Below are 283,270 nucleotides of genomic sequence, written 5' to 3'. Positions count from 1 at the left end.
ACAGGAGCATCCTGGCTGGGGTGAGGACAGGAAGGGACAAAGAGCTGGGAAAGCCACGAGACCCCAGGAGAAGGCTCAGCAGCAACAGGATGCCTCCTCAAGCATTTATTGAGCACCCATGGTATTCCAAGAACTGAGAACATAAGCACTGCCTAGCTGGGGAGATCAGGGGAAGCCTAGAGCCCTGTGGCCTTCCTGGAGGAGGTGGCATTGAACTGAGCCCTGAAAGGTAAACTAGGACCGGGGAGGACAGAATCTTACAAGTCTCCCCGCTTCACACTCCCAGAGCCGGCGCTCAGTGAGTGCGTGAGTGAGTAAGCGGCTGACCAGCGACTATGCAGCATGAATGAATGACAGACTGAATGACATGAAGCCTGGAGTCTCAAGGCCGAGACTGCAAAAGAGGAATCCATCCTCCTATCCCCTCTGCTCTGAACTCTCTTCATGATCCTGAAGGTGCTTGGTACCTGGAGACTACGGAGCCAGCCTGCCGGGGTTCTAGTCTGAACTCAGTCACTTCCCAGCTGTGTAACTTTGGACAAGTTACTTAACCTCTCTGTGCCTCTGGTCCCTTCTCTGTAAAGTGTAGTCATCGGCCGGGTGCGGTGGCTCACGCCTATAATCCCAGCACTTTGGGAGGCCAAGGCAGATGGATCACTTGAGGTCAGGAGTTCGAGACCAGCCTGCCCAACATGGTGAAACCCTGTCTCTACTAAAAACACAAAAATCAGCCAGGTGTGGGGGCAGGCACCTGTAATCCCAGCTACTCGGGAGGCTAAGGCATGAGAATTGCTTGAACCCAGGAGGCGGAGGTTGCAGTGAGCTGACATCTCGTCACTGCACTCCAGCCTGGGCAACAGAGTGAGACTCAAAAAAAAAAAAAAAATACAGAGGTAATCATAGTGCCTCCTTCACAGGGTTTTTGAGAGGACTGAATGAGTTTTACAAGTGAAGTGCTTAGAACGACGTTGCACATGTAGTGAGAACTACACGAGTGTTGGCCAATGCTATTACTGAGGTTCCAGCTTACGCGTTCATTGAGTCACTCACTCACTGTTCATTCACTGATTCGCTCCTACATGCCATCCGCCACTTACACACCCCTCCCTCTTCACCGTCATCTGTTAAGCAATCCCCGTGTGCCAGGCTCTCTCCTCTCGGTCCTCCCAGCCCCCCTTTGCCAGTCTTGGATGGTGCCCGCCGTGCTGCCAATTACCCTAACAATTTCATTAATTCCTCTCAAGCCCAAAACAAACAAGAAGGACCTATCTGGAGCAGGGGTCACGTGCTAAGACCAGAAGCAGGTGTGGGACAAACCCTCTAGGACGAGTTCTTTGACCAAAGTTCATCACCGGAGCTGCTCCAGAGATGGCCAGGCCTCCCCACCTGCAGGTGCCCGGCCAGTGCCCCCCACCCCGGGCAGCCTCACCCACTCTCCTCTTTGAGTAAAGGTAAAGGGACTTGCCCAAGGCTGGGTTCTTCCACATCCCGACTGCACCTGTCCACATTTCAGCTTCATTCATGCCAGGAGCCCCAGACCTGCTCCATGCACCAGCTCTGCCCAAGCCCGGAGCCCCGGGCTGGCTGAGGTGAGAGCCCCAAAGCTCGAGCCCATTTCAGCAGCGAACAATTAGAGCTGGTGTGAACATGATGACTGCATGCTGATTAATGTAAGATGGCTGAGCAGAAGATCCCGCCATTTCCTTCCCCACAGGCCCTGGGAGAACAGGTCCCGCTGGGGAAGATTCTGTCGTGTTCTGCAAAAGCCATTTCTTGAGCACGTCCTGCAGGCCGGGCACTGCGCTGGGCACTTGATTCCTTTCAACAGCATGACATGGTGGGAGGACAATTTGCCTCTCATTGATGAAGAAACGGAGGCTCAGAGAGGTAAAGGAACTTGCCCAAGGCCACACAGCCAGTCAGTGTGGTCCTGGAATTCCAATCCAGGTCTTCTCTTGCTGATTCCTACCCCCAGGGATGAGCCAGTTTGACATTTGTGGAACTGGAGAGAGGCTGGGTTTGGGCATAAGGTGATGTTTAGGCCAGAGGGTGGGGAAGGAGAGGACAGCCAGAGAGGCAGAGCCAAGCGCCAGGCAGGAACAATGGTACAGGGCAGGTAACGGGAGCCCGGCCAGCTCTGGGACTCCTGGGCAGGCCCTGCTGGGCCCTGCGAGCAACAGGCTCACCCTGTGGAGCTGCCAGGGTGACAGCAGCCTCGATCTGCTGACTCAACGAGAGCATCGGCCTTTTCCTGGAAAACAGTAGACGCAGTGCGGGTGTCGGAGGGAGGCACCTGTTTGGGAAAAGGGTGTGTGGGAACCCTGTCCTGCCCTGCAGCTCCCCACAGCCAGTGCACAGGTACTTAGCTCCAGGTGCCCCCCGAACCTCCCACCACCTGCCCAGACCCCAGAAGCCACCGGATCCAGGAGTCCGAGCCAGCTGTGGGCTGAGTCCATGGTGCCACCAAGGCTCTGCATGACCAGTGCTGCCAGCCACCACCTCAGCCAAGCAGCACAGCCTCTCAGGGCATGTCCCCACTTGCTGTCTGCAGAGCCTTGTTTTGCCCCACCCTGAAGGGGCAGGTGTAGACGAGCATTGAGGCAGGTCTATGTGACACCACTTGCTGTCACTCTTCTTTGGGAGGTATCAGGGCCACTCTGCCACGGGGCACAGCTTAGGGCCTCCATGGAATCTGGTCTGAAGGATCCCGCTGCCCAGAGGGGGGTCAAGAATACGGAATGGGTTCAGGAGCACCCCCTGTCCTCAGGATCCAGTTGGGGGAGGTCCCAGCAGGGCCAGTCACAGACACTTGTCACACCCTGGAGGGGATAATAGGATCTGGGGCTCAGCCTCCACCAATTTCATCACCACACACCACACCCAGGCAAGGGAGAGCAGAGGCATCAGCAGGGCCTGGCTGAGGGTCTGAAGCCTGGTGGGGAAGCAGGGAGGGCCCCTGGGCCTGTCGGTCCTATCTCTTCCCAATCCAGGCCTCAGCGGACTCCAGGGCAGGGGTGCGGGAGCTGATTTCCAGGTGCAATATTCACTGTCACCATGGCCGCTTCCAGCACCCAGCCTGAATTTCCTAGTGCAATGCTGGGAAGAACTAGTCTTTTTCTTTTTTTTTCTTTTTTTCTTTTTTTTTTTTTTGAGACAAACTCCCGCTCTGTCGCCCAGACTGGAGTGCAGTGGCACGATCTCAGCTTGCTGCAACCTTCGACTCCCAGGTTCAAGCGATTCTCTTACCTCGGCCTCCCGAGTAGCTGGGATTACCGGTGCCCCACCACCACGCCTGGCTAATATTTTTTTTTTTTTTTTTGAGACGGAGTCTTGCTCTGTCACTGAGGCTGGAGTGCAGTGGCGCGATCTCAGCTCCCTGCAAGCTCCGCCTCCTGGGTTCACACCATTCTCCTGCCTCAGCCTCCCAAGTAGCTGGGACTACAGGCGCCCACCACCGCGCCCGGCTAAGTTTTTGTATTTTTAGTAGAGACGGGGTTTCACTGTGGTCTCAATCTCCTGACCTCGTGATCCACCCGCCTCGGCCTCCCAAAGTGCTGGGATTACAGGCGTGAGCCACCGTGCCCGGCCAATTTTTTTGTATTTTTAGTAGAGACGGGATTTCGCCATGTTGACTGTGGCTGGTCTCGAACTCCTGACCTTATGATCCCCCTGCCTTTGCCTCCCAAAGTGCTGGGATTACAGGTGTGAGCCACCGTGCCTGGCCTCTTTTTCTTTTTCTTTTGAGATAGGGTCTCACTCTGTCACTCAGGCTGGAGTGCAGTGGAGTGATCATGGCTCACTGCAGCCTCTACCTCCCAAGCTCAATTGATCCTCCCACCTCAGCCTCCTGAGTAGCTAGGATACAGGCACTCACCACCACACCTGGCTAATTAAAAAAAAATTTTTTTTTTTGAGACAGAGTCTCGCTCTGTCGCCCAGGCTGGGGGGGCAATGGTGCGATCTCGGCTCACTGCAAGCTCCGCCTCCCGGGTTCACGCTATTCTCCCACCTCAGCCTCCTGAGTAGCTGGGACTACAGGTGCCCGCCACCACGCCCAGCTAACTTTTTGTATTTTTAGTAGAGACAGAGTTTCACCTTGTTAGCCAGGATGGTCTTGATCTCCTGACCTCATGATCTGCCCGCCTCGGCCTCCCAAAGTGCTGGGATTACAGGCATGAGCCACCATACCCTGTCAAAAAAAATTTTTTTAGAGATGATGTCTCACTATGTTGCCCAGGCTAGTCTCAAACTCCTGAGCTCAAGTGATCCTTCTGCCTCAGCCTCCCAAAGTGCTGGGATGACAGGTGTGAGCCACTGTGCCCGGCCTGGGCAGAGCTCCTCCTGAGAGCCCATCTGAGTGGGCTCGGGTACAGCACTGGCACATCCTCCGTGTCTTCACTTCCAGCCTCTCAAGCTGCTGTGAGAATCCTGGGGGCTGGGGAACATGCTTACACTTTGAGCTGGAATCGCTGCAGAGCTGGGGTCGGGGAAGTTGTGATAGTCAAGGGCTTCGGGGAGTAGGCCTAGGTCTGGTGGGTCTGGTTTCAAAGAAGCTCTGCCTTTTACTTGCTGTGTGACTTCAGGCAAGTCACTTCTCCTCTCTGAGCTTCCATTTCCTTCTTAGTAAAGTTTGGCTGAGTTGAACAGAACCTGCTCCTAGCGGAGTTACAAGGATTAAAGGGCATAATTGGTGCCAATGTAGTGGTAAACAACACTCAGTGCACAGTGGCGGTGATTTTTATTGTCCCCTTATTCAGTCAAGAACTTGGCATATCCGGGGCAGTGGCTCACGCCTGTAATCCCAGCACTTTGGAATGCCGAGGTGGGTAGATCACCTGAGGTCAGGAGTACGAGACCAGCCTGGCCAACATGGCAAAAGACATCTCTGCTAAAAATACAAAAATTAGCCTGGCATGGTGGTGCATGCCTGTAATTCCAGCTACTCAGGAGGCTGAGGCAAGACAATCGCTTGAGCCTGGGAGGCGGAAGTTGCAGTGAGCTGAGATTGTGCCACTGCACTCCAGCCTGGGTGACAGAGCGAGACTCTTAAAAAAAAAGGGGGGAGGCATGGGGGGCTAGGGAAGGGATAGCATTAGGAGAAATACCTAATGTAAATAGCGGGTTGATGGGTGCAGCAAACCACCATGGCACGTGTATACCTATGTAACAAACCTCCATGTTCAACACATGTATCCCAGAAATTAAAGCATAAAAAAAATTACACCAATATAAAGAATGGATACATTATGTGAGTTACTGTGCCATGTGATAATGAAGTTCAAATTGTAAATACAACCACTAACTATTTCTGTGATTCATATTTTTATATAAGAAAAATAAAAAGAAGAAGAAGAACTTGACATGAAGGACTGGGACATCATAGGACCAAGGGGGTGGTCTCTGGAGCCTCTGAGCATGTTTCAGACTTAGGAACCCTCACAGCTGAGGCCAGGACTGGCCATGTGCTCCTGTCTCCCGGGCTCTGTGCCCTCCCTTCCCTCTACCCAGCCCACTGCCCCTGCCCCTACTCCCTACCCCTGCCCCACAGACACAGCCAAGCCTCAGGAGGACTCAACCCACAGGAATGTGGGGAATGAGCAGGCTGCGCTCGGAGGACCCCGCTATCCCAGCCCTGGGCTCTGCCGCCCTCTGGTGGCTGGGCTGGGAAGGATGCTGCTCCCATTACTGCCGTTGTAGAACCGCAATTGCCCTAAACAAATAAAATGCTGTTGCTGCTACTCATGATGATGACGATGATGACGATGATGATGATATTCATTGCTTTATGGTTTGCCGAGTACCTTCTCCGTCAATCATAGGCTGCACCAAACAGAGTGCAGGGTTCTGGACTGAAATCAGATGGGAATGTAAGTCCCTAGTCAAGTTCCAACTGATTATGTGAACTTGGGCAAGTCATGTCACTTCCTTGAGCCTCAGACTCCTCATCTGTGGAACGGGGTGACAAAAATAGGGTTGTTATAAGGATTAAAAGACCTAACACCTGGCCGGGTGTGGTGACTCATGCCTGTAACACCAGCACTTTGGGAGGCCGAGGTAGGAGGACTGCTTGAGCTCAGGAGTTTGAGACCAGCCCGGGCAAATGGTGAAACCCCGCCTCCACTAAAAATACAAAAAATAGCCAAGCATGTTGGCACATGCCTGTAATTCCAGCTACTCAGGAGGCCGAGACTTGAGAATCGCTTGAACCCAGGAGGTGGAGATTGCAGTGAGCCTAGATCACACCACTGCACTCCAGCCTGGGCGACAGAATGAGACTCTGTCAAAAACAAAACAAACAACAACAACAACAACAAACCATCTATTGAACTAAATTGGCCTCCAAAATATACCCTTCTGGAATTTAGGTGGCTATTAAAAGACCTAACACCTGGCACTTGGGTTGGAGAGAATAACATGGCTGTCTTTATATACTAATCCTTGGCCAGTCTGTCCTGGGAGATCAACTCCCCTTTGCATAGGGCTTTTTCCGAAGTCCTTTTCCAAGGCATCACCTTCTTTTAGCTGCATTATCATGCCCGTTTACCAGATGAGGAAACTGAGGCTCAGAGAGGGGAAGCAGCTTGCCTAGAGCATCGTGGCTTATAAGTTAAAGCAAGACTCAAGCCAGGTCCACCTGCCTCCAAACCCGGTGCTGGACTTTCCCACACGCTGCTTTGGAAACTCTGAGGAACCTTCCAATCCCCCAAATCCTATTGCCTCATTTAAGTAAAGCAGGCCTGGTTTCTGCCTCCTTCAGTGCCCCTCTTCTGCTCCCACACCCTTCCAGCAGCCTAAACGCTAGGCCCAATAGCTTACCCCTTCCTCCTTCCTGACCAGCTCCCAACCCTCAGGGCAGCTCATGAGCCAAGAGCTTGAGAGTGGCTTCCAAAGGCCATCCTCTCCACCCCGCTGTGCCCCACCCAAGCAGATGACTGTTCATCCTGTTCTTCACGCTGCTCAGGGGAAGAAATTCCCCAGCTCCACTCCCTCCACTCGCCCAGGTGTCTGAGACAGTTCCCACAGTTGGCAAACTCTGCCTTAAGTCCCACCAGAGTCCCTCCTGCTACAATGTCAGCCCATTTATTTTAGTTCTTTCTCCCAGTAGCATCAGAAATACAATCTGGGGGAGACAAACGCCGGGAGAGTGGGATCCTGGGAAGGGGAAGGCACACTTGGGGACAGGAAGTGAGAGCGAACGCAGGTTCAAATCCCGGTCAGGGTGACAAGAGTGGCCAAGCGAGGCCAGGCGCAGTGGTTCACACCTGTAATCTTAGCACTCTGGGAGGCTGAGGGGGGCAGATCACTTGAGGTCAGAAGTTCGAGACCAGCCTGACCAACATGGTGAAACTCCGTGTCTACTAAAAATATAAAAATTAGCTGGGCGCTGTGGTGGGCGCCTGTAATCCCAGCTACTCAGGAGGCTGAGGCAGGAGAATCGCTTGAACCCAGGAGGCAGAGGTTGCAGTGACCCAGAATGGTGCCACTGCACTCTAGTCTGGGCGACAGAGTGAGACTTCATCTAAACAAACAAAAAAAAAGAGCGGCCCAGTGGGTCTCCTGGTGTCCAGGGCAGTCTCAGCCCAGATGGGGCAGCCCCGCCCACAGCCCGAGGGCATCCAGACCCTCCACCCCACCATACTGGCACCAAGTAGCTCAAATGAGGGAAGAGAGCTGGGGTGGGACTTGGAAGCAGAGCGGGTCTGAGGGGCAATTATGAGCTCGGGCTCAGGGTTCATGCAGAGCCAGGCTCAGACCCAGCAACAAATATTCACTGAGCTGCTCCTGGGTTCCAGGCATGGCAGTTGGCAATGAGGCCACAGCACTGGGAAGACAGCCAGAGGCCCTTTCTTCATGGATTTCACGGTCCAGTAGGGGAGACAACAGAAAACAGATCACCACATGGATCAACAAGGAATCCCAGAGTGGCCACTCGGCTCTGCACTGTCCCCCTCCTGTCACCTCCATTTCAGCTCTCAAGATGCAGCTTCAGTGGCACCACCTCCAGGAAGCCCACCCTGACCGCCAGTGAGGACAAGCTGCTCCCTTATTTGTGCCCCCACAGCCCCACAGTTTGCACTGTGTAAGCTTTCAGCTGAAATTTAACTCCCATGCAGAAAAGCACACAGATCTTAGGCGCCCAGCCTGATGGACTGTCCCAAAGTGCACAGCCCTGTGGAAGCAACATCGGCAGTCCCTCCCTAAGCAGTCACTACTTCAGCTGCAGGCGCTCCCCACCCTGACCTCGATCCATCAATTAGTCTGCCTGGTTTTGTACTTTATGCAAATCAACTAATTTGTTTTGTTGGTTTTTTTTTTTTTTTTTTGGCGTCTGGCTTCTCTCACGTTCAGTCTAGATTCGCCTATGCAGACACAGACAGTACTTGTAGTTGTAGACAGTTTAGTCTCGTGACTGTGCAGTGTTCCACTGTGTGAATATACCAGGATTTTCATTTTACTATCGATGAGCATTTGGGTAGTTTCTAGCATTTTGGCTATTAATGGATAATACTGCTAAAAACATGCTAATTCAGGTCTTTTTGGGCACATATGTACCCATTTCTGTTGGGTGTATACCCAGAGAAAGCAGTGGAATGTCTGGGTCATAGCATAGGCAAGTTCAGCTTTTGCAGATGCAGCCAAGCTGTTTTCCAAAGTAGCTGTGCCAATTCACACCCCACCAACAGTGTAGAATTCCTGCTGCCCCACATCCTGACAACACACTGTGTGGGGCCCTGCACTTCACCTGTTTACTTGTCTGTCTCACCATTAGGGAGTGTCACCAAGGATGGGGATGCTGCTGATGTCCCTTGGTCCATAGGTGACACAATCAGAGAGGAGAATGAAGGGATTGGAAAGATGGAAAGAGAGCTGGGTGTAGTAGTGTACGCCTGTAGTCCCAGCTACTCGGTAGGCTAGGACAAGAATCACTTGAACCCAGGAGGTGGAGGTTGCAGTGAACTGAGATCGTGCCACTGCATTCCAGCCTGGGCGACAGAGCAAGAAAAAAGAAGGGAAGGAAGGGAGGGAGGGAGGGAGGGAGAGAGGAAGGAAAGAAGGGAGGAAGGAAGGAAGGAAGGAAGGAGAAGGAAGGAGAAGGAAGGAAGAAATGAAGGAAGGAAGAAGGAAGCAAGGAAGGAAAGAAGAAAGGAAGGGAGGGAGGGAGGGAGGGAGGACATCAACAAAGAAGCAAGCCACACTGTCTGCCCCAGAGCTGAAGTGCCTGCTGGGCTGAAGCCAGGGCTCACTGGTTCATATGAAACCTCAGTGTGCCCTGAAAATGAACAATCAAATAAGTTTCTTTCTCAACAGTTTCATTTCAGGACAAAATCTTCTAAACAATAGGCTCAGAGTTGGGGGACCAGGAGGAATGAGGAGGGGTAGCAGGGTCCCTGCAGTCTCTGCAGAGCAGGATCGCTGCAGAGAAGGGCATGGGCACTGGGTGGGGAGGAGCTCCTGAAGGACTGGAGACTGGCTGGGCAGACAGCCTCAGGGGCCAAAACTCCCACCCCAGACGCCATCTCCAGGTCCTGTCCTGCAGATACCACCCCCCAGCTTCCTCCTCCTTCTGCGGCAAGCAGGGGCAGGGCCCTGGGTCCTTGGCCAAAGCCCTACCAGGGCAGGGCATGATGGGCAGAGGCAGGCACCACTGAGAGAGGGGCTCCCCTGAGATGCCTGGCCCGGATCTACCCCCTGGGCAGGTGGGCAGGGAGCAGGTGGGGAATGAGGGAAGTGGGCCCGGTGAGCAGCCCTGGCCTCCTTGCCTGAAGCACAGCCCCAAAGCCAGTCCCCTGGCCCCCAGCAGTCTAACCCAGACTCAGGTGTCAGCCAGATTCCAGATGTGCCAGGGCAGGCTGAATGCAGGAGAGCCTGTTTCCTCTGCTCTGCCAAGCTGCTGCCAAGTTGGGCGCTCTTCAGGCAGACTCAGCACTGGAAGAAGCACGCAGGCCCCTTGGTCTCTACTCAGTACAGGAATCCCATTCCCAGACTGCCTGAGTTCCTTCAATCCTCAGGGGACGGGGGCCTCCCCACCTCACAAGGGCCCCCATGCTCTGGCTGTGCAGCTCTGACACAATAAAAGCCACCACTTCTCATGACTAATTATGGGCCAGACACTGTGTCAACCACTTACATACTTCATTTCACAGTGGCTCCATAAGGCAGGAAACGTTATCACCGTCCCCATTTTGCAGATGGGGCTTGGAGCCTTAAAGAGGCTGTAAAGAGAGTTGGTGTCTTGCCTAAAAATCACATGGTGCATATACACACACACACACACGTATATATTATATATGTATACATATATTATATATGTAAGTATATATTATATATTAACATATATGTATACATGTGTATTTATATATATACATATATTTATATATGTGTATACATATAGACACACATATATGTATATACATATAGACGTATGTGTGTCTATATGTATACACATATATAAATATATGTATATATATGTGTGCGCGTGTGTGTGTGTGTCACCTCTGTCTGATGAGAGGGCCTAGAAGCAGTGACGCCTCAGCAGCAATAAGCACACCCTGTCTCTAAAATAAAAGGATCAGACTCCTTGGATAAATGGCTGATTCTAGCACTGAGGCAGGAAAAAATGCAAGATGATTCCAGAGCATCTTGCTCTGGAGTGCAGCGCAAGAAAGCAAGGAAATGCTCAAAAAGCAGAAAGATGGGGGCATGTCAAACAGACACAGGAGCTCATCTGAAAGAGCTCCTAATGGCCAAAGCCGGAACCATCTGAAAAATAAAATAACAGTCTGGGCATGGTGCCTCATGCCTGTGATCCCAGCACTTTGGGGGGCAGAGGCGGGTGGATCACCTGAGGTCAGGAGTTCGAGACCAGCCTGGCCAACATGGTGAAAGCCCATTTCTACTAAAAATACAAAAATTAGCTGGGCTCGTGATGGTGCACTCCTGTAATCTCACCTACTCTCGGGGCCGAGGCAGAAGAATCACTTGAACCTGGGAGGTGGAGGTTGCAGTGAGCCGAGATCACGCCACTGTACTCCAGCCTGGGTGACAGAGTGAGACTCTGTCTCAAAAAATAAAATAAAATAAAATAAAATTAAATTAAATTAAATTAAATTAAATTAAAATAATAAATGCAGAGGTCCATGCTGATAGAAATGCAGTCATAGGCTGCATAGTGACATTCTACATTGCCAGTCAACAATGGACCGCATAGATGATGGTGGTTCCATAAAGTTACAGCGGAGCTGAAGAATTCCTATTGCCTAGTGATCTGTGTTACAGTACAGTAACGTGCCTACGGTGTTCAGTACAGTAACATGCAGCACAGGTTACCAGGAGCTGTAGGCTACACCACATAGCCTAAGTGTGTAGCAGGCTCCTCCATCTAGGTGCGTTTAACAGCCCTCTATGATGGTCTCACAATGACCAAATTGCCTAACAGTGCTTTCTTTGAATATATCCACCATTAAGCAATGCATGACTGTAAATGACTTCCCAAATAAATGGAAGGAAAGGAATAAAACTTCCTTACAGAAGAATTCCAAATAATTGGCCCCAAGTATATCCGCCCCCGCCAACTTGAATGTGGGCTCAAATTGCTTCCAAAGAACAGAATTTGAAAAGGGGGCTGGGCATGGTGGCTCATCTCAACCTCATGGGAAGCTGGGGTGAGTAGATCGCTTGAGCCCAGGAGTTCAAGACCAGCCTGGGCAACACAGTGACACTCCGTCTCTACAAAAAATAAAAATAAAATAGTTGGCCAGGCATGGTGGCTTATGTCTGAAATCCCAACACTTTGGTTTTTTTTTTTGTTTTGGTTTTGAGACAGAGTCTCACTATGTTGCCCAGGCTGACACAGGTGATCCGCCCGCCTCAACCTCCCAAAGTGCTGGGATTACTGGCATGAGCCACCACACCTGGCCAATCTCAGCACTTTGGGAGGCTGAGGAGGGTGAATTGTTTGAGACCAGGAGTTCAAGACCAGCCTGAGCAACATAACAAGACCTCTTCTCTACAAAAAATTAAAATTAAAAAAATTGACTCACACATGTAATCCTATCACTTTGGAGGCCAAGGCAGGCAGATCACTTGAGCCCAGGAGTTCAAGATGAGCTTGGGGAACATGGCAAAACCCCATCTCTACAAAAAAAAAAAAAAAAAATTTAGCCAGGTGTGGTGACATGTGCCTCTGGTCCCAGCTACTCGGGAGGCTGAGGTGGGAGGATGGCTTGAGGCCTGGGAGGCAGAGGTTGTAGTGAGCCACGATTGTACCACTGGACTCCAGCCTAGGCAATAGAGCCAGACTCTGTCTCAAAAAGAAAGCAAGAGAAAGAGAGAAGGAGAGGCAGGAAAGGAGGGAGGAAGGGAAGAAAGAAAGAAAGAAAGAAGGAAGGGAAGAAAAAGAAAGAGAGAGAGAGAGAAAGGGAGAAAGAAAAGAAGAAAGGAAAGAAAGAAAGAAGGGGAAGGAAGGAAGGAAGGAAGCCGGACGCGGTAGCTCCCGCCTGTAATCCCAGCACTTTGGGAGGCCAAGGCGGGCGGATCACGAGGTCAGGAGATCGAGACCATCCTGGCTAACACAGTGAAACCCCATCTCTAGTAAAAATACAAAAAATTAGCCGGGTGTGGTGGCGGGCACCTGTAGTCCCAGCTACTTGGGAGGCTGAGGCAGGAGAATGGCGTGAACCTGGGAGGCAGGGCTTGCAGTGAGCCAAGATCGTGCCACTGCACTCCAGCCTGGGCGATAGAGAAAGACTCCATCAAAAAAAAAAAAAAAAGAAGAAGAAGAAAGAAAGTAAGAGAAGAGAGAGGAAAAAGAGTAACTTCATAAAAGAAAAACCTGGCAGACACCACCTTCACCAAGTCATCAAGGCTAGCATTGCCAGAGACGAGTCACGTGGACATCGCGTGCCTCCTGGCATCACGTGATGAGAAGCGCACTTTATTTACCTCCGTGGTATTCCTCCCCCAAACCCATAACTCCTGGCTAGTCATGAGAAAAACATCAGATAAACCCAAATTGAGGGATAGTCCACAGACCAGAACTTCTGAAATTGTCAAGGTCATGAAAACCAAGGAAACACTGAGAAACTGTCACAGACCAGAGAAGACTAAGACACGGCAACTAAACGCAATGTGGGATCCTGGATTGGATCCTGGAACAGAAAAGGACATTAGTGGGAAAACTGGTGAAATCCGAATCAAGTCTGGAGTTGAGTTAATAGCAGTGTACCAGTGTTGGTTTCTTAGTTTTGACTACTGTACCGTAGTCACGTAAGACACTAACAATGGGGGAAGTTGTGAAAGGGGTGGATGGAACTTTCTGTACCATTGTTGCAACTGTTCTATAAACCTAAAAGTATTACAAAACAAAAAGTTCATTTCTTAAAATCACATGGGATATAGATGTCAGAAGCAGAATTCAAATTCAAGGCTGGAGGCTGGGCGCAGTGGCTCACGCCTGTAATCTCAGCACTTTGGGAGGCTAAGGTGGGTGGATCACCTGAGGTCAGGAGTTCGAGACCAGCTTGGCTAACATGGTGAAACCCTGTCTTTACTAACAATACAAAAAGTAGCCAGGTACGGTGGCACACGCCTGTAATCCCCGCTACTCGGGAGGCTGAGGCAGGAGAATCACTTGAACCTGGGAGGCAGGGGTTGCAGTGAGCTGAGATTGCACCACTGCACTGCAGCCTGGGTGACAGAGCAAGACTCCGTCTCGAGAAAAAAAAATCGAAAAAACAAAAAACAAAAAACAAAAAAATTCAAGGCTGGGCATGATGGCTCACACCTGTTTTCCCAGCACTTTGGGAGGCTGAGGCAGGAGGATCACTTGAACCCATGAGTTCAAGACCAGCCTGGGCAACACATGGCAAAATTTCATCTTAAAAAAAAATTTAATTAGCTGGGCAGGGCGGTGCACACCTGTAGTTCCCGCTACTCAGGAGGCTGAGGCAGGAGGATTGCTTGAGCCTGGGAGGCTGCAGTGAGCCATGATCACACTACTGCACTCCAGCCGGGGCAACAGAGCAAGACCCTGTCTAAAAAATAAAAATAAAATAAAAAAATTAAAAAAATTCCAATGTGTCTGCTTCCTAAGCCCACATGCTCCTCCGTCCCTATACTACACCATGATAGAAAGTCATTCCCAGAGACTTCCTCATGGATCTGAGCTTCTCCCCACCTGTCCCACGTTTGCCCTCTGGATCACCCTGACTCACCTGTTTTCTTTGCCCCATGACCTCCCTTGGAGGGTTGAAGGATGCTCCCATCCCCACAGGTGTTCACATCTGCAAGTTCATTATTCCCAGGCCCTTCCACTCTTTTGGGTGATGTAATAAGCATTGGCCTCTCTAGCACCCACCCCTCCTTTGCAGCAGCCACCACGTTCCACTTGGGGATCCACGGGATTCCAGGGAAGACAACTCCCCAGCCTGGCTCCAGGGATAGAGCACAGGACTTAGGCTAGGCCCATCTGCACCGCCATGATCAGCCCAGAGGTAGCCATGTGAGCCAAGCTGATCCAACCAGAGAGAATCCCAGGACTCTGGGAAGGCTGAGACAAGCACAATTCTCTTATTCCATGTTTGATGTGAATGAAGAAGGCCCTGGAAGCCTTAGGATAAAGCCAACACCAAGGACAACAGAGTAGAAAAATGGAAAGATCTGGGTCCTCAGTGACATCATTGAGCCACTGGATCAAGCCTTGCCTGAAGCCTGCATTGGTTCTATACTTCTCAGTGACAAAAACTGTGGGAGGGGCTGGGCATGGTGGTTCATGCCTATAATCCCAGAACTTTGGGAGGCCGAGGCAGGTGGATCACTTGAGGCCAGGAGTTCAAGACCAGCCTGGCCAACATAGTGAAACCCCATATCTACTAAAAATATAAAAATTAGCCGGGCATGGTGGCAGACACCTGTAATCCCAGCTACTCAGGTGGCTGAGGCAGGAGAATCACTTGAACCAGGGAGGTGGAGGTTGCAGTGAGCCAAGATTGCACCACTGCACTCCAGCTTGGGCTGAAAAATGGCCCCCAAAAGATATCCATGCCCTAGTCCTTGGAACCCGTGAATGTTACCTCATATGACAAAAAAGTGGGGGGCGGGGGCGCAGAGGGTTTTTGCAGATGTGATTTAAATTAAGGATTATGAGATGGGAAGATTATCTGGGTGGGCCTGAAATGCAATCACTTGTTTATCAGAGGGAGGCAGAGGGAAATTTGGTATAGACACACAGAGAAGGCAGTGTGACCACGGAGGCAGAGATCAGAGTGATACGGCTGCAAGTCAAGGAACGCGGCAGCCACCAGCAGCGAGAAGAGGTGAGGAACCACTCTCCCCTCGAGCCCCGGGAGGGGGTACAGCCCCTGGGTGTGGGCCCAGTGCTGCTGATTTTGGACTCGGCCTCCAGAACTGTGAGAGAAGAAAATATTGTTTTAAGTCACTCAGTTTGAAGTAATTTTGTTATAGAAGCCACAGGAAACAAATAAAGAACTAATCAAATCTCTTTAATGTTTAAGCCTATTTGTATCTGATATTTTGTTACTTGCAGCCAAAAGCAGCCTAGCTGATACACAATCGTCCCCCTGTCCCCTGGTCACCCTTACAGCTCAGAGATGAACTCTAGAGAAATGCAAAGCCCCAGTTGGGAGCCAGCCGGAGACTCTCCTGGTCTTTAGCTGGGAAAATAGGACTGTGGGGGTGGGGGCAGCATCAGATGGATCACAGACTCCAAGCAAAGGCATGATAGGAGTTTATTTACAGACAAGACACAGCAACCAGCACCCACTCGGGCTCTGACCAGGGGAGGTGGTAGACAAGACCCCAGATATATATAAATATACATATAGGTCCCAGCACCATCAGCACCAGAACGTTCCCCAGCCAGGTCCCTGCCAGAAGGACCAAGAGTCAGGCAGGATTGAGGACATAGAAAGGAGACGGCCCCAGTCTTTGCCAGGTATCAGTGATCACCTGTTATGGTCCCCATGTCAGAGGAAGAAACTACCCTTGGCCTTGAAGTGTGGACACTGAGGAGCATGAGGACGGAGAGACCCTCTGGAGGCGCCCCCATTCCTGTGTCCAGCCTGTGCCCTCAATGCCAAGGCCACAGAAGCGAAGTGCCAGCAGGAGCAGCTTGGGGAATGGAGACACTGCAGGCCCCTCCAGGACCATCCAGGAGCCAGGCATGGAGGTGGGGTCCTAGGCCATGGCTGCCCATCACACAGGAGCCTCCCCCAGTTTGCTGGTGGCACTTGTGACTCGCTTATTCTCCCGGAGGTTTCGGAGGCGGGCGCTGAGGCTGCTGATCTCTTCCACATAGGCCTGGGGCACCCACCCCTTCTCACCATCTGCCAGGCGGACCCCTTCCAGCCAGCCTAGGGACACATAGGCCAAGAACAACAGCATCAAAGGCGTACCAGGGCCAGGCCTGGAAGGGAACACCACAGCCCTGATGCAAGCTTTGTCTGCACCCTTGGGGCCAAGGTGACATCATCTCAGCATCTCTCAGCTCCAGGAAGGACCCTGTCTTGAGCTGTCTTGCAGATGAACTTCTGACCTGCTTTTCCTGATATCCTCTGAAAGGGTATTTCCCACTCTCCCCCATCACTCTCCATCCTATATCTTTACAAGCAGGAAGTTCCTCCTCTCGTCTAACCTGATTCCCACATGCTGTGGCAGATCAACACTTGCAGAACCTTTCCCTGTGATATCTTAGTCATCTAGCCACCTCCTGCCCACCCAAGCCCCATCAGGGAGACTTTCCCAGGAGGCCCCCTCACCGTCACTGGTCCAGGTCCTCACTGCCAGGATGTCAGTCTTCTCCAAGGTCAGCTCATCTGGGTGCAGTGCCTTGTATGTCCTAACACACTGAACCTGGGGGCAATCTGACAGCCCAAGGGAGGCTCAGGGAGTCCCAAGGGCAGGATGGCAGGGGCAGGAGCATGGGTAGGGCAGGGAGGGGCAGTAGGAGGAAGTAAGGGGGTGGGAAGGTGGCCATTGAGGCTTCTATTCCTCTGCCACTCCCATGCCACAGGCCCACGTTCAAGCAGGCATACCCTCTGCCCACCCTGGCCTATCTCCTCTCCTACCCTAAACACAAGTGCAGGATTAATCCAGTCCCTCCCAGCTTCAGTTTCTGCCTCTATACCAAGGGCTGTCCCCTCCCCAGCTCAAGCCAACACCTTGCTTGTGACCTTCAGACCCCAACGTCCAACTGCCCCCAGATACCCCACAGAAAACAGTAACGGCCCTGCAATGTGCCCCTAACATCACTCTGGTGCTCCCTTTGGCCCATCCTTCCCAACTGGGATTCAAGCTGCATCACTCCCCTGTTTAAAGCCCTCCAGGGCTTCCCAGTCCTCTTAGAATAAAATCCAAAGTCCTCCCTAGGCCCTACAAGGCCCTTCATGGTCTGGCATCGCCCCCTGCTATCCTCGTCTTCTCCCCTCCACTTTCCCTCCCTACTCTCCCCTCCACTTTCCCTCCCTACTCTCCCCTCCACTTTCCCTCCCTACTTTCCCCTCCATTTTCCCTCCCTACTCGCTCACAAAGCTCCAGCCACACCAGCCTCCCTGCTGTTCCTCACTCTAAGCTCCCTCCTGCCCCAGGGCCTTTGTGCTGGCTCTTCCTTCTGCCAGATGCTCTTCCCCAGATCTTTTCGTGACAACCTCTCCTCATCCTTCAGGGGCCAAATGTTAATTGCCAGGGACCTCCCCTGACCACCTGGGAATAGAGAGCTTACCCCCACCCAGGTGGGACTCCTAGCTCAAGCCAGAGCATCTACCCCCTTCCTGGTCCTCAGCTCTTTTCATTAGACCAGGTGGGCTGGTAGCATCCAAAGCCACAGACTGAGGGGCCAGACCTCGCTTGAATCCCAGTTCTGCCGCTTACTGGCTGTGTGACCAATTTACTTCACCTTCTAAGCCTGAGTTTTCTCAGATATGAAAAATGTCTACCTAGTAGGGTTGCCATGAGGATTAAATTAGATTTAATGCAAATACAAGGCCCCTAGCCCTGGGCCTGGCCTATGGCAGGCGCTCAGTGGGCATGAGTGCCCTTTCTTTCCCTTTACTACCTAAAGCTCAGCCCTAACTCCTCTGCTCAAAAGCCTCCATTAAGGCTGGGCGCAGTGGCTCACACCTGTAATCCCAGCACTTTGGGAGGCTGAGGCAGGTGAATCACTTGAGGCCAGGAGTTCGAGACCAGCCATGGTCAACATGGCAAAACCCTGCCTCTACCAAAAATACAAAAATTAGCTGGGCATGGTGGCAGGCGCCTATAATCCCAGCTACTTGGGAGGCTGAGGCAGGAGAATTGTTTGAACCTGGGAGGTGGAGGTTGCAGTGAGCCAAGATTGTGCCATTGCACTCCAGCCTGGATGGAAGGGTGAGACTCTGTCTCAAAAAACAAAACAAAACAAAACAAAAAGGCAGGCGTGGTGGCAAGTGCCTGTAATCCCAGCTACTCGCGAGGCTAAGGCATAAGAATCACTTGAACCCGGGAGGTGGAGGTTGCAATGAGCAGAGATTGTGCCACTGCACTCCAGCCTGGGGTACAGAGTAAAACTGTGTCTCCAAAAAAATAAATAAATAAAGGCCTCCAATAAGCCAGGCACGATGGCTCATGCCTATAATCCCAGCACTTTGGGAGGCTGAAGGGAAAGGATTGCTTGAGTCCAGGAGTTTGAGGCCAGCCTGGGCAACATAGCAAGACCCTATCTCTACAAAAAATAAAAATAGAGGTGTGGTATCCAGGTGTGGTAGTGCATATCTGTGGTCCCAACTACCCAAAAGGCTAAGGCAGGAGGATCACTTGAGCCCAGGAGGTTGAGACTACAGTGATCCATGATCATGCCACTGCACTCCAGCCTGGGCAAAAGAGCAAGACCCTGTCTCAAAAAAACCCCAAACAAACCTTCAATAGCTCCCTAGGGACACTATAGGAAGGCTCTCTATGATTAGGTCGCACCCTGGCTTACCAGCCTCACTTCACACCCAAAGGAAAAACCTTTATTCCAACTGAGCAGATGCCTCACCTGCCACCACCACCCCCACCACCCCTCATACCCTGGCTCCGGCTGCTTCTTGTCTTGTTTGCAACTGACGCAAAGATGGAGACAGACCCGGGCTCTGGTCTTGGCTCTGCTACTTACTGGCTGGGTGAACTTACACAAGTCCATTTATCTCTGAACCTCTCTTCTAACTTGTAAAACAGGGGTGAAATGGGAGGCTACGAAGGCTTTGTGATCTCCAGGATGCTGCCTGTGGACACAGAGTCCACCTGTGCTATGTAAGTTCTGCCCAGCCTTCGAGGTTCCTCAGAGCTACCCCTGACTGCCCCAGAAGTTGGTCTCTCTCCCCATAGCCCTGCCAGCAACACAGCACCCAGGATGGGAGGGGAGGAGAGCGGGCGAGGGTCCAGCCCAGGGATGTAAGCAGCAGGGATGAGCTACTACCTTCCCCCTCACTGATGACCTCCTTGTCCTCCTGGGGGCTGGAGGGGCACAAGGCTGAGATCCATCGCTGCTTCTCACTTCTAGGGAAGGGGGAGGCTGAGTTGTCACAATATGCAAAGTGCAGTTGCCCAGGGCAGGGTGCTGAAACCAAGGCTGGGGGAGCCGGACATGATGTCCAGGCCTAGGACCCAGGTCATGTCTGCCCCACCCCAGGGCCCACCCCACAACCCGGTTCCCAAGCCTGTGCCCCACCCAGCTCTGAGCATAACAGGCCCAGAACCCCCTGGATGCCAGCCCTACCCCCATCCTGCCTAATGCCACAGTCCTGAAGCCAGAGATAGCAGGGTGTGGAGGTTTACATCCAACAGATGCCCAGAGGCTGAGGAGGAGGTGGCAGCCCCCCCGACACCACCTGTGGGGCAGGCACCTCTGCTCTGGCCTCCAGCCCTGCCCTCTGCCCCTGTGTCCTGCCCAAGTCAGGGAAGAGTTGAGCACTTGGGGAGGAACAAGGCCAGGATGTCCCAGGGGTGCCCGTCATGGGGAGGGGGTGCCTGTCATGGGGAGGGGGAGCCTCCTCTCTCCCATATCCAGGCCCACTCACTCCGTCCGGGCCCGCAGCAGGAACTGGTGCTTCATGTGCTGCCCGTGGAGGAGCTGGAGGAGGAACACGTGGCCGGGGATGCCCTGCAGCTTCAGGCTCAGGTCCCGCACCTGCAGCTCAGCCATCTTGGCATGGACGAAAACGGCAAACTTCCCTAGCCTGGAGGACCGGGGGAGGGGAGGTCAGCCTGGCCTGGGCCCTGGCTCCAGGCACCCACCCTCGGGATCAGGTGGGTTCTGACTGGAAGCAGGGAGAAGGGGTTGCCTGCCCTGCCAGCGTTCTCACAGGGTCCTGCTTCTGGATAGGGCACTGCTAGTCCCCACAAGGAACCAAGAGCTCCTTCCCCGCTGGCTTGCTGGTGGAGGCTGGAGGTGATGGAGACCAGTCCCTGAGCCCCAAGCACACTTTTGACATTTCTCTCTCTCTTTTTTTTTTGTTTTTTTATTTGTTTGTTTTTTGGTTTTTTGTTTTGTTTTGTTTTAAGACAGAGTCTCACTCTGTCTCCCAGGCTGGAGTGCAGTGGCATGATCTCGGCTCACCGCAACCTCCGCCTTCCAGGTTCAAGCGATTCACGACCTCTCTCTGAACCTCTCTGCCAAGCGTCTGTTCCAAAGAGCCAACTGGACAGCTCCCCTGAGGAGTGTCTAACTCTCTTCCAGTATATAAGCCCCACGAAGGCTGAGCCTCGTCTCTTTGCCACTGTATCTCAGTGTCTGATGATACTGCCTGACCCACAATTTGGGCTCAGTAAGTACTTGTAGGCAGGATGGGTGGAGGGTGTTCCACAGACGTCAACTCATTCAACAAAACTCGGCATCAAAAAAAACTCAGCTTCTCCCACTCCAAGCCAGATCCCCTTTACTGTTCTCCATTCCAGTGAAAGACCCCACCAGTTTGCCCAAGAGGAAACTCAGATGTCATGCTCACCTCTTCCCTTTCCATCCCCCCTATACCCACCTGGTAGCTATGTCCTGTCTTTCCTCCTTGTTGTCCCTTGAATCCACTTATCCTGAAGTACCCTGCCACTTCTGGAGCATCTACCCTCTCCTGAGCAACTGCAAGACCCTCTGGCCTCTCCCCTTCCAGTTCATCCTCCAAATTGGCCAGGAGCAAAATATCATCCCTCTGCTTAACTCTCCATGCTCCCTGCTGCCCCAGAAAAAGTCCAACCTCTCTACCATGACCTTCAACATCCCAACTTCCCTCTGCTGCCTTTCTCCTTTACAAATCCAGCCACATTAGGCTTCATCATTCCCAAACACACATGCTGCTCTTCTACACTACCATGACTCTGCTGTACGCCTGCACTCAAACTACCTGTCTACCTGGAAAACTCCTACTCATCCTTCAAAACCCAGCTCAAATGTCCTGTCCTCTATGAAGCTTTATTGATTCTCACTCCACACCAGGAACTACCGCAGTACACCCTTCCATCAAAACCCTGATGATATGGTTATCAGAATGTATTTTCACTGTCTGAGAGCTTCTGTGAGCAGAAAACAAGTCTCATTCATATTTATGTCCCTAGCACTGGCCTGCTACAGAACAGAGATTCAGTGACTGTTTACTAAATGAACAAACAAATCAGGAATGAATTCTTCTTATAGCATAACATGTCCATCCTTTTTTGTTTTAAGAGATGGGGTCTCACTATGTTGCCCAGGCTAGTCTTGAACTCCTAGACTCAAGTGATCCTCCTACCTTGGCCTCCCAAAGTGCTGAGATTACAGGTGTGAGCCACCGTGCCCAGCCCACATGTCCATCCTTTATCCCATTCACCTTATCCAGGTAGTCTTCTACCTCACTCCTCATAACAATCACAGCTAATACTGAACAAGTGTTCACTGTGAGTCAGGCATGATGCTGCCATCAGACAGAGCTGGCATCCTCCTGGCTCCCCCACCTACTAGCTCCATGATCTGAGCAGAGAAGCCTATTTCCCAGGGAGGTATTTGGAGGATTAAAGGGAATAATCCACGTAGCATGCCTTGCACAGAGTAGGTACTGAGTAAATGTTGGCTTCTGGCATAGCTGTGACTCAGGGCAGAGTTGGGACTCCAGGGCTATGCTCTTAGTCTCTGCTCTTACTGGCTGAAGCTCACAGCATCTCCAAGTCCTCGGCATACAGTCTAGCCCTTGATTCTCCCTTCTGGAACATGGACTTGTCTCATATCTCTGCCTTTGCTTCAGGAGCCTCCAAATCTCAGGGTGCCCTGGCAGCATACCCTGGCACAGGCAGGGACTCCCAGGCCCAGGGATGGACTGGTCATAAGCCCAGTGGTGGGGAGGAAGAGAGCCTGGCTCCAGTTTACCTACCCACCCCTGACTGCCCCGACTCACTCCTTCCGCCGAGAGAGCAGCAAGCAGTCATTGAAGAGGTGGAGGTAGACTGCCTTGCTGGACAGCTTCAGCTTGGCAGGGGGTGCTGCAGGCAGTGGTGCCAGCTCTACCAACTCTCCATGCCGAACCAGCCAGCGGGCCTGAGAGATCAGCGGGAAAATCTAGAGGGATGGAGAAGGATGGGTCAGGCCCAGGGGCACCAGGCAGAGAGCACAAGATGGTAGATGGGAGGGTGTGGGCAGCGATTAACTGGCCTGAAGCCCCCAGGGCAAGGAAGAAACAAGAGCTGCCCCTTGGGGTCCCCATCCCGCTGGCTGCAGACACACACCTTGCCCTCAAAGTGGATCTTCTTGCTCAGGTGGATGAGTTCCTCTGTCCTCTTCATGGACTGTACACTAGCATTGCACTCCTGCACCAGCTGGGGGAGCCGTGGGGAGGTCACCTGCAGCCCCTCAGCTCCGGCTCCCAGAGCCCAGCCTCAGACTCTTGCCTGGGGACCGGAGACTCTGACAGCTGGGGGCTGTTTTAGAGACACGCTGGGGGTCCAGGGGGGCCTCAGGAGCCAAGCAGCCCCTGCCCTGCCCAGCTCACCTCCTTGAGCGCATTGAAGGCCTTGGTGGCCATGTCTTCGTCTTCAGAGCCCTGTGCTGTCCGCTTCAGGATGTTCTGGAAGGTGGGATCAGCACAATGAGGCAGTCCTCATACTCCCCTGAGACCCGGCCCGCCCACAGGTGTATCTCCCTCGCCCAGCCCTCACTGTGGCCTGTCCCCTCGAGGTACCTCCACCAACATCTTGAGGCGGGTGATCCTCTGGAAGGGCAGGATAAGGAAGGAGGTAAGGGGCAGACGCTGGCACACAGGAGACTCCTCCAGGCGAGCCAGGATGCCAGGGAACCTGGGGTTCTCCAGGCTGGAAAATGGGGAGGACTCTGGAATCACAGGTAGGCCTGAATTCCTGGGATCCACAACCCTGGCCATCCACGGGGTACTCAGGGGGCTTCTCAGCACATCCTTACTGCCCTTTGGGGTTGCATCTCACCTTATCCTGGTCACAGAGACCTTTTCAGGGACTCCTCCCCTCCCAGAGTCACCTTGCATCACCCAGCCCTCAGTGCCTACACCTGCCTGAGACTCCCTCCACACCCCCGCCCCTTTCAGAGCCCCCAGCCCTACAGCAGGCGCTGGTAGGTGCGCTCCTGGTAGGCCTGGTTGGTGACATAGGGCAGGTAGACTCTGCGGAAGGCCGGGCAGTGGTCCAGCACCACGTCGCACACGCTGAAGCGCAGCACATCTGCCTCCAGCCGCTGCTCCAGGTCCTGCAGGAACCTGAGGAGTCAGAGCCAGGATGGAGAGCCCAGATCTGGGAGCTGGCCAACCACTGGCTCGGTCCCCACCCCGGGCCAGGCCAGACCACTTCTTCACCTCTCGCTGGTGCTCTTGACCTCGGGCAGTTTGGAAAACAGCCACTGTTTGTCCTGCGCCCCCAGACACTCGCTCAGCTCGGCAGAGCCTAAGAAATGGCCCACAGCCACCGACAGGCTGTGGATGTAGGAGGCCTCGGAGGTGATCAGCTCAAACTTGGCCTGAGGGAGGGCGCACACGGGGTCGAAAGGGCAGGACCAGTTCACCTCGGAGGCCCTGGCCTCGCATCCCCAGACCCCGGGACGCCACACCTCGCGTCCTCGCCCCTTCTCTAGCCCCACTCCTAATCTGGCGCCGGGCGGGCCCGGCGACCCACGTCCCGCCGCGGGCAATTGTGCAAGCCTCGCTTGTCCTCGATCCCGCCCCTCTCCTAAGCCCCGCCCCGACGCGTTCTTCCCAGGGCCCCGCCCACCCCCCAGGTCCCGCCCCTGATCCTGGCCCCGCCTTGTTCCGCGCCCACCAGGCATTTGCTCTCCCAATGGTTCCGCCCCTCATCCGGCCCTGTCCTATCCTAGGCTTCGTCCCGCTGGCTCCGCCCCCTACCCGCACCCAAGCCCGGCTCCCCTCGCTCCTCGCTCAGCGGCTTGCTGTCCTCGCTTCCACACGGCCTCTTGTAGTCAGGTCCTAGAGCCAACCTTCCGCGCGGACAGTTGCGCCAGCAACATCCTTTGTGTGTCCCCCTCCCTCTATGGCCCGGTTCCCGCTAAGTCCCCGGACCGCGTACTCCCCGGCCCGCCCCCGCCTCCGCCCCCGCCCCGCCGGGTCCCCGCGCGCGCCCACCTCCTGCAGCTTGCAGTCCCGCAGGCTCAGCGTGGCCAGGACGCCGCTGCCGCGTACGTCGGGGATATCCTGCCACAGCGAGAAGGTGGAGCCTCGCGCCGAGCGCTGCGCCCGGAAGGAGCTGCTGGGGGAGAGGTTGGCGCGCGGTGGCCCCGGCCCCTCCTCTGCGCCCTCGGCCTCGTCCCCCGGGCCCTCCTCCTCGCGCTGCTGCCGCCGCAGTTCGCGGGCGCTGGCCACGTCGCTGTATTCCTGATAGAGGACGGCTGGGGGAAAGACGGGCGGGCGAGAGCGTGGGGCGCCCGCCAGCCCCTGCCCGGCTTTTCCCCGGTTCCCTCAAGAGCCCGCGTCACTTAACCTTTGCCGCGGTTCGGATATCTGGACACAGTGAATTCATTCATTCATTCATTCCATAAACAAATTGAGCACCTACTGAGTGCTAGATACCGACAGTTCCATTCTCCGTTTCTCACTCGATCCCTACCTCTCAACTCTCCAAACCCTCTTTTCCCCGTTTCCACACCGCAGCCCCTTCCTCCCTTACCTCCTCCCAGGGACCCCCCTCCCACGTACAGTTAAGGAGGAATCGAGACTGGCGCCGCTCGTTGGTGCTCCTGGACCCCAAAGGCGGCTCTTCCTGTGTGTCTAGCCTAGGAAAGAGAGAGCGTCACGGCCCTGGTTCGCCTGCACCCTGTCTCGGACCCAAGCCCAAACGGGAGGTGGTACCTGGGCTCGGACCAATCGCCATGGCCCTCTCGTGAGTCACCAGGGGCTGGCCGCGACACCCGGTCCCCGCTCATCTCTACACTTCGAGCCTCCATTCCAGATGCTTTCCCTGGAGAGGGCGAGAACTGAGGGTGGGGGTTCCAGAGGGTGGGGGTTCCAGAGAGTGGGCCTGGGGCCTGGGCCGGGGCGGCCGGTGAGTGGGCATCCCCCACCCCCACCCCCACCCGGCATCTGGCTGCCCTCAGGGCCCATGGGAGGAGCTGGTACCTTCCCGGGCTGCTCCGATGCCTGACCCAGAGATGAGTGCCCGGGCTGCTGAATTCCGCCCCAGGCGCAGAGAAGAGTGCAGCCGGGTCATCAGCTCCGATGCCGAGAAGCGCCTCCGCTCAGGACCTTCGAGGCTCACTCGGGTGGACCCAGACAGCTCCACCCTGGGCTCCTCTGTGCTCAGGGCCTGCTCTTGCACTACCTGGCCAGGCTCTAGGAAGACAGCGTGGGCCTCGGGGCAGCCGGGGACCTCTTCACGCTGGTACACCCGCATCTTGCGCCCTAGGGTTGGGGGCAAGGAGTGAGAGCACGGGCTGGGGTCTCCCCCAACCCCCTCCCTGCTGCTGCCCCTGGCCCTGAGCACCTGGGGAGGTTCAGGCACCATGCCCAAGGGAAGGGCCTGTGTTTCTGCTAGCATCTGGTCCCCAGAGCCCTGGGGTCCACGAGAGGGGTAAGGAGAGCACAGGGCCTGGCTGCAGTAGGCAGAGGGATCAGGCTGCCCAGAATGGTGACTCACTCACTGCATAACCTTGGACAAGTCACTTGCCTTCCCTGAGCCCCGCTAGTTTCCTTATCACTAATCTACCACTTGTCCTGACTTTTGGGGGAACCTTGGGACATAAAGGTTAAGGAGCTGCCCAGCCCCTCCCTTATCCGCCCCCCCCCCATGGCACCCACACCCGCCTCCCCCAGGGTGACTCACAGGCAGACTTCTTCTCCGAGCCGTGGCTGGCCCGGCGCTGTGGCTGTGTGTGTCGGGGACTCCAGGGTCCCTCCAGAGCTGGGGGCTGGGCACCAGGACAGTGTGGCCAGCTGCCAGCCCTGCTGGGCCGCATCCCCCCGCTGGTGATCTCTGTATCTGAGCCTCCTGGGGATGATGGCCATAGCAACCCTTGGAGAGGGGCAGGGGTCCCCAGAGACCAGCGGCTGCCAGGAGCCCGAAGCTCCTCTGGGGCAACAGGGAAAAGGTCCAGACACACTGGGCTCGGGGGCTTCAGGGCGGGCAGCTCTGCAAAGGACAGACTCTCCTGCTGGCACACTGCTACAGGGTGGTGGGCAGTGCCAGGTGGCCCAGTCAGGTGGGGCTGGAGGGTAGCAGGTGGCCCACAGTCCATTCCTCTTTTGCTCTGCCACCCACCTGGCCCTGCAGAAGAGAAGATATCAGACCTAGACAGAGGACAGTGGGGCTGGCCAGTAAGCCACCACCCCTGGAGGCCTGGACAAACCCCTGTGTACACTTGTGTACACACATCTCCACAAACACACTCACATGTCTAATTATATAGAAATAGCTGATACTTGCTTGGCATTGCCTGAATGATAGGCCAAGTACTTTACACATACTATCTCATTTAATCCTCACAACAACCCTGTGAGTTGATGCTCTTATTATCCCCATTTTATAGGTGAGGAAACTGAGGCACAGAGAGGTTATTTGGTAAATGGTGGAGCCAGGATTCTAACCTGGCCGTTCTAGCTTTGAAATCGATGATTTTAACCACCTTGTACTTCTCTAAAACACACTGACATGTCACCAGACATGCAAATACATACATTGTCACACAAATCCATTTCCCAACATATACATCCACACTACATTTTCTCCCAAGTATAGAATGACATGTACACTTTCATAGATACAGACATTTCAAACTCAGGCTCACACAGTCACAGACACACACATTTTTACACAACCGCATACATTCACAGACAACTCCTCACAAACACGCTGACCCGTCCGATATTTACACAGGCACCCAAGATTTCTCACCCTCCTGTTCCCTTCACATGCACACAGACACACACCAGCCCACAGGTCCTTGCTTTGATGTTTCTCCCCCCATCTCCCCGACCCTTGCCCAGAGTTGCGGCCTTCAGTGCTGAGTGGTGCCCACACCCATGCCAAGTTGGCTGGGAGGGTCATGGACTGGCAGGCGGGCCACCACCCAGATCAGGCAGGGGCCTTCTCGAAGTTCAAAGAGGTGCCCCAGCACCCCTGGCTTGGAGTGAAAGAGGGGCTGTCCCCCACCCCAGCTTCCAGCCCCTGGGTGGGCCAGGCTGGATGGGTCCTTTCTGGGCAGGAAGTTATCCCTGGGGAGCCAGCCCTCCGATCGGGGCAGGCCTGATGATCTGAGAGGCCCAAGCCCCCGCAGCTCTTGCCCTGTGGCCCTCTGCCAGCCTCCCTCCTGCAGCCCCTCACCTCTCTGGGCCCAGGCCCGCTGCTGATGCTGTTTGGCTGTTCCGGCAGGGGAAGCCCTCTCTCTGCCCAGCTGGCTGGGGGAGATCCCACCCAGACAAAGAGTTTGATTCATCAAACCCTGTGGTGAGGCAAGCAGGGAGGGAGGGAGGGAGCAGGCAGCGGGCTGGGCGGGGGCCTACCCTAGCCTGGCCTCGCTGTGGGCAGGCCGGGCAGCCAGGACCCCCCAGAGGCCCCCTCAGGCCAAAGGGGCAGTGCCCAGCCTGGCAGGACCAGGAGAGCCAGGAAATGAAGACTGAGAGAGACCCACAGAAACAGAGACCACTCAGCCAGTAACTGAGAAACCAAGACCCCAAGACATTCAAAAACAGAAAAACCACAGATGCTGAGACATTCAGGGACCCAGAGATGGAGACAGAGACACTGACAATTTCAGGCCAACCAGATCCTCAGAGACACAGATGAAGCCCAGAAAACTCAGGGAGACAGATGGACAAACATTTCATGCCCGTGGGCTGCCAGTCTAGTGGGAGAGCCAAAAACGAAAACAGTTACAATCCAGGTTGGCAAGAGCCAAGCCCGAGGAACCATCAGAGGAGGGTGCTCGGCTCAACTCAACCTGGGTATTCCAGGAAGACTTCCTGGAGGAGGTAATAGGTAACTGCTCCATGGCTGAGATACATAGTGCACTTAGAGGGAAAGCCTTGGCCTGAACAGTGACAGTGTCAGTCACTATTGGAGACAGAGAGGGAGAAGAGGACCCAGTGAGAGATGGCTGGGTCTATGGCAGGCCCCATTCTCTCTGCACAGCTTCTCAACTGCTTCCCCCTGCTCCCTTCACCCTGCTGTCTGGGAGGGTGAGAAGAAGGGGACTGGCTGCTCCAAAGGGGTCCTCTCTACGGTGGCCACTCTGGCTTGTACCATCAGCCTCTGTCCCTCTAGCCTGAAAAGTACCCATCTGAGCAAGTCTCCCTAAGCCTCAGTCTCCTCATCCGGCAAATAGGAATAGTATTTTTATTATCATCAGTCTTTCTCTAGACAGAAGGCAGCTCAGGCCTTCACACAGATGGGGAAGATGAAGGAGTGAGGCTGAGACACACATTATATTGCAGGAGTGTGCAGAAGGGGGCCCCTGCCCACAGACAGGTCTCTTTCTCTGCAGGAATCAGAAGTCCTCAACACAGAAGTCCCGCTTGCTTCTGGGGGCACACATGTGCAGGCATGTACACATGCCCCCTGCCCCTTTGTATGCTGGGAGATTCTAGCACTTGGGTTCTGGAAGCTCCTGGAGGGCAGGGAGGGGCCCTTTCTCCCATGGCTGGCAGGGATAAGTAGGCAAAACATTGAGGCTTTGCAGCAGGAGCACCCCCAGTTAAGGCTGCAGAGGAGAAGGCTAGGTGAATGTGGGGAGAGGGGACATAGAAGGCTTCCCGGGGAGATGAAGCTGGAGGCAGGTCCCTAGCGGGGAAGTCAGGAGTGTGTCAGCCTCCACCTATGCTCAAGCCAAGGGGTAATAAGAATGACCCATCTAGCTGGGATGCCAGCCCTGTGTCCCTCCAGGGGTTTGGCCCACCCAACCTCAATGCTGGGGAGCTAAGAGGGACAAGCTGTGTTCATATTGTGTGTAGCTCATCTCTGTTAGAAAAAACAAACAAAAACCTCAGAAAGAGAACTGGCCCCAGACAGCAGGGACATTACCTTCCCAAGGCACGATCACAGGATAGAGACTCTAGTGTCTACTAGGCAAGGGCCACTCTGGAGCCCAAAAAGAATAACCTCCGCCCAAGCTTTGAGGCCCAGTGTTGACACTGACCAGCTGTGTGGCCTTAGGCAATTCACAGCCCATCCCTTGGCCTCAGTATTCCCATCTGTAAAGTGGCTCCTAAGGGACCGCACCACCGCCCAATGCCCTCTCTAAGAAACATGTCTCATCATAAATGTCTCTGGGCCAAGAAGGATGGGCAGGGGCCGAGGAAAGTACCCTTGGTGGGTGCTGCTAATTACAGAAGACGATGGGCCCACTTAGCAAGGCTGCCAGAGAGTCCCTGGACACTACTGTGATCAGAAAAAGCGTTTCTGGCCTCCTGTACCTAGCTTTTCCCTGCCCCCTCCCGGGTGCCCCTTGCCTTGCTGCCCAGGAGAGCTGGTACCCTGCCAGGGCCTCTCTGCCCTTTAAGGAATAAAGCCAGGTGGGAAGTCATGGCTGGAAAGTGGATCCAGGCCAAGTGGTTCACAGAGCCCCAGAAGGCCATAGTGGGTCAGAGCCAGGATCAGAGACCAGGCGGGCAGCACAAAGGGCTCACTCAGTGGGGAAAACTGGCGGGAAGAGAATGGGACTGCTGGCACCCAGGTGGGGCCCTACCTCAGCCAGGGAGCTCCGTCCAGCTGCCAGCACGGTCCAGGGCTCCGGGACACCCTGGGGGCTCTGGGGTTGCAGCCAAGTCCTCAGGGGGCGATGTCAGCATGTCAGCATGGCCCCAGAGCCGAGCAAGGCAAGCTCCTGGGTATTGTGTGGGGCAGGGAGGGGGAGGTGAAGGAGGAGGGAACCTTGCAGAGAGAGGCAGGCGGCTGTCTCAACGTGCCTGCTCCCCGCCCCCCTTCCCCAGAACCGGTTTGGCTAGTCTGGGGTACAAGAGGGGGGCTGGAACAATGGGAGTCCTATGCCCAAGTGAGGCTCTAAAGGACCCTACACCCAGGTCCTAAAGACGGGGGAGGCAGTGCCTCTGCTCCTAGGAGACAGGTCACCACTCTTCTGGAGCTTCCCAAACATGAGCATGCTCAGGGGACTTCTTGGAGCTGGGGAGCATCCTGGGAGCTTCACAGAGAGCCTCCCAAGCCCTGCACTCCTTAGGGACCCTGAGAACCCTGATGACCCTCTCTGATCCTATTACTACATCTATCAAATTGGAACACTCATCCCTATGATTGGGAGACAGAAATCAATCCTGAAAGTTGATGATGTGACATGTGGCATCATCCTGGACAGCCTCTCCTCATCTAGTACAGCCACTGCTTGCAAATCCCCATCCTTTCCCACTGCCTGGAATGACCTGCCCCACCATCTCCAGTGGCCGCCTCCACCATGAAGCCTTCCCAGACTATACCAATTGAGCCCTCAATAAACCAAGCCAAATAGCCAAGTCAAACCGCCTCCAATAACAAGGGCATGCTCTATGCCTGGCATGCAATCTTCCCAACCCTGTGGAAGGGGAAGCTGCATTTTCCCCTAATTCTACCTGCCATCTGTTTGAGCTCCCAGCAATTGCCAGGCACCTAATATTAATATGCAGATGTGTACACAGACTAATACTCATGAAGCTAACTTATTGTTCACCTACTAGGTGCCAGGCACTGTCCTGAGCACTTCACATGTATTTACTCATTTAATCTCCACCATGACCCTGTCAGGTAGATACTGCTACCACTTATCAGGTGAGTACAGTTGTCTCTCGGTATCCAGAATCTGTGGGGAATTGGTTCTAGAACCCTCCCATACGAAAATCCATGGCTGCTCCAGTCCCTTATGTGAAATGTCATAGTGTTTGCTATAACCTTTGTACATCCTCCAGTAAATTTTATTTTATTTTATTTTATTTTATTTATTTATTTATTTTTAAGATGGAGTCTTGCTCTGTCACCCAGGCTGGAGCAAGTGGTGGGATCTCAGCTCACCACAACCTTTGCCTCCCAGGTTCAAGCAATTCTTCTGCCTCAGCCTCCCCAGTAGCTGGGATTACAGGCGCATGCCACCACACCCTACTAATTTTTTTTGTTTCTAGTCAAGACAGGGTTTCACCATGTTGGCCAGGCTGGTTTTTGAACTCCTGACCTTAAGTGATCCACCCGCCTCAACCTCCCGAAGTGCTGGGATTATAGACGTGAGCCACCGCACCCAGTCTATTTTATGTATTTATTGTCAAAAAATAAAATAAAATGTCCTCAAGTGAGAGGGTCTCACTCTGTCATCCAGGCTGGAGTACAGTGGTGCAATTACAGGGCTCACTTGCAGTCTCGTCGACCTCCTGGGCTCAGGTGATTCTCCCACCTAAGCCTCCTGAGTAACTGGGACCACTGGTGTGCACCCCCACACCTGACTAATTTTTGTATTTTTTGTAGAGATGGGATCTCACCAGGTTGCCCAGCCTAGTCTCAAACTCCTGGGCTCAGGCGATCCACCAGTCTTGGCCTCCCAAAGTACTGGATTTATAGACATGAGCCACCACGCCCGGCGCTCCAGTACAGTTTAAATCAATTCTAGATTACTTATAACACGTGTAAATTACTTAATACAGTGTAAATGCTATGTAAATAGTTGTTATCCTGTAATGTTTTTTATTTGCATTATTTTTTATTGTCATTATTTTTGTTATTTTTTGTTTTTATTTTCATTTTCCATGCATTGTTGGTTGAACCCAAGGATGCAGAACCTGAGGATATGGGGGGCCAACTTAACAAGTTAAGTCATGAGCATTATCCCTTTGAAATCTCTCATCAGTTCTATGAAGTCCCTATTTTACAGATGACATTAAGGTTTGAGAGATTAAATAACTTGTCACACAGCTAATAAGGGGCAGGACTAGTATTGAAACCCAGGTCTGGCCGGGCACGGTGGCTTACGCCTGTAATCCCAGCACTTTGGGAGGCCAAAGTGGATCCCCTGAGGTCAGGAGTTCTAGACCAGCCTGGCTAACATGGTGAAACCCTGTCTCTACTAAAAACACAAAAATAGTCTGGGCACAGTGGCTCACGCCTGTAATCCCAGCACTTTGGGAGTCTGAGGCCAGCGGATCACGAGGTCAGGAGTTTGAGACCAGCCTGGCCAACATGGTGAAACTCTGTCTCTACTAAAAATACAAAAATTAGCCGAGCGTGGTGGCGCACACCTGTAATCCCAGCTACTCAGAAGGCTGAGGCAGGAGAATTGCTTGAACCAGGGAGGTGGGGAGGCAGAGGTTGCAGTGAGTTGAGGTCACAACCACTGCACTCCGGCCTGGGTGACAGAGCGAGACCCCATCTCAAAAAAACAAAAAAAAAGAAAAGAAACCCAGGTCTGTCTGACCCCACCACCAACCTGAGTCCTTCACCACTGCCTGGTACTGCCTCACCAGGCTTTTAGGAGGGTCTCGTGGTGAAAAGTATGTGAAAGTGTAATCCGGGGTGTCTCGGCTGACCTAACTAAACTCTTATTGGTCTTATTATTCTTACACTACAGGCTCGGAATACACAGCAGAGGTTTCATGGCCCATGCCCTAGTCCCCCAAAGTATGTATGTATGTATTTATTTATTTATGAGACGGAGTTTTGCTCTTGTTGCCCAGGCTGGAGTGCAATGGCGCAATCTCGGCTCACTGTAACTTCTGCCTCCCGGGTTCAAGCAATTCTCTTGCCTCAGCCTCCCGAGTAGCTGGGATTATAGGCATGCGCCACCACGCCCGGCTAGTTTTGTATTTTTAGTAGAGACGGGGTTTCTCCATGTTGGTTTGGCTGGTCTCGAACTCCTGACCTCAGGTGATCCACCCTCTTCGGCCTCCCAAAGTGCTGGGATTACAGGCGTGAGCCACCGCGCCCGGCCCCAAAGTATTTTCCTTAGCTGCCAACCGACGGCCATTAAGTTCAGAGTGATTAGGGTCCCTCTGCTCCCCCATGTTCACTTTGGCTCCCTAGAGCATTGCCACATAGTGAGGAGACACTGCACCGTGTGGGTGGGGACCAGGTGGCCGTGGAGAGGTGGTAGTCTGGGACGCAGAGACAGGTTTATTGTCAGCATTGCACAGAGGCCAGGAGGCAAGGAACACGGAAGGGTAGCAGTGCAGGTCTGGAGGTCTCCAGGGAACTCCAATCCTTTCATCCAACTCCCGCTTGGGACACTGCCCAGATGCGTAACTGGAAGCCAGAGGACTCCAATAGGAGGAGCATCCTGGGGAACCTAGGGTCCTGGAAGGGCAGCCCTGCCTCACTCGCCCCTGCGTCCTGGACGCCCCTGCGTCCCTTTTGCGGACATAGAGCACAGCTTGGTCAGGCTGAGCAGGCTGGCACTCCAGAGCAGAGCCCCCAACCCCAGCTTGCAGATAAAGTAGAAAAGGGGGCTTGGCGGGGGCGGAGCTTAATGATGGGCGGGAACAGGCGGAAACTACAGGGAGTCCAGCCAATCCCTCCAATGGGTGAGGCCAAATAAGGGGGCGGGGCTAGAGAGTGCTGAACTTGAGAGGGCTGAGCTAAAGCTTGAGGGCAGGCCAAGGGGCGTGGTCATTATGGTCATTATGGTGCGGGTGGGGCCGGGGTCCGCCTGCCTTGCTGACTGAAACAGCGTCTCCCGGTTGTCTGCCACCGCCTGCTTGGCCAGGTAGCGCTCGCGCAGTTATCTTGGTAGCCAGGGCTGGCACATCGGGCACGAGCCGGTCGTTGGGGCACAGGAAGAAGAACACTACATTCTGGGGAGGAGGGGGCCAAAAAGAGAGAATGATTGCCTTAGCGATCTTAACTCATGGAGCGCTTACCCTGCGCCAAACCCTAACCTGAAGGTTTTCCGGATGTGAATTCATTTAATCCTCACAACAACTCTATGAGCTGGGGGTAATTTCTACTCCACAAGTGAAGAAACAGAAGCAGAAAGGGGTTGCCATTTGCCCAAAGACATAGAGGTATGATTCGAACCCCTTAACACTAGGAACCCCGTCAGGGCAGGGCTTGTAAAAAAGCAAAGCTGGTGGGAGAGTGCTTCCTCTCGTTTCTCCTTTCTCTTGCCAAGAGACAATGTTATTATTATTTGTGATATTAATTCATTGAGCACCTACAACATGCCAGGCACAGTGCAAATGCTTGACACCGAACCTTCATAACGACCCTATGAAGTAGATCCTATTATATAATATATCCCAATTTCCAGCCGGTCGGCGGCAGAACCTGAACTTGGAACCAAGTCTGTCCAAGACAGATGGCTGAGCCTACCTCGAAGGCGATAATGAAGCCCAGATGCACAGCCAGCAGCTTCCAGTAGAAGAGGGCGAGGTTCACCCCCACGTCGCGAGAGGCCATGTATCTGGGTTGCGGGGTCTGGAGAGGCTCTCGGATCTCGACTCCGAACCCCGCATTTCCTCCCCTCCTCCTCCCTAGAATCCGGCCCTGCCCGTTCAGCCAGTACCCTAGCCGGCTCCGCGCATTTGTCCGGGGCAGAATCAGCTCACTGCACCCCAGCCAGGCACCACCCCACCCGTCCAGTTTCGGCTCCCGGCTTCCCAGCCAGGCCCCGCCCCTCCCTCCTCAGCACCTGCCCCTCCCAGACAGGCCCCGCCCACCAAGGCTCAGCACCCGCCCCCTCCCAGGCCGGCCTCCCTCACCAAGGCTCAGCGCCGTGCTTCCCAGACAGCCCTGCCCCTCCCGCCTCAGCGTCCCGCCCACCAAGGCTCAGCGCCACGCCCCTCCCAGGAAGGCCTCGCCCACCAAAGCTCAGGGCCCCGCCCCTCCCGCCGCGCCCCTCCCCCCCAGCCTGAAGGGCAGAGTGTGTTTGCTCTGGGCCAGGTAGGCAGGAGGCGCGGGTGTCCGCGTGAAATTCACAAATCCGTGCAGCTGGGTGTGGTGTTCGTACTGTTACGGGATATGCGGCAGAAGTCCGAGATGAAGGCGAGACGAAAGCCTGCAGAGCCAGAGGGCCTTCAGGGCCCAACCCCCTAACTCACCCCAACTCGGATCCAGACCCCCTCCCGTGGCAGGATGAGCCTTTGGCCCGGGATCCTAGCCTCCTCTCCCCTATTTCCCAACCTCTGACCCGGATTTCCTTCTCCAGCCCTGCATTTCCCTATTCCTGAACCCCCTTCCCCAGTCTCTGAGCTCCATCTCCCCCGCCCCCTGCCCCTGTATTCCCTTCATCTACCTCACTCCCATTCACAGTGACCTCAAAGTGTACCATGGCCTCCAGCAGGAGCAGTCAGATCCAGATGTCCAGCCGCGCCCAGCCATTGGTCGCTGGTACGTGCACAGGAACTTGTGGGCGTCCAGTCCGATCTCTACCCGGTTGTTGAGCAGAGCGAACAGGGGTGCCAGCAGGAAGGCTCCCACAAAGATGGTGATGAACCCAAACTGCAGCTCTGGCAGGCAGGGAGTGTCAGGCCCGGGGCCACCTCCCCTGCTGTGCCAGGCCCCCAGGGGCCCCACTCATGCCCAGGGCACGCGCTGCTGAGCGACTGCTCCTCCATCCCTGGGTATTCATCAAACAGGCCCTGGCACTTGATGAGCTCATAGTCCTTCCTTCTCCCAGTGCTGCAGCTCCTGCCCGATCTGGGTGTCCCTCTGCCCTGCCAGCTGCCACTTCTGCCACCAAGCCTTCAGTTTCCTGGAGGCAGGGCAACCAGATAATGGTCATAACAGGACCTTGTGCTAGGAACTGCCACTTCTATCACCAGCACCCCTTAGAGGCAGGCACCATGATGATTTCCACTGTATTGATGAGGAAACACACCTGGAGAATTTGCCCCAGGCTCCCCAAATTGTAAGTGGTGGAGCCAGTGTTCAAATCCAATCTGTTAGACTCGAGTCCAGTGCTCTCAACTCTGCACTTCCCACATAGTCATTCTTGGTCTCTGAAATATCACTGCCCCCTGAAAAAAATAGTAATAGAAAGCCCTCCATTTGCAAAGCTGTTTCCTGTTGAACGCCTCATAATCCCCTCAACTCTCATGGAGAGGTATTATTGTCTCCGTTGTACAGATGAGGAAACTGAGGCCCAGAGAGACACAAAGCCACGCAGTTTACAAGAAGCAGGGCTAGGACTTGTGCCCGTATCTTCTGTCCCAGTAAAGGGTTTTTCTGCTCTGCTCTTATAAAAGCCCCCCAAACGGCCTGATTAGGCCCAGCCTTGTCCCCCGTTCTTCCCCCAACACTCACAGCCCAACAAATTCTTCCATGTGGTTGAGCAGCTGTTTGCCCACCATGATGATGATGAGCTGCTGGGTGACCTGAATGTGGCAGCCACCAGGACCGCACTGTTGTTGGCAGACACAGAGCACCTTACTCAGGGCTTAGGGGCTGCATAGGGGTTACCCCACCTCCCTGCTGGTGCAGAGAGTTGGCCACCTGCTCCTCCTACCCACTTTGGAGGCCCCAGAGGCAGATCCTACCCCTGCCAGACCTGAGGTTGTGATGACTACCCCCTAACCCCCAAGAATCAGCAACCCAGGGGTACATAATCACATCCTTACTCTGCATGCTGAGCAATGTGCCATACTGACCGGGGTATCCCACAAACCTGAGGGCCCCCTGCATCTGTGGGTAATTTGCTCTCCCTCTCTGGAGCCAGGCTGCAGCTAAACTCCATGCTGAGGCTGACCCCCTCTCCCCACTGCTCCTGGTCCTCTGGCCACCCCTTGAATTGACAGCTAACCCTGCTGACAGAGCTGATGGGAGGCCTTGCCTACCCTACTAGGCCCCAGAAGTCTGCTGGGACCATGGCCTAAATCTACTTACTGCTCAACCCATGATCAGCCAATGCGGCATTTATGGCCCAGGAAGATGGGGTCATTGTGCTGGGGAGTGGGCTCTTTTGGTGACCATCCCTCCCATCCCATCAAATGACAATGGCAATTACACAATAACAGCACCTCCTGAGAGTCCAGCACTTTATGACTCCTAACCAGATCTCATTAAAGACTCAATGCTTCTAGGAAAAGGGACCAGCTCTGATTCATTTCTGTGTCCCTAGCATCCAACCAAGGGTGCACAGCAGGAAGGCCCCCAAAAGATGGTGATAAACTCAAACTGCAGCATTGGGAGGTGGCATTGTCAGGCCTGGGGCCACCCAGTGAGGGCTGTAGGACAGACTGAATGCAGGTGTTAGATTTTCACAGCTGTGCAATGGTGTACCCATAAATTACAGTTGCTAAGACTCTCGCCCAGGGAAATCAAGAACCAGCTTCAAGGTCCATAGCAAGACCTGGCTAAGAACAAATCTGGAGCCCAAAGGGTGCTGCTGCTTTGCTGGGCTGCTTCCTTGGGAGGCGACAGCCCTAAGGCTGGGGTTTGGGGAGTGGTCCTCACCTGCCTTTGAAGAATGCCATGTAGAAGGGAGAAGAATAGAAATTGACAAACTGAAAATGAAAGTGAAGGCATTTTCATGGAGGGTCTGGATTCTATGCATCTCTGGACAAAGGGCAGAGCTGGTCAGAATTCTGTTGGGCGCAAGGGGGCGGGCATAGCCCATCAGGTCAGCCCCTATGCTCCTGTCCTTAACCTACCAACCCCTAATGCCAGCCAAGTGTCCCTGGCCACTCTCGCTTGAGGGCCAGACTCCCAGTTCCCAGATGACACAAAGATAGCCTTGCAACACATTACCTGGTTTTAGAGAAAGAACAGGCCAGGCACGCTGGCTCACACCTGTAATCCCAGCACTTTGGGAGGCTGAGATGGGTGGATCACTTGAAGTCAGGAGTTTGAGACCAGCCTGACCAACATGGTGAAACCCCATCTCTACTAAAAATACAAAAATTAGGCGGGTGTGGTGGGCCATTACCGGGAGCCCATCCATTGGTGGGATGAAAAAAACCTGAAGATGCCCCATTAGGCCTGGAGCCTGGAACAGTGCTCTCACCCTCCATTGCCCCAAAGGACATTCGCTTGGGTCATGAGCACAGAGTTGCCAGTGTGGAACATTGCAGTGCTGATGATGCCATGGTAAATTATGACAGATACCAGGAAAATCATCACCACACAGAGCTGGGGGCCAGGAGAGAGGGCTGTCAGAGCTGGAGAGTAGACTGCCAGGGTTCCAGTGCACCCACCCTGGAGGAGCCAGTCCTTCCAGAGCAAAGGCCCAGTGTCCCCTCACCACAGTGAGGATGGCTGCAGAGCTGGTGAGTAGGCGGGAAAGGCAGCTGTGCGGTTGGAAGTAGGGCTCCTTCAAGCCTGTCACTGGGTTCTGGGTCATCTGCAGGGCCAGGGCAGCAAACTGTAGATGTGGGCACTCCTATCACAGGGGGCAACAGAAATGTGCATCCTAGGGCCAAGAGGCTGGTGCCATGATCCTAGGCTAGGGGAAGCCCCCCACCTTTTCCTGACTGCAGAGGGAGCTCTGGAAGTGCAGGAATGGTTCTAATTCATTTTTGGTTTTGCAGGACCTTTTTCCCCAGGGCATGGTTAAAAGCATGTGGATGGATGGCTAGATGGATGGTGCGTAGACGGAGAAGTAAACAGCAAATGAGTGGACATGTGGAAAAGGGATAGATAGACTGATGAGTGAGTGGGCAGTAGGCCGACAAATGGACAGGTAAACTAGGCAAGCAATCAGTAAATTTCTATAGTTTATTCACAAGTAAGTGGGTAGACAGGCAGGTGGGTGGAGGGATGGATGGATGGCCAGGTGGGTGAGCAGATAAAAGTCTAGTGGGATGGTTGATGGACATGAGGATTGATGGATGGATGGATGATGGTTAGGTGAGTGAGCAGATGAAAGTCTGGTTGGATGGTTGATGGACATGAGGATGGATGGATAGATGGATGGATGGATGAATGGAGGATAGACAGATAGCTAGGTGGGTGAGCGATGAAAGTCTGGTTGGATGGTTGAGGATTGATGAATGGATGGATGAATGGAGGATGGGTGGATGATTAGGTGGGTGAGCAGATGAAAGTTTGGTGGGATGGCTGATGGACATGAGGATGGATGGATGGATGGTTAGGTGGATGAGCAGATGAAAGTCTGTTTGAATGGTTGATGAACATGGGGATATTTGGATGAACGGATGAGTGGGATGGGTGCATGGATGGATAAATGGATAAATTTATTAGTTTAGTCAATAACTATTAACCATGTACCACTCTGCAATAGATACTGAATATGCCATAGTGAACAAACTGGAGAAGATCCATGCCCTAATGAAGTTTACAAACTAGTTTGTGAGACAGGTTAAATGAATGAACAGAGACATATATATATGTCCTATGAAGGAAAACTTTTTCATGGATGGTCTGAAGAAATGACACTTTAGCTATGACCCAAAAGGTGAAAAGGTGCTAAAGGGACAGTGGGGAGATGCTTTCTGGGGAGGGAACAGTGGGTGCAAAGGCAGGGCCACTCTTTTTTTTTTTCTTTTTCTTTTTTTTTTTTTGAGACAGTTTCACTCTGTCCCCCAGGCTGGAGTGCAGTGGCACGATCTTGGCACATTACAACCTCCTCCTTCCAGATTCAAACAATTCTCGTGCCTCAGCCTCTCGAGTAGCTGGGATTACAGGTGTGCACTACCACACCCAGATAATTTTTGTATTTTTAGTAGGCATGGGGTTTCCCTATGTTGGCCAAGCTGGTCTTGAACTCCTGACCTCAAATGATCCACCCTCCTCAGCCTCCCAAAGTTCTGGAATTACAGGCATGAGCCACTGTGCCTGGCACTAAGTTTTGTATTTTTAGTAGAGATGGGGTTTTGCCATGTTGGCCAGCGTGGTCTCGAACTCCTGCCCTCAAGTGATCTGCCTGCCTCAGCCTCCCAAAGTGCTGGGATTACAGGAATAAACTACCGTGCCCAGCCCGCTCTTTTTAAATTAAATTAAATTAATTATTTTTTTTGAGACAGAGTCTCACTCTGTTGCCCAGGCTGGAGTGCAGTGGCATGATCTCAGCTCACTGCAATCTCCGCCTCCTGGGTTTAAGCGATTCTCATGTCTCAGCCTCCCAAGTAGCTAGGATTACAGGCACATGCCACAATGCTGGGCTTATTTATTTATTTATTTATTTATTTATTTATTTATTTATTTATTTTGAGACGGAGCCTCGCTCTATCACCAGGCTGGGCTCACTGCAACCTTCGCCTCCCGGGTTCAAGCAATTCTCCTGCCTGAGCCTCTCGAGTAGCTGGAACCAGAGGCGCGTGCCACCACGCCCAGCTAATTTTTGTATTTTTAGTTGAGACGGGGTTTCAGCACGTTAGCCAGATGGTCTCAATCTCTTGACCTTGTGATCCACCCACCTTGGCCTCCCAAAGTGCTAGGATTACAGATGTGAACCACCGCGCCCAGCCGGGGCTAATTTTTGTATTTTTAGTCGAGATGGAGTTTTGCCATGTTGGTCAGGCTGGTCTTAAACTCTTGGCCTCAAGTGATCCGCTTGCTTCAGCCTCTCAAAGTGCTGGGATTATAGGCATCAGCCACCGTGCATGGCCAATTTCAATTTTAATTTAATTTTTAATATATTTTTTAGAGACAAGGTCTTGTTCTGTCACCCAGGCTGGAGTGCAGTGGCACAATCATAGCTCACAGCAGCCCCAAACTCCTGGCCCCAAGTGATTCTCCTGCCTCAGCCTACTGAGTAGCTGGGACTACAGATACATGCCACTGCACCCAGCTAATTTTTTATTTTTTAGTAGAGAGAAAGTCTCACTATGTTGCTGAGGCTGATCTTGAATTCCTGGGCTCAAGTGATCCTCCTGCCTCAGCCACCCAAAGTGCTGGGATTACAGGTGTGAGCCACTGTGCCCGGGCCAGGGCCACTGTTTAAAGTTACCTGAGTTATGTACTGCACTATCCAAACGGTACCACTGACATTTACTTCGTTGCCTCAGTGTACCCTTTCTGCTTTTTCAGTCCCCCAGCACCTGTTTAACCAATACCTTATATATTAAATTATCTCTGTTAAAATATCTTGTTTGGTTTTCTATCTTCCTATAACCCTGTTGAATGGATAAAGTGATGGATGGCTGGACAAATGGGTAGGCAGAAGATAGATTATTCACAGATTCACCCAACAAACATTTATGGAGCATCTTCTATGTGCTAGAGACTATTCTGGGCACTGGGGTACAGCAGCCAACATCACACATAAGGTCTCTGCTCTCATGGAGCTCACACGCCAGTGGGAGAAGACAGATAATAAACAAACAAACCATAAAATACAGTGATGAATGCTGCAATTAAATTAAAACAGTGACAGGGCGCCTCTCTGGATTAGTGATCAGGGAAGACCTCTCTAGGAAAGAGATATTTGAGACTTGAATGACAAGGAGTAGGCCACATAAAATCTGAAGGGGCTGGGTGTGGTCGCTCATGTCTGTCTGTAATCCCAGCACTTTGGGAGGCCAAGGCAGGCAGATCACCTGAGGTCAGGAGTTCGAGACCAGCCTGGCCAACATGGTGAAACCCCATCTCTACTAAAAATATAAAAAATTAGCTGGGTGTGGTGGTGCACACCTGTAATCCCAGCTACTTGGGAGGCTGAGGCAGGAGAATAATTTGAACCTGGGAGGTAGAGGCTGCAGTCAACTGAGATTGCACTACTGCACTCCAGCCTGGGCAACAGGGCGAGACTCCATCTCAAAAAAAAAAAAAAAAAGTTGAAGGAAGAGGATTCTGGCAGAGCATAGCCAATATAGCCAATGCCAAGGCTCCAGGATGGAAATGAACTTGACCTATTCAAGGATCTGGTGGAGCCAGTTGGGGAGAACCAGACACAGGCCAGATGGCACAGGGCCTTGCAGGCCACTGTGAGGGGTCTGGATGGTTTCCCAGGTACGTCTCAAATGAGACTGACCTGGAAGGCTTTGAGGAAGGTAACACAGATGTCACTGTCCTGGCAGCTGAGAATGAATTAAGTGGGGCAAGGAGACCTGTTGCGAGGTCACTGCAGTGGTCCAGGAAAGAGGAAATGGTGACTTGGACTGGAGTGGGGAGAGCTGGGGTGTGGCAGAGGAGGTAGGGAGAAGCGAACAGACTTAGGATCAATGATAAGATGTTTGGATAGACAGGTAGGTAGCTGGATGGGTGGGTGGGTAGGTGGAATGTTTTCTCCTTCTCGGTTCTTGGGAGGGTCTCTTTCCAAGGCCCAGCTTATTATATAAATACTCTCAATGTTTCACCTCGCCAAGCCTGTATCATCCTGATGTCAGGGGAGGGTGGAAAGTGACCCAGGAAAAGTGTGAGGAGAAGCCAGATTTGGATCCCAGGATGTTGGACTCCAAAGTCTGAGCTCTTCCCAGCACACTTTAAGGCCTCTGAGAACTCTGGGAAGTGGGGTTGTGGCCTGGAGGGCTGAACTGGGCATCACCTCCTGGTCCTGGAAGTCGCTGCAGTCCCAGTGGTGGAGGGCTGAACTGGGCATCACCTCCTGGTCCTGGAAGTCGCTGCAGTCCCAGTGGGGGGGCGGGGGCTGAACTGGGCATTGCCTTGTGGTCCTGGAAGTCGCTGTAGTCCCAGTGGTGGGCCAAGGTGGCACTCCCTGCTTCCAGTGCTCCAGGAAGGCCATGGCCCAGAAGGACATGAAGATGCTGAAGAACACGGTTCCTGGGTGGTCAAAGAGGCAGCTCAGCTGTGAGTACGGGAGAGAGGGCACAAGGTAGGGCCAGCATCCAGGCCCAGGTTGGGTCCAAAATACCTACCCAGTTTTTTTGCCCCTTTCCTTGGCTCACCTTGGCCATGGGGCAGATCCCAGAAATATTCCACATGGCACAGGTATCACAGAGTGGCACCCCCACTGGCACAGATCTCCTGTCTGTGAGCAGAGGGTGCCTATCCTGGGAGGGCCTATCCTCAACCAGGCAGACAACCTAGCCCACCCAGCCCATCCCCCAACCCTTCCACAGCCACCCACACTAGTGTGTTGGTCCCCACGGTGACAAGGCTAGAGATAAAGAGCAGGGTGCCCACCAGGGTCACAGGCAGCAGACAGCCCATGTAGAAACCTGAAGGGTGAGAGAAAGCTCATGAACCCCCATCTCTGCACTCAAGCCCCACTCCCAGCCCCCACCCCAGCGCCAGACTCATCTAGCCAGGCAAAGTGGATGACCACCTTCTCCCCAAAGTACTCTCATACTTTGTCCAGAGGCTGGTCCAGGGGCTGGTACTTGTGCCAGTATCCCCAGCAAGCCCAGTATGGGTACAGCAATTGGCAAGAGTTGAGATCTGAACCGGGTACCTGGTACCCAGGCAGTTCAAAGAGGCCCTAGGAGGACAAAAGGAGGGAGAGCTGCAGGGAGGTTTGAGAGTGCTCTCCGGATGCCCCAGCCACTGCTGCCATGCTGTCAGGCCTGGGAGAGATCTGGGCTTGGGACATCTCTTCCTCACGCAGTGGGAAGGCCGCAGTGTAGACTCCCTCTGCCAGCAGGTGGGCGATGCCCATCTCTGTATGTTTCTTCTTCCTGGAGATTGTGCGGTCCAGGATTTCTGCCACTTGCCAGAGGAGTCCTCGTGTCAACTGCCCGCTTAAGGTCCCAGCTGGACTCGCCCCAAGCAGCCATCTCACCACTCAGTGCATCCACATGTAAGAGAAGTAGGAGCCATGGGAATCTCTGCCCAGGAATCTGTGAGAGGAACAGGGGTCAGAAGCCCAGCCCTCTGCCCGATCTGAAACCTAATACCAGTCCAGAGCCTCTCCGTTGGAGACAGGCAGGTGAGACATGCCAGCTGCCACTGCCAGAGAGCCCTTCTGCCCACAGAGCACAGCCTGGGCTGGGTGTGCTCCAGTCAGGTGTGCATCAGAGCGGATTGAACAGGTGGGAATCAGAGATGGTGGGCAGGGCTGGGGCCCCAGTTTGCGGAAAGGACAGGGTCAGAGACCTAAAGCGAGTGAGGCGGGAATTGCCTCTGAGGCACGCCGAGGAAGGGCAAATCAGCCTTGGCTGGGCTAAGGCTTCTGCTGGCTCCAGCCCCTCCGCGGACAGACCCTGCCCACCCAAGGGGCCTCCTGGTCTCACTTGTCAGGCTCCGAGCTGCGGAAGGCGCATGTATCCTACGGCCGGCTGGGCACCTACTGCTGCAGAGGGTTGCGCAGGCGCAGGCGTCGCCGTGGCTCCGCCGAGCCCTCAGAGTCGGGGTTGGGCCGGGCCTGGGGTCAAGTGCAGGGTTACGGCCCCTGGGGAGACTCCGCCCCTGGCGGACCCCGCCCCACGCCTCCACAGGAGACGGCGCGCGCAGGCTCAGTTCCTCGGCGTAGCACAGCGGCTCCCAGGCGCGCTCAGCTCGGCGAAGGGTGCGGCGCTATGCCGGGGTACTCTCCTGGGCTGCTCTTCCAGGAGGAGAGGGAAGGACCCCTAAGCCCCTCCCCTCACGATCTCGGCCGGGAGGTGACAGATCCCTTTTTTGTTGTTGTTGTTTTGTTTTTTGAGACAACATCTCGCTGTTGCCCAAGCTGGAGTGCAGTGGCGCGATCTCGGCTCACCACAACCTCCGCCTCCCGCATTCAAGCGATTTTCCTGCCTCAGCCTCCCGAGTAGCTGGGACTACAGGCGTGCGCCACCACGCCCCGCTAATTTTTGTATTTTTAGTAGAGACAGGGTTTCACCATATTGGCCAGGCTGGTCTCGAACTCCTGGCCTCAGGTGATTCGTCCGCCTCGGCCTCCCAAAGTGCTGGGATTACAGGCGTGAGCCACCGCGCCTGGCCAGATCCCATTTTTCGCGTCGGTCCTTTCCGCCTTCAAAAGCGCTTTGACATGCCTTTCCTCGTTTAAATTTCAAATGAGGAAAACGAACACCTTCGTTTTTCAAACGCAGAGACAGACGCCGGGTGGGCCGCGTCGTATAGCGACTGATCTTGTCCCTTTCTTGGGCACCTCCAATGTGCCAGGTCCTGGGCTCAGCGCTTTACACCCTGCGTCCGTGTAATCGTCACAGCCCCTGCCTGGGGCTGACACTACGGCCAAATCCATTTGACAGATGAGCTGCTGAAGGCTCTTGTGCGGGTCTCAGAGCTGGCTAGGGGCGTCTGCGCTCGGCCTCGGGTCTCGCAGCCCGCCGGCTCCGTGCTCACCTCCTCCAGGTTCCGCTGAAAATTCTCGCGCCAGCGCCGCTGCCGGAGTCGCCTCTCTCCCGCCGCCGCGGGGGTCGCAGCTTCTCCTCCCAGGCGAGCACGAAGTCTGCCCCATCGCGGGGTCAGGGGGACAGTTAGGAGCGGTCTGACCCCGCTCTGTCCCACTTTTATCTGGGTAGAAAGGGGGATCTGAGTCCATCAGTCCCACTAAGGCCAAAATTAAAGGAAATTTGAGTTGTAGCAAAAGGTATTAGGGTTAGTTCGAGGAAGGAACTGCCCATTGCAAGAAAATGACAAGAGACGCTGCGGGATTCCTCGGGGAGGGGAGAGGGGGTTTAAGGGAGAGCCTGTGGCCTGGCCACTCGGGCCTTCTGGGTGAGGTGGGACAAGAGTCTGGGTGGGTCTGGCCCAAGTCTCACCAATGCAGGTTTTCCCGTCTCAGAAAATGTACCCCTAGAGTCCGGGACATAAATGCCGCCGCAGGGCGCGAGACACAGTCGTCGTCCTGTCGGTGGCGTCATCGCCGTCTTGGGTGCAGCAGGCATGGGGTGAAGGTGAGGGGACAGGGCGCAGTTGCAGGTGCCAGAAGCTTCTCAATTGGCCCAGTTGGGCTGCCCCTCCCGCCCCGCACCCCTGACTAAATTTGAAGTGTAACAATAGAGGCGCTCTCAGCGCGATCTGAGAGGCTTCTTCCTCCCCTCCACCTGCTCTCTGACCAGAACCGCCGCTGCTACTGTAATAACAAGGACGATGATAACAGTCAACATTTACTGGGCTCTTAACTTGGTGCCCGGCACATGCTAAACATTTCACATGCATTTACTTCTCACAACTCAAAGAAGTGGGTGCTGCTATCTCCATTTTACAGATGTGTCAGCTAAGCATAAGATAATTACAAAGGACATCCAAGGTCACACAGTTCCCCTTCAACCTCCTTCCCGACCACCTGTAACTAGGCCTCAGTCCCACCCTTGCCTCTCAGGATCCACCCCTTCTTTGTAGAATAGAGCTGAACACCAGCTCCCCTGCTTCTCCCCACCCACCAGAGGCGGAAGGGCCTCCAACCCGCTCCTCCAGCCCATTTTTTGTTGTTTGTTTTGTTTTGTTTTGTTTTGTTTTGTTTTGTTTTTGAGATAGAGTCTCACTCTGTTGCCCAGGCTGAAGTGCAGTGGTGTAATCTTGGCTCACTGCAACCTCCGCCTCCTGGGTTTAAGCGATTCTCGTGCCTCAGCCTCCTGAGTAGCTGGGATTACAGGCACTTGCCACCACACCCAGCTAATTTTTGTATTTTTAGTAGAGACGGGGTTTCACCATGTTTGCCAGGCTGGTCTCGAACTCCTGACCTCAGGTGATCTGCCCACCTTGGCCTCCTAAAGTGCTGGGATTACAGGCATGAGCCACTACACCCAGTAGAGCCCAGGAATTTGAGACCAGCTTGGTCTCTCGAAAAGTTTTAAAATTAGCTGGGTATGGTGGGAGCTACTTCCGGGGCTGGGGAGAAACGGGGAGGATCACTTGAGCCCAGGAGTTCAAGGCTACAGTGAATGATGATTGTGCCACTGCACTCCAGCCTGGGTGACAGAGCAAGACCCTGTCTCTAAAAAAATAAGAAGGGCATCAGCAAGAGGGCAACAGCAGAGCATTAAACCAGGTGTGGGGCTCCTTGGAGTTTGAGACCCTGTGTGACTGGACGGGTCACAGTCCCATGCCATCAGCCTGAGCACGTGCATGTAAGAACACACTCTCCTCTCACTCACTCTCCACAGGGCTGCCCAGAGACCTCCCAGGAGGCACAGGCGTCGACTATTCAAAGCATTGTGGCTTCCAGTTCTGCACTATGGTGATGGAGGTCCCGGGGGTGGCCTACTAAATACTAAAGTGGCACCGGTGCTGCGCTGGGAGGAGCTGAGAAGGCAGCCCTGGATGGCTGGTGGAGGGGCTCTAAGCCCCAGCCCTGTTGCCCTCCCCACTTTGTCCTCACCCAGGGAGACACCTCTTGTTTGGGGTAAAGGTGGATGAGGGATCAATTCTATGACCAGAGCAGTGCCAGCCAGGAGAAGACTGCCCTGCCTCGCCGTTGGGGGGTCAGGTTATGCTCCAGCGCAGCTTTCTGGCTTTTGGCTGAGCTGGTGCCCAAGAGGGACAGGAAGCCTCCTTTCTGGAGGGTGGGGGTTTATGCCCAGAGATGACCAGCTGGAATGTGGGGTAGCTGGTACCCAAACACAAATGCTTGTAGCTGGAGGCCCACAGTCAGGCCTGGGGCTGCCTTCAGGGCCCTTCCCCCCACTCCATTGCTGTCCACGTGAGCCAAGGTCTCCTGGAGTTAAGGACAGAGGGGGACGTGGACAGGCCCACCTGGAAGCAGGGGTGAGGGCTGCAGGAGTGGGAGCCGGCCTGCAGGCTCTGAGGCAGGGGTCCCGCCCAGGGACATTCCTTCTTGGGGTGTGGGATAAGTGCAGGGCCTGAGCTCTAAGCCTTAGTCAGGGGTGAGAAGGTGCTGGAATCAATTCTTCCTCTGGCCCAGACCCTGGAAGGGTTGACAAATGTAGGTGGCAGTACCCAGGGTGGATAGGCTGGCAGTGTGCATGGGCATGTGAGCAGTGTGCTTGGGCACAGGCATCAGGACAGGTGAGTCTGGGCCTCCTGTGTGCCAGCCAGCAGGAGTGGAAAGTGCTTTCGTCCTAGCACAGGTGTGTGAGCACAGGTCATACTGTGTGAATGGGGCCTGGGCACAGCTGCAGAGTTCTGAGAGTCAGCTGGCTTTGGGGACACTCTGCTTTGAGCCAGATGCACGCCAAGCCTCAGCCCAGGGGTTCATCTATGGGGCCCAGCAGGGGCTCATTGGAGGGGATCATATAAAGGTCCCTTTCCCTGGGGACTTCCCCTCATCCTCCTTAGCCTACTTCCACCAGCGTCTCTGGCTTATGGGGCAGGGCCAAGATACAAAGCTGGGCCTACTCACTCCTCTCCCAGCTCCTGTCCTCAATGGCCTCCCACGGGGCAGAGCTGCCTCTCAGGCCAGCTCACGCCCTGACCCCCACTGGGATGGTCGTTGGCCCTGCATGGTGCTGCTTTCGGGTGCCCCTGGGCTGCCAAGACTCCTATCCTAAGCCTGGCCTGACAGCTCCATGATCAAGAAGGGCATTGCAGGCCGGGCGCAGTGGCTCGTGCCTGTAATCTCAGCATTTTGGGAGGCTGTGGCGAGCGGATTATTTGAGGTCAGGAGTTCGAGACCAGCCCGGCCAACATAGTGAGACCCCCCATCTCTACTAACAATACAAAAATTAGCCAGGCATGGTGGTTGGCATCTGTAATCCCAGCTACTTGGGAGGCTGAGGCAGGAGAATCGCTTGAACCCAGGAGGTGTAGGTTGCAGTGAGCTGAGATTGCACCACTGTACTCCAACCTGTGCCACAGAGCAAGACTCTGGAAAAAAAAAAAAAAAGGCCCTGCAGAGCGACGGGCTTAACTCCTGGACTCACAGGTGGACTCCATGTCCCAGCCTCCCCCACAGCGCCACATGACCACATGACTGCTGGGTGCTGGCCTCTGGAATGTGGGCAGAATGAGGTGCCACCCTGGGCCTGGTCCACAGAAAGCGAGGGGACACCTCCCGCCTGCACTCACTCCCTGGCTGCTGACTGGGTGCTGATACCCTAGGACAACTGGGCAGGGTAGGGTCTCTGGGGCTGGGTCTCTGCAGGAGCGCCTGGAGCAGAGCCCCACACCCACTGTCACCTCCTCCCGAGCTGAGGCCTACGCGAGAACGAACACGTTTCTGGAGTTCAGCACTGGGATTTCGGGGTTTATCTGTTACAACAGATGGTGTCACCTCAACCAATACAGGTTCTTGATTGAAGTCACTTGAGAGGCACCCCCTCTCCCAGTCATCCTCCATCGGTGCTGCCAAAGGGGGAAAGGCCGCGGGAGATGTTCGAGCTCAGGGCCTTGGTCCCCACCTCCCTGCCATGAATTCTGCAAGGAAAGCGCTGCTCGCGGGTGGGCCTTCTCTGGCCACATCCTCCCTGATCAGGCCATGCTGGCCAGTCCTCCAGATAGGATCCATGTTCCTGCCCCAGCCTCCAGCCCTATGTCGAGACCTGAGGGTTGGGGGTGGGATCACAGGCACCCACTCGTGACTCATTCAGGAGCACTCTCTGGGGGGTTGGGAAGCAGGCCAGCCGCCACCTGGTCCTGGTGCCACAGCTGCTCAGCAAGGCCATTGAGTATGTGGGCAACGTCAGCCAGCCCAGCCCGCCCATCCAGTGTGCGCCCATCAGCCAGCCGCCGCCCCGGCACACTCTTCACCCGTAGCAGGGGCAGCTCCCAGGCCTGCCGGAAGGCTGTGAGGTCCCGCTCGGGCACATCCGTGTGCATGTACTGGTCAAATCTGGAGGAGGGTCAAGGAGCCTAACTGGATGCCTCTGCACAGCCCCCCATCAGACCCTGCCTCTCCCTCCTCCCTGGAGCCCACACCTAGGAGCTGGGGTAGCCATGCTGTACCCTTTAAGTAAAAGCCCAGGTGCTGAATTCCATGCCTGGGCAGAGGCTGGGCCCCTGACCCCCTGGCTCCGTGACTTGCCAAGGGTATCCAAAGGATACTTGGAGCCGATGACCATCCTGACGACACCAGGGGCCTCACCTGCTATGCGGGCCAGCTGTCCAGGGAGGTCTTCAAAGGAGGCACGGTCAGTGAAGGAGAAGAGGAAGAGGAAGGCATCTGTGTTCTCCATGCAAGCCTGGTGATGGAGAGGCATATAACCATGTCACCCCCCATCAGCTGCAGGGCCCTCAGAAGAATCAGGAATAATCCCTCCTTTCACAGATTGGGAAACTGAGGCCCAGAGCAAGGAGCGGCTGGTCCTAGGACAAGCATGGGCTGGGACTGTCTCCAGTGCCAGCTCAGGTCTCTGAGCAGTGCCTTGAGCTCATTAATACCCAATCGGCCCCTGGCAGAGCCCACCCAGGCCCACATGCCTGCTCACCGGCAGCATATGATCGAACTTTTTGAGTGCAGACTCTCCACAGTCCCAGAACTCAAAACGAAACATGACGACACGGCTGCTGGCCTGCAGCTTGGCTGGCCAAAATACCACAGTGGTCTGGATGCCTGAGGGGGAGCCAGGGTCAGCCACTCAGCATGGGAGAGGTGGAGATGGGAGGAATAGGGGACCAGGAAGGAATAGGAAGAAGAGATACATCCCTGCCCTGATGGGTCCCCAGTTTGATGAGGGAGGCACAGTCCTTGACCCGGGATAATTCTCAGTCTGATGGGAGAAACAGAAACTGGCCCTGGAGGAGACTCTGGTACACCAGGAAGATGCAGCCCTAGCTATGGCAAAGCAAGTTTCGTTTGTATGTCCAGGGAGACCCAAAGGGCCCAGGACACTGGGAGATGTTTCAACATGGTGGAACAATCAGCATCCAGTGGTGAGAAACAACAAAGCACGATTAGCATTTCCTGAGCATCTACCTTGAGCGTAGCTTGATGCTAGGCATGTTACCACCACCACCACCTCTAGTGGCAACCACACAACAACCCTGTGGTACTATTATCCCCTTGGGACCAAGGAGCCCATGTAGGCTCAGAGACGTGAAGTGACTTTCCAAGGCTACAGAGTAAGAGGTGGTCCAGGGCCAGGTTCTTGCCTCCACCCCCAAGGAGGGCCTCCCAGGATGGGCAAAGGATAGAGGTCCCACTCACCGGTGGTCTCGTGGTGCACCACAGGCACCTCCAGGCCAGCCAGCTTGGCCACCAGCGCCGTCTTGCCCACACCACTCTTCCCGGACACAAAGATCTTGTAGCTGGCAGTGTCAATGGACACAGGCGGTGGCAGCACTGGCCGCTCAAGCAGCCCTAGGGCAAAGAGGGAGCCAGGCAGGGTCAAGGGGTGCTGTGGTTTGAAGGTGTCCCCCAAAGTTCATGTGTTGGAAACTTAATTGCCAATGCAGCAGTGTTAGGAAGTGGGGCCTAACACAAGGTGATCAGCTCGAGTGTTCTGCCCTCATAAATGGATTAATGTTGTTATTGAGGGAGTGGGTTTGTTATAAAAGCCAGTTTGGGCACCTCTTGCTGTCTTGCTGTTGCCCTTCTGCCTTCTGCCATGGGATGACACAGCATGAAGGCCCTTTCCAGATGCTGCTGCCATGTTCTTAGACTTCCCAGCCTCCAGAACCATGAGCCAAATAAGCTTCTGTTCATTATAAATTACCCAGAGGAGGCCTGGTGCGGTGGCTTACACCTGTAATCCCAGCACTTTGGGAGGCCAAGGCGGGCAGATCACCTGAGGTCAGGAGTTCAAGACCAGCCTGGCCAACATGGTGAAACTCCATCTCTACAAAAAAAATACCAAAAATCAGCTGGGTGTGGTGGTGGGTGCCTATAATCCCAGCTTCTTGGGAGGCTGAGGCAGGAGAATTGCTTGAACCTGGGAGGTGGAAGGTGCTAAGCCGAGATCACACCACTGCATTCCAGCCTGGGCAACAGAGCGAGACTTTGTCTCAAAAATAAATAAATAAATAACTTAGAGTGTGGTATTCTGTTGTAGCAGCATAAAATGGACTAAGACGCGGGTAAATCCTGCACTTGCCCCATCAGATCCTGGGCTGGACAATCTCATTTATTTATTTTTATTTTTTTCTTTACCTTCTATTTTTAATACGGATGGGGTCTCACTATGTTGCTCAGGCTGGTCTTGAGCTCCTGGGCTCAAGCAATCCTCCCACCTTGGCCTCCGAAAGTGCTGGGACTACAAGGCATGAGCCACCACATACAGCCAAGGACAACCTCATTTCTAATGGCTTCTTCAGGGCTAACCAACCATCTGTGGTTCTTTTTTGTTTTTTTTTTGAGACGGAGTTTCGCTTTTGTTGCCCAGGCTGGAGTGCAATGGTGTGATCTCACTGCAACTTCCGCCTCCCGGGTTCAAGTGATTCTCCTGCCTCAACCTCCCGAGTAGCTGGGATTATAGGCATGCGCCACCATGCCTGGCTAATTTTGTATTTTTAGAGATGGGGTTTCTCCATGTTGGTCAGGCTGGTCTCGAACTCCCAACCTCAGGTGATCTGCCTGCCTCAGCCTCCCAAAGTGCTGGGATTACAGGCATGAGCCACCGTGCCCGGCCTCATCTGTGGCTCTTAATACTCAACCCAATTTTACAGAAGTCTGGGATACAAAGAGACTAGCCTAAGCATTATAGTCAGTCTGTTGATATTTATTTACCAGCTGCTCTCAGCGTTTGTTGTGGGGCCTGCATGACAACCACTGAATGATACATTCAGGTGCATACACCCAGCTGTTAAAAAAAAAAACCCAAATGTCTGCGGTTAAAGTAAAAACACAAAAATTAAAAGCCATCACTGCCATTCCTCTAAGTTATGGCTACTTAATCCTATCTGTGGCATAGATAATATGGTCAGTGGATTCTATGATGTTCCCAGAAAATCAGCTCGACCTTCACTCAATTCTCTTCCACTCAACACAACTAAATGCAAAATAAATACAATAACAGCCAACCTTCAGTGAACACCCACTGCATGCCAGAACCTGCTTGGTATGTTACAAACACCCTCCTTATTAATTTCCCCAGTAACTCTATGGGGTAAATACTGTGATTATCCCCATTTTACAGAGGTGCGACTTGAGGTTAGAGTTCACTTATTCCCAGCCATACAGCTAGCAGTGGTGGAGCCTGGGTCACTTGCCTGGGTATGTGTGACCCCAAATACAGTGTTGCCAGCCATCATGGGATTAGAGGGACAGTGGCCATATTAGAGGGTCTTTTTTTTTTTTTTTTGAGATGGAGTTTCACTCTTGTCACCCAGGATGGAATGCAATTGCTCGATCTAGGCTTGCTGCAACCTCTGCCTTCTGTGTTCAAGCGATTCTCCTGCCTCAGCCTCCCAAGTAGCTGGGATTACAGGTGCCCGCCACCATGCCCAGCTAATTTTTGTATTTTTAGTAAAGATGGGGTTTTGCCATGTTGGCCAGGCTGGTCTTGAACTCCTGACCTCAGGTAATTTGCCCACCTCGGTCTCCCAAAGTGCTGGGATTACAGGCCACCGCGCCCAGCCTTCTAGAGGGTCATTTTTTGAATTTAATATAATTTCTTTTAAAAAAACAAACAAACAGTTGACTTATTCACAAATTTTGGTTCTAGCTATCTCACTCTCTGGTCTTAAGTCTTCTGGCACCTTGCTTCTCCTGGCCAGAGCTGGGCTCCACAGCTGATTCCAGGCACCTCTGCCGGCCTGACAGCTGGGCCCTGCCTGGGTGAGTCAGTTTCACCACGGGGAACACCAGCGTCTCATCCCAGGGACAGCAGGACATGGAAGAGGCTCACCTCTATTTATTGGGGTGTGATCTTAGCCAAGTCTGTACCATGTGCTGTTGAGAGGTTAAATGGGCGTGCACTGTGTAACGTGCCCAACAGAGGGCCTGGCACCAGGGGAGTGCTCAATCAACTGCATCTCTGGTGACAGTGGTTGCTGGCAGGGTTTCTGCTGTTTCCATGTTCCTGGCTCTGACGATGGAATTAGCTCTAAGGAGATTTAGGTGTGGGGGTCCCAGAGATAGGGCTTTCAGTCCCCCAGGCTGAAGACTGCTGAAGACTGCAGTGGAGCAGGCCCTCACTGCCCTGCCTCTCTGCTCTCCTCAGGGAGCAACGGGTGACACTCTTCTCCCCAGGGAAAGACAAGTGGCGGGCTAGAGGAAAGGGGGAGGCACTTACCAAACACCCGCCGGCGGTTCTTGCGCAGAATGCAAGCCAGGTACTCCTTGCCCTCGGCACTCTCGTGCCAGTTTGGGACAACCACTGAACCGGGCACGGGAGGTCTGGCCATGGCTGGGCACCGCGACGGGGTAGGGAGGTGACAGAATGCTGAGAGCAGGGAGTGGGAAGGGGAGTGACAGTACCAAGCCGGGCCTGTGATCCCTCTTAACTGCCCTCTGACTCTCCCGGGGGGCCCCAGAAAGTGCAGTCCCTCAGCCGCCTCTCTCCTCCGCAATGCTCCCTGGGGATAGTCATCCCATTACTGCCCATGGAGGGTATTCACACAGCCCCTCTCCCCTTGTCACCTCCGGGGGTCAGACAGCCCCGCTTCTCCTCTACCTTCTAGATCCCGACTCCCGGGGCTACCTAGCCCTCCCCGTCAGCAGTCCCGGCGGCGAACCGACCTGGGTGCCGAAGGCCCCTTTAAACGCCCACCGCACTCCCGCCGCCCCAGCCCGCGGGGCCCGCTTCCACTCCGCCTGCGTCCGCCTTCTGCGCGTGCTGGCAGCTCCGGCGCAGGTGCTCGCGGCGCATGTGCGGAGGTTGTTGCCATGGAGACGCCGGAGGTTGGGTTGGGCGGGTTCCGGGAGACGTTCGTCCCTCCTACAACGTCCGCAGCCTGCGCCGCGCGGTGGCTCTGGACTAGGCCTTTTCCTCTGGGTTGTGGATCCTCTTCTCTATGACTCCGTCCGATCCCTAGTCTTTCTTCCAAAACATCATGAACCCCCCCATCCAGGAGCCTTTCATGCTTCTCCGTGTCTCAGTTTCCTCTTCTATAACGTGGACGTAACATGTTATTCCCTCCATAGCAGTGCTCCATATGTTTAGTTATGATTGTTGCTATTATTAATATTATTGCTCTATTAATCCTGCTTGGCAGGACCTCTAGATGACTTAAACATCTCTGACTTCACTGATGGGGACACACACCAGCTCAGAGAGGTCAAGGGACTTGGCTCAAGTTTTAAAAAATGAGTCAGAGGCCCGCTGGATTGTATTTTTCATTCATTCATTCATTCAACAAATACTGAGCACCTAGCTGGGAATACAGTGGCCAACAAGAAGTCCCTGCTCTCCTGGAGCTGACTTTTCAGCTCTGAAACTCTGAGCTCCTCTCCACCGTTCCAGCACTGGACACCAGGCCTGTTACCCAGAAGGTGGGTGCTCAGTAAATGCCCACTGGTTGGAAAGAGTGCAGGTGGGTCATTACTGAGAGTTTGTCTATTACATTTAATTTTTACCATTATCTTTCCGCAATGCCTTCAAGTAGGGCAAATCACTGTTTTGAAAGGAATAATTTAGGAGTTAAGCTTTACCTAAGGCCACCCAAGTGCCAGACAGTGGGGACTTTACAGGGGTCACCTGATTTAATTCTATAAACAAACCTGTGTAAATAGTATTACCCTCTTGTACTGACGAAGACTCTCAGAAACATAACGTGACTTGTCTGAGGTCACACCGCACAGCTAGTCAGTGTGAAACCGACTCAGAACCCACAGCTGGCTGGGTGTGGTGGCTCACGCCTGTAATCCCAGCACTTTGGGAAGCTGAGGCGGGCAGATTGCTTAAGCTCAGGAGTTTGAGACCAACCTGGGCAACATAGTAAGACCCTGCCTCTACAAAAAAAAAAATACAAAAATTAGCCGGGCACAGTAGTGCACGCCTGTAGTCCCAGCTACTTGGAGGCTGAGATGGGAGGATTGCTTGAGCCCGGGAAATGGAGGTTGCAGTGAGCCGAGATCATGCCACTGCACTTCAGCCTGAGTGACAGAGCCAGGCCCTGTCAAAAAAAAAAAAAAAAAAAAAAAGAACCCACACTTACCTGACTCTAAAGTACTTATCTGTTCTGCCAGTTTGGGTTTTGTGTTTTTAAAACTTTGCCCCTAGCCACTAGGAGGGCTGTTCCTAGGGAAGCAGAAAGCAGCCAGAGGACCACGAACTCACAGATTTTTAAGGCCCATTATGTCTAAGAGAGGGGATGAGGATGTGTAAGACAAGGTGCTTTCTCTCAACTTGCTCACGCTGTGGCTAGGCAGAAAAACCAGATGAATAACCATTCCTACAGGATTCTGCAGGTGGAATCCTTTGCCCATACTCCCAGGTCACATGGTTCCCATTCCTGCAACTGTCACCACATCTGCCCAGTCAGGGAGATTCACAGCTGTCCAGAGCTCTCTCCATGGGCCAGGAGTGACTCAGTGGCAGGGCTCTGATCTGAATTATTTCTGGATTTCCAGACTTCACATCCATCCATCTTTGGCTCGTGGAGGGCTCAGTGAGCGTGTGAGAAAATGAAGCAACTTGGCAGAATGAACGTGCCTGTTAATCTGCAACCCAGAGAAGATGTGAAGTCCTCTTGGGGCCATGTGCGGTGGCTCACGCCTGTAATCTCAGCACTTTGGGAGGCTGAAGCTGGTGGACCACTTGAGGTCAGGAGTTTGAGACCAGCCTGGGTAACATGGCAAAACCTTATCCCTAAAAATATACAAAAAATGGCTGGGCGCGGTGGCTCACGCCTGTAATCCCAGCACTTTGGGAGGCTGAGGCGGGCGAATCACCCGAGGTCAGGAGTTCAAGACCAGCCTGGCCAACATGGTGAACCCTATCTCTACTAAAAATACAAAAATTATCTGGCTGTGATGGCAGGCGCCTGTAATCCCAGCTACTCTGGAGGCTGAGGCAGAAGAATCGCTTGAACCTGGGAGGTGGAGGTTGCAGTGAGCAGAATCATATCACTGCACTCCAGCCTGGGTGACAGAGCTGAATAAATAAACAAAATAAATTATGTATTCAGTGGAAGGCTGATCAAGGACTCAAAAGAATGCAATCTTTTGTCTCTTATCTGCTTTTTTTTTTTTTTGAGACAGAGTCTCACTCTGTCGCCCAGGCTGGAGTGCAGTGGCACAATCTCGGCTCACTGCAACCTCTGCCTCTGAGGTTCAAGTGATTCCCCTGCCTCAGCCTCCCAGGTAGCTGGGACTATAGGCATGCCCCACCATGTCCGGCTAATTTTTGTTGTTGTTGTATTTTAGTAGAGACGGGGTTTCACCATGTTGGCCAGGATGGTCTGGATCTCCTGACCTCATGATCCGCCCACCTCAGCCTTCCAAAGTGCTGGGATTATAGGCATGAGCCACTGCACCTGGCCTTGTCTCTTATGTATTTCTAACCTGGAAGCCCCTGCTTCAAGTTGTCCTGCCTTACCAGACCAAACCAATGTACATCTTACACATATTGATTGAGGTCACATGTCTCCCTAAAACATAAATGCAAACTGTACCCCTGACCACCTTGGGTATATGTCTCAGGATTTCCTGAGGCTGTCACGGGCACATCCTTAACCTTGGCAAAATAAACTTTCTAAATTGACTGTGACCTGTCTCAGATATTTGGGGTTCACACATCCAACCCCGACATTCTGTGTCAGGGGCTGGGTAGGTCTGTGAGCCTGCAGATTTGACAAAAGCACTAGGCAGTTCTGAAGTTGGGGTCTATATGAGTCAGCCCAGGCTGCTGTAACAAAAATACCACAGTCTGGGTACTCTAAACAACAGAAATTTATTTTCTCGTAGTTCTAGAGGCTGGAAGTCCAAGATCAAGGTGCCAGCAGAGTTGGTTTCTGGGTGGGGCCTCTCTTCCTGGCTTGCAGATGGCCTCTTCTCTGTGCTTATACATGTCTGGTGTCTCTTCCTCTGTTACAAATAGGACATTAGTCCTACTGGATTAGGGCTCCATGCTTATGGTCTCATTTAACCTTGATTACCTTTTTCTTTTATTTTTTGAGACAGGGCCTTACTCTGTCACCCAGGCTAGAGGGCAGTGGTGTGATCTCAGCTCACTGCAGCCACGACCTCCTCAGGCTCAAGCAATCCTCCTGCCTCAGCCCCAAGGGGAGCTAGGACTACAGGTGCACATCAGCACACCTGGCTAATTTTTTTTTTTTTTTTTGTATTTTTGTTTGTTTGTTTGAGACAAAGTCTCACTCTTGTGCCCCAGGCTGGAGTGCAATGGCGCGATCTTGGCTCACTGCAACCTCCATCTCCCAGGTTCAAGTGATTCTCCTGCCTCAGCCTCCCAAGTAGCTGGGATTACAGGCGCCTGCCACCACACCCAGCTAATTTTTGTATTTTTAGTAGAGACGGGGTTCTACCATGTTGGCCAGGCTGGTCTTGAACTCCTGACCTCGGGTGATCCGCCCGCCTTGGCCTCCCAAAGTGCTGGGATTACAGGCATTAGCCACCATGCCCGGATTTTTTCTTTTGTATTTTTTTAGAGGTACGGTTTTGCCTTGTTGCCCAGGCTGGTCTCAAACTCCTGGCCTCAAGTGATCTGCCTGCCTTGGCTTCTGAAAGTGCTGGGATTACAGTCATCAGTCACCATGCTCACCCTTCATTACTTTTTTTTTTTTTTTTTTAGTCTAGATGAATTTATTGCCATTCACATATTTCATAGAAAAAAAGATGTAGCAAATGGGTCAGGGTTGTACAAAAAAAATCCAGGTTTATAAGGTTGCTCTATTTACATCTGAGAGCAGGGCTGTCCTGGCATCAGGCACAGCAGCTGCAGTTGTCCGACGTCCCTTTGCAGATGCAGCCCTGGGCACACTTGGCACAGCCCACAGGGCAGCAGGAGCAGCAGCTCTTCTTGCAGGAGGTGCATGTGCACTCTTTTCATTTGCAGGAGCCGGCACAGGCGCAGGAACCATCAGGCGAGCAGGAGCAGTTGGGGTCCATTTAGAGGCAGGGAGAAGCAGGAGTTCCCGATCAAGAGGCAAACACTCAGCGGGACAGATGAAAAGCGTGCCTTAATTACCTCTTTAAAGGACCTATTTCCAAATATGGTCACATTGGGGGCTAGGGCTTCAATGTATGGATTTGGGTGGAGCAGGGCATAATTCAGTCCATAACAGGGTCCACAGACCTCATGTAAACACTGCTGCTGGGCAAAGGAGGCCAGCTGACTGTTGGGACCTGAAAGTGACATGGTTAGAACCGCATTTCAGAAGGAGGCTTGTGGACCGTGTTGGTCTATGAGTTCTGCTCTCCTGTGCCCCTCTGACCACTAAACTATGTGTCCCCCTAAGCCAGCTGCTTCTCCTTTCAGGGCCTCAAGCAAAACATGTAGAACATCTCCCTAAGGACCCTTCTAGTCTAGAGCCCTCTGATTTTTTTTTTTTTTTTTTTTTTTTTTTTTTTTTTTTTTTTTTTTTTTTTTTGAGACAGAGCCTTGCTCTGTCGCCAGGCTGGAGTGCAGTGGCGTGATCTTGGCTCACTGCAACTTCCACCTCCCAGGTTCAAGCAGTTCTCCTGCCTCAGCCTCCCAAGTAGCTGGGACTACAGGCGCATGCCACCACGCCTGGCTAATTTTTGTATTTTTAGTAGAGACGAGGTTTCACCATGTTGGCCAGGACGGTCTCAATCTCCTGACCTCGTGATCTGCCCGCCTCGGCCTCCCAAAGTGCTGGGATTACAGGCATGAGCCACCGTGCCCGGCCTAGAGCCCTGTGATTAGTCCACTCATTTCTTCTTGGTTTGGTCTCCCCACAAATATTTATTAAAAACCTTTTGGACAAGGTCCCCACAAGACCTTGAGAGGACTCCACAAGGCAGGGACACAGTCACCAACTTGACAGAGTGGATGGGAGGCCCAGGTGGGCAGACACACAGGCCGAGCTGGGGTGAGAATGAGGCATGGAGAGCCCTGCCTGAGGATCCTGGGTGGGTGGGGGGCGGGAGGTCAGCTAGGACACCAGGCTTAAAATCCTCTCAGCACCTAGAATAACACCCACCCCTCCCTCAGCATGGCCTGGCACCAGGAGTGCTCCACTCACACCTGGAATGCTTGCTCTGCCTCCTAGCAGTCCTTCCACCAGGCTCACCGGCTTCAGGCCATTCTCCAAGCTGGAGCCACAGCCAGTTAATCAAGTCAGGTCAAGGGCACCAGCCTCGCCACCAAGCTCAGCGGTCAATTCTCCATCCTCAGATCACCTGACCCTGGGATCATTCCCAGGTGACTGGATGGATGGTGGTGCCCCTAACTGTGGGGGAAGCATGGAGGAAGCGCACAGGGTCAGAGGAGCCGCCCCTGGGGAGTGAGGGAGGGTGGGGGGCTGCCCAGAGAGGACACACTCACAGCAGATGTTGGAATGTAAAGCGCAGGTGAGCGGCCTGAGTGGAGCTGGACATTACTAACGGCGGAGGGACCAAGCCTGAAGCAATGGGTGTAGACAGATGAGAGGTCCGGATGTTGTGGACAGACAGCAGAGCCTTGGATGCCACCTGGGCAATGACAACGACGAGGTCAGACCCAGGAGAGGCAGAAGAACCGGAAACCCCCTCCTCCAGCCCGCCCTGAGGCTCATGTTTGGTGTGCAGGGAGGCTTGCCCAAATCCCAGGGAAGCATGGCTGGGGAGCGATGCTACTCCTTGGACGCCATCTCTTGTGGGCCTTCTGCTGCAGAGAGCACTCTGCTCTGTGCCTCTGCCGTGGCCCCAGCCATGCGGTCCTAAGTGTTGTCTTCCCACTATGGATTCCACTCGGGAGCTCCTTTCCCATTACATCTGAGGGGATGACCTCTGGTCATCAAGTCCACATGGGTCACCCTCCATTGTCCTCAGCCCTGACCACTGGCTGCTGCGGCTTATAGGCTTATCAAGACCCTGCATTACTGACTGCCAGAAGCGAGGCCTAGACCCCACCCATCTGGGATGCCCCAGATAGGTTCTATCCTCATCTGCCCCCCTGCCACAGGTTAGCAGGACGAGGCCAAGTGCCATGATCTGAACGTCCCGCCAGATTCACATGTTGAAGTTTAATCACCACTGTGACAGTATTAACAGGTGGGGCCCTCAGGGAATGACTAAGTCATGAGGGCAGAGCCCTCACGATGGGATTAGTGATGTTATGGAAAGGCGTGAGGGGCCAGTTCATCCCATCCACGGTGTGAAGACACAGCCTTCACGATGGAGCAGCAACAAGGCAATGTCTTGGAAGTGGAGACTGGGCCCTCACCAGACACCAAGCTTGATGGTGCCTTGAGCTTGGACTTCTAAGCCCCCAGAAATGTGGGAAATACATTTCTGTTGCTTATAAATCACTCAGTCTGTGGTATGGTATATAGCAGCACAAGGGAACTAAGACACCAAAGCAAAGAGAAGGCTAACTTCTTGGCTTCTGGCTTCCTGAACAACTGTCCCAGCCCTGGGTGGCTGCACTGGTTGCAGATGGTTCTACTGACTCCATCCTCTTTGGTATCTTTTTAGTATGATACCTGGACTGTCTTTTGACCTTAGAATCTCAGGATTTGTCATTTTTGTTTAGCCCATGTGACACCTCCCTGGTTTGTGATTAGGCTGTAAGCTCCTTCATGGGTGGGCCTCTTTTGTGTCTTGTGTGTGTCCCAGTGCCTCGGGGGTCACAGATGCTCAGGGAATGCTTGCTGAGAGTGAACAGTCTCCCAGTCAGTTCCAGGCATTCTAGGCCTTGTCAACGGGCCACAGCCCATGTCCTCGGGCAGGAGCATCCTCCCTCTCCCCAGGCTTCTGCTGGAAAGGAGCCCTCCTTCTCTTCCTTGCAGTAGGTGGGCAGACAGGCTCCCTGGTGGGTGCAGAACACACTCTGCTAGGACTTTTCGGCATTTACTTAAGACATGGGCTTGGCTTTGTGCATTCCGACAGGCTCTGGACCCAGAGCCCAGCCCCATGAGAAAGACGGTAATTTTCCCACAGCTGAGGGCTGGGGAAGGAAAGGCAGGTAGGCCAGCTGGAGGATGGTACTTGAAACAAGGCAGGGGCCAGGGACGGGTGCCCCCCAGGCTTAACTGACAGAGGGAGGGGAGAAACGGGCAAGCATTTTCTTCCTCCTGCCCATCTGCTTTCTTTCTCAAGACTGCCTCCGACAGATCGCCCAAGCACACTTGAAGCCTTTCACAGGGTGCCCTCAGGTGGCCTTTTGGGGAATCACACCCATCCAATGGATTAAATGATTCTTGGCTGGTACCAGCTAAGCTGCTAACCTGTGAGGCTGGCTGCCATCATTGCCATTTTACTGATAAAATTGAGGCTCAGTGAGGCAGGATGACTTGCTCCAGCTCAAAGTGACAGTCAGCTCCTGAACCTAGGTCTGCCCTGTCCTACTGCCTCTAAGTCCCTTCTGAGTCCACAGAACTACGTCTCAAAAAATTGAAATGGCATCAAGCGTTTCCTTGGTTCCAATCTTGATCTGATGCATCTCTGTTATTTCCTCCCATGCAGGTAGTCAGACCCTGTTTGAACACTTCCAGCCGTGGGCAAATCATCACCTCACACAGCATCCACTGACATGCTGGCAGTGTTTGTGGGAAGAGAAGTAGTAAAGCCACTGAGACCAGAAGGCGGAACTTAGCTGGGAGTCTCTCCTTGGCCTGGGGGAGGTGAAAAGGCACAGAGCACTAAGCCCCAGTCATGTGCGGCAGCACCACGCAGAGGCCAGCCTGCAGGATTTTCACGGGCAAAATTTTGGTGGATGCTTCCTCTCCTGCCTGGACGTGGGGGTGCTCAAAGCCTACCACTTCTAGGAACCTTTCTCAGGCCTCACGGGAGGAGTAATGAAGGCAAAACCTTGGGCTGAGGTGCTGATTCCTGCACTGTCTCCCCTTCCCCGGGCAGATTTTTAATTTACACCCGAATGTGCATAGGCCTCTGGCCCTTTATTATTTATTTGTTGGGAGATGGAGTCTCGCTTTGTTGCCCAGGCTGGAGTGCAGTGGCGCAATCTTGGCTCAATGCAGCCTCCACCTGGGTTCAAGTGATTCTCCTGCCTCAGCCTCCTGAGTAGCTAGGATTACAGGCGTGCACCACCATGCCTGGCTAATTTTTGTATCTGTAGTAGAGAAGGGGTTTTGCCATGTTGGCCAGGCTGGTCTTGAACTCCTGACCTCAAGGGATCCACCTGCCTTGGGCTCCCAAAGTATTGGGATTACGGGCGTGAGCCACCATGCCTAGCCCACTGACCCTTTAGTATCCAGAAAAGCAAGAACCCTGGCTGGGGAGTGCTGTGCTGGCCCTGCAGTGGAAGGCAGTAGCTGCCAACTTACTATGTGCTGGGCGCTGTGCTGGCGCTTTTCACATACAACTTCAATTAACCCACAGGCTCCTATAAGGTAGAAGCAACTACATTTACAGATGAGGAAGCTTGTATCCAAGGTTAAGTAGTAAGTAGGGAAAAGCAGGATTAAGCCATAGGCCTTCAGAGCTTCGGGACTGCATTCCAAACCATCATCTGCTGTGCCTCTTCATGCCCCTGGGGCCCTGTGTCTTCATCTTTGCTTAGGGGGCCAGGGAAGATGCAAATGTCGTCCTGGCCCCTGGGCCTCTGCTCCAAGCTCATGACCACTCTTGGATGTCCATTGCAGGCTGGTACTGAGGCTCTGAAACACCAAGCCCTTCAAGCGTGATGGAGGGAGCTGCTTTATTATTAAATGGCATTGTCCCCAAGGAGTGGCAACTCTCCACCTCTCCATGAAAACACAACCTCCTAGAGAAGGTATCTCTTTCCAACTACTGTGCCTTCAATCTCCAACCTCAATTGTTTCCCATCAAGACAATTTTTTTTTTTTTGTAACAGGGTCTTACTTTGTCGCCCAGGCTGGCATGCAGTGGCACAATCATGGCTCACTGCAGTCTTGACCTCCCTAGTTCAAGTGTGATCTTCCCATTCAGCCTCCTGAGTAGTTGGGACCACAAGCATACACCACCATGCTTGGGTAAATTTTTTTTTTTTTTAGAGATGGGGTCTCACTATATTGCCCAGGCTGGTCTCAAACTCCTGGTCTAAGTGATCCTCCTGCCTCAGCCTCCCAAAGTGGTGGGATTACAGACATGAGCCACTGTGATTGACCTCTTTTTTTTTTTTTTGAGACAGTCTAACTCTGTTGCCCAGGCTGGAGTGCAGTGACACAAACTTGGCTCACTGCAACCTCTGCCTCCTGGGTTGGAGCAATTCTCCTGCCTCAGCCTCCCAAGTAGTTGGGATTACAGGTGCCTGCCACCATGCCCGGCTAATTTTTGTATTTTTAGTAGAGACAGGGTTTCACTATGTTGGCCAGGCTGGTATCAAACTCCTGACCTTGTGATCCGCCTGCCTCGGCCTCCCAAAGTGCTGGGATTACAAGCGTGAGCCACTGCGCCCGGCCAGACCTCTTTTCTTTCTTTTTCTTTTTTTGCTAATAAAACAGTTAAGACAATTGTCCATTTTATTTTATTTGTTAAATTGCTAAAAAGTCATCAGGGGAAAACATTAACAAAAAATGAAATTGACAGATTTAAATATCAATGAAATCCATGTTTCATTCCTACACTGTTATGTGCCCAAAATGACTATCTCAGGGTAAGCCACCTGGCATCCCTGAGTTGTATGGGAAACATCACTCACAGCACCAGCTTCGCCAGGGCACATGGGGTGTGCACTGACATGAACCCTGGTTGGAGGGAGGGGAGCAGAGCAAGTAGAGCGTACAATGGAGCCAACACCTAAAGTTTGCTCTCATTTGACAATGAACACGGTGAGAGGGAGCCACTTACTGGTAACCATGCAGAACATGCCTTCTGCAGTTCATGGAGAGGCTACATGGGACGCAGGCCTGGAAATTCAGCTTCCTCACCACCAGGCGTGGTTAGATCCTCCCCACTGACTTGTGTGCTGGTAAGAGACCATGGATAATGCAAAGTAGAGCACATCACCATGCCAGGGTCACCACAGGGACAAGGACAGACAGACAGACCGACCAACCAGGAATACCACTTTTAAGGGGGAAGGAAAGAGTGAAGCAGAAGAAACCCAGAATGACAAGGTGAAAGAAAGGAAAGGGAAACATCTCTTTGTTCTCCATTGGCTGGTGGCTTTCTGTCCTCCAAAGTCAAGGCTTCTTAAGTTGGTTTTCTTTCTTCCTCCTCCTCCTCCTCTTTTCTTTATTTTAAAGAGTTCCAACACAGTTCCTAGAATAGTTCATGGTTTTCAGCTGTTGCTGTAAAACTCGAACATTAAAATCAAATCAATCCACAGACAGCTGGGAGGAGAGTAAGCCCAGTATGCCCTAAAATGAAATTTAAGCTTGTTTCAACACCAAATTTGTGCTCCCAAAGTGTAGGGTAGGGTGGGGTTGTGGAGTCCACCAACCAAATGAAGGGTGGAAATAGGAATGAAAACACAAAACCCTCTCTGCTGCATAACCTGTGAAATAAGAGAACAGGAAGCTCTGTCCAAGAGGGTAGGGAGAGACTAAAATTCTTACGTAAGATGGACAAGGTGACCAGTGAAGTCACTAGGCCATGGGAGCTCTCAAAAGGCACACTTGCAGGAATGGAAGGGGTTAAAGCTTCAAGTAGAAACAAAATGAATTTTCAATAAATACGGATAAATATTTGCTTCAGGTGCTGCTGAGGGTTAAAAAAAAATTAGTCTCATTTTTCTCAGTGAATTTTAAGACAAAATTGGTATCATGTGAAAAATGGGGTCATGGTTCAATCTGGCCTGACTGCAGCATCCACGGCATTGTGGAAATGCTCACCTCGGCCGAGACACGTGAAGTCCCACCGCACAGGTGGCTTCAGGAGGCCTGAGGAGACAATCACCTTCACTGTGTTGAATCACTTTCCCATGGTACACGCCCACAGTGCCCAGGAGCTACCAAGACCAACAATAATGGGGGCAGACAAGGCAGATTTTTCTTAAAAAGCTGTAAGCAAACAGTCTGGTTCCAGGCAGTATGCGTCAAACTGGAATTCAATGGAGTTCAGAGGAACCAGATTACTTTCTAAGACAATCAACATATCTGTTGCCTGCCTACTTGGGGGAAGTGGAAGGAATCAACACGTTAACAGCTGGCTTAGGAAGGCCACAGGACTAAGGGAAAGACTGTAAGGTTGAGATTCTGTACTTTCAGGTTTCTAATATACTTTATATTTAGATAGGAACTACTGAGTTTGGAGGCACATTCCATGCACAAACACAATGTCCTAACACAAGGTACAGCAATAGCGGTAACAACTGAATTGCTAGCCTTCTGGCCCAGCTTTCCCTTGTAAATAAGGACCCCACATGATCGAACAGTCTTTGCCAAGCAAGGATTGGCAACAGCACCAGAGCCTGAGTCGCGAAAGGGAAGTGTGGAGCTCCAAGCAGTTGGATGCCACATAAGTAGACACATGTTGTTTCCTCATTGAAGGGAACACAAAGAGCAGTTTCTGGAACACATACCCCTCCCCACAAGCTAGGCTTGGCACCAGGGTGGCTTTCCTACGAAGACCACATCATAAAAGCTAATGGCTAAGGGAAAGCATTCAGCATGATGTAACAGGAGAAAACACACTTATCAGTACACTTAGGCTGCCAGATGCCGGCTGAAAGCCAGGACCCAGGGCCAGCTGCAGCAGGCTTTGTGCCTGAGAAACGCTAATAATAAAAAGAGGAGTGTCAGGGTGGGAAGGTGATGTTTTGAAATTAGGATTTATATTTCAAAACAAAACAAAGGCAAAACAAAAATCCTCTTCCCACTGATGAGAAATCACCAAAAATCCCTATTTAAATGGTGCCATTTGAAATAAACTTATTTTGACATCTCCTATGCCCAGGCCATGGTTGAGACTAGTAACTTTCTGTATCAAGCAAAGAAATGCTCTACTTGGTTACACCTTAATCTCAGAAATGAAGTGAAAGTAAAAACCCAAGCCCTATTTGGGTGACACATGAAGAAGACAAGTGCAAAGGATGGAGCTGTTTCTGAGGTCAGCCATGCGTCAAGAAGTCAAATACATGATTCTCAACTCCATCACCTGCCAATAGCCAGGAAGAGGAATATATGTCACCACAAGGAAAAAAACATTTCTAAAAAGAACTGTTATTGGAATTCCCTTCCAGAATCAATTTCCACATTCTACAAATATGGGATGAGTGTGCTCAATGTGCTTTGGAAGTAAAAAGAAGCCCATAGGGAAAAAACAGTATCTTTTGATGCTTCAAAGATTTCTCACAATATTGGCATCTTAGAATTCCCTACTGGCCCCCTAGTGACACCAGGGAAAGGGTTCCACAAGTATTTCTAAGCAGCTTCTGATTTCTGTAGGCACCTGAGCTTTGTAAAAGAAACAGAAAGTCAGACAGGTTTTAGGACTTAACCACATATAAAAAAAAAAAAAAAAAAGAAAAAAAGGTAGAAGAAAAAAGCAGCCTGTAAGTGAATGGAAAAGGCAGTTTCCAAGCACCATGTTCTAAGGGAAGAAAGAGGAGAATAAATATGTTTTTTGGCAACTTGCCACCAAATATGATTGATTGTCAGAAATTTCCACAATCAGACACAAAACGTTTTCTGAGACACACAAGAAGCACTCCAAAGACCAATGGACACTACTAGGCGGTCAGATGTTGGCTGCATAAACATTATTTCACGATGACCCGGCACACAAATGTGGAATAAAATCCTTTGTTGGGTAACTTTCCTCAGCCATAAAAGGCAACAGGGGGCCAGGCACTGGCATTTCTGCAGAGCTGTCACAGGTCCTCTGTGGTTTTAAGAGAAGGGGAAAAACAGTTACTTTTACCCTGACAGCACCTGAAGCATGAGAGTCTAAAACCCTCCACCTTTGCAACTTACAAATGCCCTTTCATTTTTTAACTCCAAGAAGGCTACATAAAGATTTACAGGGGGCTCTTCAGTTTCTTTTGGGAAGTTACTGATGTTAGTCTGTTCTCTAACTTCTTGGTCTAGTTACCAGCAAGGTAGAAAAAGGCAGCCTAGCCCCTGTTAAAACACAGCAACAACTTTATCTGAACCAGGATGGAAATCTCTCCCTTTTTTTGTCAACAGAGTTGGCTACATAATATATATATATATTTATATATAATTTTTTTTCTTAATGGAGATTTGATCCCAGCCTGGAGTGACTTCGGTTGGGAATTAAAGAGTTTTGGCTTCTGGGAGTAATTTTGTTTTCCCAATTCTCAGTCCAAATGCTTACACACTGGAAAATTCCAAATTAAAAGCCACAGAAAAGGAAAGGGGTTTAGAACACATTATCTCTTTGCTCGTACAAAGTACAAGGCGTTTGTTTTTGGATAGTACTTCACATTCTGTTTCTTGTCCATGAGTCCTCCAAATATGATGAGTTCACCCCTGCCTTGTACCACGGTATGCAGGCTGGTTTCAGGAGGTCCAACCACAGAACTGCTATTAAATACTTTCCATTTGACCCGCCCCTTCTCCTTGGTGTCTTTAATGTCCAGCACGTACATCTGCATGGGCTTGCAGTTCATACTCTGGTATAGGGGTTTGCCAACATTTAGGGACTGTGGAGGGTGGTGGCCCAGACGGCGAGCAATGGGAGGTAAGGAATGTCCATCTCCTTGGGCAGGCCCTGGGCGAGGGATGGGCACTGTTTCTCCACTGCTCAAACTCTGGCTCCCAGGAGAGCCTGGAGAAGACCCAAGAGGAGGACTTAGTGCTGCAGAGGCCGAGGGGCCTTTGGAGGACATCGCTTTGATGGCTTCCAGACTCCGACGCAGGGCACCTGGGGAGACGGCCCCTGCAAGGGCACTGGCCACGTGAGGTGGGGTATGCACACCATTTGTCTGTTCAGGAGGGTGTCTCATACTTCCCCCAACTGTCCTATTGTCCATGCCATCCATGGGATTACTACTGGAAGCGGGTTTCAGATCCCAATTCAGATCTATGGATCCTAATCTCAGATCTTTCTGATCTGGTAGTGATCCTCGTCGGGGGGCCAAAGAAAGTCCTATTTTCAGGTCGTATCCTTCAGCAGCAGATGGAGTACTTGGAGATATGGCCTGTACAGGACTGTCCAAAGAAGAGCCACCCACAGCTGCCGTTCCTGGAGACAAACTCCCACCATTGAGGATAGGAGAGCCGTCTCCTCTGGCTGGGGAAAGGCTCCCTTCCCGGGAACCTGAAGGAGTCTGCCTTTGAGCCCTGGGTCTCAGTGTTCCCCAGCGGCCGTTAACACAAGGAGCTTCATCCATGCTTCTTACTGGAGACTGAGAGCGGTACTCTCGGGTTTCAGGAACGAGAGCTGGAGGAGTGGCACTGATAGGTGATGGGCGAGAGTTCAAACTGGGGCTGAGTGGGGCTCTCCCACTAGGAGCCTGGCTGAAGACCACCACACACTGTCCCACCTGGAAGACAAAGGACCAGTGCTCACACTCTTCTATGATTCTGATTGTTCATTCAACTGTCAAACATTTTATCATGAGCATCTGTCATGTGCCAGACATTTTGTAGGTACCTGAGATATGAAGATGAAAATGATGTAGTCTGCCCTCTAGGCTAGAAGTCAGACATGGGAACAATCGCTGCTTTGTGTGACATATGCTATCATTAGAGATATGTATACAGAAGGGGTGGGGAGAAGGGAACAATCAGTTTTTGTTAGAAGGAGAAGGGAAAGTTTCACAGACAAATAGATGCTTAAAGTTGGGACTTACTGAATGAGTAGGGCCCCTGTAAGTTTTCCCATTTAGTGAGAAATGCCAAAGGAGCTATGGCTAATGTTCACCTCTTTTGTGACACCAAGGTGTTTTCTATTTTTGTACAAATTTCTTTGTAACCTGACAAAGTAATGTGGTTTTCCACAATTTAGGACCTGTCCTCCTGCTAGCCTGTCAGCTCCCTGCTTACCCGGCAAGCTGGATGGCACCACAGTTCTGGGGCCCCATGCTCTTCATTTTCTACCTTGAGTGGCTGCCAGGCCCAAGGACCAGAATGCATGTGCAACAACCAAGCATCCTTGAATAGCTGTAAGAGAAAAAACCAATAACAAGACTCAGGTGTGATATGCGTTCCAAAACACACACACACAGAGTTGCAGTCTCAAAGCTGTCCTGTCTGGTCTTGAAAGGATGTGGACTCTTCAGAAGGATAGCAAAATCCTCAGTTAATTATTCCGTTGTGCATGCATCCACTTATGCTTTCATTCATTCATATATTACCACTGGCTTAGCACATGGAATTGTGCTTGTGACCCATGAATCAACTGAGTGGTTTTGACACTTGCCCATAATTTTATGTGTATGTATTGGGGATTGAAGGAGAGGATAAATAATACATATCCACAACTTTCTGAATCTGCTTTCTTAAATTCTGTGTGAACTCTGACAGTTATCAACCTGCTTTTTTGTTCCACTGCCCTCTCCCCTTTGAAAATATGATAGCAGTAAACTTTATAGCCTAAAAAGGAAATAGGAATAGGAAGAATATAGATATGAATATTCAAGAGACAAATATCTATGATTAAAAGGATCCCCCCCAACCCTAAAAAAAAGCAGAAACAAAGGCCAGAAAATACAAAGGCTATACCCAAAAAGCATTCCTTAAATTAAAATGCCATGGAAATAGTCTTGTATACTCCTAGAAAAGAAGACAGGGGAAACAGGTTTTGAACACTTAGTAGCATGCACATGGGAATGCCACAGAAGCAATACTCACAGCATTGGGACCGCCACACCCTCCGAGGATTAAGATAGTTGCATCATCTATGACAATCTGAGGAGGGGAAGACATTGAAAATAAACCTACAAAGACACAGGTTTCTGACTTTCTATGCTTCACTGGTATATGAGAATAGCCTACCTAGCTCCCAAATGGGAATGTTCTAGTTACCATAACCTCTCCATTCTCCTAAAAACATATCAATTCTGATCCCTGTGAACAAATTACTGATAATTCACCTGAAAGGATACATTCTTTGTTGATCAAATATTAACATGAATGTCAACCACATAAAATGCAGGATTCTCTTGAGAAATGACACAGCAAAGTAAATGCTTTGGGGAGGAGCATAATATAAAACCACTATAAATAATATGACCCATTAGAAGTTGAAAAATAAATACCAGTAAAAAAGAATGATACATTTTCTTTGGCTTAGTGCATATTGGCATCTTACCTGACTCCCTCCTCCCTCTCCCGTCCTAACTGAAAGACGCTACAGTGTTTGCTGAATAGTTATTTTAATTCCTGAGCACCTGAGATTGGCCACCTCGAGGATGAGGACTGGGGCCGGAGATGTTCGGCTTGGACCACGCCCACTGCTCAAGGTCAAGGACCCAGACATCATTGCTCCTGTGAATTAAGGACAGAAGGATAAAGGTAGTTAGGAGCTCCCAGGGACCATAATGGTGGCTGGGGAGTTTCACATGCCTGTGGCCCATCTGGCAAACTTGCACCATTTTCACTTTCACAGACTGTGTGGGCTGGAGCAGGTTTTAGAGATGCCCTACTCAGAGTTCAGGGGCTTCTGAACCAGAAAGAGACCATGTTGCTGAATCCCAGCTCTGTAGCCTGAACAAGTCACTTAATTTTCTCTAACTCTGACTTTATCTCTAAAATGAAAATACTGTTACTACTCTCTGAGGAGCTGATATAAAATGAAGGAACCTTTATAAAGATGCGCAGCAAAGTGTTATGCTCCTACTTAGCACTTAGGCTGTATCTTTCTTCCCCTACTTTCCCTAGAAGTCATCCTGAGACCCTCCCTCTGCTCTTTCCACGAGGCCTCATCTGAGCCACGTCTGCAGCCAGACACTAGTACCTAATGAGATTATTTTTTTAACCATCTATTAACTGAAGTAAAAGCAGATGATTAAAAAATAGTTAATTGGTGACAACAGGAAATAGACACTGGTCAAGCTACAGTTTTCAAAAGCAAAAACCACAAAGAAGAGAAAAAACGATTCAAAAGGCAGCTTCATCATTGTCCAGGAGTTAAAAGCTTTATCGATTCTGGCTACAAAAAGTAATTGCACAATGACTAATGAAAGCTGCAGTTTTATCAAGGACAGACTGGCATCTCTAACCCTCAAGGGACCAACATGACGAGGACAGACTCCGGGATGGCAGTCTCTCTTTCATGGTCACTTAAGGTCATTGATTCACCCACAAAAATACAGGAATAATAGTTCCAATATCTGAAATCCTAAACTCTCTCATTGGGAGAGTAGCTCCTATAATCTCTCTCCATAACTGTTTTAAAATATGAAGATGGAAATGCCCTAAGGGAGGACAGGTGTGGGATGGTCTTGCTGCTGACAGCTCATCAACTTCCACTTCAGAGCACAGGGGGAATGACCACAACTGCTGCTACCGCTGAATCAGACAATGATACAGATGGAATGCTCTGGCTCCTGACTATGGCTTGAGCTGTCCAGTATGGCCAGAAGTGGACAGGACAGGAGGTAGGGACAATGACCTCACAGAAATGTCATGCCTGACACAGTTTTCCTGTTCCTACCCATTCCACAACCCATCCCATTTGTTTGTTTCTTTTCTTTCCTTCTTTCTTTCTTTTCATGCCCTTTACATGTGGCTCAACCAACCTATCACATTTGGAGGGCCCACCATTTCCACTTGTCCTGTCAATCTCCCCCTCTTCTCCTCTAAAGCCCAAAAGGGCAAGAGCTGGGTAATAAAGTAGAATAAGTAAAAGCATTCTGTTTCTCGAAAGTTGGCCTTCTGCAGGCACAGCACAGCAGGCAAGGTGGAGGTTCCATCAGAATTTGATCCTACTGAATAGAACCATGTGTCAAAGAGATTCTACATAACTATGATTTTATAGAGCAAATTTTTCAATTTATTGGTCTGTGATTAAGGGATTAAAGAACAGAATGCTAGGATGAGATAACTAATTGGATTAATTAGAGCCATGCTCAGGAATACTGACCCTAACTTACTTTTTTTTTTTCTCCTTAAGAGTCTCGATCTGTTGCCCAGGCTGGAATGCAATGGGGTGATCTTGGCTCACTGCAATCGCCACTTCCCAGGTTCAAGCGATTCTCCTGCCTTAGTCTCCCAAGTAACTGGGACTACAGGTGTGTGCCACCATGCCCGGCTAATTTTTGTATTTTTAGTAGAGATGGGGCTTCGCCATGTTCGCCATGCTGGTCACAAACTCCTGACCTCAGGTGATCCACCCACCTTGGCCTCCCAAAATGCTGGGATTACAGGTGTGAATTAGGCACCTGGTCCCTAATTCACTTTTAAACCTGTTATTCCCAGGAGTATTTACCTTCAGGCTCATATGGAGCAAACCAAATGTACTTACATTTGCCGGGATCCTAAAGAGCCACCAAAGACAATCATTTTATCATCTATCACACAGGAGGAGTGGCCAGCCATGGGAGGTGGCCCATGGGTTGTCACAATGCAGTTCCACCTAATGTAAAAAGACAGGAGGAAGTCAAGAAGTCAGCACCACACACCTGATGTAAAAATAGTAAGTAGGCATCCATTTAAAATGATAATCCTATCACTTTCAGCAGAGATTTGTTGGGATAATAAGTAGAGGATGGCATAATGTATTTATGCCTTTCCTACAAGTTTGCTTAAAGTTATCTTCTTTCAAGTTCTGAATGTAAATGGTCTGGAGGGAGAGAGATGAGAAAACGATGACAAGAGACAAGATCATGGCTTCTTTGGCCTGGTTTGCTGACAAAGCACCACCTGCCACCTGCTACCTTTCCCTATGGTCCTGATCAGTAACAGCTAACAAGCGCCATGTACTAAGTATTCCATTACAAGAAACAGCGGTTGCTGTCATTAAGAGATATATGTTTGAAAAACAATTCAGAGTAAGTCCTGGAGACACAGTTAGGAGTAAGGAATCATCTGGATCTACAACACTCCTGGAGTGTTAGCAGCCAAAGCTGAAGAGCTCGCTGTTCTTCAACTGGCTCATTCATTTTTCTTGAAAGAGGAATAAATCTCTTCTATTTTTTCTCTTTAGAATAAGGGTTCTAAATGCAGGGTTCTAAGAGAGTCCTGTAAATTCTCTGAAACTGTTGGTAAAATCTGTGAATATGTGCATTTTTCCCCTCCTAGGAAAAGAGTCCACAGCTTTCCATCTAATTCTCAAAGGGACTCTTGACAGAAAAAACAAAGAATCCACTGATTTAAGGCCTTTTCTTCCAGATTTAAAGAGTTTATCTTTGTGACTTACCAATTTTTAGAGGGTGAGTAAGTGTGTATTTCATCAAAGAATCTCTCTGGCTGGTGTAGGGGATAAGGGCTTGGCCGCGTCCAGCCACCAAACAGCACTAGCAAGTCCTTGTACACGACCAGAGTTGCTCCAGCTTTGGGGGAAGGATAGGACCCTAGGGAAAGTCAGTAACACCATGGTTAGCATTCAGGATCTCACAACAATCCGTAGTTAGGCTATCCATAGATCACCTTTCCCTGGAAGAGTAACAAAAGGGGAACTAATACTACAAAGTGTAGAGGAAAGGTGGAAAGAAAACCGGGTTTGAGTCTGAGAGAAAATCATCACTAATTCACACGTCTTTTATTATTAACAGAGAAATATGAGTTAGAGAAAAGTTACTTAGCCTCTCTCATGTTTATAATTTGCTCACCTAAAATTAGGGATGAGAGTACCTATCTCATAAGGCTGTTTTGAGTATTAAATAGTATATTCAAAGCACCTAACATAATGCCTGGCACATAGAAAGTGCTCAACAAATGAGCACCCCTTCCCATCCCTTTAACAAACTTAACAGAGGTCACAAAGAAAAGAAAGAATGTAGAGGACCAGGGAGAAGTATACATAGAGGCTGGATGTCTGGATGCAACTTAAAAATAACTCGTTACAAAACACAGGTAAGAAAAGGAGGCAGGAGGCAGTTCTTATTTGTCCCGTGAGTCAAATTTTAACATAGGGACCTCTAGGCCCCTAGCTATGGGCTTCACATAACCAGATAGCCTCAGCCTAGCACAAATGGGGCAGACCTTCAAGGATTGGTGTGAAGGAATTCCAGTGAAACCATAAGTCTTACACCACACACCATCTAGACTGGACCTCTGGGCTACACTGACCAAATTCTGAAAAAAACAGTTTGGCTTATGCTGGAAAACTTTAGAGATAACAAATGTCTTACAGGAGCATAATTTTTCAAAATCTATTGTCTTTGAAATAACAATTGCTATTTTTCCCCATCCCTCACTCTACATGTCACCTTTAGTTTCCTCAAGACCAAAGTAACTTGTCCCAATATCCAGGTGTCAGTAAATACCAGAATACTTTTTTTTTTCTTTGGAGGTGGAGTCTCGCTTTGTCACCCAGGCTGGAGTGCAATGATGCAATCTCAGCTCACTGCAACCTCCACCTCCTGGGTTCAAGTGATTTTCCTGCCTTAGCCTCCTGAGTAGCTGGGATTACAGGCATCTGCCATCATGCCCAGCTAATTGTTGCATTTTTAGTTGAGATGGGGTTTCACCATGTTGGCCAGGCTGGTCTCAAACTCCTGACCTCAGGTGATCTACCCGCCTTGGCCTCCCAAAGTGCTGGGATTACAGGCGTGAGCCACCATGCCTCGCCGAGAATACTTTTTTTTAAAAAATCTTTTTTTTTTTTTTCTTTTTGGTTAAAGCTGCAGGACTCACTTTTCAAAGGATATCTTAAGCAGAAGAAATCCCAACACTACATTAACCTGACAGCAGTCGAGATGCTCCAATCTAGGTGGAGAGCTTTGCTTCCTCTTTCAGTAGCACATTACAGGAACACTGTTTGAAAAGCCCTGCTCAGACTGCTTTAATGGTGTCACTTACAAAGTCTCAAGGTTGAGAAGGTAGAGCAGAGGACTGTCTTTCTTGTGATCTCACTTAGGGGAACAATACGATTTACTGAGAAGGCATCAGTCCTGAAGAGTACAGGGTGAGCATCTAAGAACACCATGTGGCATCAGCTATTTTTCATTTCTTCTTCCTTTTTTTTTTTTTGAGACAGGGTCTTGCTGTTGCCCAGACTGGAGTGCAGTGGCACAATTACGGCTCACTGCAGCCTCAACCTCCTGGGCTCAAGGGATCCTCCCACTTTAACCTCCCAAATAGCTAGGAATACAGGCAAGCACCACCATGCCCGACTAATTTTTAAATTTTTTGTAGTGATGGGGACTCCCTGCATTGCCCAGACTGGTCTCGAACTCATGGGTTCAAGCAATCCTGCCGCCTTGGCCTTTCGAAGTGTTAGGATTACAGGTGTAAGCCACTGTGCCTGTCCGTGTCAACTATTTTGAATACTTTCCTAAATAAAACCAACACTAATCCAGACCACAGGAACTGACTGTAGAAATGAGTCTTTATTTATTTATTAATCTTGAGACAGGGTCTAGCTTTGTCACCCAGGCTAGAGTGCAGTGATGCGATCATGGCTCACTGCAGCCTCGACTTCCTCAGGCTGAAGCAATCCTCTTGCTTCAGCCTCTCGAGTAGCAGAGACTACAGGCATGTAATACCATATCCAGCTAATTTTTAAAATTTTTTTGTTGTGATCAGGTCTTGCTATGTTGCTCAGGCTGGCCACGAACTCCTGGCCTCAAGCGATCCTCCCGCCTCAGCCTCCCAAAGTGCTGGGATTATAGGCATTACCCACCTCACCCAGTCAGAAATCTTCTCTAGGAAGAGTTATCACATCAATCTGAAGTGCTGAAGTATTCTCTACCCTCAAATCCCACAAGAATAGTGATTAAAGAGGCTGTTGTCTTTCATATAGCCTTACTGTTCCTGGTCAAAAACATTTACCTCCCCAAGGGGATCTATCTCCTAGCCCAATTAGAAAGCCTAAGTAATATAATGGTCTAGTTAAAACACAACTATTGCTCTAAAATAATTTAATTTGTGAAATACCAGACAAAGCTTCCAAGTTCTTGCCTCTAACTTGGAAATCATCAGTACTATGAAACAGTTAGAAAAAAGAAAAAACAAATAAACACATCACAGACTTCAGCAAAATAGTAATGTAAACTCTCTAGACTAGAATGTGGATTTGGATTTGAGATACTGGGCTTAAAGAAATTATAAATGCAGTATAAGAATATATACCTCTTGCCAGGCGCAGTGGCTCACACCTGTAATCCCAGCACTTTGGGAAGCCAAGGCAGGCAGATCACTTAAGGTCAGGAGTTTGAGACCAGTCTGGCCAACATGGTGAGATCCTGTCTCTACTAAAAATATTAAAAAATTAGCCAGGCATGGTAGCCCACGCCTGTAATTCCAGCTACTCAGGAGGCTGAGGCACAAGAATTGCTTGAAACTAGGAGGTGGAGGTTGCAGTGAGCCAAGATTGAGCCACTGCACTCTGGCCTGAGTGAAAGAGCAAGACTCTGTCTCAAAAAAAAAAAAAAAGAAAGAAAGAAAAAAAAGAAAGAAAGAATATATACCTTTTAAGGTGGGACATATTCATAGAATTTTTTAAAGTATTCATAAAACATGGCATACATAATGTAAGTAGAGGAAAGACTACACTTTAGATCTGTACTGCCCAACAAAGTCACCACTGGCCACATGTTGCCCGTGGTTATCAAACTGAAAAGCACAGATGTAGGACATTTCTATCATTGCAGAAAGTTCTATTTAATAGCGGTATTTTAGAAAAAGGTTTTAACTTTGTCAACAGTGTGCCTATGTTTGGGGATTACGGGAAAGTAGCAGGGATAGATGAATAACTTAACTCCAAGAGAAATGACAATTATTGTTACTATAACTCTTACTACTGCTACTGATGGTAATGACTAATATTTATTGAGCATCTACATCTATTATGTACTATGCAGCTTTTTTTTTTTTTTTTTTTTTTTTTTTTTTTTTTTTTTTTGAGACAGAATCTCGCTCTGTCACCCAGGCTGGAGTGTAATGGCACGATCTCGGCTCACTGCAACCTCTGCCTCCCAGGTTCAAATTATTCTCCTGTCTCAGCCTCCCAAGTAGCTGGGATTACAGGCGCATACTGCCACGCCCGGCTAATTTTTTGTATTTTAGTAGAGACGGGGTTTCACCATGTTGCCCAGGCTGGTCTCAAACTCCTGAGCTCAGGCAATCCACTGGCCTCAGCCTCCCAAAGTGCTAGGATTACAGGTGTGAGCCACCAAGCCTGGCCCAATTACTATGCAGCTTTTTAAGTGCTTTGCATGTATTAATTAACTTAATCCTTCTAAAATTCCTAGTTTTATTCCTATTTTACAGATAAGAAACCTGAGGGCACAACTCTTTAAATAACTTGTCCAAGGTCGTAGAACTAATAAGTGAAGAGCCAGGATTCTAATCCATTTATTCTGGATTTTAATTTTTAATTTTATTTTTTTGAGATGAGGTCTCACTCTGGCACCCAGGCTGGAGTGCAGTGGTGTGACTGATCATGGCTCACTGCACTTCTGACCTCCTGGGTGCAAGGGATCTTTCTACCTCAGCCTCCTAAGCAGCTAAGACTACAGTCACAGGCCACTACATCCAGCTAATTTTTTTTTTTTTGGTAGAGATGGGGGTCTCTCTGTGTTGCCCAGACTGGTCTTAAACTCCTGGCCTCAAGTGATTCTCCCACCTCTGCCACCTCCCAAAGTGCTGGAATTACAGGCATGAGCCACCTCACCTTAAAAGAATGAGCTTTAAAGTCAGAATATATCATGCTGCACTTCATGCATACAGATACATTCCTTCTGAATAGTTGCCACAAACAAGTCTGATGCCTTAAAAGGTCTATTGTTTCAAAGCTGAAGAAGTTCTTTCTTCAATCTTAATCCGGTAAAGCCAAAGACCTAGTCAGAGAGAAGTAAATTAAACAGAAGGCTATTCTTAGAACCTCTTTTTCTCTACAAGGCTCTGGGACACACTCCACCTCTAATATAGGACCATTTACTTATTCTCCGAACTCTCCAAGGAAAGGTAAGCTGAGGCCAGTGATAATGATAAATCAATATAAGAGATCCTCTAGGATTATCTTAGGTAAGGGCTTTCCAAAACGATGCCTCAGATATCCTGACCTTTTAGAAAGGCAAAATCTTTCCCTCTACTTTTTATCTCATGAAGTAGGAGAACTCCTCCATCTAGAATTTATCTCCATGGCCTATTTTATGTCACAAAGAGCAGGAGCATCTTAAATACCTCAACTTAATTTCAGCATCTTAATTATCTCAACTAAGTAGGGGAAAGTTAAATCAATTGTATACCCCCACCTCAATTTGTGGGTGAACTGGAAAAAAACTTACCATACAAGAACAAATGAGGTGGCAGAGATCAACATACAGCTTTTATACAGTGAGTTCAGCAACCAGAAGTCAAGGATACAGGTATATCAATTTTTTTTTTTTGTTTTTGAGATGCGTCTCACTCTGTCGCCCAGGCTGGAGTGCAGTGGCGCGATCTCGGCTCACTGCAAGCTCCACCTCCCAGGTTCAAGGGATTCTCCTGCCTCAGCCTCCCGAGTAGCTGGGACTACAGGCACCCCCCGCCACACTCAAGCTAATTTTTTTTATTGTTGTATTTTTAGTAGAGGCAGGGTTTCACTGTGTTAGCCAGGATGGTCTCGATCTCCTGACCTTGTGATCCACCCGCCTTGGTCTCCCAAACTGCTGGGATTACAGGCGTTGGGCCACCGCGCCTGGCCCAGGTATATCAAATTTTATGTGACCCTGAGTGCCCATATAATATTTGGCATATTTATTGCAAATTGGATACTTTTAAATTATTGCTACTTTAAGAATTGATATTGTGAAGCCTTTATAAAGAACTCCTACTTCCATTATTTCTAAAAATCTACATATTTCATATATGTGTGTGTGTATATGTATATATATTTTGAGATGGGGTCTTGCTATGCTGCCCAGTCTGGTCTTTAACTCCTGAGCTCAAGCATTCCTCTTGCCTCAGCCTCCTGAGTAGCTTGGACTACAGGAGTATACCAAAATGCCTGGCTCATATTTCATACTTTGAATTTGTTTAAAGCAGATGGTCCTTAATTCCCTCTCGATGATCTTAAAGCAAAATCTATAAATCAAATGAATTTATGGTGAGATCACATGGGGTGTGGTGGCTCAAGCCTGTAATCCTAGCACTTTGGGAGGTCAAGGCGGGTGGATCACTTGAGGCCAGGCGTTTGAAACCAGCCTGGGCAACATGGCAAAACCATGTCTCTACTAAAAATACAAAAATTAGCCAGGTGTGGTGGCATGTGCCTGTGGTCCCAGGTTCAAGAATCGCTTGAACCTGGGAGGTGGAGGTTGCAGTGAGCCCAGACCGTGCACCAGTACACATGGGGTGGTCAGAGATTACGCGGATCCATCAATTTTGGCAATTTCTTTTTCTTTTTGAGACAGGGTCTCACTCCGGTTGCCCACGTTAGAGTCTGGAGTGCAGTGGCGTAATCGATCTCAGCTCACTGCAACTCCGACTTCTCAAGCTCAGGTGATTCTCACACCTCAGCCTCCCAAGCAGCTGGGACAACAGGCACGTGCCACCACGGCAGGCTAGTTTTTTGTAATTTTAGTAGAGACAGCATTTCACCATGTTGTGTAGGCTCGTCTCAAACTCCTGGACTTAAGCAATCTGCCCGCCTCGGCCTCCCAAAGTGCTAGGATTACAGGCGTGCGCCACAACTTTGGTAATTTCTATATCAAAGAATAACATTCTCTTTAGCCAAAGTGGAGTTCTGGAAAACAAACAGTAAGTCTCTACTAGAATTTCAAGAAAAACAAGAAAAGCCATATTCAAATTACATAACTTTATTCATTTTTTTTTAAGTTCCAGGAAAAGCAAGCCATTTAAAGAGTGCCTAAGCCAGGCGCAGTGGCTCATCCCTGTAATCCCAGCACTTTGGGAGGCTGAGGCGGGCGGATCACGAGGTCAGGAGATCGAGACCATCCTGGCTAACATGGTGAAAAATACAAAAAATTAGCTTGGGTGTGGTGGCAGGTGCCTTGTAGTCCCAGCTACTCAGGAGGCTGAGGCAGGAGAATGGCGTGAACCCGGGAGGCAGAGCTTGCATTGAGCCAAGATCACGTCACTGCACTCCAGCCTGGGTGGCAGAGCGAGACTCCATCAGAAAAAAGAGTACCTATAAACCTTCTTTAAAAGCACACGGCCGGCCAGGCGTGGTGGATCACCTGAGGTCAGGAGTTCGAGACCAGCCTGACCAACATGGTGAAGCCCCGTCTCTATTAAAAATACAAAAAATTAGCCGGGCATGGTGGTGCACACCTGTAATCCCAGCTTCTTGTGAGGCTGAGGCAGGAGAAACGCTTGAACCCGGGAGGCAGAGGTTGCAGTGAGCCAAGATCGCACCGTTGCACTCCAGCCTGGGCAACAAGAGCGAAACTCCGTCTCAAGGAAAAAAACAAAAACAAAAACAAAACGAAAAACCAAAAAACAAAACAAAACAAAAAACCCACGGCCATACATTATTAACAATAACTTTTTTTTTTTTTTTTGGAGGCAGAGTTTCACTCTTTTCGCCCAGGCTGGAGTGCGATGGCACAATCTTGGCTCGCTGCAACTTCCACCTCCCAGGTTCAAGCGATTCTCCTGGTTCAGCCTCCCGAGTAGCTGGGATTAGAGGTGTGTGCCACCACACTTGGCTAATTTTTGTATTATTAGTAGAGACGAGGTTTCACCATGTTGGCCAGGCTGGTCTCGAACTCCTGGCCTCAGGTGATCCACCTGCCTCAGCCTCCCAAAGTGCAGGGATTACAGGCATGAGCCACCACGCCAGGCCAACAATAATTTTTATATGGAGTAGCCGTAGATAAAATGTCAAGTAATGACTTTGAAGAACTGCCCGAATGTGCATGTAATTCATTCCAAACAGCAGCTACAGTTATAGCACATAGGTTTAATACATTTTTATTAAAACACACACATCTGCCACACTAGCACCTGAGTAACTGGAAATCTTGAACAACATGGAGTACTCTCGGAATAGCTGACATTCGATAGTTAAAAAGGCACATAACCACTATGGTGACATATGATGAAATAAATACTGCTCCTGCAAGAACACTTATAAAATGAAGGTTTTATACTCATTAGGACATTTCTTGGCCTGCCTTCAAAATAACAAAGCCACTGGGCTTCTAAATTCAGTCTAAGTGCCATTACTGCACAAAAGTGAAGAAAGGAAGGGTGTCATTCCCATTGAGTTCCCATCAAGCACGACAGGACCAAATGTGCCCACATCAAGCGTAGATGAACATGTTACTTGAGCCTCTTCCCCTAGAGCCCTCTTCCCCTAGAGCCAGGAGTCACCCTCATGGGCTTCATTCCCCAAACACATCAAAGGCCTCCTAAATCGCACAGCAGATATGATCAATGGAACAAATTTCAAAACAAGGCACAAGCCCAAAAGGCAGCTGTGGCAAACTGAATAATCAGATAGACACCCTATACAACAGAACTAACATTCCCTAAAACTGCTAATAGGTTCAGCTGTTTCCCAAGGTTCCTATGAAATCAGAATAAAATTTCACATATGATGGTGGTATAATTACACGGCATTCTTGTTTACATTTGCAAAGAAGCTGGTTAAACAGTGAAGCAGTTCCAAATCCTAGTTTGATTTCTATGCCACTTTCCCACAATTGTAGTTTCTATTTACACAGAACCCAGGACTAAATAGAGCAGCTCAACTATTTGGTAACAAGATAAAACAATCACCTGTTTTAATTGGGGATGCCTGTATTTTATGCACGATTTAAAAATGTATGTATATATTTTTTGAGACGGAGTTTCGCTCTTGTTGCCCAGGCTGGAGTGAAATGGCGCGATCTCGGCTCACCGCAGCCTCTGCCTCCCAGTTTCAACGGATTCTCCTGCCTCAGCCTCCCGAGTAGCTGGGATTATAGGCATGCACCACCAAGTGGCTAATTTTGTATTTTTAGTAAAGATGGGGTTTCTCCATGTTGGTCAGGCTGGTCTCGAACTCCCAACCTCAGGTGGTCCTCCCGTCTTGGCCCCCCAAAGTGCTGGGATTACAGGCATGAGCTACCGTGCCCGGCCTAAAAAATATTTTTGTATCTCCATGCTATTATCATTTTTTAGTATTAGTTTATTGTTAAGGAGTTATAAATAATACTGTTTGATGGCCTATTATGTGCTAACTACTGAGTGCTACAAATTTTATATTTATTATCTAATTTAATCATTATAACCTTAAAATGCAGGTATTACTAGCCTCATTTTACAGATGAATAACGGTAGTTGAAGCTAATGCATAATGCTTACACCGAGCTAGACACTGTTCTAGGTACCTCTTGAAAACTAAAAAAGAAAAAAAAAAGGCAAATTCCATGTTCTGAGTAATCAAGAAATCCAACCTAAAGGGTTATTTAATGAAAGAAGAGTTAATCCCTTGTCCTTGGAAGTTTAGGTTCAGATAAGTCCCTATTAAAAAAAAAAAAAAAAAGACATTTCAAGGCCTCCTAAAGGAGCTCTATATGGCTCACAAAGCCTTTTGGTCCCTGATCTGCATACTACACAGTTGGCTCTGAGTACAGGTGTCTTAGGCAATAATAGCCAAATGTCACAAGATGAGAAGCAGGTATATAATCCTACCATTTTCTCAATATCACTTACATTCTCAACAAACAGAACTGTTACTCTAGTCTTACACACTTCAGACTTTTGGGGAGAAACTGACTTATTTATTTTTATTTCCTTAAGAAAATGAAAGTGCTTTAAAACACTTTCAAATAAAATAATCAAACAAGATAGAACTTTTGAAAGAAAAAGTCAGAACCCTTTCTACCCCATGGAAAATGGCTATTTTCATTACTGTTTTCAAAGTATAGTTTTTTTTTTAAAAATAGAAACATGTCTTTCATACATATATAGAGTAAACATGTGTTAGGATATATTTAACTTATTAATAAGGGAGCAAGCAGGAAGTAATGCTAATTCAAAGGAGAATTTGAGGAAAAGAGCCATGCTAAAATAAGTTTGCTAACAGCCAGGCACAGTGGCATGTACCTGTAGTCCCCAGCTACTCAGGAGACTGAGGCGGGAGGATGGCTTAACCTCCTGCCTTAAGATAGGTTAAGTCTCCCCATCTTAACCACTCTGTGCAGACTCGCTTTCTCAGAGTGGGTCCAATATAAAGCATTCACTTCCAACTCCAGCTCCACAGGCAGTATACCAGTCCTTCACACACAAAACTGGCCTTGAGGGCAAAGTAATGCCAGATAGACCAGTTAACTAAAACCCTACCCCACAGATGCTGTGTTTTTTGTTTTGTTTTGTGGTAGCGAGGAGCCTCAAACTGGCGTGTGTATGGGGGGTGGGAAGGATGGATTTTGCTGATAAAACCAAAGCTGGGTCTTGGAAAGCTCTGACTAAGCATCTGGCTTGGTAAAGCTGTCATCATGGTATTGTGTGAAGTGACTGACCTCGACAGCAGGAGTTCAGAGATCAGGATAATTTGGACAGATATTTCCCAGAATACCATATTACCATCATAATCAGAAAACCTAGAGGGCACTGGAGGATAGCGTGGCACATATAACTTTGAAGGAAACAGATTCCTTAAAGAAAAACTGCTGGTGTTATAATTTAACTGCTTACTCAAAACTATTTTGATTTTACAGGCAATACTTCGTAAGGGCAACAACAAAAGCATGTTTCATGGTTCTGTGGTTTGAGGAGGTAGGGATAAAAGGATAATTGAGAAAAACACTTCAAAATTCATGAGTATAAAGTCTGTCTTGACCATAAACACCTTGAAGACAACTATTTGGAATGGTCTCCAAAATACTGCAGCCCAAGGACCAAGGAGGTTCTATCTGGAACAGATACTAGTTTCTCTTCTGGTAATAAAAATATTTCCAACTTAACATCAATGTGGCCAATAATAATTACAAGTCATTGCATTTATATAAATGCCCATGAAGATACAAGTACATAATGCTTTAAAGAAAGAAATAGGAAGTAAATACAAAGTTACAGAACCTCTAAACTCCTGCTTCCTAAGACTTGGCTCTACCCAGGAGTGCTCTTTAATTGCAGTTCTAATCAGGGGTGTTGAAATTATCCATTTAGATTCTCCCCAATAAGACTATACTATCCTAGAAGACAGGGACTATTTCTTATGAAAATGTTTGTTGAATTGAAGCCATCCACGGAAGCCAAAAGGTTATAGATCTCTCAGGAGCTGAGATCAGGGTCGGCTCCAGCTAATTATAACATACCCTAGAGGCATCAGCCCACCTTTGGGTGGGGTTAAAGTCAAACATTTTTTTGGGTCTCCCCCTCTACCCACTCCATTTTTTTCTTCCTATTTTACTCCTCAATTGTAAAAAGGCCAGAAAAGTTACTGATTGACATCAACATTCACTGGTATTAGACAAAACTTGTCTGGATCTCAGGATTCAGGGTATACATTATTATTACAACTATATCCACATCTTTAAAAACATCATTCTATGGGTCATTTATGAAATATCCAAATAACAGGAACTTTTGTAATGGGCATGAGAAACTTTTAGATCTTGTCTAACTATGCCACAGGCATGAACTAAAGGAAATTCTCTATTGGCATTGTTTTCACTTCTTAACAAAACCATATGAAAGACCACTTGATGAATAGGGCAGCACTTATCAGCTAAAAATTAACAATACAAAAGCCAGTAATAGTTCCTTGTTACCATTTCAAGTAGTCTTTTGATTCAATTTCTGAGGGAGGAGAGGAGGTCCAAAGTCTCAGTTTAATCTGATAATTTGTTAATTGCAGTTCTAATGGGGGTGGGGGGCATAGGGGGTACTCTTTCAAGTAGGGACTTTAAGAAGTGAAAACAATGTTACCAGTCATAAAGTTTCTGGCCTGGTGTCAAAACAGAAAAATCCTTGTCAGCCCTGAGAGTGAGCCAAACTGAAATATGGTAAAATCTTACTTATTCTCTCCCTGGGAGGACCAAAAGTTACCCAGATCTGTGCTATACAAATTTTCCCACTCTTCTCTTTAGCAGGAGGTAATGTGTATACACCTTAGAAAAGCATGTATTCTGGAAAAATCCCAGGGTCTGAACTTTCTAAATAAACAAGAAGGATTTCTTCCTTTTCTAAGGGAACCTACTGGCTCTGCTTTCATTCACATGTCCTGAGACCATCACAGGTCCAGGTTGTTACAGGACTGCAAAGGGCTACAGGAAACAAGGAAGAACCACCACCTCATGAAGAAGGTTAACCAGGAATAGGTCCATGGGTCAGGGAGGAGCTAATATAATAACTTAAAATATACCCTTAAATAACATCTTAACTCCTTCTTAATCAAAAGCACATCACTTTAATAAGAACAAAGAGGCCGGGCACAGCAGCTCACGCCTGTAATCCCAGCACTTTGGGAGGTCGAGGCAGGCAGATGACCTGAGGTCGAGAGTTCAAGATCAGCCTGACCAACATGGAGAAACCCCGTCTCTACTAAAAACGAACAAACGAACAAAAAAACAAAATGAGCTGGGTGTGGTGGCACATGCCTGTAATCCCAGCTACTCGGGAGGCTGAGACAGGAGAATTACTTGAACCCGGGATTCTCCGGTCTCAGCCTCCCGAGTAGCTGGGACTACAGACACGCATCACCACACCCGGTTAATTTTTGTATTTTAGCAGAGATGGGAGTGTTTCACCATGTTGGCCAGGCTGGTCTCGAACTCCTGACCTCGTGATCCACCCACCTCGGCCTTCCAAAGTGCTGGGATTACAGGCGTGAGCCACCGCACCTGGCTTTTTTTTTTTTTTTTTTTGTGACAGAGTCTCTGTCTCTGTCACCCAGACTGGAGTGCAGCAGTGCAATTTCAGCTCCTGGGTTCAAGCGATTCTCCTGCCTCAGCCTCCTAAGTAGCTGGGACTACAGGCACATGATATCATACCCGCCTAATTTTCTGTATTTTTAGTAGAGATGAGGTTTTGTCATGCTGGCCAGGCTGGTCTCAAACTCTTGACCGTGGGTGATCTGCCTGCCTCGGCCTCCCAAAGTGCTGGGATTACAGGTATAAACCACCGAACCCAGACTTTTTTTTTTTTTTAAGAGAGTATCACTCTGTTCCCCAGGCCGGAGTGCAGTGGCAGTATCTCAGTTCAAGCGATTCTCGTGCCTCAGCTTCCTGAGTAGCTGAAATTATACATGTGCCACCACATCTGGCTACTCATAATTTTTTGTTTATTTGAGACAGAGTTTCGCTCTTGTTGCCCAGGCTGGAGTGCAATGGCGTGATCTCGGCTCACTGTAACCTCCGCCTCCCAGGTTCAAGCGATTTTCCTGCCTCAGCCTCCCGAGTAGCTGGGATTACAGGCATGAGCCACCATGTCCAGCTAATTTTGTATTTTCAGTGGAGACGGGGTTTCTCCATGTTGGTCAGGCTGGTCTCAAACTCCCAATCTCAGGTGATCCGCCTATCTCGGCCTCCCAAAGTGCTGGTATTACAGGCATGAGCCACCATGCCTGGCCTATTCTTTATGTTTTCTTTGTTTTTTCTGTTTTGTTTTGTTTTTGAGATGGAGTTTCACTCTGTCACCCAAGCTGGAGTGCAGTGGCTCAATCTCACTGCAACCTCCGCCTCCCAGGCTCAAGTGATCTTCCCACATCAGCCTTCCAAGTAGATGGGACCACAGACATGCAAACCACAGCTGGCTAATTTTTTGTATTTTTGGTATAGACAAGGTTTCATCATGTTGCCTAGGTTCATCTGGAACTCCTGAGCTCAAGTGATCAGCCTGCCAAGGCCTCCCAAGGTGCTGGGATTACAGGTTCACGTGAGCCACCACGCCCAGCCACTTTCTCTTCTTATAAAGCCACCAGTCCCCACTCCCAGTTTAACCCATTAATCCAGGAACGAATTAATCCATTCTGCTGTCATGACCCAAACACCTCTTAAAAGACCCCACCTCTCAATACTGCTACACTGGGGATTAACTTTCAACACATGTTTCAGAGGGAACAAACATTCAAACCATGGCAAGCCCCATCACTTCCAGTGTCTCTGCTAGATGGAGTTAGGCAGCAGTAAATGGAGAAAACAATTTAATTAGGCCTAACAACTGGACGCTGAAGTGCTTAGGATTTGTCTAGAAAATAATTCCCAAGGGAAGATTGGGGATGAATTCATAAATATAATCATGTCCCTTTCTTTTCATCATCCTTCACTTATTCACCAGAGCCTTCAAGATAAAGGCCAGGCCAGGTGCAGTGGCTCACGCCTGTAATCCCAGCACTTTGTGAGGCTGAGGTGGGAAGATTACTTGAGGCCAGGAATTCAAGACCAGCCTGAGCAATACAGAGAGACTCTGTCTCTCAAAAAAAAAAAAAAGAAAGAAAAAAAAGAAAAGAAAGAAAAAGAAAAGATAAATTCCAAATCCCTTACTTACCATGAGATACACACATACACACACACACACACACACACACATAAAATTCCATTCTTTGAGCAACTACTATGTGCCAGGTACTAGAGTCAGCAGTGAGTAAAACAGACAAAAAGCCCTCAGTCCCAGGAAGCGTATAGCTTGCTGAGGGGAAGAAAGACAGTGTGACATATGGTGATAAGTGCCAAGGGGGGAAAAAAAAAACAAAACAAGAGGAAAAGGAGTCAGGGAAGTTGTCCTTTCAAACTGTAGTTAGGGAATGCCTCACAGAGGGAGACATATGAATAAAGACCTGTGAAGCAGGTAAAGGAGAGAGTCACAAGGACATGCAGGAAGAGTGTTCCAGGCAGAAATAGCAAGAGCAGAGGCCCAGGTGTGAGGCTAAAATACAGTGAGGGACAGGAATGCAGCAGGCAATGAGGTCAGAGAGATGAGGGGACAGGATGACTGTGCAGGACCTTGTTTGGCCATACTTTGATCCCTAACTACTGTGTGCATGTGTGTGTGTGTGTTGGCATCTGTGTGTGTGTGTGTGTTGGCATCTAACTCTGTTGCCCAGGCTGGAGTGCAGTGGCATGATCTCAGCTCACTGCAACCTTCGCCTCCTAGGTTCAAGCCACTCTCCTGCCTCAGCCTCCCAAGTAGCTGGGATTACAGGCGCCTGCCACCACACCTGGCTACTTTTTGTATTTTAAGTAGAGATGGGGTTTCACCATGTTGGCCAGGCTGGTCTCGAACTCCTGAACTCAGATGATCTGCCCACCTCAGCTTCCCAAAGTGCTGGGATTACATGCATGAGCCACCGCACCTGGCCCCTAACTACCTTTCTAATACCCACTTGTACCACTCTCCCCTCACATATCCTGGTTCAGGAACACCCAACCTATTTGTAAGTCCATGAACATGCCAAACTCTCTTACCTCCATCCACAGCCTTTTTTCAATGGCTATTCATAGCCCTCTTCATTTACCACATAAGTGTTTGGTTTTCTTCTGCTAGAAGGAGAACCTCTTAGGATTAGGAACTCCTGTTACTTAGTACTATACCTGCATACCTAGCATAGTCATTGGATGCTCAATAGTCCTCTGTAGGCTGGGTGCGGTGGCTCACACTTGTAATCTCAGCCCTCTGGGAGGCTGAGGCGGGTGGATCACCTGAGGTCAGGAGTTCGAGACCAGCCTAGCCAACATGGTGAAACCCCGTTTCTACCAAAAAAAAAAAAAAAGAAAACAATACAAAAATTAGCTGGGCGTGGTGGTGCATGCCCATAGTCCCAGCTACTCGAGAGGCTAAGGCAGGAGAATCGCATGAATCTGGGAGGTGGAGGTTGCAGTGAGCCAAGATTGTGCCACTGCACTCCAGCCTGGGGGACAGAGCAAGACTCCGTCCCAAAAAGAAAAAAAAAAAAAGTCCTCTGTAGACTGAAATGATTAATGTCTAACAGCATGAAGTCTGGCCAGATGTCCACAGAGACGCAAACTATAAGGCTCACTGCAACTCTCTTTTTTTTGAGACAGAGTTTCGCTCTTGTTACCCAGGCTGGAGTGCAATGGCACGATCTTGGCTCACCGCAACTCCCGCCTCCCGGGTTCAAGCGATTCTTCTGCCTCAGCCTCCCGAGTAGCTGGGATTACAGGCATGCACCACCACACCCAGCTAATTTTGTATTTTAAGTAGAGACCGGGTTTCACCATGTTAGTCAGGCTGGTTTCGAACTCCTGACCTCAAGTGATCCACCCACCTTGGCCTCCCAAAGTGCTGGGATTACAGGCGTGAGCCGCCGTGCCCGGTGGGTCACTGCAACTCTCTAATAGGTAAAGGCTTGGCTGAAGGAACAAGAGTATGCACAAAGGTAGAGGTGGAGAGAAGGGAAGATTATGCAGGATCTTGTCAGCCACACTTTGATCCCTAACTACCTTTCCTATCCCTGAGACCCAAGGTGGCAGCAAGTAGGATACTTTGGGTAAAAGGACATGTTAGTCCTCGAAATTTGTGTACATAAAAATCCATAGCTTTTCCTGATGTTATAACTTCTAGCCTTTACACGAACAATGGCTAGCATTTGATGAATTCTTAGGAATATTTCATTTTCATGAAAGTATCAACCAGGGTCCCCAGAACAGGCAACTGCAAAAATAATCCTGTTGAATGGATGTAAAGTTCTTGTCTCGATTCTTTTTGTTTCTTTCAGATTCCCTAGAGACAAAGCCAGTTTGCCTGACCTCTCATCCAAAGAACCCTGACAACTTACTCCTTAGCTAGTATCTCCGTATATATAAAGATGTCAACTTCATCATCAGTTCCCAGAAACCCTCTCCAACTGAGTACTGTATTGTATGTAATATGAACAAAAACTATGAAAGGTAGGTATTACCATCTCTACCCTAAAGGTAAGGCAACTGGGGTTAAACAACCGGTAACCAGCAAGTGACAGGGCTCAAATGAAAAAGTATGCCTCCTGGCACAAAACCCATCATTTTTATGGTATTACTAACGAGCCTCCTTCCCTCCTACAATATCTTCCTCACATTACTTTAGGTCATTAGCCCCTAATAATTAGTATCTTTTATTATTAGCCAAGTGGTCTTTCCTCCCCAAACTTCTGTAATACTTAGTTATATCATCAGATCTTTCAGATGGAGCAGGACTAAGGAAATGGAGAGCTCTCTGGGATGCTTGCTATGTCTAGAATATCTCTTAAAGTTGACAAGTAGGAAATGAGTGCATATATCCACTGAAAAGTACAAACAATGTTGATGGCAGCTATATTCAAAGTAGAAACAGCCCAAGTATCCATCAACAGGAGAACAACTTAAAAAAAAAAAAAAATGAGGGCCGGGCATGGTGGCTTATGCCTGTAATCGTAGCACTTTGGAGGCTGAGGTGGGCAGATCTCTTGAGCCTAGGAGTTCAAGACCAGCCTGGGCAACATGATGAAACCCTGTCTCAACAAAAATACAAAAATTAACCAGGTGTGGTGATGCACACCTGTAGTCCCAGCTACTTGGGAGGCTGAGGTGGGAGGATCACTTGAGCCCAAGAGGTAGAGGCTGCAGTGAGCCAAGATTGTGCCACTGCACACTCCAGCCTAGGCAACAGAACGAGACTCTGTCTAAAACAAGAAAAAAAGTGGTACATTCATATTAAGAAGCACTCATGGTAATGGAAGGGAATAAACTACTGACAGATGCAACCACATAGATGAATCTCAAAAACATGTTCAAAGAAAGAAGCCAGACACAAAATACTACCTATCACAGACGTCCATTTACACGAAGTTCAAGAACACAGAACTATACTTTGGGAATCTGAGGCAGGAGGATTGTTTGAGACCAGGTATTCATGACCAGGCTGGGAGACATAGCAGTACCCCATCTCTACAAAAACTAAATTAGTCAGGCATGGTGGTGTGCATCTGTAGTCCCAGCTACTTGGGAGGCTGAGGCAGGAGGATTGCTTGAGCCCAAGAGCTGGAGCTGCGGTGAGCTATGATAATCATGCCATTGCACTGCTGCCTGGGTGACAGAATGAAACTTTGTCTCAAAAAACACAAAAAAAAAAAGAAAAGAAAAGAAAAAAAGAACAGAACAAAGCCACAGTGTTAGAAGTCAGAATAGGAGCTGACCTCTATGGGGGTAGTACAGACAGGAAAGGGGCATGAGGGGGCTTTTTTGAGGTGAAGAAAGTTTTCGTATCTTGATCTAGGTAATGATCACATGACTGTATACATATGTAAAAAACAAAATCTCTGAGTTGTGCACTTAAGATTTGCTCATTTAAGTAATGTATGTCCCCCCCCATACAAATTATGCCCCCCCCTTTTTTTTTTTTTTTTTTTTGAGACGGAGTCTTGCTCTGTTGCCAGGCTAGAGTGCAGTGGCGCGATCTTGGCTCACTGCAACCTCCGCCTCCTGGGTTCAAACGATTCTCCTGCCTCAGCCTCCCAAGTAGCTGGGACTACAGGCACCCACCACCATGCCCAGCTAATTTTTTGTATTTCAGTAGAGACAGGGTTTCATCACGTTGGCCAGGATTGTCTCGATCTCCTGATCTCGTAATCTGCCCGCCTCAGCCTCCCACAGTGCTGGGATTACAGGCGTGAGCCACCATGCCCAGCTATCAAATTATGTCTTAATAGAATAATATTGTTTTTAAAAAAAGAATCGCTAATGTAAAAGCTGGCAGTAAACTGTAAACCATGTTCATACTGGTGTCACATGGTACCACCAACTACTTTAGCCAGTAAGCAGAAATATCAGCAATCCATTATTAGAATTAAAATTCATTATATGAGGTCCTTAAGAACCCATTCATCACATAAAATGCAACTACCCTGTAACTCACATATGTAAATCCAATAGCAAGAAACATTCTGAGATTCAGCAGTGGGATTTCAGAAAGCTTACTAAAATGGGAGAGAAGACAAAAAAGGGACACAACATAAAAGCCAACAAATCAAATATAAAACCCACAACCCATCATCACTTCTAGAGAGAACTACAGAAAAGAGGAAATTATCAGGGGCACAATTTATTTGAAAAGTAGAATCAATATGCATAGTACATCAGGTGCGATGGCTCATGTCTGTAATCTCGGCACTTCGAGAGGCCAAGGCAGGGGGATCACTTGAGGCTAGGAGTGCAAGACCAGTCTGGGCATTATAGTGAGACGCTGTCTCTACAAATAATAAAATAAAATAGCCGGGCATAGTGGTACATGCCTGTAGTCCTTGCTACTTGGGAGGCTGAAGCAGGAGGATCACTTGAGCCCAGGAATTTGAGGCTGCAGTGAGCTATGATGATGCCACCGTATTCCACTCAGGGACAAAAAGCTAGACCCTGTCTCTTACCCAAAAACAGAAAAGGAAGAATAAAAATAAAAAGCCATAGTTCAAGAGTTCATCTCCTCAAGGGGGAATGAGAAATAGCTTCTGAGTTTTAAAAGGACAAAGGAGGCCAGGAGTGGTTGCTCATGCCTGTAATCCCAGCGCTTTAGGACGCTGAGGTGGGTGAATCACCTGAGGTCAGGAGTTGGAGACCAGCCTGGCCAACATGGCAAAACCCCGTCTCTACTAAAAAAATTAGCCAGGCGTGGTGGTGGTACGTGCTTGTAATCCCAGCTACTTGGGAGGCTGAGGGAGGAGAATTGTTGCCAAGAACAGCCTTGGCAACAGAGTGAGACTCCGTCTCAAAATAAATAAACAAAAAAGGGCAAAGGAGCCTCCTAGAATTCAAGGTGATATTTATAAGTCAATAAACGACCCATCACAGCTCTTACCCACCTAGGAACAGCACATCTCCTCACAGTTATGAAAACTGGAAAACTTGGCAGGGCGCGGTGGCTCACGCCTGTAATCCCAGCACTTTGGGAGGCCGAGGTGGGTGGATCACGAGGTCAGGAGATCGAGACCATCCTGGTTAACACGGTGAAACCCCGTTCTACTAAAAATACAAAAAATTAGCCGGGCATGGTGGCATGCACCTGTAGTCCCAGCTATTCGGGAGGCTGAGGCAGGAGAATGGCGTGAACCCAGGAGGCAGAGCTTGCAGTAAGCTGAGATCACACCACTGCACACCAGCCCAGGTGACAGACCGAGACTCTGTCTCCAAAAAAAAAAAAAGAAAAGAAAACTGGAGAACTTGAGAAACTGGCCTGATCCTAATTACATAGAAACTAAACAGCCAAACATTGAGCATGAGCCATGAATTGGTCCATGGCACTACCAAGTGTCCTTGAAACCAAGAGGGTCATTCCTGGGAAGCAGAAGTTAGAAATGACTCAGGGATAGTATCTTGTGTTCCTCTCCCATTTAGAATTAGCCTCTTATAACTACATTTAGGACATAAAGTTAATCTATATAGCATTGGAGATATACAAGGATAAGGCATCATATGAAATGAAATTTATTGTGGTAATAAAACATGAAGTACTGTTAGGAGATTACATGGATACCTGAGAATAAGAGAAACAATGCTAGATGATTTGAGACTTTTACTCCATGGGGGAACCCAAGAGTAAACAAAAACTGTCCAGATGGTAGGCAGACAGGATCATAGCATGTAGATTTGAAAGCTGAGAATTCCAAGAAATGTCACTGCTTATTTTCACTGACACTACTAAAATAAGAGGGTTTTATTTTAGATGATTTTAAGAAAGAATAGAAAAGTCTCATGAGTTTGACCCAATGACTACAAGTTAAAGGAGGCAGGATTTTCAACATGGAGGAGAAATAGCTAAGGACAGATATTAATACATTTTGGTAATAAATACATTTGGTAATCAAGGAAAGATCTGTGAGTAGAACTGGATTGTCTCATTCACAAACAAAATACTAAAACAATGAGATCAATCACTTGTTTTTAAGACAGAATAGAAGCTAGGAGTATATTTGAAAGGCACGTGTGTCCTCTTGTTATACTGTCTGATATTCAGCAGTTAATCATCATCCACTTCTTCCCCATCGCCACAAGATTTGGCATTCTCCTAACATATTTGCATATTATAATTTTAAAAATGCATAAAGTGCTTAGTGCAAAACAATATTAAAAAGCAGAATCGAATAGTGACAAGCACATTAATACATTATTCTTTTTTTTTCTTTTTTTCTCCTCCCTGCCCCCACTACTAATATATTATTTTTAAAAATTCCATATCCAGGCTGGGCATGGTGGCTAACGCTTGTAATCCCAGCATTTTGGGGGGCCGAGGCAAGCGGATCACTTGAGCTCAGAAGTTTGAGATCAGCCTGGCCAACACGGTGAAACCCTATCTCTACTAAAAATACAAAAACTAGCCGGGCGTGGTGGTATGCACCTGTAATCCCAGCTACTCAGGAGGCTGAGGCAGAAGAATTGCTTGAATCCAGGAGGCGGAGGTTGCAATGAGCCGAAATTCGCCACTGCACTCCAGGCCGGGTGACAGAGCGAGATTCTGTCTCAAAAAAATAAAAAATAAAAAATTCCACATCCAGGCTGGGCGTGGTGGCTCAGGCCTGTAATCCCAGCACTTTCGGAGGATGAGGCAGGAGGATCACTTGAGCCTAGAAGTTTGAGACCAGCCTGGGCAACAGGGCAAGACCCTGTCTCAACAAAAAATTTAAAAAATTAGCTGGGCTTGGTGGCATATGTCTATAGTCCCAGCTACTAGGGAGGCTGAGGCAGGAGGATCACTTGAGCCCAAGAGGTCAAGGCTGCAGTAAACCATGTTCATGCCACTGTACTCCAGCCTGGGTGATGGAGTGACACCCTGTATCAAAAAATAAATAATTTTTAAAAATCCACATCCAGGCCAGGCGTGGTGGCTCACGCCTGTAATCCCAGCACTTTGGGAGGCCAAGGCGGGCGGATCACCTGAGGCTGGGAGTTTGAGACCACCCTGACCAACATGGAGAAACTCCATCTCAACTAAAAATACAAAATTAGCTGGGTATGGTGGCACATGCCTGTAATCCCAGCTACTCGGGAGGCTGAGGCAGGAGAATCGCTTGAACCCGGGAGGCGGAGGTGGCAGTGAGCCGGAGATCACGCCATCGCACTCCAGCCTGGGCAACAAGAGCGAAACTCCATCTCAAAAAAAAAAAACAAAAAACAAAACAAAAAAAACCACATCCAGCTGTTTCAATGTTAGCACCGACATTTGGGACCTGAGCCAAAGGATGGACTGGGAAATCTTTTCCCAGAATAGACTACTGTCTTTTTTATTTTTATTTTGTTTTGTTTTTTGTTAGAATAGACTCTACTGTCAGCTGCTTTAGTTATACCTGGTACCAGGTATCAGTCCCAGACTCCCTTGTTTAGACATTTCCTGGTGATATTACCACAGGCTCAGGGAAGATAACCTAAGATTAAGCTTTTCCACTAGACACATGACAGTAAGCTTCATTAACGGGACTGACAGCCCCATATGTAACCTTTTTAAGGTATCATTTACACTGTAAAAGAAACAGTAATATTCTGGACAGTTATTTCTAGACAGTTATTTCTCTTTTTTTCTTTTTTTTTGAGACGGAGTTTCGCTCTTGTTGCCGAGGCTGGAGGCTGGAATGTAATGGCGCAATCTCGGCTCACCACAACCTCCGCCTTCTGGGTTCAAGCGATTCTCCTGCCTCAGCCTCCCGAGCAGCTGGGACTACAGGCATGTGCCACCATGCCTGGCTAATTTTGTATTTTTAGTACACGGGGTTTCTCCATGTTGGTCAGGCTGGTCTTGAACTCCCGACCTCAGGTGATCTGCCTGGGTTGGCCCCCCAAAGTGCTGGGATTACAGGTGTGAGCCACCGCGCCCAGCCTAGACGGTTATTTCTGAACAGTTCTAGCACTGGTCGTGCTCCCTATCCAATTTTTAAGGATATCCTGTGGTCTTCCTACTGACATGTGATATGACCAATACTTTTTCCTGCCCCCACCTCCGAAAGTAAATTAGCTTTTCTGCAAGATTACTCAGTGATTTTGGAAGATATTGTTCTTTTAGAGAATAGCCCTAAAAAAACAAAATTATTTCCAACGGAGCTTCTAACTCTGGATAGCTTGAAAGAAGGGAGGCTGAGGCAGGATGACTGCTTGAGTCTAGGAGTTTGAGGCTGCAGTGAACTAGGACCTATGACTGAGTCACTACACTCCAGCCTGGGCAACAGAGTGAGACCCCATCTCTTGAAAAGCAAACAAACAGGAAGAGATATCTTGTCTACATCTTGTCTAGCATCCTGCTCCTCACCAAAAAAATTTTAAAAGCAAATCATGTTGATATCTAAAAATTCTCTAAGCTGTGAAAAAGTTTCTTCAAATGATATACCCTCTTCTCATTATCCTTTCCTGACTCTAATGATAAACATAATAGTCAAATAGCTTAGTTATTCCCCTAAAATTCAATGGAACATCGAGAACCAAGGGCAATTACAAATAGGTAAAAGAGAATAACAGGAAAAGAAAGCAATAGACTATAAAAAAGAATTACAAGGCAGAGAAAAGAGTAACTCTACAGTGGAAAATCAAATGTATACTATTTCAACCAGGTGATCCTGGTTAATAGAAACAGTGAAAAATCATGTTGACAATGGTTTTTTTTTCTTTTCTTTTCTTTTTTTTTGAGACAGAGTCTTGCTTTGTTGCCCAGGCTGGAGGGCAGTGGTGCAATCTTGGCTCACTGCAACCTCTGCCTCCCTGGCTCAACTGATTCTTGTGCCTCAGCCTCCTGGGTAGCTGGGATTACAGGCCTGTGTCACCACACCTAGCTAATTTTTGTATTTTTTAGTAAAGACAGGGTTTCTCTATGTTGGCCAGGCTGGTCTTGAACTCCTGGCCTCGAGTGATCCACCTGCCTTGACCTCCCAAAGTGCTGGGATTATAGGCGTGAGCCACCACACCAGCCAACAATATGTACTCTTGATCTGATGTGATGAGAATGGCATTATATCTCCACGGTCTTCTTCCCAAAAGCCATAACTCCAGTCTAACCATAAGATAAACTCCAAGTTGAAGAGTGGTCTATAAGATACCTGACCAGTATTCCTCAAAACTGTCAAGATCATCAAAAACAAGTTAACTCTTAGAAACTGTCACAGCCAAAAGGAGCCTAAGGAGACAAAAAGCCTAAATGTAATGTATCAAGGATGGGATCTTAGAACAGAAAAAGGATGTTATGTTAAAGAAAGAAATCAGAAAATCTGAATAATGCATGCATTTTAGTTAATAATAACGTATCAATATTGGTTTATCATTATTCAATGGCAAAAACCGCAATTACTTTTGCACCAACCTAATAATTGTCACAGTGTGCTATACTAATACAAGATGCTAACATTAGGGAAACTGGGTGTCAGATATATGGAAACTCTCTCTGTTCTATTCTAAAATAAAACACTATGTTAGCACCTGAAGTCCCAGCTTCTTGGGGGCTGAGGAAAGAGGATCACCTGAACCCCGGAGGTCAAGGCTGCAGTGAGCCAACATCCGCCGCTGCACTCCAGCTTGGGAGAGAGAGTGAAACCCAGTCTCCAGAAAAAAAAACAAAAGAAAAGAAAAACGAAAACTACTCACAGCATGGCTTAGTAGAAAGAACACAAACTTTAGAGACAAAATCTTTGGTTTCAATCCTTGCTCCATCACTTACTGGCTATGTGATTTTAGGTAAATTACCAGGTGATTGTGAGCTTTGGTTTCCTCACTTGTTGTGTGTGTGTTTTTGTTTTTGTTTTTGTTTTTGAGACAGAGTTTCACTCTTGTTGCCCAGGCTGGAGTGCAATGACACGATTCTCAGCTCACCGCAACCTCTGCCTCCCAGATTCAAGCAATTCTCCTGCCTCAGCCTCCCGAGTAGCTGGGATTACAGGCATGCACCATCACACCTGGCTAATTTTGTATTTTTAGTAGAGACGGGGTTTCTCCATGTTGGTCAGGCTGGTCTCGAACTCCTGACCTCAGGTGATCCGCCCGCCTCGGCCTCCCAAAATGCTGGGATTACAGGCGTGAGCCGCAATGTGCCCTGCCTCGGTTTCCTCATTTGTAACATGGAGATAATTATAGTATCATCCTATTGAGTTGATATGAAGGTTAGATAATATGCATAAAGAATCTGGGCGAACCAGCACCTCATCCCTAACACCCTCTCAAGGTCCACGTACATCTCCTGGGACAGTAGGCCACTCATGACTAACTGGGTTTGTAAAAGGTGGCTATTTCTTTTCTTTTTCTTTTTTTGTGTTTTTTTTTTTTTTTTTGAGATGGAGTCTCGCTCTGTCACCCAGGATGTAGTGCAGTGACAGAACATGGTTCACTGTGACCTCTGCCTCCCAGGTTCAAGCAATTCTTGTGCCTCGGACTCTTGAGTAGCTTGGACTACAGGTATGGATCACCATGCCTGGCTAATTTTCTGTTTTTCTTTTTCTTTTTTTTTTTTTTTGAGACGGAGTCTCACTCTGCTGCCTAGGCTGGAGTGCAGTGGCAATCTTGGCTCACTGTAACCTCCACCTCCCGGGTTCAAGCGATTCTCCTGCCTCAGCCTCCTGAGAAGCTGGGATTACAGGCGCACATCACCACATTCAGCTGATTTTTGTATTTTTTATTAGAGACAGGGTTTCACATGCTGGCCAGGCTGTTCTCAAACTCTTGACCTCAAGTGATCCTCCTGACCTCAAGTGATCCACCAAGTGAAGTCACTTGACCTCAAGTGATCCTCGACTCCCAAAGTGCTGGGATTACAGGTGTGAGCCACCATGCCTGGCCAAAGGTAGCTATTTCTACAAAGCAGCCACTGAGAGCACAGAGTGGCTATGTTGCTTCCTAATGATAGTTGAGGAATCCAGTTTAGCACATCACATACTCACCTAATTTACTGTAATAACACTGAGCGAGCTCACATATTATATAGTAAGACTGCAAGAAGATATCATAGGGCTCCAGGATTTCAAAATTTAGCTATGTTTAGAATCAACTGAGACATTTTCTTTTTTTTTTTTTTTTTTTTGAGACAGAGTCTCACTCTGTCCCCCAGGCTGGAGTGCAGTGGCGCGATCTCGGCTCACTGCAACTTCTGCCTCCTGAGTTCAAGTAATTCTCCTGCCTCAGCCTCCCAAGTAACTGGGATTACAGGCGCCCACCACCATGCCCAGCTAATTTTTGTATTTTTAGCAGAGACGGGGTTTTGCCATGTTGGCCAGGGTAGTCTCGAACTCCTGATCTCAGGTGATCCACCCGCCTCGGCCTCCCAAAGTGCTGTGATTACAGGTGTGAGCCACCGTGCCCGGCCATTTTCTCTTTTAAAAAAAAATGCTGATCCATGCCCAGGTGCAGTGGCAATTGCCTAAAATCCTAGCAGTTTGGGAGGCCAAGGTAGGAGGACAGCTTGAGGCCAGGAGTTCAAGACCAACCTGGGCAACACAGTAAGACCCCATTTCCATTTTTAAAAATGCTGATCGGCTGAGTGCAGTGGCTCATGCCTGTAATCCCAGCACTTTGGGAGGCCAAGGTGGGCAGATCACCTGAGGTCAGGAGTTCAAGACCAGCCTGGCCAACATGGTGAAACCCCGTCTCTACTAAAAATACAAAAATTAGCCGGGCGTGGTGGTGGGTGCCTGTAATCCCAGCTACTCAGGAAGCTGAGGCAGGAGAACTGCTTGAACCCAGGAGGCAGAGGATGCAGTGAGCTGAGATCACACCACTGCAGGCCAGCCTGGGTGACAGAGTGAGACTCCGTCTCAAAAAAAAAAAAAAAAAATGCTGATCCACCATCTTATCCCCAACTCCTGAGATTAGGTGAGTCTGCTATGGGGCCAAGGAACCCATAGTTTAGGTAAGCTTCTCAGGTGATCTGAATAAAGGTGATCTGTTATCCAATTTTTATGAACAGTAATTTTGTCTCTTCTTTTTACAGGAAAGAAAATTGAGGCCCAGAGAATGCAAAAAATGATTAAATTCAGAGGCAAATAACTGAGAAGTAGCAAGGCCAAGAACAGGCATCTAGGTTACACATCTCTATCTTCGAGTGCATTTTTCTAAAACAAAGGGCTTGGACCCACAAACCATCACCTGGAATTGCATGTGTGACTGAAAGGGAGGAAACTGCAAAGAAAAAGAAAATCCTTGGGAAAGACAATTCTGTGGGGAGAATGTGGTGGGAAAATCAACTGTGCTCCAGTACCAGTTAGTGAAAATGACAGACTGAGCTTTAAATCTTTACCTGGCATTTATAGACTCTTCTAACTGTGGCAAGTTTTTTTTTTTTTTTTTTTTTTTTTTTTTTTTTTTTTGAGACAGTCTCGCTCTGTCGCCCAGGCTGGAGTGCAGTGGCACAATCTTGGCTCACTGCAACCTCCACCTCCCGGGTTCAAGCAATTCCCTGCCTCGGCCTCCCGAGTAGCTGGGATTACAGGTACCCACCACCATGCCCAGCTACTTTTTGTATTTTTAGTAGACACGGGATTTCACTATCTTGACCAGGCTGGTCTTGAACTCCTGACCTAGTGATCCACCTGCCTTGGCCTCCCAAAGTGCTGGGATTACAGGTGTGAGCCACCGTGCCTGGCCTGTGGCAAGTTTTAAAACTGAAATTTGTTCCCTTTTTGCAAATGGGTTTGGGTTAATCTCTAAGTAGTTTTGAAAATCAGAATACTCCAGTTTTAATTTAAATGTAAAATTTCTACTTGAAAACTTCTATCTTGATTTAAAGTAACCGAAAAAGGCAGTATGACTTACGTTGACTCTGTATTAAACAGATGCCAAAATCAGTCTGAGTTTGAATAAAGGGTAATTTATTTCAGAAACAGTGGTTTAAACATTAGTCTTTCAAAGCACCTGTCCCAAGAACTGCTCATTTGTTTTGGGAATTGAACAAAGGCTAAGTCATACAAATCTGATTAAGAATTAAGGTGTTACCTTCAGACAATACTAGAAGATGAAACATTCAACTTTCTAGAACCATTTGGCAAAGACTACAATGTACATAATTATACATTCATAATTACTGGCCAGGATTTCCAATGGTTTCTGTTCTACCCTCAATTATTTTACCTGAGTCATAAAGCGATCAATAGAGAACTTCCACCAGGATCCACCGCATCTACCCACTCACCAGCACCTGCAATCACATATTCCCTTTTGTTCATACAGATACACAATGTTCTTATCTCAGGCCAATGTCTCCATTTGATTCAGTGTTTCTCACTACTTGAAGATATTGCTCTCACAATTCTCCCCCTCTATCCACATCAACTTCTCCCCTCAGGAAGATCATTCCCATCAGCATACATATATGCTATAAAATCTGTCATCTTAAAAAAACGAGCTGGGCGTGGCAGCTCATGCCCATAATCCCAGCACTTTGGGAGGCCAAGGTGGGCAGATCACAAGGTCAGGAGTTCAAGACCAGCCTGGCCAAGATAGTGAAACCCCATCTCTACTAAAAATACAAAAAAATTAGGCCAGGCGCAGGGACTCATGCCTGCAATTCCAGCACTTTGGGAGGCCAAGGCAGGAGGATCATCTGAGGTCGGGAGTTTGAGACCAGCCTGACCAACATGGAGAAACCCTGTCTCTACCAAAAAATACAAAATTAGCTAGGTGTGGTGGTACATGCCTGTAATCCCAGCTACTTGGGAGGCTGAGGCGGGAGAATCGCTTGAACCCGGGAGGTGGAGGTTGCAGTGAGCCAGAGATTGCACCACTGAACTCCAGCCTGGGCAACAAGAGCGAAACTCTGTCTCAAAAAACAAAACAAAAAACAAAACAAAACAAAAATAAAGTTAGCCGGGCGTGGTGGCACATGCCTGTAATCCCAGCTACTCAGGAGACTGAGGCAGGAGAACTGCTTGAACCTGGTTGGCGGAGGCTGCAGTGAGCCGAGATCGCACCACTGCACTCCAGCCCCGCGACACTGCAAGACTCATCTCAAAAACAAACAAACAAACAAAAAACACAACGAACATCTCAATTCTACATCTACCTCCACTTAGCACCTCAGCTCCTTGCTCTCCTTTAGCAAAATTCCTCAAAAGAAAAAAAAAATCAATGTATTGTTTATACTTAATGCCTTTAACATCTGTCTTCCCATGCTCTGTTGCCCAGGCTGGAGTGCAATGGTGCAATCTCGGCTCACTGCAACCTCCGCCTCCTGGGTTCAAGTGATTCTCCTGCCTCAGCCTCCTGAGTAGCTGGGATTATAGGCAGGCGCCACCATGCCCAGCTAATTTTTGTATTTTTAGTAGAGACGGGGTTTCACCATGTTGGTCAGGTTGGTCTCGAACTTCTGACCTCCTGATCTGCCCGCCTTGGCCTCCCAAAGTGCTGGGATTACAGGCATGAGACACCATGCCCAGCCTGTCTTCCCATTTTCTAAAATGTATTACAAACTGGCTTCCATCTTTATCACTCACCCCACAAGCTCTCTTTACTAAATTTAAGGGTAATTCTCAGTCTTTACATGACTTGACCTCTTCGCTGCATTTGATGCAGCTGATTATTTCCTCCTTTCCTGGAAACGCTTTCCTCATATGCTGGCTTCCCAGATGCCACACTCTCCGATGTTCTCCTTCCTTACTGGGTGCTCCTTTTCGAGTCCCCTGATTTCCAAATGCTGGAGTCTCCCAGACTCAATCCTTACACCATTCTCTTTTTTGTTTTTGTTGTTCTTTTTGAGATAGGACTTGCTTCGTCACCCAGACTGCAGTGCAGTAGCGCAAACATGGGTCACTGCAGCCTCAACCTCCTGGACTCAGGTGATCCTCTCCCCTCACCCCTGCCCGCCTGCATCAGCCTTCCGAGCAGCTGGGACTATAGGTTCACACCACGCCCAGCTAATTTTTTTTAAATTTTTTGAGGAGATGGCCAGGCTGGTCTCAAACCCTTAGGCTGAAGCAATTCTGCCTCAGCCTCCCAAAGTGCTGATTTTACAGGCGTGAGCCACCATGCCTGGCCTTTATACCATCCTCTGTCTTCACTCAGTCCCTTGGTAATCTCATGCAGTCTCATAGCTTTAAATCCATCTGGATTAGTCTAGTCTCACAGTGCTATGAAGAAATACCCAAGACTGAGTAATTTATAAAGGAAAGAGGTTTAATTGACTCACAGTTCGGCATTGCTGGGAGGCCTCAGGAAAATTACAATCATGGCAGAAGCCAAAGGAGAAACAGGCACCTTCTTCCCAGGGCAGCAGGACGGAATGAGTGCAAGCAGGGGAAATGCCAGACAATTATATAACCATCAATAACTCACTCACTATCATGAGAACAGCATGGGCGAACCACCCCCATGATCCAATTACCTCCACCTGGTCCTGCCCTTGACACATGGGGATTATGAGGATTACAATTTGAGGTGAGATTTGGGTGGGGACACAGGGCCAAACTATATTACTAACTAATAGGCTAATGAGCCCTACATGGCTACCTCCAGCCTGTGTGTCTCCCCTGAACTCCATATACATATATCTCCACCTGGATGTCCTAATAAGCATCTCAAACTCAATACGTTTCAAGTGGAATTTCTCATCTCTCCTGCCCCTTGCCAACCTTGATCACCCAGTCTTCCCCATCTCAGTTAATGAAAACTCCACCCTTTCAAATGCCCAGGATAAAAACCTGAAGAGTCATCTTGATTGCTTTCTTTCTCTTTCCTACTCTACATCCAAAATATGAGCAAATCCCTTTGGCTCTATCAAATCCACCCAGTTCTTACCTTTTGTGAATACTTTACTCCAAGTGCCTATCATTTTCAGCCTAGATTATTGCTACCACCTTTTAACTGGTCTCCTTGCTTCCATACTTGCCCTCTTCTCAGAAACCTACACAACTAGCCATTCTATTCAGTGAATATGACAATGTCCTTACAACAGCCAGAAAGCCACATATATGTGATACATCCCTTTCATTTTCTGTCCAACCTCCTCTCCTTTGTTCACTCTGCTCCAGTCACAGTGGATTCCTCAGTATCCCTTGACTATATCAAGCACACTCCCAACTCTGGGTCTTTGCACTGATTATTCTCTGTTTGGAACATTCGTTTCTCAGATACCCACATGGCTCACTTCTTGTACCCATCAAGTCCTTGTTCTAATGTCGCCTTCTCTCTGATTCTCCTAGTTATAATCCTCCTAGCCATACTGTAGTTTCTCAATAGCACTTTCCATCCTCTAACATACTGTTATATATTTGTCATTTTTAGTATCTGTCTTCCTTCATTTGAATGTAGTCTCCTTAGGGCTGAGATGTTTGTCAGTTATTGACTCATGTGTCCCTGGCATATAGAACAATACCAGGGGGGCAATCCATGAATATTTGTTACATGAACAAGTGAAGGATGAGAGAAGAATTTAACTGAACAGAAGGACTGTAGAGTCATTTATTTTTTATTATTTTTGTAGAGATGGGCTCTTGCTATGTTGCTTAGGCTGGTCTTGAACTCAAGCCATCCTGGCCTCAGAGTGGCCTGGCCTCAAGCCATCCTCCCACTCAGCCTCCTGAAGTGCTAGGATTACAGGTGTGAGCCACTGTGCCTGGCCTGTGCTGTCATTTAAGGGAAGTCAGGCCCTTTGTTTTCAGTGTCAAACTCTCGGCCAGGCACAGTGGCTCATGCCTGTAATCCCAGCACTTTGGGAAGCCGAGGCGGGTGGATCGCCTGAGGTCAGGATTAACCTCAGGTGATGAAACCCTGTCTCTACTAAAAATACAACGTGATGAAACCCCGTCTCTACTAAAAATAGCCTGGCCAACGTGATGAAACCCTGTCTCTACTAAAAATACAAAAAATTAGCTGGGTGTGGTGGTGGGCGCCTGTAATCTCAGCTACTTGGGAGGCTGAAGCAGGAGAATCACTTGAACCCAGGAGATGGAGTGAGCCGAGATCATGCCATTGCACTCCAGCCTGGGAAACAAGAGTGAAACTCTGTCTCAAACAAACAATAATAATAGGCCGGGTGCAGTGGCTCAAGCGTGTAATCCCAGGAGGCCGAGGCAGACGGATCACGAGGTCAAGAGATCGAGACCATTCTGGCCAACATGGTGAAACCCCATCTCTACCAAAAATACAAAAATTAGCTGGGCATGGTGGCACATGCCTGTAACCCCAGCTACTGGGGAGGCTGAGGCAGGAGAATCACTTGAACCCGGGAGGTGGAGGTTGCAATGAGCCCAGATCGCACCACTGCACTCCAGCCTGGTGACAGAGCGAGACTCCATCTCAAAAAAAATAAATAAATAAATAAATAAAAATAATAATAATAAACAAATGTCAAACTCTCATAACAATGAATTACTAGATACTACTACTTAAACATTTAATAGGAACCAAAAACTGAACCTCTCCCAAATATTTATTTTCCACTTCAGCAAATGGCCCCACCATCAACGTAGCTGTATAAACCTGAAACATAAGTCACCCTTGATTGGCCTTCTCATGCTCCTAAATCTAATTCATTAAGAAGTCTTGGCCAGGTGCAGTGGCTCATGCCTGTAATCCCAGCACTTTGGGAGGCCAAGGTGGGCGGATCACTTGAGGTCAAGGGTTCCAGACCAGCCTGGGCAGTATGGTGAAACCCCATCTCTACTAAATATACAAAAATTAGCCTGGTGTGGTGGCACACTGCTGTAATCCCAGCTGCCTGGGAGGCTGAAACACAAGAATTGCTTGAACCCGGGAGGCAGAGGCTGTAGTGAGCTGAGATTGCACCACCATACTCCAGCCTGGGTGACAGAGTGAGACTATGTCTCAAAAAAAAAAAAAAAAAGTTTTGTCAGTTTCTTACTGATATATGCTCATCTGAGTCTTGTCAATATTGATGGCCTTCTATCTAGTCTGGTTTACTTTCTTGCCTTCCTTCATTTCCTAAATAGAAGCAAAATGTGCTCTAAAATGTAAATTGAGGCAGGGAAAGGCAGTGGCTCATGCCTGTAATCCAGCACTTTGGGAGGCCAAGGCAGGAGGATCATTTGAGGCTAGGAGTTGAAGACCAGCCCAGGCAACATAGTGACACCCTAGTTCTACAAAAAAAAAAGAAAGAAAAGAAAACGTCCCGACGTGGGGGTGCAAACCTGTGGCTCCAGCTATGCAGGAGGCTGAGGTGGGAGGATCACTTGAACCCAGGGGTTTGAGGCTATAGTCAATTAATTATGATTGTGCCACTGCACTCCAGCTTTGGCAAGGGAGCAAGACTGTCTCTTTAAAAAAAAAAAAAAAAAAAGTAATCCAGATGATGACATTCCTCTCATTAAAATCTCAAAGGTTTCTGAGTCCCCACCTTAGTCTGTGAATAAGCTTGCTCCTGTCTTTATCTCAGCTCCCCCTGTGCCACTATCTCCCCTGCTCCTTAGGCTACATCCACAAAGGTCTGCTTTAAGCTCCTCTAACATGTCCTTTTCTTTGCTGCACCAGGCACATGCCATTCTCACTTCCCTCCACTATTCATTCTTTAGGTCTCAGCCAAAAACAAACAAACAACAACAACAAAAACAAACAAACAAAAAGTCTCCTGTTTAAAGTAGGTCTCCCCTAACAGCATGGGCAACATAGTGAGACCCCATCTCTACAAAACAATACAAAAATTAGCCAGGCATGGTGGTGCACGTTTGTATTCCCAGCTACTCAGGAGGCTAAGGCAGGAGGTCGAGGCTACAGTGAGCTGTGACTGTGCCACTGCACTCCAGCCTGGATGACAGAGTAAGACCTTGTCTCAAAAAAAGGAGCTCTCCCCTTATTCTATACTTCATTCCGTTTGTTTCCTTCATAATTTATAACAATTTGCTTACTTGCTTCTTGTTTCTTTCCCGTTACAATATAAGCTCCATGAGGGCAGGGGCCACAAAAGCAGGTGTAAATGGGAGGAGGTGTTACCTTGTTGGAAATGTCTGAGAAGTACTAGCTGTGGGTCTCTTTTAGTGTAAGATCTGTCATCCCAACACTCGTCACCACTCTACCTCCAATACCACTCTTTCTCCAGATGGAGCACTTCTATCATTTTGAAAGGAACTAAAGACAAGATTTCACTGGGAAATCACATTAATTCCAACTGGTATAGATGGAATTGTGTCCTCCACCAAATCCATATGGTGAAGCCCTAACGCCAAGGTGATGCTATGGTGGAGATGAAGCCTTTGGAAGACAATGAGGTTTAGATGAGGTCATGAGGGTAGGCCTCATAAGATGAATCCCCTTATAAGAAGCACAAGAAGCTGGGCACAGTGGCTCATGCCTGTAATCTCAGCACTCTGGGAGGCTGAGGTGGGTGGATCACCCGAGGTCAGGAGTTCAAGACCAGCCTGGCCAACATGGTGAAACCCTGTCTCTACTAAAAATACAAAAATTAGCCAGGCGTGGTGGCACACACCTATAATTCCAGCTACTCGGGAGGCTGAGGCAGGAGAATTGCTCCAACCCAGGAGGCAGAGGTTGCAGTGAGCCAAGATCGCACCACTGCACTCCAACCTGGGTGACAGAGTGACAAAAAAAAAAGAAGCACAAGAGATGCCAGAGCTCACTCTCTGCTACATGAAAACACACTGAGAAGGTGGCAGTCTGCAAACCAGGAGCTGGGAAAAGAATCCTCACTAGAAGCCAACGATGCCAGATTCTCATCTTGAATTTCCAGCCCTAGAACCGTGAGAAATACATTTCTGCTGTTTAAGCTACCCAGTCTATGGTATTTTGTATGGCACCCTGAGCTGACTAAGACACCAACCAATAGGAGAATGCTCTAATCTCATAACCACATAACCAAATACACATGTAAAAAGACATCTGATGCAGCAGTATTCTCTATCAAGACTCTCCACTCCCAACCAAAAGTGTTCCACTCCTTGCTTGATGCTCTTACTTCTCCAACAGCTACATTTTTGAAGTCTGAACACTGTTAAAGCAACTATTACCTTCCTGTACATACTCTGTTAGAAGACAACCTCACAACTGACAGTGCTCTCCCCTCAGTCACCCTCCAATCTACCTACCTCGATGCACTAAAATGAGTGAGTCAGGTACACCAAGACTTATAAACAACTATGTTTTATTCAGAAGGACTAATTGACATTTCAGTTAGGAAGTGATTTTGATTAGGACTCATGATAGCATACAGAAACATTGTCTCAGGGCATCTTACATGGGGTTTCTGCCTAAATGAGAATCTCATGGGACTTTTTTTTTTTTAATTTATTATTTTATTTTGAGACAGAGTCTCACTCTGCCACCCAGGCTGGGGTGCTGTGGCGCAATCTTGGCTCACTGCAACCTCTGCCTCCCGGGCTCAAGTGATTCTCATGCTTCAACCTCCTGAGTAGCTGAGGTTACAGGCACATGCCACCATGCCCAGCTAATTTTTTGTCTTTTTAGTAGAGATGGGGTTTCGCTATGTTGGCCAGGCTCGTCTGGAACTCCTGGCCTCAAGTGATCCTCTCACCTCAGCCTCTCGAAGTGCCAGGATTGTAAGCGAGAGCCACCAAGCCCAGGCTATTTTTTGAGACAGGGTCTCCCTCTTTCACTCAGGCTAGAGTGCAGTGGAGCAATCATCACTCACTGTAGCCTTGAACTCCTGGGCTCAAGCAATCCTCCCACCTCAACCTCTCAGGTAGCTAGGACTACAGGCACATGCCATCATGCCCGGCTAATTTTTAATTGTTTTGTAGAGACAGGGTCTCACTATGTTACCCAGGCTGGTCTCAAATTCCTGGCCTCAAGAGATCCTCCTGTCTCAGCCTCCTAAAGTGCTGGGATTACAGGAGTGAGCCACTGTGCCCAGCCAGGACTCTTTATTAAACAATTGTTTTTTATAAGTAGACATTTCAAAAAGCTCAGGTTTTCCTCCTTCTAAAACTAGCCTCTAATTGCAGATTAGGATGAGGGAGTAACTAGATTCTTTGAGACATTTTGTTAGAAAATTACTTTAAACATTCAGGAGTTTGTATGTTTTGTCAAAGGGAATATTCCAAATGCTCTATTTTTAAAAATTCATATTCCATAGAGAATGTAAATGATTGAAGCAGTTATTTCTCCAACATTTCTACTTTGGGAATTTCAAAGCATAACCTTTTCTTTGGCTTCCCTCCCTCCCTTCCTGCCTTCCTCTTTTTTTCCCTTCCTCTCTTTCTCTTTCTTTGTTTCTTTTTTTGAGACACAGTCTCACTCTCGCCTAGGTGTCTGGGCTTATATCTGTGGGCTCAAGCAATCCTCCTGTCTCACCCTCCCAAGTATCTGGGACTATGGAGGCATGCCACCATGCCTGGCTAATTTTTTGTTTTTATTTTTTGTAGAGATGGGTGTCTCACCATGTTGCCCAGGTGAGTCTCAAACTCCTGGCCTCAAGGGATCCTTCTGCCTTGGCCTCCTAAAGTGCTGGGGTTATAGGTGTGAGCCACTTCGCCTAGCCACAAAGCAGTCTTTAAACTTGATGGTTTAAAAAAAAAAAAGTCTTACTCCATATTACAGGGAGAAATAAGCACAGTAGTTGGCAGAGGCTATGAAGGTCCCCAAACCAGAGCTCCATTTTAACAAGAAAGAGCACCACCCATGCTAAATTATCAAAGGCATAAAGCTTGTTTACAAAATAAAGACAGTAATAGTATTTTGTGACTGAAACTATCAAAGCTCCTCTGAAATAAGACCTGTACAAGATCCCAAGCATGGTGGCAATAGGATGCTTAAGCTGAGAAGATCTTCTATATTTTAGAATCCATAACTCAGCTGAGACTGCAGTAAGCTGTGACTGTGCCACTGTACTCCAGCCTGGGTGACAAAGCAAGATCTTGTCTCAAAAAACAATACAAAACAAAACAGAAGCTGTAACTCCAAATATTAATCAATTTGCACTAAGTGCAATATGGTATAAAGGGCTAGAAAAGGTTATTCTCCAAAGTACAAAATTCTCAGGGCCCTGAAATAGTTCTAGCTATCAAACTTTTTATACGATTACCATTTCTTTATTATTCCAATAGTTTTTGTGGAGACTTGCTCTGTTGCCCAGGATGGAGTGCAACCTCCACCTCGTGGGTTCATGAGATTCTCCTACCTCAGCCTCCCAAGTAGGTGGGATTACAGGTACCCATCACCATGCCCAGCTAATTTTTGTATTTTTAGGAGAGACAGGGTTTCATCATGTTGGCCAGGCTGGTCTCGAACTCCTGACCTCAGGTGATCCGCCCGCCTTGGCCTCCCAAAGTGCTGGGATTATAGGCATGAGCCAGTGGGCCTGGCCTGTAGGTTTGTTTTTGTTTTTGTTTTTTATGAATGGCACAAACGGCCTTTATAGGTTGTGACAGGAAGTGGAAGAGAAGGGGATATAATAGCTCCTCCTCCTGGTGTGGCCATCTGCAGACTGGACCACCACCCTCCTACCCTCCAAATGCCAATAATTTTAATAAAGAACTTCATCTACACAAAGCCCAGCTCCACCCATGGTATCCACTCAGTAGGCTCCTCCTATATTTGCCTAATGTAGGCGGAAAGAACAGGAACTTAAGTTTTAGGGAAGCAAAATGCAGCTTCTTCTCATAAATAGGTTTAAGTCCCTGGCCTAGACATTCACAGTAGCGGTTATAGAAAGGGAAACATAAACTAGCCTTTTTAGCCCATTTAAAAATAGTCATTTAGTACTACTCCACATTTCTCCCAGAGAAGTGCAATAACTTATTTATAGTTACATGGAGAATTGGTGACTATGCCAGGAAATGAAACTCATGTCCCCTCACTCTTAGTCCTTTCTAATACACAATGATGCCTCCTATCTGGTAATCAAAGTAGTAAGGCAAGGCCTAAATAAATAAGGAACTTGCCCAATGGAAACCCAAATGTCCTTAGTCCTAAGACTGAGTCCTAATACTAAAAAGCCAAATGAATGTTTTGGGAAAAGCTTGCCAACAAACCTAGCAGAATACTTTATACTCAGTGGACACTATTTCTCCATCACACCAACCCCTCCAATCTATGCCTCCTCAAATTGCCCTGCCTCATGAGTGCAAAAACCATTGTTTTTATTTTTTCCCCCAGGAGAGGTTAGGTCAAAAATAAGAAAATAATCTAGTTTCTTTCTGCCAGGTTTCTGGCATAGTGGGACTGGGTAGGAATGTACCTACTGTGGAATCTTCCCACACCCCTGGGTTGTTAAGAGTAACTAGCAGAGGCACGTCCCATACACTCCCCAAATATCTGAGCTGGCAACAACAACAGATATTCAGAGACCTTAGCCCTAGGACAATAGCTTCTGTCAGTCAACTACAGTTCTCACGACTCTGTGTTTCTGTTCTTACTTCAACCTCCTACCAAATGATGTATCACACCTGTATGAGTATACTTGAGAAAACCATGCAAATGAATTCACACAGCAGTACAGCAATTTTGGCAGGGCACCATTACTAATGATAAAGTATAATTTAACAAAAAACAAAGACTTACACAAGCATATTACTATTATCATTTACATGGCACATTAAACTTAAGGACCTGAGTCCCAGTAACCTATCCTTGAGACCAACACCAAAAAAGATCAGGTAGAGTTTCCATGCCAAGGGAGTCACCTGGTAAGGAGGCAAAGATCAGCATTTCATCTCTTACCTGAAGCCAAAGGTCGGATCCACTCTTTGCTGTTTAGGTCAAGTCTCCAGAGGTCATTGAAAGCAGCATTGCAGCTGCTCTGGGTACAGCCTCCAAACACATACATAGACTGATTAGCATCATAATAGCATGCACCTAGAAAGAAAATACACAAATAACTGCTGTGAAAATTCTGAGGCCCTTCCAACATTTTAACCATAACATATATTTTTCAAAGCTTATTTCACACATTCAGCAATTTTGTTACCAAGTACCAAATTTCTATTACCAGCCTCTTGTCTCCAAGTGGATCAATATATTACCCTTTAAAACAAGGTCCAGAGGAAAGCTATGAAAATTTTATTTCTGAGCACACTAAGCAAGTTGACAATGATGTAACAGTGTAAGTCCAGCAAGAACACATAATAATTCACATTAAAGGTGCTCAAATGAGGGAAATTTCAGCACAGCTACATAATTAATCTAAATCTGCATCATTATCCTCTAGAGCTAAGCAAAGATATGCCAACACATGTACTCTGTCCTCCCATTCCTTTCCTCCAATCCTCCTATTGTTTTTGTTTTCAAATTAAACCTGAAGCACAAATCAATAAATGAATCTTTTTTTTTTCTTTCTTTCTTTTTTTGAGATGGAGTCTCCTTCTGTCAGCCAGGCTGGAGTGCAGTGGCAAGATCTCGGCTCACTGCAACATCTGCCTCCCAGGTGCAAGCGATTCTCCTGCCTCAGCCTCCCAAGTAGCTGGGATTACAGGTGTGCACCACCACACCCAGCTAATTTTTTTGTATTTTTAGTAGAGATGGAGTTTCACCATGTTGCCCAGGCTAATCTCGAACTCCTGACCTCAGGTGATCCACCCGCCTCGGCCTCTCAAAGTGCTGGGATTACAGGCATGAGCCACCATGCCCAGCCAATAAATGAATCTTTATATGACACACAATGAAATAATTTTAATCAATACTATGAAGTAACCACACATAAAGTCCAATGTGATTGAAGAAATACAGTTTTTATTAATTCCAAAGGCCAGTGGGGGAAACTCAATAGTAGTATGGTCTTGGACTAGTCCCAAAGCAACAGACTGAAAAAGCATGGAAATCATTAAGTCCCAATATGTATCCAAGAGCTACCAAGGCATGTTGGTTGGAGCCGACTAGAAAACAGAACGGTAACATTTAAAAAACACCAGGATCTCTAAAAAAAGCCTTCTTTGATTAGATGATTGTATACACATCACCAGGCATTCCTAAGAAAAAGAGGCAATGACTATAAGAAGGGCTGTTACCCAAAAACTACAAAGACCAAAGCCAGAGTCTAGAAAAGATGCATGAGTGCTAAGTTCTGCCCCTTGCGGTCTCTATCCTTTGGAAATGACGATCACATTCCTTACAGTCTTGCATTTGCCATCTTGGATTTCAGGAAGAGGCCCAAGCAAAGCTTTCCTTGCCATCCATTTCATGCACGCAGGAGGTAAAAATTAAATTAAATTAAATTAAGTAAACAAAAAAGACCTCTCAATGTTCATGTGAAACTAACGGTTCAGTGTCATATAAAAGGAAGGGGAAAGGAAAAAGAAATTCACAGATTCAGGCCAGGTGCAGTGGCTCATGCCTGTAATCCCAACACTTTGGGAGGCTGAGGCAGGCGGATCACGAGGTCAGGAGTTCGAGACCAGCCTGCCCAACATGGCAAAACCCCGTCTCTACTAAAAATAAAAAAATTAGCCAGGCGTAGTGGCACATGCCTGTAATCCCAGCTACTCAGGAGGCTGAGGCAGGAGAATCGCTTGAACCCGGGAGGCGGAGGTTGCAGTGAGCCAAGATTGCGCCACTGCACTCCAGCCTGGATGACAGAGCAAGACTCCATCTCAAAAAAAAAAACACCAACAAGAAATTCACAGATTCATTGCCCTGTGCATGGCTTTAATGATCATCTAGCATATTTGTAGGTCTAATTCAGTTTAGCACACCAATATTTTTAACGTCTCTTCTGAACTCTGGCACTAGTTACCCGAGTTCAGAAAAAGGGAAATGCTACTACTGTTGACTCATCCAATGCCACTACTATAATCACCTCTGTGATACACACTATACTAGCTCTGGGAATAAACTCCCCCCTCCCCCGCACCCCCCGCTTTTTGTTTTTTTTTGAGACAGAGTCTTGCTGTGTGGCCGAGGCTGGAGTCCAGTGCCACAATCTTGGCTCACTGCAACCTCCACCTGCCAGCTTCAAGCAATTCTTCTGCCTCAGTCTCCCGAGTAGGTGTAACTGGGATTACAAGCACACACCACCACACCCAGTTAATTTTTGTATTTTAGTGAAGATAGGTTTTCATCGTGTTGGCCAAGCTGGTCTCGAACTCCTGACCTCAGGTGATCCACCCGCCTCAGCCTCCCAAAGTGTTGGGATTACAGGTGAGAGCCAATGCGCCCAGCCCCCCACCTTCTTTTATTTTCCCTTAATTCAGCCCTCCTGTTAGACCCCTGGGACTCTCTACGGTAAGAAGGCCAAGTCAGAAAACTGAGCAAGTTAAGAGGTAATGAAAGCAGTATGTTTAGTGCCTTAAACCCCATAATCTCAGTCAGTGGAAGGGTTAAATCCAAATTATCTGACCTCTGACACTGTGGAATAATGGAGCTGCAGGCTTTTAAAATTACCAAAGAAATTAGACAAAACAGATCTGAAGAAATAAAATACCATCTAGCCATCAATAGGCTCACACCTGCAAAATATTTATGGTATCCCCAGAACTCTACTAAGAAGTCAAGTCCAGGCCAGGCGTGGTGGCTCACGCCAGTAATCCCAGCACTTTGGGAGGCCGAGGCAGGCAGATCATGAAGTCAGCAGATCGAGACCATCCTGGCTAACACAGTGGAAACCCCATCTCTACTAAACATACAAAAAAAAAAAAATTAGCCGGGCGTGGTGGCAGGCGCCTGTAGTTCCAGTTACTCAGGAGGCTGAGGCAGAAGACTGGCATGAACCCGGGAGGCGGAGCTTGCAGTGAGCCAAGATCCCACCACCGCACTCCAGCCTGGGCGACAGAGTGAGACTCCATCTCAAAAAAAAAAAAAAAAAAAAGTCAAGTCCAATGAATCCATGGCTCACATGTCAGATCTGTTAAGAACTACAAATAACAGGCTGGGCACAGTGGCTCATGCCTGTAATCCCAGCACTTTGGGAGGCTGAGGCGGGTGGATCACTTGAGGTCAGGAGTTCGAGTCCAGCCTGGTAAACATGGTGAAACCCCTCTCTACTAAAAATACAAAAATTGGTCTGGCATGGTGGCATGCACCTGTAATTCCCAGCTACTGGGGAGGCTGAGGCAGTAGAATCGCTCGAACCCGGGAGGTGGAGGTTGCAGTGAGCTGAGATTGCGCCACTGCACCCCAGCCTGGGCGACAGAGCAAGACTCTGTCTCAAAAAACAAAAACAAAAAAACCAAAGAACTACAAATAACAAAGGATCAAGTTAGAAGACATTAGACAAACAAAAGGACAATTACTGGAGCCACATTTTAATCTCCACTAAAGGAGCTCAACTCCAGATATCCTGGTCCTCTTAGACATATCTTGACCTAGTAATCCTAAAAAATGGGGAAATTTTGAAATGAGCCAACTGGTACCAGTTTGGCTCAGTAAAAGAACATTCTTCTCCTCTTGATATTCCAGACCTCCAGAAAAAGAAATTAGCAATGTCCTATGAGTTATTTATTTATTTTCTGAGATGGAGTCTCACTCTGTCACCCAGGCTGGAGTGCAGTGGCACGATCTTGGCTCACTGCAACCTCCGCCTCCTAGGTTCAAGTGATTCTCCTGCCTCAGCCTCCCAAGTAGCTGGGATTACAGGCGCCCACGACCACGCCCAGCTAGTTTTTGTATTTTTAGTAGATATGGGGTTCCACTATGTTGGCCAGGCTGGTCTCGAATTCCTGACCTCAGGTGATCCGCTCGCCTCGGCCTCCCAAAGTGCTGAGATTATAGGCGTGAGCCACCGCGCCCGGCCAATGTCCTATGACTTCTGAAACCTTAACTAGTGTCCATTATAACATTGCTTAATAAAACAAATCCATGATTTCATAACTAAAAGAGTCAAGGGTTTGTTACATCTCCCAGTTCCTCACAGATAACTCCTTGGCAGCTGCTTCCTTAGTGTAGCAAAAGAACACAGTGCCTGTATTTTTCAAAAAGGTAACAAACATTTTTCCTTTTTTATTTTTTTTCCTCGAGACAGTCTTGCTCTGTCACCCAGGCTGGAGTGAAATGGCACAATCTTGGCTCACTGCAACCTCTGCCTCCTAGGTTCAAGCGATTCTCCTCCTCAGCCTCCCGAGTAGCTGGGATTACAGGCATGTGCCACCATGCCTGGCTAATTTTTTGTATTTTTAGTAGACACAGGGTTTCACCATGTTGGCCAGGCTGGTCTCGATCTCCTGACCTCGTGATCCGCCCGCCTCGGCCTCCCAAAGTGCTGGGATTACAGGCATGAGCCACCGCACCCAGCCCACATTTTTCTTCTCTATTTGGACTGAAAACCCAGCCAACAGCGGGGCCCTGAGGTCCTTACCACATGTATTTTAATCCCACACTAAAATAGGGCAATTGGCATTTTCCTGCTTCTCTTGAGCAAACAAAGGTTTCTGGAAGAGGAAGGCACAGCCCAAAGTATGCAAAGCTAATGGCACTAAAATGGCAAGTTTCACACACTACTGTATTTTCAGTGACCAGCAGTCAATTATCAACAAAGTTGGGAGAGGAAGGGAGTCAATTTAGGCAGCTATATTTAGAACTCAGATATAATGGAATGAGAAAATAACTATCAATAATACGCTTAATTATTATTATTATTATTTTTTTGAGATGGAGTCTTGCTCTGTCACCCAGGCTGGAGTGCAGTGGCGCAATCTCAGCTCACTGCAACCTCCGCCTCCTGGGTTCAAGCGATTTTCCTGCCTCAGCCTCCCGAGTAGTTGGGACTACAGGCACGCGCTACCATGCCCAGCTAATATTTGTATTTTTGGTAGAGACGGAGTTTCACCATGTTGGCCAGGATGGTCTCAATCTCTTGACCTCGTGATTCACCTGCCTTGGCCTCCCAAAGTGCTGGGATTACAGGCGTGAGCCACCACGCCCGGCCACGCTCAACTATTTTAAGCACCCTAGCCTACTGAACTTTACTTATTGCCTATTTTTTATTTAAGACACCTATAGATTGATCTGAGAGGGGCAGGGGCAGGGAGGAAGACCCAACAAGTTCAAATGAACCTTTTAGGAAAAAGAATTTGAGCAACTCCCAGTGCTCCAGTAGTAATTTCCCTTTTCACAAGTTCCCAACCCAAACAGAAAATTTTCCTTTCAGAACATCTAGACCACTAGAATGTGCTATACAGTTACAGCTCACAGTACAGTATGAATACTGGGCTAACAAATAATACTGAGAATGTCTATTCCAACTGGTAAAACTCTTCAAGTTTTCTGAAATGGGCTTAGTTTACGACACATACTAATCATCCCTATTAAAATACAAGTCAAATAGTCACAATTTAATTACACACAGAGCAAGCAAACAGTTCTTCACAGTTCTGAATACTTCTCCACTATTCTATAATCATCTCAAGTGCAAGATCTTCCAGTAGTTTCATCTTTTCCATGGTGTATGGAGCATTCAATAAATACTCACTAAATGAATGATATGCTTTTGCATTTTCAGACGTCAAATTCTCTTCTGTTTCTTCACCTGTCTCCAGGGAAAGATCCTGAGGCATTTATCCCATGCTTAAAGAGACTATGCTGTCATGTGTCTCACACCAACAAGCCAGAACATATTTGATAAGGTCTCTAATTACGTAACTATGAAGAAGCAAGGGCGGTTATCCAGTCTGGGCCTGCTGGCTCCTGCAGGAGCATGATGAGCATTGTGTATGAAACTACCTGACTATATGTGACACCTACAACACTGAAACATTTTTCAATGCATGATGTTGGGGACTCAGGAGACCCCCTACATCAATCTGAAAAGGACATTCTACATTAATTAAAGCTTGCATGATTAGCTATGCACACATTCACCAAAAAGCTAGAATTGGCCTTTTTTTTTTTTTTTTGAGACAGAGTGTTGTTCTGTCGCCCAGGCTGGAGTGCAGTGGCATAATCTTGGCTCACTGCAACCTCTGCCTCCCAGGTTCAAGCGATTCTCCTGCCTCAGCCTCCCGAGTAGCTGGATTACAGGCGTGCGCCCACCACGCCCAGCTAATTTTTGTATGTTTAGTGGAGATAGGGTTTCACGATGTTGGCCAGGCTGGTCTCCAACTCCTGGCCTGAAGTGATCCACCTGCCTTGGCCTCCCAAAGTGTTGGGATTACAGGGGTGAGCCTCTGCACCTGGCCCTAGAATTGGCCTTTTTACTTCACCTGACTTTTTTGTCCCAGACTTTTCCATAGGAAAGATACTGTACTGTGCATACCTTTGTTGCACTTAAGTCCACAAAAATTATTAGGTATCAAAATATATTGATATCAAATTTATTAGATATCAACTATGAACAAGGTGTTGTGAAACAGTACAAGAAGGCTGGGTGCGGTGGCTCACACCTGCAATCCCAGCACTTTGGGAGGCTGAGATGGGCAGATTTCTTGAGCCCAGGAGTTTGAGACCAGACTGGGCAATAGGGCGAAACCCCGTCTCTACTAAAACTACAAAAATTAGCTGCGCGTGGTGGCAGGCACCTGTAATCCCAGCTACTTGGGAGGCTGAGGCAAGAGAATAGCTTAAATCTGGGAGGCAGAGGCTGCAGTGAGCCGAGACCGCGCCACTGCACTCCAGCCTGGGTGCTTGGGTGACAGAGTGAGACCCCATCTCAAAAAAAACAAAAAAACAAAAAAAAAGAAACGGTACAAGAATGTCTAAGACATGGAGCCTGTCTATCTTCAAGTAGACAACAATCTTGTGGGGGAGACATCATCATCATCCTACTTTTTTACAGCTTAAAATATATACATATATTTTAATTTTAAATAGAGATGTTGCCCAAATTGGTCTCAAACACCTGGGCTCAAGTCATTCTCCTGCCTCGACCTTAAAACATATTTTTACAAGTGTTTTCTTAAATGCATTTCTCAGCAATCTATGGCACAAACAGAATTTGTCATATCCATTTTTCAGACAAAGAAACTGTGGGTCAGACAAGCCAAGAAACTTGCTTCCCACATCCAAAGGTCTTTCCTTTTTAGCATGCAGCCTCTCTCACACAGATAATAATGGCAAAAGACAGATGGTAATAAATAATGGAGGAAGGTATGAACAGTATATTAGGGAAGCAGAGAGGAAGAAAAGAGCTTAATATCTACGGCGAGGAATCTGAGTGAAGTTGGTAAAAAATGTGGCTTTTGATTTTATCTTTGAGATGACTTTTAGAGAACAGGACACTTTCAGTCCATTAAGAAGGGCAGGCCGGGTGCGGTAGCTCAACGCCTGTAATCTAGGCACTTAGCAAGACTGAGGTAGTGTATTAGTCCATTTTCACACTGCTATAAAGAACTATCCAAGACTGGGTAATTTATAAAGGAAAGAGGTTTAACTGACTCACAGTTCCACATGGCTGGAGAAGCCTCAGGAAACTTACATTTATGGTAGAAGGCAAAGGAGAATCAAGCAACTTCTTACAAAGCAGCAGGAGAAAGAGCACAGGGGAAACTGCCACCTTTTTTTCTTTTTTGAAACGGAGTCGCGCTCTGTTGCCCAGGCTGTAGTGCAGTGGTGCAATCTCAGCTCACTGCAACCTGCACCACAGGGGTTCAAGCAACTCTCCTGCCTCAGCCTCCCAAGTAGCTGGGACTATAGGCACCCGCCACCAGGCCCAGCTAATTTTTGTATTTTTAGTAGAGACGGGGTTTCACCATGTTGGCCAGGCTGGTTTCAAACTCCTGACCTCAAGTGATCCGCCCTCCTCAGCCTCCCAAAGTGCTGGGATTACAGGCGTAAGCCACTGCGGCCAGCCGAAACCGCCACTTTTAAACCATCAGATCTCATGAAAATTCTTTCACTATAACAAGAACAGCATGGAGGAAACCGCCCCCATGATCCAGTCTCCTCCCACCAGGTCACTCCCTTGACACATGGGGATTACCACTGGAGGAGATGAGATTTGGGTGGGGACACAGAGCCAAACCATATCTGGCGGGCACACTGCTTGAGCTCAGGGGTTCAAGACCAGTCTGGACAACATGGCAAAACACAATTAAAAATTTCAAAAACTAATTCAAAAAAGAAAAAAAAGGAAGGGCAAATAGGGAAGTTTAAGACATAACAAGGAGGTTCATGTGGCTGAAGTCTGGCTACCTAAGGATGCAGCAGTGAGTCAGGCTGAAAAGGCAAGCCAGGTCCTTGAAAGGCAGGCAGAATGAAAACTCCTACATGCAGCACACTAACGCTGAAGCTTGCTGATGGAAGAATGCAAGGCTAGTTGCATGTTTCAGACTTGCAGTATTTCCCAACAGGAGCTCTTGTCATTTGGGGCAGGATAATTTTTTTATCTGTAGGACTGTCCTATGCACTGCAGGATGCTGCACATCCCTGCCCCTTGCCTACTTCATGTTTATACTGCTTTTCAGTGATGACAGTAAGCAATGACTTTACAGATTTCTTACAGATTTCCGAATGTCAGAGGAAGAGGAGATACTGTCCCCAGTTTTAGAGGTGGTTATTAATGGTCTTTAGTCCAGGTTCACATGAAGATAGAAGAAAGGCAAGAAGATAATTGTTTTTTTTTTTTTGAGACAGAGTTTCGCTCTTGTTGCCTAGGCTGGAGTACAGTGGCACGATCTTGACTCACTGCAACCTCCGCCTCCCGGGTTCAAGTGATTCTCCTGCCTCAGCCTCCTGAGTAGCTGGGATTACAGGTGCCTGCCACCATACCTGGCTAATTGTTTATATTTTTATTTTATTTATTTTTGAGACGGAGTCTCACTCTGTCGCCGAGGCTAGAGTGCAGTGGCGTGATCTCGGCTCACTGCCAGCTCCACCCCCTGGATTCACGCCATTCTCCTGCTTCAGCCTCCCCAGTAGCTGGGACTACAGGTGCCCGCCACCATGCCCGGGTAATTTTTTATATATATGTTTTTTTAAGAGACGGGGTTTCACCGTGTTAGCCAAGATGGAATTGTTCATATTTTTAGCAGAGACGGGGTTGTACCATGTTGGCCGTGCTGTTCTCAAACTCCTGACCTCAGGTGATCCGCCCGCCTTGGCCTCCCAAAGTGCTGGGATTAGAGGCGTGAGCCACAGCACCCAGCCAAATTTGTATTTTTTTTTTTTTTTTTTTCTGAGATGGAGTTTCACTCTTGTTGCCCAGGCTGGAGTGCAATGGTGCAATCTCGGCTCACTGCAACCTCCGCCTCCCAGGTTCAAGCAGTTCTCCTGTCTCAGCCTCCCAAATAGCTGGGATTACCAGCATGTGCCACCATGGCTGGTTAATTTTTTTTTCTATTTTTAGTGGACAGGGTTTCACCATGTTGGCCAGGCTGGTCTCAAACTCCTGACCTCAGGTGATCAGCCAACTTCAGCCTCCCAAAGTGCTGGGATTACAAGCGTGAGCCACTGAACCCAGCCCAAATTTGAATTTTATAATCGACACTTGTCACATTCAAAATTTTTGTAGGAGTCCATTTAAATTTTGTGTTTGCTGAACATGTATTATGTTAAATAGCCATTATATGATCTAGTACTAAAATATGACTACTCCCTAAGCAAGATCTTAGAAATACCCTCATGTACAGCTTTCCTTTGTTTTCCTCTTAGATAATGTCAGATGTTTAAAATGCTAAGCATAACACCTTGACCACTTTGGAGTAGAGAAAAATCCAATGAAAAAGCAGAGGGCTGGGCGCGGTGGCTCACACCTGTAATCCCAGCACTTTGGGAGGCCGAGGTGGGTGGATCACCCGAGGTCAGGAGTTCGAGACCAGCCTGGCCAACATGGCGAAACCCTATCTCTACTAAAAATACAAAAATTAGCCAGGTGTGGTGGCACACACCAGTAGTCCCAGCTACTCAGGAGGCTGAGGCAGGAGAATCATTTGAACCCAAGAGGTGGAGGTTGCGGTGAGCCAAGATTGCACCACTGCAATCCACCCTGGGCAACAGAGACTCTGTCTCAAAAAAGAGAAAAAGCAGAATACAAAATTCTTAACAAACTGCCTACAATATATTTAGGCTGACACTTTCCCCTAATTCTGGTTATAAAATTAATATAAACTCTCATTTTACATTCTCTTCATTAAAAAGTCAGATAACGGCCAGGCACAGTGGCTCACACTTGTAATCCCAACATTTTGGAAGGCCAAGGTGGGAGGATCGCTTGAGCCCAGGAGTTGAAGACAAGCCTGGGCAATACAGTGAGACCCCATCTCTACAAATAATTTTTTAAAAATTAGCCAGGCGTGGTGGCATGCACCTGTGGGCCCAGCTACTCGGGAGGCTGAGGCAGAAGGACTGCCTGAGCCGAGGAGGTCGAGGCTGCAGTGACCCATGATCACACCACCATATCACAGCCTGGGTGACAGAGTGAGACTCCGTTTCAAAATAAATAAATAAATAATTAAAAGTCGGATAAAATACATGCCCTGGCTGGGTGTCGTGGCTCACGTTATGTAATCCCAGCACTCTGGGAGGCCAAGGCAGGCCTATTGCTTGAGCTCAGTTCAAGACTAGACTGGGCAACATGGTGAAACCCCATCTCTACAAAAAATACAAAAGTTAACCAGGTGTGATGGGGCACGCCTGTAGTCCTCATACTCAGGAGGCTGAGGTGGGAGGATCACCTGAGCCTGGGGAGGTGGAGGCTGTAGTAAGCTGTAATTATGCCACTGCACTCCAGCTTGGGTGATAGAGTGAGACCTTGTCTCAAAAACAAACAAAAAAACATGCCTCCAAACAAGTTTCTGGAAATATGACCACAGGCAGGGTGGAATCTGCTTTCACAGTAAATACTTACTGTGCGAGAAGCGCTGAGTGATTGGGGTTCCAGGATAAGGATAGGTACGGCTCTCCCACTGAATGTTTCCTTCCTGGACAGCCTTCATGAAACCATGATAACACTGATGGGCTACACCTAAGACAGAAAGAGCAAACCCTTCAGTCCAGACACTTAACTTATCCATCAAATTATTAAAACTGTGTCTATTACCTGTGTTTATCATTTTTATACGACAAGTTTCTTTTTTTTTTCTTTTTTTGAGATGGAGTCTCACTCTGTCGCCCAGGCTGGAGTGCAGTGGCATGATCTCGGCCACTGCAACCTCCGCCTCCTGGGTTCAAGTGATTCTCCTGCTTCAGCCTCCCAAGTAGCTGGGATTACAGGTACCTGCCACCATGCCCAGCTAATTTTATTTTTAGTAGAGATGGGGTTTCACCATCTTGGCCAGGCTGGTCTTGAACTCCTGACCTCGTGATCCACCTGCCTCGGCCTTCCAAAGTGCTGAGATTACAGGCATGAGCCACCACGCCCAGCCTATAAGACAAGTTTCTTTGAGGAATTCCAAATTTATCTGATTTTCATTCAAAGAAAGGAAATACAGTTTTAAAACTGAAAGGCAATCCTTCCATTTTATCAAAGTTCATGGAGGTTAAGTGACATTAAAAATTACAAAATTAGCTCACACTGTAACTCTAGTCCCTTTTATTTTATCTCATAAGGCAACATATCAAGATCATTGATATTATTTACTCCAAAGCAAAGGTGTTGGGGGATAATTTAGCCTTATGAAAGAGTATGATAAAACAATGTCTAGAACATAACAGGTGTTCAGTAAATATCTATAGTTGGAAACTATAATAAAGCATTCTCTGTCTTAAATATGGAGATAATAATTAGTTTACAATTGATTATGTTTTGTTTATTTATCTTTTTCTTTAGACAGGGTCTCACTCTGCTACCCAGGCTGCAGTGGCATGCATGACTTTAGCTCACTGCAATCTCTGCCTCCCAGGCTCAAGCAATACTCCTACCTCTGCCTCCTGGGTAGCAGGCACTACAGGCAAACACCACCATGCCTGGCTAAAATGGATTATGAAATACATAACTCAGGAAAGTTTGTTTTCTTTTTTTTTCTTTTTGAGACAGAGTCTCGCTCTGTTGCCTAGGCTGGAGTGTAGTGGCTCACTGCAACCTCTGCCTCCCAGGTTCAAGTGATTCTCCTGCCTCAGCCTCCTCAGTAGCTGGGATTACAGACATGCATCACCACGCCCAGCTAATTTTTGTATTTTTAGTAGAGACAGGGTTTCACCATGGTGGCCAGGCTGGTCTCGAACTCCCCACCTCAGGCGATCCACCCGCCTAAGCCTCCCAAAATGTTGGGACTACAGGTATGAGCTACCATGCCCAACCAGGAAAAGTTTTCTAAAAGATGAGAGGCCAGGCGCAGTGGCTCACACCTGTAATCCCAGTGCTTTAGGAAGCCAAAGCAGAAGGATAGCTTGAAGCCAGGAGTTTGAGACCAGCCCGGGCAACATAGCAAGACCCCATTTCTCTGCAAAAAATGTAAAAATTAGCCAGGCATGGTGGTCTGCACTTGTAGTCCTAGCTACTTGGGAGGCAGAGGAGGGAGGATCACCTGTGCCCAGGAGTTCAAGGCAGCAGTGATCATGCCTATGACCATGCCATGCCACTGCACTCCAGCCTGGGCAAGACAGTGAGACCCTGTCTCTTAAAAAACAAGCAAAAAAAAAAAAAAGATGAACATATAACAATAGAGAGGAATTGATTATGGAATCATAACCTGTCTTGGTCCTAGAGCTAATAAGCAAGGTTGCAGGATACAAGGTTAGCATACAACAATGAACAAGTAGAATTTGAAATTAAAACACATAATTTGAAATTAAAACACATATACATTCGCACCAAAAAATGAAATACTTAGATATAACAAAATACATACAAAATCTATATGAGGAAACCCATAAAACTATGATGAAAGAAATCAAAGAACTAAATAAAGAGATAGTCCATGTTCATGGATAGGATAAGAAGACTCAATATTGTCAAGATGTCAGTTCTTCCCAACTTCATCTACAGATTCAATGCAATCCTAGTCAAAACCCCAGCAAATTATTTTGTGAATATCGACAAACTGTTTCCACAGTTTATGTGGAGAAGCACAAGACCCAGAATAGCCAAGAAAACATGGAAGGAGGAGAACAAAGTCAGAAGATGGATACCACCTGACTTCAAGACTTACTATAAAAGCTACAGTAATCAAGACAGTGTGGTATTTGCAAATAATAAACAAATAAATCAATGGAACAGAATAGAGAGCCAAGAAATAGACCCATACAAATACAGTCCATTCATTTTTTTTTAATAGAGGTGGGGTCTCACTATATTGTCCAGACTGGTCTCAAACTCCTGAGCTCAAGTGTTCCTCCCATCTCAGCCTCTCAAAGTGTTGGAATTACAGGCATGAGCCACTGTGTCCAGCCTTTACTGATCTTTGACAAAGAAGCAAAAGTAATGCAATGCAGAAAAGACAGCCTTTTGCCAGGCTCAGTGGTGTATGCCTGTGGTCCTAGCTACATGAGAAGCAAGGCAGGAGGATCGCTTGAGCCCAGGAGTTCGAGGCTGTAGTGCACAATGATCCCACTTGTGAACAGCCATTGAATTTCAGCCTGGGAAACACAGTGAGACCCATCTCTCTCTCTTTTTTTTTTTTTTTTTTTCTTGAGACTGGGTCTCACTCTGTCACCTAGGATGGAGTGCAGTGGCACGATCCCCGTTCACCACAATCTCTGCCTCCTGAGCACAAGGGATCCTTCCACCTCAGCCTCCAAGTAGCTGGGACTACAGGCACACACCACTGCACTCAGCTAATTTCTGTTTTTTTGTTTGTTTGTTTGTTTCATAGAGATGGAGGTTGACCATGTTCTCAGGCTGGGAGACCCCATCTCTGTTTTTTTTTTTTTTTTTTTTTTTTTGAGAAGGAGTCTCACTCTGCTGCCCAGGCTGGAGTGCAGTGGTGCAATGTCAGCTGACTGCAACCTCCACCTCCCAGGTTCAAATGATTTCCCTGCCTCAGGTTCCCAAGTAGCTGAGATTACAGGCATGTGCCACCATGCCTAGCTAATTTTGCATTTTTAGTAGAGACGGGGTTTCACCATGTTGGCCAGGCTGGTCTCAAACTCCTGATCTCAAGTGATCCGCCCACCTCGGCCTCCCAAAATGCTGGGATTACAGGCGTGAGCCACCATGCCAGGCCGGGAGACCCCATCTTTTTTTTTTTTTTTTTTTTTTTTTTTTTGAGATGGAGTGTCACTCTGTCACCTAGGCTGGAGTGCTGTGGCGCGATCTTGGCTTACTGCAACCTCCAACTCCCAGATTCAAGTGATTCTCCTGCCTCAGACTTCCAAGTAGCTGGGATTACAGGCACGCGCCACCATACCCAGCTAATTTTTTTTTTTTTTTTTGTATTTTTAGTAGAGATGGGGTTTCACCACGTTGGCCAGGATGGTCTCAATCTCTTGACCTCGTGATCCACCCACCTTGGCCTCCCAAAGTGCTGGGATTATAGGCATGAGCCACCGCGCCTGGCCAACCCCATCTCTTAAAGAAAAAAACCTTTTCCAAAAATGATGCTGAAATAAATTAAAATCTACATGCAAGAAAATGAATCTAGACATCTTTCATGAAAATGAACTAAAAATGAATCACAATCCTAAATGTAAAACATAAAACTCCTCGAAGATAACAGGAGAAAATCTAGATGACCTTGACTTTGGGGATGACTTTTTATACACAATACCAAAGGCATGATCCATGAAAGAAAGAATGGCCAGGCATGGTAGCTCACGCCTGTAATCCCAACACTTTGGGAGGCCAAGGTGGGAGGATATCTTGAGCCCAGGAGTTCAAGACCAGCCTGGGCAACACAGGGAGACCCTGTCTCGACAAAGTATTTTTTAAAACATTAGCCGGGTGTGGCCGGGTGCAGTGGCTCACACCTGTAATCCGAGCATTTTGGGAGGCCGAGGTGGGTGATCACTTGAAGTCAGGAGTTTGAGACCAGCCTGGTCAACATGGTAAAACCCACTCTACTAAAAAAGGTTTTGTTCCTACTAAAAACAAAAATTGGCCGGGCGCAGTGGCTCACGCCTGTAATCCCAGCACTTTGGGAGGCCAAGGCAGGCAGATCACAAGGTCAGGAGATCGAGACCATCCTGGCTAACACAGTGAAACCCCGTCTCTACTAAAAATAGAAAAAATTAGCCGGGTGTGGTGGTGGATGCCTGTAGTCCCAGCTACTCGGGAGGCTGAGGCAGGAGAATGGCGTGAACCCGGGAGAGGAGCTTGCAGTGAGCCGAGATCACACCACTGCACTCCAGCCTGGGCAACAGAGCAAGACTCCATCTCAAAAAAAAAAAAAAAAAAAATTAGCCGGGCGTAGTAGCATGCACCTGTAATCCCAGCTACTTGGGAGGTGGAAGCAGGAGAATTCCTTGAACCCAGGAGGTGGAGGTTGCAATGAGCTGAGACTGCGCCACTGAACTCCAGCCTGGGTGATGGAGTGAGGTTCCATCTGAAAAAAAAAAAAAGAAAAACAAATTAGCTGGGTATGGTGGCATGTGCTTGTAGTGCCAGCTATTTGGGAAGCTGAATTTGGAGGATTGCTTGAGCCTGGGAGGTTGAGTCTGCAGTGAGCCCTGATCACGCCACTAGACTCCAGCGTGGGTGACAAAGCAAGACCTTATCCCCTCCCCAAAATAACTGATAAGCCAGAATTCATTAAAACTAAAAGTTTCTGCTCTGTGAAAAATACTGTCAAGGGAATGAGAAGATAAGCCACAGACTGAGAGAAAGTATTTGCAAAAGACATATCTGATAAAAGACAGTTATATAGAATATCCAAAGAACTCTTAAAACTCAACAATATTAGGGCCAGGCGCGGTGGCTCACGTCTGTAATCCCAGCACTTTGGGCAGGTGCTCAAATAAATTAAGTATTATTTATTTATTTATTTGGTGGATCACTTGACATCAGGAGTTCAAGACCAGCCTGGCCAACACAGTGAAACCCTGTCTCTGCTAAAAATACAAAAATTGCCAGGAAATTGCTTGAACCCAGAAGGTGGAGGTTGCAGTGAGCCAATATTGTGCCACTGCACTCCAGCCTGGGCAACAGAGCGGGACTCCATCTCAAAACAAACAAACAAACAAAAAAACTCAACATTAATAAACAAACAACCCAATTAAAAAATGGGTCAAGGCCAGGCGCGGTGGCTCACGCCTGTAATCCCAACACTTTGGGAGGCCAAGGTGGGCGAATCACGAGGTCAGGAGATCGAGACCATCCTGGCTAACAAGGTGAAACCCCGTCTCTACTAAAAATACAAAAAATTAGTCGGGCATGGTGGCGGGCACCTGTAGTCCCAGCTACTTGGGAGGCTGAGGCAGGAGAATGGCATGAACCCAGGAGGCGGAGCTTGCAATAAGCCGAGATCGCGCCCCTGCACTCCAGCCTGGGCGACAGAGTGAGACTCCGTCTCAAAAAAAAAAAGGGGGGTCAAAGGCCTGGCATGGTGGCTCATAATCCCAGGACTTTAGCAGGCCCAGGTGGTAAGATTGCTTGAGCCCAAGAGTTCAGGACCAGCATGAGCAACACAGTGAGACCCCATCTCTACAAAAATAAATAAATAAATACAAAAATTAGCTGGGTGTGGTGGTACACACTTGTAGTCCCAGCTACTTGGGAGGCTGAGGCGGAGGATTGCTTGAGTCCAGGAAGTCAAGGCCGCAATGAGCTATGACCATGCCACTGTGCTCCAACATGGGTGACAGAGCAAGATCTTGTCTCAAAAAAATATATATATATATACACACATATATATGTATATATAAAATAAAAAATGGGTCAAAGACCTGAAACAGACACTTCACCGAAGAAGGTATGTGGATAATACATAAGCGCATGAAAATACGCTCCATATCATTTGTCATCAGGGAAATGCAAATTAAAATGAGATACCACTACACATCTATGAGAATGATGAAAATTCCAACTACTACTACAAATGCTGGTGAGAATGTGGAGCAAAAGGAACTCTCATTCACTGCTAGTGGGAGTACAAAATGGTTCAGCCACTTAAAACAGTTTGGCAGTTCCTTACAAAACTAACGATGCTCTTACCATATGATCCAGCAATTGTGCATCTTGGTATTTATTTACCCAAAGGAGCTGAAAACTTATGTCCACAGAAACACCTGCACGTGGATGCTTACACCAGCTTTATTAATAATTGTAAAATCTTGGAAGCAACTAAGATGCCCTTTCAGTAAGTGAATGGGTAAACAAACTGTGGTGCATCTAGACAATGAAATATTACTCAGCACTAACAAAAAAAAAGCTAAGAAATCATGAAAAGAAATGGAGGAAGCCGGGCACGGTGGCTCACACCTGTAATCCCAGCATTTTTGGAAGCTGAGGCAGGAAAATCATTTGAGCTTAGGAGTTTCACATCAGTCTAGGTAACAGCAAGATCCTGTCTCTATAAGCATTTTTTTAAAAAAATTACACAGGCATGGTGGTGCACACCTGTGGTCCCAGCTATTCTGGTGGCTGAGGAGGGAAGATGACTTGAGCCCGGGAGACAGAGGTTGCAGTGAGCCAAAATCGCACCAATGCACTCCAGCCTGGGCAACAGAGCATGACTCTGTCTCAAAAAATAAGGAGGAAACTTAAATGCAAATATTACTAAGTGAAAGAAACCAATCGGAAAAGGCTGTATACTGTATGATTCCAACTATATGACCTTCTAGAAAAGGCAAAACTATGGAGACAGTAAAAAAATCAGTGATTGCCAGTGGTTGGTGGAAGGAAAGGATAAACAGGGAGAGTATACAGGATTTTTAGGGCAGTGAAGCTATTATGATATTGTAACAGTGGATATGTGTCATTATACATTCATCCAAACCCATAGAATGCACAACACCAAGCATGAACATTAATGTAAACTATGGAATTTGGGTTTATGGAATGTTTCAGTATAGGTTCATCAATTTTAACACATGTACCACTCTGGTGGGGGATGTTGATAATGGGAGAGGCTATACATGTGTCAGGGTAGGGGATATATGAGAAATCGGTTTTGTTTTGCTTTTTTTTTTTTTTGAGACGGAATCTCTCTCTGTCATCCAGACTCGAGTGCAGTGGCTCGATCTTGGCACACTGCAACCTCTGCCTCCCAGGTTTGAACGTTTCTCCTGCCTCAGCCTCCCGAGTAGCTAGGACTACAGGCACCCACCACCATGCCTCGCTAATTTTTGTATTTTTAGTAGAGATGAGGTTTCACCATGTTGACCAGGCTGGTCTTGAACTCTTGATCTCAGGCGATCCGCCCACGTTGGCCTCCCAAAGTGCTGGGATTACAGGCGTGTTCCACTGTGTCCGCTCAGAGGAATTTGTTTCTCCTACTCAATTTTGCTGTGAACCTAAAAGTGCTCTTTAAAAAAAAGTCTACTAAAATTAAAAACAAACAAACAAAACTATCTTGTCAGTGACTTCTGCCAGAAAGATCGATCTAAGATTGTGAGTACTAGGGTAGGGTTCTTCTCTAAATAAAAATAAAAAAAGAAAGAAAGAAAAGAAGAAAGAGAGAGAAAGAAAGAAAGAAAGAGAAAAGAAAGAAAACAAAGAAAGAAGGAAAGAAGGAAAGAAGGAAAGAAGGAAAGAAAGAAAGAAAGAAAGAAAGAAAAAGAGAAAAGAAAGAAAACCAAAATAAGACTGCCAAAGAAAACCTAAGGATAAATTCATATATTTGATTAAATCACAGTCCCTTACCTGTGGTTTTCCTCCCTTTATTTGGGAAGTGAAACCATGTATTTCCACATTGCAGGGAGCCAATCTCTCCTGAAGAGCCCATCAACTCAGAATATAGAAGCAGGCTGTGTGTGCCAGTATTAGCAGTTATAATCAAATGAGCACAGGGCCAACAGAGCAGTTTCAATACAGCTGGTTCTTAGCCCTCTAGGTGGACTTTGGGAGTTGACAAGGACTCCATGAGAACCACCTTGATGCAAGGAAAACATTTTAAAACTGATTGATTTTGATCTAAAGATTGTTCTCTGTTATATCTCTGGCTGTCTTGTTCCCCCAGGAAAGAACATACTGAGACAACCCTCGCTTGATAAAAAATGACTCCACTTGATTGATCATCTTCAAACAAAAAATGGGCCCTTTCCACTTAAGATGCAATGAAGCCACTAACTGCTTTCTGCTAATTAAAAATACAGCATGTCTAGCACCTAAACATTTAGCAAAAAGTTGAAATCTTGACTAGGAAAAGGATGAAAAAAAGGACCAGAGTCTTGCTCTGTCACCCAGGCTGGAGTCCAGTGGCGTGATCTTGGCTCACTGCAACCTCTGCCTCCTGGGTTCAAGCAATTCTCTTGCCTCAGCCTCCCGAGTAGCTGGGATTAGGTGCCCACCACCACACCTGGCTTATTTTTGTATTTTTAGTAGAGACAGGGTTTCACCATGTTGGCCAGGCTGGTCTCGAACTTGACCTCAGGTGACCCACCTGCCTTGGCCTCGCAAAGTGCTGGGATTACTGGTGTGAGCCACCGCACCCAGCCAAGAAACATATTTTAAAAAGTAAAAGATGTATATAGGGTCTTTGCTGTTTAGAGATAAAATCAAGTGACAAATGTTTTCAAGAAAGCACAGTTGCTAAAAGTAGCTACTCAGAGACAATCTGTAGCCTTAATAAGAGCATGGACTTTAAAGCCAGATCGCCTGAACGTGAATCTTTAATCCTGCATTTACTATCCATGTAAATAAGTTAACTGTGTTTCACTCAGTTCTGTCATCTATAAAATGCAGGGATCTTCTCGTCAGAGTTTGCTGTGAGAATGTAAAGCAGTTACAATAGTGCTTGACACGTGATAAAAGCTATGTTCACATTGGCTATTACTATTATCCCATATCCATTTCTATTTTGCCCATTCAAGAACAATACAATTAATCCATTTGGGAGGCTGAGGCGGGCGGATCACGAGGTCAGGAGATTGAGACTATTCTGGCTAACACAGTGAAACCCCGTCTCTAGTAAAAATACAAAAAAATCAGCCGGGCGTGGTGGCAGGCGCCTGCAGTCCCAGCTACTCTGGAGGCTGAGGCAGGTGAATAGCGTGACCCCGGGAGGCAGAGCTTGCAGTGAGCCGAGATTGCGCCACTGCACTCCAGCCTGGGCGACAGAGTGAGACTCCGTCTGAAAAAAAAAAAAAAGAAAAGAACTATACAATTAACCAGATCAACTCTAAGAATATGAAGCTTTTAAAAACAATCCTCATTTTAAAATGCAAATGGGATTAGATACTTCAGTATTCAAGCTGTTCATTAAACTAACCAGGGTAAGAAAGAAAACCAGGTAGTATCGTCTAATGCTAGATTTTATAACCATAATACATTTAAGGGAGGAAAAAAACTAAATTTGGAGTCTAAAAATAAATCAGTGAAATTTGAAATCAATAAATAAACCTTTCTCCTATCCACAGTACCTTTGATAAGTCGATACCACTGTTTGCAGACAAGGGCCGCAGTTTTGTGTTCCTGATACGGTGAGAGAAAGGACAGGATATACTCCAAAACCTCTTCTGGCAGCTCCGACATGGACCTATTATGTCTAGTCTCCTCAGCCTCCAATACTGGGTGGGGCTCCTCATCTTGATCCATTGTCCCTTCCAGCACAGTTTCTTCTTGGTCCACAGCCATGAAACTGTCATCTTCACTGTCCGAGGAGCTGGCCATGACATTCCACTCAACAGCTGTAATAGGTAAAACACAAATATCAGTATTCCACTGAAAGCAGCTCAAAAACAATTCAGGCATGTACATCCAAGCTCTTTGTAATTTCGTTTCCACTCTCAGTGTGAAATCTGCTCTTCAGCACTTTCCAATACCACTTGTGAGCCACCTTAATTCGACAAGTACAGCTCAAATACCAAGCCCATCCCCAAAGGCTTTTGATTACATTTTTTCTCTTCACTGAAAACCAGAGTGGCAGCCAAGTTCTGGTATAACCATAAACCAGAAAACTTGTTCTCCAACAATTCTTCTAACTCAAGGATCTGACTGACCGACAGCAAAGGGAAGAGCAACTAGCCTCCTTGGCCAGTAACAATGATCTAAGACCTCAAATTTTGAAGGAAAAACTAACTGTGGGTCCTGCAAAGAGTAATAACATTCTGAGAATATGGGTTAAGAAATAACCGTTTTTCGACCAGGCATGGTGGCTCAAACCTGTAATCCCAGCACTTTGGGAGACCGAGGCGGGCAGATCACCTGAAGTTGGGAGTTTGAGACCAGCCTGACAAACATGGAGAAACCCCGTCTCTACTAAAAATTGAAAATTAGCTGGGCATGGTGGCACATGCCTGTAATCCCAGCTACTCGGGAGGCTGAGGCAGGAGAATCGCTTGAACTGGAGAGGTGGAAGTTGCAGTAAGCCGAGATCATGCCACCGCACTCTAGCCTGGGCAACAAGAGCAAACTCCATGTCAAAAAAAAAAAATCAAACCATGCCTTTTATTACTGGAAAAAATATCACTTCCCATAGTCCCTCTTACTTGTTCCCTTATATATTATCATTTCCTACTGGCTAACTTCACTGATTTATTAACTTTCATATATATTTTTTGTTTTATTTTTTTTTGAGATAGGGTCTCACTCTGTCACCCAGGCTGGAGTGAAGTGGCACGATCTCAGCTCACTGCAACCTCTGCCTCCCAGGTTCAAGTGATTCTCCCACCTCAGCCTCCCAAGTAGCTGGCGCGCATCACTATGCCCAGCTAATTTTTTTTTTTTTGAGATGGGAGTCTCGCTCTGTGCCCCAGACTGGAGTGCAGTGGCATGATCAAATTTTTGTATTTTTGGTAGAAACAGGGTTTCACCATGTTAGCCAGGCTGGTCTCAAACTCCTGACCTCAAGTAATCCACCGCGCCCAGCCTAACTTTCTTATATTTTTAACCTCCACTCAGCTCTAAATTCACCAAGGAAAAGAGCCCAAAGAAATGGATTCCTTGACTTTGGCTGCATGGTTGACATTTAAATTAAATAGTTGCTCCCTTGCACAACATTTTGACAGACTATAAGCCTAAGGTCTGTTGCAGAACAAAATGAATCAATGGAGGCTGATTTTTCCCAATCAGAATAAATTTGATTCAATAAAACAACTCATTCTCTTTCCAAATTGTCTTAAAATACAATAGCAAGCCAACATAAAGAGACTCATACTGCTGTAATAGCCAATGTCAAGCAATTTCCACCATTCAACTGTTACACCCTCCACAAAAACATCAAACCCCATACCTTTGAGGGCATGTTTGCTAACTTGGCCCTAGGCACAGATGCCAAGGAGAACACACATGGGTGAGCTCAGATGCAATTCCTCTGTAATTACATGCCCAACACCAATTTGCATAGCCCTTCTTTTTCACTTCCATGATTAGGTAATAAAATCATCACTCATATTCCCCCAAGGATATAGAGGCATTTTGAAACTCTGAGTTTTTCTTGTTTTCATGCCAAAAGAAGCCCTACAAACTTTTCACACGTAAGCATACTAACTCAATGAATGTAATTTTCATGAAACTGTTTAAAAGAAGTCCTTCTCACCCTTCACATTTGTGTTACACCTTCTCAGCTTCCCCAACATAACTGAATGAATGTACTGGAATCTGAACTCCCTGGAGGCAGGACCATTGGCCTAGGCATCTTTGTCTTCTAAGCACTAGGCATTCAAATGAGTGTAAGGTTTATTGACATGTCTACTCAGAACACCTTTGTGCTGAGCTCGCAAGGGTTTTTTTTTTTTTTTAAAGATAGGGTTCTGCTCTGTCGCCCAGGCTAGAGTGCAGTGGCACAATTATAGTTCACTGCAGCCTTGAACTCCTAGGCTCAAGTGATCCTCCTGTCCCAATGTTCCAAAGTGCTGGGAATACAGGTATAAGTCACTGTGCCCAGTAGTTATTTTATAATAGAAATTACATCATTAGGCCAGGCGTGGTGGCTCACGCCTGTAATCCCAGCAATTTGGGAGTCCGAGGTGGGTGGATCACCTGAGGACGGGAGCTCGAGACCAGCCTAGCCAACATGGCGAAACCCTGTCTCTACTAAAAACACCAAAAATTAGTCAGGCGTGGTGGCAGGCGCCTGTAATCCCAGCTACCTGGGACATGTAAAAAAAATTACATCATTAGTATATCCAAAAAATGGTAGATCCTACTTTTATATGTTACTAGATGTTGTCAAAATATTTTATTGGTCAGAATTAATACAAATCTCTGGTTTATGGAATTTTGTACCTTTTAAGGTATATATACTGGCCTGAGAGTCTGCTGCCAGAGAGGAAACTATTTATTTGGCCCAGTAGTATCTTTTTCTTCCGAAAAACTACTATACTAGGCCAGGCGTGATGGCTCACACCTGTAATCCCAGCACTTTGGGAGGCTGAGGTGGGTGGATCATGAGGTCAGGAGTTCAAGACCAGCCTGACCAACATGGGGAAACCCCGTCTCTACTAAAAATACAAAAATTAGCTGGGCATGCGGCGCATGCCTGTAATCCCAGCTACTCAGGAGGCTGAGGCAGGAGAATTGCTTGAACCTGGGAGGCGGAGGTTGCAGTGAGCTGAGATGGCACCACTGTACTCCAGCCTGGGCAACAGAGCGAGACTCTGTCTCAAAATATAAAAAAAAATTTTTAAATTAAAAAAAAAAAAAACTATGCTACATATAACTAAACACAAATCAGTTTCTAAAGTCTGAATGCCTTACCCTTCTGAGGTATAAATTAAGGTTAAGATTTTGAGACTGGAAGATGTGGCCACTGTTTCTAGCTTTAATGCTGTGAAACCTAGCATAAGTCACACAGAGTAAGAAACAAAAACCTCCCTAAGTAATGAAAGTTCCCCACTTACTTCAGGAAGATTTTGTAAAGATAGTAGATATCAAGAAACTACTCTGAATTCATTGGAGAAAATCCATAACCTAGAAAGAATCAACTCAAAAGAATTTCAACATGGGAATGAAACTGCTATGCATTTAAAAGCCATTGCCAGATTTGAGGGCAATATTTGATTAGTTTTTTGCCTTTGGTTTCTATTCAACTAGACATCTGACAATCCTCTTGTGGTAAACACATCTTTATTAAAGTTGGAATACACTTCATTTACCTAAAAGGAAGCTGAACATTTAAAATGCAATCGAACATATTTGTCACAAATTCAAAAGGTTAAAAAATGTAATTGGCCAGGCACAGTGGCTCACGCCTGTAATCCCAGCACTTTGGGAGGCCAAGGCGGAGGAATCACAAGGTCAGGAGTTTGAGACCAGCCTGGCCAACATGGTGAAACCCCATCTCTACTAAAAATACAAAAAATTAGCTGGGTGTGGTGGTGGGCACCTGTAATCCCAGCTACTCGGGAGGCTGAGGCCAGAGAATCGCTTGAACCTGGGAGGCGGAGGTTGCAGTAAGCCGAGATCGTGCCACTGTACTCCAGCCCAGGCGACAGTGCGCGACTCCGTCTCAAAAACAAACAAACAAAAAAAGTAATTAAGGGAACTTCTTACTGATAGATAATAAAATAAAGGACTGAGACCTAACTAAAGAATAAGGGACAGGGCCGGGCGCAGTGGCTCACGCCTGTAATCCCAGCACTTTGGGAGGCTGAGATGCGCGGATCTTTTGAGGTCAGGAGTTCGAGACCAGCCTGGCCAATATGGTGAGACCCCTACTAAAAACAAAAATTAGCCAGGCGTGGTGGTGCGCACCTGTAATCCCAGCTACTCAGGAGGCTGAGGCAGGAGAATCGCTTGAACCCAGGAGGCGGAGATTGCAGTGAGCCGAGATCGTACCACTGCACTCCAAGGTGGGTGAGGTGATAAAGCAAGGCTCTGTCTCAAAAAAAAAAAAAAAAAAAAAAAAAAAGAATAAGGGACAAGGAGGAGGAGCAGAGAAAAATAAAAAGAAGAAGGGACTGGACTGAATGGAGGCACCCACAGTCATCCCACAGCATGAGGGCTTCTGAGGCTTTAGGGACAAAGCAGCAACCCTGAACAGATGTCATTATGAACTCATAAAGTGAACCACTTCAGCAGCACTAATGTAGGCTAAGTACTAAATGCTACTCTTGAAAATATACTGTTGAATGGGAGATTTAAAGAAGATCATAAAGTGATTCAATCTAAGACAATAAGCCTTCTTATGAATATACCACGGTTATCATTTTATCAACTCAAATGAAAAAGTTATAGAAAGTAGAAAAAGGATAAAATAAAAAATTCTACCTTACTCCGTGCATTCAACAAATATCAATGAAACATTTGCTATATGTAAAAATACCGTGCTTATTGCAAGCTTGACTGCTATCAAATATTAAAAACACAAAAAGAAAAAATATATTATGCTTAGATCCCACACAGGGTACAAAAAGAAGATATGTCACTATTTGCTGTCAAACAGATGGACCCACTAAGGGCCAAGGACACATAAATTAATAATACCAACACAGAACATTATATAATAAATGACCTATGAGACAAAACAAGAAGCCTTAACAGTTCAAGAAAGAAAGAGATGGCTTCTAACTAGTATAAGGAAGGTTCACAGACAAGCATTTCAGCTGAGCTCTAAAGACTAGGTAGAAGCCAGGTGTGGTGACTCATGCCTGTAATCCAAGCGCTTTGGGAAGCCAAAGCAGGCAGAAAACTTGAGTCCAGGAATTTGAGACCAGCCTGGGCAACATGACAAAACCCTTCTCTACAAAAAATACAAAAATTAGTTGGCCATGGTGGCGCACACCTGTAGTCCCAGCTACAGGGGTTCTGAGGTGCGAGCATCGCTTGAGCCCAGGAGTTAGATGCTGCAGTGAGCCAAGATCGCGCAACTACACTCTAGCCTGGGTGACACAGCAAGACTCCATTTCAAAAAATCAAAAAACAACAACAAAAATAAAGAAGAGGTAGAATTTCAGAGAATAAAATTGGGGAAGGTGAAGGGATTAAACACTGTCAAATTATTGTAACTTAAACTGATATCCTTTGCCACTTACAGAATTACCTTTAGAGCTGGGTGCAGTGGCTCACACTGGTAAACCCAACACTTTGAGAGGCCCAAACAGGCAGATTGCTTGAGCCCAGGAGTTCGTGACCAGCCAAAGCAACAAAGTGAGACCCTGTCTCTATAAAAAATACAAAAGTTAGCCAGGCATGGTAGTGCAAACCTGTTGTCCCAGCTACTTGGGAGGCTGAGGTGGGAGGATCTCTTGAGCCCGAGAGGTGGAGGCTGCAGTGAGCCAATATCATGCCACTGCACTCCAGCTTGGGCAACAGAGCAAGACTCTGTCCCAAAACAACAAAAACAAAACAGAATTACCTTTAAGACAAAACAAAACAAAACTAAACTAAACAACACATTTTTTACCCAATTGTTTTTAAGTACACAGTTTAATATTTTAAATTCTACATTAACGAAGCATATAATCTAGAGACTCCTTATTATTGACAGTCTATGTTTTGACAAAAAAAAAGCCTAGAAATAGAATAATTTGGCATAACCATTGTTGCTATTAGCAAACTGTGAGCTATTATGACAAATTCAGGAAGCTATTTTATAAAGCATACCAAATTTCATAACAGATACCAGCTGCAGTTTTTAAAAATGGTGAACTCATTAGTGTGTTACCCAATTAAGATTCCCTTAATAAAACAGAAAAATTTAAAAATGGAAAAATAAAGTATTCCACAAACTACCCATCAATATACTTTCTTTTTTTTGTTGTTTTGTTTTTGAGAGAGTCTGGCTTTGTCACCTAGGCTGGAGTGCAGTGAACTCACTCGAGCGATTCTCCTACCTCAGCCTCCAGAGTAGCTGGGATTATAGGCATGCGTCACCACGCCCAACTAATTTTTGTATTTTTAGTAAAGACAGGGTTTCACCATGCTGGCCAGGCTGGTCTCAAACTCCTGACCTCAGGTGATCTGCCCACCTCGGTCTCCTAGAGTGCTGGGATTACAGGCGTGAGCCACCACACCTGGCCGAAAATTTCATATGGAGAACCATACGTTTTAAATTCAGCAAAATGCTCTATTTGGTAGAAAGGTAAAATGGAACTTCAGTGCCCAAATTTGTGTGTGTGTGTGTGTGTTTTGAGATGGAATTTCGCTCTTGTTGCCCAGTTCCCAAATTTGTGTGTGTGTGTGTGTGTGTGTGTGTGTGTGTGTGTGTGTGTGTGTTTTGAGATGGAATTTCGCTCTTGTTGCCCAGGCTGGAGTGCAATGGCACGATCTCGGCTCACTGCAACCTCCACCTCCTGAGTTCAAGCGATTCTCCTGCCTCAGCCTCCCAAGTAGCTGGGATTACAGGCATGCACCACCATGCCCGGCTAATTTTGTATTTTTTCTTAAAGACGGGGTTTCTCCATGTTGGTCAGGCTGGTCTCGAACTCCTGACCTCAGGTGATCCATCCGCCTGGGCCTCCAAAGTGCTGGGATTACAGGCATGAGCCACCGTGCCCAGCCTCTTTATTGTTAATACAACTACTCGAGTTTTAAAATTTCTTCTTGAGGCCAGGTGCAGTAGTTCATGCCTGTAATCCCAGCACTTTGGGAGGCCAAGGCAAGTGGATCACTTGAGTTCAGGAGTTCAAGACCAGCCTGGGCAACATGGTCAAACTCCATCTCTACAAAAAATACAAAAATTAGTGGGGTGTGGTGGTGCACACTTGTAGTCTCAGCTACTCAGGAGGCCGAAGTGGGAGGATCACTTGAGCCCAAGAGGTAGAGGTTGCAGTGAGCCAAGATCACACCACTGTATTGCAACCTGGGCAACAGAACCAAACCCTGTCTCAAAAAAAAAAAAAAAAGAAAGAAAAAAATTATTCTTGAGTTAATTCTGATAGGTGATGTTTTTTCTAGGATTTATAAGTCATCTAAAACACGTAAGCCAGAATCAACTACACCTTTCATTACTCACATAATTTAAACAAACAACTAATAAAACATGGAGATGAGCTACATAAATGTCATCTAAGTAATGGCTAAAGGCCCTTAAACAAGATAGGTCTGCTCTGAAAACATTCAGTTTACTATGAACCATTTAATCTTCCTAATCCCAAAAGGTGTCAACCAGGAAGCCTGCTCACTTACACAGCACCATCTCTCTCTCACCATCTCTCTCTATGACCCACTTCTAAATGTCATTTTAACTTCCTTTTTTCCCCATTAGAGTGTACACTACTTGAGAGCAGAGACTAAGCCATATTATCTTTGTACATCTGGCACATTAGTAGACACCTTAACAATATCGGTACTTTTTTGATGAAGATCATAAAGTACCTTACTGACGAGGGATGTTAATGACTCACTTATGGTTGCAAAGTATACTCTTGAGGTGTTCAGTGTTGAAAGACTTCACTGAACCATACTTTCACATGGCCTCGCTTATGACCAAAAGCACAAAGCCATCTGTAAGACAGTTCATCTTAGTTGGGAGTAGAGCATAAAATGTATTTTTCTTCACTGACGAATTTACTGAAATAAAAACAAATCTTAAGCAAAGGCATAATTACACTTTTATGTAAATGTGCAATACTGTCAGGAGCCTAGCTGAAAAACCAAAAAGCAAAACAAAACAAAAATGCTAACTTTTAATCGTGATAAGTCCCAGAAGAAAAACATTAAAAGGAGTTCAAAATTAGAAAGATAAATAGATTCAGAGTTAAAGATAGAGCCTAAACTATTTTGCCCAAACCATTCAATTCTTTAAAGCATTTTAAAATCCAAGTAACACAGAAAAGTGACCATCCTAAGAGTCGAGCTTGATGAATTACTGCAAAGTAAACACAATCTCATTTATTTTAAGATGGGAAAGTTTTTGTTTTGTTTTTTAAGACGGAGTCTCGCTCTGTTGCCCAGGCTGGAGTGCAATGGTGCAATCTCTGCTCACTGCAACCTCTGCCTCCAGGTTCAAGCGATTCTCTCACCTCTGCCTCCCAAGTAGCTGGGACTACAGGCACACACCACCACACCCAGCTAATTTTCGTATTTTAGTAGAGACTGGGTTTCACCATGTTGGCCAGGCTGGTCTCAAACTCCTGACCTCAAGTGATCCGCCCACCTTGGTCTCTGAAAGTGCTGGGATTACGTGTGTGACCCACTTTGCCCAGCTGGGACAGTCTGAAACAATCAAAATGATAGACATATCCAAGTCAAGTAGCTTATACTGACAAGTGCCACTGTCAGAAATTCCAAGGTTTTCTATAAAACTGGTAAGACTCAAAGCTAACAACCCACATTTGTCAAAACCCACAGCATCAAAGAGTGAAATTTAATACATGTAAATTTTTTTTAAAAACACTTACTTAGGAGGCTGGGGGATCCTAGATTATGATAAAACAATCCAACTATATTACAAATATATGAGACCACCTTGGGTGGAGGAAAAGGTGTAACCTAAGTAACTTTGGAAATAAGGGGCATCTATAAGACTAAAGGCAAAAGAAACTTCATATAAGCACTAGTCTCTACTTGACAAAGTTGTTTCTCACAAAAGCAGAGGCTAACAATACTAATCTAGCTATACATGTATATTGGCATTGAACGATTAAGTAAATAGTTGGCAGATGGCTAGACCGAATTTTCTTATTGGAGTGGGAATTTACAAATAGTCAAGGAAGGAAGATAGAATGATCCTGTGATAATGGATTAGAGTGGGAGACAGGATGAACTCATGTTTAAATAGATACAGATGGTTACATATAAATATTTACAATTGGTGCATAATATACACACACACACACATATATACATGTGTTAGTATACACTCATCTACCACCTTGTTCTGTTAACTGCAAGGGCCTACAAGTAATAAGCATACCTAGCACCCAGAAGTTCTTTCTAATACCGTTCTCCAATAAAAGAAACCAGGGCTCCTTGGTGAAACGGCAGAATCTAGGAGGACAGGAAATATATAAGATGAGCCTGGAGAATCCAGTACTGCCACAAAGTAAGGAAGTGCCCTAAAAACAAAACAAAAGAAAATTGATGGGATTGGCCGGGTGCGGTGGCTCACGCCTGTAATCCCAGCACTTTGGGAGGCTGAGGCGGGTGGATCACAAGGTCAGGGGTTCGAGACAAGCCTGACCAACATGGTGAAACCCCATCTCTACTAAAAATACAAAAATTAGCTGGCCGTGGTGGCGGGTGCCTGTAATCCCAGCTACTCAGGAGGCTGAGGCACGAGAATTGCTTGAACCCAGGAGGCGGAGGTTGCGGTGAGCTGAGATTGTGCCACTGCACTCCAGCCTGGGCAACAGAGCGAGACTCTGTCTCAAAAAAAAAAAAAAAAAAAAGAAAATTGATGGGATTGTGTAAAAGGGGCAAAGGAGGCAGATGAAAGAGCTCCTGATGGTCAAAACTGAAACAACTGGGCCATAAAATAAATTGGTATTGGATCAAAACCCAAAGTACAGGCCAGGTGCTGTGGTTCATGCCTGTAATCCTAGCACTTTGGGAGACTGAGGCGGGTGGAGTGCCTGAACTCAGGAGTTCGAGATCAGCCTGGGCAACAGGGTGAAACCCCGTTTCTACTAAAATACAAAAAATTAGCCAGGCGTGGCGGTGTGCGCCTGTAGTCCCAGCTACTCGGGAGGCTGAGGCAAGAGAACTGCTAGAACCAAAGAGGCAGAGGTTGCAGTGAGCCAAGATCGCACCACTGCACTCCAGCCTGGGAGACAGAGCGAGACTCCATCTATAAATCAATCAATCAATCAATCCCAAAGTACAAAATGAATATCCACAAATTCATATTGATATAACTGATTAAGAAAAAAAAAAGGCTGGGTGCGGTGGCTTATGCCTGTAAACCCAGCACTTTGGGAGACCGAGGCAGGCAGATCACGAGGTCAGGAGTTTGAGACCAGCCTGGCCAACACAGTGAAACCCCATCTCTACTAAAAATACAAAAAATTATCTGGGCGTGGTGGTGCGCACCTGTAAGCCCAGCTACTCGGGAGGCTGAGGCAGGAGAATTACTTGAACCAAGGAGGCAGAGGTTGGAGTGAGCCAAGATCTTGCCATTGCACTCCAGCCTGGGAAACAGAGCAAGATACCATCTCAGGGCGGGGGAAACAAAAAGGGGGGAATCTCCCCTGCAGATTTCCAAATAATTCGTGTATGTATGTTTTCCTCTCACAGTAGTAGAGCATAATTTCCCCTACCTTCCTAACTAGTCTCCACCTAGGTGAAGTTATTATATTATTATCACACAATGTAGCTAGACACTAAGCTAGTTTTACAATGGACAGAAAGTAATTTCATTCCTGCATACCTTGGGCAAATAAAACTTTCTGTGTATCTATGTCAGGAAATTCATAATGGGGAAATGAAGATTAAAAAATTTAAAGTAGGCAGGATGCAAGGGCTCATGCCTGTAATCCCAGCACTTTGAGACGCCAAGATGAGAGGATCACTTGAGCCCAGGAGTTCAAGACCAGCTGGGGCAACACAGACTAGGCCCTGTTTCCACAAAAAAAAATTTAAAAATTAGCTGGGTGTGGTGGCAGCTACTTGGGGGCTGGGGTGGAAGGATGGCTTGAGCCCAACAGGTGGAGGCTGCAGGGAGCTATGGTCTTACCACTGCACTCCAGCCTGTGTGACAGAGTGAGATCCTGTCCCCCACAAAAATTAATTTATTTGGCCAGGCACAGTGGTTCATACCTGTAATCCCAGCACTTTGGGAGGTTGAGGCAGGCAGATCACAAGGTCAAGAGATTGAGACCATCCTGGCCAACATGGTGAAACCCTGTCTCTACTAAAAATACAAAAATTGGCCAGGTGCGGTGGCTCACTCCTGTAATCTCAGCACTTTGGGAGACCGAGGAGGGTGAATCACCTGAGGTCAGGAGTTCGAGACCAGCCCGGCCAACACTGTGAAACCCCGTCTCTATTAAAGATACAAAAAATTAGCTGGGCATGGTGGTGGGCACCTGTAATCCCAGCTACTCAGGAGGCTGAGGCAGGAGAATCACTTTAACTCAAGAGGCGGAGGTTGCAGTGAGCCGAGATCCCGCCATTGCACTCCAGCCTGAGCAACAAGAGCAAGACTCTGTCTCAAGAATAAAATAAAATAAAAATACAAAAATTAGCTGGGCATGGTGGCGCGTGCCTGTAGTCCCCAGCTACTTGGGAGGCTGAGGCAGGAGAATCGCTTGAACCAGGAGGCGGAGGTTGCAGTGAGCCAAGACAGCGCCACTATACTCTGGCCTAGTGACAGAGTGAAACTCCATCTCAAAAATAATAATAGGCTGGGCACGGTGGCTCACGCCTGTAATCCCAGCACTTTGGGAGGCCGAGGTGGGCGGATCACGAGGTCAGGAGTTCAAGACCATCCTGGCTAACACGGTGAAACCCCGTCCCTACTAAAAATACAAAAAATTAGCTGGGCATGGTGGCGGGCGCCTGTAGTCCCAGCTACTCAGGAGGCTGAGGCAGGAGAATGGCGTGAACCCAGGGGAGGCAGAGCTTGCAGTGAGCCGAGATCGTGCCACTGCACTCCAGCCTGGGCGACAGAGCGAGACTCTGTCTCAAAAAATAATAATAATAATAATAATAATAATTTAATTAAAAAGTAAAAACCGGCTTGGTGCGGTGGCTCATGCCTGTAATCCCAGCAATTTGGGAGGCCAAGGTGGGTGGATCACCTGAGCTCAGGGGTTCGAGACCAGCCTGGCCAACATGGTGAAACCCTGTCTCTACTAAAAACACAAAAATTAGCCCAGCCTGGTGGTGGGCACCTATAATCCCAGCTATTCAGAGGCTGAGGCAGGATTTTCACTTGAACTAGGGAGGCGGAGGTTTCAGTGAGCCGAGATCGCACTACTGGGCAACAGAGCAAGACTCAGTCTCAAAATAAATAAATAAATAAATGCAGCCAGGCGCGGTGGCTCATGCCTGTAATCCCAGCACTTTGGGAGGCTGAGGCGCACAGATCACCTGAGGTCGGGAGTTCGAGACCAGCCTGACCAACATGGAGAAACCCTGTCTCTACTAAAAATACAAAATTAGCCAGGCATGGTGATACACGCCTGTAATCCCAGCACTCGGGAAGCTGAGGCAGGAGAATCGCTTGAACCTGCGAGGTGAAGGTTGTGTTGAGCCGAGATCATGCCATTGCACTCCAGTCTGGGCAACAAGAGCAAAACTCCATCTCCAAAAAAAAAAAAGAAAAAGAAAAAGTATATGATATCAGTTGCTGGTTATATCTCATTAGCTTTAATAGTTAGTCGCTTCTGATACAGCATATGTTTTGTTCATTCTGGGATAACAGATTTAGGACAGGGAAAAACAAGTGAAATAAAAATGTAATCCCCTTTGCCACCTTTGATAAATTTAATCACATACACTGAGAGCTTTGCTTGCACTTAAAAATGACAGTAAATTTATAGGTTAAAATTTTAAAATTGTTCCAACAATGGGAGGCACATTGTTATTATTACCATTGCTATAGTTGAATGAAGGAAGATTAAATATATCTATTATTCTCCAAAAAAAATGCTTATGGAATTGATTAAAAGATTTAATAAATGACATTGCTATACTGTGATTTAGTAAGCAAATAAAGTTATCCTCCTGGAGGTTGGAAAATAAATCTTACTTGGTTTAACTACTCCTATTAACAATGTTTCAACTAATGAATTTCTTTTCCTTTTTTTTTTTTTGAGACGGAGTTGTTCTGTCACCCAGGCTGGAGTGCAGTGGCACAACCTCAGCTCACTACAACCCCCATCTCCAGAGTTCAAGTGATTCTCCTGCCTCAAGCTGCTGAACAGCTGGGATTACAGACATGTGCCACCATGCCCAGCTAATTTTTGTATTTTTAGTAGAGATACAGTTTCACCATGTTGGTCAGGCTGGTCTTGAACTCCCGACCTCAAGTCATATGCCTGCCTCGGCCTCCCAAAGTGCTGGGATTACAAGTGTGAGCCACTGCGCCTGGCCTCGACTAATGAATATTTTTGATAAAATGAATAAAATTATCAGGCAATAGTGACCAAAGCATGTCATGAATTTAACGATGAGAAGAGTAGTGGCTTTTTCCAACAGATTTCAATTCAGTCATCTTAAGTACTTGTTTGTGAAATACCTTAAACTCCTTTCTCATTTCTAGTCTCTGCTCTTGCTGGCCATCCCCTCTTGCAGAAATACCGTACTCCTACTTGCCAGTAGGACAAATTCCTACTCTGCCACGTAAGAGTTACCTCTTCTTGAGGTTCTATCCCCTCCAGCCAATTAAGTATTCCTCTGACCTTCTATTCATTTTGTACAGTATCTTCATTATCTCAAAGTTATATAAATATTTGTTGAGAGAGGTGGCCTACAAGACGTAAGCCAACATTAGATAAATACTAGAGATAGTTTCTACTTTTCACCACTTCATAAGTTACAGTTTTGCTTATTAACCACTTGCCTAATTAAAACCCACATTAAGAGCCAGGAGTAGTGGCTTATGCCTATAATCACAGCAACTCAGGAGACTGCCACCAGAGGATCGCTTGAGGCCAGGAGTTCGAGACCAGCCTGGGCAAATAGTGAGACCCCCCCCCCATCTCCAAGAAGGAAAAAAAAATGCTAGGTATGGTGGTGTGCACCTGTAGTCCCAGCTATGTGGGAGGCTGAGGTGGGAAGATCACTTGATGATTGCACCACTGCACTCCAGCCTGTGACAGTGCAAGACCATCTCTTAAAAAATTAATTAAAATATGAAAAAATAAAATCCACATTTTACTTCTCATTGCTATGGCTTCCAATAAAGTCAAGACAAGGCAAGAGCACTAAAGCAATCAAGATGCAAAAATGCACAGCCACGAGTTTGCTTTAAAATATGCCTTAAGATGTGGTGTCCAGAAATGTGAAAATTGCCAATACCAATTGTCTTTTTTTTTTTTTTTGAGACGGAGTCTCGCTCTGTCGCCCAGGCTGGAGTGCAGTGGCGCGATCTCGGCTCACTGCAAGCTCTGCCTCCCGGGTTCACGCCATTCTCCTGCCTCAGCCTCCCGAGTAGCTGGGACTACAGGCGCCCGCTACCACGCCCGGCTAATTTTTTGTATTTTTAGTAGAGACGGGGTTTCACCGTGTTAGCCAGGATGGTCTCAATCTCCTGACCTCGTGATCCGCCCGCCTCGGCCTCCCAAAGTGCTGGGATTACAGGCGTGAGCCACCGCGCCCGGCCCCAATTGTCTTTTTATGTGTGTTGAATCATACTGTATTTCAGATGGGTAGTGTTATGGCTGAAAACTGTTAATACTAGTTCAATTTTAACAGTCAGCATTTAAAGGGATGGAATCCAGAAAACTAATTTCCATCTCTGACCTTCTATAAACTTGCTATGATCTCAGGAAAATTGATTTTGCATACTGTATCAACTGTACAGTAAAAATAATAATCCATCAGAAACTTCAAAAGGCTATATTCTGTACCATTTCTATGAAAATAAGTGATGACTGTGCAGAATACAAATATATTCAAAGATAGCTTATAATATGAAATTCAGCTACCAGACAGAAATATGGGGAAGACAGAAGTGTTCACTTCATTTAAGACTGATTCTAGGCCGGGCCCGGTGGCTCACGCCTGTAATCCCAGCACTTTGGGAGGCCAAGGCGGGCAGATCAAGAGGTCAGGAGATCGAGACCATCCTGATTAACACGGTGAAACCCCGTCTCTACTAAAAATACAAAAAATTAGCCGGGTGTGGTGGCGGGGGCCTGTAGTCCCAGCTACTCGGGAGGCTGAGGCAGGAGAATGGCGTGAACCCGGGAGGCGGAGCTTGCAGTGAGCGGAGATCGAGCCTGGGCGACAGAGTGAGACTCCGCCTCAAAAAAAAAAAAAAAACAGACTGATTCTACAGATAAGACTAATGACCTGAGAACACCTCCCTGGCACTTGGAGCAAAAGGCCAATGATATGGTCTATGTTAAACAGTCCACTTTTCAATAATGTTTAAAATAACCCACAACTAACAACATAATTTCACTGCTTCATGTTTACTATTCTGTATCAGTTTACAAACTAAAATTAAACTGACACACACTTAACAGAATTCCCGACAACACAATAACATTACCATACAAAAGATAATACCAAGGTTGTTATGAGTTATCTAGTTCTCTGTTACTTCCTTAATGCTGTAAACTACAAATCAGAACCCCAAATAGGAGAAATGCTAAATAGAAAGTACATAAAGATGACTCATACAGGCAAACAGGTATGCAAAAACATTCAAAGTTCTCTCATTCTTAAACACTGAAATTCCTTAAAGCAAATACAAATTAAATGGAGTTCTAGAAGGGTAAACAGTGATCCTTAGTATCAGGAAGAAAAAACTATTTTAATAATGGCCACGCGCAGTGGTTCACACCCGTAATCCCAGCACTGTGGGAAGCCAAGGTGGGCGAATAGCTTGAGCCCAAGAGTTCAACACCAGCCCTGGCAACACAGCAAAACCTCGTCTGTACAAAAAAAAAAAAAAAAAAAAAAAAATTAGCCAGGCTTGGTGGCTCTGTCTCAAAAAAAAAGAAAATAAATAAAATTACCAACATGGTGGCTTGTGTCTGTATCCCAGCGACTCAGGAGTCTGAGGTGGGAGGACTGTTTGAGGCCAGGAGTCCAGCTGGGGCAACATGGTGATCCTCCTGCCTCAACTTCCCAAGAAGCTGGGACTCCAGGTGCACACCATCAAGACCAGCTAATTTTTTTATTTTGTAGAGCCAGGATTTCGCCACATCGCCCAGGCTGGTCTCAAACTCCTGGGTTCAAGTGATCCTCCTGTATTGGCATCCAAAAGTGCTGGAATTACAGGTGTGAGACACCATGCCCCCGGCTCATATCACTTCCTAACTAATCTGCCACAATTAGAGAGAATTAGCTGGTTTCCCACTTCCTTCCTTCTTCCCTCTTCAATCTATTCTTTATTTTGCTGTAGTATTAAACGTCATGATGCAAATCTGGATCAAAAACTTTTGACTGGGCCAGGCACAGTGGCTCATACCTGTAATCCTACCACTTTGGGAGGCCGAGGCGGGTGGATCACCAGAGGTCAGGAGTTCGAGACCAGCCTGGCCAGCATGGTGAAACACCATCTCTACTAAAAATACAAAACATTAGCTGGGCGTGGTGGTGGGCACCTGTAATCCCAGCTACTAAGGAGGCTGAGGCAGGAGAATCGCTTGAACCTGGGAGGCAGAGGTTGCAGTGAGCTGAGATCACGCCATTGCATTCCAGCCTGGGTGACAGTGCGAGATTCCGTCGCGCCAAAGAAAAAAAAAAAAAACCTTTTGACTGTTTTAATGCCTATTCTTTAAAATTCAAGGTTTTTAAATTTTGTTTTGTTTTTGAGATGGAGTTTCGCTCTTGTTGCCCAGGCTGGAGTCCAATGGCGCAATCTCGGCTCACTGCAACCTCACTGAACACCTCCTGGGTTCAAGCGATTCTCCTGCCTCAGCCTCCTAAGTTGCTGGGATTACAGGCGCCCGCCACCATGCCCGGCTAATTTTTCTGTTTTTAGTAGAGATGGGGTTTCACCATGTTGGCCAGGCTGATCTTCAACTCCTGACCTCAGGTGACCTGCCTACCTCAGCCTCCCAAAGTGTTGGGATTACAGGCATGAGCCACCGCGTCTGACCTAATCTTACTTTTTGTGTGCCTCTCCTCACTCTGGTCTATTCCTCTCTCCTTCAGCCAAATGATCGTAATATTCTCTCTTCCCACCTCTATGATCCTTTGTTCTTGCTGCCCTTTTTTGTTTGTTTTTGTTTTTTTTTTTTTTTTTGAGATGTAGTCTAGCTCTGTCACCCAGGCTGGGGAGCAGTGGCGTGATCTTGGCTCATTGCAACCTCCACCTCCTGGGTTAAAGCAGCTCTTTGCCTCAGCCTCCTGAGTAGCTGGGATTACAGGCAGACACCATCACGCCTGGCTAAGTTTTGTATTTTTAGGGGAGAGGGGTTTCACCATGTTGGCCAGGCTGGTCTCGAACTCCTGACCTCAAGCAATCCACCTGCCTCGGCCTCCCAAAGTGCTGGGATTACAGGCATGAGCCACTGTCCCTAGCTGGGCCAAGGTTTAATTTGGACATATTCATAGAAGAAGGATGTCTGGGCTGGGTGCGGTGGCTCACGCCTATAATCCCAACACTTTGGGAGGCTAAGGCAGGTGAATCACCTAAGGTCAGGAGTTCAAGACCAGCCTGGCAAACATGGTGAAACCCCGTCTCTACTAAAAAATACAAAAAATAGCTGGGTGTGGTGGCAAACGCCCGTAATTCTAGCTACTTGGGAGGCTGAGGCAGGAGAATCACTTGAACCCGGGAGGTGGAGGTTGTGGTGAGCAGAGATCACGCCATTGCACTCTAGCCTGGGCAATAAGAGCAAAACCCTGTCTCAAAAATAATAATATAAACATTTCTGCAATTGGACTGTCTTTCCAAACACAAGTGCACATGTTTTATCTAAAATAGTTTCAGCTAAGAGTGCACAGCAAAAACAACTGTCCAAAGATAAAAGAACAACCAAATCATTAGGTACTCAGAGGAAATCTCATTCAATATCTCCTAAGGTTCCAATGCTTCTCAAATTTTAATGTGAATCTAGTTTATAGATTCAGATTCAGTAAGCCTTGGGTGGAACTTGACACTGTATTCTCACCTTGATGATGCCAGCACTGCCAGTTTGGGGACCTTGAGTATCAAGGTCTTCAGTAACCATTAAAATGTAGCTGGTATCAACACTAGATGAGAAAATGGAATCAACAGGTATTGAGAACGTGTGCCAGGTGCCTTATCTCATTTAATCTTTACGTCAACTCTGTGAGGAACATATTATCAATTCTAAGATGAGGCTAAGATGAGGAAAATTGAGGCTGAGATAAATTAACTTGCCCATGATTACACAGAACCAGATTTGAACCCAATCATAGGACTCCATTTATTCTTTTTAAGAGATACTATAAATTGTCATTGAAATTAACTTCAAACCATCCTCAAAAGAATAATAGGCCAGGCCGGGCACAGTGGCTCACGCCTGTAATCCTAGCACTTTGGGAGGCCAAGGTGGGCGGATCACCTGAGGTCAGGAGTTCAAGACCAGCCTGCCCAACATGGTGAAACCCCCGTCTCTACAAAAAATACAAAAATTAGCTGGGCACGGTGACAGGCACCTGTAATTTCAGCTACTCGGGAGGCTGAGGCAGAAGAATTGCTTGAACCCAGGAGGCAGAGGTTGCAGTGAGCGGAGATCGCACCACTGTACTCCAGCCTGGGAGAAAGAGCGAGACTCCGTCTCAAAAAAAAAAAAAAAAAAAAAAGAATAATAGGCCAAACACAGTGGCTCACGCCTACACTTTGGGAGGCCAAGGAGGGAGGATTGGCCGGGCGCGGTGGCTCACACCTGTAATCCCAGCACTTTGGGAGGCCGAGGCAGGTGGATCATGAGGTCAGGAGATCAAGACCATCCTGGCTAACACAGTGAAACCCCGTCTCCACTAAAAATACAAAAAATTAGCCAGGTGTGATGGCAGGCGCCTGTAGTCCCAGCTACTCGGGAGGCTGAGGCAGGAGAATGGTGTGAACCTGGGAGGCAGAGCTTGCAGTGAGCTGAGATCATGCTCCACTGCACTCCAGCCTGGACAACAGAGCAAGACTCCATCTCAAAAAAAAAAAAAAAAAAAAAAAGAGGGAGGATCGCTTGAGCACTGAAGTTGAGGCTGCAGTGAGCCTCTGCACTGCAGCCTGAGGAACAGAGCATGGCCCTATCTCCAAAAAAAAAAAAAAAAAAGAATAACAATGTTGCATGACATCTTGTCTTGGATACAGACTTTCACTTTCCTCCATTACCTGTTTCTTCAAAACGTCCTACCTTTTATTGTTATCCCCCTGCTTTGATGCTGGGCATTGTCATCCACACTTGAACCAAAATAGTAGACACCTACCTAACTGTTCTGACTCTAGCCTTTTGCCTCATCAATCTAGAGATTATTCTGCAGTCTCCAGGAATTTACTAAATGTGAGCAGACCAGTAGCACGGTAAAAATAGTGTTTCAAGAGGAATTCAAAGTACTTTACAATCCCACAATGCTCCTATCAAATCTCTCGGGTGGCATATAAACCTAGCTTCCCCACTGATAAACAAAAATATTCTGCAAAGAACATAATACATTTTAACAAGATGCTGTGATGGAATGGAACATTTTATTTCCATTTGTCTTTTTTTTTTTTTTTTTTTTTTTTTTGAGACGGTGTTTCGCCCTTTTCCCCAGGCTGGAGTGCAGTGGCACAATCGCGGCTCACTGCAACCTCCGCCTCCCAAGTTCAAGCAATTCTCCTGCCTCAGCCTCCTGAGTAGCTGGGATTACAGGTGCGCATCATCACCCCCGGCTAATTTCTGTATTTTTAGTAGAGATGGGGTTTCACCATGTTGGCCAGGTGGTCTCAAATTCCCAACCTCAAGCGATCCGCCCATCTCAGCCTACCAAAGTGCTGGGATTACAGGCGTAAGCCACCCTGCCCAGCGGTCATTTATCTTTTTTCTAGTGGTGGTCAGGGCAAAGGAATGCCTTCCTGCTTCTGCCTCCTACTCACTTCTCTAGAGCAGAGGAGAGGACCTCCTTCCATCACAAGTCATTTCCTACTCCACTCCACATTAATCATTTCCAGAAGTCCATCTATACCATTACTTATCGACACAATGTCACACTATTTCATATTGTTATAGTTTTTTTGTTTTTGTTTTTTTGAGATGAAGTCTCACTGTGTTGCCAGGCTGGAATGCAGTGGCATGTTCTTGGCTCACTGCAACCTCCGCCACCTGGGTTCAAGTGATTCTCCTGCCTCAGCCTCCCGAGTAGCTGGGACTACAGGTGCGTGCCACCACGCCCAGCTAATTTTTGTATTTTCAGTAGAGACAGGGTTTCACCATGTTGGCCAGGATGGTCTTGATCTCTTGACCTCATGATCAGCCCGCCTCAGCCATCCAAAGTGCTGGGATTACAGGCATGAGCCACCACACCCAGCCATAGTTATGTTCTTATGTAAATTTTCTCAATAACCAGATTACACATTTTTGGTTAATACTTGCACAGCTGGAACAGATTATAAATTTATGAAAGGTAGATAATGTCTTGATTACATCTTATCCCCAGGAAACCTAAAGGACAGTGGTGTATATGCACATGAAGTAAATCTTTGCTTCACCTGATCATAAAAATTACCTGGCCAAGCACGGTGGCTCACACCTGTAGTCCCAGCTACTTGTGAGTCTGAGGTAGAGGATCACTTAGCCTGGAAAATCCAGGCTGCAGTGAGCCATGATTGTACCACTGCGCTCCAGCCTGGGTGACAAAGCAAGACCCTGTCTCAAGAAAAAATTTAAAAAGTAAATTACCATCCTGGCTAACACAGTGAAACCCTGTCTCTACTAAAAATACAAAAAATTAGCCAGGCGTGGTGGCAGGCGCCTATAGTCCCAGCTCTTGGGAGGCTGAGGCAGAAGAATGGCGTGAACCCGGGATGCAGAGCTTGCAATGAGCCGTGATCGTGCCACTGCACTCCAGTCTGGGCGACAGAGCAAGACTCCAGTCTCAAAAAAAAAAAAGTAAATTAAAAAAATTAAAAATCACCTAGCAGGTAGATTTCCTGGAGACTGTTTCAGAAAAATAGGCATGAAAGCAGAAATCTTAATTCTATCAACAAGCACCACAGATCCAAATCCAGAAAACCTTTGGTAGTACTTTTTTTTTTTTTGAGACGGAGTTTCACTCTTGTTGCCTAGGCTAGAGTGAAATGGTGCCATCTCGGCTCACTGCAGCCTCCGCCTCTCCCAGGTTCATGCAATTCTCCTGCCTCAGCCTCCCGAGTAGCTGGAATTACAGGCGCCCACCCCGCCCAGCTTATTTTTTGTATTTTTAGTAGAGATGGGGTTTCACCATGTTGGCCAGGCTGGTCTCAAACTCCTGACCTCAAGTGATCCACCCACCTTGGCCTCCCAAAGTGCTGGGATTACAGGCGTGAGCCACCGCGCCCGGCCAACCCTCTACTGAGGGTTAGGGTTTTGCCATGCCAAGGTTAAGTTACTTCTAAAACTTAACCTTATGTTCTCATTTATAATTTTCTTACAATGCTTTATACACTTTACTGAGCAATAGGCTTAAAATACGGTTAATAAAACTTGCAGAAAAATACAAAATAGTATAAGCAGGAGTAGATATTATAGAACAACTGAACCCTTATTTCACAAATGAGGAAAGTGAGGTCAGAAAACCTAAGTGGCTTTAAGGTCATACAGCCAATGAGTAGCAAAAATAGAAACTGTATCTTTTGTCTTTCAGCCCAGCACTTCTTCTATTGTACCATACCAAAATTTATTTATAAAAAATCAGCAGTAAAGCATTATTTACTAATGTCCATCAAAAACAGACCAGTTGAACAAACTCTGGTGCATCCTCACTGTGTAGCTGTGGAAATGAATAAGGACTACCTCTGTTCCAATATGGAATGATCTCCAAAATATACTAGGTGAAAAGACCAAGAGGCTGAGCAGCGTATATAGTAGGAAAACCTTTTGCATAAGAGAAAAAAAGAATATATGCAGATATTTGCTTATTATTGCAAAATCCAACATTTAAAGGATAAACCAAAACCAAATAAATATTAGAATGGTTCAAGCACCAACCATGAGACAACCCTTGGCAATTCCTCCTCAAAGTCCCAGCTATAAAAGTGGTAGTAGGCTGGAAGCCGTGGCTCATGCCTGTAATCCCAACACTTTGGGAGGCCGAGGCGGGCAGATCATGAGGTCAGGAGTTCGAGACCAGCCTGACCAACATGGTAAAACACTGTCTCTACTGAAAATGCAAAAATTATTTGGGAGTGGTGGTGCACGCCTGTAATCCCAGCTACTCAGGAGGCTGAGGCAGGAGAATCGCTTGAACCTGGGAGGTGGGGAGGCAGAGGTTGCAGTGAGCCGAGATTGCACCCCTGCACTCCAGCCTGGGCAACCAAGTGAGACTGCGTCTTTTAAAAAAAAAAAAAAAAAAAAAAAAGTGGCAGTAAGTTTGAGTGGTGGTCCCTACTATTTGATATTCTTAAAAGTTCTGGGCCGGGTGCGGTGGCTCATGCCTGTAATCCCAGCACTTTGGTAGGCCAAGGCGGGCGGATCACCTGAGGTCAGGAGTTCGAGACCAACCTGACCAACATGGAGAAAACCCCGTCTCTACTAAAAATACAAAATTAGCCAGGCATGGTGGCGTCTGCCTGTAATCCCAGCTACTCAGGAGGCTGAGGCAGGAGAATCGCTTGAACCTGGGAGGCGGAGGTCGCGATGAGCCAAGATCGCGTCATTGTACTCAAGCCTGGGCAACAAGAGAGAAATTCCGTCTCCAAAAAAAAAAAAAAAGTTCTGGGCCAGGCGCAGTGGCTCATGTCTGTAATCCCAGCACTTTGGGAGTCTGAGGTGGGTGGATCACCTGAGCCCAGGGGTTCAGGACCACCCTGGACAACATGGCAAAACCCTAACTCTACAGGCCAGGCGCAGTGGCTCACGCCTGTAATCCCAGCACTTTGGGAGGCCAAGACGGGCGGATCACTTGAAGCTGGGAGTTCAAGACCAGCTTGACCAACATGGAGAAACCCCGTCTCTACTAAAAATACAAAATTAGCCGGGTGTGGTGGCACATGCCTGTAATCCCAGCTACTCAGGAGGCTGAGGCAGGAAAATTGCTTGAACCTGGGAGGCGGAGGTTGTGGTGAGCCGAGATCACACCATTGCACTCCAGCCTGGGCAAGAAGAGCGAAACTCTGTCTCAAAAAAAAAAAAAAAAACCCTAACTCTACAGAAACAATGGACACGGTGGCACCTGCTTGTAGTCTCTGCTACTAGGGAGGCTGGGGTAGGAGGGTCACCTGAGCCTGGGGAGGTCAATGCTGGAGTAAACCGTGATCGCCCACTGCACTCCAGTCTGGGAGGCAGATTGAGATCCTGTCTCAAAAAAAAAAAAAAAAAAAAAAAGTTATAGTAATACCATCTCCTCCCTTTTGTTCCCCTGACCCTTAATAGTTTCACCCTACAGTAATTAATTTCTAAGTTACCTACTGCTATGGTTTAGATAAGGTTTGTCGCCACCAAAACTCATGTGGAAATTTGATCCCCAATGTGGTGGTGTTAGGAGGTGGGGCCTACTGGGTGGTGTTTAGGTAATGGGGGCAGATCTCTCATGAGTGACTTGGTGCTGTTCTCCTGGTAGTGAGTGAGTTCTGGCTCTCTGAAACTAGATTAGTTCCTGGGAGAGTAGGTTGTTATAAATCAGGCCATCCCCAACGTTTCCCCTATTCACGTGTCAACTTCCCCTTTGACCTTTCCTGCCACACTGTGATACAGCTGGAAAGCCCTGCCAGAAGCCAGGGCCATGGACTTGAACTTCCTAGCCTGTAGAACCATGAGCTAAATAAACCTCTTTTCTTTATATAATAAATTACTTAGTCTCAGGTATTCTTTACGGAAACACAAAATGGACTAAGACACCTACTCTACCATCTTTTGCCCTTCTGGTGTTATAACACATATGTAACCAATTCCCTATATTAAATTTCCTCTTTGAAATATTTAGTATATTTTCCAGTTTTTGGCTGGATCCTGATGGATAAAAAATTCTAAGGATTTAGAAGAACTGCAGGCTAGGCGCAGTGGCTCACGCCTGCAATGCCAACACTTTAGGTCAAGGCAGGTGGAGGACTGCTTGAAGACACGAATTCCAGACCAGCGTGGGCAACATGGCAAAACTCCATCTCTACAAAAAACACAAAAAAATTAGCCTGGCATGGTGGCATGTGACTGTAGTCCCAGCTACTCAGGAGGCTGAGATGGGACAGTAACTTGAGCCTGGGAGGGAGAGGTTGTAGTAAGCAGAGATCGCACCACTGCACTCCAGCCCAGGTGACAGAGCCAGACCCTGTGTCTAAAAAAATAAAAATCAAAAAAATTCCCAGCACTTTGGGAGGCCGAGGCAGGTACATCACGAGGTCAGGAGTTCAAGACCAGCCTCGCCAAGATGGTGAAACCCCATCTCTACTAAAAATACAAAAAATTAGCCAGGCGTGGTGGTAGGTGCCTATAATCCCAGCTACTTGGGAGGCTGAGGCAGGAGAATCGCTTGAACCCAGGAGGTGGAGGTTGCAGTGAGCCCAGATCGTGCCATTGTACTTCAGCCTGGGTGACAGAGACTACGTCTCAAAAAAAAAATATTGGCCAGGTGTAGTGGTGCCCACCTGTAGTTCTAGCTACTCAGGAGGCTGAGGCAGGAGGATCGCTTGAGCCAGGAGATTGGGGCTGCATTGAGCCATAATCACACCACACTTTAGCATGGCAAAAGAAAAACAACAACAAAAAAAGAAAACTGCAAAGGGATCTTTTTTTTATTTTTTTGAAACAGAGTTTCACTCATGTTGCCAAGGCTGGAGTGCAATGGCGCGATCTTGGCTCACCGCAACCTCCACCTCCCAGGTTTAAGTGATTCTCCTGCCTCAGCCTCCCAAGTAGCTGGAATTACAGGCATGTGCCACCACACCCAGCTAATTTTGTATTTTTAGTAGAGATGGGGTTTCTCCATTGTTGGTCAGGCTGGTCTCGAACTCCTGACCTCAGGTGATCCACCCGTCTCAGCCTCCCAAAGTGCTGGGATTACTTTAAGTTAGCTTCAGGTATTTTATTAGTAGTAATATGGAATATATATAATTTTTTTTTTTTTTTTTTGAGACAGAGACTCTACCGCCCAGGCTGGAGTACAGTGGCTTGATCTCAGCTCACCGCAACCTCGGCCTCCCAGGTACAAGTGATTCTCCTACCTCAGCTTCCCAAGTAGCTGAGATTACAGGCACATAACACCACACCCAGCTAACTTTTTTTTTTTTTTTTTTTGTATTTTTTAGTAGAGACGGGGTTTCCGCATGTTGGCCAGGCTGGTGTCAAACTCCCAACCTCAGGTGATCTGCCCACCTCAGCCTCCCAAAGTGCTGGGATTACAGGCGTGAGCCACAGCACCCATCCAGTTGTTACATTTTTAAACCTTCTTATACATACATAGGATAAAGCAAATAAATGTTAATATTATTAAAACCAAATATTTCAGTATGAGACAAATATAAAATCAAAAGAAAAAATCCCATAAATGTGTTAAATTCAGTTGTAAATATCAATATAAAGTTCTGATTTCTAATAAAAATATTTTCTGGGCCGGGCATGGTGGCTCACACCTGTTATCCCAACACTTTGGGAGGCCAAGGTGGGTGGATCATCTGAGGTCAGGAGTTTGAGACCAGCCTGGCCAACCTGGTGAAACCCCATCTCTACTAAAAATACAAATATTAGCTGGGTGTGGTGGTGGGCGCCTGTAATCCTAGCTACTCCGGAGGCTGAGGCAGGAGAATCACTTGAACCTGGGAGGCGGAGGTTATAGTGACCCAAGATTATGCCATTGTACTCCAGCCTGAGAGACAGAGTGAGACTCCGTCTCAAAAAAACGACAACAACAACAAAAAATATATATATATTTTCTGAGCCAGGCGCGGCAGCTCACGCCTGTAATCCCAGCACTTTGGGAGACCAAGGCAGGCGGATCACGAGGCCAGGAGTTCGAGACCAGCCTGGCCAACATGGTGATACCCCATCTCTACTAAAAATACAAAAAATTAGCTGGGCGTGGTGCAGGACACCTGTAATCCCAGCTATTTGGGAGGCTGAGGCAGGAGAATTGCTTGAACCCAGGAGGCGGAGGTTGCAGTGAGCTGACATCCTGCCACTGAACTCCAGCCTGGGTGATGGAGCGAGACTCTGTCTTAAAAATAAAATAGAATAAAATAAAATAAAATTTTCTAGTTGTGACTACTGAAAGGACCTAGAAACAATGAAGACCCTGTAGCAATGAGCATCCCTAGCACACAGATCCTGGTTTCTACTGGCATTCCCTGTAAAAGACACTGAGTCGCCGGGCGCGGTGGCTCACGCCTGTAATCCCAGCACTTTGGGAGGCCGAGGCAGGCGGATCACAAGGTCAGGAGATCGAGACCATCCTGGCTAACAAGGTGAAACCCTGTCTCTACTAAAAATATAAAATTAGCTGGGCATGGTGGTGGGCGCCTGTAGTCCCAGCTACTCGGGAGGCTGAGGCAGGAGAATGGCATGAACCGGGGAGGCAGAGCTTGCAGTAAGCCGAGATCAAGCCACTGCACTCCCGCCTGGGCGACAGAGCGAGACTCCGTCTCAAAAAAAAAAAAAAAAAGACACCAGGTCTTCTTAGAAAAACGACTAATTTCACTTCAATGACAGGTAGAGTACAAGGTGAATCCGGGATAGCTTGTTGTGACAAAAAATAAGGAAGCACTCCAAGACCAAAGGTGACATATCAGAAGGACACACCACCAACTTAAGGAGGCTTATGCTGGCCAAATTTCAGGGTCAGAACGACTAATGGTGAGAGCGAAGTGTAAAATAATGAATAAATTAAAATCCATGTACAATATAGTGATACAGAAAGTAGCAAGGAAACTTATTTGCTACCACTGAGGTGACCACTTCACCAATTCTTTACGAAGAAATTTATAATGAAAAGCAAAAAAGTAAACACCCTACCTTATTAGAGATCAATAAAGGAAACATTTGAAAGTGTATTTACCCCCATACTAGTGAATTCCTTAAAACAACTGAAAGTATCCTAAATAGAAAATATTCTAAGGGAACATTACCAGCTAAAACCAAAACATGCTTGCCTTTATAGAAATTAAATGAACTACTTCAAATCTATTTATTACTAGAAAACAAGAGAGCGAGGCGTAGTGGCTCACACCTGTAATCACAGCACTTTGGGAGTCCGAGGCAGGCGGATCATGAGGTCAGGAGATCGAGACCATCCTGGCTAACACAGTGAAACCCCGTCTCCACTAAAAATACAAAAAATTAGCTGGGCGTGGTGGTGGGCGCATGTAGTCCCAGCTACTGAGGAGGCTGAGGCAGGAGAATGGTGTGAACCCGGGAAGCAGAGCTTGCAGTGAGCCGAGATTGCGCCACTGCACTCCAGCCTGGGCGACAGAGCTAGACTCCGTCTCGGGGGAAAAAAAAAAAAAAAAAAAAAACAAGAGATAATAAGTTACTAAGCTAAATTACTGTACTGAACAGTACAGTTTTTTGTTTTTTTTTTCTGAGACAGAGTCTCACTCTGTTGCCCAGGCTGGAGGGCAGTGGAGGGACATCAACTCACTGCAACCTCTGCCTCCTGGGTTCAAGTGATTCTCCTGGCTCAGCCTCCTAGGTAACTGGGATTACAGGCACACACTAATTTTTGTATTTTTAGTAGTAGAGATGGGGTTTCACCATGTTGTCCAAGCTGGTCTTGAACTCCTGACCTCAAGTGATCCACCCACCTCAGCCTCCCACAGTGCTGGGATTATAGGCATGAGCCACCGCACCTGGCCTGTCAGAATAGTACAATTTTAAAAGTGACTATTGCCATATATAATAACTATACATTTATCAGATTTATATAGTATACATATATAAATACACTTATCTGTGTGTGTGTGTGTGCATCAAAGCATCACAAGATACATCCACCTTTGAAGCAAAACACTGGAAAAAATTAAAAACTCAGAAAAAAACTTTACAGGCCAGCACAGTAGCTCATGCCTGTAATCCTAGCACTTTGGGAGGCTGAGGCAGGTGGATCACTTGAAGACAGGAGTTCGAGTAGCCTGGCCAACATGGTGAAACCCCATGTCTACTAAAAATACAAAATTAGCCAGGCATGGTGGTGTGCACCTGTAATACCAGTTACTCAGGAGGCTGAGGCAGGAGAATCACTTGAACCCAGGAGCAAAGGTTGCAGTGAGCCAAGATGACGCCACTGCCCTCCAGCCTAGGCAACAGAGAGAGACTTCCTCTCAAAACAAACAAACAAACAAACAACTTTACTAATTAAAAAGTAGAAATTTCAGGCAGGGCACTGTGGCTCACGCCTGTAATCCCAGCACTTTGGGAGGCCAAGGCCAGCGGATCACCTGAGATCAGGAGCTCCAGACCAGCTTGGCCAACATGTTGAAACCCCATCTTTACTGAAAATACAAAAATTAGGCAGGCACAGTGGCTCCCGCCTGTAATCCCCACACTTTGGGAGGCCGAGGCGGGCAGATCACGAGGTCAGGAAATCGAGACAATCCTGGCTAACACAGTGAAACCCTGTCTTTACTAAAAATACAAAAAATTAGCCAGCCGTGGTAGTGGGTGCCTGTAGTCTCAGCTACTCAAGAGGCTGAGGCAGGAGAATGGCGTGAACCCGGGAGGCAAAGCTTGCAGTGAGCCGAGATGGCGCCACTGCACTCCCGCCTGGGCGACAGAGCAAGACTCTGCCCCCGCGCCACCCCCTCCAAAAAAATACAAAAACTTAGCTGGGCGTGGTGGCGGGTGGCTGTAGTCCCAGCAACTCGGGAGGCTGAGGCAGGAGAATGGTGTGAACCTGGGAGGTGGAGCTTGCAGTGAGCCGAGATCGCGCCACTGCACTCTATCTAGCCTGGCGACAGACCCGAGACTCCGTCTCAAAAAAAAAAAAAAAAGAAAAAAAGAAAAGAAAGACTTGCCTATAAGTCATAAGCTGTATTATAAGCTTAATGCTGGACAATTTTTAAATGACTTGTCTGTAAGTCATATCCTTGTACATGTAGCAAGCTGTCACATTATAGAAAACTGAACACATCACCTTCACTTTTCCATCAGCCGCAACTTTAGAGCACTCATTTTCAGTTAAGATACAGATGGTATATGTTCAGTAATACAGTGCCACATAAAAATTTCACTCAATCCAAAAATTCGAAGTTTTTGCAATATAGGCAACAACACGCTAAATTAATTGTACAACAACTACAGCACTAAGGTGAATAACTTGTACTGGGATACAGAAGTTCAATATCAAAGCTACTAGCAACACCAATCCACATAGATTCTATAAAAGTTTAGTGTAATTCGTTGGGAGCGGTGGCTGAAGCCTGTAATCCCAGCACTTTGGGAGGCAAAGGTGGGTGGATCACATGGTCAGGAGTTCGAGACCAGCCTGGCCAATATGGTGAAATCCCATCTCTAGTAAAAAAAACTACAAAAATTAGCCAGGCGTGGGGCGGGCGCCTGTACTCCCAGCTACTCGGGAGGCTGAGGCAGGAGAATCGCTTGAACCCAGGAGGTAGAGGTTACAGTGAGCAGAGATTGCACCACTGCACTCCAGCCTAGGCGAGAGCAAGACTTGGTCTCAAAAAAATAAAAAAGAAAAAGAAAGTTTAGTGTAATTCTCACTTAAGCGGTCAGCTTCAATCAAAAAGGAATTAAGATCTTCTCATTTTATTTATTGTTGGGAAAAAGGAGACAGTACTAATAACCACCTATAATCAACACTGTAAGGAATAACAATTAAATATTTACTGTATTAATTAAATGTCATCAAATTAAAAACACAGTGCCTCTTGTACTAGTTTACAAAACAAAAACAAAAAAGCATCATCACTCTAAAGTTGTCACCACTTAGTAATCTGAGATATTTTAATTGCAGCTGCAATGTTTGTGTTTGTTGCCTGTGTATATGACTCATATAGAAAGGTTTTCCCAAGACTGCTGGATTTTTGAGAATGCAGAAGCCATAACTGGGGCATACTGTGTGGGAACTGTCATGACAGTGAATGAATAAAAGGGGAAAAGAACCCATGACAGAATTTTTTTTCAAGTTTTTATAAAAAGCAAGTCACTCACTAAAGGCAGACTCTGCAGAATAATAGGAAAGGTTGGGGAAAAGCCATCCCTGCTCCAAGAAGCCTTCCTTGACTCTCTTGGTTGGATTCAGTGCACTTCTTACACTACATAGCACTTAACGGGTTTCCTTGTCTGGCTCCCCAGCCATACTATATGCAACTTCAGACCAAAAGCTGTCTTAAATTAGTACCTACTTCCCAAAACACCTGCCATATGGAGGGCCCTCAGTAGGTGGTTCATAAATAGGAATAATCAATTTTACATTTACCTTTTATTTTACATTTTACAAAGCACTTTCACGAACACTATCTTTTCTGATCCACATTAACAATCGTGGGAAGGGCTTTATTTAATCAAATGGCTTCTGGTTTTATAAAGAGTTAATTCAGGGCCGGGCGCAGTGGCTCAAGCCTGTAATCCCAGCACTTTGGGAGGCCAAGGCAGGTGGATCGCCTGCGGTCAGGAGTTCAAGACCAGCCTGGCCAACATAGTGAAACCTTGTCTCTACTAAAAATACAAAAAATTAGCTGGGCATGATGGCAGGCACCTGCAATCCCGGTTACTCAGGAAGCTGAGGCAGGAGAATCGCCTGAACCGGAGAGGTGGAGGTTGCAGTGAGCCGAGATCATTGCACTCCAGCCTGGGAAACAAGAGCAAAACTATGTCTCAAAAAACAAACAAACAAAAAGAGTTAATTCAATGACTAAAACAATTCTGAAATCACAAAGATAATTACGTATTTGTTCATCTTTGAGATAGCTTCTCCCTGGGACCTCAGTGTTCTCATAAAACTCAGACGTTTTGTTAGCATTTTCTTTGCTTGCTCTCCATAATAGGTAGGACTCACCCTGCTCTGAATCTTACTCAGGGTTTAAACCACATAAAGCTGTTATTAAAGACCCCTCTAGAAATCAGACAAGAAGAAGCATCCTAAGCTATTTTTTTTCTGATCCTGTTCTTTTTGTAACTAAGGTAAGGAATTGCAAAGGTCAAAATCTGGAGAGCAAATGATGTCATGGATGTCATGAAGTTGCATCAATACCTGATGATGATTTAGCATAACAGTGCAACATATTATGCCAAGAAGCATAATGATGAGCCACCAGGATGTTTTACTGCATTAATTTCATGACTCTTTATTAGCAAATTGATATGCAAAGTAGCTCTCCAATTTTCTACCACAGAGAAGCTGCTGGTTCAGATTTACATCTTTAGCAAAGACACTAAGAAAATCGACAAATTTCTATGGAAAAGTCTTTGATTTAAAAATAGAAAAGGAGGCTGGGCACGGTGGCTCAAGCCTGGGGTGGGGCAGGGTATCGCTTGAGACCAGGAGTTTGAGATCAGTCTGGGCAACATGGTGAAACCCCGTCTCTACTAAAATTACAAAAAAAAAAAAAAAAAATTAGCGGGCGTGGTGGCGCACACCTGTAATCCCAGCTACTCAGGAAGCTGAGGCAGGAGAATAGCTTAAACCCAGGGGATGGAGATTGCAGAGAGCCGAGACTGTGCTACTGCACTCCAGCCTGGATGACAGAGTGAGAGACTGCAAAAAAAAAAAAAAAAAGAAAGAAAGAAAGAAAGAAAATGGTCAAATAATAACCTAAACAGTTGTCATTTTAACAATGAAAAGCTTTTTAAGATACGCAACATGCCTATGGATCAATGTAGATTGAATCATCTATTTATACTGGCTTGTCAAAAGCAAACAGTTACTGGGTATAAAATGAAAACATACAATAGAAAAGACACCCAATCAGATTACACACGTGAATACACTCAAAGTTAGCAATTTAACACAGCATCACTAATGGCCATAAGATATACAGACTTAATTCTAAATATTCAATTCTAAATGATGGTACTTCCCCCAAATTTTCCTTGCCTCTTTAAATCCATGATGTCATCATTCTTAAGCAGAAGTAAAGCCAATTTGTTACAAAAGATATTTTGGTGTGTCCAAGCAAAAGCAATCGCCTCAACAATTCTGCATAGCACAAGTTCAGTGAAGCCATCATTCCTCAAGAAAGAGACCACAAGGCTTCAAACCGACTTCCCTACATGACAGAAACACAATCGAAGTCTCCCAATTAGCATTTAAACAGCAATAAAAGTTGTTCTCAAAAAGGAACAACATAGTTTCAACGTCGGGGCCAGCAACTGCCAGCAAGTAAAACTGGTAATGTGTCAGAATCTTCATCTAGATCGATCAGAATCCCACCACAGAAAAATCCAGACTCTGGCAATTAAGAAATGAGGCTTTTATTTTCCTAACAGAAATCGGGAGATTTAACAGACAAAGCAATTGGTTATTCTGAATCTTAACAAACCGAAGGTTTCAAACGAACTCAGCGCTGAAGTTACTCTGCAGCGACCATCAAGATCTCACAATCGTTTTCTCTTTGCTTACAAATTCGTTCCCACCCTCCACCGTTCCCTTTGCACACACAATTCTCGCCAAGAGAAGCCTTCCACAGTCACAGCATGGATTGCTGTCTCAAGCAAGGAGATCCGCAGTTCCCATTTCTCTAGGGGAACACTCAACAAGCTAGGGGATAGGAAAGGCCTTTTGTGTTTTATTTAACGTAAACCAATTCCAAAATTATCCCTTTGCAGCTGCAGGTTCAGAGATGCTAGCCCCCAGCCGCAGCCCCAATTTTGATGGGCACCCGACCCCCGACTCCTCTCTCGCAAAGGAGTGAAATGTTCGGAGGAGCGATGAAAGATTACCTGACACCCTAAAGCCATCCTTGCCCGGGCCACACACCCCTTCACTGCCCGGGTGAGGGGACGAGAACCACCCTGCTGAGGAGAGGGGGTGGGTTCGCTCCCAACCCAAGGGCTGGCTGGAAAGGAGCTCTCCTCCTCCTCGTCTCACTCGAGGACGGCGATAGCAAGTCACCCTGCCCAACCAGGACCGACCCCCGCGTGGGATACGGGGCCTGCGTCAGACCCCGGGCGCCCGCTGCCCCTTGCCAGTCCCGGGCATAAAGGGCAGAAGGCGCCGGCTCCCCTCTGCGGCCCGGGGAGGAGGAGAGGCCTCACCTGGCCCAGCCCGCTCCACGCTCTCGGGTTCGCTCCGCTGGCGACGGTAATGAGGGAGCCAGGGACAGGGCCAGAGCAGAGGCGCTCTGCCTCAGGCCGCGACAGCCGTGCTCGGGGCTCCTCACAGCTGGCGGGACCCCGAGCCGCCCGGAGCCGCCATCTTCCTCCACTCAAACGCCGCCGCCGCCGCAGCTGCTGCTGCTCAGGCCGGGAGAAGACAGCGCAGAGCGCGCATGCGCCGGGGCGGGCGCGGAGGACGCGCGCGCACTCACGTCAGCGCGGCGGGCTGGCGAGGGGCGGCCAGTGGGCGGCGCAGTGTTGAGAAGGGCCGTGGTCACAGGCCGAGGTTCTGTGGAGGGTGGAATGCGCTCGGGGGAGCGAGGCTTCCGCACCCGCCTTCGCCGCGTCTCTAGCGTCGACCTGATAGCCGCACCCACCCTCCGCTGCACTGTCTGGGGCAACTGGGTGGTTTTCCCGGTGGTTTGAGACTAACATTTAGCCAGGAATTAACTCACTTCTACCCCGAGGGCCCGATGAGCAGAGAGGGCTATGGCGGATGGGAGTGCCCTTGGATATCGCCAAGGGGAGGGAAACTGTGCTTGAGGTGTGCAGGAGAAGTCTTCCCTTAACCGTAGCCTCGTAGCAACCACTGTGTGAGTTCTTACTAGCTCCACTTTTCAGATGAGGAAACTGAGGCACAGAAAACGATCACTTATTTGCCCGGAGTCACACACCTATCAGTGGAGGTGGGGCGGCGCGGGAAAGAGGATTTAAACTCAGGCTTGTCTGGTTCCCAAGCTCCTTTACTTCCTACTAGCTAGGGGATAGGATCCAGCAAAGTCCCCCTTCTCAAGGGAGCAACCTGGTGTGTAGGTGAGAATCTTCATGAGCCCAGCCCTACAGCATGTGGTCTAAGGAAATGCCAGATACAGAGTCAAAGGCTTCAGTCTAAACTCTGTAAGCCAAAAAAACAAAACAAAACAAAACAAAAACCTAAGCCCCCACCCCCCCCAACACCAAACCATCTGAACGGACTTCCTCCTAGGCCAGGGCAGTCTAAAATGTAACCAACCTGAGAGACTGGTTCAGGCCATGACAGGAAGCAGGACATGAGACATGCCTCATTACATCCTTCAGCATTGACATCAACACAACAGACCTTAAGACTGGTAAGAAACATTTACAATTTGTTCTCTCTGGAGCCCACCTGCCACTTGGAGGCTTCACGTGCATGATAAAACTTTGGTGTCCACAATCCCTTATCATAACCCAGACATTCATTTCTATTGATAATAACTTTTTTTTTTTTTGAGACAGGGTCTAACTCTGTTGCCCAGGCTGGAGTCCAGTGATGAGTTCTTGGTTCGCTGCAACCTCTGTCTTTCAGGCTCAAGCTATCCCTCCTACCTTAGCCTCCTGAGTAACTGGGACTACAGGCGGGCACCACCACGCCTGGCTAATTTTTCCATTTTTTTTGTAGACACAGGGTTTCGCCATGTTGTCCACTCTCATCTCAAACTCCTGAGCTCAAGTAATCCACTTGCCTCGGCCTCCCAAAATGCTTGGATTACAGGCCTATTGATAATAACTATTTCAACTCATTGCCAATCAGAAAATGTTTAAATCTGCCTATAATGTGGAAGCCCCCACTTCAAGTTTCCGGTCTTTCTGCACCGAACCAATGTAGTTTTTATTTATTTATTTACTTATTTTTATTTATTTGTTTATTTTTTTGAGACTGAGTCTTGCTCTGTCGCCCAGACTAGAGTGCAGTGGCACCATCTCCGCTCACTGCAACTTCCGCCTCCTGGGTTCAACCGATTCTCCTGCCTCAGCCTCCCGAGTAGCTGGGATTACAGGCGCCCGCCACCGTGCCCAGCTAATTTTTGTATTTTCAGTAGAAAATACAAAATTCAGTAGAAAATACGGGGTTTCACCATCTTGGACAGGCTGGTCTCAAACTCCTGACCTCGTGATCCACTCACCTCGGCCTTCCAAAGTTCTGGGATTACAGGTGTGAGCCACGGCGCCTGGCCTTTTTATGTATTTATTGAGACAGGGTCTCACTCTTCGCCCAGGCTGGAGTGCAGTGGTGTGATCTCCACTCACTGCAACCTCTGCCTCCCGGGTCCAAACGATTCTCGTGCCTCAACCTCCTGAGTAGCTGGGATTACAGACATGTGCCACCACACCCAGCTAATTTTTGTATTTTTAGTAAAGACGGGGTTTCACCATGTTGGCCAGGCTGGTCTCGAACTCCTGCCTCAGTTGATCCACCCGCCTCGGCCTCCCAAAGTGCTGGGATTACAGGCATAAGCCCCTGCACCTGGCCCTGTATTAATATATCTTAAATGTATTTGATTGATGTCTCATGTCTCTCTAAAATGTATAAAACCAAGCTGCTTCCCAACCACCTTGGGCACATGTTCTCAGGATCTCCCAAGGGCTGTGTCATGGGCCATGGTCACTCATATTTGGCTTAGAATAAATCTCTTCAAATATTTTACAAAGTTTCCTCCTAGGAAATCTCATGGGGCATAGGGCTGGGCCAGAAGCCAAGTTCCCCTCAAGTTGGAGGCAAGGCCTCTTTGAGCAGACTTGGGTCACCATTACCCATAGAGAGCTGTATGAGCCAGAGGCGGTGGTGCACACTTGTCAGCCCAGCACTTTGGGAAGCCAAGAGGGGAGGATCGCTTGAGCTCAGGAATGCAAAACCATCCTGGGCACCATAGCAAGACCCCATCCCTACAAAAAGTTGAAAAATTAGCTGGACATGGTGGCATGTGTACCTGTAGTTCTAGCTACTTGGGAGACAGAGGCAGAGGGTTGCTTGAGCTCAGGAGTTGGAGGTTGCAGTGAGCTATCATCACCTCACTGCACGCCAGCCTGGGTGATAGAGAGAACCCATCTCAAATAAATAAATAGAAAGCAGTATATTCTTACGTTCTTCAAACCTGAATAATGCAAAGTCCCCTAGGGATACACTCAGGGAATCCCAGTGGGAGAAACATTGATTTAAGAAAATCATGTTTTGGCCAGGCGCGGTGGCTCACGCCTATAATCCCAGCACTTTGGGAGGACGAGGCAGGCGGATCACCTGAGGTCGGGAGTTCGAGACCAGCCTGACCAACATTGAGAAACCCTATCACTACTAAAAAAAAAATACAAAATTAACCAGGTGTGGTGGTACATGCCTGTAATCCCAGCTACTCGGGAGGCTAAGGCAGGAGAATTGCTTGAACCCGGGAGGTGGAGGTTGTGGTGAGCCGAGATCGCATCATTGCACTCCAGCCTGGGCAACAAGAGCGATACTCCCTCTCAAAAAAAAAAAAAAAAGAAAGAAAAGAAAAGATAAAGAAAATCAAGTCTTTCAACTAGGAAATTTTACTGCAAAAGAGAAATTGGGCAATTATAACTGGTAAAGGAAATATTTTTAAATCTGGTTTTTAAATCTAGTTTTTAAATCATGTCATTAAAAACCTCAAGCTTAAAAATTACTAGAACTGAGCCGGGTACGGTGGCTCACACCTGTAATCTTAGCACTTTGGGAGGCCGAGGCAGGCAGATGGTCTGAGCTCAGGAGTTCGAGACCACCATGGGAACAACATGCTGAAACCCTGTCTCTACTAAAGTACAAAAAATTAGCCAGGCTTGGTGGTACACACCTGTAATCCCAGCTACTCGGGAGGTGGAGGCAGGAGAATTGCTTGAACCCAGGAGGTGAAGGTTGCAGTGAGCTGAGATTGTGCCACTGCACTCCAGCCTGGGCCACGGAGCGAGACCGTCTCAAAAAAAAAAAAAAAATTACTAGAACTTGTGACCAACTCCACTCTTCCCCCTCCAAATATCCTGTAGAGCTCAATATTGGAAACACTGGACCAGCTATTAAATGCTACTTTTTTTTTTTTTTTTTTTTTGAGGAAGGAAGTTTCCAACCGGGCTCAATCAATTCTTCCACCTCAGCCTCCAAAGTAGCTTGCATAGTCCCAGATACTTGGGAGGCTGAGGTAGGAGGATTGATTGAGCCAGGGTGTTTGAGGTTGCAGTGAGCTATAATCACTCCACTCCAGCCTGGTGTGACAGAGCGAGACTCTGTCTCAAAAAAAAGTAAAAGTAACAAAAAAAAGTAAAAAAAAAATCCTAGCACTTTCGTAGGCCAAGACAGGTGGATCACTTGAGGTCAGGCGTTCAAGACCAGCCTGGCCAACATGGTAAGACCCCGTCTCTACTAAAAATACAAAAATTAGCCAGGAATGGTGGCATGTGCCTGTAATCCCAGCTACTCGGGAGGCTGAGGCACAAGAATCACTTGAAACTGGAAGGTGGAGGTTGCAGTGAGCTGAGATCATGCCACTGCACTCCAGCGTGGGTGACAGAGTGAGACTCTGTCTCCAAAAAAAAAAAAATAATAAGTAAAAGTAAAAATGCAGGTTCCATGGCCAGTTGCAGTGTTGCACGCTGGTAATCCCAACCCTTTCAGTGGCTGACATGGGAGGCTGACTTGAGGCCAGGAGTTGAGATCAACCTGAGCAAGATAGCAAGACCCCATCTCTACAAAAATAAATTAAAATGCAGGTTCCAGGGCCCACCTCAAACAATGGCCTCAGACTTTTCTGAAAGCTCCTCAGGGATTCTGTTGAGCAGTCAGGGTTGGAACTGCTGGACCATGTTAGAATACGTTCAAATACAGAATCACTTCACCCTGAATCTTCTTACTCAAGGACAGCAGGGATTTTTGTCTGTTTTCCACCAGCACCTGACATAGAGATGCACATAGTAGGGACTCACTAAATATTTGTTGAATGAATGAACTTGGAATTTGGCAACTAAGAGGGCATTTGGGAAACAAATATTTAGTGAGCACCTACTATGTGCCAGACCATGTGATACGTATGGTCATATATATATACAATATTTATATATATATTTATAAATATATACAAATTTATTTTTTTTTTTTTTGAGACGGAGTCTCACTGTGTCTCCCAGGCTGGAGTGCAGTGGCATGATCTCGGCTCACTGCAAGCTCCGCCTCCGGGGTTCATGCCATTCTCCTGCCTCAGCCTCCCGAGTAGCTGGGACTACAGGTGCCTGCCACCATGCCCAGCTAATTTTTTGTATTTTTAGTAGAGACATGGTTTAACCGTGTTAGCCAGGATGGTCTCGATCTCCTGACCTCATGATCCACCCACCTTGGCCTCCCAAAGTGCTGGGATTACAGGCATGAGCCACTGCACCTGGCCATAAATTTTTTTTTTTTTTTTTGAGGCAGAGTCTTGCTTCTGTTGCCTAGGCTAGAGTGCAGTGGCACAATCTCTGCTCACTGCAACCTCCGCTTCCTGGGTTCAAGTGATTCTCGTGCCTCAGCCTCTTGCGTAGCTGGAATTACTGGTGCGTGCCACCATACCCAGCTAATTTTTGTATTTTTAGTAGAGATGGGGTTTTGCCATGTTGCCCTGGCTGGTCTTGAACTCCTGACCTCAGGTGATCCACCCACTTCGGCCTCTCAAAGTGCTGGGATTACAGGCATGAGCCACTGTGCCCGGCCATGGTCATATATATTTTTTAATGAAACATAAGGTCTCTGCCCTTGTGGAGGGCCCTACTATCTACTGAGAGAGATAACCAATACACAAAGACTGTAGACGAGATAGAAGTATAAATTGTGATAAGGACAAAAGTATTAAACTCTACTAATAATCACAATTGCTATTGTTTACATTTATTATGTACTGAACTCTGCTAAGTAGGCGTCATTATTGTGCCTATTTTAAAGATGACAAAACTGAGCTACATAGTGGCTGGAATATCGGGGGAAGACTGGAGATTACATTATAGGTCATGAAGAACTGGGAACAGGGAGGTTATACTCTATAATTAAAATGGTTTTTCAGAATAGTCTCTCTGCAGTGTGAAGGCTGATTGGGACATGATTAAAGACAGGGGATAAGGCTAGAATGAAAGGGGTGGTTGGAGTCTCTCTAATACGTTTAAATAAGGTACTTTCCTCCAGAGTCTGTCCCAATAATCAATCACAGTCAGGCACCACATAACAGTGGTCAATGACAAACCACATGTACAATGGTGGTCACATAAGATTATAATACCATATTTTTACTGTACCTTTTCTATCTATATGTTTTGTTTTGTTTTTCTCAAGACAGAGTCTTGCTCTGTCGCCATGCTGGAGTGCTATGGCGTGATCTCGGCTCACTGCAACCTCCCCCTCCCGGGTTCAAGCGATTCTCCTGCCTCAGCCTCCCAAGTAGCTGGGATTACACGTGCGTGCCACCACGCCCAGCTAATTTTTTGTATTTTTTGGTTTTTTATTTTATTTATTTATTTATTTATCTGAGACAGAGTCTTGCCGTATCAGCCAGGCTGGAGTGCAATGGCACAATCTCAGCTCACTGCAACCTCTGCCTCCTGGGTTCAAGCGATTCTACTGCCTTAGCCTCCCAAGTAGCTGGGGTTACAGGCACGCATCACCATGCCCAGCTAATGTTTTGTATCTTTAGTAGAGACAGGGTTTCACCACGTTGGTCAGGCTGATCTCCAACTTCTGACCTCAGGTGATCCACCCGCCTCAGCCTCCCAAAGTGCTGGGATTACAGGCGTGAGCCACCGCGCCCAGCCAATTACTGTATTTTTAGTAGAGACAGGATTTCTCCATGTTGGCCAGGCTGGTCTTGAACTCCTGACCTCAGGTGATCCGCCCACCTTGCCTTGGCCTCCCAAGGTGCTGAAATTGTGCTGGGATTACAGGTGTGAGCCACTGTGGACAGCCCAGAACATAATTTATTCTTTTGTTTTCTTTTTTTTTTGAGATGGAGTCTCGCTCTGTCGCCCAGGCTGGAGTGCAGTGGCACAATCTCGGCTCACTGCAAGCTCCACCTCCTGGGTTCATGCCATTCTCCTGCCTCAGCCTCCTGAGGGACTACAGGTGCGTGCCACCACGACTGGCTGTTTTTGTATTTTGAGTAGAGATGGGGTTTCACCATGTTAGCCAGGATGGTCTCGATCTCCTGACCTCGTGATCCGCCCGCCTCAGCCTCCCAAAGTGCTAGGATTACAGACATGAGCCACCACGCCCGGCCCAATTTATTGTTTTTTTGAGACAGAGTCTCGCTCTGTCTTTCAGGCTGGAGTGCAGTGGCGCTATCTCGGCTCACTGCAACCTCAGCCTCCCAGGTTCCGGCCATTCTCCTACCTCAGCCTCCGAGTAGCTGGGATTTACAGGTATGCGCCACCACGCCTGGCTAATTTTTGTATTTTTAGTAGAGACAGGGTTTCACGGCATTGGCCAGGCTGGTCTCGAACTCTTGACATCAGGTGATCTGCCTGCCTCGGCCTCCCAGAGTGCTGGGATTAAAGGCATGAGCCACCACACCTGGCCAGAACATAGTTTATTCTTAAAGGGTTGGGGTGCATGACTTAACCCTTGCTTGGTATGACCTTATGTCCTGTTTATAATCGGCATCTTGGTCGCACGCGGTGGCTCACGTCTGTAATCCCAGCACTTTGGGAGGTTGAGGCAGGAGGATCACTAGCTCAGGAGTTTGAGACCAGCATGGCCAACATGGTGAAACCCCATCTCTACTCAAAATACAAAAATTAGCCGGGCGTGGTGTTGCCAGCCTGTAATCCCAACTACTCAGGAGGCTGAGGCAGGAGCATCTCTTGAACCTGGGAAGTGGAGGTTGCAGTGAGCCGAGATCGAGCCACTGCACTCCAGCCTGGGCAACAGAGAGAGACTGTGTCTCAAAAAAAAAAAAAAAAAAAAAAGCATCTTATTACCACAAAGCATTTGTTGTGTCAGTCTTATGATCTCTATTTTAGCATTAATGCTGGTCAATTGTTGTGTCTAAACTGTGAAAGGGATAGGGTATAACCAAGTGCGTCTGACTTCCTGTTCCATCATGGCTTCTCTGGGGTCCCCTGTACCAAAAGGGTGTCCATTTAGTCCGTTGGAAGGTTTAGGATTTTATTTTTAGTTCTCATGTGAGATCACTCAATATCAGTGCATTTAGGACAATATAAATTTTATTAACAGTTGCATTCTATTCTTTTATAGGAATGTACCATAGTCTTTTAAAACAAATTCTCTAGCGATGAACATTTAATTTGTTTCCAGTCTTTTTTGATTATAGACAAAATAGCAATGGATATCCTTAGGTATGCACATTTTCTTTTTGTTTGTTTGTTTGTTTGTTTTGAGACTGAGTCTGGCTCTATCACCCGGGCTGGAGTTCAGTGGCATGATCTCGGCTCACTGCAACCTCTGTCTCCAGGCTTTATGCGATTCTCCTGCCTCGGCCTCCTGTGTACCTGGGATTACAGGTGTGTGCCACCATGCCCAGCTAATTTTTGTATTTTTATTTTTATTTATTTATTTATTTTTGAGATGGAGTTTCGCTCTTGTTGCCCAGGCTGGAGTGCAATGGAGCGATCTTGGCTCACTGCAACCTCCATCTCCAGGGTTCAAGCAATTCTCCTGCCCCAGCCTCCCGAGTAGCTGGGGTTACAGGCGCCTGCTGCCACGCCCAGCTAATTTTATGTATTTTTAGTAGAGATAGGGTTTCACTATGTTGGCCAGGCTGGTCACCAACTCTTGGCCTCAGGCAATCCACCCGCCTCGGCCTCCCAAAGTGCTGGGATTACAGGCATGAGCCACCGTGCCCGGCCTTATTTTTATTTTTTTATTTTTTATTTTTTTATTTTTATTTTTTGAGATGGAGTCTGTCACCCAGGCTAGCGCAGTGGCTTTATCTCAGCTCACTGCAACCTCCACCTGCCGGGTTCAAGCAGTTCTCCTGCCTCAGCCTCCTGAGTAGCTGGGATTACAGGTGCGCATCACCATGCCTGGCTAACTTTTTGTATTTTTAGTAGAGATGAGGTTTCACCATGCTGGCCAGGCTGATCTTGAACTCCTGACCTCATGATCTGCCTGCCTCAGCCTTCCAAAGTGCTGGGATTACAGACATGAGCCACTGCACCAGACCTAATTTTTGTATTTTTAGTAGGGGTGGGATTTCACCATGTTGGCCAGGCTGGTCTCGAACTCTTGACCTCAGGTGATCCACCTGCCTTGGCCTCCCAAAGTGCCGGGATTACAGGTGTGAGCCACCATGCCCAGCCTGCACATTTTCAATATTGGTAAGTTGCCATTTACTTATCACAACTATCTACCTAGCTTCAGCTTGTGCGTCAGATAGAAAGTTATCTCGGCCGGGCGAGGTGGCCCACGCCTGTAATCCCAGCACTTTGGGAGGCCGAGGCGGGCAGATCACCTGAGGTCGGGAGTTCGAGACCAGCCTGACCAACATGGAGAAACTCCATTTCTACTAAAAATACAAAATTAGCCGGGTATGGTGGCACATGCCTGTAATCCCAGCTACTCGGGAGGCTGAGGCAGGAGAATCGCTTGAACCCGCGAGGCGGAGGTTGTGGTGAGCTGAGATCATGCCATTGCACTCCAGCCTGGGCAACAAGAGCGAAAATCTGTCAAAAAAAAAAAAAAAAAAGCTGGGCGCAGTGGCTCATGGCTGTAATCCTAGCACTTTGGGAGGCTGACGCGGGCAGATCACAAGGTCAGGACTTTGAGACCAGCCTGGCCAATATGGTGAAATCCCGTCTTTACTAAAAATACAAAAATTAGCCAGGCGTGGTGGCACGTGCCTGTAGTCCCAGCTACTCAGGAGGCTGAGGCAGAAGAATTGCTTGAACCTGGGAGGCAGAGGTTGCAGTGAGCTGAGATCACGCCATTGCACTCCAGCGTGGGCAACAGAGCAAGACAAGACACCGTCTCAAAAAAAAAAAAAAAAAAAAGTGGACTCTGTCTCAGGAAAAAAAAAAGTCACCTGAGGTCAGGAGTTTGAGACCAGCCTGGCCAACATGGAGAAACTGTCTCCACTAATAATACAATACACCGGGCTGGGCACGGTGGCTCAAACCTGTAATCCCAGCACTTTGGGAGGCCGAGGCGGGTGGATCGCCTGAGGTTAGGAATTTGAGACCAGCCTGGCCAGCATGGTGATACCCGGTCTCTACTAAAAATAAAAAAATTAGCCAGGCTTGGTGGCAGGCGCCTGTAATCCTAGCTACTTGGGAAGCTGAGGCAGGAGAATCGCTTGAACCCGGGAGGCAGAGCTTGTGGTGAGCCGAGATCACACCATTGCACTCCAGCCTGGGCAACAAAGCAAGATTCTGTCAAAAAAAAAAAAAAAAATTAGCTGGGTATGGTGGCCCAGGCCTCTAATCTCAGCTACTCAGAAGGCTGAGGCATGAGAATCGCTTGAATCTGGAGGATACAGTGAGCCAAGATCACGCCATTGCACTCCAACCTGGGTGACAAGAGAGAATCTCCATCTCCAAAAAAAAAAAAAAAAAAACGCAAAAACTTAGCTGGGTGTGGTGGCACACACCTATAGTCCCAGCTACTCAGTACTCAGGAGGCTGAAGCAGGAGGATCACTTGTGCTTGGAAGGTGGAGGTTGCAGTGAGCCATGATTGTGCCACTGTACTCCAGCCTGGTGACCGAGTGAGAGCAGAAAGAGTGAGAGAGAGAGAGAAAGACTCATGCTTTAGGGCCTCTGACAATACCTGTGTATTGTGTGCCTCAACTTTTTTTTTTTTTTTTTTGAGACAAAGTCTCACCCTATCGGCCAGGGTGGAGTGCAATGGCATGATCTCGGCTCACTGCAACCTCCGCCTCCCAGGTTCAAGCGATTCTCCTGCCTCAGCCTCCCTAGTAGCTGAGACTACAGGCACGTGCCACCACGCCCAGCTAATTTTTGAATTTTTAGTAGAGTAGGGGTTTCACCACATTCAGGATGGTCTTGATCTTTTGACCTCGTCTTCCACCTGCCTCGGCCTCTCAAAGTGCTGGGATTACAGGCGTGAGTCACCGTGCCAGGCCGCCACTGCCTCAACTTTTTGGGCTTATCCCTGGAAGAAGAAATTGCCACTACTTTTTCAATTTTAGAGCTAATTTGGTTCCATCCCTGATTTTACAGATGAGGAATCAGACTGAGAGAGAAGAGACTTGCCCAAGGTCACAAGGGGTCTATGTGATTAACTAAGGCTGACCTCCTGGTTACCCATTTTGTGGAACAAAAACTATTTCATTTGCAGCATTTTCAGATGATTTCCAAGGTCTCTATCTTTCTTGTCTCCTTGAAAATTCAGTCCCAGAAATGCACAACTAATGCTTTTGTTAAGGGTCGTTGCCCAATATGCTAAATTGTAAGAAACCATCTCCCTCTGCTGGTAATATGGCATAATGACAAAGCTTAAATATAGGAGTCACTTGCATTTAGGAAAAACTATTGCTCCAGAACGAGGTTATGTCTGACAGTTTCTGTATACTTTTTTTTTTTTTTTTTAGACGGACTCTTGCTCTGTCGCCCAGGCTGGAGTGCAGTGGTGCGATCTCGGCTCACTGCAAGCTCTGCCTCCCAGGTTCACACCATTCTCCTGCCTCAGCCTCCCGAGTAGCTGGGACTACAGGCGCCCACCACCACACACGGCTAATTTTTTTTTTTTTTTGTATTTTTAGTAGAGACGGGGTTTCACCGTGTTAGCCAGGATGGTCTCGATCTCCTGACCTCGTGATCTGCCCGCCTTGGCCTCCCAAAGTGCTGGGATTACAGGCGTGAGCCACCGCGCCCAGCCCCGTCTGACAGTTTCAACCACTTTGCTGTTGCCAAGACTCAGTCAGGATAATTTACTTCAACGAATGGGTTCACAGTAGAATGTATTCCAAGTAAATATAATCTCACAGAGTGAATAAGCCAAAAATCCATGAAATTGGTGAACTCAACAGAATTACTGAGTTTTTGTGTGGTTTTTTTTTTTGGTTTTTGTTTGTTTGTTTGTTTTTTGAGATGGAATCTCACTGTCACCCAGGCTGGAGTGCAGTGGCATGATCTTGGCTCACTGGAACCTCCACCTCCCGGGTTCAAGCAATTCTCCTGCCTCTGCCTCCTGAGTAGCTGGGATTACAGGCATGCGCCACCACGCCTGGCTAATTTTTGTATTTTTAGTAGAGACGGGGTTTCACCATGTTGGTCAGGCTGGTCTACGAACTCCTGACCTCGTGATCCGCCTGCCTTGGCCTCCCAAAGTGCTAGGATTACAGGCGTGAGCCACTGCGCTCAGCCGAGAATTACTTGAGTTTTACAGACTTAAAAGCTGCTAGTGGAATATCCATGTGGAGATGGCAATAAGAAGCCTAGCTGTGAAAATCGGAATCAGAAACACCAGGTCAGTTCACAGCTAGAAGTCAACTTTGGCAGTCTTCAGCATACAGTGGGTGGCTTATACCATGAACATCTAGGTAAGAACAGTGGACTGAGGACAGACCTGGAAATGAACAATATTTCAGAGTCAGGAATTTGTGAAACCAGAGAATTAGTAAGCATATCACTTAAGCTTCTAAATAAAGACCAGTAACATTTAACACATGGTTGCAGTTTATGATGATAATCATTAAGAATACAAATAACAGGACGGGCAGAGTGGTTCACACCTGTAATCCCAACACTTTGGGAGATTGAGGCAGGCAGATCATCTGAGGTTAGGGGTTCCAGACCAGTCTGGCCAACATGGTGAAACCTGGCCTCTACTAAAAATACAAAAATTAGCTGGGCATAGTGGCAAGCACCTATAGTCTCAGCTACTCAGGAGGCTGAGGCAGGAGAATCACATGAACCCAGGAGGCAGAGGCTGCAATGAGCCAAGATTGCGCCACTGCACTCCAGCCTGGGCGACAGTGAGACTATGTCTAAAAAAAAAAAAAAAAGAATACAAATTATGAAATTTCACAGCAGGAAGGTTTTACTTCAGAAAGATTAATGGCATACTAAAAATACAAGAAAAAACACATTCCAAGTCAGATAACTTGGTTATAGCAGCCAAATGCAACACTACTGAATGACATGTATTTAAAACAGAGAAAAACAGGAACATGTCAGTAAGAATATAAACACATGGTGTTTGCTTATCTCCCTGCCTTTTTTTTTTTTTCTGAGACAGAGTCTTGCTTTGTTGCCCAGGCTGGAGTGCAATGGCGCAATCTTGGCTCACTGCAACCTCTGCCTCCTGGGTTCAAGCAACTCTCCTGCCTCAGCTTCCCAAGTAGCTGGGATTACAGGTGCTTGCCACCACATCTGGCTAATTTTTGTATCTTTAGTAGAGATGGGGTTTCACCATGTTGACCAGGCTAGTCTTGAACTCCTGACCTCAACTGATTCGCCCACCTCAGCCTCCCAAAGTGTTGGGATTATAGGCGTGAGCCACCGCGCCTGGCATCTCCCTGTCCTTATATTTTAAGAAAGGATGATTACAGAAGTGACAATTATAAATCTTCCTCGGGCAGACAAGACACTCCCATAATGATAATAGCTAACCCTTAGGACTCTTACTATGGGTCAGGCACTGTTCTAGGCATTTCAGCATAGTAACTGGTTAAATTCTTACAGTCTACTTTTGAAGTAGCTATCTCTAATGTATACACTTGGGGAACTGAGACATAGAATCCTTATGTAACTTGCATAAGATCACACAGCTTTTTTTTTTTTTTTTTAGTAGAGATGGGCTTTTGCCTTGTTGCCCAGGCTGGTCTCAAACTGCAGGGCTCAAGCGATCCACCCGCCTCACCCTTCCAAAGTGCTGGGATTATAGGCGTGAGCCACCATGCCCGGCCACATAAATAACTTTTTTTTGAGATAGAGTTTTGCTCTTGTTGTCCAGGCTGGAGTGCAATGGCGCAATCTCGGCTCACTGCAACCTCTGCCTCCCAGGCTCAAGCGATCTTCCCGCCTCAGCCTCCCGAGTAGCTGGGATTACAGGCATGTGCCACCATGCCCAGCTAATTTTGCATTTTAAGTAGAGACGGGGTTTCTCCATGTTGGTCAGGCTGGTCTCGAACTCTTGACCTCGGGTGATCTGCCCACCTTGGCCTCCCAAAGTGGGATTACAGGCGTGAGCCACTACGCCTGCCCTGACATAAATAATTTTTTTTTTTTTTTTTTTTTTTTTTGAGACAGAGCCTCACTCTGTCGGCCAGGCTGGAGTGCAGTGGCATGATCTTGGCTCACTGCAACCTCCACCTCCCTGGCTCAAGCAGTTCTCCTGCCTCAGCCTCCGGAGTAACTGGGATTATAGGCGTGTGCCACCATGCCCAGCTAATTTTTGTATTTGTAGTAGAGACGGGGTTTCACCATGTTGGCCAGGCTGGTCTTGAACTCCTGACCTCAGGTAATCTGCCTGTCTCGGCCTCCCAAAGTGCTGGGATTACAGGCGTGAGCCACCGCGCCTGGCCAATAATTTTTAGAGGTAATACTAACGTATTTATCTACCATTAAAGACCCAGGAGAACTTAGTAGCTGGGAATCCCACTGGTTCTCCCAACTGAGGTGCAATATTATCTTTACCGTCTTTACCTTACGGTAGCGGATATAGTGTTAATAAATGATTAGAATACTGCTTTATGAGCAGGAAATACTGTAATGATTTTCACCCTATCAGAAATAATAAAATGTTTTCTGCATCAGCAGATATTTTTCATCATTTGTTGGTGTTTAAAAATGTTTTCAGAATTCTGAAGATACCATTATCTGTAGTTTAGGAAAACTACGACTCACTTTAAAAGAAAAAAGTTTTCTTTAATTGCCTGCCCTTAGAAAAGATGGTTCCACAGAACACACTTCCGGTACTCCAGATGAGGACTTCCCTTGAACGCCCATTCTGTAAGACAGATAACGCGTTGGCCCTTAAGAAAGATGGCATCTTTCCGCCTTCTCTGCCCCCTTCCAAGATGGCTGCCCTAATGTACTCTTGGGACCTTGCCTGGCGCCTCTTCCGGGCTTGGCAGCGGGCGGGGTCCATTGAGTAAAGCCTTGCGTGCCTGCGCCCGCGACGGAGGCGCGCTTCAAAGCGCAGGCGCGGGGAGGGGGTGGGGGAGGAGGGAAAGCGGCGAGTAAGATGGAAGATGAGGAGGTCGCTGAGAGCTGGGAAGAGGCGGCAGACAGCGGGGTAAGGAGAAGCCGCCGTCCCATGGCAGGGCCGGGCGAGACCTGGCGTGAGGGGAGCCTCCGGGGAGCGGGTCTGGAGATAGTTCTCCCCAAGGAAGGGCCCCATACGCCGGGCTGGGGGTGGTGGAGAGGCCCCCAGTTCCTGAGCGCCGTGAAGGCCTCTTAAAGGGGCCGCGATCCATTTCTCTCCTTTCCTTTGCCTGGTGCGCCTCCCCCCGCCCACTAACGCGCGCGTCACCCGGGGCGCCCCACCCGCCACCTGGGGCGCCCCACCCGCCACCCGGGGCCTCCTTTCCTGACCCCCCGCGCCCACTTGCTGGCCGTGGGCCTCTGTGACTCTTTCCGATGAGCCTTGTGGCCCGAGGCACCATTTTAAAGTTCTTGTGCTCTGACCGGGAGGGACACACCATGTGGGTGGTGGTGGGGCTTGCGCGGACCAAGGAGGCACGTCCGGCTTCGCAGGAAAGCGGGAGGAGGCAGCCGAGGGCGGGGGGAAATGGAATCCTCTTTGGGCTACTCAACTCTGCTAAAATCCCCCACCATCCGTCACGGTGGACGAGTCGGGTTTTTTTTCTCTTTCACTTTTACTCCAAGAAGAGTTTGTGGGCAGGCAGGCAGGTCTCACGGGGACTCTGCCAAAGCAACCGAAAGCTCTGCGGGGCAGCCCCTCTGCCACTCAGCGATCCGAGGCCCCGGGAAGGTCTAGGAGTTCGCTTGTCGGAGTCCAGGGTGTGATATGTAAAACAGCCACATTCTTGGGAGAGGAGTGGGGAGATGGACCGTTCGACTTGTTTTTGGAGTTTTCGTTTGCCTCCAGAAACTGTAGGAAAATAGTTTATCTCAAAGAGGATCTGTCAATTCTCTTAGATTTGTGAATAATTTGGTCTTTTCAGAGTTTGTCTGTGGTGACCCTTGTGAATATGGGGAGATGCTTTTTTTGTCTCCCCGTGTTCGCGTCTGTTCAATGCTGGCTGCACTGACATCCACCTTAAAGATTTACGTGTGCGAGGAGTCGAGCGTACCAGGGTAGAGTAGGCGCTGGGTTTTTTTTCCTAAGCGCTTTTTGGGGGTGCTTATGAGCTCTGGAAGAGGCCGGGAAATTGACCCTGGCAGCAGTCAGTGGGTGTATCTAGCTCTACGGGAATGTTGAAACTTGGCTTTGAAGTTTTTTCCGCTGGTTCAGCATTTCTCTCAACGGTTGTTTATGTTTTTCCATTTAGCATAATTGAGAATTTGAAGGATTCGTTCGTTCAGAGGATATTTAGTAGAGTTCTTAATGTGACAACCATCTTTCTTGAGTTTTGGCTTAAGAAAGTTAAAGATTTTATAGGGAGTAACAGGTGTCAGTTGGCTCCTTGTTCATTCAACCAGCATTTTTGAGTGTCTGCTATATGCTAGGCAGTGTGCTTACCAGTGACTTTGTGCCAGAAAATGCAACATTTTCGGTACAGGCGTTTATTGCCTACCACTAATCTGAGTGAATCATCCAGACATCCGTATAAAAAAGCTTGGCTTACAACTTTAATATCATGCAAATGATACGTTTCTTGGGCATCTTGGCCTGCCTTTGGTTTTCCTCACCTGTTTCAAAGGGTCATAAATCCCTCATGTTAGAGAAGTTGGAGGCAAATGAACAAAAATGAATAGGATTCAGCAGAAATTGGGGCTTACTTTAGTTTTTCAGAATGGGTAAGTCCATTAGAAATTAGCTAGTACAGTCCCCCATTTAACAGCTGAATAAGTCTAGAGATGTGAGATTTAGAGACTTGGGTCTTTCTGATGCTTGTCGCGTGTTCTTTCTTTTTTCTTTTGGTTCCCAAGTTTTATTCAAAAACTTATACAAAATATTCCAGATAAATGAAATTTAATCCTCATCTTCCTCCTCTTTGTCCTGGTTAATCTGGAAGTAACGTAATTTGTAGCTATCTTTGCTGTTAGTAACTAGGAGCAACCAATCACGTAAATTATTCTTCATATATGTTTTGGTGAGATATTTGAAATACCTTTTGGAGAAAGGCACCTCGGATGTCACGTTGATCTTGCTCTTACTCCTTTCAATGGTCGCCATCCCTCCACCAAGGTTCTCAGCTTTTCCGTTCACTTTGATCCTTTCTTGCAAAAACTGCTCAAAATTGGCAGCATCCATGATTCCATCTTCTACGGGGTGAGTGCATTCAAGAGTGAACTTCAGAACCTGCTTCTTTTTTTTGCCCCCCTTCACCACAGGCTTTTTCACAGAAGCCATGGCAGCAGCGGAGGCAGAAAGCCAGAGTTCTTTCTGCTATCCCTTACTTTAGTAATATCCTTTAAAAATGTACCGCGGCCAGGTGCTGTGGCTCACGCCTGTAATCCCAGCACTGTGGGAGGCTGAGGTGGGCGGATAACCTGAGGTTAGGAGTTCCAGACCAGCCTGGCCAACATGGTGAAACCCCATCTCTACTAAAAATACAAAAATTAGCTGGACCCTATGGTACATACCTGTAATCCCAACTACTTGGGAGGCTGAGCCAGGAGAATTGCTTGAACCTAGGAGGCGGAGGTTGCAGTGAGCTGAGATCATGCCATTGCACTCCAGCCTGGGCAACAAGAGTGAAACTCCATCAAAAAACAAAAAAACAAAACAAAAAAAACTACAGAGGTGGAACACAAACCTTGCCTTATTGACATCATGAACACTTCTGCCAAAATGCAGGTTCTCTAATATATTTTATTTAATTGAATCCTTGAAACAACCTGTTGAGGCATTGTCCCCCTTTTATAGACAAGGAAACGGAGGTTTCGAGAGTAACCTGTTTTGCGCAAGATCACACAGCTGGGGGAAGCTGGGATTTGATCCCAAGCGTGTCTGACTTCAAGGCTGGGCTTTTTTTCTCTAGCATTTTGCTGCTACCTCTCTACCTGGGGACATGTGGAAAATTTGGGAATTGGGTGTTCTTTCTTTTCCTTTTTTTTTTTTTGTTTGAGAGAAGGTCTTACTCCATTGCCCAGGCTGGAGTGCAGTGGCTCAATCTCATCTCACTGCAACCTCTACCTCCCAGGTTCAAGCGATTCTCGTGCCTCAGCCTCCCGAGTAGCTGGGATTACAAGGCGCATGCTACCACGCCCAGCTAATTTTTGTATTTTTAGTAGAGACGGGGTTTCACCATGTTGGCCACGCTGATCTTGAACTCCTGGCCTCAAGTGATCCTCCTGCCTTAGGCTCCCAAAGTGCTGGGATTACAGGCATGAGCCGCTGCGCCTGGCCTTTTTTTTTTTAATTTTTTTTTTTTATTTTTTGAGATGAGATTGCCCAGGCTGGGCCTCCCAGTAGATTATAGGCATGTGCCACTATGCCTGGCAGCTTTCATTAAAAAAAAAAAAATTATTTATTTTAGATACAGGGTCTCCTTTGGTTTCCCAGGCTGAAGTGCAGTGGCATAATCATAGCTTACTGCAACCTTGAATTCTTGGGCTCTAGCAGTCCTCCTGCCTCAGCCTCCCAGAGTTCTGGGATTATAGGCATGAGCCACTGCCCTCAGCCAGCTTTCATTTTTAATAGTTTGTCTGGGCTTATATTTGAACACTGTCTTGAATTTGATTCCCTTTTCAAATTTCACAAAGGTTCTTGTAAATATGCACTTTTGAAAGGGGGGAGCCAGGGAGATGTTATGTCCACATCACTGGGAAACCAATGGACTGCAGGCTATACATGTCTTTCATATATAGGCAATTGCGTAAAAGTCTTGGCTTCAGGTTATCCCCTCTTCCTACTGGTAATGAGCTTTGAATACCCTACTCCAAAACAACAAAAACTGGGTGAAGACTAATAACCTAAATGGGAAAATTGAAACTACACAAAAATCCAGGGGCAGTTCTAATCCTTGGAAGTAAAGGATTTTGGAGATCCCTGCCCTCCAACACCACAAGAAAATTTTTGTCTTTTTTCTTTGAGACAGGGTCTTGCTCTGTTGCCCAGGCTGGGGTGCAGTGGGGAACACTCACTGCAGTCTCAGGCAATTTCCGTCTCAGGCAATCTCCACCCGCCTCAGCCTCCCAAGGTGCTGGGATTACAGGCATGAGCCATCATGCCCAGCCAAAAATTTTTTGACATCATGTAGAATTTCTCCCCTCCCCTCCCCTCCCTCTGCTCCCATCCCTCTGCTCCCCTCTCTCCCTTCCTTTTTTTTTCTTTTTTTTTTTCCTTTTTTTTTTTTTTCCGAGACGGAGTCTTGCTCTGTCGCCCAGGCTGGAGTGCAGTGGTGCAATCTCGGCTCATTGCAAGCTCCGCCTCCCGGGTTCACACCATTCTCCTGCCTCAGCCTCCGGAGTAGCTGGGACTACAGGCACCCACCACCACACCTGGCTAATTTTTTGTATTTTTAGTAGAGATGGGGTTTCATTGTGTTAGCCAGGATGGTCTCGATCTCCTGACCTCGTGATCCGCCCGCCTCGGCCTCCCAAAGTGCTGGGATTACAGGCGTGAGCCGCTGCGCCTGGCCCCTTTCTTAAGGCAGGAGGGTCTTGCTCTGTTGCCAAGGTTGGAGTGCAGTGGTCGGAATACAGCTCACTGCAGCCTCAGCCTCCTGAGTAGCTGGGCCCACAGGCGTGTACCACTATGTGCCTGGCTAATTTAAAAAGAAAATTTTTTTGTAGAGACAGAGTCTTGCCATATTGCCCAGACTGGAAGAATTTTTGTGTATGTGAGTCATCTGAGGTCATTGTTTCCTGTATAGCTTCCGAATTCTTAGTATCAAGTCCTATTGTGTCATTTAGAGAAAGACTGACTTTGAGAAGTCCCTCACATATTCTGTGAATAGACTTTTTGCTTTTAGTTAGTATGGCAAACACTTTTTTCTTTTTCTTTTTCTTCTTTTTTTTTGAGACAGGGTTTCGTCCTATATCCCCAATTGTTTAAGACAATCAATAAAATATGCCAGGCGTGGTGGCTCACGCCTGTAATCCCAGCACTTTGGGAGGCTGAGGCGGGCAGATCACCTGAGGTCACGAGTTCAAGACCAGCGTGGCCAACATGGTGAAACCCCGTCTCTATTAAAAATACAAAAATGAGCTTGGCATGGTGGCAGGTGCCTGTAATCCCAGCTACTCCGGAGGCTGAGGCAGGAGAATCTCTTGAACCTTGGAGGCAGAGGTTGCAGTGAGCAGAGATCGCACCACTGCATTCCAGCCTGGGTGACAGAGTGAGACTCTGTCTCAAAAAAAAAGAGTTCATAGTGTTGGTAATGAGCTAACCCAGCTAGGGGAAGGCAGCAGATGATATAAAAATGTAATTGGACCAGTGGTTATTATAAAGCACTGACAACCTCTCTGATTTCCCTGTATCTTGCAAGTTTCCTTTTATTCTTTTTCTCAAGGTCAAGGCATGCAGCTAGTGGGAAGAAAATGCATCTTGAATAAGTTAAAGGATGACTGGTGTTCTGGATTAAGAATTGAAATTTATGTTTACTTTCTACCCCCATGAGCCAGTTATCCAAACATTGCCCCATCAGTGATGCTGGATGGTGTATGAGTCCATAGGAAGGTGTCATTAAACATTAAATAACTATTGCATACCAGGCATGGAGGCCCTGTTTAGTGGGGGAGTCAGACAGGTCCGGCAGCACCTTCAGGAAGAGGCATAAGTGGGGTACCATGGCTGGATCAGAGAAAGTCTTGTAGAGAAGACGATGCCTAAGTTAAGATTTGAAAGATCAGTTGAATTAAGCAGTGGTAAGTCTGGGAGAGGCAGGTAGAGTGTAGGGCCAAAGCAGGCATGGATGAGGAGGCCGAGAGACAAATACACAGCATTGGGAGGGCTACAAGTATTTCCTTCTGGCTGAAGGGGAGAGGGTTGGCAGGGTTGAGTGGAAAGAGGTGAGACCACAGAGGTATGTAGGGGCCAGATTGGGAAAGGCTTCCTTGTACTTGGTTCTGGAAGCTTGAACTTTGTCCTGAAAGTGCAAGGAGCTTTGAACTTTTTTTTTTTTTTAAGCAGAAGAGTGATATAGCTAGATTTATTTATTTATGTTTTAAATTTTTTGCCGGACACGATGGCTTATGCCTGTAATGCCAGCACTTTGGGAGGCTGAGGCAGGTGGATCACCTGAGGTCAGGAGTTCGAGACCAGCTTGACCAACATGGAGAAACCCTGTCTCTACTAAAAATACAAAATTAGCCAGGTGTGGTGGTGCCTGCTTATAATCCCAGCTACTCGGGAGGCCAAGGCAGGAGAATCGCTTGAACCTGGGAGGTGGAGGTTGCGGTGAGCCGAGATTGCACCATTGCACTCCAGCCTGGGCAACAAGAGTGGAACTCCATCTCAAAAAAAAAAAAAAACACACATTTTTTTTTTTGAGACAGGGTCTCACTCTGTCACCCAGGCTGAGAGCAGTGGTGCAATGATGACTCACTGCTGTCTCGACCTCCCAGGCTCAAGTGATCCTCCTACTTCAGCCTCAACCTCCCGAGTAGCTGGGACTACAGGCATGCGCCACCACACCTGACTATTTTTGATTTTTTTGTAGAGACAGGGTCTCACCATGTTGCCCATGTTGGTCTCGAATGCCTGAACATAAGTGATCCTCCCGTTTCAGCCTCCCAGAGTGCTGGGATTGCAGGCGTGAGCCACCACACCCGGCCCATAGTTAGATTAAATTCAGGAGATCAGAACTTTGATTTTCTTCTCTTTCTTTGGAGAAGAGGCCATTCTCCCCAAAGTGTGACTGCCGCTTCACTCTAGGGTCCCCAGTGCTTTGTGTAGCTGCTGTCATTTTGGAACATGTACAACAAAACAACAAAAAAAGGCTATGGGTAGTGGGAAAAAAGAGATCAATTAGTTTGGGGCTATCTGGTGCTGATTTCTTTATGTCTGTCCCTGCAGTAAAAAGAAGGCATTTAAGATTTGTGGTATCACAGAAAGCACAGTTCCAGATACACCATGCCTAAAGGGGCCACCTCTCAGTTGGTGCTAGTCTTTCTGGAAAGGTTGAGCCTTATGGACTGTGATGTCCTCAGAAGGGGCTTTCTGTGAAGCAATTGGGCAGTTTAGGCTTGATTCTGCTGAGCAGTCTGTCCCTGGGACTCTGGAAAAAGGTTGGTTTCACTGTGGCTTCAAAGAAAGGAGGATAATGAGCTTTTCACTAGTAACTTCTCAGCCCTTTTTTCATTGGCTGCATGGGAGGGCCTGTTCCCAGCGTGCTCTGGGTATCAAGAGAGCTGCCATGGTTGCCGTGGGCTAGAAATTCCAGCAATCACAGGCCTTCTTGTTTTTACTTCTATGACAGGAGAGGATTTAGTGCATCTTTCTAAAACTGTTGGTGCAGTCCTGCAGAGAAAAGTCACAGTTGTCTAGGTCTCATGACTGAAAACATTCCAGGGGCCAGCCCTTTCCAGTTTCCACCTCTCCACTGCTGTTGGCCCCCGACAGCTAGCATCAGTTTCTGGCTGTATCAGGTAGCTAGCCTCTACGAGGTGTGTTCTGTCAGGAAAACTACTGACCTGTTGGTTTCCTAGGAGAAGGTTGAGTTTAGCTACTTAAATCTGTGGCCAAAGTATAAAATAAAATAAAAAAATTTTAATGTAGTATCCATAGAGATTTCTCTTCTTGAGTGTTTTTGTTTTGTTTTGTTTTTTTGAGACGGAGTCTAGCTCTGTCGCCGAGGCTGGAGTGCAGTGGCGCGATCTCAGCTCGCTGCAACCTCTGCCTCCCGGGTTCGAGCGATTCTCCTGCCTCAGCCTCCCAAGTAGCTGGGATTACAGGTGCCCGCCACTACACCCAGCCAATTTTTGTATTTTTAGTAGAGATGGGGTTTCACTGTGTTGGCTAGGCCGGTCTCAAACTCGTGACCTCGTGATCTACCCGCCTCGGCCTCCCAAAATGCTGGGATTACAAGCGTGAGCCACCACGCCTGGCCTTTGAGTGTTTTTCTTAAAACTGTTTGCTCCTACCAAGCATCCTTCTCTTTAACATCTAGCTCTGTGCAGGATATTAAGGTAAAACCATGCCCCACAGAAATTAGCAACAAACCCCAATAGTCTGTATGGAGACAGATAATTTTTTTTTTCTTTTTTTTGAGAAGGAGTTTCTCTCTGTCACCCAGGCTAGAGTGCAGTGGCGCAATTTCTGCTCACTGAACCTCTGCCTTCCGGGTTCAAGCAATTCTCATGCCTCACCCTCCCAAGTAGGTGGGACTACAGGCTCATGTCACCATGCCCGATTCATGTTTTGTATTTTAGTAGAGACGGGTTCACCATGTTGCCCAAGCTGGTCTGGAACTCCTGAGCTCAGGCAGTCTGCCCACATCGGCCTCCCAAAGTGTTAGGATTACAGGCATGAGCCACCGCGCCCAGTCCGAGACAGAGAATCTTGTCCTTGACGGTGAGACATTTCAAAATGTCCATCACAGTAAGCCAGCCCCTCCCCCCAACAAACTCGTTCCCTTATAAAAGGAACACAGGAAATAACAGTCATTCCTTTCTAAAAGGAATAATAAATATGTACAGCTAAAATTGCATTCTTCAGGGGCCATGGCGATTAGATGAGATTGTATAGAAGGAAAGTATGACTTGAGTCTGGAAAGGTCAGGACTGTCACCACTCTTCACTGACCTTGAGAACAATTCCCAGCCCAGCCCTTCCTAGCTTATAAAAACATTTGTGACCTTCCATATGTCAGTAGTGTTTCTGCTATCTAGTTGTTCATCTCACTGGCGAACAAGCGCGCAGCCTGTGGGAAGCTCCCAAGTTCCTCGGGCCCTTTTTGGAAGAGCTTCTAAGATATATGTTGTATGGCTGCCTACAGCCCAGGGGGAGTGCATTTTTACAATCATTAGCAGTGACCTTGTGAGGTGTAGGTGCTATTATTCCTGGTCCGGGGGAGGAAATCATGTGGTCGGTCCAGCCCTGGCTGTTAGGCCTGAGCCCACACTCTGAGGGACCTTTTTTGGAGCAATTTGTTTACATTTGCTTCTCACCAGATAATTAACTAGTTAAGTGCTTTAGGATGCTTAGTTACTAGCTCCTTTGAAGCATTTCATTTGTTTTCACCTGGGATTGACCTCCTGCCTCTGTAGCCTGCATGAGCTCATAAACTGCATCTGAGAAATTTGAACTCAGTGCTGAAGAGCCAAGCGATAATCCTGCTGTCAGTTATAATGCTAAGAACAGTGACTACAAGTGAGATGCTGGTCGAAATCTTGATCATAAATGATAGATAACTTTTTAACATTTGGCCAAGTGGAAAAAGATAACATAAATAATTATTGGGCAGGGCGCATTGGGTCACACCTGTAATCCCAGCACTTTGGGGGGCCGAGGCAGGCGGATCACTTGAGGTCAGGAGTTCCACATCAGCCTGGCCAACATGGTGAAACCTTGTCTCTACTGAAAATACAAAAATTAGCCAGATGTGGTGGCAGGTGCCTGTAACCCCAGCTACCTGGGAGGCTGAGGCAGGAGAATCGCTTGAACCTGGGAGGCGGAGGTTGCAATGAGCTGAGATTGTGTCACTGCACTCCAGCCTGGGCAACACAGCGAGACTCTGTCTCAAAAAAAAAAAAATACGTTGCTCAGGATTTTTAAATGGAGGGGGCGGTGGTCTTGCCTTGTTACCCAGACTGATCTGAACTCAGATCGCTTCAAGTGATACTCCCACCTCAGCCTCCTCCTGAGTAGCTTGGAGTACAGGTGCGTGAGCTACTGCACCCAGCCGGCAGGATTTTTAAATATTGAACTTGAATGCCTTTACCGGCTGTTGGCTGCTCTCTGCTGTCCTCTCCTCTGCTCTCCCCTGCAATCCTCCTTTACCTGTTGTTACCTTTTGTGTTCCATTCTGCCTGCTTTAGCCATTTGGGCTTGGAGGCATTGTGTTTGCCACCCCTGCTGAGTGCTGGCGATTCTAACTGGGATTTGATGAGGGCACCCTTGGTTGTTAAAGTGAAATCTGGTGGATGAGGGTTAATAGTGTCTTTGTTTCATCCTCCAAAGTCAGTAATGCCTGGTATTTCCTTTGGGAGAGGAGCCTTGCAGTCATTATAAAAGGTAGCAAGAGTGGCTTACACCTGTAATCCCAGCACTTTGGGAAGTCAAGGCGGGTGGATTGCCTGAGGTCAAGAGTTCAAGACCAGTCTGGCCAACATGGTGAAACCCTGTCACTACTAAAAATACGAAAAAATTAGCGGGACGTGGTCGTGTGCACCTGTAATCCCAGCTACTCAGGAGGCTGAGGCAGGGGAATTGCTTAAACTAGGGAGGCGGAGGTTGCACTTAGCCAAGATCATGACAGAGCCAGACTCTGTCTCAAAAAAAAAAAAAAAAAAAAAAAAAGTAGCAAGAAAGGATAGGTTCCCTCTGCCAGTTAACGGCCTACTTTTCTCCATTAATAGCAATAGGTCAGAAGACTGGGATTTAAATGCCTGGTCTGATTTTTGGACAAATCACTACCTACCCTTCTGTCCACATCAATCTCTTAATTTGTAAAACTGAATTAATAGAATTTGCCTTGCCTGGTAGTGAGAGTTGAAACACTTAGTAAAGCGTCATTCACAGGTGGATGTGGGAGCCGAGAGTGCCATTGCTCTGAGTGTGAAGGCATTGTTCCCGGCTCTCCAGCCACTCACAGTGTAGCCTCTATCTGGTTTGGGTTCAGGATTCCTAAGACTGGCTGAAGGGTCACTTTCTTGCTGCCCCTGAGGACTAATATACTGTCTTCTGAGAATTGTATTGCTTAGTGTTGTACGAAAATCAACAGGGAGAAGCAGTTACAGAAACACAGAGAAAGCAGGAGCCGCATTAGATTCGACCCCATTTTATTTCCAGGGCAAGACTCTTCACCATTACATCTGCCTATCCCGTTACTTTCAGGTATAGGGCTGAGTGTATCCCCCCGGCATGGAGACCCTTTGAAGAGGCACTCAAAACAATACATTGTCTCAAGATGGCATCTACAAAGTTTTTGAGGCTTTCTAGCCTGGGATACATCTAAACTGCTAGGCCTGGTTGCTGCTGAAGAATTATTTCTGTTTGGCAACTTCTTTTTTTTGTTTTTTGAGATGGAGTCTTGCTCTGTCGCCCAGGCTGGAGTGCAGTGGTGTGATCAGCTCACTGCAACCTCCGCCTCCCAGGTTTGAGCAAATTCTCCTGCCTCAGCCTCCCGAGTAGCTGGAATTACAGGCACCTGCCACCGTGACACCTGGCTAATTTTTGTATTTTTATTAGAGACAGGGTTTCACCATGTTGGCCGGTCTGGTCTTGAACTCTTGACCTCAGGTGATCCACCCACATCGGCCTCGCAAAGTGTTGGGATTACAGGTTTGAGCCACCGTGCTTTTGGCAACTTATTTATAGCTTTAAGATCGGGGCCTTGGGAGTCAGCTGTTTTTGTCTGTTACTGCTATAGGCCTTAGGAAACCTGGGCTTGCACTGACCTGGCCTGAGGTGTAGCAGCAGGCTGGGATGTTGTTATCTGTCAGCCCTTATCCTACTTTATTTATTTATTTATTTATTTTGAGACGGAGTCTTGCAGGCTGGAGTGCAGTGGTGCAGTCTCGGCTCATTACAACCTCCACCCTCTGGGTTCAAGTGATTCTCCTGCCTGAGCCTCCCGAGTAGCTGGGATTACAGGCACATGCCACCACGCCCGGCTAATTTTTGTATGTTTGGTGGAGAGGAGGTTTTGCCATTTTGACCAGGCTGGTCTCGAGCTCCTGACCTCAGGGGATCCACCCGCCTCGGCCTCCCAAAGTGCTGGGGTTACAGGTGTGAGCCACTGTGCCCGACCTCCTTATATCCTACTTTATTAGTTCCTGATGCCACCTGCCTGCCAGTGTCCTGAACATTTTTGCTTCCCCTTCTTGAGATTTAGGGTTCAGTTGTGTTTTGTTTTGTTTTTGAGATGGAGTCTCGCTCTGTCGCCCAGGCTGGAGTGCAGTGGCACGATCTTGGCTCACTGCAAGCTCCGCCTCTGGGATTCATGCCATTCTCCTGCCTCAGCCTCCCGAGTAGCTGGGACTACATGTGCCTGCCACCACGCCCGGCTAATTTTTTGTTTTTAGTAGAGACGGGGTTTTACCATGTTAGCCAGGATGGTCTCGATCTCCTGACCTCGTGATCCGCCTGCCTCGTCCTCCCAAAGTGCTGGGATTACAGGTGTGAGCCACTACGCCCTGCCTTAGGGTTCAGTTCTGTCACTTACTAGTTGTGCATAGTTGTGCAGTCAGAGGCAAATCACTTAACTTCTGGGTATGCAGCAAGGCTGCTGGACGCTCCACAGGTTGTAGCGAAGATTAGAGGTGGTAAAGGGAGGACATAATACCTGTTTTTTGCCAAGAAATGCCTAAGGCAGCCTTAGCTCTTATTTTGAATATGGATAGTGTCATTTGTCAACTGGATCCAGATAGATCCAGTTCAAATTCTGGCTCCACTTCATACTAGCTGTGGAACCATGGTCAAATTATATAACCTATCTGAATTGATTCCTCTTCATTTGTAAAATCAAGATGTATCTGTAAAATCCTGTTGATTTGGGTTTTTTTTTTTTTGAGACGAAGTCTCGCTCTGTTGCCCAGGCTGGAGTGCAGTGGCGCAGTCTTGGCTCACTGCAACCTTTGCCTCTCGGGTTCAAGCAATTCTCCTGCCTCAGCCTCCCAAGTAGGTGGGATTACAGGCACCAGCCACCACACCCCGCTAATTTTTTGTATTTTTAGTAGAGACAGGGCTTCACCATGTTGGCCAGGCTGGTGATTGTTCTTTAATTCGTGTGTTGGGTACTATTTTAGACATTGGACAAATGCAGTGAATGAAGTTTCTGCTCTCATAAGGCTTACTTTCTACTGGGGAAAGATGGACAATAAACAGTAAGTGTTTTATATACCACTCAGTAAAGAAAAGTAAAACAGATTAAGGGTTTTAGAAAGTGACTGTGGTGGAATTGCCATCTTACAAAAAATGGTCAGAGGCAGGCAAGGTGGTGCGCGGCTGTATTCCCATCTACTCGGGAGGCTGAGGCAGGAGGATCGCTTGAGGGCAGGAGTTTGAGACCAGCCTGAGCAACATAGAGAGACGCTCGTCTCTTTATTTATTTTTGAGCTGGAGTCTCACCCTGTCACCCAGGCTGGAGTGCAGTGGCATGATCTCAGCTCACTGCTGAGATCCTCCCAGGTTCAAGCAATCCTCCTGCCTCAGCCTCCCAAGCAGCTGGAATTACAAGCATGTGCCACCATGCCTGGCTTTTATTTATTTTTTTTTTTGAGATGGAGTTTCTCTCTTGCTGCCCAGGCTACTGGAGTGCAGTGGCGTGATCGCGGTTCACCACAGCCTCCACCTCCCGGGTTCAAGCGATTCTCCCACCTCAGCCTCCCGAGTAGCTGGAATTACAGGCATGTGCCATCACGCCTGGCTAATTTTGTATTTTCCGTAGAGACGGGGTTTCTCCATGTTGGTCAGGCTGGTCTCAAACTCCTGACCTCAGGTGATCTGCCTGCCTCGGGCTCCCAAAGTGCTGGGATTACAGACGTGAGCCACCGTGCGTGGCCACCTGATAATTTTTGTATTTGTAGAGATGGGATTTTGCCATTTTGGCCAGGCTGGTCTCGAACTCCTGAGCTCAAGCAAGCCACCTGCCTTGGCCTTCCAAAGTGCTGAGATTACAGATGTGAGCCACTGCACCCAGCCCCTCATCTTTTTTTTTTTTTTTTTAAAGAAAAAAATAGCCGGGCATAGTGGCATGTGCCTGTAATCCCAGCTGCTCAGGAGGCTGAGGCAGATCGCTTGAGTCCAGGAAATCAAGGCTACAGTGAGCTATGATTGCATCACTGCACTCCAGCCTGGGCAACAGAGCAAGACCCTGGCTCGTTAAAAAAAAAAACAACAAAAAACTAGCCAGGTGTGGTGGCACATGCCTATAATCCCAGCTGCTCAGGAGGCCGAGGCCGAAGGATCACTTGAGTCCAGGAGTGTGAGGCTGCAGTGAGCTGTGATTGCACCATTGCACTGTAGTTTGAACAAAAGAGCAAGAACTCATTTCTTAAAAAAATAAAAAATAATGTTGGGCATGGTGGCTCACACCTGTAATCCCAGCACTTTGGAAGGCCGAGGTGGGTGGATCACTTGAAGTCAGGAGTTTGACAGCCTGGCCAGCATGGTGAAACCCCATCTCTGTAGAAATACAAAAAAAATTAGCCAGGTGTGGTGGCACACGCCTGTAATCCCAGCTACTTGGGAGGCTGAGACAGGAGAATCGCTTGAACCCCTGAGGTGGAGGTTGCAGTGAGCTGAGATCGTGCCATTGCACTCCAGCCTGGGCGACAGCGAGACTTCATCTCAAAAAAAAAAAAAAAAAAAAAAGATCAGAGAAGGTCTCTTAAAGATAGGCAGAGAGATTTAAAAGAAGTGCAGCAACAAGCTGCTTAGAAGCTCGTTGAAGGCCGAGTGCGGTGGCTCACCCATGTAATCTCAGCACTTTGGGAGGCTGAAGCAGAAGGATCACCTAAGGTCAGGAGTTCAAGACCAGCCTGGGCAACATGGTGAAGCTCTGTCTCTACTAAAAATACAAAAATTAGCCGGGTGTGGTGGCAGGCGCCTGTAATCCCAGCTACTCAGAAGGCTGAGGCAGGCTTGAACCCAGGAGGTGGAGGTTGCAGTGAGCTGAGATCGTGCCACTGCACTCCAGCCTGGGCGACAGAGCAAGACTCCATCGCAAAACAAAACCAAAAAGAAAGAAGCTGGTTGAAGTGCGTTCTAGGCAGAAGGAACAGCAAATGCTAAGGCCCAGAGGCTGGAGCATGATTGTTTTGTCTTGAACAGTGGGGCCAATGTGGTGGCCATGCTTGATAGGGGAGAGTGGTAGGAGATGAGGTCAGAGGTAGTGGACAGCCAGATTTAGTAGAGACCCGTAGGCCAAGATGGATATCACCTCAAAATAGCACCAGGAGAGGGTGCTGAGCAGGGGCTAGCATGGGTGGGTTTTTTTTTTTCTTTTTTGAGATGGAGTCTTGTCTGTCGCCCAGGCTGGAGTGCAGTGGCCCGATCTCAGCTCACTGCAGCCTCTGCCTCCCGGGTTCAAGCGATTCTCCTGCCTCAGCCTCCTGAGTAGCTGGGACTACAGGTGCACGCCACTGTGCCCAGCTGATTTTTATGTTTTTAGTAGAAATAGGGTTTCACCATGTTGGCCAGGCTGGTCTGGAACTCCTGACCTCAGGTGATCCGCCCACCTCGGCCTCCCAAAGTGCTGGGATTACAGGCATGAACCACTGCGCCTGGCCACATGTTTTTTTGTTTTTTTTTTAATGGAGTCTCACTCTGTCACCCAGGCTGGAGTGCAGTGACACAATCTCAGCTCACCGCAACCTCCCCCTCCTGGGTTCAAGCGATTCTCCTGCCTCAGTCTCCCGAGCAGCTGGGATTACAGGCATGCGCCATCACACCTGGCTAATTTTTGCACTTTTGGTGGAGACAGGGTTTCACCATGTTGGCTATGCTGGTCTTAAACTCCTGACCTCAGGTGATCCGCCAGCCTCGGCACTCCCAGAGTTCTGGGATTACAGGCGTGAGCCACTGTGCCGAGTCGGGACCCATCATCTAAGGTTAGACTCTAAAGCAGTGTTGTCCAACAGAAGGTACAATGTGAGCCACATGGATAATTTTTTTTTTTTTTTGAGACGGAGTCTCACTCTCTCCCCCATGCTAGAGTACAATGGTGCAATCTCAGCTCACTGCAACCTCCGCCTCCCGGGTTCTAGCGATTCTCCTGCCTCAGCCTCCTGAGTAGCTGGAATTACAGGCGCCCGCCACCACGTCCGGCTAATTTTTGTATTTTTAGAAGGGACAGGGTTTCACCATATTGCTCAGGCTGGTCTGGAACTCCTGACCTCAGGTGATCCACCCACCTCGGCCTCCCAAAGACACATGGGTAATTTTATATTTTCTTTTTCTTTTCTTTCTTTCTTTCTCTCCTTCCTTCCTTCCTTCCTTCTTGCTTGCTTCTTTCCTTTTTTTTTTCTTTTCTTTCGAGGTGGGGCCCCACTCTGTCATGCACCTGGAGTGCAATGGCATAATCATAGCTCACTGCTGCCTCAAACTCTTGGCCTTAAGCAATCCTCCCACTTCAGCAGCCTCCCAAGTAGCTGGGACTACAGGTGTGTGCCACCATGCCCAGCTAATTTTTTATTTTTTGTAGAGTTGAGGTCTTGCTTTCTTGTCCAGGCTGGTCTTGAACTCCTGGTTTCAAGCAATTCTCCTCTTTCAGCCTCCCAAAGTGTTGGGATTACAGGCATGAGCCACTGCCTCAGCCTTAATTTTATATTTTCTAGAAGCAACATTTTAAAAGTACAAAGAAACAGATGAAATTAATTTTAATTTTTTCTTTTTTTTTCTTTTCTTTCTTTCTTTTTTTCCTTTTTTTTTTTTTTTTAGACAGAGTCTTGCTCTGTTGCCCAGGCTGGAGTGCAGTGGTGCAATCTCAGCTCACTGCAACCTCTGCCTCCTGGGTTCAAGCGATTCTCCTGCCTCAGCCTCCTGAGTAGCTGGGATTACAGGCATGCGCCACCACGCCTGGCTAATTTTTGTATTTTTAGTAGAGATAGGGTTTCACCATGTTGGCCAGGCTGGTCTGGAACTCCTGACCTCGTGATCTGCCCGCCTGGGCCTCTCAAAGTGCTGGGATTACAGGCGTGAGCCACCGCGGCTGGCCAGTTTTAATATTTTTAATTTAACTCAGTATGTCCAAAATAGTATAATTGTAACATGATTATTATTTTAAAATACGTGAATTGTTTAAAAATATGTGAAGCATCCCTGTAAAATCAAACCTGGGGTGATAGGACTTGGGGTGTGTCCCTCTCTGGGGTTAGTCAGGGGAAGTAGAATAATTACAGGAGCATTGGAGGTGGCCAGTCCTAGTCATACCAGGCCAGGACACTGTCACTGCTTTGCTACTGATGGAAACAAGGCAGAGATGAAACAGAATTAAATCAACATGGAGGTTGTTTGGAGAAGTCCATGGATTGTACATCTGAACTTGAAATGGCCAGTGGCCAGGCACAGTGTCTCACACATAATCCCAGTACTTTGGGAGAGCGAGGTGGGAGGATCACTTGAGCCCACAGTTCAAGAGCAGCCTGGAGAACATAGCAAGACCCCGTCTCCACCAAAAAAAAAAAAAAAGGGAAAAAGAAATGGCTAATGATGCGGGAGACATTTTTATCTGATAGTTTTAGACCAGATTTTGCTGTTGTAGATTGCTTCTACCTGTGAATTCTTTGACTGTATTCCCAAGTGAAATTGGGAATTCTGATTCCCAAGGAATCAGAATCCCATCCATACTTGTGGTATGGGAAACAAGACCCCTTGCAGGGGAGACTGGTCCACCAGGAGACCCTGTAGCCCAGGGACCTGGGCACCAGTGTCCCTCCCAAGGCCTGAAGACATAAGGCTAGCATGGGCTGTGGCTGGCTGTGTGGGAGTTCAGGGCCGGAACAGGTTGGAAGGTAGTCTCGCCTGCTATCCCTTATTTCTTCTCTTTGCTTTTTTCTTTGCCCTTTGCTTTTTGTGTTACTCAGGGCCTGTGGGACCCTGATTCTGGGAGAAATCTGTTGTGCTCTCCAGGTTCCTGTCTTTTCTTCAGATCTCCCCGGGTCCACTTGTAGACTTGTGCACCCTGATTCAGGATGAGACCACAGGACCCTGTGGGGCAGCGATTCATAGGGAGCTCAAGGCCAGTTGTTATTCTTTGAATTTGAGAGAAACATTGGAAATGTCATCTTCTGAAATGAAAACTAACAGAGAAAGGCAAATCATTTGGGAAAAGTTACTTAAATGGTAACCTTGTTGCCAATAAAAGAGTATTTTCTAATTCAAAGTCCAAAGCAAGGGTCCCTCTTAGATCTCTGTTCAATATAAGATTGCTCTATTTCTTGGGAGTCGTGTTGGTGACACTGGAGACCAGAGGATTCCGGTTCTCAGAGAGAGGGATGCTGTGATGGAGTAGGACAGTACAGTCTTTTGGCTTGTATACCGAGGCACAGAGTGGGGAGGCCTGCTGTCCTTGGGGAGTGGGTAGCAGCAGATCAGGCACCAGAAAGGGTGAGACACCCCCTCTGACCCTTGTAGTGTAACAGGTGTGAGTTTGTTCACTTTGTCTCTTGTGAGCTTGGCTAGTTCGAATCAGTCCCCCAGGGCATCATCACCCCAGGCTGTTGTGTAAACATTCGTACCTGAGAAAGTACAACTGTAATGGTGCTTATACTTGCTGTGCTTTACACTAAGACCCAGAATAGCCTATTTCTTTTTCTCCTCTGCCTTTCTTCCTCTCCTCTCCCCTTCTCACCTTTCTTTTTTCCTTTGTCATCGACCTCTTAACGTTACAGGAGTAAACCTACCACTGTAATCTGCTTCACCTTACAGACACATCCCTATCTTTTGTCACCTTTGTTCCTTTTGTAGCTTGTGACAGTAACAAACTGGGTTGTTTGAGGTGACGCCTTCCCTGCTCTCCTCCTTGGGAATGATCTTATCCCCATTGTACTCCTAGGTCCCATACCCCAACTTTTCAGCCAGAGGCACATTCATAGCAAGGTTAAGGGCATCAGCAGCTAGTGAAGCTGAGCTTCCTCCTCTGGTGAGTTAAAATTGCAAATGTTGACATCTGATCCCATTCACCTTGTGGTTGTGGCTCTCATTTACCTCCCATAAAGGACCAGCCCTGTCGAGAACCACCTTCCTCCCCACTGTGCTTCTTCATGATTTCCTGCCTCCGCTCTTTCCTTCTGGCTTTGCTTGTTCTCTGAGACCGAGAAGCTTGTGTCCCATTTCTGTAGATGTGTAGCCTCATAGGACAAGTGATGTCAAGGTTTGGCAACAGTAGATCTTTTGCTTAGGATTTGGACCCGGAACACAGAATGTCACCTTCTGTGGGCTGCTTGGTGCTACTTGGCTGAAGAGCTTTTCCAGGAGCAGGAGCCATAGGAGATCACTTTCCTGGCCACCGCCCTGTGTGGTATGCTTGTGCCCTAGCACTTGCCTTGTGCCCACTCACAGCAGTCACAGCGATGGTTTTCTTTCACTAGCGATGGAGGTCAGGCCTCTAACACAGGAGCCTAGACCTTGGGCAGGACTCTGCCTCCTTGTCTAAAGAGAGGGTTCCCTTAGGTAGTACGATTCCTTATTTCAGGCCTGCATCTAGATGCTTCCCCACACAAGTTCTGAGGCCTGTTTAATTCCATTGGGCTGTTGCCATCTCTGGGGGAGATGTGCATTTTCCTTGTAATGCACCCTGTAGGAAAGTTTTGACTTGGTCCAGCTTTTCAGAGCATGAGTCTGAGAGCAGATTGATTGCAAGGCCTTGTCTGAGAAGAGAATAGACTGACTCATGATACCTGGACAGACTCCAGAGGGAGATGCGATGCCCTCTCCAGCTGCTGGCAGAGCATTCCTTCTCCTGCTTGGGTGCCTCTGAGCATGCTGGCGTCCAGCTGGCCATCTAAAGATGACCAGGATCCACTTTCCACCAAAGCTGCTTGGGTTTCCATCTCATTCTGTAATCTTATGGAAGAATCCCTCTCCAGCTCTGATAAAGCTCTTCTGCCTTTCACAGTGGAGTTGGATGAGAGTTGTAGTTCTTGGCATGCCAGGGAGCAGTGTGGAATTGGGGGAGATGACCAATATCTAATGGTTTATACCGGCATTTCCAGGGGATTTGAGCAATTGTCGGGGGAGGGTGGTATGTCAGCATAGGGGCCTCAAAAGGCGAATTCTAGGACTGTCTCTGTGGTTTACTACCTTGTGACCTTGGGTAAGTTCCCTAACCCTCATCTGACAGGAGGATAAAAGCTACTTTGTCTGCCAAACAGGGCTGGTGTGAGCAGAAAATGAATGTCTGTGGAAGAATGTTGACAGCCATAATACATTATATCGATATAAGGTATTATTTTAAAAGCCATTAGTATTATATTACGTGCCAAGTATGTTAGTCATGTTCTAGTTTGGGGACAGAGGCGCATTTACTCAGACATGGCCTACGATGTCCTCTTGAAGCGCTTTTCTTCCACCCAGGCTCCTTGTGCTGGAACTGGGCAGATGGTCCATCTTCCTTAAACCCTAGAGGAAGAAGGAAGCAGTTTGCTTTCCTCAGAGGAGACCTGGATGGGACTTCTCAAATTCACTCTAATGTGTGAGGCCCATTTCTCTCTCTGTCTTATTTGGCTCTCGCAGCGATATGAAAGTGAAAGTTCACATAGTGAAGTTGGAAAATTCAGTGCATTGCCATAAAAATACTGATTTGGTTTCTTCTGCGCTAGATCTGGCCCTGTCTGCCAAAGCTTGTTGGCCGTCATTAGGCAGGGCAAGTGCTCTTTGGTGCCCTGCAGCCCCTTCACTTCCCCAGGTATGCTCCGTGCGAGTGGAGTTTGGCTGCTTGCCTGGTCTATGAAGGCATTTGGTCTCAACCCTCAAAGGCTTCTAAATTCTACAGCTGTCAAGGCTCTGTTTATGATGGAGAAACTCGAATAGGCAGTCTTGTATTTAGAGTGGAGCGAAATGATACAGTATGAAACTTTAAAACAAGAAGTTACTTGTGAGAAGCCCTTAAAAGGTAATAGGCAATAGACTAATATGAGCTGTAGTACTTACTCAGGTAATAACACTGGTATTAATAGAATTAATACAATTCCATCAATACAGTCATTTTCAGGACAGAGTACGTAGTGGACATAGATTCTGTGTGAGTGTCTGTGTTTGTCAGTTCACAGAAAACATCCAGGTCGTTGTCTTATTATTGGTGTACCTTTTCCATTCAGTCATTCAGCATTCTTTGGCACCAACTGTGTTCCAAGCTGGAGCGAGAGGTTTCCATTTTAGTGCCTTTCTGGCCCCTCCAGAGATTTGATGGTGCCTCAGAATACAATAAATTACATATATATATATTTTTTGAGACAGAGTCGTGCTCTATTGCCCAGGCAGGAGTGCAGTGGCATAATCTCGGCTCACTGCAACCTCCATCTCCCAGGTTCAAGAGATTCTCCTGCCTCAGCCTCCTGAGTAGCTGGGATACCACGCCCAGCTAATTTTTGTATTTTTAGTAGAGATGGGGTTTCACCTTGTTGACCAGGCTGGTCTTGAACTCCTGACCTCAAGTGATTCACCCACCTCGGCCTCCCAAAGTCAAAGTGCTAGGATTGTAGGCGTGAGCTACCATGCCCAGCCAAATATATTTTAAACACAAGTTAGTACCAATCAGGATAGGTGTCAGTGTTAGACTAGATTTAAATCTAGTTTCATATGGTTAATCTAGTTCATACTGTTTACAAGAGATGCAAATAAGGACATGGAAAGGTGAGAAAAACTATGTTCTAGGAAATACTGACCAAAAGAAAGCTGGCCAACTTTATTAATATGAAACAATACATTATAAGACAAAAAAGATCACATCATAATGATACACTGTTTAACTTACTAGAAAGAATAAGTCTTTTTTTTTTTTTTTTTTTTTTTTTGGGACAAAGTCTTGCCCTGTCACCCAGGCTGGAGTGCAGTGGTGTGATCTCAACTCACTGCAGCCTCCCTAGTAGCTGGGATTACATGTGTGCACCACCACGCCTGGATAATTGTTGACTTTTTAAATAGAAACAGGTTTTCACCCTGTTGCCAAACTGGTCTCAAACTCCTGACCCCAAGTGATCCGCCTGCCTCAGCCTCCCAAAGTGTTGGGATTACAGGCATAAGCCACTGTCACTGTGCCTGGCCAATAATTCTTAATTCTTTACCTGGTCAGTAGATCAAATGAGTCAGTAAGAATTTACAAGATTAGAACAATATAGCTAACCAGCTTGAACTGCACCCATCAACTGAAGAATAGTTATTTCCTTTTTTTTTTTTTTTTTTTTGAGACAGAGTCTCGCTCTGTCGCCCAGGCTGGAGTGCAGTGGCACGATCTCAGCTCACTGCAAGCTCCACCTCCCAGGTTCACGCCATCCTCCTGCCTCAGCCTCCCGAGTAGCTGGGACTACAGGCACCCACCACCATGCCCGGCTAATTTTTTGTATTTTTTGGGGGGGGGTGCGGGGGGCAGAGTCTTGCTCTGTCGCCCAGGCTGGAGTGCAGTGGCGCCATCTCGGCTCACTGCAAGCTTCGCCTCCCGGGTTCACGCCATTCTCCTGCCTCAGCCTTCCGAGTAGCTGGGACTACAGGCGTCCTGCCTCAGCCTTCCGAGTAGCTGGGACTACAGGCGTCCTGCCTCAGCCTTCTGAGTAGCTGGGACTACAGGCGCCCGCCACAACGCCTGGCTAATTTTTTTTTTTTTTTTTTGTATGTTTAGTAGAGATGGGGTTTCCACTGTGTTAGCCAGGATGGTCTCGATCTCCTGACCTCGTGATCCGCCCACCTCGGCCTCCCAAAGTGCTGGCATTGCAGGTGTGAGCCACTGTGCCCGGCCAATTTTTTGTATTTTTATTAGAGACGGGGTTTCACCGCGTTAGCCAGGATGGTCTCAATCTCCTGACCTTGTGATCCGCCCGCCTCGGCCTCCCAAAGTGCTGGGATTATAGGCGTGAGCCACGGCGCTGGGCTGAGAATAGTTATTTTCAGAAAATACAGAGCACTTACGAAAATGGCCTACATGCTGAGCCATGGGGCAGATCTCACCAAATTTCAAAGTCTCCTCACTACGGCTGTGGTTCTTCACATTTTGCAAGTGATGGACTCCTTTGAAAATCCCATTCTAATAAATTAAGGTTGCCCAGACTTAGCACTGTTGACTTTTGGGGTTAAATAGTTCTTTGTGTGGGGCTGTCCTGTACACTGTAGGACATTTAGCATCTCCCCGATAGTGGCAACCAAAAATGGCTTGACATTGTCCAGTGTCCCCTGAGGGACAGAATCTTATCTGGTTGAGAACCACCGTTAGAGATCTTGTCTCTAGAAAAACACAGAATTTTGCACCATCTCCATTAGAGCTAGTTGATCTTGTCCTCACTGAGGATGGCTGAGGGAGTGGGACTTTTTCTAAGAAAGGCCATAGGGCAGCCAAGCAGCCTGGGGGTTTGGTCTTTGTTCTGTGCACGGCCTCTCCCCATACCCCTGTCCTGGATATAGATGCTCACACGCGTGTGTGGAGGTGTCATAGGCATGCTGGTGCTGATGGGCTGAGGGCTCAGACTGCCATGAGCCCAATGTCCTGCTCAGGGCTTGAAGAGATGAGGCCAGGGCGTGTTGGAAGGCAGTCCCGCCTGCTCCTCCTTCTCAGCCTCTTTCTTCTCTCTGCTTTTCTCTAAAATGGTGGTGGTGTTTTAATCAAGACCTGTCAGGCTCTGGTTCTGAGAGAAATACTTGCTGCACTCTCAGGTGTCTTGTCTCTTCCTCAGGTTCCCCATGTTCACTTGTAGACCATGGACCTCCAAAGCCACAAACATAAGGCATAGGTTTTACTCTAAGCCTTTCGGTAGGTGCCAGTCACAGAGAGTTCAAGTCCGTAACAGTAAAAAATACATTATTAAAATATTAGATATGACCATAAAGAATGTAAAAGGGAGAGTTTATTCTGAGGACCAGGTGATGCACCATGCTGGTGGGATCAGAGGAGACTTTATAAAGGAGAGGTAGACATCCAGGCTGGGTTGTGCAGGATCAATGGGAGTTTGCAAGGGGAGGGGACATTGCAGGCAGGTGGAACAGCATGCTGAGTTCTGGGGGCTAGTGATAGCAAAACAGAGACAGAAGGTAAAAGAAGGTAGGGGTGAGGCATGCTCAGAAGCTTTGACTAGGTCTGCAAGCAGTTGAAGGGTTTAAAGTAGCAAGTGACATGATCAGATTTATGTTTAATTTTTTTTCCAACTCTTTATTTCATAAAATAGAGTAAGTGTTCCTAAGTTTAGGTTTAGAAGTTGATATGAGTGGCTCTGTGAAAGACAGATTACAGGTCAGAAAACTGGTTGGAGGCTATGCAAAGAACCCAGCTGAACAGTGAGGTTTAGAACTGTCATGGCGGCCATGGGGCTAGAAGGGAGATGGACCTGCAGAGGGTATCAGGTCCCCAAACCCCAAAATCTAGTCCACATTTGTTATGTTGAAGGACACAGTCATGTCCCTGGCTAGAGAAAGGACACTGCCCTTAGCTCCAAAAATAAAGACTAAGTTTTTATTTGAGAGAGATTTTTTCCTCTTTTTATATACATTTTTTTCCTCTAGGAAATAGACAGACGGTTGGAAAAAAAACTGAAGATCACACAAAAAGAGAGGTAAGGCTGCTGTCTGGTCTGAGGGCTCATGCTCTCTGTGGTTTGAGAGCCGGGCAGTCAGTGGTGTTCTCCAGCTGGCCATTAGGATTAGCAGGTCCTAGCATGTCAGGCTCTGGGGCAGCAAACCCTTCCCTCCAAATTGGAGACCAGGACGTGGTGGCTTGAGGCTTTAGGGTTGAGGCTGGGGTGTTGCATCTGCCTCTGACCTTCGTGGGCTCCCTGTGTGAGGTCATCTGATGCAATGTGAGGAAGTGACAAGTTGGAAGACTTGAGTTTTAGGCCTGGCAGTGCCCCAGTTGCTCTGAGGTCTGGGGCAAGTCATTTCCCAGATCTGGACATCAGTTTCTTTCTCTGTGGCATGAGGAGTGTGGGCAGATGATTTCTCTGGGTCCCCAGTGACTTGGTGGTTTAGGGTATTATGAGGGTATCCTGGAAGAAAACATTCTAGGAAATTCTTGAAAAAACCTTTAAAAATAGCTGTTTTCCACCTAGACGACAGAGGAGGGTGTTTCCAGAGTAGGTGAAAGTTGACTTCGGCTTTCTGCTTTTGGGCTTAGGGAACCTGTTGGTTTTCCATAGGTACAAGGGACAGGAAGGAGGATAGGGCCTCTCTGGATTTGCTCACGGGGCTGCACACTCATTCCCCAGGAAACTCTGGGGTGCTCTGCCTGCCCGCTAGTTTTCCTGGCTCCCTGCCTCTTTGATCAGATTGCTGGCTCCTTGTCTGTCTGCTCATCTCAGCAACCATGCTAACCCTGGGTTACAGTCCTCGTTCCATACCATTTGTGTCCTACCCGAGACTTGTTTCCATCCACCCTGGCTCAGTTCCTCCAATCCCGACTCCTCCTGACAGCCAAGGCCCTGAAAGCAGGCTTGTTTGGTTCTGAAGAGAAGCTGGTTGACTGCTCTGGGTAGGGTCCTGGTGGCTGTTGTCGGGTGGTCATTCCTGCCTGGGTTCCTGTCTCCTCCTGTGGCTTTTGTTTCTTTCCCTTCCTGTGTTGTTGTCCCTCTTTGTTTTTTGTCATTCCACCTCTCCCTGTGGACACATCGCCTTGATGTACGTGTCCACCAGCCTCGGACAATGCTTTTCTTTTGAGCATTGCCAAGCACTGTTTCTAGGAGCATCCTTCACTCCAGCCCCGCCGCTGTCCAAAAGACCAGGGAGCCCTGGCAAGGGAGGTTTCTCTGTTCAGAAGCTTTTTGAAGAGGATTCAGTTGTCTGGTGTAGCTTGTCTCTGGGAGGCACAGGTCACTCTCACTAGAAGGTGGCTTGGTAAATCTTGATGCCAGGCAGGGATGGCGTAGTGGGCTCCTTTGTAGTGTTTGTCTGGTTTGAGCATGTGATGGAAGATTTGGCTGAGTGAACACTGCTGACCCCCAAGTTCAAAGGCTCCCACCCCACCAGCCAGTCCTACTCTGATGTGCGTAGAGAAGCTGGGATCTTAACTGACGTCATTCAATTCTGAACATAAACTGTTTTGCTGCAGGGCCAAATAGTGGTTGATGTGGCTGTGGTGAACATGGGGATAGAAGTGCCAGAATGAGGTGGCGTTCCAGCCCCTGTGGCCAGGGGTTAGGGCTGAGGAGCAGTTCCTGTGGCCTGCCAGAGCTGGTCGCAAGCTTGCTTTTTTGGGACACCCTTCTTGAGGAGTGGAAATTTTGCTGTCTGGTCAGAGGCCAGAGAATCATGGGTAGAATTAGGGAGGGAGAGGAAAGTGATGAGAGGTGGGTGTGGGACATGGACAGGGCCTCCTTAGTCAGGAGCATGATTTGTGAAGCTGTGTTTGCTCTTTGTCAGCAGGAAATCCAAATCTCCTCCCAAAGTGCCCATTGTGATTCAGGACGATAGCCTTCCCGCGGGGCCCCCTCCACAGATCCGCATCCTCAAGAGGCCCACCAGCAACGGTGTGGTCAGCAGCCCCAACTCCACCAGCAGGCCCACCCTTCCAGTCAAGTCCCTAGCACAGCGAGAGGCCGAGTACGCCGAGGCCCGGAAGCGGATCCTGGGCAGCGCCAGCCCCGAGGAGGAGCAGGAGAAACCCATCCTCGACAGGTGAGTGTGGCTGGCAGGGCCGGCCAGTGATGGCTGTCCCAGTCCACCCGGGAAGAGGAGAGCATCCTGGCTGCGTGTAGAGTAGTGAGAAGCAAGCAGAGTCAGGGTAGGAACCATGCAGCTCCAGTTGCTGACCCCAGCCTGCTGGCACTAGTTCACTGTGCCGCATTGGCTGGAGAGGGCTCTGAAAGCCTTGCCAGGGAGGAGGTGGCAGTTTGCTGGCATGCTGCCTCTGCGGTTGGTAGTCACCGGGGGCACTGTTATGTAGAGAGTGAAGGCACAGATGAGCTTGTGTCAAAATCTGCCTCTTACCTCTTCTTTAGAACGACTTGACTTCTCTGGGCCTTAGTTTTCTCATCTGAAAAAATGGGATAATAATAGTACCAACCTTATCAAGGTGTTGTGCAATTCAGTGAGTAAATGAGCATAGGATGTGGAGAGCCTGGGCTGGCAGAGTGGAAAGTACCCCAGATAAGTGCTTTGATGATATTTTCTGGGTCTCCAGTATGCCCACTGTGATGTTTTTGTGAATTTTCTAAATTCCTTTTTACTCTTAACATTTTTTTCTCTGCAGTATTAAAGGTTGCATCATATAAGTTTATCACTTTCGAATCAAACAGTATTCATTAAGATGGCCTCCTTCTAACTTTGAGGGGCTGCTATGGTTTGGTATTCTGGGACTTGAAGAAAAAATCTGTGTACCTTCTTTCTAGCTCTTCATAATTTTGAAGAGATACCTGTTCTTTTTGTTGTTTCTCCTCTAAGTCTTCACCTTTCCAGGGTGGAAAAATAGTCATACAAGTCAACCGTTAACCGCAGAGTTTGGAGAGGAGTGGGAGGGAAGAATTGGGGGGCGGGGGATGTGTCCCTCTGCTGAGCTCTTGTTTCCAGTTCTTTACTTTGGCCTAACACTCTGGAGATTCCAAATGGTTCTGCGGAGCATGTGCTATCCATGGTCACTGCCTCTGGGCAGAGTGGGCCCTCAAGCACTCCCCCTGCCTACAAGTGCATGATGGCAGCTGAGCAGGGGGAAAGGATGCTGTAGCTGCTAGAGGTGAATGTGCACCACCGACCCTGCCTGCTCACAGGGGCCTCTCAACTTGGAGGTGCCCTGAGTCAGCTTCCCAAAGAAGCAGGCTTGTGGAGCCAGAGTGACGTGGGCCCAGCTATATGGACAGTTGATTTTAAGATGGGGGACATCTAGGCCAGGTGCAGTAATCCCAGTACTTTGAGAGGCCGAGGTGGACGGATCACTTGAGGTCAGGAGTTCAAGACCAGCCTGGCCGACATGGTGAAACCCCATCTCTACTAAAATTACAAAAATTAGCTGGGTGTGGTAGCATATGCCTGTAGTCCCAGCTACTCGGTAGGCTGAGGTAGGAGGATCACTTGAACTCAGGAGGTGGGGGTTGCAGTGAGCAGAGATCGTGCCACTGTACTCCAATCTAGGTGACAGAATGAGACTCCGTCTCAAAAATAAATAAAAAATAAAGAAATGATGGGGGACATCTATTATATCCTTCTTCAGGCCTTCCTCTGCTTTTCTTCCTTTCAGGCCAACCAGGATCTCCCAACCCGAAGACAGCAGGCAGCCCAATAATGTGATCAGACAGCCTTTGGGTCCTGATGGGTCTCAAGGCTTCAAACAGCGCAGATAAATGCAGGCAAGAAAAGATGCCGCCGTTGCTGCCGTCACCGCCTCCTGGGTCGTCCGCCACGGGTTGCACTGCCGTGGCAGACAGCTGGACTTGAGCAGAGGGAACGACCTGACTTACTTGCACTGTGATCCCCCTTGCTCCGCCCACTGTGACCTTGAACCCCATGCACTGTGACCTCCCCCCTTCTCCCCCTTCCCACTGTGATTGGCACATCGACAAGGGCTGTCCCAAGTCAATGGAAAGGGAAAGGGTGGGGGTTAGGGGAAGGTTGGGGGGACCCAGCAAGGACTCAGAGAGTCAGACAGTGCCACTTGGCCACTTGGGGTAAAGCCAGTGCCAGCAATAACAGTTTATCATGCTCATTAATTTGGGATTTCAAAACACAAATGAAAACTCACACCCACCCACCCCCAAGTGCATGTCTCCATCACTTAAAAAGTAAGTTCCATTTGAAAATATCCTTTCTCTTTTTTTTTTCTTCCTATTTTTGTTTGTTTATACAAATATCTGATTTGCAAGAAAAAGTGCATGGGAGGGGTTTTAGTGGTTTAATGAATTTTTAATTAAGGGTAGTTTGGTAGTCTACTTAAAAATGTTTCTGGGAAATTCACTAGAAACATTAACCAATAGGATTTTGGTGAGCTTAGCTTCTGTATTCCTACTGCCGCCCGGAAAAGGGGCAGGGCTCTGCAGCCGCCAGGACAGACGAGCACCCCATGCCTATACCTCCCTCCCCGAGCTAAGTCCCAGGGCATCTGGGCCTTGCCTGGAGACTGGGCTAGCTCTGTAGGCTCGGAGAGCCTGGGGAGGGTGCCAACCCCACCTCTAGTATTTTGGGAGATAGGGAAAGTGAACCGACTTCCCCTTCCCATACCCCTCAGGGTGGTTCCCTACCAGCCAGGCTTACTACTTCTAGAAGAAAGCAGAGTGCCAGGGAGTGAGATTGCATCCCTGGGCTTAGAAGTGATGGAGAGAAGACTTGTTTAGTATTTTGCCATCAGCACAAGGAAAACCAGGAGAGAGTCTGCCTCCAGGACTCTGAGCCTTCTGCCTCGTATGTTCAGAAGGTGGATAGGTCTTCCCACTCCAGCATGGCTTGAACTCTTAGGGGTCTGCAGTGCTCCATCTCCATTGGTGGCCCCAGCTCAGTAACTATACCTGGTACATTTCCTGTGTGCAATCAGTACCTTGAAGGCAGAACATTCTGAATAAAGTTGGAAAAAGAACAGCTTTGCTTTGCAAAGATTGATGACAGACTGGTTCCTCAGAGGCCTAGCCTACCCGTCACCCCTTTTTCCAGAGCGAGGGCCTGGAATGAAGGCAGTTTATCCTCTGTCCCTGGAGCCTGGGGTTTGCTTTGGCTCCTTGAGGTGGAAGAGACTAAGAGGGCAGCTGCCCAGAGCGGCTCTGTGTGTACCTGGCTCCTCTCAGGCTTCCTGATCCCTTCCGTTGCACTGCGCCTTATCCCTCAGCCAGCCAGACAGCCTCCCTGCTCCTGACCAGCAGATACGTTTCGGAGTGGTTGGTGTGGTTTTTGTGATGAGGGCAGCACGTGGTGGCCAAGGTGGCAAGCTGAGTCTCACAGGCTCACTCCCCCGTTGGTTCCCTGTGGGAATGGTAGGCCAGGCCCAGCAAGCCATGCCCCACCACGTCCTCTCCTCCGGAGGAAGGGCCAGCTGCCAGCTGAGTCAGCAGCTAGTCCATAGCACAGCCTTATAACTGTAAAGCCAGGCATTGCCCATGAGCAGAGCTGGAACCAGAGCTTCAGTCAGTAAGAGGGAGGATTACCTTCAGGAGAAGGCAAGGAAGAAAATTGGCTGCTATCTTTATAGTTCCACTGCCCTAACCAAGTGTCCACATTCTAAATGTGTAGTGTCCATCCCTCATGTAATAGTGGTTTCCCGCCCAAAGTGAGACTTTCCTTTTAATTGGAGAAGGGTATAGAGGTAGTCCAGGTGGGAAGGCCAGAAGTGCTGATTGCCCAGCCATTGGGACCACCTGTTCTTGCCCCACTACCCTCTAGTGGGAGGCCAAAGTAAAGGCTGGCTGGTGGGTGTCTGTGGATAGAGGATGTGGCAGGGACTGGTCCTCCCACCTCCCTCTGGCCAAAGATGGGCTTTGCCCGCTGTGTGCCTGTCACCACCCACCAGCAGTCATGCCCTGGGCTTCCCAAATGGAGAGGTAGCAGGCAACGTTTTTAAAAAGAAAGAAAACAGGAAACTGTATTGTGTCGGGGGAGGCGGGAGGGAGATGAGGAAACGGTTTGGATTTTGTGTGTGGGAGGGTATTTTTTGGGGGTAGTTGTCTGTAACTTTCCTAAGTGCTTTTTTTCCTTTTCTTTTTTAAAGTAAGTTGCAGGCTTTGGCTTGGAAAACCCCAGGGGGATGGGGGGCAGAAACCTGAGGCTGCTGCCCCTTTATCTGCCTTCACGGTACTGTCCCCTTCCCCCAGCTCCTCCCTGACCCCATGGGCCAGGCCTCAGACCTTCCAGCTAACCGCTTCCCATGAGCCACTACTCTGATGTCAGCCTATAACCAAAGGAGCTGGGGGGTCCAGGCCTGGTGACCAACCTTTCTCAGCCCACTCAATCAGGGTGCTCCCCACCTGCAGGCAGGAGGCAACACCCTATCTGCTACCATCAGCCCCTTCCAGAGCCCATCTGCCCCGCCCAGCCCTGCCCTGCCCAGCCATACCTTGCTCTGCCCCATCTGGGGGTGCCCTGCTCAGGGATGGGCTGGCAGGGCTGTACCCAGCCTCCCTGGTAAGCAGAGACTCAAGAAACCTCTGGGGTCCTGTTTTCTGGTCGTGTGATCCCAGGGGTGCACATGGGCCCCTTGGGTGTCTGAAGAGAAGGGCATGGGAGGGAGGGCCGCACCCCTGCAGTCTTACTCTGCTGGTGTAGCGGGCAGCTGCCCACTCCCACCCCACCCTGCACCGCGGGCTCCTGAGTCGGCAGATTAAGCATTTTATAAATTGTATTTTAAATACATGTTTTAAACTTGTCAGATCTTTGTCCTCATTTCAGTCCCTGCCCTCTACCTCTTGCTGTGGCCGCTTATTTAACCCTGGGGGGTTTCCCTCTGCCCAGTCCCAGGAAAAGACTGTCTTTGGTAAAACACGAGGCCGGGTGGTATGTGGGTTGAGGGGAAAGGACCCACCCCTCTTGGGGCTCCCAGAGAATGAGAGCCCTGGGTCCTGGGGCTCTGTCGGGGGAGCATGCAGAGGCCACCTCCTGCTCTTCCACAGGGCCTGTCTTAGAGCCAGTGGAGAGAGAGAATGGCTGCTTTTGTGGGGCTCCCAGTCCAGAGGGGGATGTGCTCACCTGAGGAGAGGCCTAGCCCTGTGCTTTGAGAAGGCACAGAAGGTCAAGACTGCAAGCAGGGGCACCTGTAGCAGAAACCCCAACCCCGGGCAGGGCTTTGAGGTGGAACCCTGCACTCTGAGAGCCCAGTGGTGGCTGGGTGACAACTTGAGGGCCTTTCTTGGCAAGAGGCACAGAGGCTGAAGTTATTGGTGTTTATTAGCTCACCAGGCCACAAAAGCAAATCCCAGCAGCAGCTTCTGCCTGGTGGCCCATCTGTCTGCAGGCCTTGAGCAGCTGCCTAGAGTCAGGCCTCCAGAGGGTCAGTGGGTTCGAGCTGGCACAGAGCTGAGCCACTTTCTGCTGTCAGAGTTGTGTTCCCTGGGGAGAGGAGTAGGGCAGAAGGGTGGGAGACATGTGGCCCTTTCCCTATCTGCCAGTATACGAGCCATCTGTGCATGCCCAAGTGAGGAGAGAGAGGAGGCCTCCCCTCAGAAATGGTGGAACCAGCAGTTGGGCTTAGGGGCCTGATTCCAAGTCCAGAGCTCCCTTCCCCAGCGGCCTGGAGGGGGACTGCTGCAGGAGACGTTCCCCTCTGCCCAGGTGCACAGTCTGCTAGTCCTAATATGGAACCATAGGGAACTCAGAGTACTCAGTTAGGTGCCACTGAGTCCTGGACACAGGAAAGCAGAAGCACTCTGGCTTCAGTGGAACAATCTGCTGGGTACACAGGCCCTCAACAAAGGTTTGTCTTCTTCGCCTTTTACCCTTTCTCCTCCCTGGAGCAAGCAGCCTCTCAGGTATGATCTCTTAGAAAGATGGATTCCCAGGCATTAGGCCAGGGGCCTCTTAAGGAAGAATCTGGAAGGGCCTGGGCTGGGGCCCTTTCTCTGGGCACCTACCTGTTTCCTTGAGATCCTGACTGGAAGAAGGGGCTGCGGATATCAGGATCCAGGCCAGGGGGTGTGCACTGGTCTAGTGCATAGTGGTTGCTCGGCTGCCTACGGACCATCTTCTTGTCCAGCCGTGGGCAGAGCAGGATGCAGGGCACCTGGGCATAGGGGCTCTGCAGGTTGGGAGCTGGTGAAGAAGGAGGCAGAAGGGGGAATGCTTCACAGCATGCCCAGCCTTGGGAAGCAGGCAGATTCAAGTGAAATCCTGGCGTTGCTACATAATGACCTGAGTGGTTTGGGGCAAGTCACTTAACCTCTCTAAGCTTCTGAGCTGGAGGTGATAGTGGTACCCACCTCACAAAAGTTGATGATGAGGATTAAAGGAGAAATATATGCAAAGCACTCAGCTCAGTGCTGCACACAGAATAAGAGCTGGTGACAGCTTAACAAGGAGCAGAGGACTTTGTGATGGGTGCTGGCAAAGTCTAGTAGGCATGCTCTAGAAAGACTGCAAAGCTCCTATCCTGTTACTTGGCACATAGTAGGAGTCTAATAAATGGTACCTGGGGGAAGGGAGGCAGGCTTGCCCAGTGGAAAGAGCATAGATTTTGGGGTCAGACCTGGATATAAACTCCCCTTTCCAAAACACTAGCTAGGGGCATTGGGCAAATTGCTGAACTTTATCAGTTTCATTTTTCTTTTTTTTTTTGAGACAGAGTTTTGCTCTTGTCCCCCAGGCTGGAGTGCAATGGCGTGATCTCGGCTCACTGCAACCTCCATCTCCCGGGTTCAAGCGATTCTCCAGCCTCAGCCTCCAGAGTAGCTGGGATTACCGGTGCTTGCCACCACACCTGGCTAATTTTTTAGAGATGGGGTTTCACCATGTTGGCCAGGATGGTCTCGAACTTCTGACCTCAGGTGATCCGCCCACCTCGGCCTCCCAAAGTGCTGGGATTACAGGTGTGAGCCACTGTGCCCGGGTCAGTTTCATTTTTCTAATCTGTAAAATGGGGTAAATACATGATTATGAGTATTAAATTCTAGAGCATCTGCAAAGGGCCTAGCACAGTGGGCACTCAATAAACAGTGAGCTGGGATTGCTAATCTCTACAGCTGTTCTTTCTCAGTCCTGGCTCATGGGACCAACCTGTGCTCAGGCTAAGGCAGGAGGGGAGGAGTCCAACGCAGGAGGCCATTGTCATAGGCCTGGATGGAAAATAGTGATTATCAGCCTGTTTTCTGATGTACACAGTTAAGCCCGAAGTGGGAAACTGGCCTCTCAGCTCCCTTGGCCTGGCTGCCTGAGGGTCCAAGGAAAGGAGACCAGATGGGCAAGAGAGCAAAGCCCCAACCCTAGCCCATCCCACCCTGCCCAGGGCCCTCACCATAGTTCTGCTGCTTCAGCCGGCTCAGGATACTGAGCACCTTTCGTTCTGGAACTTCTGAGCTCTCTTCTTGCTGGGGGTTGTAGAGAAGCTTCTTCTGCAACCGCAGCCGGCCTACGGCCGCTTCCATCTCCTGGGCCTTGCAGGTGCCTTCCTTCAGCTTTTTCTGGTAGTAGCTGGGGAGGCAGTGCCCACCCATCTCAGCCTGGCTGTGTTTAATTCACCCTTCTCCTCCTCAGCCCCTATCTCTCTGGCCAGCTCTGGAGCAGGAACACAAGCCTAGGAGTCAGGAAACCTGGATTCTAGTCTGAGCTCAGCCCTTTCTGTGACCATGAGCAAGTCACTGCCCTGCTCTGGGCCTCAGTCACCCTGTGTAAAATGGAGGGAAGGGGTTCTCTCTACCCTGTCAATGCAAGTGACTTGACTTCTCTGAGCTTCAAGTTTCCGTTGGGTAAAACAGATCAGACAGTTCACATGCCGTAGGATTAAATAACAAGGATGAATTAACAAGGCCCATCAAGCACGCAGCATGGTGTCTGGCACACGGAAAATGCTTTGTACATGTTACCTATTATTTTGGGGAGGGGCGTGGTGGGGAGACAGAGTCTCACTCTGTTACCCAGGCAGGAGTACAGTGGCGTGAACATGGCCTCACTACAGCCTCAAACTCCTGGGCTCAACTGATCATCCTGCCCTAGCCTCTTGAGTAGTTGGGACCATAGGCACCAACCACCACACCCAGCTGATTTTTTTATTTTGTGTAGAGACGTGGTCTCGCTGTGTTGCCCAGGCTGGTCACAAACTCCTTGCCTCAAGCAATCCTTACATCTTGGCCTCCCAAAGTGTTGGGATTACAGGCGTGAGCCACTGCATTACCTATGATTACCTATGATTTTATCACTGATACATTTACTTAGATGTGCAAGTTCTTATCTGTGCAATTAACTCCTGCTCATCTTCCAGATTTCAAGTTAAGGACTCTCTGCTCCAGAAAATCTTCTCCGTCCTATCCCCACCCCTACCCTACAGAGTAGCTAGGCTCCCGCTGGAGGCCCCCTGCAACCTGTAGTTACCCAATTATAGCCCGCAACCCACTTGATTTTCTTAACTCACTGCTTGCCTTTTCCCCCGCTAGACTACAACATCATTCATTTAGTAAGTATTCACTGAATGTTCACTGTGTCCTGGCCACTCTTCTAAGTGATTGGAAAAGAGTGGTGAAAGAGACATCCACACAGGGTCCCTGTATCATAGCCTTAGCCCCACCTCTTACTCCAGCCGTCTACTAACACCGTGGGCCAAGGGTGCCGCAGTGGCCACTTTCACACAGGCTTCAACTAGCTTTGCACAGGGACAACCCTACGGGTCTCACCTCAGGCCTGAGCCTCTTGCTTCCTGCCCCAGGGATTCTCTGACACACCCAGAAGTGTCGGGGAGTTAAGCACCTGTGGGGCACCCTTGCCAAAGGTGTTAGTAGATGAGCTATACAGGCTTTTCCCTTTCTTCTCCTGGCAGTTCTGAGCTGCCATTCTTTTTTTTTTTTTTTTTTTTTGAGATGGAGTTTCGCTCTTGTTGCCCAGGCTGGAGTGCAGTGGTGGCATCTCAGCTCACTGCAACCTCCGCCTCCTGGGTTCACGTCATTCTCCTGCCTCAGCCTCCCGAGTAGCTGGGATTACAGGCGCCCGCCACCACGCCCAGCTAATTTTTTGTATTTTTAGTAGAGACGAGGTTTCACCGTGTTAGCCAGGATGCTCTCGATCTCCTGACCTTGTGATCCGCCCACCACGGCCTCCCAAAGTGCTGGGATTACAGGCATGAGCCACCATGCCTGGCTTTTCTTTTTTTTAAGAGATGGACTTTCGTTCTGTCACCAAGGCTGGAGTGCAGTGGTGCCATCATGGCTCACTGCAGCCTCGAACTCCCGGGCTCAAGCAGCCCTTCCCCTTGAGCCTCCTGAGTAGCTAGACTACAGGCACACACCATCTTGCCCAGCAACAAAGTGCCTTTTGGCTGGATGTGGTGGCTCATGCCTGTAATCCCAGCACTTTGGGAAGCCGGGCATGGTGGCACGCGCCTGTAATCCCAGCTACTCGGGAAACTGAGGTGGGAGGATCGATTGAGCCCAGGAGGTCGAGGCTGCAGTGAGTCGTAATTGTATCACTACACTCCAGCCTGGGCGACAGAGCGAGACCCGGCCACCTCTCCTGAAAGCTAGCATTTATTGAGCAACAAGCATTAAAATATGTTCATTTCAAAGACAGGAAATGGAGGCTCGGGCTCCTCTGAGGCATGAGGGCCTGAAATTGCTATTTGAAGGTCAGCTGGACTGTTCTACCTTCGCCTTTGCTTCTAGCCCTGGAATGTTCATGTTGTTTCACCTATGGCTATCTCTTCCTTAGATGAACCACTACCTACCCACCCACCTGCCCTGGAGACACGTGGAGGCTTTTGTGTCTTCTGACCCAGATAGGGTCCATCAAATTCCTTTCCTGGGACTGCTCAGTGCATGCTGCAGGAAAGAATTCCTCTTGCTGCACTAGGAGGGTGTAAGCACGGGGCCGCCAGCTACCATCCCTCCCTCTGTAGGGAGAGCCTAGCTGAGCTCAAAGCCAGTGCGCACAGACATGGATAGGTGGAGAGAGAAAGCCTTACTGGTATCATTTGGTCTCTGGGATCCCACTAGACCTGAGGACCCAACCAGTGATTTGAGCCATACATTCCCCTTTTGCTTAAGCTAGTTTTATTCTAGTTTTTTTCATTTTTTTTTTTTTGAGACAGAGTCTCACTCTGTCACCCAGGCTGGAGTGCAGTGGCTCAATCTCAGCTCACTGCAACCTCCACCTCGTGGGTTCAAGCGATTCTCGTGCCTCAGCCTCCAGTTTCTTTCACTTGTGACTAAAAGTTGTAACTACCAAAAGTTCTCAGTGCCAAAATGCTAGATGCCACCTCTGTGTCCACAACCCTTCACCCCCAACAACGAGCCCCACTCACTTTGTGATTTCCTCTAAGACTGCCTCTGGTAAGGCCAGCATCTCTACCAGCAGGGACAGGATCTCAAAGAGTAGAGTGTGGGGGTTGTGGGGAGCCATGTCCGACAGGGCGTTCTGTTCTGGAGACATGGGATAGCGGCTGCCGTTACCACTGGGCCGTCCTGAATGCCCTCTCCTCTCCCCGCAACCAACCTCCCAGCCCCTCCTCCAGTTCTGACTACGCTGGGCTCATCCCTGCTCACCCACAGAGCAGAAGAAGCGCCTGGTGTCTGTCATCACAGCCAAGAAGTCTTTGAAGTCCACACGACCATCTCCTGTGGAGGCCAGAGGAGTAGGGTGGGCAGGGACCTTCGGAGCAGGTCCATGCCTTGCAGCCCAGGCGTGGTTATTAGAAGTCACTGTCTGGGTCTGATTATCAAGCAGTGCATACTCAATGCAGAAAACATTGGGCACACAGGAAAGTACAAGCTGAAATTGCTCAGACCTGTAATCCCAGCACTTTGGGAGGCTGAGGTGTGTGGATCACCTGAGGTCAGGAGTTCGAGACCTACCTGGCCAACATGGTGAAACCCCGTCTCTACTAAAAATACAAAAATTAGCTAGGAGTGTTGGCACACACCTGTAATCCCAGCTACTTGGGAGGCTGAGGCAGGAGAATCGCTTGAACCTGGGACGTGGAGGTTGCAGTGAGCCAAGATCGTGCCACTGCACTCCAGCCTGGGCAACAGAGCAAGACTCTGTTGCAAAAACAAAAAAAACCAAAAAAAGGAAAAAAAGAAAAATTGTTAAGAATTTCTATGATGTTGGGCACGGTGGCTCACGCCTGTAATCCCAGCACTTTGAGAGGCTGAGGCAGGCAGATTCCTTGAGTCCAGGAGTTTGAGACCAGCCCGGGCAACAAAGACTCCATCTCTACAAAAAATAAAAAGTTAGCTGGGCATGGTAGTGCGCCTATAGCCCCAGTTACTCAGGAGGCTGAGGTGGCAGGATTGCTTGAGCCTAGGAGGTCGAGGCTGTGGTGAGCAGGGATCACAGCATTATACTCAGCCTGAGTAACAGAACCAGACCTCGTCTCAACAAGAACAACAAAGGCATTTCTAGACTGTGACAGTAGAGCATTAAACCAAGCACAGGATCCTTTAGGTGCAGAGCCTCATGCAACTGCACAGGTTTCAAGCCAGTGAAGCAGGCCCTGCCTGGGATGCAGAGTGGAGCCCTCTGCCACTCACCATTGACATCAGCACTCATCAGGGCGTCCTCCACCTGGGCCGGCGTCACAGAGAAGCCCATTAGGAGCAGGATATTCTTCAGGCTCTGTGCATCCACCTCACCAGGGCCATTGAAGATCTCAAAGTAGCTGCGGAAGGCTGTGGGGAGGGCAGGGTTATGTGGAGTGGGGGCATTTCTTGTTTCCCTCATTCATCCCATCACCCCAACCACCCTCCTGCCAGCCTCCTCCACCATCAAAAGTGAAAAGAGCTGGGTGCGTTGGCTCACGCCTGTAATCCCAACATTTTGGGAGGCCGAGGCAGGCAGATCACCTGAGGCCAGGAGTTCAAGACCAGCCTGGCCAACATGGTGAAACCCTATCTCTACTAAAGATACAAAACTTAGCTGGGCGTGGCGATGCATGACTGTTGTCCCAGCTACAACACTCAGCTAGGCTGAGATAGGAGGATTGCTTGAGCCTGGGATTTCAAGACCAGCCACGGCAACACAGGGAGACCCTATCTCTACTAAAAATAAAAATGAAAAAAACAAAACAAAAAACTGGGCATGGTGGTGCGCACCTGTAGTCCCAGCTACTGGGGAGGCTCAGACAGTAGGATCCCTTGAGCCCAGGAGATCCAGGAAGCAGTGAGCCATGATCACACCACTGCACTCCAGCTGGATCAACAGAGTAAGACCCTCTATTGACTCCAACCCAGATTTTGCAATGGGGCTGAGAAACCTGACACCACACAGTCTGACTAGTACACGGCCTTTGTATCGGTGCTGCTCTGGGACGTTCTCAGACCCTTCCCATCCTCTGCTCTGGTCCACACAATGCAGCGATCCTTGCAACCTTGTCCATCCAGATAGGTGACCAAGGTCTAGGGCACAGACTTAGTCAGAAAAACTGTCCAGTCATCTAACCTCTGAGCCTCAGTTTCCCCATTGTTACAACAGGAATAAGCATTCTACTCTTTTGAGAACATGGCTGTAAAGAGCCTAGTCCAGTGTCTGGCACATAGTAGGGTGCCCTAAAGTGGGTGGGCTACTGGCACTGAGTGGAGGCCACTAATTAGCTGAGCTGTTGGCACTCAAACCAAACCCTTGGCCTGGATATGGAATAGACAGCAGAGTGAGTCAAGGGGCCCACAGCCCTTTTTTCTTTTCTTTTTTTTTTTTTTTTTGGTGAGATGGAGTCTCACTCTGTCACCCAGGCTGGAGTACAGTGGTGCAATCTTGGCACACTGCAACCTCCGCCTCCCAGGTTCATGTGATTCTCCTGCCTCAGCCTCCCCAAGTGCTGGAGTTACAGGCATGAGCCGCTGCGCCCGGCCTGGCTCTGCCATTTAATGAGCCGGATTGCTCTTATGTTGAAGCCCTAACTCCAGTACTTCCAAATGTGCCTGTGTTTGAAGATAGGGCCTTTAAAGAGGTGAGAAAGTTAAAAAGAGGCCTTTAGGGTGGGCCCTAATCCAATCCAACTGGAGTCCTCATACAAAAAGAAAATTTGGGCTAGGTGCGATGGCTTACACCATCTACCCAGCACTTTGGGAAGCTGAGGCAGTAGAATCACTTGAGTCTGGGAGTCCGAGAACAGCCTGGGCAACATAAGAGACTCCATCTCTACAAAAAATTTTAGAAATTAGCCAGCCACAGTGGCACATGCCTGTAGTCCCAGCTACTCAGGAGGCTGAGGTGGAAGGATTACTTGATCCCCGAAGGTGGAGGCTGCAGTGAGGTAGGATCACATGACTGCATTCCAGGCTGGGTGACAGAACAAGGCCCTGTCTCAAATAAATAAATAAATAATAAACGCAAATTTGGACACACACAGAGATACCAGGGTTGCCCATTCACAGATGAAAGACCATGTGAGGACAGTGAGAAGACAGCTGTCTGGAGGCCAAGCAGGGAGGCCACAGAAGAAAGCAACCTGCCGACCCCCTGATCTTGGACTTCCAGCCTGTGACAAAAGAAATGTCTGCTGTTTCAACCATCCAGTCTGCGGTCCTTTGTTAAGGCAGCCCGTGCTGACTGGGATGGTGGGCATGGGCAGGCTGCTGCATTCATGTGAGCCTCTATATCCATATCTGTACGATGGCCATGACAACAGGGCACCCTCTTGGAAGTATTCTATGAACTCAGTGCTGGCACACAATAGCCTCTGTTAGCCTGGAAGTCTCTGACAAACAGCGCTGAATGGTAGGGAAGAGGTGGAGCTAGGATTGGTGTTGGGGCACGTGGTGACCTGTCGTGCGCAGGCACACCACAGAAGGAAAAACCAGAGCAACTCTCAGAAGCAGGTGTGATCGCTCAGAATGCCTGGTGGTTTGAGCCACTGGAGGCAGGGCAGTTGGCCCTTTAATTACCAGACAGGGATTGGGAGCTGTGGGACCTTGAGTCTCTGAGTCAAAGTGGCATGTTGTTCATGAACTGCTCAAGGAGGTGGGGCAGGGAGAGCTGCACTTAGGAAGGTGGCTAGGGAGTTGTATCTCATTATTATTATTACTATTACTATTATTATTTTTGAGACGGAGTCTCTCTCTGTCACCCAGGCTGGAGTGCAGTAGCGCGATCTTGGCTCACTGCAACCTCCACTTCCCAGGTTCAAGCGATTCTCGTGCCTCAGCACCCTGAGTAGCTGGGATTTCAGGTGCCCACCACCACACCGGGCTAATTTTTGTATTTTTAGTAGAGACAGGGTTTCACCATGTTGGTCAGGCTGGTCTCGAACTCCTGACCTCGTGATCCACCCGCCTAAGCCTCCCAAAGTGCTGGGATTACAGGTGTGAACCACTGCTCCCGGTTGGAGTTGTATATTATTTTATTTTTAAGAGACAGGGTCTTGCTCTGTCGCCCAGGCTGGAGTGTAGTGGCATAATCGTAGCCCACCATAACCTCGAACTCCTGAGCTCAAGTGATCCTCCCACCTCAGCCTCCTGGGTAGCTGGGACTACAGGCTTATGCTACCATGTCCAGCTAATTTTTAAATTTTTTGTAGATGTGGGGGTCTTACTATGTTGCTTAGGCTAGTCTTGAACTCCTGGCCTCAAGCGATCCTCCTGCCTCAGGCTCCCAAAGTGCTGGGATTATAGGCATGAGCCACTGTGCCCAGCCCTGGTAGAGGGTTTTAATACTAAAAGGGGTGAACTTCAAGGATGGGGTCACAGGGAGCTAGTGAGAGCATCCAGCGAAGACAGAGGAAGGGGCCGCTGTGGCCAAGAGGGTTGCAGGCTTTGGGGAGGAGTAGGGGATGGAAGGAGGATGTACATCCATTCTTCTAGGGCCAGGGTGATGGGGGAGTGGGGTCACAGGGCCCCTTCCTGAGGACAATAGAGAGCAGGGTAGGTGTTCAGAACTTTTTAACTTTTTGGTGAAGGTGAGATGCAGTGGGAATGGGGTACATGTTTAGGCTGGTGGCCTTGTTTAATGGTGAGGGACCATCTAGGATGGGCAGGGCTCCTGGAGCCCTGTCTCCCATCCAGGGTGCTCTGAAGAGGACCAATAGAGCAGGCTTGGGTTAAGGGAAGGAGAAACTATTCCAAAACCGAAAGCACTGTGCAGGGCATCTGTCATTCTCTCAGAGAGGCAGCTCTGGCACAGGGAGGGTGCTGGACTTCGAGTCAGAAGACCTAGCACGAGGCTGGGCGCGGTGGCTCACGCCTGTAATTCCAGACTTTGGGAGGCTGAGGTGGGTGGATCACTTGAGTTCAGGAGTTCGAGACCAGCCTGGCCAACATGGTGAAACTCTGTCTCTACTAAAAATACAAAAATTAGCCGGGCGTGATGTCACACATCTGTAATCTTAGCTATTCAGGAGGTTGAGGTAGGAGAATCGCTTGAACCCTGGAGGCAGATGTTGCAGTGAGCTGAGATCGCACCACTGCACTCCAGCCTGGGTGACAGAGCGAGACTCTGTCTCAAAAAAAAAAAAAAAGACCCAGCATGAGTTCTGGCCCCCCCAACCCAGCAGCTTTGTGAGCTGGAGCCAATCCCCTACCCTGCCCTGCCCCATAGGCCAAGTGCAGAAAACCCCTGCTGGGTCTGCTACACATGGCGGCAGCCGTGTGATCTGGAAAGCACCCCAGTCCGCCCTGCGCCTATAAACCCCCAAGGACCAAGGGTCCTGCCTGTGCTGGGACCTCCCTGACCTCCCTGCCCTCACCTTCCTCTTGCTTCAGGGTCAGTTGCTCCTCGGACTTCTCCCGGTTTTGATAAAGCTTTTGGAGGCTCTGCTCTTCCAGCTCCTGCCTGCAGAGGACAGAACCCCGACCCAGGGCAACATCCGGCTGCCCACCCTGCTGATAGCTAGGGGAGGGGTTGGGGGAGCCTGCAGGAGGAGGTCGTGGGGGAGGCTTTGGGGAGCCCGGAGAGATCAAGAATGGCAGGAAAAAGGAGATCCAGAGGAGAAGTGGGACAGAGGAGAGGTGACTAGAGGGAGACCCTTTCGGGGGAGTTAGAAAAGGGGTCAGAAGTGGGAGAGGAGGCAGAGACATGGGAGATGCGGAGAGGAGACACATGAGGAGAAATGGAGAGAGGGGGACACACGAGGGAACAGGCAGGTGCAGGGACAGGGACCTGCATCCGGGACAAGGCTCTGATCTTGGGGCCTTTCAGGAGCGGGCGGGTGAGCAGCGGGGGCTCCTACCGCGCCTTGGCGTAGCTCAGGGTTCTCTCGCTGCTCTGGTGCAAGAGTTCCATCCTTCTCCAGCCCAGGTCCAGGGCAGGGCCCAGCAGGACAGGGCAAGGCATGGAGGTGGGGACCGGGGCTCCCATGGGGGCAGGTTCTGGCCCGGGAGCTGGCAGCCGGGCCCACGATGGGCCGCTGGCAGGGACCGAGGCAGGGGTCTGAGGCAGGCTTGGAGCTGAGGTGGGCACCGGGGTCAGGGTCCTGGGCGACTTCTGGGCTGTCTGGGACCGGGCCTTCGAGGCTCTCCGATGGGAGGCCTCCATTTTCTCCACCTCCAGCAAGCACTTCATGAAGCCCTGCCGGAAGTTCCCGAGGCTCTGTGTCCCTGCAGCCACCGCGGGCTTCTGAGGCTGCTGCTGCGCACGGTCTGGCTCCTGCCTCTCTCCAATGTCCCTCACCTCCTGGGGATAGGGGAGGGGATCCAGGAGGCCTCTAGTGGGCCAGAGTGTCCCACAAATCTCCTCCCTGCCATCCCCTCTCCAGAGATCCTCAGACTGCCCCTTACCCTCTGAGCCTTTGGAGGATGTACCCCAAATCTCACATGCACCCCACTGTGCTCCTGCCCCACGTCCTCCCCAACACTTGACTTGCCACATCCAAGTGAGCTGTATTTTTTTTTTTTGAGACAGGGTTTTACTCTGTCACTCAGGCTGGAGTGCAGTGGTGTGATCTCAGCTCATTGCAGCCTTGACCTTCCAGGCTCGAGTGATCCTCCCACCTCAGCCTCCAGAGAAGCTGGGACTACAGCCGCGCACTACAACGCCCAGCTAATCTTTTTTTTTTTTTTTTTTTTTTTTTTGAGACGAAGCCTTGCTCTGTTGCCCAGGCTGGAGTGCAGTGGTGTGATCTTGGCTCACAGCAACCTCCACCTCCCAGGTTCAAGCGATTCTCCTGTCTCAGCCTCCTAAGTGGCTGGGACTGCAGGTGTGCACCACCATGCCCAGCTAATTTTTATATTTTTAGCAGAGATGGGGTTTTGCCACGTTGGCCAGGCTGGTCTCCAACTCCTGACCTCACATGATTTGCCTGCCTCAGCCTCCCAAAGTGCTGGGATTACAGGCATGAGCCACTGCACCCGGCCTAATCTTTGTATTTTTTGTAGAGACAGGGTTTCACCATGTTGCCCAGGCTGGTCTGGAACTCCTGACCTCAAGTGATCCTCCGCCTTGCCCTCCCAAAGTGCTGGGATGACAAGCGTGTTCCACCGCGCCCGGCTGAGCCATGGTCTTGAGTGAGTTACTCCTGGTCCCACCACTTGGCTTTGTTCATGCCTGTTGTCTGCCCTCCTGACCAGAAGGTAAGCAATATGAGGGCAGGATCTTGGCTGCCTCTTTTATTCCTGTACACCCACTTCTCATTCACTCAGCAACCCCAGTCTCTCTTGCACCTGTTCCCTCCCCTCAGAGGGACTGGCTGTCCCCATTCTGCCTCTTGCCAGGCCAGGCTTTTCTCCCAATCAAAGATACTGTGCTTACCACACACTCTCTCTTCCTAAGTTATCAACTTCGCTTTCCCCACCAGATTACTCCTATCAGCATGTAAATATATTATCATCTTCCCTCTTTTATTTTGAAAGAAATAGGGTCTCGTTTTGTTGCCCAGGCTGGAAGGCAGTGACACGATCTCAGCTCACTGCCACCTTGAATTCCTGGACTCAAGAGATAATCCCACCTCAGCCTCCCAAGTAGCTGGGACTACAGGTGCTCACCACCAGGCCTGGCTAATATTTTAATTTTTTGTAGAGACAGGGTCTTGTCTTGCCCAGGCTGGTCTCAAAACCCTTGGCCCAAATGATCCTCCTACCTCAGCCTCCCAAAGTGCTGGGATTACAGATGTGTGCCACCAAAACCGGCTAATCTTCCTTCTTTAAGAACAAAACAGGCCGGGCAAGGTGGCTCACGCCTGTAATCCCAGCACTTTGGGAGGCCGAGGCAGGCGGATCACAAGGTCAGGAGATCGAGACCATCTTGACTAACATAGTGAAACCCCGTCTCTACTAAAAATACAAAAAATTCGCCGGGTGTGGTGGCAGGTGCCTGTAGTTCCAGCTACTAAGGAGGCTGAGGCAGGAGAATGGCATGAACCCAGGAGGCAGAGGTTGCAGTGAGCCGAGACCGTGCCATTGCACTCCAGCCTGGGTGACAGAGCAAGACTCTGTCTCAAAAAAAAAAAAAAAAAAAAAGAACAAAACAAAGTCTCCTGATACCACCCCACCCCTGATCATCCCAGTTCTCTGCTCCCCTTCTATTGCAAAATTCCTTGAAAGCGTTGGCTGTCCTGACTCCCCACTTCCATCTCCAATCAGGCTCTGCCCAGCACTCCCCAAAGCTGCTCTCGCCATGCCACGGTCAGATCTCTGCCTTCATCTGAGTTGACCCCTTGGCAGCATTAGACACAGATGCCCATTCACTCTGTCCTTCTGGAAATGCTCCCTTCTCTAGACTCCCGCCCCTCACTGGCTGCTCTGCCCCTGCCTCCGGTGCTGGCTCCCCCTCACTTGTGCTCCATTTCTCAGTGTTGCAGAGACGCAGGGATTTGTCCTCAGTCCTTCCCCTGCTCTGGACTCCCTCCCTCCCTAAAAGTCATCCTGCTGCCCATGACTCCATTTTCCTCACATTTCTTTGTCCTTCCTAATACCAGACGTCCTCCTTGACATCTCTTCTTGGGTGTCTAGAACAGGACCAAAGCAGAGACCCCAGGTTCCTCTCATCTGCTGCTACCCAGGCTCGTGTCTCACTTCATGACACCCCTGGTGGCTCAGGCCCCAGACCTAGAGTCCTTTTATTCTTTTCCAACTTTTTTTTTCTGTGATAACATACACGTAACATTTACCATCTTTGTTTGTTTGTTTTGAGACAGAGTCTCACTCTGTTGCCCAGGCTGGAGGGTAGTGGCACGATCTTGGCTCACTGCAACCGCTGCCTCCCGTGTTCAAGCAATTCTCCTGCCTCAGCCTCCCAAGTAGCTGGGATCACAGGTGTGTACCACCAGGCCCGGCTAATTTTTGTATTTTTAGTAGAGACAGCATTTTACCATGTTGGCCAAACTGGTCTCGAACTCCTGACCTCAGGTGATCTGCCTGCCTCGGCCTCCAAAAGTGCTGGGATTACAGGCATGAGCCACCATATCCAGCCACATTTACCAACTTAACGATTTCCTTCCTTTCTTTCTTTCTTTCTTTCTTTCTTTCTTTCTTTCTTTCTTTCTTTCTTTCTTTTTTTAGATAAAGTCTTGCTCTGTCGCCAGGCTGGAGTGTGGTGGCGTGATCTTGGCTCACTGCAACCTCCAGGGTTTGAGCAATTCCCCTGCCTCAGCCTCCTGAGTAGCTGGGACTACAGGTGTGCACTACCATACCCGGCTAGTTTTTTGTATTTTAGTAGAGACAGGGTTTCACCATGTTGGCCAGGATGGCCTGGATCTCCTGACCTCTTGATCCGCCCGCCTTGGCCTCCCAAAGTGCTGGGATTATAGGCGTGAGCCACCACGCCCGGCCAACGATTTTTTTTTTTAGAGACAGGGTCCTGCTATGTTGCCCAGGCTGGTCTTTTCATCTTGTAGAACAGAAACTCCATATCCATTAAATAATAACCTCCCATCACCACTCCCCCGGGCCCTGGCAACTACCATTTCCACCTCCTGTCTCTACAGATTTGACTAAGAATCTCATATAAGCAGAATTGCTTTGTGTTTTTGTGACTGGCTTATTTCACTTAGCATAACATCCTCAAAGCTCATCCATGTGGCAGCATGTGTCAGAATTTCCTCCCTTTTTAAGGCTGAATAATAGTCTATTGTACGTACAGACCACATTTGGCATATCCATTCATCTGTCAATGGACACTTGAGTTGCTTTCATCTGTTATCCGTTGTGAATAACACTGCTATGAACATGGGTGTACAAAGATCTCCTTGAGACCCTGCTTTCAGTTCTCTGGGGTATATACCCAGAAATGGAGTTTCAGCATCATATAGTAATTCTATCTTTAATTTTCTGAGGAACTACCATCTTTCTCTTCTCTTCTTTTTCTTTTCTTTTCTTTTCTTTTTTGAGACAGAGTTTCACTCTTGTTGCCCAGGCTGGAGTACAATGGCGTGATCTTGGCTCACCGCAACCTCCACCTCCCAGGTTCAAGCGATTCTCCTGCCTCAGCCTCTGGAGTAGCTGGGACTACAGGTGCGTGCCACCATGCCTGGCTAATTTTTGTATTTTTAGTAGAGAGAGGGTTTCGCTATATTGGCCAGGCTGGTCTTGAACTCCTGACCTCAAGCGATCTGCCTGCCTCGGCCTCCCAAAGTGCTGGGATTACAGGTGTGAGCCACCATGCCCAGCCTATCATACTGTTTACCACAGTAGCTGTACCATTTCACATTCCCACCAGCAGTACACAGATGTTCCAGTTTCTCCACATCCTTGTCAACACTTGTTATTTTCTGGTTTTTTTTTTCTTGTTTATAGCAGTCGTCCTGATGAGTGTGAGCCTAGAGTTCTTTTTTTTTTTATTTTTTTGGGACAGAGTCTCGCTCTGTTGCCCAGGCTGGAGTGCAGTGGTGCAATCTTGGCTCACTGCAACCTCCGCCTCCCGGGTTCAAGTGATTCTCGTGCCTCAGCCTCCCGAGTAGGTGGGATCACAGATGTGCGCCACCACAGCCTGGCTAATTTTTTTGTATTTTTAGTGGAGACAGGGTTTTACCATGTTGCCTCGGCTGGTCTTGAATTCCTGGCCTCAAGTGATCTGCCCACCTCAGCCACTCAAAGTGTTGGGATTACAGGCGTGAGCCACCGCACCCAGCCTAAACTGTATTTATTTATTTACATGTTAATGGTCTAGACTTTCTGCCAACTAGGTCACAAGCTCCATTCACCATGAAATCCCCAGTTTCACAACTGTTTTTGGTATGTTGTCCTCAACATGTATGTTAACTAAACACTGATTATTTCAGTTTTCTCAGTGACGTCTGAGAAGCAAGATAATGTAAATAATGCACTTGGACAGAGTAAACGCTCAGCAAACAGTACGGTTGAAAATAATCATAGCTGGACGGGCGCGGTGGCTCACGCCTGTAATCCCAGCACTCTGGGAGGCTGAGGCAGGCAGATCACCTGAGGTTGGGAGATCGAGACCAGCCTGACCAACATGGAGAAGCCCCGTCTCTGCTAAAAATACAAAATTAGCTGGGGTTGTTCGCATGCCTGTAATCCCAGCTACTCGGGAAGGCTGAGGCAGGAGAATCGCTTAAACCTGGGAGGCGGAGGTTGAGGTGAGCCGAGATCACACCATTGCACTTTAGCCTGGGCAACAAGAGCGAAACCTCATCTCAAAAAAAAAAAAAAAAAAAAGATTCTAGTTGAGTATTCTGACAGCCTAGAAAAGAGACCCATTTTCCCATGTCGAAGACTCCTTTAATTGTTTTCCTGAATTAAGGGCAAATGCTCAATTTCTGTCAAGCCTAAAACAAACTAGCAATTAAAAGCAGTTCTGGGCCAGGCGCAGTGGCTCATGCCTGTAATCCTAACACTTTCGGATGCTGAGGCAGGTGGATCGCTTGAGCTCAGGAGTTCGAGAAGAGCCTGGGCAACATGGTGGGACCCTGTCTCTACAGAAAATACAAAAATTAGCCAGGCATGATGGCTCGCGCCTGTACTATCAGCTACTTGAAGGGGCTAAGGTGGGAGGATCACTTGAGCCCAGGAGGCGGAGGTTGCAGTGAGCCAAGATTGTGCCACTGCACTCTAGCACTCTGGGCGGCAGAATGTGACCCTCAAAAAAAAAAAATCAGTTCTGGGGCTCCTGCTCCATTGTGATATTGGGGCCCAAGATGGTGGCCATGAATCCAGCCTCACTGTCATCATGGCCCTCCGGGGACTCCCCATGGCCCTCTGGGGACTACAGGGCTTCCAAAGTCTGGGGCCTCTGCCCCTGTTGCAGATACAGACTCTGAGCCCCAAGGTGGGTAGAAGTCTGTCTCAGAATGTCTCCTATTATTATTATTATTATTCTTTTTTAGAGACGGAGTCTCGCTCTGTCACCCAGGCTGGAGTGTGTTAGTGTGATCTCAGCTCACTGCAAGCTCCGCCTCCCGGGTTCACGCCATTCTCCTGCCTCAGCCTCCTGAGTAGCTGGGACTACAGGCGCCCGCCACCATGCCCGGCTAATTTTTGTATTTTTAGTAGAGACGGGGTTTCACCATGTTAGCCAGGATGGTCTCGATCTCCTGACCTTGTGATCCGCCCACCTCGGCCTCCCAGAGTGCTGGGATTACAGGCGTGAGCCACCACACCCGGCCAAATGTCTCCTATTATTTCAGGATCCAGCACCAAGTTTTGCTCCCAGCAGGCGCTCAGCCTGTGGGTGAACGATGGTGCCAAGGCCCTGACATCTTTCCCTCCAGCTTCTCCAACCCTCACACACCTGGATTCCTCCTTCTGCCTTCTCTGAGCCCCTTCCACCTGGCACCAGGTGTCCTGAACAGGCCACTGCATTGACGTCTGTGCAGCTCTTCTGTCACTGCTCTGCTACCCCCGAGCCTGCAGGGGCTCCCTGTGACTGTCACACCCATCCCTTCATCCATCTGTGCCACAAGTGCAGTCACGTGGGTACAGGGGTGCCTAGTGCCCAGCCTCGGGGTGCTCTAGTCTAGTATTTCTTCCTAGGCCCAGCTTTTTGCAAGGTGTTAAGAGTGTCATTGAAGTGCTAAGGCCAAATGCTTCACTCCATGACTGTGCAGGATGGGTCTCTGGTGCAGGTGGGCCTCGGACCCACCCAGTTCTCTCTCATTTCTCACTTGTAGTTCTGAAGATTACACAGTTAAAGAATGTGGTGGGGGCCGGGCACGGTGGCTCATGCCTGTAATCCCAGCACTTTGGGAAGCTGAGGCGGGTGGATCATTTGAGGTCAGGAGTTCAAGACCAGCCTGGCCAACATGGCGAAACTCTGTCTCTATTAAAAATACAAAAATTAGCCACACGTGGTGGTATATGCCTGTAATCTCAGCTACTCGGGAGGCTGAGGCGGGAGAATTGCTTGAACCCGGGAGGTGGAGGTTGCAGTGAGCTGAGATCACACCACTACAGCACTCCAGCCTGGGCGACAGAGAGAGACTCCATCTCAAAAAAAAAAAAAAGAATGTGGTGGGAATGCAATATCCTAAGATAGGGAGGGACTGGCTGGAACACCCCAGGATCTGTTCCACTCCCCTGAGCCCCAGAAATAGGATGGCCTTCAAGGCTTTAGCCCAGCAAATCATGTCACCTTGATGTATAAAACCCAGGGTGGGCTGCTTTCTGCGGTCCCTCAGCAAGTGCGGCACACGCAGACAAGACTCCCTCTGCCCCAGACAGCTTTCCTGAGCCTTGGGGCCCAGGCTCACAGTGGATCCTAGGCTTCTATTGTCCTTTGTTGCCCATCTTTAGTAATAAACTCACTTTTATAACATGTATGCATGGGTATTCTGCCTCACTGGACTCAAGACAAGTTGGTAACCAGTACACAGTGAGCCTGCCTCACATCCTGGAGGCTTCATATCACAGCCAGTCTAGCTTTTCAGCCGCTCTGTCCATTGTATCCAATATGCTTGTCCCACGAGGCCCAGATGATGGCCCTCTCCATCGTCACTTTTCATTCACCTTCCTTCCCATCTCTGTAACTTTCCTTGTGATGGGTCTGCTGCCTGGCTGCCCTTTCTTTTCTTTGCCTTTTTTTTTTTGAGACGGAGTTTCAAAACTCCGTCCAGAGTGCAAAAAACATTGCACTCTGCCTAGGCTAGAGTGCAATGGCAAGATCTTGGCTCACTGCAGCCTCTGCCTCCTGGGTTCAAATGATTCTCCTGCCTCAGCCTCCCAAGTAGCTGGTACTACAGGTGCCTGCCACCACGCCCAGCTAATTTTTTTGTGGGCTTTTTTTTTTTTTGAGACAAAGTCTCGCTCTTGTTCCCCAGGCTGGAGTGCGATGGCACGATCTTGGCTCACTGCAACCTCTGCCTCCCAGGTTCAAGCGATTCTCTCCTGAATAGCTGGGATTACAGGCACCTGCCACCACGCCTGGCTAATTTTTTTGTATTTTTAGTAGACACGGGTTTTTTTTCCCCATGTTGGCCAAGCTGGTCTCGAACTCCTGACCTCAGGTGATCCGCCCACCTCGGCCTCCCAAAGTGCTGGGATTACAGGCATGAGTCACCGTGCCCGGCCATTTTTTGTGTTTTTAATAGAGATGGGGTTTCACCATGTTGACCTGGTTGGTCTTGAACTACTGACCTCAGGTGATCCGCCCACCTCAGCCTCCTAAAGTGTTGGGATTACAGGCGTGAGCCACTCACTGCACCTGGCCCTGGGTGCCCTTTCTACTCCCTGGCTCTGTCCGTATTCCGTTCCCTCCGTATGGCCTAATATCAGTCCTCCCTCTCCAGAAAGCTACCTGCTGGCCCCAGGGCTCCTCTGAGTGCCTGCAGGACTTCCTGTCCAGGACCTCTCATCTCTTGTGGTGCCACCAGCTCAGCTGCATCCTCCAGAGCAGGGAGCAGGGGCCCTCCCCGGCTTTCCTTGTCCTTTCTCTCCAAGCACTGGGCCTGGTATGCCACAGACACTCAGTCTGTACTTGCAGAGCTAAATTGTGCCCTCTCCTCTTCTCCCCCACAGTATCCAGCCCACGCTTTGCATGGGGTAGGGATGGGGTAAAAGGCAGAAACACACAGGCAAGGAATAGTTCTTATTTCTCTCTCTCTTTTTTTTATTTTTATTTTTTTTGAGACGGAGTCTCGCTCTGTCGCCCAGGCCGGAGTGCAGTGGCGTGATCTCGGCTCACTGGAAGCTCTGCCTCCTGGGTTCACGCCATTCTCCTGCCTCAGCCTCCCAAGTAGCTGGGACTACAGGTGCCCGCCACCATGCCCAGCTAATTTTTTTGTATTTTTAGTAGAGAAGCGGTTTCACCTTGTTAGCCAGGATGGTCTCGATCTCCTGACCTCGTGATCCTCCTGCCTCAGCCTCCCAAAGTGCTGGGATTACAAGCGTGAGCCACCATATCCTCTCTTTTTTTTTTTTTCCAAGACAGAGTCTTGCTCTGTTTCTCAGGCTGAAGTGCAGTGGCGCTATCTTGGCTCACTGCATCCTCTGCCTCACGGGTTCAAGTGACTCTCCTGCCTCAGCCTCCAAAGTAGCTGGGACTACAGGTGCACGCCACCATGCCCCACTAATTTTTGTATTTTGGCCAGGCTGGTCTTGAACCCCTGACCTCAGGTGATCCACTTGCCTCGGCCTCCCAAAGTGCTTGGATTACAGGCATAAGCCACTGCATCCAGCCTAGTTCTTATTTCTCATCTGACTTCTCACTAGTCTGGAGAGGTACCTCATCTTATTCCCATCCATTCATTTATTCAACACATTCCTGTTGAGTACCTACCACGTGCTGGGCATTGTTTGAGGCACAAAGCATAGAGGAGTAAGTCAACTAGCAAGGCTGCCCTCAGGGAGCTTGCGTTCTAGATAATGAATAGGTTGGCAACTTAAAGATAATGTCGGAGGGAGAAAGTACTACAAAGACAATAAAACAGGACAATGTGATAGGCTGAGTGTGGCTGACAGGCTCCTTGAGATGGCTGGCCAGGGAAGGCCTTGTGGAAAAACTGATGTCGAAATTGAAAGTGAACGACTCAAGAGAGCCGTAAGACTGTCTATGAAGAGGAGTTCAGGCACAGGAACATTCAAAGGCCCTGGGGTGAGACTAGGCTTAGCATATTCAAGGGCTGGAGGTTAGACCAGAGTGGCTAGACATAGGGCTTTATGGCTCTTGGTGAAGATTTTGGATCTTATTCTAAGAAGATGAGGCTTGGACTAGGGTAATGAAAGAGGGAGTGGAAGGAAGGGACGGATTCAGGATTTATTTTGTAGGTAGCACTAAACAGGGCTTGTTGACACGTGAAAGGATTATAGAGGGAAAAGGAGGAATCAGAGGTGATTTTGAGCTGGGTTGCATGAGCCCCTTGGGTGAGAAAGGCAGTGTCATTTGCTGGGCTGAAGAAGACTGCTGTGGTCATGTTTGAGAAGTGAATTAGCCAGCCAGAGGGAATTCAAGCAGGCCATTGGATATATGAACATGGAATTTAAAGGCAAGGTCTATGGCTGGGCATGGTGGCTCACGCCTGTGATCCCAGCAGTTTGGGAGGCTGAGGCGGGCGGATCACCGGAGGTAAGGAGTTCGAGAGCAGCCTGACCAATATGGTGAAACCCCGTCTTTACTAAAAATAGAAAAATTAACCGGGTGAGGTGGTGCTTGCCTGTAATCCCACCTACTCGGGAGTCTGAGGCAAGAGAATTGCTTGAACCTCAGAGACAGAGGTTGCAGTGAGCTGAGATTGCGCCACTGCACTTCAGCCTGGGCAACAGAGACTCTGTCAATTCAAAAAAAGAAAAAGGCAAAGTCTCACCTGAAGATATGGATTTGGGAATCATCAGAGGGACTGAATGAGATCATCCAGGGAGAGAATGGAGATGGGAGACCAGAGGGTGGAGCCTCGAGGGTGGAGAAGATGAGGAGGAACTAGGGAGGGAGACTGGGAAGGAGTTGCTAGTGACATGGGAGGAGAACCAAGGTAGGGCTGTCACGGAGCCTGGAGAAGGCAGCATTGAGGAGACAGGGAGCCACTGTGTCTTCTGCTGTTGCGAGGTGGGCTCTGTAAGGACAGAGCTCTTCCATTTGATAAGCCAGATGGAGATTATGGCGACCCCGATAAAAGCTCTCATATGGGGATGTGTTGAGAAAAGACAAGCGGAGGAGGTGAGGGGGACAATTATTGAGGGATGGGGCTGCAAAGGGGAGCAAAGAAAGACGGCTTTTGACGCCAGGTATGTTTGTGCACGCCTGTAGTCCCAGCTACTCAGGAGGCTGAGACTAGCTTGAACCCGGGAGGTGGAGGTTGCAGTGAGCCGTGATCACACCACTGCACTCCAGCCTGGGCAACAGAGACTCTGTCTCAAAAAAAAGGAAAGAAAGAAAGGCAGCTTTTGATATTGTGGAGGCTGAGCCATGTTTGTATGCTGATGGAATCGTCCTGTAGTAACGCAGAGAGGGATCATGTGGTGGGGGGAGGGGACGAGAGCTAATGAATAAATGGGGAGACAGCCATGGGAGCAGGGGCCCATCTTCACAGCTCCCATTGCAGCCAAATCAAGGCAGGGAGGGTGGTGGGTTTGGGGATGCTTCTTCTCTTCTGATGCTTCTGTTTGTCAGTGACACATGAGTGAGATGAGGGGCGTGGGGGATGCTGTTGTGAAATGATGACCTGGAGCGGAGGGGAGGGCGGTGTGGCCAAGGAAAAGTGAGACTTGCAGGCAGCATCTGACATGAGTGGTTAATGCTTGAAAGTGAAACCCATCAATAAGACAGGATGTTCTCCAACCGCATTAAGCTGCTCAACATGGGTACAAGGCTGAGTGAGTTTAGCCAGGGTGGGGTTTTGCCAATGAACAGAACAGGATGAGACAGGGCAGATGCTGGCAGGGCATGCATGCTAGTGACTGTGTATTTGCAGGTTGCCTGGTCAGGTCAAAGAACTAGGAAGTGGCAGAGCTTGGGGAGGGAAGGATGGCTGGGAGGGGTCGGGGAAGCCTCCCAGATGTTCAGGGATGCTTTGGATTGTGTGGCTGTGGCCGAGGGCAAATGGGTGGAAGAAATCCATGCTGATGTGGAACAAGCCACCACCTGGGATGAACCCAAGGGCTCCAGAGTGTAAGAGCATTCTTGATGCCCACCCAGAATACACACACATGCATACACACAGGCACAGGCACACACACACACACGTGTGCACATCCATGTGCACTTTAACACACAGCCACACTAACCTTCCTTGGTTTGACTCCAAATAGGGGTTTGACGCGCCACATCCGCTTCTGCCCTCTTCCTCCTCCTGATCCCCCCTGCCCTTCTCCTACACAGCTCGTCCCCATTCCCCCTATGGCCCTACTTACTGGTGGAGGAAGAGGCCCCGGTGCTGGGTGGGTCTCCACAGCCTCACCCCTGAATAGAAGAGAAACCCCCAGGTAGGGGAAGCGCTCAGCTGAAGGTTTGCCCCCCTGCCCTCCCCTCTCAGCCCCCAGGACACTCAGTTCCACCCCAGCCTCATCCCCTTGGCCTTCTCATCTCAGGGGGCTCCTTATGTCCCCACATCCTCATATATACAGGCTCATGGAACCAAGAATTCTGGTATTCCAGCCACTACACAGATGGGGAAATTGAGACTCAGCGGAGCATGACTTGCCCAAGGTCCTCTACCAGGTCAGGAGCAGTCTGGACTAGAATTCACCCCACCTGAAACTCAGCAGAAGAGCATCCTTATTGGGGGCAGGGGATGGCACTGGATGATGACTTACCCTCCTTTTGCTTTTTTAGGTCCAGGCATGGATGGCAGGAAGGGGTTGACTGTCTTTTCCTCTGGAGCCACGACGGACATTGGGGGCATTGCTTCCTGAGAGCTGTCCCCATGTCCCCCTGGGCTGGGCTCTGGCGGAGCCTCCTGTGGCCTGATGTGTGGGACACCTGCCTCCTTGGGGTGCTTGCCTCCCAGTGGCTGGCCATGGCTGGCCAAGCGGCAGCAAGGCTCTGCTGGCTGCACCATGTCTGCCTGGTGACTGAGGGTGGATTGATATCCGGAGCCATCAAGGACAAGGACACCACGGCTGGGGAGCTCCATCCTCGTTCCCATGTGAACCTCAATGCTCCAGGTGAACTGGAGACCAGTTATTACACACTTATTAGGGTCCCAGCACTTCAGGCATCATCTTACTTAATTCTCCTAGTGCCCCTAGAAGGTAGCACAGGTACTCCCACATTTTGAGGGGTGAGGAAATTGAAGCCCAGAGAAGGCGTGGCCTACCCAAAGAACCACACTTCCCTATGGGAGTGGAATGAGAGCCTGGAAAATTGAGAAGATCCCCTTTAAATAGGGTTTTCCTTTGTGTGTGTGTGTATTTTTTTTTTTTTTTTTTTTTTTGAGACAAGTCTCACTCTGTCACCCAGGCTGGAGTGCAGTGGCAAGAACACAGCTCATTGTAGCCTTGACCTCCTGAGCTCAAGGGATCCCCCTGCTTCAGCCTCCCAAGTAGCTGGGACTACAAATACCTGTCACCATGCCTGGCTGATATTTTTTAATTTTTGGTAGAGATGAGGTCTCACTATGTTGCTCAGGCTGGTCTTGAACTCCTGGGCTCAAGCATTCCTCCTGCCTCAGCCTCCCAAAGTGCTGGGATTACAGGCATCAGTCACCATGCTCAGCCTTAATGGGATTTTCCAAGGGATACTTCAAAGAACAAGAATCCTTCATGAGCCTCCTTAAAAAGAGGAGGTTTTGGCCAGGTGTGGTGGTACACACCTGCAATCCCAGAATTTTGGGAGGCTGAGGGGCAGGTGGATCACTTGAAGTCAGGAATTCATGACCAGCCTGGCCAACATGGAGAAATTCTATCTCTACACAAAATTAGCTACGCATGGTGGCTCATGTCTGTAATCCCAGCTATTTGGGAGGTTGAGGGATGAGAATCACTTGAACCCAGGAGGTGGAGGTTGCAGTAAGCCATGATCACACCACTGCACTCCAGCCTGGGCGACAGAGTGAGACTCTGTCTCTTGAAAAAAAATAATAAAGGCCTAAGTGGGTGGATCACACGAGATTAGGAGTTCAGGACCAGCCTGGCCAACATGGTGAAACCCTGTCTCTACTAAAAACACAAAAATTAGCTGGGCGTGGTGGTACGTGCCTGTAATCCCAGCCACTCAGGAGGCTGAGGTGGGAGGATCACTTGAACCCAGGAGGTGGAGGTTGCAGTGACCCAAGATCACACCCCTGCACTCCAGCCTGGGCAACAGGGTGAGACTCCATGTCAAAAAAAAAAAAAAAAAAAAAGTGGTATATTATGGTATATCCATAGAATGGAAATATTACTGAGCAACCAAAAGAACAACATGTTGATACACACAATACATGAATTTCTTTCTCTTTCTCTCTCTCCTTTTTTTTTTTTTTTTTTGAGACAGAGTCTCACTCTGTTCTCCAGGCTGGAGTGCACTGGCATGATCTCAGCTCACTGCAACCTCCGCCTCCCAGGTTCAAGTGATTCTCCTGCCTCAGCCTCCCGAGTAGCTGGGACTACAGGCACCTGCCACCATGCCCAGCTAATGTTTATATTTTTAGTAGAGACGGGGTTTCACCAGGTTGGCCAAGCTGGTCTTGAACTCCTGACCTCAGGTGATTCACCCGCCTCAGCCTCCCAGAGTGCTGGGATTACAGGCTGAGCCACCGCACCCGACCTAGATGAATCTCAAATAGTCATGTGGAGTGAACGAAGCCAGACAGAAAGAATGTACACTGTACAATTTCATTTGTGTAAAATTCCACGAAATACAAACAAATCTATAGTGATAGTTGGTGGTCGCCTGGGGATAGACTAGTGGGAGGGGGGATGAGAAAGGGCATGAGGAAATGGTTGGGGTGATGGCTATGTTTGCTTTCTTGATTGTGGGGATGGTTTTGTGGGTGTGTACATATGTCAAAACATTAAATTGTACACTTAAAGTATGTGCAAGTGAATGCCAATTATACCTTACTGAAGCTGTTAAAAATAAATCTTACCAGGCTGGGCGCGGTGGCTCACACCTGTAATCCCAGCACTTTGGGAGGCTGAGGCGGGCGGATCACGAGGTCAGGAGGTTGAGACCATCCTGGCTAACACGGTGAAACCCCGTCTCTACTAAAAATACAAAAAAATTAGCTGGGCATGGTGGCGGGTGCCTGTAGTCCCAGCTAGTGGGGAGGCTGAGGCAGGAGAATGGCATGAACCTGGGAGGCAGAGCTTGCAGTGAGCCGAGATTGCGCCACTGCACTCCAGCCTGGGCGACAGAGCAAGACTGTCTCAAAAAAAAAAAAATCTTACAGATAAATAAAAAAAGATCTTGTGGTCAAATAAGTTTGGGAAAGGCAATATACTCTAGCCATATCTTTTTAAAATTTTTTATTTTATTTTTATTTTTATTTTTATTTTTTTTGAGACAGGGTTTCACTCTGTCACCCAGGCTGGAGCACAGTGGTGTGATCTTGGCTCACTGCAGCCTGGACCCCAGGCTCAGGGGATCCTCCCATCTCAGTATCTGGAGTAGCTGGGGCCACAGACATGTGCCACCACATCCAGCTAACTTTGGTATTTTTTGTAGGAACGGGGTTTCACCATGTTGCCCTGATCTCAAACTCCTGGGCTCAAGCAATCCTCCCACCTCAGCCTCCCAAAGTGCTGGGATTACAGGCACGAGCCACGGCGCCTGGCCTCTAATCATATCTTGCAAAATCTTACAAAGGCTCAGCAGCTAGTAAACTGCTTCCAGGATATCCTAGCATACAGAAACCTGTTTCAGCTTTGTTAAACTCAGCATGTCCCAATATTATCTGTATACAGAACCTGGCACCTCCTCCCTCCCCCCTGCACCCATTGACATACCGTGGGGCCACTCTGGAAACAAGACTTATTTTTATTTTATTTTTATTTTTTTGAGACGGAGTTTTGCTCTCATTGCCCTGGTTGGAGTGCAATGGCGCGATCTCAGCTCACTGCAACCTCCACCTCCCGTGTTCAAGCAATTCTCCTGCCTCGGCCTCCTGAGTAGCTGGGATTACAGGCATGTGCCACCACACCCGGCTAATTTTATATTTTTTAGTAGAGACAGGGTTTTACCATGTTGGCCAGGCTGGTCTTGACCTCAGGTGATCTGCCTCCTTCGGCCTCCAGAAGTGCTGGGATTAACAGGCGTGAGCCACCACGCCCGGCCTGGAAACAAGACTTAAATGCTTGTGATGTAGGCTGGGGGAATAGCCCAGTGACCCACAGACTGAGTGCTTGACATCTTCAGGGCACAGAGGGGAGCAAACACTCTGTCACCCAGGCTGGAGTGCAGGGGCCTGAACATAGCTCATTGCAGCCTTGACCTCCTGGGCTCAAGGGATCACCCCTGCCTCAGCCTCCCAAGTAGCTGGGACTACAGGTACATGCACCAGAATGAAGGGCATGGTAGGAGGGGGGCTCTTTCACCTCCTCTGTGGTAGGTCATTCCATACCCTTCTCCCCAGATCTCCTAGGTTACCTGGCAGCTCTCAGGAGGCTGATCCTCCCCGATTCCCCGGTTCCGTTGCCTCCCCTGCTGGCCCTTGATCTCCTTTCCGGAGCCCAGCTGCTGCAGCCCTTCAGGTACTTCAGGAACCCAGGAAGGCAGCAACCCCAGCTCACTCTGATCCTGGCCTGCTTGCAGCTCCTGGGACCCTTCCTGGGGGACCCAAGAGGACTGTTTCTTCCTGGGGAAAATAGACAAAGTGACACTTTAGCTCCCAGACTGGGGCACTGTTTTATATATTTTTATAGGGCTAGGCATACCATAGGTGCATAGCTAAAGCCTGGAAGGACCAATGAAGGACTCACAGGAATTCCCCAAATCATAGACACTTTGATGTCAATGTTTGGGGGAGTTAAAATTTAAACTTTCACAATTATTTGTAGAGACAAGGTCTCGCTATGTTGCCCAGGCTGGTCTTGAACTCCTGGGCTCAAGCAATCTTCGACCTCGGCCTCCCAAAGTGCTGGGATTAGAGGTACGTGCCATTGCATCCAGCCTAGAATTTAAGTTTTATAGTATTTTTAAACTGTTTTTCAGAAAAAAATGAAACAAAAATCAGAACTGGGATGCAGAGAGGACAAGAGATTTGAGCCTAAGGTCATAAAGCTAAAGATAACTGTTCAAAATTTGAAGCTGTGTCTATCCGATCTCACTTTAGTATTCTGGAGTATTTCCTCCAAGCTTCTTCCTATGCATATGCATACTTATTTATTTATTTATTTATTTTTTTGAGACAGAGTCTTGCTCTGTCACCCAGGTTCCAGTGTAGTGGCATGATCTCCGCTCACTGCAACCTCCACTTCCTGGGCTCAAGCAATCCTCCTGCCTTAGCCTCCCAAGTAGCTGGGACTACAGGCATATGCCAGCATGTCTGGCCAATCTTCATATTTTTTGTAGAGATGGGGTTTCACCATGTTGTCCAGGTTGGTCTTGAACTCCTGGGCTTAAGTGATCCACCAACCTCAACTTCCCAAAGTGTTGAGATTATAGGCGTGAACCATGGTGCCCGGCGAGATATATATATATATATATATATATATTTTTTTTTTTTTTTTGAGACAGAATTTCGCTCTTGTTGCCCAGGCTGGAGTGCAGTGGAGTGATCTTGGCTTACTGCAACCTCTGCCTCCTGGGTTCAAGTGATTCTCCTGCCTCAGCCTCCCAAGTAGCTGGGATTACAGGCATGTGCCACCATGCCCAGCTAATTTTATATTTTTAGTAGAGATGGGGTTTTGCCATGTTGGCCAGGCTGGTTTTAAACCCCTGACCTCAGGTAATCCACCTGCCTTGGCCTCCCAAAGTGCTGAGATTACAGGTGTGAGCCACTGTGCCCGGCCTAATGTACTTTTTTCAATTAACATCATAGCCTGTGTTTTTCCCATGCTAAAAATCCTTCAGAAACATGCTTTATATGTTTTTTATGTTCATTAAATGTATAAAATTCCATATTTTAAAGATAACCATCATTAACCATTTCCCTATTGTGTGGGCGCTTAAGGGGTTTCTAATTTTTTAGTATTTAAGATAATGTGACAGTGAAAGTCTTTGTGCATAAAACTGCTTGAATCACCAATTATTTCCTCATGGCCTATTTCCAGAAATGGGTGAGGATAAAGGGAGTTTCAAGGCCGTTTAAACAAATTGCCACATTGATGAAACAGGTATGCTTAAATGGTTTCTATTTCTACCAGCATGGTATGCAGTAGTTGTCTCAGTGGGCCTCGGACCTGGCTTGAGTTGTCTCTCCTAACTTTTCTTGTAGAGGAGGCTATTTAGGAGCTTCTGGTTATAGTCAAATCCAACTAAGCCAGCTAGTCTTTACTATTTCTATTATCCCAGCCTTTCACTTTGCCTCTATCTGGCTTGCTCTTGATTTTCTCTTTTTGAATACATTCTTGCTGTAGAAAAGTTTTTAAAAAACACAAAATTTAGAAAACAATTACGTGTACATCTTTACATGTTCCTGTGTCTCCTAACCTTTTTTTGTTCATTATTCTATTAATTCAGTGAATCAATATTTATCGAACATTTACTATGTGTCAGGCATAGTACTAGGCATGAGGGCTTTGAGGTTGAACCAGGTATATGATGCTCCTCAAACAAGACACATAAAAGATGTTTGTGGTCTCGTTGGGGGAGTTCAGACAAAAGGTTAACATGAACTCTTTAGTGCAACTGGTGCAATGAAAGAGAAGGACAAGGTGCTGTCGTGGGTGGAGCTGCCTTGGCCTGGGAGTTCTCCATTCTCTCTCTCTCCCCCGCGGGTGGGCTACAGGGGGTTCTCTCTTGGACCTGTTCTCTGGAAAGTCCCTCAGCTCACCCTGGTCTTGCTGGAGGCCCCTGCTCCTGGATTCTGAGCTCTGAAGGCCCCTTCTCAAATGCATCTCTGTGTCTGGGCCCCTTCTCTGGCCCTCGTGAAGCTGATGAGAGGTGCTTCCTGCTGCCCACTTCCGAAGCATCCGGAAACATGACCTGGACAGAGATATCCATGGCAGTGGCTTGAGGGCTGGCATTGAGTACCCGTTCTGGAGTGATCCCTCCCACTCCTCCCTGGGTACTCTTCTGGCCTCAAGGACAGGGAGATCCTGTGCCTGATTGGGGAAGCTGTTGGAGAGGGGTGAGCAGGAGCTGAGAGGCAGGGATGCAGGGCCCGGCCCTGCTGTTGCTGTTGCTTAGCACGTAAGGCTCTGGTATGAACTGGAGTCCAGATTAGTACCCGAGACAAGGGGATTGCCTTAAGGACAGCTTGAAAGAGCACGCTGGGGGACCCCAAGACTCTCACAAGGTCCAAGAGACGCCTTCAACAATTCCCATGCCTTCAAAACGCAGGCTCTAGTTTGAACTGAGTTTTTATTTCATTTTTTGAGAGAGAGTTTCCCTCCATTGCCCAGGCTGGAGTGCAGTGGCACAGTCTCGGCTCACTGCAACTTCCACCTGCTGGGTTCAAGCGATTCTTGTGCCTCAGCTTCCCGAGTAGGTGGGATTACAGGTGTGCGCCACCACGCCCAACTAATTTTTTTATTTTATTTTTTTTGTAGGCCAGGCTGGTCTCGAACTTCTGACCTCAAGTGATCCGTCTGCCTCAGCCTCCCAAAGTGCTGGGATTACAGGCATGAGCCACTGCACCTGGCCTGAACTGGGTTTTGATCACTATCATGGTCTGTCACTCTCCAACTGGGTGACCTGGAGCCAGTGACTGAGACCCAGCTCCAAGCATCACCGGAGTCAGCAAACTCCAAACAAATGGACTTAATTAACTCATTGACATTGATATAATACAAGATTCTGATGTGAGCTAATACTAACAGGCACCTACTATGAGACAGGGCCTGTGCTAGGTGCCTTAGTCAACACCGTAAAACAAATGAGGCAGCAAGGGGTGCAGTGACAGGTCCAACATCACACAGCTGGGTAAGTGGTGGGACTGGGACCCCATGACGATGCTTGTTGAAAAAATAAATGGGTGGATGAAGGAAGCCCTGAATGTTCACCTCTAGCCTCTCTCCTAGCCTCCTCCCCTCCAGGCCCGCTCTCTGCCCCAGGGGAAGTGAGGATTTATAACAGAGGCTACCGGGAACATACCCAAGGGCATGTTGACTTTTAATTTTTTTTTTTGGCTTTTTTTCTTTTCCTTTTTGTGGAGAACGGGGTCTCGCTATATTGCCCAGGCAGGCCTCGAACTCCTGGACTCAAGCTCTCCTCCCGCCTCTGCCTCCCTAAGAGCTGGGATCACAGGCGTGAGCCACCGCGCCTGGCTTTTTTTTTTTTTTGAGACGGGGTCTCACAATGTTGCCCAGGCTGGTCTTTAACTCCTGGGATCAAGCAATCCACCCACCTCTGCCTCCCAAAGTATTGGGAGCAGGCGTGAGCCGTGGCACCTGGCTGACTTTTTATTGTATTGTATTGTATTTTATTTATTTATTTGTTTGTTTGTTTGTTTGTTTGTTTTTGAGATGGAGTTTCACTCTTGTTGCCCAGGCTGGAGTGCAATGGTGCAATCTCTGCTCACCACAACCTCCACCTCCCAGGTTCAAGCGATTCTCCTGCCTCAGCCTCCCAAGTTGCTGGGATTACAGGCATGCACCACCATGCCAGGCTAATTTTGTATTTTTAGTAGAGACTGGGTTTCTCCATGTTGGTCAGGCTGGTCTTGAACTCCCGACCTCAGGTGATCTGCCCGCCTCGGCCTCCCAAAGTGCTGGGATTACAGGCGTGAGCCACCGCGCCCGGCTGGCTGACTTTTTAAATGGCGATATCTTTGGCCCTGAGGAAACTGGATGGTGAGGAGGGTCTTCATGCTCTTCAGTTCATGCTACTTGGCACATTCAAAAAGAGGCCAGCGGGGCGCAGTGGCTCACGCCTGTAATCCTAACATTTTGGGAGGCCGAGGTGGGCGGATCACTTGGGGTCAGGAGTTCAAGACCAGCCTGTCTAACATGGTGAAATCCCATCTCTTCTAAAAATACAAAAAAAATTAGACGGAAATCATTTGAACCCAGGAGGCAGAGGTTGCAGTGAGCCATGATCACACCATTGCACTCCAGCCTGGGTGACAGCAAGACACTATCTCAAAAAAAAAAGAAGATGCCAGACACAGAGGCTTATGCCTGTAATCCCAACACTTTGGGAGGCTGAGGCAGACAGATCACTTGAGCTCATGAGTTCAAGACCAGCCTGGGCAACATGATAAAGCCTTGTCTCTATAAAAAATTAAAAAAATAGTTGGGTATGGTGGCACAAGCCACGCCTATAGTTCCAGCTACTCAGGAGGCTGAGGCAGGAGGATCGCTTAAGCCTGGGAGTTCGAGGCTGCAGTGAGTCGTGATCACACCACTGCACTCCAGTCTGGGTGAGAGAGTGAGAGCCTGTCTCAAAAATAAACAAACAAACAAACTAATAAACATATTTGATGGAAAGAGGCTGAGAGGTGTGATGGAAGCTTAGGATGCAGGCTGGGCGCTGGGGAGGGGCATGGAGGGAAGCCCTGAGTAGCTCTCAGGAGAATAAAGCTGGGCTAGAGGCTGTGAGGGGAGTTTGGAGGCCATGCAAGGCACCTAGAAGAGCAAGTAGGCAATTCTGGGTTTGCTCACCCTGCAGCTCTTTCCGTTACAGAAGCCAGCATTGTTTTTGGGAAGCTTCTCTTCTCCATTCAGCCCATGGGGCTCAGTGGAGCCACCTATCACCTCTGTCTCCATTGTATCAAGAGATCCAGACCACTCCCCACTGCCATGGTGATTGGTTCAAGGATGAGCATCTGACCACAATCTGGGCCAATGACAGTGATGCTAGAGACTTGTTTCAACTATTGCAAAGAGGCTCACTTCCTGTTGGAATGCTAAACCAGAGGGTGTAAGATGGGAAGATGTAATCCTGGAGTGGCCAGGGCAATCCCTGCCATCTTGCAGGGAGAGCTTGCCTGAGAATGAATCCAACACGGAGGAACATAGAGCCAAGAGATACTCATTTAGCACCTTGATCTAGCCATACCTGAAGTCTATGAAGGCATGTATCAGTTACCCAAACTGATATATTCTCTTTTCTGCTTAATCCAGTTTGAACTGGGTTTTGTGTCCATTTTTAACAGAGTCTTAATTAAAGCAGCTGGGGAGGAAGCCTGGGCAGGGGAAGGGAAAGGTGCCAGCTAGGAGTGAATGGATCAGAACATGGGGTGCAGGTCCCTACCTTGCTGACTCCTGGTATGATGGGCTCAACACCAGCCCTCTTTATGGTGATCCTCAGGCCAGGACTTGGCTGCGTCCCTGGAGCCTTGGTTCTACCCTCTGTGTACATCTGGGTGTTTCTATTGTCCATGATGCTGGCATCATGGACCAACACGGGTGCCAAGTGAGGGGCATCAGCTAGTGTGCTCCTACAGGAGAAATCCAATCAAGCGTCCCACCAAGCCCATCACCTAACTGCTGCTTCAGGAGCCCACTTGGAGCCTATAATGTAGACAGCCTGGCTCGAGGGAAGAGGCGGGGCCAGGCCTCGCAAGGAGAGGCACGCAGCAAAACCAGAGAGCTAGCCACATGCCATTTACCCACACGCTTTTCCTAGTTCTCACTATGACCCTGAGGAAAAGGGGCTCTGGAAGGCACAAGACTTGCCCAAGATCTAACACCTGCTAGGTCGCAGACGAGGATTTGAACCATGGCCTGTTGAATCCCAAAACCCAGGCACTCTCCCCGACGGCGACATTTCCTAAAGGGTATTCTTTGGCATACTGGTCCCTTGAGATGCTCCAAGGGGTTCCAAGGCTAAATGCCTTTGGAAAGTGCTGTGATGAGCGAAATGATACAGGCTCTTTCCTGTACAACTTCTCAGAGCCTTTAAAATACTAATGTGCCTTTTAAAGAGAGTCCAAGAATGTCACAGCTGCTCCTGCTATAGATGAAAACTCCATGTTCTTAGATGGGGCTAAGGAACAGGAACTAGGGACATCTGTCCATCTGTCTTAGGGCCCCAAGGTCTCCAGCAGCAATCTGCAGTTCACCAAAGCACCCACACCCTGCCCTGGACACATCCTTTCTTTTTCTTTTTCTTTTTTTCTTCTTCTTCTTCTTCTTCTTTTTTTTTTTTTGTTTATTTTGAGACAGAATCTCGCTCTGTTGCCCAGGCTGGAGTGCAGTGGTGCAATCTTGGCTCACTGCAACCTCTGCCTCCTGGGCTCAAGCAATTCTCCTGCCTCAGCCTCCCTACTAGCTGGGATTTTAGGCGGCCGCCACCATGCCCGGCTAATTTTTGTATTTTTAGTAGAGATGGGGTTTCACCAGGTTGGCCACGCTGGTCTTGAACTCCTGACCTCAAGTGATCCGCCCGCCTCGGCCTCCCAAAGTGTTGGGATTACAGGTGTGAGCCACCGCACCTGGCCATTTCTAAAGCCTTTCATCTCTCCTCCACCTCTTTCATCCAACCTCATATTCAGCTGTGCCACCACCCCCTACACAAACTTTCTGTTTTAATCCAGGCAGGCTCCTGCAATCCTAGTCCCACAGACCCCAGCCTCTGTGCCCACCTCCCATTTTTTCTATCTTTCCGATAGCCCCCAACCCATCCTTCAAGCTCCTCCCTCTTCTCCAAGTTTCCAACCATCTCAGCTCTCTCTCCAGCCACTGAATTCCTTTGAGGCAACATCAGCACCATTTCTATGGGTACATGGACCCCCTTTCACTGTTAACTAGTTTCCAGGAGTAAATCCTAACCCCCATGCCCCTTCCTCCCACAGTGAGACCATATGACCTTGAAGATCTTGATGGTGCTTCTTCCACTTTAAATCATGGCAGGCCCGCCAGCATCCATGGAGGAAGCTTCCATGTGCTGGAAACCTTTGTAAACAGTATTCTCCTAACAGCCCTGTGAAGTCTGGGTTCAGCCCTGTTTTAAAGATAGGGAAATTAAGGCTCTGAGCAATGTTTTGTCCGATACCACATGGCCAGTCTGCAGAGGAACTGGATTCAAACCCAGGCCTGTCTGACTCCCATGGCCACTCATCTCACCATATCATTTTGCCTACAAAGAAGCTTAAGTCATTCATTCATTTCCTTGTGCAATCGATAACTGTTTAATGACATGTGCCCGTGCTAGGGACAACGTCAGGCCTTGGGGGATACACTGGGTGTCCTGACGGTTCCCACAGTTTACCAGGGACACAGAGGAGGCGCACTTAATAGCTGCTGACCCAAGTCCGCACTTCCTTTTCCTGCCCTCCAGGTCCTTCCTGCAGTTACAGCTGCACCCCTGCCATGCAAAGCAGACCTCAGCTGGTTTGGTGGGGTGACCTCCCACCCCTGGTGCAGCTCTGGCCTCACGAAGGACCAGGCTGTCACCTGGAGCAGAAAAGTCAGGGCTGTGGCCAAGTCCTTCTCTCTTGCCTTGGAGTTCCTTGCCCCTCCCCAGCCTCTTTCTCATTAGGGTTCCCCTAGCCATTCCCGCTTCCTCTGAGTCTTCCTGTCTCAGAGGTGGATGAACCACCTAGGGAAAATCTCCCCCTACGCCCCTCAAACACACCCCCTATTGTCCACTGTCTCTGCCTGAGAATGTGCAGGCTCAGCCTTGGAATTGTCAGGCCCCAGTATTCCACAAACTGAAGTTTTACGGAGGCAGAAGCCCCAGAGTGGCTCCAGCCCCCATCTGTCCACATCTGGAGCTTGCTAACTGTGAGAATCTAGACAAGGAGGGGAAGCCCCAGCCCTAGCAGAGGGGCTTGGAATCCAAGGGCAGAACTGGGAGAGAAGTTGACAAATATCGACTATGTCACCCTTTCAGATCACTTGGGACCCTTTTTTGTTTACAGCTTTATTGAAATTTAACTCACATACCATACAGTTCACCCATTTAAAGTGTACAATTCAACGGCTTTTAGGATATTCACAGAGTTGTACCACCCTCGCCCTAATTCTAGAATATTTTTATCACCCCAAAAAGAAACCCCACACCCCTTGGGCATCATCCCCAATCTTCCCACCCCAAACCCAGCCCTAGGTAACCACTAATCTACTTTCTGTCTTAGTGGATTTGTCTATTCCGAACATTCCATATAAATGGAATCATACAATATATGGTCCTTGGTGAGTAGCTTCTTTCACTTAACATCATGTTTTCAAGGTTCATCCATGTTGTAGCACATATCAGAATTTCATTCCTTTTTATGGCTGAGTAATATTTCACTGTATGGCTAGATCCCATTTTGTTTATCCATTCATCAGTAGATAGAAATTGGGGTTGTTTCTTTTTTCTTTCTTTTTTTTTTTTTTCGAGACAGAGTTTTGCTCTGTCACTCAGGCTGGAGTGCAGCAGTGCGATCGTAGCTTACTATAGCCTCAAACTCCTGGGCTCAAGGGATCCTCTCCCCTCAGCCTCTGAGTGGCTGCTGGGACTACAGACGCATGCCACCATGCCTGGTTCGTCTTAAAAATTTTTTAATTTTAAATAGAGGCGAGGTCTCATTAGGTTGCCCAGGCTGCTCAAAGTCCTGAGCTTAAGTGATCCTCCCACCTTGGGCTCCCAAAGTGCTGGGATTACAGGTGTGAGCCACCATGCCTGGCCCGTTTCCACATTTTACCTATTATGAATAACACTGCTATGAACATTCATGTACAAGTTTTTATATGAACATACATTTGCATTTCTCTTGGTTATGTATATAGGAACGGAATTGCTGAATCACATGTCAACTCTATTTTTAGCTTTTGAGTAATTGCCAGACTTTCTCAAAGTGGCTGTATCATTTTACCTTCTTACCAGCAGCATATGACTGCTCCAATTTTTCTGCATCCTCTCCAACACTTGTTATTATCTGTCTTATTTATTTATTTATTTTTTGAAACAGGGTCTTCCTTTATCACCCAGGATGGAGTGCAGTGGTATGATCATAGCTCACTGCAACCTCCAACTCTGGGGTTCAAGGGATCCTCCCACCTTAGCCTCCTGAGTAGCTGAGACTACAAGTGCACACCACCACACCTGGCTAATTTTCAAATATTTTGTAGATGGGAATCTCACTATGTTGTCCAGGCTGGTCTTGAACTCCTCGGCTCAAGGGATCCTCCTGCCTCAGCCTCCCAGTGTTTTGGGATTACAGGCGTGAGCCACTGTACCGCCTTACTTGTCTTTTTTATCATAGCTATCCTAGTGGATGTGAGTGTAAAGTGTTATCTCATTCTGATTTTGATTTGCATTTCCCCAATGGCCGATAATGTTGGACATCTTCATGTGCTTATTGGCCATTTGTCTATCTTCTTTGGAAAAATGTTTATTCAGAGCCTTCGTCCTTTTTTTTTGAGATGGAGTCTCACTCTGTCACCCAGGGTGGAGTGCAGTGGCCTAGTTCCAGCTCACTGCAACCTCCGTCTCCCGTGTCCAAGCAATTCTCCTGCTTCAGCCTCCCTAGTAGCTGGGATTACAGGTGTGTGCCACCACACCAGACTAATTTTTGTATTTTTAGTAGAGACGCGGTTTTGCCATGTCGACCAGGCTGGTCTCAAACCCCTGACCTCAGGTGATCTGCCCACCTCAGCCTTCCAAAGTGCTGGGATTACAGGCGTGAGCCACCATGCCCGGCCCCCTTTTTTTTTTTCAGACAGGGTCTTACTCTGTCCACAGGCTGGACTGCAGTGGCATGAACGTGGCTCACTATAGCCTTGACCTCTTGGGCTGAGGTGATCCTCCCATTTCAGCCTCCCAAAATGCTGGGATTATATGCATGAGTCACAGCACCCAGCCTGCCTCTGTCCATTTATATTGGGTTGTCTTTTTATTATTGCATGGTAAATGTTCTTTATAAATTCTAGATACATGTCCTGAATCATATATATGATTTGCAAAAATTTTCTCCCATTATGTGGATTACATTTTCACCTTTTTGTCTTTTGAAGCACAGAAGTTTTAAATTTTTGTAAAAGTCCCATTTATCGGCCTGGTGCGGTGGCTCACACCTGTAATCCCAGTACTCTGGGAGGCTGAGGCGGGCGGATCATGAGGTCAGGAGTTTGAGACCAGCCTGGCCAGCAAGGTGAAACCCCATCTCTACTAAAGATACAAAAAATTAGCTGAGTGTGGTGGTGCGTGCCTGTAATCCCAGCACTTTGGGAGGCTGAGGCGGGCAGATCACCTGAGGTTGGGAGTTTGAGACCAGCCTGACCAACATGGAGAAACCCTGTCTCTACTAAAAGTACAAAATTAGCCGGGCATGGTGGCACATGCCTGTAATCCCAGCTAGTCAGGAGGCTGAGGCAGGAGAATTGCTTGAACCTGGCAGGTGGAGGGTTGCAGTGAGCCGAGATCGCACCATTGCACTCCAGCCTAGATGACAGGGTGAGACTCTGTCTCAAAAAAAAAAAAAAAAAAAACAAAAAAAAAAACAGATAGGGTGCAGTGTATACTGCTCAGGTGATGGGTGGACCAAAATCTTACAAATCACCACTAAAGAACCTACTCATGCAGGGCAAGGTGGCTCACGCCTGTAATCCCAGAACTTTGGGATGCCAAGGGGGGCAGATCACTTGAGGTCAGGAGTTTGAGATCACCCTGGCTAACATGGTGAAATCCTGTTTCTACTAAAAATACAAAAATTAGCTGGGCATGGTGGTGTGTGCCTGTAATCCTAGGTACTTGGGAGGCTGAGGCAGGAGAATCGCTTGAACCTGGGAGATGGAGGTTGCAGTGAGCAGAGACTGCACCACTACACGCCAGCCTGGGCAACAGAGCAAGACTCCGTCTCAAAAAAAATTACTAATGTAAACAAAAAAAAAACCACCAAAAAACAAAAACCTTAGTCATGTAGCCAAATAACACCTGTACCCCAATAACCTATGGAAAAACAAATAATAAATAAATAAATAAAAAGTTTTGAAATCAGGAAGTGTGAGTCCTCCAACTTTGTTGTTTTTCAAAATTCTTTGGGTATTGAGTGCCCCTTTTATAAGTGGTTTCCTCATCTGAAAAATGGGAGAATTTCTCTTGGAAATATCTATGATGGCAGGAAAATACAGCAGAGAAAGATAAGTGGCATATCATATATATGTCTGGAGGCCGTCAGGGAAAGCTTGTTCACCTCACACCCCACCTTGGCCCTGCACCTACCAGAAATCAGCTGGATGAGTCACAGTGAGATTTTCCACCCCTGCTCACCGCCTCGCACATAGGATGGACTCTGTCTGAGCCTATACTTTGCCTGTTGGCTTGAATTGGATTTGTTTGGTATACAGGGCAGTTAAACTGGGAATAGATGGCAGGTCCAATTATTCTCAGCAGCAGAGGTTTAGGAATGCATTTCAGGAATATCCAGCCATGTGGTTAGGGTTTGAGAATAAGGCAAGGGGCTGTGTGACCTCCAACTACTGGACAGTGTCATTTCCCCCAGCTTGTCACTGGTTCAGTGGCCCCCATTACACAATGAAGATAACAATCATTGCCTTGCCAACTGCACAGTGATTATTGTGCCAGGGTACTCTCTCCCAGAAAGCCTTCCCTGACTCTCCCCAGACTGTGTGGGGTTTCTTCTCTTTGCTCCCACAGCCCCCTGTGAATTTGCTTCATTACAGTACCTTTCATTCTGCGTTGCCAATGACTGCTTTTCTCTCTGTCTCCTCCAGTCTGCGAGCTCCAGGATGGTAGGAGCTGGATTGGCCACAACTCAGTGACCCCAGTACTCAGCACCTGGCATAGGGTATGTGCTCGATGCCTGTCTTTGTTAGACTGAACAGAACTGAAAGTGCTCTGAATGGCTGGGTGCGGTGGCTCACACCTGTAATCCCAGCACTTTGGGAGGCCGAGGTGGGTGGATCACTTGAGGTCAAGAGTTATAGACCAGCCTGGCCAACATGGTGAAACCCCGTCTCTACTAAAAATACAAAAATTAGCCAGGCATAGTGGCGCATGCCTGTAATCCCAGCTACTTAGGAGGCTGAGGCACGAGAATCACTTGAACCTGGGAGGCAGAAGTTGCAGTGAGCCGAGATCATGCCACTGTCTTCCAGCCTGGGTGGTAGAGTGAGACTTAGTCTCAAAGAAAAAATTGGAAAATAAGGCCAGGTATGGTGGCTCATGCCTATAATCCTAGCACTTTGGAAGGCTGAGGCAGGAGGATCTCTTGAAGACAGGAATTCAAGACCAGCCTGGGCAACATAGCAAGACCCCCGTCTCTACAAAAAGTAAGAAAATTAGCAGGGTAGGGTCGTGTGTGCCTGTAGGCCCAGCTACTCAAAAGGTTGAGGCAGGAGGATCCCTTGAGCCCGGGAATTTGAGGCTGCAGTGAGTGATGATCGCACCATTGCACTCCAGTGTGGGGTGACAGAGAGAGAGAGAAAGAGAGAGACTCTGTCAAAAAAAAAAAAAAGAAAAGAAAAAAGAAAAGAAAAGAAAAGAAAAATAACCAATATTTGCAAAAATGTGAAGAAATTGAAACCCTTGTGAACGTAAATGGTGCTGCTGCTGTGGAAGACAGTTTGGAGGCTCCTCAAAAAGGTGAGCAAGGCCGGACATGGTGGTTCACACCTGTAGTCCCAGCTACTTGGGAGGCTGAGTTGGGAGGATCACTTGAGCCTGGGAGGTTGAGGCTGCAGTGAGCCGTGATCATGCCAGTGCATTCCAGCCTGGGCAACAGAGTGAGATGCTGTTTCAAACAAAACAAAACAAAACAAAACCACTAAACATAGCATTATTGTATAACTCAGCAGTTTCACTCCTATGTATACACTCAAGAAAATGGAAAACAGGACTAGAACAAGTGTTTGAACACCAATGCTCATAGTAGCCCGATTCCCAATACCAAAAGGTGATAACATCCCAATTGTTGACAGATGAATGGATAAACAAAATATGGTATATACATGCAATGGAATATTATCCCTCCATTAAAAGGAATGAAATTCTGATCCATGCTACATGAATGAACCTTGAAAACTTGATGCTAAGTGAAATAAGAAACACAAAAGCCCAATATTGTATGATTCCACTTATAAGAGGTATCTAGAAAAGGCAAATTCATAGAGACAGAAAGTAAAACAGAGGTTACTAAGGGATGGTGCAGAAGGAAATGGGAAGTTATTGCTAATGGGTGTGGAGTTTCTGTTTGGGATGATGAAAAGTTCTGGAAAGCATGGTATAGTTGCACAATATTGTGAATGTACTTAATTTCACAGCATTGCACACTTAAAATGGTAAATTTTATGTTATGTATATTTTACAATAAAAATGTAAGTGGTTAGATCAATCCTATAATAAAAAGCTTATAAAAAATGAGTAGAAATGGCCAGTTGTGGTGGCTCACGCCTGTAATCCCAGCACTTGGGAGGCCGAAGTGGGCGGACCACTTGAGGTCAGGAGTTCAAGATCATCTTGGCCAACCTGATGAAACCCCCGTCTCTACCAAAAACATACAAAAACTAGCCAGGCTTGGTGGTGGGTGCCTGTAATCCCAGCTACTCGGGAGGCTGAGGCAGGAGAATCGCTTGAACCCGGGAGGTGGAGGTTGCAGTGAGCCGAGATTGCACCACTGCACTCCAGCCTGGGCGACAGAGTGAGACTTTGTCTGAAGAAAAAAAAGAAAAAAAAAAGTAAAAAGGAGAAGGAGAGTGAGAGAGAAAAGGAAAGAAGGGGTGGGGAAAGTTTGGGGTATTCAGTGAATCAGAGGTTTGGGATCAGCTTCACCCCACATAGGGGCTGGCACATTGCAGGCACTCAACTAGCGGAATGAATGAGAGAATGGTAGGGAAGGAGGGATTTTGAGAATTTGGCTAGGGTAGACATTGTATCTCCCAGAATATTCTGGGAGAAATCGAAGTTAAGACTGGAATTCTTCTTCTTCTTTTTTTTTTTTTTTTTTTTTTTGAGACAGAGTCCCGCTCTGTCACCCAGGCTGAGGTGCAGTGGCACAATTTCAGCTCACCGCAACTTCCGAATCCCGGGTTCAAGCGATTCTAGTGCCTCAGTCTCCCAACTAGCTAGGACTACAGACACACGCCACCAAGGCCGGCTAATTTTTGTATTTTTAGTAGAGACGGGGTTTCACCATGTTGGCCAGGCTGGTCTCGAACTCCTGACCTCAGGTGATCCGCCCGCCTCAGCCTCCCAAAGTGCTGGGATTACAGGCGTGAGCTACCAAGCCCGGCCTGGAATTCTTCTTAAATTACTTGTGTTACTAAACTTTACTTCTTTGAATACAACTCGTTGTTGAGGTTTGGCCACACGGGGCCCTGAGCATATAAGTGGGTTCCCCTAGGGGAAGCATGGAGGGTGGTAGGGTAATGGCATCTATTTAGTCTGGTGGGTCAGGTGCCAGCTGAGCCTTACAGTCAGGAGAGGGAAGGATATTCAGGCAGAGGAGGCGCCGAGGCAAAGGCTGGAGGACAGAGATACTGCAGGGTGGGCTACAGCTTTGCCTCTCGGTCAACTGGGCCCCAGGCCTAAGAAACTGAAGCGATGGGGATGATCCACACCCAGACCACGGGTTACAGAGGGGTCTGTCCATGGCGGGCGCAGGGCGCTTTCTTTGGGTCGGAGGGTGTCTGGAGGGAAGGAGAAGCCTCTGGAGGGAGGGAGAAGCCTCCGGAGGTCGCCCGCCGCGTGTCTTGAGCCGGGTTTCCAGCAGAGGGCGCACAAACGAGGCGGTGCTGAGGCCCGCGAGCTGCCGCTCTAGCCAAAACCTGGTCAGAGAGTCGCACCGCTTCCGTCCGTCGGACAGAGGAACGGTGGAAGGAGCCGGAAGTTCGGTGGGCTCCAGGCGTCGCGATGGAGGAGAGCGGGTACGAGTCTGTGCTCTGTGTCAAGCCTGACGTCCACGTCTACCGCATCCCTCCGCGGGCTACCAACCGTGGCTACAGGTGACTACCCGCCGCCAGACCAGGCTAGCTCCAATTTAACCCTTTCTCCGCCACCCGGACACACCCACTGCGGGAACCGAGGACAGCCCTGGCCAGTTTTGGGGCGAGGGGGAGCTAATGCTGCTGCTTCTTCCAGTTCCAGGCCCGAGCAGGGAGGCGGATCCAGAGTTTTGCCCGTCGCAGTACGACGCACGGGACTCCTGGCGGCGGGGAGGGCGTTAAAGCCGTATCTAGCGCTTAGGGACCCCGGTGGGCTGCCGGGTACCCTAAACTTGGTCGGGGGTGGTGATGTCACAGACGCTTCTCTTTCAGCGCTAACCGGTGGCCTTGAAGGGATCCTCGAAAAGCCTTAAGCGGGGAGGTGCCCTATCACAGACGGAAATCCCCGAGAGGAGGGGAGGGAGCCCAGAGCCGGCTGAAAGGACCGGTCCCGGGGAGCTTTAAGGTGACGGTCGAAGCCCAGGGACCCCTTCCTACCCAGATCCCTTCGCACGAATTTCACCCTTGATCACAGCCTGGAGCAGTTGGGAGGACCCCATCTATATTTCTCTGGTCTCTACCTGAGACGAATAAACACACACGCTTGTAAACATACAGAGTATCTCTGCAAAAGAACACAGGAAACTGCCCTAGGGGAGGGGAACCGCCCTTGGAAGGAAACTTCCTTTCCCTTTTGTGCTGTTTGCGTTTTACTACTCTTAGTATGCGTTATCTATCAAAACGACGAAAAATATTAAAAGAAAAAAGATACACTTCATACAGACAACCTGGCCTATGGCTATTTTGTGCCACTGAGTGGTGGTAGGGAGTGCTCGTATTTGCGGGGGCCTGGGTGGCTCTTGAAGGCGATGGTTGTCCAAGTTTTTCGGAAATACAGGATTGGTCTGCACCCCAAGAATGATGGAGCGTCCACATTTCTTCTTGTTACTTTCCAGTTGTGTTACCGTGGGCTCATAGCTGATCTTATGGTGAAAAGATGCGTTAGTGAACATTACATTCATGACATATTTTAAAATAGTATGAAAACAAAAACAACAATAACCAAAATACATTTGTTTTCTGTCATCAAACTGTGGTTGGACCATCAAACCATTGATGGTCGTCTAGCCCCATCTCCTGTTGGGTCTTTTTTTTTTTTTTGAGACAGAGTTTCCCTCTTGTTGTCCAGGCTAGAGTGCAATGGTGCGATCTCGGCTCACTGCAACCTCCGCCTCCCGGATTCAAGCGATTCTCCTGCCTCAGCCTCCCGAGTAGCTGGGATTACAGCCATACACCACCACACCCGACTAATTTTGTGTTTTTAGTAGAGACGAGGTTTCTCTATGTTGGTCAGGCTGGTCTTGAACTCCCTACCTCAGGTGGTCCACTCGCCTCGGCCTCCCAAAATGCTGGGATTACAGGCACGATCCACCGCGCCCGGCCCCCTATTGGGTCTTTAGTAGGATGGATTTGGTTCCTCTTGGTGCCCCAGAGAGCGAGGTTATGAATTGTCAGGGCTGGCTGGTTTAGCTTAGAGGAAACTACCAGTGCCTGCACTTAAGTCTTGGAGCTCTCCTTAGCCTGAATCTCAGGTCTGGTAAGAGGAACAGGAACTGAGTCTGCTGATTTGTGAATTGAGAATCTGCATTTGTGCAGCCCTCAAGACAGCCGCGTCCAGGGTTCTTGAGAACTGGCATAGGGACTTCTAAGAAAAGCCTCCTGGAAACACCTGCGGTTCTTGCTATTTGGGGATTTAACTGACCTTTTCTTAGAACTAAAATGTGAAGTTAATGCTTTAAAAAGTCAAAACAGCTGGCTGTGGTGGCTCACGCCTGTAATCCCAACACTTTGGGAAGCCTCGGTGGAAGGATCCCTTGAGCCCAAGACTTCAGGACCAGCCTGGGCAACATAGACCCTATCTCTATAATTTTTTTTAATTGGCCTGGTGTGTTGGTACACACCTGTAGTCCCAGCTACTCAGGAGGCTGAGGTGGGAGGATCTCTTGAGCTCAGGAGGTTGAGGCTTCAGTGAGCCGTGGTTGCGCCACTGCACTTCAGCCCGGGTGACAGAGTGAGACCCCGTCTCAAACAAATTAGAGCCAAAAGAGGCATTGCTGTAGGTTCATGGTTTCCTGGGTTTCTTCCTAAGGACCCATTCACTTTTCTCACATGTACTGTTGTTCTCCTTTTCTCTTCTGGTGATTGTTCCATGCTGTCTTTTTCTTTCAAGATAGTCTCACTGGTCTCAAATGGTTGCTCTGACTGCTGCAGTCAAGCAGTGTCAGAAACAGAATCAGGCCCCTGCAGCTGCTGCTTCTATAGAAAGGAAACTGGAAGGAAGTCCTACGTGGAGGAGGACACTGTGGTCTAGAGAGGGGTCACCAAGTGACAACCCAGTGTGTTTTTGTATGGTTCACACCTAAGAATAGTTTTTACATTTTTTAAATGGTTTGGAAAATTTTTAAAGGAGAGTATTTCATACTGGGAACATTATATGAATTTCAGATTTCAGTGTCTACACTTTGATTGAAATACAGCTGTGCTCAGTAGAAAATAGTTAAGATACCTAAAGCATCACCACGTGCATGTTCTGTACTGATTTTACCCTACAGCAGCCGAGCTGCCTTGTTGTGACAGGCTGTGTGGCCTGTAGAGCCAAAGATATTTACTGTCTGACTCTTTACAGAAAATGTTTGCCAACTCTTGGGCTAGAATAAGCAGCCCTTTCCATTCCCAGCATTGGGGTCACACAGCAGGAGCCTCTGGCAGAGATTCAGTGGTGTTTGTCCCCTTAGGGCTGCGGAATGGCAGCTGGACCAGCCATCATGGAGTGGCCGGCTGAGGATCACTGCAAAGGGACAGATGGCCTACATCAAGCTGGAGGACAGGACGTCAGGTAACCGCAAGGGAGGCTGCATCAAGCTGAGGGGCCGCACCCCACTTTATGAAGGGAGAGGTGGCCTGGTCTGGCCAGGCTGCTCAGGGGTCATGGGAACCTGTCCTGAAAAATCAGAGACGTGTGTGTACCTTTAAGCTGTACCATTCCCCCACCTTAGTTGTAGAAAGTACCGTCTCCAGGTGTAAAAATGAGTATTTCATGTCAAACACTAGTTCCTTTTAGGAGTCCTCAGGAAAATGTGGGGGCCAAGGAGAGGAGACCGCAGCTTGGTCCTGGTAGGAAGTAGGAAGCCCTGGAAGTGGCCTTGAAGACAGGCGGGTGAGGATGCATAGCCCTCTGCCGCTGGGCTCTGCTTCCTACTGAGGAATTGTTTATCAATGCAGCGGTAACTCCCAGAGCTGACCACACCCATTAACCGAAGAAGCTGGAAACTGTCCTACTCAGCTCTTTCTGTAGTGAGAGGACGAGCTGAGCTGGGTTGTGTTGGGGTCAGCTGGCAGAGATCGTCTTGGGGGAAACTTCACAAGTCCTGGGCCACCTGTGCCTCTGGGTGAGCTGTGGAGGGCAGTGCACCTGGAATCCCCCAGCCGAGACCCCTAGTGGGGTCGGACACAGTGTCTGCTCAGTCAGGTGCCACAACATTCGGTCATTTATTTTTTCTAATATGTAGAGATTTTCCTTTGTAGAGCAGAAGAGAAAGTGCAAAAGTTTAGAGAGAGAACTGGCTGCCTCTTCTCAGAACTATGTTCTGCCTGAGCTGCTGGATGTGGGGTGAGCCACATGACCTCTGGGGCCTTGGCCGCCTCCTTGTTGAAATGGGGATCATATTAGTTCCTCCTTCATAAGATTGTTGGAGAATAGGAAGTGAGCAGATATTTCTGTAATGCTTTACGGACTGCGAGGCAACCCAAAGCATTGATGTGTTCTTCGGGAACTTGGGTACTGGCGGCAGAGGAGTTTGGAGAGGCAGCTGCCATGGCCAGACCAGAGACTTTAAGCTGGAGAATTGCTGGGACACCCCAGGTAGTGTCATAAGAGAATGGTAACACCTCTTGTTCTCTGAGGAATTTGGTAACTGCGACTTTATTTTAAAAAATCATTTTTTTTTAGACGGAGTCTTGCTCTGTCACCCAGGTGGAGTGCAGTGGCACGATCTCGGCTCACCACAACCTCTGCCTCACAGGTTCAAGCAATTCTCTGCCTCAGCCTCTCGGGTAGCTGGGATTACAGGCGCCCCCCACCACGCCCAGCTAATTTTTTTTGTACTTTTAGTAGAGACGGGGTTTCACCATATTGGCCAGGCTGTTCTTGAACTCCTGACCTTGTGATCCGCCCACCTCGGCCTCCCAAAGTGTTGAGATTACAGGTGTGAGCCACTGTACCCAGCCAGCTGTGACTTTAACATGACTCCCTAACGTAACAGCCACTGCCTAGGGTTGAGCCTCCCCTGTGGGACCCACCCCAAGGTGCTCTTAGCTCAAGGTCATGCCTGGGTCATGTTAGTCTCTTACTTTCCCATGAGGTAATGAGCATATCACTCTAGGCCAGGCTTTCTCAGCTTCAGCACTGTTGACACCTGGGGCCAGATGAGTCTTTGTTTTGGAGAGCTGTGGAGCCCAGTGAGGACATTTCACAGCATTCTTGGCCTATGTCTAGCAGATGCCAGTAGCACCCCCCAAGTTGTGACAATCAAAATTATCTCTAGACATTGCCAGATGTCCTCTTGGGGACAGGGGAGCAAAATCACCCCTGATTGAGAACTACTGCTGTAGGCTGAAGGAATCTTGGTGAGGTTGGAACACAAGGCAGATAAATTGACAAGAAACCACAGACTCTAGGGCTGTTGGTTTTGAATCAGTTCAGCCTTGATTACAAAATTACCTCTTGCCTGGGCATGGTAGCTCATGCCTGTAATCCTAGCACTTTAGGAGGCCAAGACAGGTGGATCGCTTGAGCCCAGGAATTCCAGAGCAGCCTGGGCAATATGGCAAAACCCTGTCTCTAATAAAAATACAAAAATTAGCCAGGCGTGGTGGTGCACACCTGTGATCCCAGCTACTTGGGAGGCTGAGGCACAAGAATCACTTGAACCGAGGAGGTAGAGATTGCAGTGAGCCGAGATTGCGCCACTGCACTCCAGCCTGGGTGACAGAGCAAGACTGTCTCAAAAGAAAAACAAAAAAAAGGCCGGGCACGGTGGCTCACCGCCTGTAATCCCAGCACTTTGGGAGGCCAGTGCAGGCAGATCACCTGAGGTCGGGAGTTTGAGACCAGCCTGACCAACACGGAGAAACCTTGCCTCTACTAAAAATACAAAATTAGCCGGGCGTGGTGGTGCATGCCTGTAAACCCAGCTATTCGGGAGGTTGAGGCAGGAGAATCGCTTGAACCTGGGAGGTGGAGGTTGCAGTGAGCCGAGATCGTGCCGTTGCACTTCAGCCTGGGCAACAAGAGTGAAACTCCATCTTGGAAAAAACAAAAAACAAAGTTATCTCTAAACCACAGGATTCAGTAGAAGATATTTGGTTAAATACTTAAGGCACCAGCCAGGTGTGGTGACTCACGCTTATAATCCCAGGGCTTTGGGAGGCCAAGGTGGGAGGATCGCTTGAGACCAGGAGTTAGAGACCAGCCTGGGCAACATATCAAGACCCTATCTCTAACAAAAATTGAGTGGGCATGGTGGCATGTGCCTGTATTCCCAGCTACGTGAGAGGCTGAAGCGGGAAGATTACTTGAGCCCAGGAGTTCGAGGCTGCAGTGAGCTATGGTGCACTGCACACTGCACTTCAATCTGGGCAACAGAGCATGACCCTGTTTCTTTCTTTCTTTTTTTTTTTTCTTGTCATGTTGGCTGGAGTGGAGTGGCACAATCTCAGCTCACTGCAGCCTCCAACTCCTGGGGTCAGGGATCCTCCTGCCTCAGCCTCCCAGGGAGCTGGAACTAAATGTGCATGCCACCATGCCTGGCTTATTTTTGGATTTTTTGTAGAGACCAGGTTTCACCATCTTGCTCATGCTAGTCTCAAATTCCTGGGCTGGGCTGGGTGCAGTGGCTCACGCCTGTAATCTCAGCACTTTGGGAGGCTGAGGCAGGCAGATCACCTGAGGTCAGGCATTCAAGACCAGCCTGGCCAACATGGTGAAACACTGTCTCTACTAAAAATACAAAAATTAGTGGGGCGTGGTGGTGCATGCCTGTAATCCCAGCTACTTGGGAGGCTGAGGCAGGAGAATCACTTGAACCTGGGAGGTGGAGGTTGCAGTGAGCCGAGATTGCGCTGCTGCACTCCAGCCTGGGTGACAGAGGGAGACTCCATCTCAGGAAAAAAAAAAAAAAAAGGTATAAATCAAATTCCTGGGCTCAAACAACGCACCCCACTTCAGCCTCCCAAAGTGCTGGGACCATACCCACGCCATGACCCTGTTTCTAAAAAACAAAACAAAAAATACTAAAAGCAACAACAGACGTCAGCACATGGGAAAAACTGATGCCAGTCATAAATGCTCGTGGAAATTTTATGTTGTGCCGCACTGTCGAGTGCTGTAGTTGACAAGGTGATGTGTTTCACAAGGGCTTCTTTTAAAGCTAGTCACGCTTGCCCTGTCTCAGATTGAATTAAATCAGCCTGCTTCAGATTCCCTATGGGTGTGAAAACTTCCTCCCTTCTTTCCTCGGGGCTCACTGGCCCCTCTTATAGTCCTGCCTCAGGTACTAGCCTCTTCAGCAGGTGTGATTACCTAGGCCAGGGTTCACCTGTTCTAGGACACTCAGGGTTCAGGTAATATAAGTGGGTAAAGCAGATGGAACGGATGGGCTAGCAGCTCCAACTTATTCTCAGGTGGGCTTGGAGGCTCAGCATTAATAAAGCTTAATTTTAAGAGAGGCCAGGCAGAATACCAAACTGTGAGCTAGATTTGACCTGTAAGCTCTCTGACTTAAGCCTTTCCTTGGTTATATTTTCTGTGTCTTCCCTTTAGCAAGAATGGATTCGATTTGAATCCCACAGTAAGGTTTGCCGATCTGTCTCAGCTGGTTAGAGATGCCTTGCGGGCAAAAGGCCCAGTAGTGTGGTAGAAACACTTGGCTGGAAGGGGGCTCAGGGCTCAGCCTAACCTGTGCTTTCAGGGGAGCTCTTTGCTCAGGCCCCGGTGGATCAGTTTCCTGGCACAGCTGTGGAGAGTGTGACGGATTCCAGCAGGTACTTCGTGATCCGCATCGAAGATGGAAACGGTAGGCATGGGTCCTGGTGCTTCCTCCTCTTGGGAAAGGTTTTCTCTGCCTTTGGAAGGTGGGTTGATCATGTGTTGTCCCCCAGGGCGACGGGCGTTTATTGGAATTGGCTTCGGGGACCGAGGTGATGCCTTTGACTTCAATGTTGCATTGCAGGACCATTTCAAGTGAGTGGGTCTGGGAGACACATGCTCATGCCCCTCCCTTCTTTCCCTGGACAGAATGATCTCCCAGGTTAAGATACCCAAGTGTTTGTGTGTGATTTGTCTGGCAGCAGAGACTCAGGAGAACCCAGGACAAGCCACCTCTCTTCTCTGCCAATGTTCATCTCCGCTGTAAAGCCTTCTCTTTTACCTGAGGCTCATCTCTACCATCCCAGCCTTCGGGCCTGCCACCTGTCTCCCCTTACCAGTCCCTTGAGCAGCCAGAGTCCTCATCAGGCTCCTGTGGCCTTTCTGGGCCTGCTCCTCCATGTAATCAATGGCGCTTGGATTCCCAGGGCACCCAGCAGATGCCCTGATGTCCTTTTCTGAAGCTAAGAGACAGGGCAGGAAGTCCTCCTCCACCATCTGCAGGGCTTGAACTCAGGCTGCCAGTGAGTGGGCTGTGCACGGCCACTCACGTGGGCGCCTCTGGCTCTTCCCTTACCGGTGCTGCTGGGTGGTGTGGTATGGAGGGTGGGGGACTTTTGTGTTGCCCTCTACTTCTGGGTATCTGTCTTGTCCCCCCGTCTGCCTTCTGAGTGTTTGAGGGTGTGTAGAGACCGCATCTTAGTTCTCATGTCATATACTGTAGAGGGAAGGGCAGGCTCTCATGTGTCCTAGAGACAGTGTTAGGACCCTCTACGTAAGTGATCTCGCTGCATTCGTAGCCATCTTGAAAACCTATAGAATTGTGGGCATATTTTGCTGATGAGGAAACCAATGTGCATGCCCCTACTTAAGTGTCAGATCGGGATTTGAATTCGGGCCTCACTCCCAAGCCTGCACTCTTTCCAGCACCTCGTCTCACTACGAGGCTCAGCCTGGACTGATAGCAGGCAGTAGTGAAGTGAGCCAGTGATTGCAGGGCAGCTGGTCTCTTCCTTCCTCACCTTTTTCCTCATGTTCTCTCCCCAGGTGGGTGAAACAGCAGTGTGAATTTGCAAAACAAGCCCAGAACCCAGACCAAGGCCCTAAACTGGACCTGGGCTTCAAGGAGGGCCAGACCATCAAGCTCAACATCGCAGTGAGTTCTACCCTTGCTTGGCTGTGGTGATGTGATACTTGTGGCCACCCAGCCCCAGAGCCCATCGCTCTTCTTACAGTTCAGCTCCTTCAGTTCAGCAGATGTTTAGTGAGCATCTGCCTTGTGCCAGGTCCTGCATCGGGGTGAACGAGAGACCTCTGTTCTCATGGAGCTCAGAGTTGAGCTGAGACAGGCAGGTTAAAATGTGATAACAACATGGCAGGAAAGGTTCCATGACTAAGGGATGCCCTGGGTGCCGTGGGCTCCTAGAGGAAGGGTGTGCAGCCCATAGTTGTGGGAACCAAGGAAGGCTTCCTGGAAGAAGGGACCTGTAGGCAAGGGAAGAGTGATCAAAGAGTGGTTCACACAGAGGAACAGCAGGTGCAAAGCCTCTGAACTGAGAAGGAGCATCAGTCATTTGCTGCCAGAGGTGGTGTTTCTGTCCTAGCTATTAGAGTGCATCAGGAGGGACCTGTGTGCTCATCCCAGGCTGTGTCTTGAATAAGGAAGATTTGGGAGAGTTCTGGCAGGAGGGCGTTGAGGTGGGCGCTGGGAGTCCTGGGCAGCTTGTGCTGATGGTGTTGTCCTGGCTCCTGTGTCTTCATTCTGAGCTGCTCTGCCTCTGGCTTCCCCCCGTCAGCTCCTGTTCATAGGAACAGGTTGGGCTGGGCTGGGCTGGGCTGGGTTGCCTAAAGTTGGCCTTTACCTGGCTGCAAGGGTGGAGAGGGGAGATGAGGTCAGAGTCATGATTGCGGGGACCCAAGGACCAAGTGGATTGGTTTTTGTTTTTGCTAGGAATACTGTGTTGAGGTGGATTTGTTTTTTCAAGAAGCTTTGTAACTCTAAAATAATGCTTTTCCTCTTTACTTACTCTTTCTCCTCTTTTCTGCTTCGTGCTGGTGATGATTTGGGATCCTTGAAGTTGGCCAGCTGGCCCTTAAGAGAGAAATGCAAGTCCAATCCAGTGGACTGGTTGGGATGTGATTCTTTCTCTCGCTTGGAGGAAACTAACATTTAATGAGCATCAGCTGAGGGCCAGGTAGTGTTTTTTTGTTTTTTTTTAGGCATTTCTCATGTGAATTAAACATCCTCTCCCTTTCCTCCATGAGATGAGGAAATGGAGGCTTAGGGAGGGTTGGGGACTTGCCCAGGGTCACAGAGCTAGAAATAACTGGCACAGCTGTGCTCACACTGAGGTCTTTGAGGTCTTTTGACTTCAGGGCTGGACTTACGATTTTATTAAGCTGCTGCTTTCCTTACAAGTAGGGAACACATTATCTTCATCTGTGTAACTTGTGCTGGTTTCTGGCTCATGCTTGGTGCTCAGTTTTTTTTTTTAAAGCATTTTCTTGAAGTATAATGTGCATGTAAAAAAGTGTACAAATCATAAATGCAGAACTCTGTGAAATTTAAAAAATCTAATTTATAGGCTGGGAGTGGTGGCTCACGCCTGTAATCCCAGCACTTTGGGAGGCTGAGGTGGGCGGATCACCTGAGGTCGGGAGTCCGAGACGAGCCTGACCAACATGGACAAACCCTGTCTCTACTAAAAATACAAAATTAGCCGGGCATGGTGGTCCATGGCTGTAATCCCAGCTACTCCGGAGGCTGAGGCAGGAGAATTGGCTTGAACCTGGGAGGTGGAGGTTGCAGTGAGCTGAGATCGAGCCTTTCATTGCACTCCAGCCTGGACAACAAGAGCGAAACTCTGGCTCAAAAAACAAAACAAAACAAAACAAAAAACCCAATTTATAAACTTGCACCTTGCTCAAGATGCAAAAGATTGTCAGCACTCTGGAAACACCTCTCCTGGCCCCTCCCAGTAACTACCCTGAGTAACCCCATCCTGACTTCACATACCCTAGATTTTGTTTGTTCTTAACTTTCATGAATTGAATCATACACCTAATCTTGATTTGGAATGATTTCTTTCTTTTACTCAATGTAATTTTTGTGAGAGTCATCCATGGTGTTGCGTGTAGTTTGTTCATTCTCATTGTTGTGGCACGTACCATTGTGAGAATTCACCCGATTTATTTATGTTTTACTGATGATGGACATTTGGGTAGTTTCCAGTTTGGGGCGATTACAAATAATGCTGCTGTAGATGTTTGAGTTCATGTTTTTGGTGCATATATGTATGATTTCTGTTGGTTTATACCTAGGAGTGGAACTGCGGAGTCATAAGTTTAAGTTCCTATGTTGAGCTTTATAATCCTTTCAAATAATTTTTCAAAGTAGTTTTACCAGTTTACACTTCAGCCAGCAGCGCCTGAATGGTTACTTCATATCGTAGTCAATACTTGATAATCTACATTTTAGCCATTCTGGTGAGCGTGTAATGGTATATCATTATAGCTTTGATCTGCATTTCCCAGATGAATGAAGTGGGGGTGCTGGGTTTTAAAATGGACCTTATTTGTGAGAGATTCAGAATGATGATGCACTAAGTATAGCTCATAGCAATGGAGGTGCTAGGTAGGACCATCTTTTGGTTACACAGATGTTGGGGGTCTGGGGTCACCTTGGCCCTCCTTGTGGGGTTTTCTGATAGCATTGGGACTCCAGCAGAACGGGCTGATTTGCATTCCTCTTCCCTCTTTAGAACATGAAGAAGAAGGAAGGAGCAGCTGGGAATCCCCGAGTCCGGCCTGCCAGCACAGGAGGGCTGAGCCTGCTTCCCCCTCCCCCAGGGGGGAAAACCTCCACCCTGATCCCTCCCCCTGGGGAGCAGTTGGCTGTGGGGGGATCCCTCGTCCAGCCAACAGTTGCTCCCAGTTCAGGTTAGTGCTCAGTGGGTGACTGCTGCATCAGTACCTGCCGGCTCCTCTTCTCCCTGGCAGCCAGGCCCCATGGTTTCCCCCCCCGTTACACACATGGATTGATCATGTAGTACTTGTCCGTGTCAAAGAAGGCAGGCACCCAAAGCTCATTCTGCACACGCTGGGTAAGGGGCTTCTCCTACTTGGCCTTTAGGGCGTCTGCCCTCCCCTGAGAGGCCAGGGCTGCGACTTGTTTGTTACTGTGAAATCATCAACATGTCGGTTCCTGGTTCCCAGTGTCTGCTCAGTGGGTATTGAGTGAGTGGGTAATGGAGACACAGTCTCTGCTCACGTGTAGTGAGAGAGATGAGTCACAGCACAGAGACCAAATGTGTAGGGCCTAGACCCACCATCAGCTGCTGTGATCTGGAGAGGTTTCATGAAAGAGGTGACATTGATCTGGACCTTGAAGGAAGGAGATAGAGTGGGAGTGGTTGGCATTCCAGGCAGAGAGAAGAACAAGAATGAGGCCCAGACTTTTAGACACCTGGTGTATTTAGGGAGATGGGTACAGCATAAGGTGTGCCAAGGTGAGTGGTGGGAAATGAGATTTTGTTTGGAGTGAGCACCTCGGGTGTGGGAATCTGAGAGCATTTGCCCTGGCAGTTTGTGCTGAGGAGCCCTTAGGAGACCCTGGGATTCCGGAAGCGAGTGTCTAGTGTCAGCCTCTGACCACGCTGGGGTGCCAGCCCTTTTCCTCTACCTCCCCGCGCCCCCCACCGCCCGCCGCCCCGCCCAGCCCAGCTTGATGCTCCTGGCCTTCCCCAGGCTGGGCGATTGTCACCAGCGTGCCTTCTGCACACAGCTCTCCCCAGCTTGCAGGCAGGAAGCCTTCCTGCTTTACTGATTCCTAAGCCTCCCCAACATTGGCTGCCCTATCTGGAGGTCAAGCTTCAGACTTCAGTCCTGTGAGGAGAGTGGCAGGAGGGGAAGTCAGAGAGCCCCTGCCCGGTACCAGGAACTGTTCTTTAAGTGCTATTTCTCAGAGTGGGGTCATAGGACCACTTGCTTTGGCATCGCTGGGGGATGGGGGCAAGAATCTGCATTCTTGTGTCTTTTTTTTTTTGAAATGGAGTTTTTTTGCTCTTGTTGCCTAGGCTGCAGTGCAATGGTGTGATCTCGGCTCACTGCAACCTCTGCCTCCTGGGTTCAAGTGATTCTCCTGCCTCAGCCTCCTGAGTAGCTGGGATTACAGGCATGTGCCTCCACACCCAGCTAATTTTGTAATTTTAGTAGAGACGGGGTTTCTCCATGTTGGTCAGGCTGGTCTTGAACTCCCAACCTCAGGTGATCCGCCCACCTCAGCCTCCCAAAGTGCTAGGATTACAGGCGTGAGCCACTGCACCCGGCCCTTATGTCTGTTCTTGTTTGTGTGTTGACTAAAGTCTGAGAGCTACTACCTTAGGCCTTCCTAAGCAACCAAGGTTGCTGATGGATATTTATTTATTTAAGATGGAGTCTTGCTCTGTCACCCAGGCTGGAGAGCAGTGGCATTTTCTCGGCTCACCGCAACCTCCGCCTCCTGGGTTCAAGTGATTCTTCTGCTTCAGCCTCCCGAGTAGCTGAGATTACAGGCACGCACCACCACGCCCAGCTAAGTTTTGTATTTTTAGTAGAGACAGGGTTTCACTGTGTTGGCCAGGACGGTCTCGATCTCCTGACCTCGTGATCTGCCCGCCTCAGCCTCCCAAAGTGCTGGGATTACAGGCATGAGCTACCGTGCCTGGCCTTGCTGATGCATTTTTAACAGCATTTTAATTTTAATATGGTGCACTTGCTGTGTGCCAGGTAGAGTTCTAGGCACTGGTAGGTATAGCATCCAGTTTCAGCTCTCAAGGGCTTGTTTTCTGGTGTCTGAGACAGGCAGTTAGCATGTCAACAAACAAAATGGTGTCAGATAATAAGTCATGAATATCAACATTTATGAAGCACTTACTATATGAACAATATGGTTGGGTTCAAATTTCAGCTTACTAGCTTTGTGATATTTATTTATTTATTTTTATTTTTTATTTTTGAGATGGAGTTTTTTGCTCTTGTTGCCCAGGCTGGAGTGTGATGGCGCAATCTCGGCTTACCACAACCTCTGCTTCCTGGGTTCAAGTGACTCTCCTGCCTCAGCCTCCCAAGTAGCTGGGATTACAGGCATGCGCCACCTCACGTGGCTAATTTTGTATTTTTAGTAGAGACGGGGTTTCTCCATGTTGGTCAGGCTGGTCTTGAACTCCTGACCTCAGGTGATCCTCCCGCCTTGACCTCCCAAAGTGCTGGGATTACAGGCATGAGCCACCGCACCTCGCCTACTTATTTATTTTTAAGAAGGAGTCTCACTCTGTTGCCCAGGCTGGAGTGCAGTGGCATGATCTCAGCTTACTGCAACCTCCGCTTCCTGGGTTCAAGCAATTCTCCTGCCTCAGCCTCCCAAGTAGCTGGCATTACAGGCATGCACCACCATACCTGGCTAATTTTTGTATTTTTAGTAGAGACAGAGGTTTCACCACGTTGGCCAGGCTGGTCTCGAACTCCTGACCTCAGGTGATCCACCTGCTTCTGCCACCCAAAGTGCTGGGATTACAGGCTGAGCCACTGTGCCCAGCCCAGTTTTGTGATCTTTAGAAAATCACTTCTCCATGCCTCATTTTTCTCATCTGTAGGATAGGGGAAGTAATGATACTTAAAATATAAGTTTCTTGTGAGGATCAAATAAGCTGATTTATGTATAGCACTTAGAACAATTTTTGGAACATTCTAAGTGCTCACTGAATGTTAGATCTCATTTTATTAATATCGTTATTGCCACTATATGCTGGACCTGTTCTAAGCATTCCATGGATATTTAATCTTCACACCAGTCCTATGGAGTAGTTCCTGTTATTTTCAGCATTTTAGAGGTAGGAGAATGGAAACTGAAATGACCTGCACAGTCACGTGGCTCATCCCAATCTGTCTTTCCCTAGGGGCTGGGGTGAGGTTCACAGAAGATAATGTGCCTTGAGCACTTGGTGAACTGTAAAACTCTAAACCATTGAGGGCCCTAGTTTTATCTGTTCTCCTGGCCCAGAGCAGATTAGAAATAGCAACTTAGTGCCAAGGCGGAGGGTGGCAAACACAGGCCCTTCAGAAGGGCAGTTGGCAGCACTGGGGGAGGTGCCTGAAAAGCACAAAAGCAGGCATTGTAGCCCCATGGCGTCGCCTACCTTGGTGGAGAGATAGGATTGAGCTTCTGTGTGAGCTCTTTGGAATGCTCTTCCTGACCCCTAACCAGTTCGGGGCCTGGGACTTGGCACGTGGCTGGCACATAGTGTTCTCAGCCAGTTCATCCAGACATGGTAGTGCAGGCTTGATATGAAGATGATCTTGCGGTTTTGGTGGACATTCTCCATTCAAGAAGCTAAGACGGGTTATAGTAAATTTTAAATAGATTTCAACATAAATGGTTGATAACAAAGTCAGCTTCAGGTATGCATGTTAGATGACGTGAGACTAACCACCCATCCTGCGGGCACCCCTCGTTCCACCTTGTATGTGGCTTTCTGCGTTTTCTCCAGAGCGCACAAGGGCTGGTGAGAAGATGCTGGAAGTGTGGCAACTCAGGGTGTTTTGTTGCCCAAAAGCATGTCTGGTGTGGCTTTCCCAGCTACCTGGTGTCATGAGACTGATCACTGAGTCTCATGATTTGGTCATTGAAACAACCAGAAAGACAGGTCTCTGACTTCTCTGTCCCCTCTTCTCTTCCTACGGGTCGGACTCGGGAACATCAATAGGAGGTACTTCTGTACCCTGGCCACAGCCCAATCCTGCCACCGCTGACATCTGGGGAGACTTTACCAAATCTACAGGGTAAGGAGGGCCATGTTCTGCGGAGGGGCTGGGGCCAGGGCCGTTGCTCTACAAACCTGGTATTGTTCCACATGCCTGCCTTCTGGTGTTAGGATTAGGAGTAACAGTTTTAATTTGGATGTTTTCTTTTCTTTTCTTTTTTTTTTTTTGAGAGGGAGTTTTGCTCTTGTTGCCCAGGCTGGAGTGCAATGGCATGATCTTGGCTCGCTGCAACCTCTGCCTCCCAGGTTCAAGCTATTCTCCTGCCTCAGCCTCCTGAGTAGCTGGGATTACAGGCACCTGCCACCACGCCTGGCTAATTTTTTGTATTTTTAGTAGAGATGGGGTTTTACCATGTTCGTCAGGGTTGTCTTGAACTCCTGACCTCAGGCGATCCACCTGCCTCGTCCTCCCAAAGTACTGGGATTACAGGCATGAGCCACCGCGCCTGGCCTGATTTGGATGTTTTCAAGCCAGCCAGAGGACAGAGCCCCAGTGTGCCTGCTTTGGGTGGCACACGTCTTTCCATGGAGGTTTTGCTGCTTTCCAGTGCTATATAGCCTGGGGCAACCCTTTGCAAATCTGGGCCTTTAAACCGCCTTCCCAAGTGCTTTGGCTTGTCCCCAGTACCTCCTTCTTCTATACCCCATCCCCCACCTTCCCCAAAATAGTGGACTGAGAGTTCAGACCCAGGCTCCAGCCTCAGCCCATCCTCATAGAACGCCTGAGGCAAGGTGGCTTGTCTTCTCTGACTCCATAAGATCTCAAGACTTTACTTGGGGCCAGGGTGAAAAGATACTAAATTCCTACTGCACTATTATTTACATGGACAGATTCTAGGACAGGGGTCAGCACACATTTTCTTTTTCTTTTCATGTTTTGAGACAGGGTCTCTCTCTGTCACCCAGGCTGGAGTGCAGTGGCACTATCACGGCTTACTGCAACCACATTCTCCCATGTTGCTGGCTCTACAGGTGCACATCACCATGCCAGCTATTTTTTGTATTTTTTCATAGATACGGGGTTTTGCCATGTTGCGCAGGCTGGTCTTGAACTCCTGGGCTCAAGCGATCTGCCTGCCTCGGCCTCCCAGAGTGCTGGGATTATAGGCACGAGCCAGTGTGCCCAGCCACATTTTCTGTAAAGGACTAGATAGCAAATAGTTTAGACTATTCAGGCCGTGTGGTCTTCGTTCTAGCTACTCAGTTCTGCTCTTGTTGCACAAAAGCAGCCACAGACAATATGTAAACAAATCAGCATGGCTGTGTGCCAGTAAAATTTTATTTACAAAAATAGAGGCATGGGCTGGGCGCGGTGGCTCATGCCTGTAATCCCAGCACTTTGGGATTCCCAGGCGGGCGGATCACCTGAGGTCAGGAGTTCAAGACCAGCCTGGCCAACATGGTCAAACCCCATCTCTACTAAATACACAAAAATTAGTTGGGCGTGGTGGGGTGGTGCCTGTAATCCCAGCTACTTGGGAGGCTGAGGCACGAGAATTGCTTGAACCCGGGAGATTGCAGTCAGCTGACATCATGCCACTCTAGTCCAGCCTGGGTCACAAGAGCAAGACTCCATCTCAAAAAACAAATAAACAAACAAAAAAAGCAGAGGCGTGAAATGAGGACTGTAACCCTTTTCCTGTTTGCCCTGAGAAAACTTGCCAGTGGCACTTCAGACTGCAGCGTTGACCCTGAGATAACTTTGCCACAAAATGTATTGTTTTTATATTATTTTTGCATCACTCTAGTATATCAGCTTTGGAACAAAAGACATTCTATTTATAGCATTCTGTTTTTAATAGTGGTATTTCCATTTACAAAATATAGTAATTCTGTTTTTTTTTTTTTTTTTTTTTTGAGACAAGGTTTCACTCTGGTTGCCTAGGCTGGAGTGCAGTGGCGTGATGTCGGCTCACTGCATCCTTGACCTTCCAGGCTCAGGTGGTTATCCCTCAGCCTCCTGAGTAGCTGGGACTACAGGCAATTGCCACCACACCCGGCTAATTTTTTGTATTTTTAGTAGAGGCGGGGTTTTGCTATGTTGCCCAGGCTGGTCTGGAACTCCTGGAATCCAGCAGTCCGCCTATCTCAGCCTCCCAGAGTGCTGGGATTACAGGCGTGAACTACCATGCCCGGCCCAAAATATAGTAATTATTGATTACTGAAAAAGTCAAATCCTAGAAAACGCAGCATTCTTACATGTGATGTTAACATCGTTCTTGAACAGTTTTTAGCCTAAGATTCATTTGAGGAGTCTGATTTTTCCAAAATAGACAGTTCTGATTATTCAGATGATTCTGAAATAACTCCAAGAACAGTTTTTATATTTTATTTTCACGTTGAAAATCAGTCAGATTTGCTTCAGCCTCAAAGAGCATGTTTATGTAAAATTAAATGAGGGCTGGCAGTGAGCTATATTTTTTCTACATGGGAAAGGGGTTAAGACTCTTCGGCCAGGCATGTTGGCTCACGCCTGTAATCCCAGCACTTTGGGAGGCCAAAGCAGGCAGATCACTTGAGGCCAGGAGTTCGAGACCAGCCTGGGCAACATGGCAAAACCCTGTGTCTACTAAAAGAAATACAAAAATTAACCGGTCATGTAGTTCCAGCTACTAGGGAGGCTGAGGTAGGAGGATCGCTTGAGCTCAAGAGGTTGAGGCTACAGTTGGCCTTGAGTGTGCCACTGCATTCCAGCCTGGGCGACAGTGAGACCCTGTCTCAAAAAAAAACAAAAACAAAAAAACAAAACCACAAACAAAAAACTTTGGTAAATACAGTTACATTAACTATTAAAAAAAAAAAACCATCGAGGGCCAGATTTGGTCTCTGTGCCAGAGTTTGCTGACTGCTGCTCTAGAACATTTAAGGAAATGGCTTCTTAGAGCTTTTTCTGTCCAGAGAGAAACCAACTTTTATCTGCTTTGTATTTTCAAAGATCTGAACTCCCCCACCCTTCCCTGTCTTCTCTTTACAGATCAACTTCCAGCCAGACCCAGCCAGGCACAGGCTGGGTCCAGTTCTGACCTGAGCACAGTTTTTCCTCATGTGACTTCTGGGAAGGCGCTCCCTCGTCTGGGCCAAAGGAAGGAGGACGAAGCCCTCCTCAGCTGGCCTGTGTTTGGGGCATGAATCTCTCCTCTCCTCCTTGTCTGGCTCTGTTGACAAACTGGGCATGTTTGGCAGTAAATTGGCACCGTGTCACACTGTTTCCTGGGATTCAAGTATGCAACCAGAACACAGGAGAAGAAAAGCTCCAGGATCCCTGTCCCCATCTGTCCTCTTGATGTGAGAGAGACTCTGAGACTTCTTCCATCGCAATGACCCGTATTAAACACAAGCCCCCAAAGCAAAAGAAGAGGTTGAGTTTGCTGCCAGGATTCAGATCAGGCCTTCCCAGGGTCTGCAGGTGTCACATGATCACAGTTCAGCGGGAGGCTTTCCGTACCCACACTGGCTGTAGCCACTTCCGTCCATCTGCCCTCCAGAGGAGGGGTTTCTTCCTGATTTTTAGCAGGTTTAGAGGCTGCAGCTTGAGCTACAATCAGGAGGGAAATTGGAAGGATTAGCAGCTTTTAAAAATGTTTAAATATTTTGCTTTGCTAATGTGCTGATCCGCACTAACTCATCTTTGCAAAAGGAACCGCTCCCTCGGCGTGCCCCAGCAGGGGCCTCTGAAGGGATTCCTCACTGTGGGCAGCTGCCCTGAGCTTCAGGCAGCAGTGTTCATCTCTGGCCAGTTGTCTGGTTTCCATGTATTCTAGGCCAGGTAGGCAACACAGAGCCAAGGCGGGTGCTGGAAGCCAGACGGAACAGTGTTGGGGCAGGAAGGTGGACGCTGTTGTCATGGAGCTGTGGGAGTTGGCACTCTGTCTGCTGGTGGCCCTCTCGGCTCACATGTTCACAGTGCAGCTCCTGGCAGACTTGAGTTTTCTCTTTGGTGGTTTCTAAAGTGCCTTATCTGCAAACAACTTCTTTTCTCCTTCAGGAACTGTGAATGGCTAGAAGAAGGAGCTCAGTAAACTAGAAGTCCAGGGTTGCTTGGTTTACTGGTTTATAAGAAATCTGAAAGCACCTCTGACATTCCTTTTATTAACTCACCTCTCAGTTGAAAGATTTCTTCTTTGAAAGGTCAAGACCGTGAACTGAAAAAAGTGTTGGCCTTTTTGCGGGACCAGATTTTTAAGATAAAATAAATATTTTTACTTCTGTCATTGTATGTGAAAGATGAATGTGTTTCTGGTCGCGTGGCTGTTAAACTCTTCAGGGTGCCACAGCTAGACTCACGGCCACTTCTCTCACCACTGACCAAGTGTCCAGATTGAAAGTTCAGGGCTGGGGTGTGAGGCTGGCCAAAGTGAGGAAATGCAACCTTGTTGTCTAAGGCAATCGGTACCTTCTCTCCTGTGTTCTCTAGGATAGTACAGTCTTTTCATCATCCTTTGGCTGATGTGGAAGTAGTTGCTTGAATCACTTTGTGTGGGGCTTAATTCTCTTGTGGCGTCTCATGATACAGGCCGTTCTAGAGAGCCTGGCCCCTTGCTTTCCGTCTTCCACCAAACCTACCGGCAGAGCATCTCCCTGAGTAGTAAAGGGGTGCAGATACCCAGAGGTCAAAAGTAAAATTAGGAGGCCGGGCGCAATGGCTCATGCCTGTAATCCCAGCACTTTGAGAGGCCAAGACGGGAGGATCATTTGAGGCTGGGAGTTTGGGACCAGCCTGGGCAACACAGTAAGACGCATTTGTTTCCTTTTTTTTGAGACACAGTCTCAGTCTGTTGCCCTGGCTGGAGTGCAGTGGAGCAATCTTGGTCACTGCAACCTCCACCTCCCAGGTTAAAGTGATTCTCCTACCTCAACCTTTCCAGTAGCTGAGATTACAGGCACCTGCTACCACACCCAGCTAATTTTTGTATTTTTTCAGTAGAGATGGGGTTTCACCATGCTGGCCAGGCTGGTCTTGAATTCCTGACCTCAAGTTATCTGCCCGCCTTGGCCTCCCAAAGTGCTGGGATTATAGGCGTGAGCCACGGCACCCGGCTGTTAGACCCCATTTCTTAAAAAAAAAAAAAAAAAAAAAAAAAAAAAATTAGTGTGGTGGTGGTGCATGCTTGGAATCCTAACTACTTGCGAGGCTGAGGTGGGAGAATTGCTTGAGCCCAGGAGTTTGAGGCTGCAGTGAGCTATGATCACGGCCTCGCACTCCAGTCTAGGCAGCACAGTGAGACCCTAGAGAATTCTCTAAAAGAATTAAAAATGAAAAAAAGCCACAACACTTCTTTTGCCTGAGGATTCTGTAAGAAGCAGTTTTTATTGTTATGGAAATAGCCACTCTGATTAAGAAACTGTAGAGAGGAGAAAGAAAATGAAAATTGAAGATTCTCTTGCCCATTGAATAAGGGTAAGGAGATTGCATTAAAGGATCTTTGGGAGCAGTAACTTTTTTGTGCCGATTTCACATAGCATTACTTCACATCGAGTCAGTTTTAAGTACTTGGAGGGTGGAAATCAGAAAGGTTAGATGTAGAGGAAGCTTTATTAGAAGTGTGTACCATGGCTGGGCGTGGTGGCTCACGCCCACAATCCCAGCACTTTGGGAGGCCGAAGTGGGTGGCTTACTTGAGGTTAGGAGTTCGAGACCAGCCTGGCGAACATGGTGAAACCCCGTCTACTAAAAATACAATTAGCCAGGCATGGTGGTGCACGCCTGTAATCCCAGCTACTTGAGAAGCTGAGGCATGAGAATTGCCTCCAGGAAGTGGAGGTTGCAGTGAGCTGAGATCATGCCACTGTACTCCAGCCTGGGCAACAGAGCAAGACTGTCTCAAAAGGAAAAAAAAAAAAAGTATGTACCATTGAAGATAGGCACTTGGATTGTGGAGACAGACCTGGCCTTAGGATCTAGGCTATCCCCTGGTTAGACGTGTGGCCACAGGCTGTTCCTTCACCTGAGCGTCACTCAGATGAGGCACTAGCAGATGCATATTGCATTGTTTGACCTTAATGACCTTTCTCTGGAGTCAGGTAAGTACCCAGAACAGTTCATCATGGTAGGGAGGAGGAGGTGGCACAGCTGATGACACAGCCCTCAGGAATCTAGCCTGAAAAGCACCTTGTGGGGTCTGGGGCCAGGAGCAAGGGACAGCTTGATGCTGTCCATCACCAACTGGAATCCCAGCTGGAAAAAACTCATTACAAGACCAGAATCTCCAGGAAAACTCAATCCCAAACCAGGCATCACTTCAACTACACCCCTGACTGGAGTTTACAAACTGGTGGGTGGATGGTAGAAGATGGCTGCTTTCTTGGGGGGTATGCTAGACCTCACTTGCCCTCTGCACAACAGAATTTGGATGCACTGGGAGGTGTGGCAGATAGACTCCCAGGTGGTCACTGTGATCCCCACCTGCTGTTCACAGCCTTATGTACTCCCTGCCCCTTGAGATGGCCTAGACCTTTGACTGCTAACCAGTAGAGTGCCACAAAGGTGACAAGATGTTATTTTCATGGTTGCCTTATGTAAGACTGCAACATCTGCCTTGCTGAGAAATTCTCTTGCTGGCTTTGAAGAAGGAAGCTGTCATGTTGTGTGAGCTGCCCTTGGGAAGAGGGTCAGGTGGCTAGGAACTGAGGTAGCCTCTGTCTGACAGCCAACAAGAAACTGAAGCTCAGTCCAGCAGTCTGCAAGAAAGCAAATGCTGCCAGCAACCACACAAGCTTGGAGGCTGATCACTCCCAGGTAAGCCTTCAGGTGAGACCCCAGGCCTGACCAACACTGACTGCAGCCTTGCAGAGGACCAGCTAAGCTGTGCCCAGACTGTCCCATAGGAACAGATGGTAAATGTATCGTGTTAAGTCGCTAAGTTTGTGGTAAGGTTATGCAGCAATAGATAACCAACACAAAGGTGAGCAAAGTGTGTTTGAGGTGGGAATCTGTGGAAAAGAGAGAATCTGGATAGACTTAATAGCTGTAGGGCCTTGGGAGGTCCCTTATGATGCTCCTTTGGGCCTTCCTGTTGCCTTTAAGTAATGCTTATTGTTTATTGCTAAAGTAATGCTTAACTCTCTGCTAGGCACTATTCTATGCACTTATAAAACTCATTGCATCATCTCTACAACCCCATGAGGTAAGGACTTGTTTTTTTGTGTTTTGAGACAGTCTCGCTCTGTGGCCCAGGCTGGAATGCAGTGGCATGATCTCAGCTCACTGCAACCTCTGCCTCCTGCGTTCAAGCAGTTCTTCTGCCTCAGCCTCCGAGTAGCTGTGATTACAGACGTGTGCCAGTACTTCCGGCTAATTTTTTGGATTTTTAGTAGAGACGGGGTTTCATCGTGTTGGCCAGGCTGGTCTCAAATTCCTGACCTCAAGTGATCAGCCTGCCTTGGCCTCCTAAAATGCTGGGATTACAAGTGTGAGCCACCGCACCTGGCCAGTAAGTACTTGTTTTAGTCTATTTGGGACTATGACAGAATAACATAGCCTGGGTAGTTTATAAACAAAAGAAATTTTTTGCTCACAGTTCTGGAGGCTGGGAAGTCCAAGGCACCAGCAGATTCGGTGTCTGGTGAGGCTGTCTTTTTTGCTGTAACCTCACATGGTAGAAGGGGCAATAGAGTACTCTGGGGACTTTTTTTTTTTTTTTTAAGAGATGGAGTCTTGCTATATTGACCAGGCTGATCTCAAACTCCTGGCCTCAAGTGATCCTCCTGCTTTGGCCGCCCAAAATGCTGGGCTTAAAGGCATGAGCCACCACATGGGAATGGCGCTGCCTTTTTTTTTTTTAAAGATAGTTTTGCTCTTATTGCCCAGGCTGGAGTGTAATGGTGTGATCTTGGCTCACTATAACCTATGCCTGTTGGGTTCAAGCAATTCTCCTGCCTTAGCCTCCCAAGTAGCTGGGACTACAGGCACATGCCACCACGCCCAGCTAATTTTTGTATTTTTAGTCAAGATGGTGTTTCGCCTTATTGGCCAGGCTGGTCTCGAACTCCTGACCTCGTGATCCACCTGCCTCAGCCTCCCAAAGTGCTGGGATTATAGGCATGAGCCACCACACCTGGCCGGGGCTTCCTTATAAGGGCAATACTGTTTGTGAGGGCTCTACGCTTATGACATAATTACCTTCCAAAGAACTCACCTCCAAATACCATCATACTAGGGGTTAGGTTTCAGTATGAATTTGGAGGTGGGGGTGGACACAAATGTTTATAGCAGTACTCATCCCTGTTTTGAAAATGAGAAATGCAGAGAAATTATATAATTTGTTCAAAGTCACATGGTTGGTAAGTGGCAGAGCTGGGATTTGAACCCAGGCAGTCTGGCTCCAGCATCCATGCTTTTAGTCAGGGTGGCTACTTCTTTGGAGCAGTGCTCCCTGCAAAGCCTGGCACATAAGACCCCCTTAATATATGAAAAGTCCCATTCCCTCCACATGGCTTACGAAAGCCGTGGCAAGTAGGAATGACAGGCGAAGGGTGGGGCTTTATTCCATTGGTGATTGAAAGCTACTGAAATGCATCATGGGCACACAGTAGGTGCTTAATAGTTGTCGATTTCTATGAGCTGGGAGTGAGAAAGATACCATGCTTTGTGGACTGAGTGGACTGGAGTAGGGAAAAGACCAATTTTTCCTCACCGCGGCTTGAATGTAGACAGATACTGTTTTTTTGTTTTTTTTTTTTAGCCAACCATACAAAGCCTGTAAGTAGGTACTTTATTTATTTGTATTTGTATTTTTTTTTGAGACAGATTTTCACTCTTGTTGCCCAGGCTAGAGTGCAATGGTGCAATCTTAGCTCACTGCAACCTCCACCTCCCAGGTTTAAGCGATTCTCCTGCCTCAGCCTCCCAAGTAGCTGGGATTACAGGCTCCCGCCACCATGCCTGGCTAATTTTTGTATTTTTAGTAGAGACAAGGTTTCATCCTGTTGGCCAGGCTGGTCTCAAACTCCTGACCTCAGGTGATCCGCCTACCTCAGCCTCCCAAAGTGCTGGGATTACAGGCATGAGCCACCGCACCCGCCCAAAATGACCTGCATTTGTCATCTCCGCTTCTGTGGTCAGGAATCTGGTGCAGCTCAGCTGGGTCACAGGCCTCTCACAGGCTGCAGTCAAGGTGTCAGTCGAGGCCGCACTGTCATCTTAAGGCCCAGCAGGGAAAGGGTTTGCTTCCAAGCTCGCTTACGTGGTTTTGGGCACGATTCTGTTCCTCGTGGCTGTTGGACAGAGGTCACTCTCATTTTCTTTCCACGTAGGCCTCTGCATAGTTCACATCTTTGCAGTTGCTTCATTGAAGCCAGCAAACGTGATTGTGGCAAGACAGCAGTCATAGTTTTAATTCCAGAAATGATCCCATCCCTTGGCTGGGTCTTCTGAGTAGAAGTCACAAGTCCTGTCCGCACTAAGTGGAGGGTGTGGATACCAGGAGGCAAGGATCATTGAGAGCCATCTTAGAAGTCTACCTGGCCGGGTGCAGTGGCTCACGCCTGTAATCCCAGCACTCTGAGAGGCTGAGGTGGGCCGATCACGAGGCCAACAGATGAAGACCATCCGGGCCAACAAGGTGAAACCCCGCCTCTTCTAAAAATTAGCTGGGCGTGGTGGAATGCGCCTGTAGTCCCAGCTACTCCGGGGGCTGAGGCAGGAGAATCACTTGAACCCAGGAGGCAGAGGTTGCAGTGAGCCGAGATCGTGCCACTGCACTCCAGCCTGGCAACAAAGCAAGACTTCGTCTCAAAACAAAACAAGTCTACCTGTGTATTAGCTTGCTAGGGCTGCTGTAACAAGTGACCACACACTGGGTGGTTTAAACCACCTGAATGTATTTATTCTCTCCCAGTTCTAGAGGCTGGACATCTGAAATCAAGATGCCAGTAGGGCCATGCTCCTTCCAGAGGGTCTAGGCCAGAATCCTTGCCACTTCAGGCTTCTGGTGGCCCCGAGCATTCCTTGGTGTGTGGCAGCATCACGCCAATCTCTGCCTCCTCCCTGTGTTTCCATGTGTGTCCTCTCCTTTCCTTATTAGGATGCCCATCATTGGATTTAGGCCCCACCCTAAATCCAGGAGGATATTATCTGCAAATGCCCTATTTCCAAATAAGATCACATTCACAGGTATCGGGGGTTAGGACTTGAACATACTTTTTTGGGAGACACAGTTCACCCACTACGTCTACCTGCTACAAGGCCCATCAGTAAGGGATGGATTATATAAATTTAGGCATATCTGGTGGAATACTAGATCTCTGGGGAAAACAATGAAAAAGAAGCTCTTTATATATTGATAAGGGATAAGGGATGGTCCCCAAACTATCAAGGACAGGTAGCAAGGTACAGAACAAAGTGTATATATAATATGTTCTCTTTGGCATTAAAAAAATGGGAAGGGAGGCCGGGTGTGGTGGCACACGCCTGTAGTCCTAGCTACTAGAGAGGCTGAGGCAGGAGAATCGCTTGAACTTGGGAGGCTGAGGTTGCAGTGAGCTGAGATTGTGCCACTGCACTCCCGCAAGGGTGACAGAGCAAGATTCCATCTCAAAAAATAAATAAATAAAAAGGCCGAGTGTGGAGGTCACACCTGTAATCCCAGCACTTTGGGAGGCTGAGGCAGGCAGATGACCTGAGGTCAGGAGTTCTAGACCAGTCTGGCCAACATGGTGAAACCCCATCTCTACTAAAAATACAAAAATTAGCCAGGCATGATGGTGGGCACCTGTAATCGTAGCTATCTGGGAGGCTGAGGCAGGAGAATTACTTGAACTTGAGAGGTGGAGGTTGCAGTGAGCCAAGATCATGCCATTGCACTCCAGCCTGGGCGACAAGAGGAAGACTTGATCTAAAATATCCCTGGAAGGGTTCATGGGAACAGCACCCCACAGATTGCCTACAGGGTGAGACTGGGAGACAGGAATGGAAGAGATGCCTATTTTAACTTTATAATTTTCTGTACTGTTTGAATTTTTTTTTTTTTTTTTTTTTAAGTAGAGACAGGGCTCTCTTTTGCCCAGGCTGGTCTCGAACTCCAGGGCTCACGCCTGGCCCTATTTGAATTTTGAACCATGTAAATGTACCATCTTTTCAGAGAAAAATAAAATCTGGCTGGGCATAGTGGCTCACACCTGTGATTCCAGCACTTTGGGAGGCTGGGGTGGGCGGATTGCTTGAGCCCAGGGGTTCAAGACCAGCCTGGCCAACATGGCGAAACCCCATCTCTACCAAAAAAATGCAAAAGTTATCCGAACGTGTTGACACCCGCCTGTAGTTCCAGCTCTTTGAAAGGCTGAGGTAGGAAGAGCGCTGGAACTCAGGAGGTGAACTGATTGCTCTATCAAATGTGAACAGTGGAATCAGTCATCCTCATGGTGAGCCTCACCATTGTTTGTGAAAACAGCATTTCTTCCTCAGTTTGTGCGTGATTTATTTAACCCTTTTCAAGATGTTTTTGAAAAAAGGTGGGTTTCATGGTTTTAGGATTATAACTGGTGCTGCAATCTCTACCATAGTTGTACACATATCTTTGGTCACTCCTGCAGATATTTCTGTAGTGTAGAGAATGGGATGTGCCATTTTTAATTACAGCATTTATTTAATGCTTCTAATTTGAGTATATTCTGCAAATTTATCTTCCATGGGAACGGTAACAGATCATATTCCAATTTGTTTCCTAATTCTATCAATGTCCCTTTTGTCATTTACTTCCCAGCACAACAAACTTTCTACACATTGATGTATGATATTCCACTGAGGGGAGAGGCACCCTCCTGGCTTAACTGAAGGGGTGTACCACAGAAGGACATGGTGGACATCACACACAGATTCTGTGGCATAGGATGAACTGCTAAACTAGGATATTTTAAAGTCCTCCAACATCTGTAATTGTTTTCCGTGGTGAACAAGTGTCGTGTGTCTCAAGAAGACAGGCCACAGTGACCTCTTTGAAAGCTTTCTGTCAAGTCTCTTATCCAAGGGGAGCAAAATCACAAAGGTCCCAGGCGATTTTTTTTCCTCTTTCCTCTTTTCTTCATAAATCTTGGTTTTGCTTTTATTTGACGAAAACAATCTGATGCCTGTTCTCCCTTCTATACAATGGTAAATTAGCATGCAAGTAGCTATCCCTTTATTATTGTTTGATAGATTTTTGCAGCGGCTATGTCCGTAAAAATTAGCCCACCTGAGATTTATCACTGGAGCCAACAGAACCCTGCACCCAACAGGCACCTTGTGCAGACCTGGACCCTTACAGCTCTTGGCTCATGTTCCTTTGGTTCTTCTAATGAATATCATGACTAGAAACTGAGCTCTTTGGCCTTTACCCACTACTATGACTCTAGTACATTTTCTCTCGTTTCTCTCATTTTTGTATCATGATTTTCTGCCATCAGGGGCATCAGTGTGGGTTCCTGGTTTTGATGGTATGGAGTGAACTTCTGGGATCGTTTTATGACTGTGTCACAGTTGGTATTCTTCTGTTGATGAAGATTTGTGTTGTACCCAGTTTTTCCTTAGTATAAAAAGGAGGTTAGTAAGAACATTTTTGGTAGAAGCCTTGTTGGATGCATTGTTCATTTTACGGGGGTAATCAATAAATGTAAGCGTGCTTCTTTATCAGGTAGGCTTAACTCGAGAAACTGCCAATTATTAGAACAGCTGTTGGGCTAAGTTGCAGTCTAACATCACACAGCAATATCATACACACTCTGTATGAAGAAGCAGGAGAGGCAACAACTTTCATAATCAGTTTTTCTGTTTCCCTTCATTTTCTTGTGAACCCTTAATGGCATCTTTGAAGGTGACTGTGGTCACACCAAGTGTCACCACCAGCCTATTCGAGTCTTGCTGCAGAGCCATGGAGTTATATACCAGGACAGCCCTGCCAAGTCTCAGGCTCATAAACACCAGGCAGGAATAGATGCCTATGAAATGAGAAGGGTCAGGTGATCCCTCCCTCTCCTGCCATGTCTGTGCCTCTCTTTGCGGCTGCCGTGTCTCTAAAAACAATCATTCACACCTATTTTGTCAAAGATATATCAGACATTAGTCAAATCGATGAAAACCAATTTTATTCAGTAACTACTGACCGTAGAG

The 283,270-nt window shown here is 48.2% G+C and overlaps 7 protein-coding genes, 2 long non-coding RNA genes and 1 pseudogene across 28 annotated transcripts; 4 read left to right on the top strand and 6 right to left on the bottom strand.

Moving 5' to 3' along the window:
• Positions 1 to 15,729: 15,729 nt before the first annotated feature.
• On the bottom strand, positions 15,730 to 34,988 carry ARHGEF19 (Rho guanine nucleotide exchange factor 19). Of its 3 annotated transcripts, none has more exons than XM_009449053.5 (16): positions 34,729 to 34,988; positions 26,287 to 26,727; positions 25,584 to 25,865; positions 25,317 to 25,425; positions 25,164 to 25,240; positions 24,594 to 24,856; positions 23,814 to 23,974; positions 23,565 to 23,717; positions 23,172 to 23,301; positions 22,983 to 23,057; positions 22,720 to 22,809; positions 22,392 to 22,552; positions 20,052 to 20,210; positions 19,451 to 19,530; positions 16,776 to 16,880; positions 15,730 to 16,370 (listed from the first exon to the last, which is right to left on the bottom strand). In XM_009449053.5, exons 2-16 carry the CDS (start codon positions 26,696 to 26,698, stop codon positions 16,213 to 16,215), a joined length of 2,415 nt encoding a protein of 804 aa, XP_009447328.1. In that variant the 5' UTR covers positions 26,699 to 26,727; positions 34,729 to 34,988; the 3' UTR covers positions 15,730 to 16,212. The 3 variants fall into 3 exon arrangements, with proteins under 3 accessions (XP_009447328.1, XP_524519.3, XP_009447334.2); XM_524519.9 differs by lacking the exon at positions 34,729 to 34,988 and adding an exon at positions 30,143 to 30,293; XM_009449059.5 differs by lacking the exon at positions 34,729 to 34,988 and adding an exon at positions 27,784 to 27,945.
• Positions 34,989 to 46,252: 11,264 nt separating this feature from the next.
• CPLANE2 (ciliogenesis and planar polarity effector complex subunit 2) lies at positions 46,253 to 54,882 on the bottom strand. The gene is made up of 5 exons (XM_001152853.7): positions 54,228 to 54,882; positions 51,203 to 51,355; positions 50,484 to 50,608; positions 50,101 to 50,237; positions 46,253 to 49,888 (listed from the first exon to the last, which is right to left on the bottom strand). Exons 1-5 carry the CDS (start codon positions 54,337 to 54,339, stop codon positions 49,639 to 49,641), a joined length of 777 nt encoding a protein of 258 aa, XP_001152853.1. The 5' UTR covers positions 54,340 to 54,882; the 3' UTR covers positions 46,253 to 49,638.
• On the top strand, positions 54,861 to 57,638 carry LOC129136525 (uncharacterized). Its single transcript, XR_008538272.1, has 2 exons — positions 54,861 to 55,426; positions 56,507 to 57,638. It is a non-coding gene; the product is annotated as an uncharacterized LOC129136525 (long non-coding RNA).
• Positions 57,639 to 58,816: 1,178 nt separating this feature from the next.
• Positions 58,817 to 63,872, bottom strand: LOC129136519 (metallothionein-1X-like; annotated as a pseudogene).
• A 615-nt stretch (positions 63,873 to 64,487) lies between these two features.
• On the bottom strand, positions 64,488 to 166,879 carry FBXO42 (F-box protein 42). 3 transcript variants are annotated; one of them, XM_054663022.1, is made up of 11 exons: positions 166,332 to 166,555; positions 163,834 to 163,926; positions 132,966 to 133,232; positions 123,418 to 123,534; positions 112,431 to 112,565; positions 74,249 to 74,402; positions 73,355 to 73,465; positions 71,280 to 71,376; positions 70,741 to 70,797; positions 69,934 to 70,050; positions 64,488 to 69,431 (listed from the first exon to the last, which is right to left on the bottom strand). In XM_054663022.1, the coding sequence occupies exons 3-11, from the start codon at positions 133,213 to 133,215 to the stop codon at positions 68,316 to 68,318; spliced, it is 2,154 nt and encodes a 717-aa protein (XP_054518997.1). In that variant the 5' UTR covers positions 133,216 to 133,232; positions 163,834 to 163,926; positions 166,332 to 166,555; the 3' UTR covers positions 64,488 to 68,315. The 3 variants fall into 3 exon arrangements, with proteins under 3 accessions (XP_054518997.1, XP_513066.4, XP_009447350.3); XM_513066.9 differs by lacking the exon at positions 163,834 to 163,926 and having other exon boundaries at positions 166,332 to 166,879; XM_009449075.5 differs by lacking the exons at positions 163,834 to 163,926; positions 166,332 to 166,555 and adding an exon at positions 166,017 to 166,302.
• On the top strand, positions 166,610 to 212,279 carry SZRD1 (SUZ RNA binding domain containing 1). Of its 10 annotated transcripts, none has more exons than XM_054663088.1 (5): positions 166,610 to 166,984; positions 167,377 to 167,500; positions 205,514 to 205,563; positions 207,365 to 207,616; positions 209,172 to 212,279. In XM_054663088.1, the coding sequence occupies exons 2-5, from the start codon at positions 167,441 to 167,443 to the stop codon at positions 209,272 to 209,274; spliced, it is 465 nt and encodes a 154-aa protein (XP_054519063.1). In that variant the 5' UTR covers positions 166,610 to 166,984; positions 167,377 to 167,440; the 3' UTR covers positions 209,275 to 212,279. The 10 variants fall into 10 exon arrangements, with proteins under 10 accessions (XP_054519063.1, XP_054519054.1, XP_054519058.1 ...); XM_054663079.1 differs by having other exon boundaries at positions 166,620 to 167,204; positions 207,362 to 207,616; XM_054663083.1 differs by having other exon boundaries at positions 166,630 to 166,984; positions 207,362 to 207,616.
• On the bottom strand, positions 183,231 to 183,611 carry LOC129136515 (large ribosomal subunit protein eL22-like). Its single transcript, XM_054663097.1, has one exon. The coding sequence runs from the start codon at positions 183,609 to 183,611 to the stop codon at positions 183,231 to 183,233; it is 381 nt and encodes a 126-aa protein (XP_054519072.1).
• A 123-nt stretch (positions 212,280 to 212,402) lies between the features above and the next one.
• Positions 212,403 to 253,559, bottom strand: SPATA21 (spermatogenesis associated 21). Of its 3 annotated transcripts, XM_016954857.3 has the most exons (13): positions 245,570 to 246,400; positions 242,208 to 242,359; positions 239,861 to 240,068; positions 236,107 to 236,390; positions 235,705 to 235,753; positions 223,704 to 224,146; positions 223,221 to 223,306; positions 219,073 to 219,210; positions 218,086 to 218,157; positions 217,845 to 217,962; positions 214,854 to 215,029; positions 213,478 to 213,655; positions 212,403 to 212,956 (listed from the first exon to the last, which is right to left on the bottom strand). In XM_016954857.3, exons 1-13 carry the CDS (start codon positions 245,696 to 245,698, stop codon positions 212,899 to 212,901), a joined length of 2,091 nt encoding a protein of 696 aa, XP_016810346.1. In that variant the 5' UTR covers positions 245,699 to 246,400; the 3' UTR covers positions 212,403 to 212,898. The 3 variants fall into 3 exon arrangements, with proteins under 3 accessions (XP_016810346.1, XP_024212379.1, XP_024212383.1); XM_024356611.2 differs by lacking the exons at positions 235,705 to 235,753; positions 236,107 to 236,390; positions 245,570 to 246,400 and adding an exon at positions 251,468 to 253,559; XM_024356615.2 differs by lacking the exons at positions 235,705 to 235,753; positions 236,107 to 236,390; positions 239,861 to 240,068; positions 242,208 to 242,359; positions 245,570 to 246,400 and adding an exon at positions 224,894 to 224,968.
• LOC129136524 (uncharacterized) lies at positions 219,208 to 236,213 on the top strand. The gene is made up of 4 exons (XR_008538271.2): positions 219,208 to 221,358; positions 224,848 to 225,042; positions 235,918 to 236,011; positions 236,126 to 236,213. It is a non-coding gene; the product is annotated as an uncharacterized LOC129136524 (long non-coding RNA).
• A 944-nt stretch (positions 253,560 to 254,503) lies between the features above and the next one.
• On the top strand, positions 254,504 to 274,400 carry NECAP2 (NECAP endocytosis associated 2). 5 transcript variants are annotated; one of them, XM_513068.7, is made up of 8 exons: positions 254,504 to 255,207; positions 257,982 to 258,082; positions 262,215 to 262,319; positions 262,405 to 262,486; positions 263,438 to 263,546; positions 266,152 to 266,329; positions 270,133 to 270,208; positions 273,164 to 274,400. In XM_513068.7, the coding sequence occupies exons 1-8, from the start codon at positions 255,116 to 255,118 to the stop codon at positions 273,210 to 273,212; spliced, it is 792 nt and encodes a 263-aa protein (XP_513068.3). In that variant the 5' UTR covers positions 254,504 to 255,115; the 3' UTR covers positions 273,213 to 274,400. The 5 variants fall into 5 exon arrangements, with proteins under 5 accessions (XP_513068.3, XP_001154060.3, XP_016810364.3 ...); XM_016954875.4 differs by having other exon boundaries at positions 255,042 to 255,129; XM_016954879.4 differs by lacking the exon at positions 270,133 to 270,208 and adding an exon at positions 255,520 to 255,652 and having other exon boundaries at positions 255,056 to 255,207.
• Positions 274,401 to 283,270: the final 8,870 nt, after the last annotated feature.

The sequence above is a fragment of the Pan troglodytes genome, chromosome 1 (genome assembly GCF_028858775.2).
Source record: "Pan troglodytes isolate AG18354 chromosome 1, NHGRI_mPanTro3-v2.0_pri, whole genome shotgun sequence".
NCBI classification, from domain to species: domain Eukaryota; kingdom Metazoa; phylum Chordata; class Mammalia; order Primates; family Hominidae; genus Pan; species Pan troglodytes.
This window is presented reverse-complemented; position numbering and strand designations above follow the sequence as displayed.

Bases quoted from the DNA above. Each gene is read 5' to 3' on its own strand.
- ARHGEF19 (XM_009449059.5), bottom strand. From the start codon at position 27,895: ATGAATCAAACTCTTTGTCTGGGTGGGATCTCCCCCAGCCAGCTGGGC. The intron at 22,810-22,982 runs GTGAGCTGGGCA...CGGCTCCCCCAG, and splicing joins CCTTCAATGCGCTCAAGGAG to CTGGTGCAGGAGTGCAATGC. The intron at 22,553-22,719 runs GTGTGTGTCTGC...CCATCCCTCTAG, and splicing joins AGATCCACTTTGAGGGCAAG to ATTTTCCCGCTGATCTCTCA.
- FBXO42 (XM_513066.9), bottom strand. From the start codon at position 133,215: ATGGCCAGCTCCTCGGACAGTGAAGATGACAGTTTCATGGCTGTGGAC. The intron at 71,377-73,354 runs GTAAGTACATTT...CTTAATTCACAG, and splicing joins TCTTTAGGATCCCGGCAAAT to GAGCAATGATGTCTGGGTCC. The intron at 69,432-69,933 runs GTAAGCAGGGAG...TTTGTCTTCCAG, and splicing joins GGTGCCATCCAGCTTGCCGG to GTGGGACAGTGTGTGGTGGT.
- LOC129136515 (XM_054663097.1), bottom strand. From the start codon at position 183,611: ATGGCTTCTGTGAAAAAGCCTGTGGTGAAGGGGGGCAAAAAAAAGAAG.
- NECAP2 (XM_001154060.7), top strand. From the start codon at position 255,116: ATGGAGGAGAGCGGGTACGAGTCTGTGCTCTGTGTCAAGCCTGACGTC. The intron at 255,208-257,981 runs GTGACTACCCGC...TTGTCCCCTTAG, and splicing joins GCTACCAACCGTGGCTACAG to GGCTGCGGAATGGCAGCTGG. The intron at 266,330-273,163 runs GTTAGTGCTCAG...TTCTCTTTACAG, and splicing joins AACAGTTGCTCCCAGTTCAG to ATCAACTTCCAGCCAGACCC.
- SZRD1 (XM_054663079.1), top strand. From the start codon at position 167,441: ATGAGACATGCCTCATTACATCCTTCAGCATTGACATCAACACAACAG. The intron at 205,564-207,361 runs GTAAGGCTGCTG...GCTCTTTGTCAG, and splicing joins AAGATCACACAAAAAGAGAG to CAGGAAATCCAAATCTCCTC. The intron at 207,617-209,171 runs GTGAGTGTGGCT...TCTTCCTTTCAG, and splicing joins GAGAAACCCATCCTCGACAG to GCCAACCAGGATCTCCCAAC.
- SPATA21 (XM_016954857.3), bottom strand. From the start codon at position 245,698: ATGGACAATAGAAACACCCAGATGTACACAGAGGGTAGAACCAAGGCT. The intron at 235,754-236,106 runs GTAAGTCATCAT...TCTTCTATTCAG, and splicing joins CCTAAAAAAGCAAAAGGAGG to GGGTGAGGCTGTGGAGACCC. The intron at 213,656-214,853 runs GTGAGGGCCCTG...CTTCTTCACCAG, and splicing joins GCTGAAGCAGCAGAACTATG to CTCCCAACCTGCAGAGCCCC.
- CPLANE2 (XM_001152853.7), bottom strand. From the start codon at position 54,339: ATGGCCAGACCTCCCGTGCCCGGTTCAGTGGTTGTCCCAAACTGGCAC. The intron at 50,609-51,202 runs GTGAGTGGGACC...GCTCCCCCTCAG, and splicing joins GGTGCACCACGAGACCACCG to GCATCCAGACCACTGTGGTA. The intron at 49,889-50,100 runs GTATCCTTTGGA...ACCCTCCTCCAG, and splicing joins AGGATGGTCATCGGCTCCAA to ATTTGACCAGTACATGCACA.